The 288,358-nt window shown below is 40.5% G+C and overlaps 4 protein-coding genes across 18 annotated transcripts; 2 read left to right on the top strand and 2 right to left on the bottom strand.

The window, feature by feature from the left end:
- Window positions 1-24,635: 24,635 nt before the first annotated feature.
- On the top strand, window positions 24,636-26,334 carry LOC141973567 (vitelline membrane outer layer protein 1-like). Its single transcript, XM_074932292.1, has 3 exons — window positions 24,636-24,806; window positions 25,405-25,508; window positions 26,040-26,334. The coding sequence occupies exons 1-3, from the start codon at window positions 24,636-24,638 to the stop codon at window positions 26,332-26,334; spliced, it is 570 nt and encodes a 189-aa protein (XP_074788393.1).
- Window positions 26,335-50,997: 24,663 nt separating this feature from the next.
- CWF19L2 (CWF19 like cell cycle control factor 2) lies at window positions 50,998-137,174 on the bottom strand. Of its 3 annotated transcripts, none has more exons than XM_074916194.1 (18): window positions 137,089-137,174; window positions 126,283-126,393; window positions 125,487-125,606; window positions 123,915-124,022; window positions 121,265-121,384; window positions 119,765-119,858; window positions 118,522-118,637; window positions 116,263-116,981; window positions 111,163-111,259; window positions 108,168-108,257; window positions 86,611-86,736; window positions 85,234-85,371; window positions 68,782-68,994; window positions 66,500-66,616; window positions 62,205-62,360; window positions 60,731-60,811; window positions 57,319-57,420; window positions 50,998-56,450 (listed from the first exon to the last, which is right to left on the bottom strand). In XM_074916194.1, exons 1-18 carry the CDS (start codon window positions 137,170-137,172, stop codon window positions 56,310-56,312), a joined length of 2,733 nt encoding a protein of 910 aa, XP_074772295.1. In that variant the 5' UTR covers window positions 137,173-137,174; the 3' UTR covers window positions 50,998-56,309. The 3 variants fall into 3 exon arrangements, with proteins under 3 accessions (XP_074772295.1, XP_074772303.1, XP_074772312.1); XM_074916202.1 differs by lacking the exon at window positions 137,089-137,174 and adding an exon at window positions 127,501-127,672; XM_074916211.1 differs by lacking the exons at window positions 123,915-124,022; window positions 125,487-125,606; window positions 126,283-126,393; window positions 137,089-137,174 and having other exon boundaries at window positions 119,765-119,869; window positions 121,265-121,352.
- A 27,631-nt stretch (window positions 137,175-164,805) lies between these two features.
- ALKBH8 (alkB homolog 8, tRNA methyltransferase) lies at window positions 164,806-213,892 on the bottom strand. Of its 4 annotated transcripts, XM_074932280.1 has the most exons (13): window positions 210,922-210,992; window positions 210,237-210,283; window positions 209,427-209,567; window positions 206,475-206,715; window positions 205,274-205,405; window positions 204,308-204,403; window positions 202,826-202,930; window positions 199,677-199,747; window positions 180,175-180,281; window positions 176,037-176,191; window positions 174,953-175,218; window positions 166,701-166,850; window positions 164,806-165,502 (listed from the first exon to the last, which is right to left on the bottom strand). In XM_074932280.1, exons 3-13 carry the CDS (start codon window positions 209,556-209,558, stop codon window positions 164,933-164,935), a joined length of 2,025 nt encoding a protein of 674 aa, XP_074788381.1. In that variant the 5' UTR covers window positions 209,559-209,567; window positions 210,237-210,283; window positions 210,922-210,992; the 3' UTR covers window positions 164,806-164,932. The 4 variants fall into 4 exon arrangements, with proteins under 4 accessions (XP_074788381.1, XP_074788364.1, XP_074788372.1 ...); XM_074932263.1 differs by lacking the exons at window positions 210,237-210,283; window positions 210,922-210,992 and adding an exon at window positions 213,723-213,892; XM_074932271.1 differs by lacking the exon at window positions 210,237-210,283 and having other exon boundaries at window positions 210,922-211,010.
- Window positions 213,893-223,876: 9,984 nt separating this feature from the next.
- On the top strand, window positions 223,877-272,276 carry ELMOD1 (ELMO domain containing 1). 10 transcript variants are annotated; one of them, XM_074916152.1, is made up of 13 exons: window positions 224,383-224,395; window positions 240,211-240,305; window positions 247,843-247,890; window positions 251,401-251,546; window positions 251,703-251,731; window positions 252,958-253,055; window positions 256,409-256,538; window positions 259,662-259,795; window positions 261,004-261,072; window positions 261,367-261,390; window positions 263,566-263,616; window positions 265,100-265,233; window positions 270,871-272,276. In XM_074916152.1, exons 4-13 carry the CDS (start codon window positions 251,402-251,404, stop codon window positions 271,041-271,043), a joined length of 987 nt encoding a protein of 328 aa, XP_074772253.1. In that variant the 5' UTR covers window positions 224,383-224,395; window positions 240,211-240,305; window positions 247,843-247,890; window position 251,401; the 3' UTR covers window positions 271,044-272,276. The 10 variants fall into 10 exon arrangements, with proteins under 10 accessions (XP_074772218.1, XP_074772285.1, XP_074772209.1 ...); XM_074916169.1 differs by lacking the exon at window positions 224,383-224,395 and adding an exon at window positions 245,704-245,739; XM_074916117.1 differs by lacking the exons at window positions 224,383-224,395; window positions 247,843-247,890 and adding an exon at window positions 223,877-224,043.
- The last annotated feature ends 16,082 nt before the right edge of the window (window positions 272,277-288,358 follow it).

The raw sequence follows: 288,358 nt of genomic DNA, 5'->3' as shown, positions 1-288,358 counted from the left end.
AGAGACCTGGGGCTGTTTAGCCTGGAGAAGAGAAGGCCCAGAGGGGATCTTATCAATGTCTACAAATACCTGAAGGAAGGGTGCAAAGAGGATGGAGCCAGGATCTTTTCAGTGGTGCCCAGAGACAGGACCAGAGACAATGGGCACAAACTGACACACAGGAGGTTCCTTCTGAACACCAGGAAATGCTTTTTTGTAGTAAGGATGACTGAACACTGGCACGGGTTCCCAGAGAGTTTGTGGAGTCTCCATCCTTGAAGATATTCAAAAGCCATCTAGACAGAGCAATGAGCTCTAGGTGGCCCTGCTTGAGCAGGCGCTTGGACCAGATGATCTCCAGAGGTCCCTTCAACCTCAAACTCTGTCTCTGTGATTCTGTGAACTGGAAGAGACAAGTCGACAGAAACAACAAGGTGAGATAAATGCCTGTGAAGATAATCTCAGTTATGTGTTTTGAGTGAGCAGTAGGAAAGGTTGAAGGCAGCAAGTGCCCAGGAACTCAGTAAAGGAGTGGATGTAGACCACGTCCACCAAAGAAGTTCAGTAAGTACAGAGGGACCATTTTAGCTGAATGACTGTGTGTTTCTCTGTGCTCTGGGCTGTTTTATACTCCTCCCACTCTGTTACCAAGATACTGGTTGTCACCCATCAGCTCTCAGTAGCCCTATCTGTCAGCAGCTCTAATGTCCAAAGTGGCCAATAAAATTAGGTATAAATCAGGTGCAAATCACACACTCTGGCTCTGTCAAACCTCCCTCACATGCATCTTGGGGTGAAGATGAGACACTCCACAGGTAACTGCATCCTGCAAAAGAACACACTACCCCATGGAAACAGTACATCAACAAACCCAGAAATCACACATGTTGCCAAAGAAACATGAAAGGGCAATAAAGAATCTATTCTCTTCTATGAAAGTACAAATAAGCAAACGGTTGCATTATTTAGAAATAAGAGGTGGGATTCTGAATTAACATAGACATCTACAGTGCAGATGTCTCCATCTGAAATAATCACCATGGGCTCCCTTTATAGCTGCTGAGACAATATGACGACAACAGAGAGGAACAGATACCTTCACGTGAACCTGTCCCTAAAAATACCCATTCATCTCTGCTGACTACAGAGAGGCTTGATCCCCATCTGGACGAGCCTTATAACCTCAGTCTCTTTTTAGGATTTAGTAGACTAAAACCAGTAGTGCTGAATTAGAATTAGTTTTCAGTAATATGGGCAAATGTTTAAGAGGACATGAGTAATCAAATTATGTGCTGTCTGGTCCTCATTTTCTCATTTGCTAAATTGACTCAGATTAATAGAAAATAGAATAGCAGGAAAAATGCAAGGGAGAGACGTCAGAAGTGAGACAAGAGCAAGGATTTTCTAGATGCATGAGCAGAGAAAGAAGCTTTACAGCAAACAGACTAAGTATAGGTATTTCTCAGATGTAGAAGGAGACAGTTTTGCATTAGTGATGGGATGCAAAGAAGACCTCCACTTCAAGATGGTGCTCCTCTTGTGAACTTGTTTTCTGGCAGTTTCTCACCTGCCCATGAACTCCAGCTTTCATATAAAACTTTTTCCTTGGAAACTTAGACAATTTAGTTATCTTATCTACTAGGCTGAACATCCATTAGTGTTTTTTAATACAGAAATTACAATCTTGGCAGTTTCTCACATTATTATTTCTGTATTATTGTACTAACTTCTTTATTATTCTGTATTATTCGTACTAACTTCCTTCGTCTAGGAATTATGTGTGTCTTCTTTCTATAACCTTATTCTTTATTTGCTTATTGTAATTTTTGTTTACAACGACTAATACTGTTTTAACACATTCTTGTGAAAGCCTGATTGTCCTGCAGTGGGAGTTCTCAATTCTTTTGGTTCCTGATTTCTGTCTGGGAACCAGCATGTCAAAACTGTATATTTTTGCCATAGACTGCCACAGAACAATCCTCTCTATAAATGAATCCAAGATAGAGAACCTGAAGAAACAAAACAAGACAACGTATCCATGTCTGCAGCCCTAAGGCAGGATCAGTTCACACCTAAGTGATCCCAAAGGACGAGGATGTTTGTCCAACCCGTGCTTAAAAACTTTCAGAGATAAACACACAGCAGACCCCTTAAGCAAGACAGTCTAGTTCTCAGCTGTCCTTACTGTTGGACTGACTCTGATAATGTCTGCTGAAATGTAAGACTACTGTTATTTCTTGTTCATAATAGTAAGTTTATTCGTTTCTTCCCTTCACAAACTTTTACACACATGAAGACTATTCTCACATCCCTCTTCAGTCTTGTCTTCCTATAAATAATCTGTTATTTTAGTCCCACTGTTTATTTAATTTTCTAGATCTGGTGTTTATGGGGTTGGTTTGGGGATTTTTTTTTTTTTCTCTCTCTCATCTATTGACAGGTCTGCAGCTTTCTTAAATTTCATCATCCAGAACTGTACCCAATATCCCAGTCAAGATGAATCAAAATTCCAAGCATTATTCAGCATGGTTGGAAGGTTGCTCTTTTGTTTAAACATTCAATATCTTCCTGTTATTTTCACAGCAGTGTGATGCTGTTGTCTCACGTTCATGTTATGATCCACTACACTCAGAATTGCTCCAGAGGATCCCTTCCCTTTTCCTTCATACTAAATTAATTTCAGTAGTACTTCCTGTCCATCATGCCCCACAAGAACAGAAAACACATAAAGGGTCCACTTGTCATTGAGATCTCATTGTGATTTCTACCTGCATAGGATGGCCTGCAAGCAAATCACATATGCTTAAGAAACCTGTTGAGTAGGAAGAATGGAGAGACCATGGCCAGTAATGAAGAAATTCTATTGTTCACATCTCATGGTTGTTTACACTTTTTGCACTGGGACATTCACTTCTTTTCCCCAAGGCTGTGTTAGTGACCAGAATCGTCAAGAAAAGAGGTTTACAAATAAGGACCAGAGAATAGTGACTAAAAAACAGTAGGAGTATCTGTTCAGTTAGGATTGATAATAACAGCCAAGGATGGAGAGGGGTGTTCTCTGGTTGCAGCCTGGGTGTGCTGGAAGGATGTGGAAGGGAGCTGTGAAGAGAACAGCTGGGACCTGAAGATAAAGCCAGAGAAGAAAACTCAGTCAATCCCTACCCATAGTAGAGGACACCACAGACTGACAGTAGAAACAAAGGCAATGTCTTGTTTGATACTGACACTTGATTCATTCTGAAGTTTTAATCCTGCATACACTGTTTTCTAGACCTCTCATCATTTTTGCTGACCTCTTCTGGACTGTACTCAGCTGGTCATACTGATTTTGAAGAGCATTTCAACAGAGACCTTGCCGTTGCAGCATGATACTTGAAAGGTAGAAGCTTTCTACTTGCTATTTAGTTAAAATGCCTAATTAGATAGCAAGAGTGGGACCAACACCTCTCTTCCTCTAGAACTTCTGCCTCACCAGTCATTTTCTCTCTATTTGAATGTGGCTATTCTCATGTCGGTGTAATAATACTTTGCACCTGTACTTATTTTGAATTCTGTCCCCACACTCTTGTGTCTTCAGCACCTCCCAGGTTGATGTCATCTATAAATTTAATAAGCAAACTCTCTATTCTACCATGCAAGTCATTAATAAAAATATTGAGTAATTCTAGGCCCAGAACAGTCTCCCATGGAACATGGTTCGATATATGTTTCCACAATTGGATCAAGCTTTTGACATATTTTACCATTGATTCAAATTGCTAATTAACAAAAATAGACAGACCCTTCTGTAGTGCAGATTTACTGACAGCCAGAGACCAAATGTCAATTTACACCCACTGCAAATCTATGACTATATCTTCAACTAAAGATCACTTCACATATGAAAACTCTAGCAACTTATTCTGAAAATGTACTGGGAAAAGTTCTAAGAATTAGCTTTAACTACAGTTGCAAGGCTGTTCAGTCCCCTGAAAATGAGTGCTGTGGTGTATCTAATATGTTCAAAGTGATCCATCCCCTAGCTACATGTCAGGGTCCTACTCCCCTGGCTTTATATACTGTGTACATTCTAGCACATACCTGGGTTTTCTTCTCCAGTAAACCAAATGGTTCCCTTGGTGGGAACAGGCTGCCACCAGCTACAGCACATTCTGTGTTGAGATGCAGATTGATCAGCACTATGGAGGCAAGCCAGTCCCTGCCACTTGGCCGTGGAAAGCTGTCTGGTGCTAACAGCAATTGTCAGTAAGGGTACTTCAGTCCTAGAGTGTCCCCTGCAGAGAGCTGGGACCTCCAAACTGCTCTTGTCACTGATGTCACCTTCCCCAAGCTCCTATGGGTAGGATCGATCTTGACCATCCCCCTCGATTTCTTTCATCCCTCTTTAACTGCCCTGTGGAAGAAGGCAGCACGTGCATGGGTTTCAGCCATGCAGCTGCAGGATGGCTATGCATGTTAGCTTGGCAACGCCAAGCCAAAAAGAGCAGATTGATGTCTGCTCAGGGTTGAGGGAGGGAGGGAGGAGGAAAGGAAAGAAAGAAACTGTGCACAAAGCTCTTAAAAGAAAATTGAAAATTTATAGATTTTGATAAATACCAGATCATTCAAAGTATACCTTTATTTTAAAAAAGGACTTTATTAGCAGATCCTAACACAAGTTAAGGGGCAGATGAAAAGAGAGGGCATGCCCTTGACATCAAAGTGTCTAAAAGTGTTTAATATCTGTAGAGACCTTTTTCTTATATCAGAATTTTGTATCTCCTAAGGTGATTCAGGTGTTAGTTGAAAATACTTCAACCACCACTCTGAGATGCATGCTCATAAACAGAGCAGATTGCACTCTGGACTATGCCCAGAGCCAGGCAATGCAATGGTCTCTCCTATACTGCATGTTTTGACAAAGAGTTTTGAGGCCATCACCCTAAGATGAAGACTCATGGGAGAGAGTTCATGTTCTTACAGGAAACCCACATGTGGAATTACAATCCCCTTCCACTCCGGAGCAGGGAAGAAATATTTGATGGTCATTGGGAATTACCACGGGCAATTACTGCTGGCCACTGCAGTGTGAACACTTGCACTGATGGGACAACTCAAACGATATTCTTTCTCTCAAAAGCTCTTCACAGGCAGTCATGCTGATCCAGAGAATTTACTGTGAAATAGACCCTGTCATCCACAGTTAGCCATCCACCTCTGGAATTGATGCTGCAAGGTATATTGATCCAGCAAAGCCTTTAAGCACAACATTAATCTTCTGGACTTCATTTATATTCATAAAGTTCAGCAAGTGTTAAAGAGTTTTGCTGTACTTGAGCTTGCAGCACCTTAAAAGCTCAGACCTTCAATTAGCAGCCTTCAAACCCAAGTCCCAAAGCCCTCATCAATGACCAGTGGACTGTTGACCTGGGAGCCAGCCCTGATCCTGACAGTGCTTCAGTTCTATTTCATCTGGACCCAACAGCTTTGCTTAGGGATCTGGATTCACATCATGTGGGAGGCTCTGGACTAACCAGAAGATAAATCATGCATGATCAGCAATTTTGCTGATGAGTTACTCTGGGGCCTCTGTCAGGATCAGATGACTATAGGAGAAATGCTGGTTAGGCAGAAAAAAACAAAATATCCTATGTCTGAGTGTAGTTCAGAGTGAAAACATGAAGGCTATTCCTTCTGAGTTATAAACAGGTATTTATTCTGTGGTTTTGACCCTGCTATTTGCTTGGCTTCAAATCCTGCAAACACATTGATCCAAACCTCCGTCTCTTGCCTCACCTCTGTCATAAGCGTCAAGAGCAAGAATTGGTCACCACCTGCAAACAATGGTAGCTGTCCAGGGCATGATCTATTTATTATTTACGCTATGTTAAAACCCTGATCTGGAAAGATCTAGTTATGTGCTTTGGGAGTTTCCATAGTGTTCTTCACTGAAGTATCCAAAGGCTCCACAAACATTAGTTTCTCTTGTGAAATGAGGGAGTGACATTTCTCCATGTATTAGTCCAGGCACCCTGGTGCCTGGACTAAAGACAAAAGAACTTATTCACTCTGAGTGCCAGATTTCCTTGAATAGATTTCAAGGTTTCAGGTATTACATACAATATAATACATTCAAGGCAGAGCTACAATTGCTTGTAGAAAACTCCATTTTGCAGCTGAGATCTCAGTATAAACAACTCAGAAAACAACCAATGATTAGGAATCCATCTATGAATGACTGAAGTGATCTACCTTGAACCACCAAGGGAGGCATGACAGAGGTACCCTAGGCAGCATTTACAGTCAGCCAGTGCTGAGGATCCAGTCTCCAAGTCCTGTCTTTCCACCCAGTCATCCCAGACTGACTATACCCAGATTCTGTCTCCCTGCACGTGACTCTGGTGCCAAGATACAGTCCCCACTGCAACATTTGCTGCTTTGTCCCTTGCCCAAAGACTTGGAAAGGAAAAGAGGATCAATGACCTCAGCATCATTTAAAGTGTAGCACTAAATGGGGACATATGTGCCACATCCCACTAGTTCCTGCTGTCATGAGAGCTGCAGGGAGCAGGAAAGTCCTGAGGAGGTAGAAAGAGTAATGGGGAGGCAAACAGAGGAGGTGAATGTCTCTCCTTGCACCTATGTACTGACCATTAACACAGACAGAAGCAAGGGGAGGCCAGCACAGCCACAGGTAGAAGGCAGGGGAGCCACTGCCAGCCTGGGAGAGGGCAGGACCCACCTGTCCGCAGAGCTCTGGCAGCCACAGGACCCTCTCCCACCTCCTCCCCCACTCATGTGCATTCATGCAAGCCCACCTGGAGAAGGCAATGACAGCTGGGACAGTGGGACCAAAGCACTTACTGGTAAGAGGAAACTTCTGATGGCTCCCTGTAGCTCCCGTGTCTCCTAACCTGGGGTGCTCACTTGCAGGCAACCGTTGGGAAGGAAAGAGGATTGCTGTGGAAGAGATGTTGGACATGAAGGAATCATGCATCCTAGAAAAGGCAATGGCTTTCCCTCACCCCAGCTCCCACCTCCAGTTTCAGACCATTTATGCCTATTTTTTTCCATATTTTCCAAATCTGGTTTCCGACCCCTCTTTATTTGATTTGGGAACTTCTGACACTATGCTGTTTGTGTACAGCACAGGTAGTGCTTCAGGAAGAGGTGGGGTTGTGTGTCTACTTTCTGTCCAGCAGAGATGGAATAACCAGTCCACTTAATGCAATTGCTGCCAAGACTCATCTGCATAGGTGCAAAATGCATTTTTTTTGTTGTTACCTTTAATGTTCACACTAATAAGGGATAATAAAGAGGTGTGGAGAAGGAAAGCACATGATGGATATTTTGTCAGACTTCATATTGTTCCAACACTAAATGTTACCGAAATTCTGACTTTTTACAACAGTACCAAATGATATATTTTTTCCTAGACTCCCTCTCAGAAATGCTTGAACCTGAAGTTTTATGGACAAGTACACAGCAGAAGTTTCACCACAAGCCTTTTTGATGCAGCAAAGCTACAGCCAGCTGAAAATCATCGGAAAGGAAGACTTGAGCAACCTTGTCAGGACAGCTCTTCTTCCTCTCCTCCACAGTTTCCTCTGAGTCCTCTGCTGCTTCTGTAGGTTTCAGATGATCTTTCTGTTTTACCAGAAGCCACTTACCCACATCCCTACCCACTATATGTTGCACTGGACCATTGCTGGTTTGTATCACTCTCCTCCTGGCTGAAGCCAATGGGCACAAGCTTCCTAATCCCTCCTCTCTGGCATCACTATAGAGCAGAGGCATGTCCCACACTGATGGGAACTGCTGGTCTCTGAATAGACTTAAATTTCTGGGGGGGGTATGAATAAAAATCACCTGCCCTGAGACCTCACAGAGAGGCTAGGTGCATGTGAGTGACATCTCGTCTTCATATATGACTGTAAATTTATATGCATGTATTAAAAAGGGCTTAAATGCTTAAATGAGTTTCTTCTCATGAAAGACTCATCATGACTGTGCCAGGCTCTGCTTATTTATCTCACTGCTCTAACCTGGAAGAGTCTGCCTATATGCACTTGACAGTCATCCCGCTCTTGGCATGTCCTTGAAACCTTAACACTACTGTTTCCATTTCTTCCCCCAGTGCTCAACCCTTATAATGTGCTCACACTAGACATGGGAGAGACCCTCATGTTCAGCACAGGAACAGAGGGGATACCAGGGACAGTGCCTGGGTGGTCACTGCCATCATGCAGGAGCAGCCACATAGATGTAGGGGAACAGCAGAGAGAGAGAAGAAAGCAAACACCTTTTTTTTTTTTTTTTTTTATGGCATCACGTCCAGGTCAAAGCCCTTTCTCAGTGACTCTCTTCACTGCAGGTTTCTGTGGACTGCAGCCAAAGGGCAGGTCTGGGTGTCTCCACCTGCCACTGTGTTATTCTGCCTGAGCAAACACACCTGACCCTTCAGCTACGCTCTTGGATTCTTGCTTGATTTCTTATTTCAGGGAAAAAAGATGGTAAAAAAACCTCCCTTTCTCAGCTCTTCTCTATGCTGTCGTCCCTTCGTTTTTTTCATTCAGATGTACCAGGTCCTTCTGGAGTGGGTCTTTGTGTCTTAGTCTTTCCACCCTCAGTTCCTTCAAAAAACATTTTCTTACACCACTTTGCTGAGTCCATCTTGTCCTCAGTATTAAATTAATTACATAAAAAAACTAAATCAAATTAATAATTGGTTACTCATGCTACACTAGTTCTTGAGTTTCCAATTTACCTCTTAGAGTGTCTAATTTCTAAGTAATTTTTAAAAGGAGCTAAAGTCCTCAAGCAGTGCACACTGTGGCATTGGTAGAATTGAAATTTGCAAATTCATGGCACAGACCTCCACCATCTGAGTGGGGATCACTATTGTAGAAGCAAGTTGCCATTTTTAGTACATAAGTTTTTCTGTCCATCTCTCTCAAGCCATAGCCTTATCATCATTCCAGAAAATGGTACCGAAAAACTTTTACATTGAGTCAGACACTGCAAACACAAATGGAAAATTTCAGCACAAATAGTTATAGACTGGAAAAGCTACAAGCAACTGAAATCAGTCTTAGAGAAGCAAACAGTAGGAAATCTCAACAGGCATTGCTAGTGAGCCTGGTAACAACACCAACGCATATAACTCTTCCTAGAAGAAAATGTTAGCATCATGCTGAGTTCAAATATCTTGCAATTCCTCTTAAAAATTGAAATTTATTTCAGGTGGAACCACAGAAGAGAATTTAAAAAAAAAAAAAAAAGTAATGCATTGAATGAGGCCTCTAACAGGCTTTACTGGGCACACAAACACTCAGGCTTTGCATGCAACAAGAGAAAAACCATCAGAAAATTAGGAAAGATAAATGCACTCTATAAATGAACAAGTAAAGCCCCTTAGTCTTAATGTATCTTTGAGCAACACCATTATTCTGTCCAATGCCAGAGTTAGAGTGAGGTTAGGTTTAGGGTCAGGTCCCAAGGTCCTCAGGGTTGGAAGTCCCTCAGTATGGTGGAAGAGTTCAAAAGAGACAAAACACTGTGGTCCGGATAACTGATGCCTGGAGAGGAAATGGAATAACTATCTGCAAAGTTCTAATAGTGTTGAACATTTAGGAGCAATATTAGAAAGGGAAGTTGAAAACTAAGAAAGGATTTGCCCAGAATAAGTCTTAAGTGTCAGGCAATATCAGAAAATTTAACCATTGTGTGTCCTCTACCAACACTAGGAGAGGTATGTGTGTGCTGGCAAAAGGTAGATATGCTTTTAACAGGAAAAAAGTGCTATCACAAGGACTGCTTATTTCCTCAAAAGGAGAAAAATGCAGATATGCTCTGCTTGCGGTGAAACTCTTTGCCCTGCCACCAGGACCTGCCTATGTGCACCACTTCAGGGTTTGCAACCACAGAGGCATTCCTTGGCAGAAGGATTCATTCACCACATTTAATTCTCTGTTCATTCGAGGTCACCCTGGCTTTCAGTCCTCTCTGCAGAACTGCAGGAGGCCCACCTCCAGGTCTTCCCACTGGGGCTACAGGGCAGCGGGGTCAGCAGAGGCAGACTGCTAATGGAAAACGCTGATATACAGACTGCCCACCTTTCCACAGCCTCGTGTCCGTGACAGCCAGGACAGGTCACTGAAGACCTGCTCAGGCCATGTGTCAAGGAACAATGACTGTGCTGTCACCAGGCCAGAGCTAAAACCCAGATACTCACCAGGTCCCTCAGCCAGGGGCTTGGTCTCCTTTTCTCCTGCTGCTTCCAGGAAACAAGTGCAGAGCAACACATTGTTGCTCTCCCTGTTCCTAATGAGGAGGTTTGTGGGGCAACTGTGGGAATCCCCACTATCCCTTTAGTGTATACGTCATTGGATTTGCACTGAAGGTAAAAGTCTTCTCTACTCCCAGTAGTGTTCTATGCCAGCTACTTGCATGTCATTAACTCTCTCTGGAAAACCTCCTTGATCCCAGAACATGATTTTCCACAGGTACCACTATCTGCAGAGACAACAGCGGTTCACAGTTTCCCAGGTTGCATACCAAAAACTCTCTTATATCTAGATGTCCCTCTGCATGTCCAGTTTTTCAGTAATTTTATGCAGCTGGAATACGGATTTTCTCCATTTCTTGGAAATTTACAGACATTTACTCAGAAAACCTTTCACAAGAATAGGGTAATCCTATTCATGAGGGCATGAAACCTGTTAACTTCTCATACAAATGCCCTCATTGGCCTCTCAAATGCTCTCTTCCCCTCATCTTTACCTACTCCTCAAAGTATAATTGCACTTGGTCCTTGAAGTGCTTTGAAAACTACCAATGGCATCTACACAGTTCACTTGTGTGACACTTGTTTTGGGGAATTTCTTCACTGCTTTTATCCCTTTGTCCCTTCCTTACCCATTGCCAGGTATAGAAAGGCAATGCACCTGAATTTCTTGAAATACAGGAATACAGGTCCAAACAGCTTGGCCATAATAGCTTCACCAGTGAGGCTGAGGTCTTCATTTTAACTGTATGCCTACATGAGATGCAGTTATACAAGCCAACAAAAAAAAAAAAAAAAAAAAAAGAGACAGTTTATTTTTCTCTCCAAACTGGGACAAGCCACTGTGGAAAAATACTCTATTAACAGCGTGTCTCTCTTCTATGGACACATCTGCACAATTTTATCATGTAATTAGACCTTGGCTTCTGCCAATGAGGGATCTATTAGCTAAAAGCTCCTCAGACAAAGGAAGCCTTAGTGCATAAATTAATGCAAATCAAGCCCGGGCTCTCCCCTCCTATGCCGCTTGGAGCTGTTATGATCTCTGTGTTACTGCAAGAAGTGAATGTACTGCTGGAGCCTGGGGAAAACAAGCTGATGAGAAGACAGACAAGGGCAAGGCAGCCCCCTCATTTTTTCCAGACAAGGTCCAGGACCTCAGCTTTACAGCCTAGATGAGAAAGAAATACTCAGGAAACAGTCAGGTTTTTTGGATCAGTATTGACACCGTGTGGTGCGTCAACTTCAGTTTTAATGGAATTTTTTTAAGAGACCCTTGTAAATCAAAAGATGCACAGAATTTTATTGAACCCTTGAATAAAGCTGAGGTTTACTTTTTCTTGTCTTCCAGTCTTTTCTCCTGTCTCTAGATCTTTGCTTCCTCCCAGGTGAAGTCTGCCAAAGGTAGAGGTGATGACACAGCTCTGAATAGCACCTGTCTTTACTGCACAGGTATCAAAGTCATTGAGTCATTGCTATGAGTCGCAATTTGGTTTTTTCCTCTCCTGCCATGGAGAAGCTCAAACACAGTCACTGGCACTTACATGTAAGTGGTGCACTTTCTCCACAAAGGTGGACAGCCTTCCCCTCTCCAGAGGAGGAATGGAGGTTGAGTTCTTCGGAGAAGCAGTGGGAGGAAAAGCAATAAGAGAGTTTACACCAGCAAAGAAGCAGGCTGGGTTACCAGGAGGACAAGGAAAGTGTTTGGGGAGGGTGCTATAGGAGTACAAGAGAGAGGAACATGGGAAAAGGTACCTGGCATTGTTCTGTGCCCCTGGGGTAAGTGGTGTTTGCATGACAGTGCTGCTTCTTTTATTGTTTTCATCTCCAGCCCAAGAGGTTCTCACACCACCAAAATTTATCCAAGGAGGAGGATGGTGTCTCAACAGGGAAGAAAGCTACCAGTGCAGAGCTGTCAATGCACTTGGCATTGGATGGCTCTCAGGGAAAACGACAGCTGAAGAGGCTCAGCAGAGCACCTCTCCCAGAAGGTGAGTAATGGCTGGCTGAGACCACCTCAGGATGGCTGCAGTGCAGGTGTGGCACAGCTGAGGAGAAAGGGATAGGAATGGGCAGGTACAGGAGGAAAGTCTAAGCCTTCAGCATCAACCAGACTATACCCTGTGCAGGGTATTTCAAGGCATTCTCTTTCACTTGGAGATAACAGAGAATTCTAATATTAGCCCCTGAAACTGCTTTCTTCAAATATGTCAGGAATAATAAAACAAAGCTTTGGAAAGCTTCCCCCAGAAGTATGTTGGAAGTATCTTACCTGGGCAGGTTGTGATAATAAACCCGGAGTTTAATCATCATCATCCTCAGTTTTTATCCTTTTCCAAGAAATGAACATGCATTGATAAAACAAATCAGAGATGGCTCAAATCTCCTTAGCAGCATAGCAAAGTTCAACTCTGAGACCCCAAAGAGGAGGATATGGTATGCATTGATGGGAAAAGATGACTAGCAAGAAGAGGCAGAGCTGGGAGGGAGAAATGGGTGAAGGCTTGTTATTCTTGCTTGTGCCAGGGCAGATGGTCACTTGGAAGCATTGACTGGGGCTATACTTCTCCCCACAGTAATTGTCACTTCCCCATACCCTGTTGTTAGCAAAGAGGTGACAGGATGGGACAAGTACAGGCCAGCACGGTTCTCCAGTTCCTGCAAGAGGAGATGGGAAAGATGGAAGCAGTGACTGCAGAAAGACCTTCCCCCAGCAGTAGCCACCATCCAGCCATCCCACTCTTCCCTCTGCAACAGCTACAGTGCTCCAAGCCTGGCTTTCCAGCCTGGGGTCACAGCCATTTTGCCCATCTTGGCTCTGGATAAGGGCTTATTTTACTTTTGCATGACACGTCCTGCAACCAGTTCCTGTGAAGGTATCTGTGGGTGGCAAACTATCCTACAGTGTTCAGAGTACTAGCAGACCCCTTGTTCTTCCCTACAAGGACTGAATAAGCTTTCCCCCATCATCTCTCTCGGTTTAGAGCAGCCTCACAAAATGTACAGGTCCTTGCAGCTGGTGGCAGCAGGATAATTTTCCAGGACGATTGTTATTACTTAGTACTTATCTCACACAGTCCTAACCAGAAAATTCATCACCTCTGCAGAGCAGAGCAGTGGTGATGAGTCAGCCAGCCACTGCCATGACTACTGAAGCACTGGAGATTTGCTGCCCCTGCTCCCACATCAGGTTTTCACTGCTGCTGCACCACCGGGGACCCCAGAGTGGGGAGGCTTTCCAGTCCCACAGAAGCGTTGCACAAAACTGACCATTTTCCAGGACACATAAACGGTGCAAGTCCCACTCCTTCATTTATATTACTCCAGGTTTGGCAATGGAAGAGAAACTCAGCCCAAATAAACGACTATTTCTACCCTGTTTCCTTTCTCCTCTTTGACCCCAAAATGTCCTTTCACCTCCCATTTCTACCTTAAAAAGACCTGATGCCAGTCTGAGAAAGTGTTTCCCAATCGCAGCACACGCCAGACCTGTGCCAGAGCTCAGGCAGTCACATTTGGGCTCACCCAGCTTCACAAACAACGCTGTAACTACAGGGAAGTGTCGAGTATCCCCAGAAAATAGGCTCTGTGGTATTTCCTGCATGTTGCTGCTAGGCAGGATTTATTTCCTTGTTTGTTTTCTTCACTGTTGCTTGGGGGATGTTTACCCTTTGCTAGGCTCAGATTACTGGTCAGGAAAAGGACTCCCCAGGTAGCAGGAATATGATGTCCAACAGTTTCTTATCTGCAACTCTAGTCCATCTTGTATTAATAAAGGATCAAGATTGTTTAGTACTTCCATTCTGCTGGCCACTTGCAAAGGAGCTGGGAAATTCAGTACAGGCTCACAATCACGGTAAAAACATAATGCATGCAATAGTATGTGATTTAATAAATGTTTTCATATACTTAATCTAATAAATGCAGCACATACTGTAGTGTATATATGACCCTAGTTACCTACATTCTCCATCAATGGTTTGTGTAAAGCATTAGAACCCAGCTGTCCAACAGCCTTTGCTCATATTCTCCTTTTCCCAATTTTACCCTGTAAATACAAAGAAAATAAACACATTGTAATGATGCTTTTGGCAGCAGCTTTGCTCGCGTGAAGGTCCTGTAAAGGCCTGTCACTTGCCATTTCACACTCCCCTCTTTGCGGCACTGACACAGGCTTTGCTGCCGGGGAGCACAGCGGTGCGGGGGCTGAGGCAAGCAGCCAGGCAAGGCCTCAGGGAAAGCTGTCCCCAGTGAGCTTACAGACATATATGACATGACTGTGTATGGCTGAGGGGGAGAAGTGACATCTCCCTCCCACCTCAATCTATTCACTCACACCTCCAGCAACTGATGCTTCAGCAAAGAGCCTCTTGCTGCAGCATCCCTGTGGCGAGCACTGGCAGCAGATAGGGTCTGCGAGCAGAGCTGTGCCCATGATAGGTGCACTGCTCCCCACAAGGCTCTTCCCTCATGCTGTTCCCACCTGGGTCTCCATCAGCCCCAGGTGCAGCTACATGCCCTGTGAGTCTCCACAGGAGAAGGTAGCTCCTGGGGCCTCTGCCCCTCCTTACCAGCCGAAGGTCAGGGTGAGCTCCTTGTTTTGAGCCATTTGGCTTGCACAAAGAATCATTCAGTTAGAGCAAACAGGTCTGGAAGGATGTTCAGGAGACCTTCTAGTGCATTTCTATCCCAAAGCAATCATTGCACACTTATCACTCCTGATGCATGTCTGCTCAAACTTTGCCAAAAATCCCCCAGTGATGGAGATCTCATAGCCTCCCTAGGCATACCTATTGTTGTCAAGTGCACCCCAGTGTCCAACCTCAGCCTGCTGCAATGCTCACCCCTTACTCTTTGTCTCAGCCAGACAAAGACCAGGTCATTCCCTTCCTCTTTGCAGCAATATTTTGTACCATTGCAGGCTCTTGCTCTGCCACCCTGCAGCGGCCATGAGCTGTTCACAATGCCAGGCACAGGACTTGCTGATCTCATTCCCTGCAGATCCCAGGTGACAGCACTCCTACTGTGACATGGTTTCTCCCAACATACTCCTTACATCTCCCCCTTGAATAGGGGTTCCTGTAGAGCCACCAAATCTGCCCCCCACACCCCTCACAGACCATCTTACAGCTGCTGCCCAGCCTGGCTCTATACAGCAAGGAGGCGGCCTCATGAAGAAGGAGACAGGCAAACCTGAGATAGATTTCCTCCCCTGTGGTCCCTGCACTACCCTCCTCACATCCTCCCACAGCAGCACTAGCTGCAGACCCCTAATTGAACTGCTCTTCCCATGACTCCCTTTTCCCAGTCCTCCTGCCTATTGGTTATATGGCCCTGGCTCTCACGCTCATTCCTCACAGGTCATGTTTTCCAGACTGCTGACCATTTTTGTTGCTTTCCATTGGACTCTGTCCAACTGGGCCACATTCTTCTGGAAGTTCAGTGCCCTTAGCTGAGCAGAGCATCCCTGCCAGGGGATCACACATGCTGAGAAGAAAAATCACTCCATTTGTCTTGCAGGCTGTAATTTGGTTCATATATTTCAGCATGGAGACAACCTGACGTCGCTGACTCATGCTTTGCCGTTGATCCGTTATGACCCCCAGACCCTTCTCTGCAGAGTGATGTTAATGCAGGCATTTTTCCTCATGTAGCTGCTTATTTCTGTGTAAGGTAGGAGCTCGCACTTGTCCCTTAAGAACTGCATCTTATTTTTCTCAAACTATTTCTCCGGTTTGACAAGACCATTTGTCAAGCTCAAGCTGTGTCCTCCAAAGTACTTGCAGGCTATTCCAGCTTGCTGTGGTCTGCAAAGTTAATAAGCTTATTATTTATTTTATAGACAACCATTAATAATGACCTGGCCTGGCATTTCCCTGCTACTGATTTTGTCTCCAGAAGCCACCTTGTTCATTCTTCATGAAGTTTTTCTGTGGAAATTGGATTTGGTCAGGGAGGAGGATTCATGATGAGAACAGAATACAAAGAGCCTGATAAGAAACAAGACAAAGCAAGAGACACAAAGAAAAAAAGCTAAATTCAGGTTATTACCTGTTTACCATCTGAGAAAAAAAAAAAAAAAAAAAAAGTAACACACAACGTCTTCTGCTTCGTCTTAGCCAATAGCAAGTCAGAAATGTGTGTCCTTATGCCACAGGCACGTCACATAGCCACTCAATTAAGATCACCTCCCATATGCCAGCATGTCCCAGAGAGGAGCTGAAAGATGGAAGGGGTTGGTGCATGCAGTGGCTGAGACATAGATTATCAGGAAGCCTGGGGGAACCCACAGAAGGGGATAGTGCTGACATGGGGGATCAATAGGAAAGAGACATCAGTCCTGCAAATGGGACTGTGAAAAGGGAAAAACTATCTGGCTGCACCTTTGCTTCGCCAGTTGAGGATGTACTTTATACGCAGTCTAACATCCACTTCTCCTATCAACGAACTTCAAGGAGTTGTTCAGCTGTCCCAGCTCACTCTCAGCAACTGTGGCCAGTTTTCCTGTCTTGCTGTTGTACTGAGCAGTGGCTCTCCTCAGCCTGACATCTGCTCTCAGATGACACAGGAGCAGATAGCAGCAGTGGCTATAAAGGTTGGATCACCCTATGTTACTAGAGTATAAATTCACTTATTTCCAAAGCTGGGAGCTACCCAGCAACTGCTCTTCCAGTAGGTTTGAGATGAATGGTTGTCATGCAACCCTGCTGCAGCTGCTCTCTGCCTACCTGCTCTTTTCCTGCCATGCTCAGGACAAAAGAGCTCAAGAGCACAGCTCTGTTCCTGCTGTGCCCATGGAGGGTCCTGGGGTAACAAAATGATCATGCATTTTTCCTCCTCTGTGTATACCAAGGGATTTGCATTGACAGTAAAAAACCTCTTATTTTTCATGATCTCCCTTCTGCCCTTGTACTTTCAATATCCAGTCTCATAAGGAGAATTCCTTTGTGCTTGAAGTATTTTCATTGTGGGGTTTTTTTTCCTCCCCTTGTTTCAAATCCGCAAACAGCCCTTAATGTATATTACCTTAAAGAATATCTGAAACTCAGATTTGAGACTGGAGGAATTTAATTAAAGAAGAATTTAGAGATTTAGCAAACAACAGTTATGGGGATTTAACTCTTCAAATGTTGAAAGTTCCCAGACAACACAGGAAATATCAGAAGGAAGTGCAAAGGAAGCGCTCAAAAGGATAAATGTGTGCCTTAGAAAAGGGAAGGGATGAGATAGTGTCTGGAAATTGATGAAAGTAGAGAAGAGACTGTGTAAACTGGAAGGAAGAGCATAAATCAGAAAGGAATTAACTCAGAGGACAAGTCGAGAGAGGAGTTCTGCCTACAGAGTTGTGTCAGTAACACTGATATATCTAGTTTTATACCAGTTCAGTCCCAAAAAAACATCTCAGCAGATGTGGCTTTTCACAGAACCTGAGTGCCCTGCTCAAAGGAAGGCCAACTTCAAAGAATGATCAAGTTTCTCAGGGTCATGTCCAGTCAAGTTTTGAAGGGTTTTTTTCCCAGGAAAAATTCTTTTGTCAAATTTGTTTCTTTTCACTCTTCAAAGTAAGCAAGAGCTGGCAGCAATACTTTGTGCCAGGATAACTATGGCTTTGCTTGGTATGAAATACCAACAAAACTCTGCTAGTGATGAAGTCCCCAGGGCTGACCACCTGCAAGGAATTTCTTAGCAGACTTCATACACAAAGAGAAGTACTTAATTCTCAGTAAATCTCAGTTCACTTTGGCATCCTCCCCTCTCTTCAGATCTTCAGAAAAACCCTCCCAGTAAGCTCTCCATGGGGGCTCAGGGGCAGTATCAACCCCTCACTCCCTTTCCCTGCTGCAGCCAGGATTTCTGCTTATTGATCAGGTGGGAACAAGTCAGGCAACAGGCAGGCAAGTCCCTGGGAAAGGCTTGCTGACATGTCTTCCAGCTTCCTCGGGCAACAGCTGTAATTTGTGTTATGATGTTCCTCAGTGGCATTTTATTTCTTAAAAATACTCTGACTAATCTAATAAAAAGTACTAGAGACTGTTGTTGGCGTGGAGCATGCTCACCGCTGCAGGATGCCCGTCTCTCTGTTTGCCATCTCCAGGTAAGGTGCTGCTGCAGGTCTCTGTCACCAAGTCCTCAGGAGTGCTCAGAGTAGCTCCTGGCTCTCTATTGCCCTTGCTCACAGACAAACCATGGGCACAGACCCTGCAGGGGGGTCATTCTCCATTCTTCCTGCCAAAAGACAGTCTGCAAAGGAAACCTTAGAGCTTGAAGGCTGACTGACAGCGGGAGCGGTCTAAAGGTTATGGTGCTGGAAATACAGGACTAAGGCACACAACTTATTAACAAGGCCTTGAGAAAGGGTGCAAAGAAATAGACAGTGTTAAATAAGGTAAGGGAAACTGAGGGGAAACAGTGAAAGCTAAAGTTGTGGTCGAATGGAAAAAAAATAGAAGTAACATATCTGGTGGCAGATTGCATGTAAAAGCACAGCAGACAAAATGCGCTTTGAGGAACAAATGGCAAAGGGAATTAGCACTAATAATGTTCCTTCAGATCAAAGATTCAGGAGCCTGTCAGAAAATCTGTAAGACCAGCTGACAATATAAAATATCACAACAGATATGGTTATTTTTAAATTATCTATTTGCATTAGTGCTCATAGTGAAAGAAGCTTTGTGTTCAGATGGTTCCAACCACTCTTGGGAGTTAGGGATTTTAGAAAAGATTAGGTAGAAATTAAAATTGCTTTGGAAGAGAGATGAAAAACATTCACAGTGTGAATAGCAACAAATAAATAGAACTGATAATAAGTACTCAAGAAGTCCAAGATGTCTCTAAACTGGACGATCTAAGGTCATAGCAGTCATGGATAACATGTCATTTAAAATTACTGGAAGGCTCAACAGAGGCACACATGAGGTCAATTATTTAAAATTGTTCCAAGAGTGATCTGAGTAATTACAGACCTCTTATTCCAGCTTAAACAGTGGGGTCTGCCAGTATGTACTGGATTTACAAGGCAAGGTCTTCGTAGTGGAGGGACTGCAGAGGTGGCTTCTGTCAGAAGACACCAGGAGCTGCCCCCATGTCAGACAGAGCCAGTGCCAGTGAGCTCCAGGGTGGATTCATGACTGGCCAAAGCTGAACCCACACTTGACACTCGTGGCACCTCTGTTATATTTAAGAAAGAGCAAAAATGCTGCACAGTAGCTGAGGGACAGGAGTGAGAAAATGTGAGAGAGACAGCCCTACAGACACCAAGGTCAGTGCAGAAGGAGGGAGAGGACGTGCTACTGGAACTGGAGCAGAGATTCCCCTGCAGCCCCTGGTGCAGACCATGGTGAGGCAGCTGTGCCCCTGCACCCATGGAGGCCCACAGTGGAGCAAATAGCCACACTGCAGCCTGTGGAGTATCCAGGTGGATGTGCCCTGAAGGAAGCTGCAGCCTGTGGAGAGCCTGTGCTGGAGCAGGCTCCTGGCAGGACCTGTGGAACCCACACTGGAGCAGGTTTTCTTTCAGGACATATGATCCCATGGGGGATCCACACTGGAGCAGCCTGTTCCTGAAGGACTGGCCCCTGTGGAAAGCACTCACGCAGGAGAAGTTTGTGAAGAACTGCAGCCCATGGGAAGGATCTATGCTGGAGAAGTGCATGGAGGACTGTTCATGGACCCCACACTGAAGCAGAGGAAGTGTGTGAGGAGGAACAGAGAGACAAAGTGTTATGAACTGACCACAACCCTCATTCCCCATCCCCGTGTGCCCCTTTTGGGGGAAGGAGGTAAAAAGTCAGAAGTTAAATTGAGCTTGGAAAGAAAAGAGGGACACGGGGTAAGTGTTTTTAGTTTTGGTCTTATTTCTCACTATCTTACTCTATTATTAACTGGCAATAAATTAAATTAAGCTTCCTCAAGTCAAATCTGTTTTGACCCTGACAGTAACTGGTGAGTGATACCCCTGTTCTTATCTTGACCCATGAACTTTTCATCTTGTTTTCTCCCCCGTCCTGATGAGGAGGGGGAGAGACTGCAGCTGGGTGAGTACGTGACAGCCAGCCAAGGTTAACCCACTACACGGTGTGATAAGCTTGCTATTTATTTCACATGCAACTTTTAATAATTACTGTAACCACTACCAATATTTCCCTATTACAGATTCTATCCAGAAACAACCTTCTCTGTCCTCATGAAGACTCTCCATAGAAATTGGATTCAGCTGAGACAAAAAGATCTGTGAGAAATTATTATCATAAAATATGAAAGACATAACCACAGGGGGGAAAAAAAAAAAAAAAAAAAGTAGAGGGAAACATAAGGTAGACCCCAGTTTCTTACTACCAGGCCTAAAAAAACCTGTACACCTTCTGGCTTGGTAAGCAGAAGCAAGATGGGACACCCTAGGGAGTCTCCAGTGGCACTTGACACCTACCCCTGGGTAGCTGGATCAGCTCCATAAAGACTGTTCAATGGATTCAATTCCTAGACTTCACTGAGACTGTGCATCCCCACTGGCTGTAGCAACAGCTCAGACACAAACATCACGGGTGTTTTGTATTGACAAACAAATGGAGGTGTCATAACTTAGATGAACCTGAACCAAAGCTCTTGTGGCCTCACCAGTCAATAGAAAAGAGCAAGAAGCAGCAGAAATTATAAAGAAAGAAAATGCAAAGGAGGAAGATGTCTTTGCCTCTACCTTTGCCTCAGAGAGCTAATTCTCAGCACTAACTTCTCTGCACTGAGAGTGGTGAGAAGTCATGGAATCTGCCTCAGTCTAATGACTTTGTGTTATTAGGGACGTATCTAAGAGGGGAAAACATCACTTCACATGTAGGGAGTCACAGGGGTCACACCTCACCACTGTTATGCTGTAGGCAAGTAGTGCTGTCCCTCAGCCAGCCGGCAATGTGCCTGTGTATCTGGTCCAGGTGCACCAACAGTGTCAGTCACTGCCTGTTCCTTGGCCCTCAAAGAACACCATTCGTAGCACAGAAAGTTTTGAGCCTCTGCATCCAATTCTAAACTGACATGGCAACGGCAGGAGTGCTACATGCTTCAAAGGCTGACTGGCCCCTTGGCAGCACCAAAGAATGCTTGAAACTAGATCTTTTATCCAGAAACTATCTTTAGTTGCCAGATGTGGGAACAATTTAACCGGCTTTAACTCCAGTGTCATTACAAAGTCCATTGCAAAAACATTTTCAGTCCACATACACTTAAAGTAACTTTTTCTCATCTTCATCTAAGAAGGTTTATGTTGCTAGAGAAGAAGGCTATATGAGAACACATCTGTGCCTTCCCTGGAGAGCCCCACCATCTTCTAAATGGGCAGTAAATAACAAAATATCCTTTAGCCCACAGAAAGTGGGATTCACCTAAGCTATTCTTAAATATCTACAATGAAAATGTATCTATGCAATGTCAACAAGGCTAATGCAAGCACTTCACTCTTTTATCTTGATATTTTGGCTCTGTGAGTACCTTTTTCTATTCTGCTGATTTCTGATTATTTTGAGCACCTGCACAGTTTTCAAAGATTATTTTTTTTCATTGTAACTCTCAGTTCTTTTTTATCATAACAAGTAGGACTTCAGTTGTCCAAAAAAAGAGAAACATTTCTTTTTGGTTTATATGTTTCCAAAAATACAGAATTGGTCTTTGTTTTACACCAGCCATGATTGCTTCTATTGCTGAGTCTAATGTTATCCTGCCTTCTAATAATTTGACTGGAAAAAAAAAAAAAAAAGATATGTCATATAACATGACTCTACAACTAGCTGCCAAAGCTAACCAGAAAAAAAAGTTGTCAGACTCACTGAGAAGTTCAAACTCCAACTTTCCAATCTAACATAATGAAAAATCCATCCATCCTTGGCTTGCAAACTGGTACTTTCCTTACCTGATTGGAGGACTGCAGATTAACAGAAGAGAAAAGGAAGCAAGGGGAGAAGAAAAAGAATTTCCCCAGATGAGAAAATGGTCATTAGCAGGGATGTTGGAGACATCACTGGATGCTCAGGGAAGTTTATGTATGAGCAGATTTATCCAAAAGTATTCATTGGCCCTGCACCCCAGCAGCACAAAGTCAACTGTTCATACTGAACGCAGCATTTTAATTCCAGTCCATGTCTTACTCCTGGAGCTGGAAAGGTTTTCTGTAGAGGAAAAAAAAAACAAAAAAAAAAAAAAAAAAACAAACCAAAACACACCACAAAAAAGTTTCTTTGACTCAAGAAGGAGGTTCATCACTCTGGAAGGGTTAAAAATTAATGAGAGACAAGAGAGGGAAACATAAAGCTGAGATTAGTTCCTGGTTTGTTTTCTAGCTCTGCACTCTAAAGTTACAGAAACACACATGGTATCTGCTTTCTCCCACAGGCAGAGTTAATGACTAGTGTGAATTGTTTTCACTGCTTCCTGCTGGAATATCACAAAATCACTGACCCGGTGCACTGCCTCTGCTGCCTACTCCCCAGGCAGTCAAAAGGGAGCAACAAAAAATTAGCAAAGATGTTGAACAGGGTCTTTTCCCAGGATCCCCCTCTCCCACATTCAGTGTTAGGACCACTGGGGCTGGAGCTCAGACTGATAGAGAGGAAACAGGAGTTGTGTGAAAGTGGAAGGCAAAGAAAACAGACCCTCTCAATAAGAGGAACTCAAATGGAGCAAGATTCATCTCTGTGGATATAACTACAAACTGTAAAACATCTCTACCATTTTTAGCGTCAGCCTGTTCAGGACCTCCTCCCCACCTAGCTCCTCTTTACTGTTTCTCTTTAAAATCCTATTACAGTTCTAGGTGCCTCTGCCACTACTCCACCCTAAAGCCATAACTTTCTACATACCCTGAAAGCCTCATAGTGCAGCCAGCATGGTTAATGAAGAGGGTTGACCATATCACTTATTCACAGCTCTTTACTGGATATGGCACCTGGCAATGGCCCATTGCTCTTGCTGTGGTTGCTGCCAGTCTTATGAGGAAATCCAATCAACACCACAAGATCAGAAATTCCTATCTCATCAGGAGTGGCAAAGTATCCAGGAACTATCCATTCTCCAGATCAGGACCCTGACCACACAGCCCTTCATCCCTGTTGTCTTCCTTCTGCTGGGTTTCTGCTGCCTATGAGATACAAGGATACAATAAGACATCTTTGTCCTCATTGTCTCCCAAGGGGTGTTACGAGTAACCTATCTACAGTTTTACCCAAGGGGTAACATCGGAGGATTTCAGCTGAAAGCAACACTTGCTCCTTCATCTGTTCCAAACAGTTATTATAGAAACAGGATATTCCATTCTTCAGTAATTGAAGCCTGAAATAACTCTTTCTCCCTATGTTGGCTGTGTTTATAGTGTAGGATATACTGCTGGTATATCCTCACAGGACAACCCTCCCAGGTGGCATCACTCCTCAATGGGACCATGAGCAGCTTACCCTCATACTCAGCAGCTTATCCTCTTACTCTGCAGCTACTCACAGGATACCCTTGAATATTGCTGTCAGCAGAGGTTTCTTCTCTGGCTAGTCCCTCTTAAGGAATAAGGCATGAAACAGAAACCTACATCTCAGAGCAGAACAACAGCAGAAGTAGGGTCTCCTACCCTCTCTGTATGCTCACACCTCCTACAGATACACCTGAGCAGCTGGGAGCTGTGTCTGCTGCTGTGTCTGTGGGATGATGGGGCTGCGCACAGTTTTGCTTCCATTCCCCTGCCTGCAGTACAAGACAGACATAAATAAACGGGAGTGAGTTCGGCAAAGGCCACATGAGATGGTTGGCAACTGGAGCACTTGCCCCGTGAGAAAGGGTTGCCACCCTTTACATAGTCACATACACTTAATACATGTCCCAGAGAAAAATGTAATGGCTTCCAGTGCAGGTACTTCCCACACCCCCAGTGGGATAGTGAAAAGGAAAGAAAGAAAGAGGAAGCAAGTGAGGACTTCCACAGGATGAAGGACCCTAAGACACCTCCACCTCTATTTTGCCTCAGCCCCTTCAGAGGTTTCTTCACCTTCCAGTCCAGCACTTCTCCTCCCATCTTACTCTCCAATACCCTCCTCGCATCATTGCCAGGACCCTCCTGCAAATCACGGCATCCCCTTGGGGAACGGTCCCAGCTCTGTTCCCCTTCCCTTCCCTCCCCTCACATGCACGTTTTCACAGCACTGCAAGCTCCCCAGCCAGTGCATACCAGTGACACCCCTTCCGCCTGGCAAGGGCAGCCCCACCACTGAGGGACAGGCAGTCAACAGGAGCAGTGCATAGCAACAACTAGCACTCCCCATGGGCTTTGTTGACACTCCCCAAGGACTCCCACCCACTCTCCTGTCTCATAAATTCCCCCATGCCATCAACTCTGTGCAGTGAGGCACTGAGCAGGTCCCGCACAATGCAGCTGCTCATCCCAGCCATCCTCAGCCTGCTGGGCTCCTGCTGCCTCTGGGGCACTGAGGCACGGAAATATGAATCCACCCTCATGGTTCCCAACGGAGGCCCCTGGGGCTCTTGGGGACACCAACACTTTTGCCCCAGCGGCTACGCTAAGGGATTTGAAGTGAAGGTAAGGGTTCACTCCTTCTTTGGGGTGGGAAAAAAACATGCTGTGAAATGATGGTATTTTGCTCTGGTCTCAGCAGGGCTGGCTACAGCACTTTGTCCCATTGCAGCAGTTTGCATTGTATCTGCATTGCTCACGCACATTTATCAATAAGAAATCTCTAGCATAGAGTAACTCTCCAGGCTCCCTGCCAGTGAGCAATTCCTTAACAGAGGAGACCATGGGGTAAGAAAAGACCTGGGGTTGGTACTGCAGAGCCCATTACCAAGGGGCAGGGACAGTTCCCCCCTGACAGCACTCCAGCTCTGAGTGTCACAGTACACGTCAAGAGGGTGAGCATGACCTGGGACAGTAGCCACCAAGCGTTGCTCTGTCCAGAGACTCTGCACTGCAATGTGAAGAAAAAGCAGAGGTGGGCAACAGCAAAAAGGGCTCCCGGAGAAATGCCACGGAGCTGCCTCACAGCCCTGCTCAGCAACATTACCTGTGTCTGGCTCTGTCCCTGGACCCTCCTACCACCCCTCATCACGAGGGATCACCTCATGTCTTCTTTTAAATGGGGGAGGTGCTGACATCTCCCATTTTCTTCTCCTCTTCTAAGGTGGAGCCCTACAGGGGATTTTGGATCTTTGGGGATGACACAGCTCTGAACGGCATCCGCCTGCTCTGCACGGATGGCACAGTCATCGAGTCCTCCGTGGGGTGGTGAGTAGTCCTTTCTTGTCCTCCAGGTCAGCAGATTCTGGGGGCCATGAAGGAAAACCAGCGCAATGGTTTCTCCATTGGCAACCACACCTCCTGAGAAGGTGGCTCCCCACCCGACTTGGAGGTGGGTGAGGTCCCACTGGCCAAAAAGTGAAGGCCTCAAGTTAGAGATCTGGTCTCAGGGAAGGGAACAGTACTCTGAAGAGTTAAAAAAATGCAGATCTTAACCTGTTCTTTCTCCTTTTCCTCAAATGCTTGCTTTGAAATGGACATTGATATCAAGTAACAGGAACAAAGCAATCAGCTGAAATTCCCAACGGGTTCTGCAGCAACAGGGCAGCCCAGGACTGATGGTGGCAAGTCATCTAGGGGGTGATGGGGAAGCAGAGTGAAACAGGTGCTCATAGAAACCCACCATCCCTGTGTAGGTCCCTTGCCGCAGGATCACCAGGATCCCAGGCAAGTTGCAGTGTTGATTGCAGCGTAGCAGAGGCTGAACGCATATTGGCAAATTGTTTCCTTCTCTGGCAGGTGGGGAAACTGGACCAAGGCCCAGATCTGCCCCAGCAACAAGCTGGTTTCCTTCTCGCTGCGTGTGGAAGAGAGGCAGCACCTGCGTGATGACACGGCAGCCAACAATGTGAGGTTCATCTGCTCAGACGGGACAAAACTGGAGGGCTGGGGACTTTCAGGGGGTTACTTCGGCCCATGGAGCAGCAGCTGCACTTCTGGGGCCATCTGTGGGCTCCAGACAAAGGTGGAGGAGCCCCAGGGAAAGGGAGATGACACAGCTCTCAACGACATGAGATTCTTCTGCTGTGACTAAGTCTAACTCCCCTCCCCATGCAAGCATCTGCAAAGTAGTTCACCATTAAACCTTGAATGTGTCCTTGCATAAAGAGCAGTGTGCATTTTTCTCCATCACGTTTTGTCAAGGGTACAGATGCCATGGCTACAGAACCCTGGGGGTATCCTCCTGCCCCTGTTCAGCTGATGCAAGGTTGCTGCAGCTCCTTGCTCCCAGGTCCAGCCCACAGCAAGGCTGAAGACATGTTACTAGGAGATGCACATGTGCACACACACACATATCACCAGCCACTGATGAACACAGAGAGCAGTGCCTTTACACTGTACGTACACCCACATAGATTCACAACCACAGAGCTCACATACACATGAACAGCATGGGTACCAGATATTGTTCCTCTCTGGCTGATCAATATTGATGTCCACTAGTGAAATATGTACTCATGCATAGGAAATGGGTCTCTCTGGTAGCTGGCATTAGCTACTTATTCTGCCCCAGAGCTGGCGTCAGGCTCCAGTTTCCCCAGGTGCTGGCACTGGCACCCGCCAGGCTCTGAGATTCATGGTCCCATTCTAGTTGCTGGCACTTGGATCTCATGTTGCTGCCCACTAGTCTGGCTTGAAGGTGATCTCTCACATAGGCTTAGAATAGAGGGTGTGCCCACACAGAAGGTAGATGGAAAGAATGTAAAAATAATTAGAATTAGTAGTCATAATAAATAATTATCCTTATTATGTAAGAATATTTAGTAAGACAGTAGGACAGACTGTGGTGGTCAGGTGCAAGGCTTGGTCAGACAATTGTACTGACCAGCCAGCTGTAACCCAGGGCCAGCCCCTTTGATCCCCTTTTCTCTCACATATGTTACCCCCACAGAACCAGCTTTGATCCTTCCCCTAAATATCCAGTAATAATTCTTGAACTTTTCCACAACCCCCTTAAAAGACCTCATAAGAAGTTGAACAACATGCCCAAATGCTTTTCCCCAGCAGCTCCCTGTGAGTCCCATGCCCCTGCAGGTGTTCACCCCTGCCAGACTGCAGGGCCTTCAGGGGAGGGGGTGGCCCCACTGACTCTTCAGTGGGGTTCATCAGGAACCTGGGACTGATCGCTCTCCTCCAACAGTCAGAGGGAGCAGGTCTGGAGCTCTGTTGGCACTGCTGAGGTTACTGGTTGCTTCACCTCGTGTTGCCACTACGATTCTCTGGGTCTTTGTGTTCATTGTGGTTGGGCTTTATAATAAATTTCTAACCTAACAAACTCCTGGGCATCCCCACACCTGTAGGTATGGCAGGAGGCAGGACTGTATAGACTAGACAGTGAAGGAGGAGAAGAGGGATCATCTGCTCTGACAGAAACCATGGTATCAAAGGAGAGGAAGGGGAACTCTTCACCCTCTCTCCATTATAATGCTTCAGATGTGGAGGGATGACTATCATACATTCACTCATCCATGAACAGGTTCAAATACACCAGACATCTCCTGGTCCCAGCTCTACGCCTCTCACAGAATCGTCTAGGTTGGAAAAGACCTTCAAGATCATCCAGTCCAACCATTAACCTAACACTGACAGTTCCCAACTACACCAGATCCCTCAGCGCTATGTCAACCCGACTCTTAAACCCCTCCAGGGATGGGGACTCCACCACCTCCCTGGGCAGCCCATTCCAATGCCTAACAACCCCTTCTAGAAAGAAATGCTTCCTAATATCCAGTCTAAACCTTCCCTGGTGCAATTTGAGGCCATTACTTCTTGTCCTGTCGCTTACTGTTTGGTTAAAGAGACTCATCCCCAGCTCTCTACAAGCTCCTTTCAGGTAGCTGTAGAGGGTGATGAGGTCTCAATCTCCTTCCAGCCTGCTCAGCACAGCATCTCAACATTTCCAGGTGCCTGGTGCAAAGGAGGCACCTTGAGGATTCTTGTTTCCAAGACTGCACTAATTCACATGTAGTGGAGTCAGAAACGTACCATCATGTACGCACTTTTCCTGAACCCACCATCATCTCCTTCCACATCAAGACCTACTGCTCAGCTCTTCTCTGGAGTTCATATTTTGTTCTGCTTTCTGGGGCTGTAGGCAATAGGTGAGGACTCTGAACATAAAAACAAGTACGTGACAGGGAGTAGTCACAAACCCACACCTCACAGGGTATTACACAGGAACAAGTAGGTTGGAGTTGTATGTGCAGGAAGGACTCAAGAAGGAAAGGAACAAACATCAAGGATGAGTAGAGTTCTAGAATGAATTGCAAAGATTTCAACAACAAACCTTTTCCTCAGTACCAAGAGGAATCAGAAATCTAAGAAATAGATAAGGGGGAAGAATATATTTAATTTTTTTAAGTTCATAGACATTTCCCACACTCACATATCTGAAATTTGCTTGCTATGGTATTCTCTCTGATAAGTAATTCTTGCTTAGAAAGATTGCGAATGGTCCTCAGTAACACCTGTGAGCTGAGACTTTCTGAGCACACACTGTATATCAGAACACACAGATGCAGCTAATTTATTGTTACCTTTGTTTAATACCTGCTGGGAGTCCAGATGTTCCAGAGGTTTCCAAAGCATTAGCTGTGCCATCATTTGCCCATATACATCCAGACTACCTGCCACTTGGCATGCAGCCAGGACAAGCCTCACAACAAGTATATTTACAAGCATATTTAACCCTTTCCATCAAGTCTTTGAAAACAGGGTTTTGAAACTCACAGAATGCTTTGGGTTGGAAGAGACCTTACAGATCATCTAGTTCCAAACCCCCTGCCATGGGCAGGGACACCTTCCACTAGCCCAGGTTGCTCAAAGCCCCGTCCAACCTGACCTTGAACACTGCCAGGGAGGGGGCAGCCACAGCTTCTCTGGGCAACCTGTGCCAGTGTCTCATCATCCTCACAGGAAAAAAAAAATCTTCCTTATATCTGATCTAAATCTACCCTCTTTTAGTTTAAAACTGCTATCCCTCATCCCATCACTGCACTCCCTGATAGAGTCCCTCTCCACCTTTCCTGTAGCCCCCTTTAAGTACTGGAAAGCTGCTCTAAGGTCTCCTTGGAGCCTTCTCTTCTCTTCTCCAGGCTGGGACTGAAGACTTGTTTTGCCAGTTATTAGGCCTAGCATAAAGGACACAGCCAGCATAAAGATGAACCAATATCCAAATTGTATTTGATACAAAAGGGTCAGTACACGGGTTAGCACTGGGGGTACAAACAAGTCAGATTATACATAATCAACATCAATCCCACTGACCCCAACAACGACACCGCACAACCAACAATGGGGGGAATAAATGGTGAAATGCAGTCTCCCAGAGAAGGGACAGGAGACAACCGAGTCAACAAGCCAAATACATAAGACCAAGGAAGCCACACACTGAATCTCCACACAGCCTGTGTTCACAAAGGCCAGAGCTGACTGGAGCCCAGTCCCAGGGAGGCAGGAGGTCCTTCCCCAACAGGGAACTCTGCACAGGGCATCCACCTCACACACAGACACTGCCCCTGCCTGCAAGTGGTCCCAGCTTTTATCCCTCAGTGGGACACCTGACCTTTGGTTACCTAATGTGGGACACCGGGGGCTCATTTACCCAATGGCTCCCCCTGCAAGGCCGAGCCCTGGAGGGAAGCTTAAAGGTAAACTCACCCCCCCTTTGTGAAGGGCTGTGGGAATCACCCATATGTCAACCTTAATTTGGGGCTTGGGGTTGAAACCCCAGCATTTCAAGACTCCAAGTGGTTATATTTTTATTGCCCATTTGGTTGGTTATCACATATTTATCTTATTCTATACCTATACTGGTAAGCCCCACAGAGCCATCTATTATCTCGGGAGAGCACCACATCTAAAATCAAAAGAGAATCACTGAATACATGAGTGGACAGCAAGGTCACACGTCCTCATGGGTGGGTATCCAGTTTAAAGAGATAAAAGCTCTCTCAAGACAGCTCAATTTTTTTTATGGGAATCTGTTTACAAAACACAGAAAAATCATGTCATCTTTTCTCCTGGAAAAGAGGTTCCCCTAGGACACTCTGAAATACTCTGAGAAAAAAAGATAGGATTCTTGTCATGAACGTCTCTAGAGGTTTTTATATTATCTTCGTATTATTATATCATTTTCATATTCCTCATTTAGTTGAGTTGCCATACACAGCACTTTACATGGCATTAAACATGAAAAAGATTTTCTGTCTACACATGTGGTTCTTGCAAGAGAACTAACTAGCCTTAGAAGTCATTCCATGGTCTTCCCACTCAGCTCTTAGCCTTCTCCATTATAACAAAAATGCTTCATTGGGCTGAATCCAAATGCAATGGCAGTTCCTCTTGAATAATAAATATCCCAGCCTCAGGGCTGAGAAGATCTGACAGTAAAATGCTGGAGGAGAAATCCATGTTCAATACTCCTTCAAATCCATTGTTTGTTTAATGTTGGATTTTGTACTGTGTATGCTACTACTCTACAACAGTGAACCCCAAGTCTTGCCACAGTTCACCACAAAGTGACAAGGCTCACGTTCAGCATTCAGCATGTGAATTTCTGTCCATTCACAGCAGTGTGTGGCCCCTCTCATGTCAGGAAAACCTGAATGAAATACCAGATGGAAACCCAAGGCTTTTCAATAGTGCTTCTTGTTCAGTTATTTACCTTGGTATGCAAGGGCTGGTTGAGATGTTTAGTCTTATGCCACTTGCTTCATGTCTATTTTACTTTTAGGCACCTTTGATGTAAAATAGCCAGCAGAATCTACTCTTCCCCCATTTACTCCCCCCCATTTACTGGGCAGAACATGCATGGTGCTCAGAATTTTATGTGAAGATATTCACAGCAACACTTCCTCAAAATACGTAGGTTATGCGCCACAATCATTAATGAAGTAATGATGTCCGTTATTCACATGTGCATGGTTTTGAGCATTTGGAGGATGGGGACTAGCTCTGAAATAACACCCAGGGTTCACCTTATAAATAGTTTGTTGTATCTGTGGAGGGATGGTGCCCTTGTTCTACCCAAGCAACCAGCTTTGCTCCTCAGAAAGTCCTAGTTACTTGCCCAGTATGGACTGATTCAGCTGAAGTGCCAGTGGAGTTACACTACAGTAAAGAAATGTAACGATGGATATTCTCAAGCTAAAATTTTTGTTAAGGGAACAGGTAGTAAAGACAATTCAGTTATGTCATTTGCACTCCAATGAGTGAAGTACAAACCATGAAGGTCTCTACACAGCTTAGACATTGCACCCAATAGGAACATTTCCTTGAGTGTACTGGCATGTTGTCCATAGTCAGACAGCAGTGAGTTAGCTCTGCCGCTGTGATTAACAGGGCATTGAGCCTGCAGCCACAGCCATCACCTCCCAGCAGTGTTGCCAGTCCAGCACCATGCTCACCACAGCTATCCAGTACCCAGACCAAAGCAGAGGCAGTTCGTATCTGTTCAGAACAAGTCTGCAAAGAGAGAGAACTTCTTTTGTGTCCTCAGTCCTCTCGCGTCAGGGCTCAGCACTGATTTCCCACTGCTCCCATACTTCCTTCTACACCAGATTTTTGTGCAGATCTTTCTGCTTGATCCTCTGTCTGTGCTAGATGCAGGGTAATGCCTACTTTCTCAGACCTCTCTCCCCATTCACAAAATGCAGGCCCATGTGGAGAACAGAAGCACTGAGAGCAGCATTCATGTTTTATTATTTGCATCTGATGATAGCCCATGTACTATCAGGAGAAGCTCTGTCTCATTTTAACTGTCTATTCCAGTGACAGACCTAGTACATAAAAACCCCAGTAATGGACCAGGACCCCTGTGGCACTTGACACTGTGCAAGCAAGGAGCAAAAGGATGGGCCATGCTCTAATCTTTGTTACAATTTGAGCACACACATATACAGGCATCCTCGTCACATGCTAAGTGAGGCGACAGTGCACTTCACAGAAGTCATAGGCCTGTCCCCCAGCTGTCACAACACCTGGGACACCCTTCCTGGAGTGAGAGAATAAATATGAGCAATAAAATAAAGTAGGATGGAAAACACCTTGGAAATTTTCCTAGTGTTTCTCCCAAGAGTATTGAAGGAAGACAGAGAACATCTTGATCTTCCTCATTTTCATTCCAAGGTTTGGTTCCCCTGGTGCATTATCAGACTTTGGACATTGCTGCTGCTTGATGTGTGCAGTACAAGCCCCTCTGCAGACTCCAAAATGAGTGGATTTAAATCTGCCTAAGCTTTGCAAACATGTTCATGTCAGACAACATGAACTTGCCTCTAGGCGCTGGGCTTCTTAAATGAACTACCTTCAGCAGTCAGCCCCAGAACTGCCCCAGAAAGTTTCTTGTTTCCTCCTTAAAAGCAGCAAGTGCCGGACTCCAGTCTAAACTGGAAAATAAACTACACTGGAAGACATTGCAGCCTAGAAGCTCTCTTGCGCTTATCAACATTCTCATGCTCTGAGCCCACCACATTCCATTCAGAAAAAATGTAATACATCTCCAGCGCTGCAAAGTTTGAACTTGGCTCACATCGAGCAAATGTCCCCAAAGTTCAGAGCTCTTCCAAGCCAGTTTATTTCCTCCGACAAGATCTTTAATGAAGTACTTATTTATATTTTCCTTGAAGTAGAAATACTGAATCTGATGTTATCTGTTATTTTTTATTTTAGTAGAAGATTTGGTTTTGCTTCCACAAGTGTGTCTTTGACCTGTAATAAAATCCATACTGAAGTAATAGCTAATTCTGAACAAGCAAGTTATTATTCCAGTAAATCCAAGAGAGGGTACAAACAGCTACATCCCTCTGACCTTTCTATGCCCCTTTTCAGAAACGAACATGTACTTTGAGCAATATAACAGAATTTCTGTAGTTGTGGTTCTGCCAGGTCATAGCAGACTGCTGCCTATATCCATGCAATTAGAAGAGAGGTTAATGAATTGCTAAAGCACATGTTTCTAGTGGATAAAGCAGATATAAAGCATATTTAAGTGGGCTGAACAGTTTATTATATGAGATTATAATAGACACTTTGTCCCTTGTCAAGTGTCATTTCAAGACGAATTGATGTAATACTTTACCTCAGGAAAGTCCATTAGTTAAAAAAGAACTGTAATCTCTAACAATGCAAACCAATGTCATCCCTCATTTCTTTTGGCCAGAATATTTTCTCCTTTCTTTTTTTTTTTCCTCTCTGTTAACCTTTCATATCTTCCTTTTGATTTTCTAGCAAAAACAGAGATCAGCCTCAACCATGACTTCAGATACATACTTTGTAGCACTCGCTGCTGTACTGGAGATTTCCTTCTTTTGTCCAGCTTCACCACAGTGTTTGCAGGGACATTTCCTTGGAGTGCAGCTGCCTTCCCTATGCAGGATTCAGAAGCTGATTTAGGAATAGTCATTCTCTTACGTAGATTTCAAATGCTGCTGTGCCTAGGAAAGAAGAGTGGAGGGACCCCACACCACGCCTGCCAGTTTGCCAATACCTGGAGCAGGTTCCTCTGTACGTCCATGAAGGAGCTGATCCCTCACCGAGCTCTGGAGGTGGCCTTGTTGAAGAAGAGGAAAGAACACATTTCTAGGGAGGCTACCCGCTCACTGGCCTGCAGAGGGACCAGCTCCAGCACTGCTGTGCTTTACGGCCACCTGGAGGTTCCCTAACTGTGTCAGTAACAGACTTTAACCATAATGTTTTAGCAAAGAAAAAGCATTAGAGTTTTTCTGTCTAAGCTGTGATATCTATGCACTTGATTTTCCTGGGGGAGGATGGGGTTTCCTCTTCCCATTTGAGGGGATAACAATATCTTTTGAAAGCTTCCCAGTATCAATCTGCAATGGTGAAACTGTTGGACAGGAGTCTTAATAGAAGGAAAACACATCATCTCTCTGTCATGATTTTGAAACATATTTAAATACAGAAAAATAGAAAACTGGTTGTACCAAGAAAGCAGAGAGCTCATTGTGCTTCCAAGCCTCAAATTTGTGGAAGTAACATGGGGTTTTACAAGGACAAGATGCCAAGAAAGTGCTACAATTTCATCACCTTGCTAAAACCTGTGTCTTGTTCGCAGTTGTAGTACATATTCCAAAGTCTCATTATGCAGCTACTTTTTCTCCCAGTTCATCACAAAGGCCCTTCAAAAAACAACTACTATCTAGGCACACAATTCCTCTTCCTCTCTAAATATTGCTTGTCTGCTTATACAGATTTGTCTAAATGCACCTCGGTCATCTCTAATAAGGTAATAGGCCTAAAAATTACTTAGTGTCATCTTGCATCTTCCACTTAGTACAGAGGATGTTTTATACCTAAATTGATGCCTTTATTACACCTCTTTCCTTCTGTTCCTTGTAGCACTTTCAGATATCCACTGCAACCCAGTAACCGCAACAGGGAGAAAGCACATAAAACCGTTCTGATGTTAAGAGTTATTTTCTTGAGCTGAAAAATCCCAGTGCAACGTTCAAGTTCAATATCTCTGCCTAATTTGTCATTTGTATTTGCTATATTAATTAAATAACCCATAGAAATTCCACATGATGCTGTCTGTTAGGAGCTCATGTTCAGGCTGGATTGCCTGGAGCCCAGGTAATGAAGCAGCCCTGCTGTCATGATATGTTCATTAACAGCTTGTGTGCTGAAGCTAAGTGAAAAACAAAACAAAACAAACAAACAAAAAAAACCACAAAAAAACCCCCACACCATGGTCTGACAGGAAAGAAAAGCAGGACAAATTACCAGTATTTGGATTACTGATGCAACACTTTGCCCTGAGCAAGACAGGCAAGGCACCCTGTGCTGCTCTGGCGGGGCCAGCCAGGGTCCTCTTGCAGCTGCCCCATGCTGACAAGCCTCTCCTGTGCTCTTCCTCCAGCACTTCTCTGCTCATATGCATTTTAATTCAATATCCCTGGAAATATTTCCTTTTGCTTATCTAGAGCATCTTTCTAGAAAAGTGTGAGGTTCTTTACTCCAATGCACTTACCTGTCCTACCTTAGACCATATTGCCAGGCTGGTTTTCGTGTAAACTGACCTTGATTTAAGTCAGTTTTATATACATCCTAAAAACACAGAATGCAGACTGGTTTTGCTGCCCAACAAGCATGAAGCACCAAGTCACCTTACTAAGCATATTTCTTATGGAAAACCTCAGTTTAAAGAAAAAAAAAAAACAAAACAACAAACAAAACAAACACCTGTTCATTATTCTATTACCTCAAATTGTGCTAGCCCTTCTTAAACCTGTTAGGACAACCCATACCAAACCTTTCTTGTAATGGGGTTTAAGGACCATTAGTTCACTATTTGTACACTGACAGAATGAGCGCAAAAAATTAAAACACCTGGATTTTCTTCAGGTTATCAAGAACAATTCTGCAGTTGGATAGAGCGGGTTTGACTGGTATCCACAAAAATCCAGTTTTCCCTGACCTCTTCATCAGTCTGTGCCTCCCTTTCTTTGGGTTGTAAACTGTTCAGGCCAGGCACAATCTTATTATGTGTACAGGGTGTCTAGTGCAGGAGGTTACCTAGAGCCTCAAACTACATCGAACAGCTGTGGGGTTTCTGTTGTTGTCTCCCTCCCCAGGGCTTTTCATGGGAACTCTGATAGCTCTGGAAAGAAGAAATGTTATATCTCAGGAAGCTTCTGTTTGACTAAGGCATCTGCATCTTTTTTAACTCCTGGATAATTTTTCTTACCAATGTCCTGAATGTTGAACATTAAGTTGATTCAATTTTCAATGAGTGAGTTGGAAATACTTCAAAAATATAAGATTTGTAATGGGAGTGAGCTAAAGACCATAAAATGGCTGCAAAGCAGCCACTATGGAGTCATATGCCTCCAGCATTATTTTTCATGCAAAGTGAGTAACATATTTTAAGACAGCCACAACAGCTACAAGAACCTGAGTCATTCCTTTGCACAGGAGGAATAAATTATGTTAGGGATCAAAATGTGCTGAGGCTTCTTAATATAAAAACATAACTGATAGATGAGCACAAGTCCTTGTTAGGTGATGCTGTCCTGAACAGCACAGAAAAAGCAAGTTAAGAGTTGGTATTGTCTATGGACTTGCCAGGGAATCTTTATTGCTAGGCTGCAGCCTATGTGTTGGTCAACCCACAGTGGCGTCGTTTTAAAAGGCTCATACAAAAGAGGCATCTCCAGCTCCTCAGGTTGAATGTGTGTCAGTTATTTCTTTCTGCAGTCTTTACTAGTATCTAAAGAAACTCCTCATAGTACAATTTCACAAAGAATGATTGTCCAAATGAAGATTTGAAAAAGAAAATGAGATTTGATTTTATTTCAGAAAATCACTTTAAAAGAAGTTAGAGCATATCCCATGCCAGGGAAAGGCAGCCTTTATTGTACCTAACCACTCTGTTAAAATCACTAATTAATGGAGAAAAAGTATTTCAGAGACACTATGATCTGTAATTCTGGATTAATTAGGATAACACTTTAATTATTCAATGGTAATACATGCCACCTTTGAAACCAAAATCATCAAAAGTGGGTGTTTGCAAGCTCAGCAGCTACCCCAAACACATTTCCTTCTGCTTATATTAAGGCAGCAAGTAGAATTAATGGAAGGCCTAAAGCCACCACACTTAGACAGACTGACTCCCAGAAGCATATCCTGAAGAAGAGAGAGGACTCTGCAGAAGAATATTTCATCCTCAAATTAGAAGAGATGACTCAGACGTGTTCAAAACTCTTTTGTCCCTCTGTCTTGTTTGAGTCCAGAGGGCAACTGAGCACAACACAGCTATTCACTCACCCCTTCCCTGCCAGTGCTGGGAAGGAGGAAAATGAATCAAAAGGCTCAGGAATGGAGATAAGGATAGAGAAGTGTAGCTCACCCATTATGGTCACAGGCAAAAGACAGTCCTGGTAGGGGAAATAAAAAAAGGCATCACTTTAATTCAAAACACTCCCAACGACACTTAACAGACAGAATGGAACAGTGAGAAGTGTTACCAAACACTTTTCCTCAACCCTCTTTTCTTCTCAGGCTCAGTTTTATTCCCGGTATCTCTACCTACTTCCCCAGCAGTGCAGGGGCAGGGGATGGGGGGTGCAGACAGTCTGCCACTTCTTCCCGAAAAAGGGCAGGGGAAGCACTCTTTTGCATTCTTCCCCTTGCTCTACATGGCATTCCTTTCACGGGGGAGAGTCCTCCACATATTTTCTCTGTCATCAGTCCTCCCCACAGGATGCATTCTTCTTAAGGTGCTCCAGCATGGGTCACCTCCACATGCTTCAGTCCTCCCAGCACTGAGCTACAACAGGGAGGGCTGCTGCTTCCCACAGTCCCAGGGGTCCTCCACAGGCTGCAGGCGAGTCTCTGCTCCTCTGCTGACCTCCATGGGTGCAGGGGGGCAGCCCTGCTGTCTCACTATGGGGTACAGGGGGGCTCTCTGCTCCAATGCATCTCCACCTGCTTCCTCCTCCTTCCTTCCTCTGACCTCAGTGTTCAAGAGGAGTCCTTCTCACGATGCCTCCTCAGAAGCCCTCTAACCCCCTCTCATGTTCCCCTTCTTAAATATGTTACCGCAGAGGTACAGCCACCGTTATTAATTGGTTTGGCCTTGGACCAGAGGTGGGTCTGACGCTTCTCACAGGGGACCATCGCTGTAGCCCCCTCCTCCACTACCAGAAACCCCGCCACACAAACTCAGCACACTCTCCTAATCTTTGTGATGATCAGGGTGAAACTAAGAGGGAAAATGTTCACTCTCAGCCTGTTCTCTCAATTGCTCTTCCAATTTTTCTTTTTCCTACTTTTTCTCAAACACCATTTTTGTACTTTCTCTGAGCAGCCTCAGCAATCTCACAAAGGCATATTTTCAGGGCCATCAGAGCTCCTCTTTCATCCCCTCTAATCAAGTTTCCCTGCACTCCTAGAGCAGATTCACCTTCTGTGCCATGCCTCTCTTTTTGGATTAGTTTCTCTTCAGGTTGGCAGGATCTCCTCTCACAGAAGTGATTTCACCACCAAAACCATTAATCATGGCTCAGCCACAGGTAGGAGAACACATTAGGCTGTAACTAGAGGCAATCAGAAAAACAAGGTTGTTTTATTAGCAAGTTTCAGCTACAGGCTGGACATCACTTGACCGGATAATTACAACAATTCCTTCTGACTTCCAAATTATACAGAACAAAACAGCATTATTTTCAAGAATCTATGTCCAGCAGCACTGTAGAAAGTGCATGATAATGGAACGAATACCTGAGAGTGGTCTTTTGCTTCATATGGTGCTGGCTGTACCACAACATGCATCATCTAGTTCTGCCTTAAACCTTATGGTTTTATAGCTTCTTCTGCTTGGCACATAGTGCAGTTTCCCCAGAATTTTCCACCCATTTTCTCCTCAGCTAGGATTCAGTAGGTGCTGGAGATTTCCATCACTGGAAACCCTCAAGGTACATTTTGCCCTCAGCCTAATCCCATGCTTGTGCCTAAACATGCCATGGAGCAGAGTCATTATGAAAGTGATGCCAGTGAGATCTGTTGTCATTAAATTGAGACCCCCGCATAGGAGCTTTGTAATTAAGGAACAAACAGAGGTTTTGCAAAGCACATTTGGTGCTGTGGGAGTTTTAGGAAAGCATGTTTTCTGTAACTCATGGAAATAACACATGACCTTTGACATGACTTGGTTTTTTTCTTTTATTATTAACAGATGTCACTGCAGTCAAGGGAAGCAGGACACCATATGGCCACTGTTTTAAGAGAGTCATTTAATTAAGTCCATGCCTTTGATACTATATATTTAGAGCCTTCAGGAATGCCAGTCAACTACAAAGCAGTTTCAAATATCTCAGATGCTTGCAGTTTCAGGCAGTAGCAGGGCTGAGAGGGTATCTCAGACACGCACACACAGAGGACACTGACATGGGCTGCCAGGCAGACTGCCATGGCCTTTGCCAGCATCCCCACAAACACCAACATTGATCATATACAGGCACCAATTTCTCAGTCCAATCCCTCCTCTCCAGCTGGTCAGGACTGAAGCCCACTAGCGAGAATACACATGCCTTTGCTCTCCAGGTTGGCAAGCACATCCACATTCACAGATCCCTCAGACATCAGCACAGCCCCTGAGTCTGCCTAATGTCCATGCCTGAACCTGGTCCCCCTTACCCCATACATGGGTCTCTTCCTACCCATCAGCTTACCCAGCTTGATGCTCACTAGAGAAACATGCACACCCTCGCACGCTCATCTCACAGGCACCCCACACCCACTGACCCCTCATATATCCATCCAGGCTCTCAGTACACCTAACACCCATGCCCTGACCCCAGGACCCTTACCCAGCCACCAACTCAGACCTCCAGTCTTTCTGGAAGCATGTCTCCTCCAGCTAGCCCAGTTCAGAGTTTGCTGACAAACATATACACATATTCACACAGGATTAAATTCACCACTCAGGTTTTTCCAGTTGCTGGCATTTAGGTCTCACATATACAAGCTAGGTTCTCAAGTTGCTGACAGCTAGACCCACAGGCCCTGGGACCCACAGCTCCTTCTCCAGCTGCTGGCACTTAGACATCACAGCTCTCATACACAGCATAGCAAGATTACAAAGAAAGAATGGTTCAGGAAAGGGTTTAATAAGATAGGATGGCTGTAGTGGTCAGGCACAGGCCTCAGACCAGGCAGCCCTTTTTATTCTTCTTTCTCTCCACTGCCTTATGCTTGTTCTTCACTCATCCACCCTGATCCATCCCCTTCCACTAAACCTCCTGCAATTATACATAACCCTCCAAACCCCTTCTGATATCCCATAATAAGCTTCTCATAGGCCCATAAGCCTCCTTCAGATATCCAACAACACTCACAACAATCATGTTTTCCCTCTTTATCAGTGACAAAGCTGAGGCTGATATCTTCAAGGCTGCACCTGAGTAGGTGATTGGATTGGATTCCAACAGCTGTCTCTGTCTCACCAAAGGAGGGACCATAGTTTTTAAGTATAAAGCTTTTGGTTCAGGTAGTTGAAAGGTGTTCTGTACATGACAATACTTCTCATGATCAAATCTGAAAGAACTGAACACTCATAACAATCATGTTAAATAACACAAGTACCCATAATCACAGTTGTAGCATAACAGGAAAAGTTATCTTTTTGTACTTCAGTTTCCCATCGCTAAATAAGAAGCTAATCCTTTCCCACAGATGATGATGTATTGGGACAGGAACTGCTCTTGTTCTGTATATTCACAGTATTTCTTGTCTGATACAGTTGGAGACCTGAGTAATAATAAAATAATACTGGGGTTTTTTTATTCTGTTCTTCAAAATCACTTTTGTTTCATCAAAGAAATAACTATTAGACAATAAAATCATCATGCTAACAGAAAACTGAATTAGTAGTTTGAAATCTATATAATCAGAAATGAACAAACCAAACCAGAATTATCACTGCATATCATTTCCAAAGTCCTGAGCAGCTCCACCAGAATAAAGTTCTTCAAAAAGCAAAATCAAAGGAACAAAACCCCAGGATATGTAAACATTCTTCTGCTGTAATTGCAATCACAGTGGCAGTCAAGATTCATATAACCATATTATCTTCTCAAATTTAGGGAAATATCTTGGCTATTTCTTGCTTGGGGAACTTTGGAGGACAGATGCCACATCCTGGGCTGTTCAGCCTGGAACTAGGGGCTCTTCTCAGTCTTTTGAACATTGGTTAAAAACAAGAGAGACTTTTTTGCAAATGTAGGCAGTTATGAATCCATAACCAAACTCCTGGCCTCCACAGCTGTATGTTATTTTCAAAAAATCTTCTATTTCTTGCCGTATTTTTATATAGTATTAAACTGCTGAAATTGGTATACTAAAAACGTCTTCTGAAAGTGTTTATTTTTATTTATTATGGTTTGTTTCTTGCAGCGCATCCAGAAATATAAGCCACGAGGAACACTAGATCCTCTAACAATACATATCCTATCTGAAATAATAGGTTCACTGTCAGCATAAGAGTCCAGAGCTCCACGCCAGCAACTTTTCTCAGTTGTGCTCAGCACGAGTACAGAGCCTGAAGCAACCCTGCCCCTGGGATTCCTCCCAGTACCTGATGACTTGACTGAAAATACTGTATTACCCACGATGGCGTGAAACAAGAGATTTCACATATTCAGAGGCTGCATCAGGGAAAGAAACAAATGTCCACCTGAAGTCATTAAATAAAAAGGTTAGTAAAGAGTCAGCAAGAATTAAAGACAGGAGGGCTTAATCAGTCAAAGAGGCTACTGACATAACCTAGGGAATATACAGCACAATTTGTGCAAGAAGCATGCGAGAACTGGATCTCAGCAGAACACAACCGAAATCTTAAAACTTGGCCTAATGAGGGGGAGGGGCACAAAAAGGTATGCTGTTCTTCCCATGTTCTTTTCACTAAGGGCAGGGGGACAAGAATAGGGATGTGACTGCTTCTGTCCAATTGCATCTTTCATTCTTTTCTATCACCTCTGGTATGTTGCCATCTTGTTTTTATGTGAAAGACAGCAGAACCACACTCCAGTAGCATCACATGTTGCTACACAGAGTGCCTCATCCCATCTTGAGCAAAACAGTCTTTTGAGGTCTTTCTGCCAAAATTACCTCCTTGCTGTTCTTCAGATTTTCAGGGTTGTGCTAAAGCTTTATAAATCATATATACTAAACCTAACAATGACATAACACTTAACAGGATTGTAGGAATCATCTGAATTCTAGTGCTATATAAGATCAAAGAGATGGATTGAATAGTGGGATGAACCAACTTTTTCAGGGTTTCATTATTCTCATAGGTTGCTTATGAAAGTATCACACACAAGTTACAAGACCATTGAATTTCCACATTTATCTATTGCCTTCTCTGTTGGTTATTTAAATAAAAAAATAGTCTTGAGAAATTTTCAAAATCCTTTTTTTTTTTTACCCTTGTATATCACCCTTCAATGTTTACATGCTTTCTTCCAGTTCCAAGGTATGGCTTAGAAGAGTATAGGTCCCTGAGTTCTCTTTAGTCTGCCTTTTGAAACATGTTTTTCTTCTGCTTTTGACTTCTGAAATATAACCACTAGTTTATGTGAAAACTTACCCTCAGTTTTTAGGGGCTGGCCTCAGTTAATACCCTGTGCCTTCAGAAAGAGGAGTCCTCAGTTCTACTCGCAGTCCCCATCTCTCATTAGAACATTAAACTATATTAACAAACATTAAATATTCAAGGCATGAAACATATTATTAATGTTTCTCATCTTTAATAAGACACAGTTTGGCTAATATCTTAGAACAAGAAAATTCAATACTATTCTGATGGCTGTTGCTAGACTCATAGTAGAAAAGTTACATTCTGTAGGATTTAACTCCTATATAGAAGAAGAAGAATCATGACTATAATTTTCTGCAGAGATACAGGCTACAATCCAGCCTTCCTGAATTTGAGTTTCTACAATGCAGGTGTGTGTGTGTATGTGAGTCAGGTGTCCAAGCTGCCATCACAGCCCATGGAGAGGCAGTCAGGGCACAGCTTGGAGTCCACAGGCTTATCCCCCAAACCCCACCCACACTCAGCGGGCTGAACCACTCTCTCGACTCTGCTCATTGTACTGACTGTAACAGGAGCAGAGACACCTTCCCTATACTGCTAAACCACCCCCTGAAACTTAAGGTGAGATATACCCTACTCCTTGCATCTCACCACTAAGTAGTGAAAAGCCTACATCTTTTGATACATTTCTTAGTGGAACTGCAGAATTCATTTCCAAGCAAATGCTGAAGGTTATTGAAGAAGTGAAGGCTGAGGGTTACTTGCCAGCATGACCCTGTTTCCAGTGGCTTCGTAGAGGAGGAAAGGTAAATTGTTCAATGGAAAAACTGGGCTCGAGTAATGTACGGGGTCTTGGTTAAAATGCATCTGCAATCCACAAGTGTATATCAGACTCACTTCCAGAGGATGCTGATGGACATTTGAAAGAAGTTTCTTTCCACATATGGACACTGCATGTACAAAGTTTCAAGCAGTTCTGTGATTTACTTGGGAATGAACATAGACAACTACTGAGGTATTCAGATCTTCGCTACCTCCCATTGATGCCTGCCTTTGAAAGAATACATAAATTTTTTCAGTACTGGAGCATTTCTCCTCTCAGAGGGCTTGTCCCAACAGAGGAAGAAAGATGTTTGAAGATGCAGACACAGACTGTAGCTCATTTTCCTAATTCCCAGGGGCCATTTTTCTGTGATACTACAAAGCTTGTCAAAGGTGACAAGAAAGTACTGTAGGACTCCTGTCTGCCTACAGTAGCTATTAAGCATAAACTAACTGTAACAGGTGAGATTTATTTTTTTATTATTTATTTTTTCAACAGTGGCAGAGCACAGTGGAAAGAAAAAATTTGTAAAAACGCAGAGTTATTTGAATATATCCTTTTGGAAACAGATGTGGATTACTTGATTAGAGGGAGAGGGCATACACATGACTTTCAGGATCTGAACATTTTTCCTTCTTGCAGCAATGTTTTATCTACTTCAGGGAATTTGGGACCGAAAAAGGAGCCTCATGGCCACAAGAGGGTGCAAAATGACCCAGCACAAAGCGCAGGTTTTGCGCACTTCAAAACAACCTTTCTGCTGCACAAACCACCAAGAGGATAGTGAAAATTATACTCTTTTTCTTGGCAGTAAAGCTCCATCTGAAAGGGCTTTTCCACAGATGAATTTTATTTGGACTGCATAATGACAGAAAACTCAAAGTAACATATACTGCAAGCTTTGCTCAGGTAACTTTTTAAGGAGCCATGAAGATTACTATGGAGAGAATGTAAAAACTTTTATTCTTTTTAAAAGTTTGCTTAATTTCTTTTTTTTAAAAAAAACTAACAAAAGGAACAAAGCTACGGGCCATAGGTCTAGGCAATTTTACACATCCTGTAACATTATACTATGCTTGAAGGTCTCTGTAAATGTTTGTCTACAGTAATGGTATTTTCAAATCTCCCCCAAATACTCCAAACCTTTCAGGTAGTTTCTTGCTGATTTGTCAGAGATTGACATGCATGCAAGTTTTTGAACATTTTGTTCTACCTCTTCTTCCCTTATTCCTAATGATTATTTTCTCCTTTGAAAACTGAATTGAGTTTAGCGTCTGGTCAAAATCAATCTTTTTTACAAAGTTAGAAGCCAAAATTACTTCATCTATCTTGTGCACCATCAGTTATTTCCTGTTCTTCTATCTCCTGTTCATCAACAAATGATGACATGGTTTCACTGCTGCCTTCTTAGTATAAGTGTGGAAAATTCTCTCCTTGTCTTTTATGACCCTACAAGTCACTAGATCCACTTCATATCTTAGTCCTTCTGATTTATCCCCTACACATTCCTATTATGTCCTTACATAGATCTCTAATAATTTTCCTTTCCATAATATAGAAGTGGCTTATCATCCCCCCCCCCCCCCCTTAAATGTTGCCCTGTGCTGACCACAGGAGGAACTGCAGTGTTAAGTGGAAACCCCCAGAAGCTCTAATCTTTCTGTGAGTCACTCCTTCTTAGCAAAACGGAAGCAAAATATGAATTTTCCTCTGCTCTGAGGTTTTCTTGTTTAGAGCTTGAACTCTTTATATGGGTGGCCTACTTATATGACTGGACAACAGCCAGCACAACAGCCGATTCGGTCTGCAGCGTGCTGATAGCAATACAATATTAATAAATTCTCAACCATAATGTATTTGTTGTATTTGAGAAACAGTTTCAGAATGCCAATGCTAATACTATTCCTTTCCCATTATAATGAGTAGAAAAACATAGCAGTGAAACCTATGACAGTATTTTTCTGTTAACAGTTTCTCAGTCTTCACTACAGACTGCAGATACCCAACTTTTCTAGGCAACTAAACACTCCTAAGTTCAAACTCTGTGAATATTTGCTAACTTTAAATTTCAAGGCTAGCTTGTTCAAACCTAAAAGATTCTTTCCCATCTCCAAACTCTGTCTACATATTTTTGTATTCTCTGTTTTAAACAAAAATTGTTCAGGAAGACATCCTTCATAAGGATCAGCCCCCTCTATGACTATTAGTTGCACTGGCCATTCATGGCTGCTGGAGAGAAATACAGTGAACTTCAAGCCAATACAAGCAATAAACTGGAAGGAGGTCTTCAAATACAGGCAGACCAGTGATCTGTGCCCCAGCATGGCAGAAAGAAGGATTTTACCCAGAAGTGTGACTGCTCATTACCTTTGCCACAAGAGATCTTTCTAGCTTCAAAGAGCTGGAGAGAGAATGAATCCCATCAGTGACTATCAGTGGGATCTATGAATCAGTGGTAGAGTCAGACCTTGATATCTCCAAACAAAATAAACCTCTGAATTAATTAATTTCTTTAATCAAATAATTGAAAGGAATGGAAATTTTCTACCAGGCATGCTGTCAAACTGACAAAGTGACTCAGCAAGCAAAATAATTGGTCTGTAATGTGATTATATTTGGGGATTTAGGTTGGGGTTTAGACATGCTGTTAATGACTAAACTGAAATAACAGATTTAACACCAAGTTGTCAGGCCTGTAGTTTTAAAAGGTCCTGCTGTCTGTCATTAAACAAGCAGGAACCCAGTGCAAAAAGTAATTGGTTGCTGTGTCATTACACTAGGGCTTCATCAGTAAATAACCTTAATAAACTGATCCAGATGTGGAACATGCTCCCTGAGAAGGTGAGAGTGATCATGTTCAGATTACTTCCCAAGACCTGTCCTCTTGCATGACTCTTCCTTCAGCAGAGGGAGATGATCAATAATCACACACCCCATCTCCAATAAAGAGACCTTGTTTCAAAGACACCCACTTATTAGGAAAGGGAACAGCACAGGTCTCTGAGGACTCCCCAAGATCAGGCAGCGCCAGCTGACTTAACTAAGAGGAATTAACACAGAGAGATGCTAAGCATGATACCATGCGGGAGAAGTGTTCTTGCTGGCACCCTCAAATTAGCAGACATACTGCAGGCAACGTGTTATGGGAAAAAAACCCAAAACCAACAAAAAACCCAAACACCACACAATGTAAACTGCATAGCCAGAAATCTTCTGTGAGTCTAAAACACATTAACAAGAAGTTGTACAAAGATGACTGTGTTAGTCAAGTAATACGTATAGGCCAATTTAAGAAAATGAAAAAACACAATTCAATTGCCCTAAATAATGCAGCCATATGTGCAAAACACAGGAGTGGTAGTGACTGAACTGAGGAATCAACTGATCATAAAATCAAAGGAAACTATATGAGCAGCAGAGATTTCTTTTAACACAAGCATTTATTTAGAAAAGTTGTACTGTTACTAGCAAAATACTTGTTAATGAAATGGTCTTTCATGCAGGGGTCCTTAAGCTAGAGTTTTCCGGTTAAAAGAAATTCGTTACTGGATGTTTAAGGCTGATGACATTTTTTTCCCCAAAGTAATCATACTGAATTTGGCCTCCTTTGGTGTAAAACTGATTCCTGGATTATTTCTTCTCTTTCCTCTGAAACACTAAAGCAAGGCTACAGGAAGAGAGCGAACGTTCTGTATCTCTAATTGACACTGGAAACCCTTACAGATGTTTTTTTGCCCCCACACTCATGGCTAGCTGTTGCCTAACGTCCTGCCTCTTTGCATCATGAGCCATACTCTGTTCCCAAGCAGCATCAGTTCCTGCTACTGAAAAAAAAAATCCAACAACTTGATGCCACTTTAATTTATCATGCTTGTTTCCTGTAAAATTGCAATTGTTTATAGCCTTTCTGGATCTCTGCTAATCACTTTTTGTTTAGACCTACAAATCTGCGTAAGTGGCTTGTAATACGGACAGTCAAGACTAATGCTTGTGGATTGGTCCCAAGTCGATGACAAAAATTTCCTTTCCTATGCTCCTGTGACAAAATAACTGAACTGTCAAGCAAAGAAGGTGCACAACTGCCCTAGAAACTACAGACCATGGGCAACAATGGACTCAGGTTGATTCAGTGCACTCCACTGCTCCAAAACAGAGTCACCCCACCCATTCCATTCCCGAAAAATGCTCTTCAGCCTGTTCTCAAAACCTCCAGATCCCAGAGCTGTGGAGCCCAGAGCAGGGTACGCTGCTCCAGTTCAGGCAGTGCCACCGCTGACTGAAGAAGACACGCCACACACATTCACATACACTGAGCAAATGAAGGAAGCTGCAATTATTGTCAGCATTACCTCTCTTGGTTATAGCAGGCCATGTATTTGCAACATGGATGTGTTTTGCTCATCTTTCAGCATCTTGCTTCCAGCTCTTCTGAGTTTTTCCCAAGAAAAAAAATAAATCTCTTTCTCAGGGTCCCGAGTCTCCTTGAATGCAAATATGTCCCATATTAATTACATTCCGTTTATGCTTTTTGTGCTTCCCCCTGTAGCCTTTGCAGGCCTTGTAGCTCCCTGTAGTCCCTGTAGAGTCCTTGCAGGTAGCAGTGGGAAGGAATGTTCCCACTGATGTCTGGTCTCCAAAACAATTAAAGCCAGGACCCTGCCACCAGATGGCCAAACACCTTGGAAACCAGCCCCTTCCTTCTAGAAAAAACCCTTATCATCATCTTATATTTTTACATCTCTGATACTTTGAAAATAAGTATTAATGTTTAAATCACAGCAATTCATAGAAACCAAATATGATAAAGAGGCTTGAATTAGGGTGGGAGAAACAAGCATCCTAACTGCACAGCAAACTCACTTCCTAGGAATGCTGTGCAACTCTTCTGTGAATCAACAGCAAGGAAATGGTGGAGTCCTCACAACCCACTTGCGTGTCCTCCCCTCTCATGATTAAAAGATAATCCAGGCTTTTGTAGCACGCTGTTTTGTTAGGCAGGGACTCATTGACCTTTTAAAAGTTAATTAGTTAGTATGCCAGAATCATATTACTGTTCTCAGCTACCTGTATTCCTGTTTGATTTGTATAAAAGTGTACGAAGGAAGACAACTGCACTGTTTAACTGCAAGACTGAACTTGTTTTTCATTAGCAGAGAGGAAGACAACAAAATTATCACAGACAGCAGTTTCCATCAAGATTTGATTTGGAAGCTTTGCGCAGAAGATAAAAAGACTCCGCAGTCATAAATAATTTAAAACAGCGTTCATGGACAAGGAGCACTTGCAGGAGGATGCGATCAAGTGAAGTGAATGGGATCTCAGGGGTGCACAAGGAGGTGGGATCTGAGATGACCTTCTGGGCCCTCTCAGCAACCCAAAGCCCAAGCGCTGGGTTGGGGCAGGGGACGTGCAGAGGCATGGGGACAAATTTACTTGGTCCAGAGACAGCAGTTTCACTGGAGCTATGTTGGTCAAAGCCTTCAGATATATGAAGTTAATGTTTGTAAAGCACTGTGAAGATAAAAGTCCTGAGAATTAAGATTTTCTTGGAGGGCTTCGCCCTTTTTTTTTCAGTTTTTAAAAGGTTTTGTATTCTGTAGGAAACACAAACGCTGTTTATCCACACAGTCTTCCAGACAGCTATATAGAGAGACATGGACTACTCACACAAGTGTGAGGTGAATTCCATATCATCTGTTCCTGTTCTGATACTGGACAAAAATATTTTTGCTCTAAAGAGAAAATAACCCAAAGGCTTCCCACAAAAGACTAAATCTCAGAAGAAGTGGAGAGCTGGTTCACAGAAATTTAAGATGTATGTGCTGTTTGTAAAAAGAGGTAATAGCCAAATTCTCTGTCCATTCTCTGTCTTCAAAAGCGTATTAATTTGTTCTGGGCTTTTAAATTCCTGATTCAATGTTGTAATCACAGGTAACATTTTTCCAGAGTTGTCAGGAATGGCCAGCAGTATACGCTTTTAAATTCAACCAACCTGTCTGGAAATCACTGCAAGTACTCATGGAACATAATTTCAACTAAGTCTCTACAAAACTTCTGCTGGGGGGGGTCCTCTCGCTATCAGCCAACAGCAGAGGACAAAGAAAGCAGATGATTTGCCCCGTAACCAGTACGTGCTGAACTAGGACTCAACCTCAAGCTTTCCCAATCTTTCCACTCACTCTAAATGCAGTTGGCTAAAAATACTAAATATGGGAATACCACATTAACTTTCAGCACATAATAAAGAAGAAATCACTGCTGAGAACATCTTCCATGGAATTTAATTCAATACACTGTTTCAATAAAGCTGAGCCATTTCAGTGAAATGCATTGATTTCTTTGCTGACAGACTGAGGTTCAGTGCACAACTCTGATTAGACATAAAACAAGCAAAAGAAACGCCCATTTTCTGACTGCAAAACCACTATTCAACATAGAGGCACCTTGCAACATTTGAAAGATTCCTTGCATCCACATGGAACAAAGACAAATGCTATACAGGAATAGGCATACTGATGGCTAAACTTCCATCAAGCACTCCTCTTGGCTAAGAGAGACAGAGATATTTGCCAATTTTAGACTGCTTTTACCAATAAAATTAGTAATAGCAGGTATTGGTCCCTAATCAACACAACCACTAAAGCCTAGTGAATGATTCAATTAACCCATCAGGTCACCTACAGTAGCGAAGAAGAATCACCCTCTAACGCTCCATTAACTTTATTGAACTAGGCCAACACTGAGTATTATGTGAATTTAGACATGCAGTTCACAGCTGGACACATAAAAGTGTTTTAACATTGTGCTGAATCCCACCTGCAGTGTCTACAAAAAGATTTCTTCCCATTTCAATAATATTCATGAACAGCAATAGCTGGAAATGGAAGAAATGTTACTTTGAAGCAAAAGGACACTTGCTTAAATCTGAGATAAAGAATCTAGCACATCCTAAACCTGATGAAATGTAGGGACAGTCTTTAAAGGGAGAAAAACAGCTAAGTAATTAGATTTGCCACCTTATTTTCTGATCCTATACAATTACCAGATAGTCAAACTATGTACAAGTCTGAGTAGAACCTGATATTCATTCCTCTCCTGTATCTGTATTGGTTTTGGCTGGGATGGAGTTACTTTTCTTCACAGCAGCTCTTATGGTGCTGTGGTTTAGATTCGTGACCAAAACAGTGCTGATGACACACTAACATTTCAGCTATTGCTGAGCAGTGTTTGCACAGCGTCAAGGCCTTCTGTTTCTCCCTTTGCCCCCACGGTGAATAGACTGAGGATGCACAAAAGGTTGGGAAGGGACACAGCCAGGCAGATGACCTGAATGGGAAGGGTGTTAACAGGAATGTCTGATTTTCAGCCCACTTTTCCCCCATAGGAACACAGACTATAATCCTGGAGTTCATTTCCAACTCATCTTTCCCAGATGATACTGGTTTCTGAATCTTCTAAAGCCACCCTTCCTACCGCTTTTGCTACTTGTGATGCCCACAGCATCCACATCTCTGGCAACAATAACATTATCAGAAATTGCAGCAAGTCCATCAGCAACAATTAAAAGTGATAGCAGGGAAACAGTTTAGCCAGTGTACACAACTACTGGAGCGCACATATGCATGCGGCATCAATTTCCAGTTGCCACAATACAGTATTGCTGCTTAATTTTGCAGATGACTCAATTGGCTGTAAAAAAAAAAAAAGATATTTAAAAGCAGAAGTAGAATCCAAAATTATCTCAGCAAAATGGAAAAAAAAAAAAAAAAAGGTCTATGAAAAGGAAACAAAGACAACAAATATAAGAGCAAGAACCTAGACTTGGGCAAAAATTATCCAGTTATAATAGCAAACTGTTGACTTCAGAGCAGGAGAGGATCTGAAGATTGCAGGGAGTCATGAGATTCATTATATCATAGTCTTGTGAAAAAGGCAAACACTGCATTGAGAGGGGCAATGATTAGGAGGATATTCCACCAAGAATAGCAGTAGCCCTTTCATATCAGACACACTTCACTGAGATACCACATCCACTTGAGACTTCCATCACATCACATCTATATGAACCAGAGAGACTCCAGAGCACAAGAGAATGGTAAGAATAGAAGAAACAACCTACAAAATGACAGTGAAAGAATACACACAGTTTAATCTGTTCAGTCTGAAAACCAGAATTTGGAAAGACAACTCAATGCAGTCTCCAAACATGTAAAAGGAACCTCCAAACAACGAAATGTTTCACACATTTGTAACAGACGCAACAGTAAATACTGGACTTGAATCATGGACAAATAAGATTAAAGAGTAGGAAGACAAGTATTTCATGATGAAGAGTGTGAATACTAGAATAGGTTGTCCAGGAAGGCTGTGGATTTTCCCTCTTCAGAAATCTCATAGAGAAAACAGATCTAGGAATGTCACAAACATACCTGATCTTGTCTTGGGATCAACTAGATAATTTTATCTCCTGTCCTCCTCCGCTGATTCTATGGATGCCACAAACTGCTTACAAAAGTCTTAATGTTCACTTAATACATTTCATAAATACAGTGTTAGCAGATTAAGTACATGAACAAGTTGTAATTCCTTTCACATACTAAAAAGTACCTCGTCCTCATGGTAAGGGACATATTTTGGCATTTTTAATGGTGTAAAGCCCAGTGTAACTTTAGTGAAATCATATACAGTTTCAGCAGTGGTTCTGTAAATGTAAGTAATACATATCTTAATACACACAGTCACATGGAGAACCAACATGCTGCTACTCTAACGAACAGTAGACATCCCAGTTTTTGCACCTTTTTACTACATAACAGTAGTAAGCCCTCGCTGTCAACCATGGGAGAGGGTGATTCAGGCAAAGACCCAATATTTTAGTACTGACTGGTCAATCTTAGTGGCTGACTGGCTGAACTGGCCAGTCCTAGCAAATACTTGCTAAGTCTTAGCCAGTCTTGCCAAGATGATCTACCTAACAAAAGAGCAGCTTTGATAAGACAATGAAAACCTAATTCCTGCAATAGCAGTCACAAAAGAAGAGAGACTGAAAGAGCACAAGGTCATAATTTCTGATTGAATTTGCTTGTGTTAACTCTAAACTAAGAGCCTACATATTCAGTTCCAGTTGGAGATGCCATCATCCATAAAGGCACTATTACTGTCTTCTTCCACCTCACAGGCAAGTATTGGGACCTAATGAACTGGGGTCAAACACTCAAAGAGTTGTTCTGCACTAAAAGGGAGAATGTTGGAAGAGCTGGAAGAGTTTGTTGCTTTCCAACAACTACAAAGCACACACCTGGACTTGCCTACAAAAAGCATCTAGAGACATGAGAGATCAGTTGGCATCCCCAAATGAAGCCTTGTAAACCTGTGACAACAGCAATGGGGAAGCTGTACAGTGATAAACTGTATTTATGCCACATTAAATACGTGTCAGCTCTGTTAGCTGTTCATATCTTGTCTTACAAGTGCTAGTCCAAGCCATTTTCACATAAAATATCAGAATTAAATGAGATCTTAAAAGCACAACAGAAAGAGCTGGGACTTTGAAGTCACCTTGTTTTGTCTCAAGACCTAACTCTACCTATCATTCCAGACCGACTCATTAAATCGACTCATTTTGTGTTGTGTGAAGTCCCTCTGGGCTCTCTGTGCTTAGGTCAGTGCTTAGGTCACACCTAGGAGGCAAAACAGCAGGGAAGGTAAGGATGCTTGTAGTTAAATATATCCTGTAATTATGCAGTCCTTTTAGAATAAAGTTATAGTACTTCACAGACACTTTATCATAAGATTCAGAATAAAAAGAGATAGCAGGGAAGTCATGCAAGATTCATTACGGAGCACAGTACAGTGTTTAAAATTAAAAATTCATACATTTCTACAACAGTAGGTAACTTTTTTCCAAAGATTTCCCTGGGACAATCCTGGGATTGTATTATTAGCTTTGAAATCTGGGACCCAAGGAAAGCTTAAATGTTCTTTTAGAACCACCTTCCAGTGGTTAACTTAAGAGGTAAAATTCACACCAACTTCCTTGTAGAGGGTATAGCAGCATGACTTTCTTAAAGGAAGCATGTTACCCCTTCCTTCTCACTTTTAACAACATAAACAAATGCAACACCTGGAAAAGTAATGTTAGCACACAGCTACATCAATATGCACACAAGAATATGATGTTAGCAAGCCTGGATTTCTAAAGTTTGTTCTTTCATACTGGATTAGACTGTTTTGATTTGTGAAGGCTAAAAATTGGCCTTTTAGCCTGGATATTAAGGATCTTGTGTCCAAACCAGCTACACTTAAAGTAGAAGTATAGCAGTCTCTGTCTCCACATCTTTCTAATTCCAGGTCTATTTAAAATATTTTAGTATTTGTAAGAGCAAGGACTGAAGACTAAGAGTACCATGCCTTCCACCTAAATTCCCTAGCAAGCTGTGTTCACTCTCATGGCCTCACAAATTTAAAGATACTTAGGAAGAGGAACATCTTAACCTGAAGATACATGTGTCTGGTCTGAGACCAATTAAAAGATACCATTCTTAGTGGATCTGGTAACCAGAGTCTCCCGTTCTGAAAACTTCTAATAGGGTAAAACACATTTTCCTGTACACTAGCTTGAGATTGTTACCCTTACTCCATATTTCAGAGTCCTTCCTAGTCCAAAGAATATCAGTAGTTTTGCTGAAACCAGAATAATAAAATATGCTGTCCTGGTTCAGCTAGGATAGGGCTAAGTTTCCCCAGCAGTGGGGAGGGCGCTCCAGCTGGGGCGCCCAAGCCTGGGAAGAGTTGGGACGGCTTTTGTCTGAGTCAGTACCCTCACTGCTGTATCTGTGCGGTACATCTCTTGTTCTGTTCATTGTTATTATTGTTGTTACACTGTTGTATTAAGTTTTCCTTATCTCAACCCCGGGGTTTGTATCTCACTCCCTGCCCCGTCCAGTCCGAGGGTGGGGGAGGGACAACAGCAGCGTGGTCTCGGGTCCCAGCAGGGCCTAAACCAACACATATGCATAGATCATGAGTCAGAGAGACAGACTTTTTCTACATACAAATTAGATATCCTTTGTGAAACACAGCACTTCCCTCGAGGAACATAAATTGAGAGAAGTGATACCATTTACAAAAATTACATCTCCATCTCAGTATTGGATAAAGACTTGGCCTTAAAAGACAGTCACCTCTGTTCCTTCCCAGATACCCTCCAGGAGGGCAGATGAGACCGGAGGCAACATACGCTTTCAGAGAAAACAATTTTTAGTCATGCTTTACACCACGAAAGACTGCAGTTTACCTAAATCTGCTTCAGTGTTATCATTCTAAGCAACTACTAACAGCTACTATTTCATGTCCTATTTGTTCTGTAATGTCGCCAGCAGCCTCACGAAGATCAAAACTTACTGGAGAACAGAACTGACCCTTCTATTCATCGCTTTCTGGCGAAAAATAGTATAAACCAGACATTAAATCACTAAAATTAACATGACAGTTTTAAGTTATTTCTTTTGCAGTGACACAAATTTACAAAGATCCTACAGAAAATAATTCATATCACAGTAGATTTCTACCTCTACCAGCCTTATTTGCCAAAATGGAGGGGTGGGGTGGGTTGAAGTACTAGCTCTTCAGGAAAGTTGCAAAAGACCACAAAGGGACTAGAAATGAGCACTTATTCAACCCTGTAATATTTACTGATTCATTTCTTAACCTGAACAGTTCACAATAGTTAATGAAGCTGTACAGGGCAATGGTTCAGCAGGAAAAGAACAGGAAGCATGTTGAGACACTTACACAATGCTTAACCTCTCCCATGCCTGAGCATATTTGCCATTTGGATCCTTTCCCTGTAGCACTGCAGTCTTGCATTTGCAAGTCTGCACCCTTTCCCTTATACACTGGGAGGATGCTGTGGCAATGTTTTTATCTTTGTCCTTCTGTCCTTGTCTTCTGCCAGCTCTGCATCTGCTAAGCCTGAGCCTGCTGTCAGGTTTCTCACAGAAAGTGATTGAAGAATCTTCCTTTTTTCCCCCCTTCACACTTTCCAACTCCCCTTTTGTAACTTCTACACAAAAAAAACCCCAAAATCTAGTGAGTGACACAGTAGACAGTAGTCCTTAAAACAGTGGACAGGCATTTCCCAGTGACATCCATGCACAAAGCTTAACAATCAATTAATGTGCAACTCTTGCCTCTGGTCTGAGCGCGCTCCAATCAGCACTAACAGCATCACAAGCAGGAACAGCCAGCAGGGAGTTTTGGGCAGGTTCCACTGAAAACTATACAGTTATTATCAGAAAAGTATTATGACGGATGCACTAGGTGGGATGCCCAGGACATGCCCTCTGCCAGGGGAGATCCCTGTAATGATTTTCTTTGCTGGCCACTGGAGAGTGTTTTTCCTTAAGGTTCTTTCATCCTCCTCTTTTTCTTTTTTGTTTTTTATTGTCATAAAAATTAACTGTTCCCATTAAAGCTGTAATTTACCACCAGCTGTGGACTGCCTCATTATCCTCTGTGCAACAGGTCAGCTTGAAAAATACCATTTTATGTTGAAAGTACAAAAAATTGCATTAATTCTTGTGCAGGGTGGGCAGCAGCAGGTTTATCAATCACATCCTATGTGAATGTTTGTATTACTGCAATGACTTCAACTTAAAGAACACAAGGACCCAAAATTAGAAAATTATTTTCTGTATGGCTTCCTTCTGCAACAATGTATTTGTATTCATCAAAATGTTCTTAAAATGTACACCATTTTCTTTAAAAAAAAGGTAATTACGCACTAGCTCTAGGCTAAATACAATATAAAAAAAAAATCAGTTGCCTCAAAGATTACAAGAACTCCAAAAGCAGAAGCTACATTTTGAAGAATGCCAATGGCCACATGGATATTATTCTTTTGGTTCTGCTAAAAAATTAAAACCACTGTATAGCTCTGGTTTGTCAGGCTTGCAGGTTCATGTGATCCACAGAGTCCAAACCAGAAACAGGTAATCAGCAATTAAACAATATCCCTGATTTTAAAATATATTAATAATACAAAACACACTGGTGTCATCCTTAACATACGAAATATCCTTTAATATAATTTATGGCTTATGTAGTCTTCGCCTGCAGGATGTACTCATTCTTTCTTTTTGGTAAAGTCATATGGTTTCCACCACTGTGCAAACTGCAACACCTTCTTCCTTTGATCCTCAAAGTTCTGTCTGATTCCTTTTCTCCAGAGTCGTGGTTCCAAGTCCAGCATGCCACCAATAATTTCCTTTGCAAGTAGAAGAAAGATATTGATAAATGCAAAATTACCATATTACTTAACACTATTTTACCACAGAATAAAGAAATATCAATTTTCAAATTAGATTAGATTATTTGTTTAGTGCTAGTTACTAAAACCTGAAATTCTGAAAAATATATCAATTCAAAAATTAGAACTGTAGTTGTTAGATAGTTGCTTCAGTAAAATTATTTTAAGTACAGAATAGTGATGCCCTGCATAAATATCCTAACACTGCAAGACAGTTAATGTATTAGTACATTTGTGACTAAGAAAAGTTCAGAAAAAAGAACACTGCCCATTTTGCTCTTAACAACTTTTCCCCAATCACTCTTAACATTTTTGCAATATTGACTCTTTCAAATAAATTATTGCTGTGACATAATAAAGAAAGGAATCATTTATTGCAGCTCTTCCTGTATACACTATATCCTCTATACCACATGGAGTAATTTAACCACACAAGTATTTTACCAGGAGTTGTCTGTGAGTCTATGTGTGTATGCACCCTAACTGATACAGTTAGCAGAAGTGAGTGCACCTATATGAGAATACTGTGGCCATGAAAACTTAAATAGATGCAAGTATTTTCCATCTATTAGATTATATGTCAAAAATCTAGAGTTGCTATTAATACAAAAGAAACATGGATCTACAACCATATTCTGAGCATCAGCTGATGAAGAAATCAACTACTACTTTATTCAACAAGCCAAGTTATAACGACTCACCAAGAAAAAACAGCTATTAAACTGGGATAAGGCACAAAGTGACTGTTCTGGCAGCATCTGTTTTGATTATTTAAATTTTACAAAACAGAGTATAATTGGTAAATTGACCTTTTACATGACAATACCTTTCCAAAGTAACGAGGGAACTCATATTGATCTTCAATGACATGAGCAAATCCTCCTTGAAGGCCAAAGTCCACAGAAAAGTATGGTAATCCTTTAGGAACCTATACACACAGAAACACATTTTTAGATGTTTAACAGATTGTAGGTGTTTACTTAACCTCCCCACAACTTAATGAATTTGAAAGTGGTTTTACAGTTGATAGTATCACATTTTAAACCACCTCTCAAACCAAGTACATGTAGCATAAAGTTCCAACACAGAAACAGTAAAATAGGTAAGGCAAAAGAACAACACAACAACTAGATAAAAAAATAAAAAACAAAAAACACTGAAAACTGAAAGGGTGATTACTGGGTGGCAGAACCTCCAGAGGCGACCAGGTAAGAGATGGGGAAGGACCAGGCAGCAGCATGCACACTAAGCAAATGCATTCCTGACTCCACACCTCTGAATTACATGGGTTGAGTAGAAATTTTAAGACAACCACCAGCAAGTTGTATTTATTAAAAGTAAGGTGCTGTGTGATAACAGGAAATATTTACCCAGTGGAAACACTACACTCAGAGGGAAGGGGAAACACCTCTATAGAGAATACACTACCAGAGGACCCCTCTACATGACTGGAAGTTATCATTAAATTGCTGAATCGGATAATTTAATAATTCAGTCAGCCTACAGAGTAAACACTGGTTATCCTGCCACAAAGAAAGACCCTTCAGTCTGACAGAGAAGAGGATTAATTTATTGCTATGGTATTGCAAGTAATTTCTGCTATTTCACTGCAACAAGTAATTTTCTGCTCTTTTAATTGTTGAGGATGTTCCTGTACAGATAAGATTTACAAAGCCTCAAATTCAGAAGCATTTCCTCTGCTACAGTCCAAATAACTGTGCAATGTTCACAAGACATGTTCCATATATTGCTTGAAAGTTCGCTCTAAAAATAATTAAGATTTCATACACAGGGGCAATACAGCATAACAAGAAACATAAAATGTTTTAAATGAGTGTGTTGGTTTAGGCCCTTCCGGGACTGGAGACCACGTTGCCGTTGTCCCTCCCCCACCCTCAGACACAAGTAGGGCACAAACCCTGGGTTAAAATAAGACGAAATTTAATACAACTGTGTAATAAACAATCTGAACAACAACAGTGGCAATGATAACAACAATAAACAGTAATAACAGTAAACAAGACAAAAGATATACAGAGAAATACCGCAATGGTTACAGACAGCCCGCTGTGTGCTCCCCGTCACCAAAGCCACAAAGGAAAAAGTTCCCACACTCCCGAGCCCGGACCTGATGTCAGCATGGTATAAATAACCCTCCTGGAGATCCTTTCCCCCTCTCTGCTGGGGAAACTTAACCCTATCCTAGCTGAACCAGGACAATGAGCTAAAAAAAAAAAAGTCATTAAATAAGGAAAAAATGGTTTGGCAGGTGACACCTCAAAGAAAATGTCAGCTTTATTGTATTTGTGTCTAGCAAATCGTGTCTGGCTGGGATGGAGTTCATTTTCACCACAGCAGCCCATATGGTACTGAGTTTTGTACTGGTTACTAAACCAGTGTTTTGGCTATTGCTGAGAAGTGCTTGCTGCCGGGTCAGCTTACCTGGCCGTGTCCCCTCCCAGCCCAGTGACCACTCCCAGCTCCCTTGCTGAGGGGAGCAGAGGGAGAAGCAGAGAAGGCCTTGATGCTGTGCAAGGGCTAGATGCTTAGACTCTGTCTCTAGACACCACAGTCCCAATTTCAGCATGCAATCTGCCTATTAGATGATGTCTCAGCCATGTCTGACTCTCCTTCCAGGCACCACCATCTCCGAATACAACTCTCCAACTTCCTAAACCTCAGCTCAGTCTCTAAACTATACTCTCTTATCTTCCTGAAAGCCAAAGGCATTTCTTTTACTCTAAAATATTGTTAAAAATCACACAACTGTGTAACCAGTTACACTCAGATGCACTATATTAATTTAAAGAAGTGTTATGATTTAATCTGAAAAATTGGCCTGCCTTCAAATAGGTATATAATAGTCAAACAAATGTATCTCTAAGATTCTTAAAGAAATCAGACGTCTGGATGCCCTACCATCTGTCAAGAAAATTATAGTTCATTTATTTGTGACAAATGTTGGCTTTCCCTGTTTTGAAACACTGATGAGCGGAAGATATCCAAAACATACCTATTTTGTTTTCTGTTTACATCCACCTTAAGTTTAAAGTCTTCCCTAAGTCCTTGCTAGAAATTAATCAAATTCCTTCTTATCTGCACCCCTTAGTGATAGCAAACAACGAAGTATTATCTTCTTTAAAATAATCTCCTTTATACAGAAAACTACCATTACATGCCATTTCAGTCCTTTCTTTCCTAGACTGCATAACTCTCGAAGCAGTTTCTATAGTTAAGTTTTCTACCCTATGCTCTTCTCTTCTGTAATTGTCTTAAAATACTGTTGCCAAAACCTGACTCAGTTTTCCAGGTGAAGCCTTACCACGTCGAATAAGATGACCCATAACTGACTCCCATTGCATTTATATGACATTTCAGTTTACATGGCAGAATAAATATTGTCTTTTTGTTACATTTGCTACCACTGTTTGTTTAGTTCAAGAGTCATCACAATATACAAAAGCTCTCCTACCATACCAAATCCCTTATTCTTTTACATTTTGCACTCTTCTGCATCTCCTTTTTGTCATATCAGGCTTCATGTCTCATTATTAAAACCCATCTCCTTTTTCCTAAACTAGGATTTTTTTAGCACAAAGGCGCTATATTTACTAAAAGCCATTTTCAGAAATTAAGTATTATTACTACATAGTAGCAAACTACTTGTGGTAAAGTCTATATACCACACATCTTTCACTTTAACATTAAGAAGATGGAAAAATCTTTGAACCCAACAGTTTCAGCATTATTCCTTTAAGATCTATATATACAAAGATGTTTCAGTTTAGTATCCAGGAGCCAAATAGAGTACTGTTCCCTTGTTTTGGAAAAGAATATACAATGCTATTCATATTTTCGCTTCATAAACTTAGCAACACAAAAGGCTGTTCTAGGTCAATGAAAAAGACACCTCATATTTTTTCCCAGAAAGTAATTTGCAAATCTTTGATCTACCTTAATTCTTAAAGCTAATCAAGAAAATCATGCATGTCCTCAAACTGCCATCTTTGTTCTCAACCAGTGCTTCCAGCTCAGTCCACCAAGTGTTGAAATAAACAGGAATCTGTTCCCTAATGTCAGTTAAGAGTTCAGTCAGACTCTTAATTCTCATCATACCTATGCCATCTCCTGATGCACTAATTTAATTGTGTTCCCTTTCTTCTCTCTTTATAACAGTTAATAATGAAAAAAGAAGAATTTGCTGAGAAATTCAGTGTTCAATATATCTCATTACTTACAGATTTCCGAACATCTTTTGAGGAAAGATCAATTAACTTCTTGTTCATGGACCACTCTTCATCAGACTCCATTATAGCTTTCTGTAAAATCATTTTATCTACATATGAAAATAGTCCTTCATACAGCAAGCAAAGAACTAACTTTTCAATGTAGTGACATACATTCGACCACAAGTACCATTTCTTAACAAAGTAACTTTATTTTTGGCAGCCTTTCTGATTTCCACAACTTACATACTTTATAAAGGTACTATATAATATCTTCAAACTCACTTGATTCTGTTCCTCTATTTTTTTTTATTTTTTTTTTTTCAAATTTAACTTTTGCCTGATGCAAATTATCTCTAACAAGTTTCAACTAAAAGGTCACATTCTCTTTTCACCAAGCTTATACAAAACCTCTCATGAACTCATTATACTGTATTAGCCTTTTTTCTTTTTTAAACACTAAGAGGAGAATCCAGCTTAGAAGACTGATTGTGCTTAAAAACCTTTAAGCGTGCCCCTGTATCCTCTACAGTATGGCAGTGAATATAGTGTATTGTAAGTTCCTTTAAAATTTCATTTGCTGTGTATTTTAATGGTGGAAACTTCTGAAAGAAGGTTTTATGCAAATTACATGACATTAAATTTTGTACTTCACCTTTTCTTTAGTATTCAAACAAAACACAAGTTTTACCAGCACTTGAAGCATAGCAATGAAATCAACCAGGTGGAGAGTTTCAAATGTGGTAAAAGCTACTGCATTGCTGTTCATCATACTGACTGCTCCCCTTCATCAGAAACCAATCACGTATTTCCAGGCAACAAAAATAATATTTCAAAGAACAAAATAAATTAGTTATTAAAGGCAAATCATGACCCAGTTGCTGAAAACTGAAAAGCCTCAGTTCCAGGCAAAAGCTTCAGTGAGTCTCCCCTTACAGTGTCAGGGAGAAGAGACCAGAAAATCTATAGAAGAAATATCTATCATGCTGTCTTAATGTTCATTGGAGACCTAAGACACATGTAAAATTTGTGCTTAATGAAATAAAATGAGGATGAAACAATATATATTGTTATTTCTTTAAAAAGTTGACATTACTTTCTCATTTTTTGTTTGCCAAGGTGCATGTACGGGGTTTTAAGTTTATACTACAGGACTTAAATGAGAAGTATTGTAATCCTCACAGCACTTCAAGAAACTACAATTTTCTCTTCTTCTTCCAGTATTTGTTAGTGCAGTTAGAGTCAAGGCATCTGCACAGTGACATACAGCTCTTCCACTGATTACTTGAAAAAGAGAATTACCTCACAGGGCTTGTTTTAATATCAAGGAATATGATCAAAGAACGGATCAAGAAGTAGGATCAAAGAACCCATCTTTTCAAAAACAGTACTTGAATATCAAAATATGTTTTCCTAGAAATAGATGAATTATGAATCATTCAAGTTATTTAAGAAAAAAAAAACCAAACCAAACATTTTCATGTACCTTAAAGTAGATTGGAGCCATATCTCCTACTTCTTTTGGAAGAGGAATGCATTCATATACCATGTGATACCGTTTCTTCAAACCCATGTTTGTTTCTAGGAACACACAGTCCAAGTCTTTAGCTTCAAACATTTTCACCAACACATTTCGAAACATCTGTTTAAAGAAAAAAATAATGTATAATTTGAATTAACTTTTCAAAACTTTCAGATATAATAATTTATATTATTTCACTAACATTAGATTCAGAATAAACTCATAATCAAATGGATAACACCAGCAAACATACTAGAAAAATTCTGTATTATTCAACAATTTAATATGAACTATATTTCCTATAATACAAACATAGGAAGTCTAAAAAACTATTGTGAAATGCACATTATAATTAACAATACAAACTCAGTTTTAATAAATAATACATATTCTTACAGTTGAAATTAAAACTAGGTTGAACTTCATAACTATGGTCCTCCATAAAACAACTTGGCTTTAATCATAGGTCCCAAACTTGCAATTTTTAAGAAGGTAATGTCTTGGCTTGTACTGACTATAGATACCATTATCCTTTCACTACTCCTTCCCATTACACAGTTTCAAAAACAACAAAAACAAACAAACAAAACAACATTAAATCCCAAACAAAAACCAAACAAACAACAACAAAAAAAAGACATTTCCACTAGGCATGCCTGACCTTTAAGGGAAATATTAACATTGCCTCAAAAGAAAGTCATGGCTAGAACCTCCATCTTCACTGTATGGAAGTTAACCAAATGTAATATTTAATACATCTGGCCTCGACGTACACTTACCCATTCCCATTCATAGGGATCAGGTGCTGAATCTATTCAAAGAGTATTTCAATTTATAATTCTGCTAGCTCCAGTGTCAGGGCCCTACACAAACTCAACAGCCTCTTCTGCCTGCTGGGGCTCTGGCTGCCCATACAGAAGGGCAGCTCTAAAATGCTGCAGCTGTAAATTGGGATCATATGCAACAAAAAGTTGTGAAAAGAAAAGCTGTGAGAAGTGGGGGCCTGCCCCCCATCACTGAGAAGCTGCAATTACGTTCAGGCCCTCACTTTTGGTCCTTGCCTGAGCTAAGTTTCAGGGATGCCTGTGCCCAGCTGTGTACCTGGGACATCTTGGCCTTGACTTGCTGACTTGACCTTGAACCTAAGACATCACTACATACTTGCCTGACCATCAGTGGGCCACAGATGATCCTGTCTACTCTCATGGGACATGTTCTCTTTTCTGGGCTTGGGTAACATGGAACTGACTCTTGATAGTGAAATGACTTCCCCCATCTGCCTCATCCATCGCCTTCCACCCTTGACTTAGCTTACTGTGCAGCAGCCTGCTCTTGCTGCTCTGTGACTCTTGGAAGTTGGTATTGGCATCCAAGATATGCAAGAGCATCATTCTATAGCTTACAATGTAGAGGCTGAACTAAATTATCAAGCACAAGGGATGATTTCTGAGACTCATTCAGACTCATTTTCAAATGCACAAAAGATCTGACTTTGTGACAGGGTGAATTGTTTTCAAAAATATCTCAAGATCTTGAAAACTGCTTTTTAAAAAATTAAATGTTCCCTGTATCATTTCCACAGTGTAAGCCAAGAAATCATTGAAACTGTACGAGCGTTACAGACCCCAGGTACCACAGCTCTACAACTCACATAAATCGTAGGTTGTTCTAATGCTCAGAAGTACAAACACCACAATTAAAAGGCTAATCCCATCTAAAGGTTTAAGATTCCCTATTTTAATGTAAACAGGGAGCTGATGAATCAAACAAGCAAATACACACAAAGATCAGCAAGTACTGAAGTAAACCAGATGGAAAACAAATCACTATCAGGCTTCCAATGCAACAGGACTAGAAATTGAGCTCTTCTCCACAGCCCTTTGTCATCTTGCACAGCATGAATCAAACTAAAAGTCTCAGGAACTTGGCCAAATATAATCTTAATCAGGTATTTAAGGTCTCAAAGCAGGCCCTTGTGTCCTGAATTTCTCCTCACAAATAAACTGCTCCATACTGTGACAAGAAAACACTACCACCACCCCCCTAACACAACCAATGAAACACAGCTAGAAGATACTGCCCAGTGAATAGATCATTGTACCAGGACTGATACAAGACTTGATTGCACAGAGTGACAGGCAACTCTGAATTAACAGCTTGTTGTTTTCTCCTCCCCACCCTGGCCCACAGACCTATACCTCTGAAATACACCAAAGCAAGCAACTGTGTACCCTGCAGTATCAACTGAAATAGATATCCACTGAAAAGCCTAGAATATCTGCAGATGTTAGCTAATGTTTCCCAGACTGCATTTTCTTGCTTTTAAATACATTGCACTTTTCCTCCAAATTCTGAGCAGGCCTCAAGTATAATTAGCACTGGTAAGGACAAAACCATTCATAAGGGCAAATAAGAGGGCTTGGCTTATGCTCAGATGCACAAGGCATTGGTACATGTAACAGTTCAGCCAATACTGAACATGTGAAGACCTGCATCTTTTCATATTAAAAAAAAAGTACATGCCTTTGGCAAATGAGCACATCACTCTAAAGCACACAATATGTTAAATTCAAGTGCTTGAAGGCATACAGTATAAAAGAACCCTTCTCACTTTATCCAGCATATCTTTAAAAAAAAAAAATCCCAGAAAAAATAGTTAGCTAAAACATGTGCTTAATATAGCATTTCATGAATATTTAAAGTGTGATTATTTTTCTCCCCTCAACAGCAATATAAAATATGGCTCTGACATCAGAAAGTTACTTTAGTCACTGAGTAAGTACGTACTTATACTGCAGATAAAGCCCTTCAGACTCCTACTGAATTACACAGAAGCTGAAAAATAAAAAAATATTTAAAAAAACCCCACACCTGTGTCCATCACCTCCCAAAATTCTTTGTTGCAAATAAATGTTTAAACTGTCTATGAATATATTCACAGGGTCAATGGATAATGGTTTTACCAACTACTTGCATTTTCTAGCAAGAAAAAGACTAGCATTGAGTACAAGAACTGCATTTGATTATCTTTATCCTATTTTCCTTCTCATACAAATTTAGAAGAATTATCATCTATTTAGTTAAAAGAGGTTAGGATAAATAGATATAGAATAAACATATTTATCACTTTTCCCCTTGCTCTATTGTTCCTCCTGATCATACTTGTGTTATTTGCTTCTTATTCAGTTTCTTAGACATTTCTGTCATATACAAAAGAACTCCTTTCGCTTCCTGCTTGGGGGAGCATAATTTACTAGGAACTAGTATAAAAATTACATCAGCCATGAGAATCAACACAGGGAGCAAATCTGGAAAGTCAGAGAACACATCTGCCAGGCTTGAGGCAAGACCAGTCTTACTTAAACCATTTCAAACTCATTAATTAACCTGGTTTTAAATCTCAGCAATTGCAAGCAATGGAGACTTTCCTGTAGTCTGAAACAATCTCAAATATTTTTATGCAAGAGGTTTTAAGTTGTTTTTCCCTTCTAATAATCCTGATGGCAGCGGGGAAGAGGGGGGATTGACAATCACAGTCAATCTCTTAAGGAAGAGACTGTACCATTCCTCCCTTGATTTTCTTTTTCCAAAGAAAACAGAACTCAAAATCTTCAAAACATTTTCATAAGAAAGTTGGAAAGCATGACCCATCCTGCTTGGAACTTTATTCTAAGAATTCTTTTTTTTAAAAGTAGGAAATAGGATTCTAACAGGGACCTCACTGATTTGAAAAAGAATGAGAGCTCTCTCTCAGTTGATATCCCCCCAAAACCCCAGATTAGTTTAAAAAACCTGATGATATGTAAACAACATATATTCAGTTTGTATTCCATTATAAGTGATTTTTCTGCCCTCACAATCTTTTTCTTTTTCTTGGCACTCCCAAGGAAATCCTAACTGTGAAGCCAATTATCCCACTTTCTGTAAGGGATCAGTTGTATCTGCACCATCCCTCATAGATGTTCCTCTAACCCGGTTTCAAAGACTTCCAATGACAGAGGTTCTGCAGCATTCCAGGCAATTTTTTTCTAGTGCTTATAAATGGGAACTTTTCTTCAATGTATACCCTGCATCTCCCTTTTTCAATATCTGATCACTAATTTTCATCCATAATGTGAAAATATTCTGCCCCTTAGTGAAATCAGAAAAGAGTTGCCAGGCTGAAAATTATGAAAATACGTACTTATCACAAGTATATTATTATTCAAAACAACATTATTTTACAACACTGTAAAACATGAGACAGTTTCTCAGCTGACCTGGATTTCTTCCCAGATGTCTTCATCCAACAGAGTGGCTGCAGTATGGTGCTGTAGAGGAGCTATCAGGCAGTGTCCTTCAGTAAGGGACTGGGTACTTGGTAGAGACAAGTATACCTATAAGAAGCAAATAAAAACTGAAGTGCCCATTTTCCTAATATTAAAAACCTCCCTATTGCTGAGGTTAAGAAATACATTGTTTGCTAATTCAAACCAACAGAAGCCATTACCTTCCAGTTACAGGAAAGTATTAGCAATTTTAGTGGTTTTAGAAGGTCCCAGTATCCATCAGTAGGTCCAATGAATAGGTAATATCCAGAGAGCAATTACACCAACAAGGCAGTAATACCAGCCTTACAGACCAGCTGGTATCCTAACTATTACGCAATCACACTGTTTAGTCCACTACAATACATTTTCTTAATATAGATATATATCTGTATGGTTTTTTAGTAAATTTATATATATATATATATATATATATATATAAAATGCATACACATAAAGATATACTTCTGTGTATACTATCTATTAGATATATAAACACATAGATATACATAGAGTCAATGGCTCGATGTCCAAGTGGAGACCAGTGATGAGTGATGTTCCTCAGGGGTCAGTATTTTTAACCCATGTTTATTTTACCAGTGCTGTTTAACATCTTTGTTGGCGACATGGACAGCAGGATTGGGTGCACCCTCAGCAACTCTGCCAGTGACACCGAGCTGTGTGGTGTGGTGTGGTCAACACGCTGGAGGGAAGGGACGTCATTCAGAAGGACCTTGACAGGCGGGCATGTGCAAACATCATGAAGTTCAGCAAGGCCAAGTGCAAGGTCCTGCACACGGGTCAAGACAATTCCAAGCACAAATACAGGCTGGGCCATGAGTGGATTGAGAACAGCCCTGAAGAGAAGGGCTTGGGGCTGTTGGTTGATGAGAAGCTCAACATGACCTGGCAATGTGCACTTGCAGCCCAGAAAGCCAACCATGTCCTAGGCTGCGCCAAAAGAAGTGTGACCAGCAGGTCAAGGAAGGTGATTCTCCCCCTCTATTCCACTCTTCTGAAATCACACCTGGAGTACTGTGTTCAGCTCTGGGGGCCCAACATAGGAAAGACATGTCCCTGTTGCAGCAAGTCCAGAGAAGGACCACTAAGATGATCAGAGGGCTGGAGCACCTACTTTGTAAGAATAGGCTAAGACAGTTGGGGTTGTTCGGCCTGGAGAAGAGAAGGTACCAGGGAGGCCTTATAGCAGCCTTCCAGTACTTAAAGAGGGCTGCAGGAAAGATGGGTAGGGTCACTTTACAATGGCATGAAGTGACAGGACAAGGGGTAATGGCTTTAAACTGAAAGAGGGTAGATTTAGATTAGATGCAATGAAGAAGTTATTCACTATGAGGGTGGTGAGACACTGAAACAAGTTGCCCAGAGAGGTTGTGCATGTCCCTTCCATGGAATCATTCAAGGCCAGGTTGGACAGGGCTTTGAGCAACCTGGTCTAGCAGAAGGTGTCCCTGCCCATGGCAAGGGGGTTGGAACTAGATGATCTTTGAGGTCCCTTTAAACCCAAAGCATTCTATTCAGATACATGCACACATATACAGGTCTGTTTGCATTTATATATAGATATGTATAAAATTTACCTATATAAAAAAAAATAAATGCAATGTACCATAACGCATATCTGTGCACTTAATTCCTTGGTATATAAAAAGTTTCAAATCAAATTAAAAACATCAATAATAAATTAAAACTTTGAAGACAGAATGTCAAAATAGCATATACTGAAGCATTTCAGATGTTATAAATCCAACTTTTAAAAGTCATAACAGAAATGGGAAAGTTCCCCAAACCAAACTTCTGTCTATTTCAAAGGATTTTAGGTTTTAAAATTGAATTCTCCACTTTATTTTATTTTATATCATTGACAAACAGCTTTTTACAATTTCAAATTTCCTCCAGTGCAGTGTGATTTACTCTTCCACAAACCAACCTCTGCATCAGATCTTTCATTACTGCTCTCATCTTCCCCAAATCCACAAACATGAAGTTCTGATACCAAAGATCAGCTTTAAAATTCATGACAGATTTATATCTTTTTCTGCCTCCCCCTTGAGGAATTTGCAAAATCAATTGGAAGAGCAAGGCAAATAAGATGCAGAACAATAAATCATTTCACAGAAGCAATTTCATTCTTAATCTTAGACATTCTAACATCAACACTGCTTTCCTTATTTCTTTTTTATTTTTACATTTGTATTAAATTGCTATTTTCTTACCTTGGTGCCAATTGCAATAATAAGATGTTTAGAAAGTTCACTGCTATCAAAGCAGTATGGGCACTTTTCCATGCGTGCAGCAAGCTGCTGGTGCTCACGTATGGCTTTTCTTCTTTGTATTTCTTCCTCTTCCCCACTGCGCGCTCTTTTGGCTGCTTTGGAAACAAACATGTCATCCAGTGTGTAGTATTCTCTGTCAGTTTTTTCCATGAGCTGAAAAGATACACAGAAAAAAATGCGTGTATGTATAAATAAGCAAGAAAAAATACTTAGCTCTTTGTAGTATCCTTTATTGAGTAAAGTATAAAGTACATAAGCAGTAACCTTGTCTCCTTCCATATGGCATCTGCAGCACAAGCAGTCACCAGGTACATCTCCTGAGAGCATAGGTATTAAAATACGGATGTGTGACACCAGTGAGAGCAATATATTACTCTATTACATCTCAAGTTAAGGGCTAGGTATTTCAATATTATCTTGACAAAACCTCAGCTTTAAATAGATGTACAATTTTTTATATCATATATATTTTATTTCTCTCTTCCCTGTCCCTCTCTCCTGTTACGACTCTCACTATCCATTAACTCATTTCTTGTGAAATAACTAGACCACATCTCTGCACCTCATATTCATATTATGTGAAAACGTCAACAGTTATTCTTATCAAGAGAATAGTACTAAGCCATTTTGTGAAGAAAACAGTCTTTGTCTTCAATTTTAACCTTTCTTGAGTATACCTGTTGCTAGATATGGATAACAAACGCAACTAGCACATTACCATAAACAAGGCTGAATGATCCACAGGTATTTTGTTTGATCATTAATTACTACATATTAGTTACATGTGCCACATTTAAAAAGGAAACTCCAACAATATTTGTTATGAAGACATGCTTGAGGGTCAGTGTTATGTTACAGGATCTTAACAGTGGAAACTCACACAAACTGGATACATCTCACCTAGATCATATTTAGGAGAATGGAGCCTGTAGATAAGAACTGGAGAACTGAAGGCGACACAAGGTGATAGAAGACATGGTAAGAAGGTGGACTTATGTCAATAGCAGCAAAAGACAATGGATTGAAAGGAAAACAAGGAAAATATGGAGGTCATGGGATGCAAACCCACATGTCAGTAGATTTCACTAAGCTTTGTAACTCACAGAGCACTTTATATATAGGTAGATATAGATATAGATCATTAGGCATTATTAATCTTTTTTTTATTTTGATGACAAAAAATCCCATGACATCTTGCCTACATCTACTTAGCAAGTCTTGACTGTAAAGATTAACTTTTTAAAGGACTTAGGAAAGTACTTCTCCATTTTCTACTTTGGTCATGCTACACAACTTTAAAATTATGTCCCATTAATACCCTCTCCTGGTTTCAGCTGAGATAGAGTTAATTTTCTTCCCAGTAGCTGGTGCAGTGCTGTGGTTTGGATTCAGTATGAGAATAACGTTGATAATGCACTGATGTTTTAGTTATTGCTAAGTAGTGCTTATCCTAATTCAAAGATTTTTCAGTTTCCCACACTGCCAGCAAGCAGCGCACAAGCAGCTGGGAGGGAGCATGGCCAGGACAGCGGACCCAAACTAGCCAAAGGGATACTCTATAGCACAGAACGTCATGTTCAGTATATAATCTGGGGGGAGTTGGCCAGGAGTGGTGGATCACTGCTTGGGGACTGGCTAGGCATCCACCAGCAGGTGGTGAGGAACTGCATTGTACACCACTTGTTTTTCTTGGGCTTTATTTCTCTCTCTTTCTTGTATCTCCCTTTTCATTACTATTATTATTATTGTTCTCACTATTCTTGATATTATTATAATATTTTATTTTATTTCAATAATTAAACTGTTCTTATCTCAACCCATGAGTTTTACTTTTTCTCCAGTTTGCCTCCTCAACCCACCAGGGCAGGGAGGACTGAGTGAGCAGCTGCATGGTGCTTAGTTGCTGGCTCAGGTTAAACCACAACATACCCTAAACATCAAAACCTATAGCTAAAGGAAATGTAAAAAGCCTTCAAAAGAATTTTTTCAAGTTTTTCTCTTTAAATGAAAACCCAGTGCTGCAATACTTCTATGATTATACTTGACTAATTTTACCTTGAATAGTTTCAGTAATCTCCTTATCAAAATGGCAGGGAGAAAAAAAAAACAGTATACAGATTTCTTGATATTGGAGGTGCTGGTCCTTTGGAGTCTTGGCAGACTTATGTATGAGTAGTTTTGCTCCAAGAATTCTAAGGAAATGGTATAAGTGTCTTCACAACAAATCCTAATACATTTTAGAATGCTGACTGGGATAGCCCTAGCAAAGGACCAATGTTGGCCAAAGGCATTTTGAACTGAAGCAAAGTCTCCAAATAAAATCTTCCAAATATCCCAGGTGTAGTTTGTGTAGATAATCTGATACTTTAAAAAATTAAGACATTATTTTGTAGGGTAGATAAGTAACATCCCCCCCAAAAAAATCACAGACAGCTTTTCCTGAATATTGCAATTCTCTATCACAGACCTATAGCTTATTTTGAATGTGCTCAGTACTTTCATTACCAAACAACTGAGAAGCAGCCTCCTTAATATTACTTTTTTTAAAAATCTGTAATACATTTAACTGCTTATGTGCATTTCCTCCTGTAAGCCACTGAATACTAAAATCAACATTTTAATAATTCAACTCCATTCTTGTCGTGTTTTACTGCAATGCTGTAACTCTATATACAAAATAAAGAGAACATTCCTGAGCTTTAGAAAAAATATTTAGCGTTTTGGATATCAAAAATCAAGTCTCTGTTGTTCTGTCATATAAGTGTAAAAAAGGTAAAGTTAGAGCTTCAGTAGAAGAAACACCAAAAAGCACTACCTACAGAACAGCACCATTTTGTTATTACCAAAAGTAAAGGTTTACTATTTTCTTCAGATATTTTTAATATAAAAAAATCTGCCATGAGAATGCAAATACACATGAAACAAGACAGCTGGCAGACTAGAAAGAAAAGGAAGACTGGAAATCAGAACACCTTGGCTATCAAGAGTAGCAGAAGCAGCACAATACCTTTACTATTTTGCTCTGCTTGTGTGTAGTAGTAGTCATGCAACTCCTGGTTTGTTATGCATGACCTCTTCTAAACAACAGCACTTTTCAAAACACCTTAAAAATACTCTACCGATCCTCCTGTGATGAAATAAATACTCATCTTATTAAATAGGCTGGATGATGCCTTTCTTCCACAGTGGGTAAAGTGCTGTATACAATGAGACATCTGGTACCCAAAACAGAAAGCTCACCTAAAAAGGAGGAAACTTTAACAAAGTAAGTGCTGTCTAAAGACCAGATTTGGGTTCTCCTGGTACAGTCATGACCAACAGAAGATCACTACACTTCAAATGGTAATTCACCAAAAAGAAATGATGTTTCTGTTCTTCAAGAATTGTACCTTTCTGCATCATGTTCAATGCAATATGAAAAAATATTCAGAATTCAGTGACTCAATATAAAGTCCAATACATGACCTCAAGTGGAGTCAGTGAAAGCAAGCACAATTCAAGAGTCTTAAAAAATGAACTAAAAATGCACAAATAAAAAAAAAAAAAAAAAAAAGAGGAAAAGTTAAAAATAAGCCAACCAACTATCCATTGGGAAAAGTTGGAGTCACCTAAAAGAATGGTGAGAAAGATTCTCCAGTTGCACCAGAGAGTTCTCCTATTGCTTCCTGGAAATCCAACAGTAGTATTTCAGGATTCAAAACTAAGCACTCAGTGAAGGGAAGGGAAGAAAGTGAAGGGATACAGTGGAAAGGATTAAATAATACCTTCACTTCTAACATTATTAAACAAGCTATATACATAAGTGGAATCATGTGCATACATCACCCATTCAATGTAAGCTCCTAGTGCAGCCTGGATTCCACCCAAGGTCTAAGCATCAGGCTAGAGTAAGTCAGTGAAGAGTCTTAAACAAAACTTGGATTTTTCCTGGAAGTAAAAAGATGTGCAGGAGAGTTCTTCGTACAAATAGAGGCCATGGGAGCCAGACAACACTGCACTTCTGGTTTAAAATGTAGTATGTTGGTCAACAGAATTAGATGAAGTACATTCGGGAATGTAAATGCAAGATTACTTTGGAGAAGTAAAGGAACAAGAAAAAGTAGGTAGCAATGCAGCATTTTGTGGGGGATAAGTCATAGTAAAGCAATATTTAGAGGAGTATTCACAGATGAGGTTCAGACTACCACAGAGTTTCTATGAGCAACAAAACTGTAGATGACACTGCAATACTAACGAATAACAGAAATGAACACGGAATGCAAGGCAGTTCAAGAAACCAACGCTCCAGCTTCAAAGGCATTCAATAAGTGCTTAAAATAAGCAAGGTCTAAGAAAAAAGTTATTTTAAACATTTCAACCTGTTTGTGCAATAAACAAAGCCTAGTAATTAATAATTCATGTCCAATTCGATGCTCTTCAAGCATTATACCCTTCCCTTGCGGAATTAAAACAGAGGAGGACAAAGTAGAAAAATCAGGTGTTATTTTTTTTCCCCTTTTTCATACCTTTAAGTAGAAGTTTATGAGACCTTTACTCAAGTCATAAGTCTAGCACATCAATACAAGCGCCATTATATCGCTGTTCTGAGACAGAGACCAAGTTACAGATGGTCACACTGTCCCTAAATCTTCATATCCTGCTCTGTTTTATCACATCCTTTAGATGACTTCAAAAGACTGTTAAAAGGGGATATTTTCACCTCTAAAAACAAAAGCCATGAAAGGAATAAGAATTTCTTTGCAACTCCCCTATTACCATAGTGTCCTTCCAACATACCTAAAAAAACTTCAGGAAGTAAAGAAACATAAAACCAGGCAAAAACATCATCCAGCAAGAATTGTGTACACCTACTGAAATAAGGTATGATATGAATGTAAATAGGAAAATCCATTTAGCAATGTTTTCTGCCTTAAAAACAAACAAAGACTAATGACATTTAGTCTGCAATATTGGAGTAGTAGCAATAAACATTACTAACACATTCCTTGCCCGTAGCAATGAGAAAAATGTATGTATTTAAGGGCAGAATTCCTTAAATATAATTATTCCTTGAATCCTGCAAATGCCAAACATCAGTGTGTCAGAACTGAAATAAAATAAAATATAGCTGCTACCATGGCAGACTAGAGAGTACTCTTTATCTGCTACTCTAAATACTGGCTTATTGAAAAGTTATTTGGGAAAAAAAATGGAAAGTCTCTTTTAAAAAATTTATGCTCTTACAATAAGGTGCCCAGTGTGTTCTGTCAATTGCATTATTTGACTATAATGAAATCTCTCAAAAAAATGTTAAAGGGGAATTGAATAAAAAGGAAGAAAGTGTTCTCCCAAATGCCAGAAGGAAAGCAAGTAATCATTTAAAAACTGTTTTGTTTCATACATATCTTCTTCCATACAAAAGACAAAGCTAGTACAAATCCAAATGAGGAACTATTTTGATGTATTAGAGTTGCTGGAAAGCTGCTGTTCTGTATCAGCTGAAGCATCACACCTGTTAAACATGAAAGGCAATGCATTCTGGAGTTGTGTATTCAGTTCCCTCACCATTCTTGATTCTGCTTGATATTGCCCTTGCTGTATTTCATGCGCTGCACAGAGATCAGAAAGAAGTAGGAAGTCACTTCGATATATCACTGCCTAAAGTTAATATATGAAATTCAGACATCTATAAAGGCAGTGCACCTCAAGTCCTTGTTCCTACCAGACACTGGCCAAAACCAGCTGTCCTAAACTGATGTGCTCATAAGACAGATCATCTCCACAGTCCCTTGTCTTCTCTTTCCTGTTTCACTTTTGTGTTACAACCTATTTTGCCACATTCTTCCTTTGTATGCACCCTCTATTTTCCAACTTTCCTTTGTCTTTTGGCAAGCACCAATTAACCAGAGAACACACAGGTGGCTTTAGGACTCCTGGCACCAGACAAAATCACATAGCCTCCTACACCTCATAGCATAATTATGCAACTGTGCAATTTCTACCACCCATCTGACAACAATCAGGATGCAGTTTTGGTTTGACCAACAGAGACAGCATCACAATTTTGCTTGTCCTGGCCAAGAAAGGCCTGTAATACACAAACACTGAAACAGCAGTCAGGGAAGACATCCAAACTTCTCTCAGGAGCAGATAAAAATCACCCTCTGGGCTCTCATTTGGACAGCTCAAATACAGTGCAAATGTGGCCAAAACCCAAGAAAAGGCAAGATATCTCTAACCATTCTGCACAGGAATTCAGAAAGAGATCAGCATCTGACTATGCATAAATGAGAATGATTTGAGAGAGGGAAAAATTACAATGTTGTATTTGCTGATGAAATCCTTAACATGATAATTACTGTGAATAATCTAAATATATTATATGAATAATTCCATTATATAAAATTCTGTTTATAAAATAATTGATGTCTTTTTTTAATTTTTTACGTTACTGAAGCCATTGGGCACCTCCTAAAGTAACTCTTGCAGATCTGTGCAAGGTACACTCCAGGGTCAGCCTCATTTTTCTGCCAACACGTGTTCAGATCACCAGAACTGTATCTCATCACTTAATTTTAAACTGATTTTGTTTTCCTTATTTGAAAACCCGAGGAGTCTTATACACTGCTGGCTGCCTACACACTCTACCTGAAGTGTGCTGGGTGTTGTGTCTCTCATGATTCCCTATACTGCTATAGCTTGTTGCTCTTTGGGTGCACCCTTTGAAAAGAAAGCCCTAGTACAGAATTTAATATCATTGTGATATTGAAAGGAAGCCTCAAGAGACAGAACTCCTAATCATCAGGGATTATATTTCCATATAATACCTTGAGTACACTTCTTTCTCCTCTTCAAATTTCCTCTGAAATTTGGGGATGAAACAAGAAATTCCATTAAGCACAAGTAGCATGGTAACAAAATATACCTGCATCTTTCTTGTGTGGGTTATTTTCAGCTTTTATGTACGCTGACTTTTCTGCTTATTTTCTTGTTCTACTTTGTATGCAAACTATTGAACTTCTGCTTTTCCTCTTTTCTCGCTAACGCAATCACAGTTAAAGTTGCTTCCATATAAGCTAATAAAACTGCATCTGCTCAGAAAATTTGTGAAAAAAAGTCTATAGATTGTATAAAACGTATCAGTTTGGTTTTAAATTGTCATAGCAACACTGACGTCTTCAACTTTAAATGACAGAGTTAATATTCGTGGAATGTTGTACTCAATATATTTTGGGAAGCTGCAGTAAAGAAGAATAAACTATTACTTTAGAATATAAACCTGAGTGACATATGAATACATCTCATCACATTTAAATTTATTCAGCATTTAGCACATATTGCTTACCACAAAATCACCTCGGAAAACAGTCTTTCTGATCTCAAACAGCATTTGCTTAAACCAAATCAAAGCAGAATTTTATCATGTTGATTTATTACAATTACAATCTCCCTACAAGCAGAGACATCTGAATTTGTAGGTTTAATTCAACATATAATTCAGAACATAGGCATTTCCCAAACCTATCATTACAGTGAAATAAATAATATTTTAAACAAATAGTATCAAAGGATTTTAAGTTATCAGGTTTTTTAAGGCCTATGTCACTGACAGGAAAATATTGTGAATCAAGCTGATGAGCAAGGTAGTCCAGGCCTACCTTTGAGCAACAAAAGTCAAGCAACAGACAACAAAATACTGCTCAATGGTTAGGGACCACGCTCCTTTTTGTTTCAGTTATTTGAAATTAAAACTGTAGATTTTGCTATAATTAGTTATTAGGACTGATAAAACTTTATATGCAAGTCAATGAAATGAAATGTATGCCAAACAAAATACCTTCAGCCACAGAATTCTGTTTTAAAAGCATGATTAGCAATTAACTTCACAGTTATCCCTGGCCATAACTTTAATGCCTAGAAAAGACTGTCTTGCACAAGTCTTCATTTGCAGCATATTTTTTAACATAATTCAGGAAGAACACCAAATGCTTACGCAGCCATTTAATATGGGCTGCATCTGCACAGTTCCTCCTGTCTCTCCTAATCCAGCTGTCACTGACATTGATTTGTTTCTGCATGCAGGAACAGCTTTAACTTTGCGTCCACACAATATACACAGAAAGTTGTTCAGTGCATTGAACTGAAACGTACCAGAATATAGAACAAGGTGTCTGAAATTATTTTCTCTTGGGTTTTCACATTCATTTTTTTACAGCAAACCATACACATGCTCAGATCTTTAAGTAAATGTAAAAAGCAACAGTGCACCAGAGCTTTGCTAAAGTTCAATCATCTCTATTAAATACTATGCTAGAATGGTTTCACCATGTGAAGAAAGAGAAGAAAAAGGTTTATTACATAATAGTAGCAGCAGCAACATTCTGCATTTTTCACTTTAGCTTTTAAAGTGTTTCTAGACTATTATTTTGGTTTATGGTGATGCAAATGCAAAGATGCACAACAGGTAGGTTTGCACAGCAAGTAAAAACAATAAGGATGAAAGCAATTTTCCATTTTACAGACTTCAGATTGAAGGAAAGGCAAATTCCCTTTTTGCAAACATAAGAACAGCATATCTCTTTATTAAATCCATAAACGAAGGTCAGCATTACTAACACAGTTCTATATTTTTCAATGCTTAAATTCATGTTATGGATTACCACAGAGATTTTTAAATAAAATGAGTTTATGACCAAAATTTAAATGGTCTGATGAACAGCATAACTTAATCTTTCTCTCTTTCTCTTAGCAAAAAGTAATCAAAAAGGCAAAAAAATGCCTTAGTAGGATTTATGTGTACAAATAGAAGGTAATTTCTATTGAGGTAATGTTCTAGAAATCATTATTGAGGTAATGTTCTAGAAATCAGTCTCTATACACCCACAAGCAGCTATTGACATCTATTAGTGAAAGGATTACATAAGTCTTAACAGCATGAATTTGGGAAAACTGAACTACTTACAACAGTCAAGGGCAGAAGGAACTACAGACAGGGTACTTAAAGTTATCAGTAGTGAAAACCTAAGACTTCACACATTTTGTACTCTAAAAATATTTTGTACTCTAAAACTGTCAGGGAAAAAAAAATAATTTTTGGAATACTTGACTTTTTTGTATCCTATAGTCATGCTTCTGTAGCAGTGAGGACCCAATCTGCTTTCCAAGCTGAAGACAGTAAAAAGTAGAAATACAGTAATTTCAGAAAAGGGTTTTTTTTTTCCTTTAGGCATAACAGTGAAATATGAAAGAATTAGACTTTAAGGTCTGCATTTTACTATATATCAAGAAGATTACTGTTGGGTTTTTAATTGTTTTTAAAAAGCTTTTTCACCACTGAAAATTAAAATTTGAAGATTTTTCATGATATTCATAAATTTGACATAAGAGTATGCGCGGGACAGCTGTGGGAGAGGATGTATTTCAAATTGTCCAAGGTAACTGAAGTCCACATCAACCTGCTTCAAACAGAAGCCAAAAGGTAATGGGAGGTAAGAGCCTTAAGTACAACAAGGTTGTATTAGAACCCTGATTAGAAAAAGAAGAGTGGGCAAGAGGAAAATGGTAAATCAGAATTTTCTTTTCATCTAAACTTAAAACATAGGCTCAACAGGCACATAAATAGCAATGAGATGGCATATTCCCTCCCTCAGATCTCATAGAGCTCTTGAGAAAAGGAAACTTTACAGGTGGGAAAAAGACTGATAAGGACGAGTATGGCTTGACCACAACAGATGTTTAGTCTATGAATGTGAGTGGAAGTCACACATGAGATAATGCTATATAGACCTTCACTTGCCAACAGGATTAAACAGAGGTTTCATGGATAGAGATTTTGGGTCTATGTACTGACATTTCTTCCAAGTCTCATTTAAGTAAGTAAATCCTTCTATGAATTATATCTTTCTATGTCAACATCCCCATATCCCTTCATAAAACTACAATTATGTCATTATCTTCAGAGATTCATAACAACTAACCTGTATATCATTTGAAATACCATTAAAACACTAAATATCAGGAAAGTAATAGCAGAGCATTCAGCCAGAAAACATGCTGGTCTGTCTTTCTCATTCCGTCTCCATTTCCCCTGTCCTCAACAGCCACGTGGCTGGAATTTCCTTTTTGGCACAGTGATAAAAGCCCTGGGAAAATCCATGAAGGAAATAGTAGCGCTGTAGTCTATATGCTCAGTGGTAACCACGGCTGGCCACAGCCACGATTGTATGGGGACTTACACTGCTAGCTAGTCCAACATGTCACGGGAGTAGGAGGAAACACTACACAAGACAGAGGTGATGAAGACCAGGAGTGTTTAGACTTCTCTGTTCACACTGGATTAAAGGTGGCAATAAGGGTGATCACACTGCATAATCACTGAGTTGTAAGGACTGGAGAGCCACCTTGCTGGCAGACACTGAACATTCACTGCACTGAAAAAGATATAGACAATATGGAAAACATAGTATAACCATAAGATAGGAGATCTAAAACAAAAAAAAACAAACTAAAACCAGACATATTTGCCTATATTATGGTAGGAGAAGCTTCTTAATTTTGTAATTTAACTTTTCTTTTTACTTGGCTGAGCAGCCAGCAATTTTTATTAAAATAATTAATTTTGGTAATTCAAACAAATCTTGGTTTGTTTTCCATTCAGCTGAAAAGAGGCATCCAACTGAACCTAAGGATGAGCCACACAAACATCTGTTTTCCTGCAAATTATATTGTCATCAGATTTGACGTTAGAATTTATGGAAGGCAAAACACCACTGTAATAAGAAGCAATTGTGCAGTAGAGGTCCTTATAGGAAATTTGTGGTAAAAATATATGCTGTATTCTTCAAAAGCAATTGCTTTGTCTGCAGTGGATAACTTCTTCTATCCCAACAGCCACTCCTAGAAAATTACAACAATCACTCAACAAAAGCAGCTCAGACTGCTAAAACGAATTAAGTTATTCAACAGAAGTTAAGGGATAGGATCTCCCTTCTCCCATCCTAGGTAGGATATAATTTACAGACTTTCAGCAGTTTCCTCCCATCACTCTTCTGAAATGTGACAGATTCAAATACCTTCAAAACCTAAATGGGACTTGCATGGGACTGGAAGACTTCAGTACCATGAATTAAAATTTGGACAACAAAAAATCCATTGCAACAGTAATTGACAAAAACATCTACTTTGAGCACATGCTCCAGCACACTTAGCTAGTAAATAAATAATATGGCTCAATCTTAAATATTCATCAAGAGCTAGTTCTTCATTCAAGAAGTTTGTTCTAATAAAATAATGTGACGGAGTTTATCTTTGCCTAATAACAAAAGAAACACAGTACATAGCATCTGACCTAAAGCTTACTGAATCCAGTAGGAACTTCAGAGCCTTCCCAAACTAAAATAAAGCAGTTGCATAAGCCAGGAAACAATACATTCTTGTAACATTATTAAAAAGTAAACAAAACCAATAAAAAAAAAAAAAAAACAACAACAACAAAAAAAAAACCACAAAACCCAACAAAACAAAAGAAAGAAGCCTTTAGAATGAAACGTACTAAACTCAGCTCCTTGCTCTAACCCAGTGTGATCATTTTATGCTGAAAAACCCATCTCCAGCAAAGGCTAAAACATATGGGGAAAAGCATAAACAAAGCATGTAGACCTGTCACTTCTGCTACACACTTGCAGCTCTCACCATTTCACTCTGGAAATCCTGAGCCAAAAGCCTATCTGAGTCTCCCTATTTAATATTTACCAGTGAAACTGTACTTCACAAAATTCCTGTATTTTTTTTTCCTCCCACTCACAATTAAAGCCTCCACAGCATCTCATGCTCTATAGCACGAGTTCTACAAATTCCTTCTTCACTGAAAAAAAAAAAAAAAAAGCCAAACCCCTTCTTCATGCTAAATTCTGTTCTGTGACCACTTCACATATAAGAAACAAAAACAGTTGTTTTCTATTAAACTTTTATGCTAACTAACTGTGTGTTCTTGTCTACCAGTTGCCTTCCCCCCACTCCCAAACTGAAGAAATACTGCTTACTTGGGTCTTCTTCAAATGCCCATCACTCTGTGCCTTTGACCACAGGATATGATTTATGAGCTTGGGTAGCATTCAAGATACGGGTACACTACACTAGTCTTATATGTTTTCAATTGGTCCTAAATTGCCTTTTTTCACAATCTCCAAAATCCTGTTTCTCCTTTTAATCACACCAGCACTGAGACGATGTTTGCAGACTCCCAATGACTCTCAAATCAAGCAGTAACAGCCTCTTGTGATATATGCACAGTTATGGCTTCACTCAGCTTCACGATTACTGTCATTTTGCATTCATCAACCCTGACTTTCATCTGAATTTATTGCCTCGATACCTGTGGTGGGATCTCTTTCTCCTTATTTGAGAGATGTATAGGATAATCTCCTCTGTCTGAGCTAGACATTTTAATTTCATTTATACCCATAATGTCTTTCAGACAGCATTCAAAATAGGACAGATGATTCACACCCCTCTCTCCAGCGACTTGCTAAAGTGAATCTTAAGAATTAGTTCAGATACTAGTTTCACAATGTTAGAAAATTCACAGCTTTGTGTTTTAAAATTCTATAATTTACAATTTACAGTGCCCTCTACTTATGACAGTCCTGAATAACTATATAACAATAACAAATTGTCAGGTCATCAAGTACCCCTTCCTCCAGATGGTTTATGTATGTGTTGAACAGAAGAGATTTCCTTATGAATCCACTTGTACCCTCCTTTTATAACAAAAAACAACCATTTACTTCTGCCCTCTGTTTTCTTTTTAAAGATTGCCATTATACTTGCTATCTTCCATTCCTCAGGATGAATAAAGATTATACTCAGCAGTTCATAGTTCTGCATGTCACACCTGCCTTCTTTCAGACCACTTAAGTGAGGACCATTCAGTTTTAGTAATTTGTTATTATTCATCTCAAATTCAGGTTTCTTTTTAAAATAATGCATTTCTATAAATCTGAGCTAAAATTCATTTTACTGACACTGTTAACTTCACACAGTTTTTCACTTGTTGCCTGTAAATAATGGTTCAGGCAAACGAATCACTCTGACCTCATTTATAGACAATATTAATACAATCAGTTTATTCGTTCTTCTGGTACACTCTTACCTTTCCTAAATGCTCTAATTATACCTTGATCAGGTTTTTTCAACATCACATTTCTTCAAGTTTAACTCCTAGTTTTATACTTTTAGCAAACTCAAAATAATTACTTAAAGTAATTCCCTCAAGATAATTTTTCAATCTTTCCAATCAAAATTTATTTCTAAGCCTGCTAGGCTCACACTCTTTTCCATTCTCCTTACTTGGACATGACAAGTACTTTTTAAATAACGGTTGGATTCTGGATTTGATTTTTCTTTTAACCTCCAGAAGATCTTTATTCTTCTGTTCACCCACCCTTGAATTTATTTTTAAATAAAAACAATTAAATAAATTTTTATCCCATTTTGGGAGGTTGTTCACACCCTTAGAATGTCTTAACCAGTGGCATACATGTGCAGTTAGCACTGAGTACTAGAGAGTCTCTCATAACCTGTAAGCATTTCCCTTTTCCATATTCATTTTAAATTCCCACTAAATAGACTCCACACTTCTTCATAATTGTCTCTTTATAGAAGTTAAGGACTGTTAAACACTATATTTCATTTTCTTCTACTATATGGATGCAGAAGTTCAATTGCCAAAGTCCACCCTCATTTGTACAGAACCTTTATTTCTAAAACAGTGAGCCAGGCCATTTCTGCACCATTCCTAAATGGATCAAATTTCTCCATTGTCCCAGAAATTCTTACAGTGCAAGTAACTAAAATCTTTGAGGAACCGGCTGCAGGTATGAGAATGCTAACCAAAGATGTTATGCATACTGAATTCCGTTTTATGTTTTCTTCAAATTCAGTAATTATAGCTCATAACTTTTTAGCAATAGGTACAGATGATAAAATGGGAGATGAGGAGCCACAGATAGCAAGTAACAGGGGGTATTCAGTCCAATTCCCAACTAACACAACTATCAATAAACCAAAAGCCAAGAGAAATATCAGAGGTACCATAAAAAACTTCCAAATTGCCAAAGGCCAGGAAAGTACATAAAGGATGCATCATTGGAAATGTGGCCCATTCATATACTCCTTCTCCTAAGCAGCCACTGTTGGACACAGAATAGTGGGCTGAATGAATCTCTCGCATAGCTGCTCTTGCATTAAGTGTCTGAGTCATCAAGAATTTGGAAAATTCACAGCATTTCAAATTTGAATTAAAAAACAGGAAAAAATACAAATAAAAATAATCAGAATTTTCCCTTTGAAGACTTACGAAAGTAAGTAATATAGGAATCTTTGATCTCCCTTTAAGTTTGCTAGTCTCCCTTGCATTAATAATTTCTTTATATAATGTCAAAAATACAAAAACTAAACCAAGGACACCTCAACAATGCTCTAAGTCAAACGTTATTTCCAGTTTAAGTGAACAGCCTTGGAATTCATAAATGTATGAATACACAAACAATACTTTTCAAAAAGTTCAGAAACTTCAGGGGCAAGACAAGTACATTACTGTATAAATGGACACATGCTTCTCAGAAAACTCCAAATGGCCTTTTATTTGAGTTTGGAAAAATCCAAGAAAAAAAAAGATTTATCTTTTTGAGAGCACTCTCTCCTAAGCCTTCACAGGGCCACTGCAAACATTTGCTGTTACCAAACTCAGGAAGCTCAAAAATTAGCCTGCTTTTATCTTCACATCTCTGAAAAGAATCAAAGCACAAAAAGCAATCCTGTAAACTGTTCTGTGGAAGCAGTCACATGAAAACATCAGACTAAAGCCAGGACAAGTTGAGCACATTAATAATAATTTCAGAAAGATGTGTTAATATTGATTTACAAACTCACCTTCGATACCCAGATTTTAGTTAAAGATTTTTTATAAATTCCATTCCACTTGTTTTAATATAGACATTCATACACACACACCCCAACCACCATTTTTCACAAAAGTTACCTCTTCTAAATAAAAGACATAATGGAAACAAGACAACACAAGATGAATAAGGTCCTTGAGAAAATGGCAACTATTTCCATTTGTCATGCTTATTACCGTATGATGTGGATAGTACAAAGTTTTATTTTGTCCTTACATTTTCATTTACTTGTAAATGTTTCAACGCCAAATATGCTGCTTAATTACAGTTAATAGCTTGCACTATTGCACAGGTTTTGAAGTAAAGTTTTATGTGTTCAGGGTGGTTTTTTGGAAGGAAAGGTAAAGAAGGAAGTCAAGTACTGGCAACAAGATGTGTTTATTTAACTGGACCTCAAGGGCATCATTTTTTTGAGTAGGTCAGTGTGCCAGAAAATCAGAACCTTCTACCAGAAGCAGCTGAACGAGAAGATGCATAAACCACATTAAGTTCTGATGATCTCTCCAAAAGAACTTCCCACCAAATGGTTTATAGCATCAGGTTAAATATTTTCTACTGGGCACTATCATGGCTTTTCCAATTCTTTTAAGTATCACCTGAAGAAGGAGAATTTTAAAAAGAAAACAAACAAACAAACAAAATGAAACCTACTCTCCAGGACCTAGATTTTGTCTGTTTTAGACAAATGGAAAAACAAATTTTGTCTGTGATGATACTAATTCCATGCTAACGAGTTTTTTCAAAACTTGTTCAGTGGTGCACAAAATACTGAAGCAGTAACCTAGTAAAATTTGAAGCATGCTAAAGAAACTGTGTATTGTAGCTATTGGAAATCACCTCTATCAAACTTTCAATATCAAGCACAGAAAATATTCAGCTTGGATGACAAAAATTAATCTTTCCATTTGCACTGCAGTATCTGTCTGTGAGCTGGCCACTCTTTTAAGTGGAATCACTCATGGAACTACAATGTATAAATCTGTATAGCCTGTGAGCATAAATTATCTCATTATCCAGGACATGTTGGTGAGGTTTCAGGTAGTTCGCCTCAAATCACATTGATTCTTCTAACTTCTAGATGGAAGACACATTCTAAACACTAAGAAAATGCTGGGTTTATTGGTCACTAATTTGGGGAAAACCTACTTTGTTGGGGATAAGTAACCTATTAATGTACAACATACTCTAAAAGTGATCACCTCAAAAACATCAAATTCTACAGGCAGAGTAACAGCAGAATCGTCTCTATGAATGAAAATGCACACATTTCCTGCATGCATGCAGGTTTCCATGACTTCAATAACAATTACCAGGACCATCTTACAACAGACTTATTATTCAAGACAATCAGAATTTTCAACAAAAGCAAGATACCTAGAGCATGGAGGCCTCACATCCTCCCTGATATAACAATAAAATGCTTATTTAAAAAGCCATGCACACAACACCTTACCTTTGATGCCATACGCATGAACAGTGAGTTTTGATCCTCTGCTGTTCTCATTTTCTCATTTTTGACCAAATCCTTGAGGTTCATACTATCATCATCCTGAAAATACCTTACTCTTTCTTTATCTATATGAGTAGTGACCTGGAAACAAACATATTCAAAATAAATATTAACCTAGTGAGAAAGATCAACTATAAAATTCAGATCCCAATCATTTCAAAAAGTTTAAAGAATCATTAATCAAGCTAAGCACACCTGAAACGGTTAGGCTTGTTGCTTCATTTGACCTAAGGAAAATAACATCTTCCCCTTTCTTCAACTTCATCAGTACATCTAAATAAAAATATAGCCTCTTCCTACAATCGCTAAACCCTTTATATCCTTCAACTATCAGAGCTACAACATTACAACTCCAGAAAGATATACAGTAATTTGCTGGAACAGTTAATCAGCTCACAAAAATGGAATATTCCAGACAATAATCTATTATTTACAGAAGCTTCTGAATTGCCAAGTCACAGACACTACTGAAACACAGCAATCACAGACAGTACTGAAAACTTGTTTAAATGTGGTACCTCTGCTGGGAAATGTTGCCATCTTAGAGTGCACAAGAGAACAGTTTGCTCTTTAGGGCAGGATTAAACTAAATCCTGAAGGAGCACAAGGAATTGTCATTAACATAAAGCAAGATGGAAACAACAAGAGGATGACAACCAATTCCTCACCCTCTTGTGCCTTTCGCTCCTCCATAGCATTGTTACTAACTTATCTGTCCTACTAATCAAGAACACACCTGCTAGAAATACGAGGTATTGTCACCTCCTCTTATCCCAGGAAGATCGAAATATTAGTTTATTTACTGTTGTAAGCAATTATCCCCAGAATAAAACACTGTTCCAGCCTCCAAGCTTTTCACTGTTCCCCAAAGCACTCTGTTACAAAGATTAGGTCGCAATTTTTATTGTCAGCAGTAGCAGTATTTTTGATCAGAAGAAAAGGAAAATCGGCCCCCGAGACCTGCATGTGTCAGCAAAATCTTTCTTATTTTGGAAATATTCACCTCTGCTAATCTTCATTATTTACATAACCTTATGTAATATAAACTACTTGACTGTGATAACTTGAAAAACTTATTTTTTCCTTGAATGTGCATTTAAATAAGCCCTAAAGTGATCCCTAGGGAAATGTAGTCTCAAAATAAACTTAATATATGCTTAATAAATATGTACTCTAACATTTGATTACAATCATCTTCTGAAAGGAACTTTTTAACTACCTATTGACATTCTGATAAGACACTCAATTATGGCATCATAAAAATAAAACTACAGAATCATTTCAGAATTACACTTTAATACTCACATTTGTAAAACTTACCATCTGTCGCTTTCTACGTCCTCCTTTTGGCTCCAGTGGTTCAGCTGGTGCTGTCACAGGCCATGCCCTTCCACTTTGATCTGTTCTGACAAGGACCACTTGTTCATCTTCTTGACGGCTTGAAGCCTGTGTCAGGTTTTAAGATATATTTTAAAACAGATAATACAGACAAAACCTAAAGAAACACCTAATCACACTAAATAAATATTTAAAAACCTAAAGATGAAATAACAGATTATTTATGTTTTGTGTATTCATTATAATTCAAAGCAGACAGTATTACCTTACACAAGGTATTCATTTCCACCTTTCAAAGAATAGAATATTAACAATATGTTCAGCTAGTTAAGTGCAGAGTTAAAAAATCCTCTACAAAAAAGAAGCAAGTTTGTATTCTTGGATCTTTCTCATAAAACTTCATCCCCAGAAGAAATACAATGCTTCTGAAGACTTAAATAGACAATATTGAATTAATATACACCATCACCATTATAACGGTATATTCCTGAAAACCATCTGAAAAGCTGCAGCATTTCTGGGTTTTTTTGTGGATTCAGGGTGTTGGGAGGTTTTTTGTGTTTGTTTAGTGTATTTTGTTGTATCGTGTTTGTTTAGTGTATTTTGTTGTATCATGTTTGTTTAGTGTATTTTGTTGTATCATGTTTGTTTAGTGTATTTTGTTGTATCATGTTTGTATGGCAAACTTTTGTTTGTTTAGTGTATTTTAGTGTTTTGGCTAACAAGCTAGCCAAAACATTAGCTATTGCTTTTCAACACATGCCATTAGATCAGACTTCTGTTTCCTATGCTGCACCTACCACCAGTACAGATCACTTATCACAATACAATACTGATTTTTTTATTTTTTTTTTAATTTTGATTCTAAGATATGCAGAATGGGAAATGCAAGCAACTCAACACAAGTATCTCTATGGTGAAAAAGAAACAGATGAATAGATGTACATTGATTATTTAGGTCAAATTAAATTTTAGACGAGACAGAAATCACAACATTTATATCATGTTTGTGTGCCAGAATATATGGAAACATAAACAGCATTTACCTGATATATGCCAAATAAGTAATTTGCCTTTGGATGGCAAATATATTCAGTCTCACATAAACTATACTTGTACTTAATTACTGCTTCTACATACCAAAAGAAATTTGGGAATCATGAGGAGGGTATCTTCTAAACCTGACTAAACCAAGCTCTTGAGGTGATGGAGATGTGAGGTGAGAGGCACACACAGAACAAGGCAACGAGGGAGCTTTCACACACTTATCCTTAGTCCTCATGGTGGAGTAAAACCAGCAGTTCATTTGCTGGAAGAGTAACACAGTAGGGCACAACCAATCCAGATTTTACATGCACTGAGGACAAGTACTGACACAAATGCTGAGCAAACTGACTAGTAATGTTGGTCTACTGGATCTTCTAGTCATAAATTTTAACAAATAGCCTAATCAGGGATGTGAAAGTCAGCAGCTGTCTTGGCTACAGCAACCATGAGACAGTAGAGATTAAATTTCTAGAGGAAGTGAGGAAGGCAAGTAATAGAAAAAAGAAAAACCCCTGGATTATAGGAAAATGGACTGCAGCTTATTCAAGGATCTGCTTGACTGGATCTCATGGGAGATGGTCATGAATGACAAAGGTGCCCAAGAGATCAAGGAAAGCGTCCACAGAGGATAAGAAGGGTCCATTTGATCTGCTATTTGGCTAAATGGGGAAGCTCAAAAACAAAAAGGAAGTTTACAGAAGGTGGAACCTGAGACAAGCTTACGTAGGAAGACCACAGAAGCATTTCCCAGGCATATAGTGATAGAACTAAGTAAACCACAGCTGAAGCTGAAACTAGCAAGAGATGCAAATAACAAAAAGAAGGGATTCTATGAACATACTGGATATCCTTCCAAAAGCAAGGACAACACAGGTCTGCTGCTGAGAGGAAAGACCTAGTGACAAAGAACATGAAAGAGGCTAAGACACTTAGTACCTTACCAGTCTTTACCAGCAAGGTCCGCTCTTGGGCTTCTCAGGCCCCAGTGCCTAGTGGTAGAGTTTGGAGGACAGGTGTACTACTTCAGGAAAGAAGTATCAACAGAAGGACCACTTAAGTAAACAGGAAATATGCTAGTTTATGGATCTAATGGGATGCATATATTATGCTGGACAAGATGTCCCTTCCTATCACATCTGAATAGTAGTGGTGATTGGTGGATACCCCTGGAAAAAAACAAATGTATAGAGTCACCTTCAAAAAAGTGAAGCAGCAGCACCTGGGGAACAACAGGATGACGACCCTCACCTCAGTCCCAAAAAAATTACACAAGTCCTCATGAAAGCCCCTTCCAAGCACTAGAACAGCAGCAAGGTGACTGGGAACAGCTAACATGCATTTGCAAATAGCAAATGATGCCTCATAAATCTGCCCTCTGTGGTGAAATGACTGGTTCAATGCACAAGGAAAATACCAGAGATGTCTACCTTAAAGTCTGCAGCATTTTTAATGCAGTCACCTAGTGCTTTTGTTGCCAAATTGGAGGGAAGTGTAAACTGCAAAATGGGCAGGAAATTCTCTGGATTACCAGGGTTGAAGAGTATTTGTCAATACTTCAAAGTCTAAGGGGCACTCCTCATAGTTTAACTAGCACATTGTTACAGATGCCATTCCTCAGGCGCTGATCTCTATCAGTACAGTTTAACTTCAACACCCTTGGACAGTGGAACAGAATGTGCTCTGGTTCTCCAAATAGGTGGGCTGGGAACATGGCTGATAGCCTTGAGGGTTGGGTTGACATTCAGAGGGAGCTCAACAACCTGAAAGATTAAGCTGTTAAGAATCTCAAACAAATGTTAAGTCTTGCACCTGGGGACAAACTCATGCACTGGCAAAGGTTAAAGACAGACTAGAGGGCAAATCCATAGAAAAGAGACTTGGGATCCTTGGTTGATAGCACGTCAAAACACAAGTTTGAGTGCCAGATAATCACATCCTGAGCTGCATTTTCCATCTTATTGATTATACAAAGTAATGATAATTCCAGAGGCCAAAATGCTATCCTTAACCACACATATGCAATTTATGACACCAATTTACTACCCACAGGAGAACGGCAAAAAAGTAACTTTGAAAAGATCCCATAAACTAGTAAGATTACAGGCAACTGAAACAAGCCAAAAGCATTCATTCTCCCAAAACTGCTCTAGCCCTGGACAAAATACAGTTGAAAAACATTCTGAAATAACTTATTTTTTTAATGACATAACTATGTAGCCTTGAAACATGGTTGAGTGAAATAATCTGTTTTGTCAAATATTAAAAATATATATAGTTATCATTTCCCCCTCAGTAAAATTAAACAGAATTAAATTCTTGTACATATTTTCAGATTAACATCTTTTGTACTGTTAGTTTTTCAGCAATTTTCTACTCTATATTTTAACATTGTTAAAGATACAAAGCCATCTAAGCAGACTTTGTGTTCTTTATATAAAACATAATACAGCTGCTTATTTACAAAGGATGTAGAGCTTTGCAAGTCTCCACATTGCCTTTGCTTTCCTTATAATCAACAGATATCAGTAAGAAATCTTTTCTTCTTAGCAAAAAACTGTTTGCTTACTGTTATTATTGCAGTCAACAAATTCTAACCTGTTCTCCTTAATGAGACAAACAGTGCTAAATGCACATCTTAACAGCTATTTCAGAATTACTATTACCTGACAAAGCACAGACACCTTTTTATGATTTATGGGGGGGGGGGGGGGGGGGGGAAAAAAAAAAGGAGCGGTCCTTACAATTAGACATAGATACAGAAGATTTATATGGAAACTACTGGTAAAGTTGATTTTTCTTTATCAGACACAAGAAGCAAGCCGTGAATTGCCTAGCTTCAGTTCACTCTGTCAGCCAGTGGACAGGTGAACTGATAGTAAAAATCACTACCACTAATATGAGCACAGAGGAGATTCCTCAATTTCCTTGTGCAATAGGAACATTTTGCCAGATAGTATAAACCCTTATTATACTGCACATCTTCAAAATTGTAAGACCAGAAGTAAACACCTCAAGGAATTACCTACAAGTGAGGTCATTTTAGTTTGGATAGAAAACTGTAATCCCTGAACTCCTAGTCTACCCTTCAGCACCTAAGATCTTATGGGCACCTAAATTTTTCTCAGTGGAGTTCTAGAGCCATACTGAGTTATGTTTCCAAGCATGCCCAAAACTGCTCCCATTTTGTCAGAGATGGATGGCTTAACATCTATCTATTCCACATTGAAATCCTATCAGAATGACAGCACTGAGCACCTTTATCCCTAAATTTTACCCCTGGTTGAGTCAGTTCAGATCCAGTGCCCGTTAACACTCGAGTTCATTAAAAAGGGCTGCAGCTACAAATTTAATTCAGAAAAATATACTCTTTTGTAAAAATATTCTGGAGGAATATCATTCACTCATTTAACTTCAAAGCAGATCAGGAAGATTAAAAATCTCTCTCCCGTGACTTCTCTACCCAGCAAAAAGACAGAAATGGAAGATGAGGAGGAGGCCTGGAACACCTGTACAGCAGGAGTGAAGAATAGACATGGAGGACTGATTAAGCCAGACAGAATTTATCAGCATGAATGAAAGTGGAGCATTACTATACAGCTCAGTGATGAAGGCACTCCCATGGATTCCAGTCCTTCAGACAAAATACCAGGGAGTGGAAAGAATTTATCCATTTTGCAAATAACTGCTTAAGTACTTCATTACACTTCAGATATTGCAAACTCCATTTCTAGGTACTTACAGTTGCAGCTTACACTTTTGTTACCAGCTGCCTACAAGTAAAGCACAGCGCTGCCTACAAGTAAAGCTAAGCACTGTTCCACATCACCACCTTTACGCACCCAGCCCTCAGTCTTCCCACACCCTCATCTGCTCATACCAACCACCTTCTTGTTTGGAATGGAAGTTTCTGCTTTTTCAGCCAATGGATGTGTGTTCAGATGATGGATGTCCTGTCAAGAGCCAGGTCAGCTCAGCTCCCACCAAAACAAGGACAATAGTACACTCCCAATTCATAGGATTGTTCTCAGACTTAAATAAAGATAGGTAGGTAGATATACACATAAAAATAAAAAATTTAAAACAGCAGAAATTCTTCACCAGAAAAGTAACTATTTAACTTTCTGAAAAGATTAGGAATTTAAAAAAATTTTTTTTTAAAGCCCGAGAGCTTCTCAATTACAGCACAAAGATGTTAATTAAATCGGTTGATTAAATTAGAGCAAATAATGGGGACATCACTAAATACGGCAATGTCAAATACTTGTCAAATCTTACAAAAACCTTTATTAATCTCAATCTGAAGCTATTTTCCACCAAACTACTGATGCCTGCTTTATATCTGCCATCCTTGACTAATGAAAGCTTGTCCCAAAAACCTCAATAAAATCTAACAATTTTGTAGATACTGAAGTATGACAGCTTTAACAGCTTAAACATATTTTTCCAAGAAAAGACACATGAAGGTAGAAGTTATATACCAAAAAGCTGTGTAGGTAAACCGCGCTTCTCTCTTCTGTATTACCAAAGGCAAATTTCATTTTGCAAAGTAAACCAAGATGTCCAACACTGGTCTGGCTCCAATAATAATAATGATAAGATTTCAGGCAATATACATACAACACTACTTATTTCCAGCATCAGCCAGATAGATGCCTCAGCTGTTACTTTTTCACAAGAAAAGGTGTTTTCTCTCTATTGGGAGGGGGGGACAAGGTGATCCATCACAATAGAAGAAAAAGGCCATGTCCCTCCACCCCACCCTTGCCAGACAGAGACAACTGGGGCGGAGCAGGGAGAACAGGGGGACGGACAGACATGATGACACAGGTGGGGACAGGACATGGACGGACAGACAGTGTTTTCACTGTGCTGTTCAGACAGATGTGAGACCTAGTTACTGTTACAGCATTCAAATCCCTACTAATTCGAAAATATAACAACAATAGGAAAAACCAGTCAGCATTAGATGAGCAAAGACAAAGGACAAAAGAGTGGAAAAGTAATACAACATGAACAAAAAGCAGCAGGATGTACACCACACTTTTAAATGGGTTATAAATGAAAATGGACTATTCTGGATACAATAAGGAAGAGCTAACTGATGAAAGTTGCTAGAGTGTTGGTCTGTCTTTCTGTGTGTAAAAAAACAACCAAACAAAGTAGGTAGACATTTGTGAATATTGTAATGCTTAAACAACCTATGACTTAGCAAGGCTTAGTACTTTGACAGGCAGTAGAACCCATTTTAACAGTTGAAGGAGCTGGGGAAGAAGAAAGTCAAAGAAAAAGCAATGTTTTAAAGAACAGAAGGGGGTGGGGGATTTTTCCTAATGAGTACTTCACTTGACCAGAAGAAACTCACCCATTGGCAACATCTGGTTGAAATATGCACAAAATTTTGTTTGAAATGCTGGAAAAGACAAATATAGGCTAAATATTTTAAACTTAACACAAATAATCATGTAGAGGAAAATCATAAGAGAAGCAGTATGAAAAAGTAGAAAGAAACACAGAATAATTTTAGAATGTAGGAAATAGGAAAAGCAAAGATGAAGTGAACTCCCAACAGAACATATCACAGTAAACGTGACACATGCCCTAGTTCTTTAAAGACTTGGATAACTCTACAAGTTCAGAAGCTGAAGATACAACCACAGATGTTGCAGTCAAAATTCAAAAAATCCAGAGCAGTGCTAATCTGTGAAAGGAAACAGACCTTTGTAGAGGAAAAAATCCCACCTTGTCCCAAACCTACCAAACCCACATGGCCAAGCAGGGATACAGCAGATCTCCTAAGAGGACTAGTTGAATCCACATGCAGAATGTCCTGCAAGCAGCAAGAGTTGAATGAGTAGAAAGGCACACGTGACTGAGGATTTCACATGAACAGGACCCTTCAGAAATGGTTACTTGTTAGATTATTCACTGGAAACTGCCCCTATGGCATCTCCAAAAAGATGCTGACTTCAGGTGAATCAGGTCCCTTCTTCCTCACATCTTTGTGTTGCTGAGAGAAGAAACGGGATGGAAATTTTCCACAGGGAATGGCTGAAACTTCTCCATTCCCAGTCTCTAAATTTTCATCTCATTGTATACGTGACTTTTCAAAAAGTTAAATCACTATAAACAATAGACATCACAACAGCAATACTGCAGCAACTGCACAGAATAGTTAACATCAGATTTTTATGTCAACTTACAAGCATCTAATTCTTTTTAAAAACATCCATCCCAAGATTTAACTATCTTCACTAAAATTTTTAAAATACAAACACTTCAAAAGGGATGCCATTCTTGAGCAGCTTATTATTTTCCCAGAATGAAGGGAATTCACAAGCCTTTCTACATATCAGAAAAACAGAGTTTGCGTGCCTTTGAAGGCTCCAAAATGTTAGATCCTAGAAACAGTTGCATTCTTTTTTCTTCTCGTTTCTGCATGCCAACGCATCAACATACAGGCAAGTGGAAGACCATCTTCTGGATCTGAACCATGAAATGAGTTGGGATGGGGGGAAACTCAATGAAAGAGAGCTGCCTCTGTGCCTACTCAAATGCTTGTCCTTTCTCTTAATGCACCTGATAATCAAATTCTACACCAAGTCTCCATTCTCAGAAGGATCAACTGTTTCACTTCAAATATTACACTCCCTTTAGGCTGCTACCAAACTGAAAACATCTGGCTGAAGATCAAGCAAAATACATAGTAATCAAATACCTGAACACAACTTTTTTTAAAAAAGCTGTTTATAGACTGAGAGCTGAAAAATTACCAAATCTGCCCATAATCAATTATTAACTTCAGACTTAAAAGTATGATTTTGGACATGCTTCTGGAATGTTTAATGATCATCCAAACAGACATATGTTTCCTTCCTACCTTTTTACTGTTTAAAAGGTGCTCCAGTTCTGCCTCAAAAATCACTTTCTCAGCTTCCTGATAAATACTGTCCCATGAGGTCCTTCAAAGTTATCTATTTATTCTAGCAATGAGCAATTCACAACTGAACATAGTAATAGAACACCTTTTTATTTTAGCATGATATAAAACGCAGTAGCTGCCACCAAACACTAAGTCGCTGTTAAGCTTCCGGTTTTAGAATTAGTCCTCTCTAGATATGATCTTTTCATGTGAACTCTGTGATCTTGGAGACGCAGAATTGTTCACAAACAAAGCAAACTTATTTTTTGTGGAAAAAAAATAAGCATTATAATGGAACATACACACAATATATATACCAGTATAAGCTGACTTGTGCGGCAATACTTCTGTTTTTCCACATGCAAGACTTCAGATGGCCTTACAAACTATTTGGGACATTATACTTCAGGAAAGATGCAAAGTTAACAGGAGAGAAACTGGAAAAAAGCAAGAAGAATGAGTAGAGGACAAGAAAAAAAGGTATTTAAAAAAAAAAAGTTGGAATAGGAGGAGGACAAAATTAGGGAACACAAGCTGGTAAACTGCAAAAACTCAAAGAGTTCTGGCAAACAGAATACATGATGAAAAAAGAGGAAAACAAAAAGGTTTAAATCGAAGAAGAAATGGAAGTTAGGCATTAAAAAGGTTCTTCTAATATTAAGGACTGCAGAACAACAGTACAGTTGCCTAAGAAGACTATGGAATCATCACGAGGATTTCTTTTTTTAAAAAAAACAAAGGGCTTGAAAGCCACAAAGAACATAGATGTGTACAGTGAAACTAGAGAGGAAGACAGTAAGGCAGTAAGTTCTAATGAGAGATTTCAGCAGGCTCTCATTTACACAATATGAAGTGATGCAGAGGATAAAAACTTTTAGATGTAACACATACTGAAGTCTTTGAGTCAGAACCTTACAAGCTGGAAGGTTTTTGTGGGTTTTGTGAGTGTTGGGGTTTTCTTTCCTAATTTCAACTAGTCCAGAGTTGTGACACAACACATATGAGACTGATCACAGCATATTTAGATTTAATATTCCAGAAAAGGAAAAAATAAAATTAGTAATATTTAGCTTTAGAAGACAAAGTACAAAAAAAGAAGTGTCCCATCAAAGAGAAATTAAAAGGAGCGGATAAAAGGATAAAATAATCACGGACAGCATGAAGACTAATGTGAGGCCATGTTAAAGACTAAAAGTAAATGCATATTATGAACCAAGATGAATCCATTGGATCAAATATGCAAGGCATGATTATTCAGAAGATTAAAGATGTTATTAGAGGTAAAGACATCTTTCAGAAGTCAAAATCCCATCTAAATAGAACTGAATTACAAACACAGCATAAATATAGAAAGATAATTGTATTCGCATAAAATGGCAAAGCAAAAGTTGATTTTGAGGAGGATCTTACTAACATAGCACAACAATGGAGTAACTACTTTTTTTCCTACTAGCAAACTGTGAAATCATCCAGGAGACCTTACAAATATTCCCAGAAACTGTAACCATCTTTTATAAAAAAAAGCAATAATTATCTTTTTGTGCTTTATATAAAGATTCACTCGAATCTGGCTTTTTGATTCTGCTTTAACTTGCTTTTAGTATCTGGTGAGTGTATCATTTCTTCATGCAGTGGCATGGTATTACATAGCCTACTTCAAAAACCTCTCAAGTTTCTGAATTAGACTTATTAAAGAAATATTATTGAATATAAAATATCTTAAGCTATAAAGAGAAATGTTGGTGACAGTAATATTCATTATCATCAGATAAATATGATCTGTATTTATGTAAGTAAAATATGTTTAAAATATATTAAAAGTACTTTATATATGATATATTTTATTAAATGTTAAAGTTGAAACTGGAGAAGAGGCTCAGTCTCTATCCCTGAATCTTGTGATGACTGCTACACAAACAATATAATTTACAGTCTGAAATGAACAAAGATAGTGTGTATTTACAGAATGAGAGTGGAATTGTCTGTTGCCATTAATTAAGGAACATGAGTTTTTACTTCAGGCTAGTTAAATATGCAAAGTACACAGTTGTTCTCATCAAACGTACAAACCGCTATACAGCTATTAACACCCAGCGGAACAAAACAAAGCAGACAAGTCTGGTTTTGAAAGATAACTGCTTTAAATTAAATACATGAATAAATAAAATGCAGTTCTGAAAAAGATTTTTGAACTCTCCAGAGATGAAGCCTGTTCCACAATCCAGCAGGAAGAAATGGAAAAGCTAGTCTACCACCAGGTGCACAGCTTAATTTGAGGAACAGACACTGGAGTGGCTGAACAAAGGGAGTAAGCAGGCCAGAGCATCTGAGATAGGATCAGTTGGAACAAGTTTTCAATGTTAAATAGCTAAAGAGAATAAAATATATTTTAAGAGTCAGTATATTGTGGGATAGGGAGCAACTAGAGCTGGGAAAAACAAACATGTTTGTTTTAATTACTGAGCCAACAAAAAGCTGCATGCTGTGTGAGTTGAAAGCTGTCTGCAAACGTTTACCAAGAGCTACACTAAAGTGGTACAAACACAGTGTCATAAAGGAATAACAAAGCTGGGCAACGGTCTTCAGCAAGGAACAAACCCCTACAACCAAACGGCATCTACGGACAACTTAGATGCTGGACTAAGCATACAACCGTTTCCTTTTCTCTTAGAATCTATGGCCAATGGAAATGCTTTGAATACTTATTCCTCTATTGGAAAAGTCTATCCTTATATTATAATATCAAATAAGTGTCTAGAAGACATCCAACACTTCTCAGCGTGCAGGACTTAGCCATGTCTTCCATCCACTGTCTCCTGTTCTCTTACATTAGTCTTTCTTTTCCATGTCATTTATGCCTCTGTTAGGTTCTCAGGTTGCTTTTACACACGATCACCAGAATTATCAAAACAGAGTTATCAGTCAATCTCATTTAGAAGGAGCAGTCTGCCTCCTTCAGTGATGGCTATTTGTAAGGTCACATCACATCATTGAGTCAATATAGTAAACACCTGCAGTCCCCACATAACATAGGCTTCAAAGCATCTAAGCTACCCTTCAGGCTCTGCCATTTGTTGTGAATAATGGAACTGTCAGCTTTAAGGTAATGCTTTATAAAATCAGTACGTAGACCATTCTCCATAGTAAGACCAAGGTTTGGATCTCACAGCAAGATAACATTAAAATGGTCACAGGTCTGTAACAGCAGTCCACTATATAAAACTTGCATCTTTGATTTTGATTTCTTACAGCAGAAAACACTATGATGAAGAGAAATAGCAGCATGAGGAAGGGAAGCAAGAGCAAACTTCTACCTAGGTTAAAAGTTTAGTATTTCAAAAATGACTCAGTAAACATAGTAATAAGCATCACTATTTTAACTTCAAAAGGTATTTAATATAGAAATGGGGTTAAAAAACAGTTTTACGAGATCAGAAATTTGGTCTGCCATAATCAGGACCTTGGTGCTTAACAGTGAGGAGAAGAATTGAAAAAAAATCTAATGCAGGCTGTAACACAGAAATTAAATAGTCTACGTAAGAGTATTTTCATCAGGTAGTGCTAGGTTTATGTATAAAGCATGAGACTTAAAAAAAAAAAAAAAAAAAAAAACAACAAAACAACCCCCCACCCCCTCAAAAAAAACCCACAAATGAAAAAAGACTAAACCAAACAAAAACTCTAAAACACAGCTCCTTTTATAAGTGAAAACCTTTATTAGAAAAGGATTAGGTACTTAGATAACTTCTAATTGTTTGGTCTCTATCCTTTCTTTCCCCTAGTCAGTGAGTGAGCAGATTAATAACATGTTATGTAAAAAACTTAATTTCATCTCATTGATATAAAATCAGTTGCCCTTTAAATTCAACAATTCTTTGGTCTTATATTATGAAAAAGGTTATTTTAGCTAAACTATTTATTACTCAGGATAAGTAACATGACCTCCTTACTCATCTCTTTATGTTGAATGCCTTCAATCATTCCTGTATTCAAAAATCTTTCTGTTTGCTCTCAGTACTTATCTTCTTAGACAGGGTGATCAGAATAGTATCTCGTGAATAGAATGGACATGCACACAAACCTCAAATCAAATTCAGTAAGAGCTGAACTGCCAGCCTGTGGAAGCAAGATTAGAACCAGTAATGTGTAACTTGCAGCAGTTGGTACTGTGTCCAGTGATGTGCCTAGTAATGGGCAAACTAAAGCAATTAATATTGGTTGTCAGGAAGCCACATAACCTTGCAAACACAACTTTAAAAAAAGGTCTAAAGATGCAGTTTGATGTTTTAAATTGTTAGTTACACTTTGAAATGGTTAGTCACTTAACCATACAATCAATGAGCCACCATAGGCATGAGATGTAAGAAAATTTTTTTAAAATGTAATGACTACATGGTTTGTTTCTATAGCAAGAACATCTAATAGAAGACATATATACTTAGACCATAAAAAAAGAAAAAGTATTACAACATGTTGGTTCTTAAGTCCACAAATTGATATTTCATCTTATCAAAGACAGAAATGTAGTACACAGCTGAGAAGGTGATAAGTTTGGCATTTGTAAATAAAATAACATTTTCTTAATAACATTTAGTAACAAGTAAATAAAGAATTGCAGTAGAAGTACTGCAAGAAGTTTCAAAAATATTCAGGCCTTAATATTCACTATTTAGAAAAGAGATTTACCCTAGCTCTGTGTTGTGATTTATTATTAAATGAATACATGTAGAAAAGAGTCTTTAAAAAAAAGCAAAGGAAGAATGTGGACAATTAGATGTTGCAGAAAAAAGATTCAACTCTGGATCCTTTTAAGCTTCTTCTACTCATGTATATCCATGCCCTCAAGCCATTATTACTGCTGTTATTTTGGTAGACATCAGAAGAAAGCCAAAGACTTGAAAAAGCAAGGAGCCTAGAATATCTTCTTACCTAGACAGGCAGAACAGGATGGTAAAGCTAATATTGACATTGGTAGTGGCACTTCCATTCCAGACACCAGTGGAGAGAGCCCCACTCTCCACAGCCATCAGTGCAGCACCCATGAAGAATCTCTGTAAAAATCTCATGTGCACAACTTTGCAAGCCGTCCTGCTAGCTGGAAGTATCTTGTTATCCAGATGTACTGTCCCAAAGCCAAATGTCCAAATGTCTTCATTCCTTTTAGAAGGATGGGTGCATAGTTTAACTGCTCCTCTTAAACAGCCCACTCCTATAAAATGTTTCTTCTTTATATTGTTAGCAATGGCTAATGAGACCTAATATGTAACTACACTAAAGACCAGGTGGTCCCAACAGTCATTGGTTGATGAAATTCTCCTTTCAAAATCTCACAATAATTGTGTTTCATTGCTTAAACATACAAAATATATTGTTAATTTATGGTTCACACTTTTATAAATGGTTTTACGTGTAAATTCTTTTAAGTCCAAAAAGGTTTAACACCATTTACCAAGGCTGTGCAAGGACAAAGAGAAGCATCAGTGAGGTTCTACCCTTCCATTTCAGATTGGAAATACCTACTGTACCAGAAAAGCTTTTCAGGAATGCTTTTGCTTTTGTTTTTTCTTGAGGTTGGGCGGTGTCAAATTTGTTAAGAAAACCAGAAGGTACTCTGAAGAAACACAGTGACAGGATAGATAAAGCAGTGTAAATATGCAGAAATTCAGCACATAAGGAGAAAAACACAGCTAGAAAAAATGGCACCATCAGCACAAGTGCTGCATGGCACTTGGATACAGCTTTTGTTTCTAGTATCAAAGCATACTCCAAAGCTTTTGTATTTCTTTGAACTCCAAGAAGTTTTATCCACTCTGCCCTTTTATACTTGTTACATGTACTGAAACCAGTAAGATATTTCACATCATTTAGTTACCGATACAATTTGTTCAGTACTTTTTAATTGCAAAAACCAATTTCCTATAAATTTTATTAAGACAAAGTGGCTTAAGTTCCTGAATACATTTTTGTCTTGTAAATAATTGTGTAATCTCTTACTGACATCAACAAGAGTGTTCAAGAAATACACTCACCAGAAGCTGCATATACTTAGTATTTTTTTAAAATACGCACTAATGATATTAAAGCTGTCCTGCAATAGTGTGCCCACTTTATTATTCCCTGTTCTAGTCAGAGATAGTCAACTCTGTATGGAAAACACAAACTTTTGCCAAAGAAAGAATAACACAGCCACACTACAGACCCGGTTCAAGTGTGAAGGAACAGCAGGAATTAGAAATTATGATGAGCTGAAAACAACTGAGAGTAAACAGGCCAAGAGCCATCTGTTGCTGTATCTCCCCACCATCTGAAGTTCCAAATGAAATCACAGATTTTTATTGTGCATTTAGTGATGAACATTAATCCCCAGCAATTTCATTTTTATACAAGTCTCAGCTATATTTTTCTGAGAAGCAGTTTTAAACCACAGAACCACACAGAATCGTCTAGGTTGGAAAAGACCTTGAAGATCATCCAGTCCAACCATTAACCTAACACTGACAGTTCCCAAATAATTCTTTCAGCAATTCTTTATATATGGTAAGTCTAAAAGCATTACTACAACCTATTAAAGTTGTGCATTGGGTATGTCACAATGAAAGGCCACTCAATCATGTGTTATTAAAACATATTACAGATAAATTTTGACAACCAAATATTTTCATTGCAGAAAAATATCTGCATTTATAGGTTCGATTCCCAAATCTAAAATTAAACATGCTGGCACACCTGAAATTTTGAATGTTAATTTTCTGTGTATTTTCTTTTTTGTTTGGGGGTTTTCTTGTTTGGTGTTGAGTTTGGGTTTTCTTGAAGAAAAAAAAAAACTCACATGAGAAATCCTGATTATTTTTCCTCTTTTACTTAGATTTTTTTTTTCCTGAGTTTTTTTGCTCTATCTTGAAGAATATATCTATCTTGTGGAAAATATATATATATATATTTGTGTATATTTTTGTGTGTGAATATATATCTTTATCTATCTATATTTGTCTCGATCTCTGTTCCATTCCTTATGCTTTAAATGTATTTATTAAATGAATCACGCTAGACTGAAGGCTGATGGACTTCCACAGAAAATTCAGTTATTCAAATGAAGATTCGCTATGTTGAAATCATTTGTGTTTTCCTTACGATTTCTCAAATGCATGACAGAAAATCCTGCATTTGCTTCTCTACTTTTTCAGAACTTCACTCTTCTTTTAAATACTCTCTGCTAGTATATCCTCTACCATGTAATTTTGCTTAAAGTACCACCTTTCATTCAATTTTATATTGATTTCGTATTTTAAACACAATTCATCATTATTAAGTACTGCCTCTAGCAATTCCTCAGCAGAGACTACTTTGTTTCCTGCATACTGATTAAGTGTTACAGGACACAGTAACAGGCTGAGAGTTGAGAAACTTTTTTTCTTACAGGCCATATATCATTTGGAATTGAAAAGTTTTAAAAGATGGATACACTTCATTCATCCACCACCATGAACTGAGCCTAGATTTACCTAATTTTGTATCATATCAATATACTTCCTGATTTAAAAAATAAACACAATTAAGTCAGTTTGTAGCAACACAAAAACAAACCGTTCGTCATTTAGCAGATTTGACTAATTCTCACGCAGGGACCATATTGAAGGAAGCATGAGAAGAGATGGAAAAAATTCTGAAGAAAAAATTGAAAAGGGAAAGCACACAAATAATGCACATCATAAATTATTTAGAATCATCATAAAGAACACTTTCTACATGCAGATTAAAACATAAAAGCAGCTATACTGGATCAAACCAAAGCCCAACGTGCTTTCTCCAGCAGCAGCTAAAAGTGAATACCTAATGAAGAGTACCAAAAGAAAGGATGCCTCCAAGCATTTGTGACTCAGCAATTAAAAGCCAGACATCATTTCTGTACAAGCCTCAAATGATTTATTTTTCATGAACGTGTCCAGTCTCTCCCTGAATCTACTTAAGCTCTCAGCATCCACAACACCCTGAAGCAACTATTTCACCAAGAGTCACAGTTTTTCCACTTGTTTTCGATCTGCCTTTTCAATTTGGACCATATGATTGTTGTTGGACTAAATCATTGTTGGTCCCTTCCAAATGAAACACTCTATATTCTGCTTCTTACTCATTTAAGTCTTACCTCCCAATTTCTGTACCACCAAAAAGCCACTATAAATGATGTGCCTCAAAGTAGTGCTAATGTGCCACATATTTTGTTAAGTAAAAATACATAATCAAGCATAGTACGAAAAAGTACTAAAACCTAAGTACACCGTCAAAGTACTGACAATGGCAGGAGTAACAGTCTCATAACCAATGCACTCAAATCAAGATTTGTGTAGCACTTTCAGGTAACAGAAATACAAACTGTAGAGGCAGAAGTTATTTTTTAAATGCTGAAGTCTCCACGGTTTTCATTCAATAAGTACTGATTTTCATCCCCTATCCTAACTCAAAAACCCTATGGTACAACGGCCTTCTCTTACAGTTTCACTAGGGCTCAAAGTGCAATTTTGCTTTTCTCAGAATGCCTGTGACAAATTAGACATAAGCAGCTGTACATAAGCATAATTTAATTCTATCACAAATTAAATTAAAACATTTAATTCAGGGTTAGTCTCTTCAAAAGAGCCCAAATGCCTCTTTTACACATTCACCCAGTTTTTTTGATTTCCATAGACTCTGAAAGTTGCCTCCTGCTCAAGACAAAACAAGCACAATCTACATTTAAATTCACCCTTTTAAAAAGGGTCTTTGCATGTGCATTCATTGCAGTTGTATACATGTGACTGATGTATTTAAGTACAATAGCCATTAAGGCCCCAAATTTCACTTAACAGATAGTTTAACGATAATCCTACTAAACTTTATAGGACTACATGCTTAAGGTAACCTGCAGTGAACAACAGAAGGGCTCTACCCAAGCTGAGACATCCACACACCGTGCAGCAGACACACCACACAGGTACCTTCCACCTACAGTCTTTCAGGATGCTGCATTCAGACATGTCGATGTCTCTCACTGGAGCTGAGCACACAAAACCAGTTGAGACACGTATGCATTTTGCACTTAGTGCTTTTAGTCACAGACTTTCCATTTACAAGAGACACACACAGCGTCTCTACCCCATGAGTGTAATCCAATGTGCCATAAATCAGGTTTGTTCAGCGTCCTAGAGTGCTTCACGTTTCATACTAGACATATTAGGATCAAAATGTTTATTTAATGTTACTAATACAGAAAATAACCTATGATGCACTTAAGGATATCAGATATTGATATATTTAGAAGTGCAAAGAGAAGAAATACTAATAAATCTACCTTTTACCTCCAATTATCTTCCTGTCTAGCCTGGTGTTCTGTTTCACAAAGCCTTGTTACTGAGGAGCTCTCCCATCTTACGGCAGCCTGATACACCATGGTGTCCTCTCACAGTCCTTCTGCTTACTGTATAACAGAAGACATATTTTCTTTACTGCATATTCAGGCATTAAGCCTGATAATAGCAATGCTTCTTAGCTCTCCTAGCACAACTAACTAGGAAAATACTTTCAATAGCACACCAGTTCAGAGGCTATAAAAAAAATTTACCCTCTATTTAGGTTTCATATACATATGTGTGTATGTGTCTGTATATATGTATTTATTTATAGATATAGATCTTTTATCAAATAAAATGTTACAGGTAAGAAGTAGGAAAAAATACAATGAGAAATTAAATATTTAAGATGATGTGGAAATTATGTAGGGAAAAAATTAAACAACTTCAGAGAACTAGTATCCCCAAATAACATTCCCTAGTCTTTTTCTCGAAATACCAAAAAAGCAAAACAACAGCTATTCATATGCCTTCAAGAAGAATATATATAAAAAACTACCTCTTCAAATATGTATAAAAACTAACCTCTTCAAAAAAACCACACAAATTTTATTGAAAAATTCATATCTCAATTCAGGCAAAATAATTCCATTCATAAAGCTACTCAAAAGCCATAAATAATTTAAGAACAGCTCTACTAATAAATTTTCATCTTTTCAGCACTCTGGACACATGGAAGGCTAGCAATTGAAAACAAATCAAACGTTAGACAGGCAAAATGAGGGCTTCTAGAAAAGAAATGCTTCAATACTGTTGAAAAATGGTTTAAGACAAAGTTTGTATTTTTTTTTTAATATCAGGATAAGCCAAACATGGTTTAGCCTATACTGAATTTTAATCTGCATACCTTCATACACAAAAGACCTACAATGTTAATATTTGTGGGCATTCACTTCATTAATAGAAACATCACACTAACTACCAAGAACAACATAAAATAAAAAAGAAAAAAAGAAAACATTAACAGCAATCTTCTTCCTCAAGGTAAATTTCTGCTATAAAATTACCCAAGTGGGCTTCCTCAGGATGCAGCTATGGACTTCTCTTTTGCTTTAGTATCTTCTACAATTTTCTTGCTATTCTAAGTTGAGAAAGATGTATACATTCATGCTTTTTCGCTTTTCAGCAGGAAATGTCTACTTGCAACATCTAAATGCACCACAAACAGCAGGTCTTAAAAGTACAGATGATTTTGGCCAAAATGAAAACTAGTAATAAAATGGTCTTACCAGGATCTATACACTTGGTGAAGTAGATCAGCTGATAAATGTATAGTTTTTAAACACCAAACATCAGTACTTGAAAACTGTACTTCAAAACCACATTTTTGGGGTTGCTTGGGGTAGAATCCTTGACTAAATCAAACTATAAAAGCTAGATTTGCCTCTATGCACACTTAGAAACAAACAAATACATAAATAAAATCAGGATTTAAGCTACCACTTTACAGTCCCTTCAGTCTGTAGTTTCTTGATCACTTTAAGCCAGAATAAACCAGCACCACTGTCAAAAGAATTGATCCTGTCCTCTATACAAACCCCAGCCGCCCATGCACGCCACCAAGTCTTCATTCAGTCACACAGTGAATTGAATTGGGAAATTGATCCATGTTCAATTAATCAAGAAGAAAAAAACTTTCCTAGGGAGATGCATTCAGAATTGCCTTCACTGTTTCTGGATTTATCTCCCCATTTCTCCCAACAGAGTGAAAATAAGGCAAAGCCATGTTTCAGGACCTTTCAGCATGAAACTGGCCATGCTGCTCCAAGTAACCAGACAGACCTGCCTGAAACAAAATGCTTCGTGCTCGTTATTGGTAGCAGAGGCAAAGTTCACTTTGGGATCAGTGGGAAATTCATTTGGAAGACTTCTGTGGAAACTGCTTCAACTATCTTACTTGAAATAAACATGGCTGAACAGACTGAGGCTATCACTTGGGTGGTCAATGTTATAAAAAGACTGATTCATACAGTATCAAACACAGCTTCACAAATCAGTCTCGCTTGTGTTATGAGATAGTTTCTGAACACCTGGGCTGTTTAGACACACAGTGTGATACAGCTGGCCTTGGTACACAGGAGTACCCAACACATTCTGCTTGTGTCCCAGTAGTCCAAAAATCAGTTTGAAGCTGTAAAGCCAGTAAGACTATCCTGGCAACTATCACAAGGATAGGACTTAGGACAAAGCAACCGTCAATTTTGCTGGACTGCTCACACTCAGAAGCCATGTAATACAGGCTAGAAGTAACCATGAAACAAGCACAGACACGGCATATTCATAAAGCCATGACAGCAAACCTCTAAAATGTACAGGAGGACCTTCACTCTCTGAAAAGCAAGTATTGATATGTTAGAAGCTGATCCTGAGCTTCAGAGAAAGCCAGTATGGAACTCACAAAGGTAGACATTTTGCATCTGATATACTTCAAAGAAGAAAGAGTTCTGGTTTTAGATCCCTTCAATCATCCAAAGAAGCTTTTATCAGTCACAACAGTAAGGTGGTCAACAGGGGCTTAGGCAAGCTCCCACAGGGGAGGAAGAAAAAGAGGCAGCACACTGGAAGTATTCACAGCTTTTTTTCTGGATGATTAAGGGAATGCAGGACAAGGAGTGGACATGTCCTGTAAGTCCCCAGACCCTGCTTGAATAAATAAGCACACAAGAGTACAGAACTGAATATGGACAGGCACACAAAAGATAAAAGAAACATCATAGCTTTCTTATAGCATATTCATGAGTAGAAATTACTAAGTCAATCCCTTCGAGGCTTTAGGACAGCAAGATAGTACTTTCAATTGAGCTAAATCAATAATACACCTTTTTTTTTTTCACTAAGGCTCCTCCTGGACTACTCATACATTTTTCAGATGCCAGTCTAGAAATAGACTAGGACCTAGGTCAGGCCAGAAGGATGCAGACTATTTTTGTCAGTTTATCTTTCTGAATCCTCAAACTCTTGCATTGCTGAGCTTGGCATTTCTACATGTAGGGAGGAATCTCCCTGTTGCAGAGCAGCCTATTACTTGGTAAAAGCACAAGCTGTGAGAATAGATTGAAGAGAATAGATAAAGACAGCTAGAAAGAGAGGCCTCATGATAAATATGTTTTCACCTGTTTTTTTTAAATTATTTTTCCTTTCTGAAAATTCAAGTAGCATTTACATTTGGTACTTCTGCGATGACTACATCCTGTTAGTTTTAAAAATTAAAATAAAAATCAGACTACAGGTAAGACTAAGGCTGACAAAAATTGCTATTCATTAATCAATTTCTAAGCAACAGGTCTTTACCAACATTTCTGAGGACCACCCATAACATGTCCTCTACTTTCCAATCTTAAAATCTGAGTGGATTTTTTTCTGTGTAATACACAACTCCAATCTGCTTTACTGGTTTTCTGTATATACATGAAAAACATGCCTAAGAATTGCACTGCAACAAAGCAGAGTCTACCTACACAGAGCTTTTGTAATCTTAAATTATTGTGAATTCAAGGTCTGAGACTTTATAATTTATACTACTGTCACAACATAGTCAGCAAGAGGCCACACATTAACTTCCAGTTCAGTCTGTCTGCTAAAGACTGGAGAAATACTAGTCAACGTATGAGGTCTGAGATTAAGCCTTTTAGAAAAAAAAAATATTAGGGGCTTTTCAAACTCACATTGACTTGCAGCTGAATTTTCACTTGTGGAATTGGGGTCAGGTTGAACAAGAACATGAGTTTTTGTCTAAAAAGTCTCCTCTCTTACCATGAGGACAGAGCTCATAAATGAAGATACTGACTCTGTTTCCTTGTAGCTATATCAAAGTTGGTATGGAAAAAGATTACTATTCATTTCTTGAATACCACCTTTCAAAAAGAACATTTAAGTGCCAGCTTCTTCAGAGACATCAGAGTTATGTAACAACCAGCACAGTCAACAACATGACACATACCACTTATTTTTAATGGAAGATAGATATCATTGCTGAGAAAATATTACCAGCAAAACTGTCCTATGGAACCTGCTGAACTACAGTGGAGAACGCTTTGTTTACCACCAAAGAGTACAATTCAATTTGAACGGTAACTCAGCTAAAGTTACACCTTTTAATTGTCCTAAGTTTCATGTTCTCTTTAATTCAGCTGCTACCTGTATTATACCATTGTGTTAGCACAAAGAAAAGAAGAATATTTTCCCCTTACCTCTCTGCCAGACTTTGCTGGAATCTGCCCTTGAGTCTCCCTCAATTTGCGAGCATTCTCAAGTTCTGCTTGAAGTTTTGAAGCTAATTCCTTCAAAGAAAATGGTAATACTCCATTAGTTTAACCATTTTAAACTTTCAGATATCATTATAACAGAATTAACTATTCATTCCATTTCTTCTTTTTTTTTTTTTTTTTAAATTCTAATGACACAAAAGACAAAAGAAAATACGTCAATGTAATTCACACAAACCTTTACTGGAGATAAAATTTTAAAAATTGTTCAGAACAGAGGCATCTAAAGTATAGACATATATATTGTCATAAAAACACCAGGAAAAATTATGCTTTAAAATTATTCAGTTATACTAATAAATGCTTTGTGTAGCTACTTTACGTATAGGACGCTAAATAAGGAGGTCTGAACACATCAAATGCATAACCTTTCCAGGTTATGCTACAAATCCGTTTTTTTAATATATTTACACACACATACACACACACATGCAGGCAATGGGTCTAGGGAAATATCTCTGATAATTCTGCTATGCAGTTTCACATCTCTCTACACTGCATTTCCAACTTTGGCACTTAAGACCTCACTTTGGGTATTAAAAGGGACAAGAGTTAAAAAATTAGAACTGTTTACAGTCTTGTGCAAGTTAATTTTGGTGCTCCTGCTCATCCATCTGTTTATTAATACAAGCATTTTAGATTATCTTGGTTTGCTAAAAATTGTCAGGTGACAACCCATCAACCTATAAGAAATACAAGCATTTATACTGACCACTTTGCCAGTTTCATTGATTGCACTCAATCATGCCTATACTTGCTCTCCCAAAACTAAGTCATTTGATTAACACCAAGCAGCAAGTCAGTAACAAAAATAGATTCAGAATTCATTTGTCCCACATGGTCAACCTTGAGCTGTGACCACCAGGACATGCTGTTACATAGCCATCTGTTCTGGTGTGTGGGGATGAACTTGTTTAAACAAGCTGCATTTTCAATTTGATCAGAGAAAGTCCATGAAAAAATAGTTAAACAAGGCAATGATTAGTTATTTTATTAATTATGCTGTGGTGTTTTTGGGTTTTTTTTTAACTAGGCTAATTCAGAGTGCATATGTAGAAAAATGTATGTATAAAATTAACAGTAAAATTGTAATGTTAGCTTCTGCTACATAATTTTGGTCAAAACAAAACAAAACAGTAGAATAATACAAGAATCACACTCTCCCCACAGAACACCTGTATATTTTTATTCAAATTACGCTTACTCAGTTGCTGCATGGTTGAAAAGAAGAAAACCCAAACTTGTGCCCAAACTTTTAATTGTACATTGCTATTGAAGCTGAGCAGTAGGAAGAAAAAAAGTTTACAAGTTTCTGATGCTCTCCATGAGAGTCTTTGGAAAACTTTCCCCTCCCCAGTTCATTATAGCAACTGATGCACAGATAGCTTCAATCATTTTCCCCTGTAGGAAAATGTCTTAAAATAATAACTTAAGTGGCTAACACTAGTCCCTCACAAACCTATCATATAATTACATTCATGAACATACCTTTTCCTCCCTAGTGTATTTTTTTGTATATTAACTAGGAAAACTACAAATTAAAACATGGAGGCCAGCTATTTAAATCATTAACACTCATTATATCTTAAAAAATACACTGAATGAAGTTACTTTTAATTCACTTGTAAAGTTGGTAAGATTTCAAATGGACAGGATTTCTAGAAAAAGTGTATTTGTTGAAATTTTATAAAGCTACATACACACATCTGTCTGAAGTCTATGGAAAAAGAAATCGTAATATAAAATCAGTTTGCAAAGAAAATATTTATAAAAGACACCTAACAAAATTTAAACTATGTGATAGGGGCTTTGACAAAGACCAACACCATGTCCAAATTCAGCAATAAATTCATATGTCAAACATGCTAAAACTTCCCATAAATTAAAGAATCAATAGGTATCAGGAAGTATTCATTTTGTCAGTTGAAGTCATAAGACGTCTTATTTATTACTTCTTAGTGATGCAGATTTTGGTGTACTCTGTCACAAGAGGCAAGGTAAACAGGTGCACTAAAACTTAATCTTTTTTAAAAAAAAATACAAAGGCCCATAGTGATAGGATTCACTTGTAAAAGATGTTATTTAATGATATCCTTCAAAAATTTCAGCAATAGTTCCTTAAGAGCAGCTATTCAAAGCAAGCACTTGTAAAACTAACACACTGTGAGCTTGTTATAACAGAAGCTCCAAGGCAGCATTACTGAATGCAATTAACTCACTATAGCCCTACTTAAATGTAATAAGAAATGTAAGAAATGTCAGAAATAAAAAAAAATACACTTCCCAACTTTAGAGTGTTCCAAAAGAGTGAAATTCTTGATCCTTCAGGTTGCCTCTAAAGCATCATTAAACATGCAGCTGTTTATCTCAGCTCCGTGGACCTAGTCAGGGCAGACATTTTGTAGAGCTGACCACAAAGCATTACATAGTTGTTCTCACTGCAGAGCTGCATGCAATGGCCAATGCGGCTCCTTTCAGTTTTAAATTTCAATATCATAATTAATGAGTATGCTTATAGAGTAGAACTATGGACCACAAGCATCTACCTGTGACAAAGTTGATGAAATGAAAGTTCCAGACACTGTCTACCTTGTAACACAGACAAGGAGCTTTGTAGTTTTCACCTGCTCCCTGCTTAATAAAAAAGGCATTAAAACCTATAAAAAAAGCCAGAGAACTGGTTTTGGATGTGCTGCATACCCTACAAATTCAGCCTGGGGACCTGAATCCTCTCCTCTAGTCTATGAGCCACTGCATTTAAAGCAGAAGTTACAGTAAAAGCAGTATCTTCAAATCCTACCTGATCAAATTTTGCAGGACTGTATTTGCTTGAATCAATACCTTTTTTTTAAACAACTGAATCACTGTGAGCTTTAAAGAAAAACTGCAGTAAATCATGACAATTTTTCCAAAACATTACCATGTCTCCCATGAGTTCTGCCTTCACAATCCTCGCTCCCAGTCTGTTCATCTCCTCTTCACTAAGGACCCGAGGAGGCTCATCCTTTGATGCATATCTGTAAAACACCAGAAGCACTAAACATAGAAAAACAATGTAGCATTCACCTATGTAATCAAGTATTATATGCCTGCTGTACTGGTACATATGCTCCTATCATCAAAATAATTTATAACAACATTATTCTAAAAATATATTTGCAGTCAGAAGTTGCCAAGGACTCTGAAACCAAAAAGCTTAAATAAAATTTCAGTGAGGTATGTTTCCTTTTACTTTTGAGATCTGTTAAAAGGAAAAGCGCCACTTATGAACATTTTTTCAGCATCAAAAAACAGTCAAGAGCTAGTAGCAGGTATAAGCAGACAACAAGCAAGGAAAAGAGGAGCAGAAAAAGTAATTTAAACTCACTCTGTAATTCTCCTTTCTGGCTTTGGTCATGCTTTTACTTCTGAGCTCCATTAAGATTACCTATTTCCCAGTTGTTCTTCTGTATGCCAAATGGCCTTCCATCTCTTGAAAACTACCTATATGTCCATACTTACCTTCTCACGGTACCATCTTTGCTTCTAAAGACATTATGGCTGGTATGGTGGAGTTTCCATTAAAAATTAAATGGTACAGTTCTTAAAATATGAAGTGTCCCTAGAGAAGCTACAGCTAGTAATATCATATTGAACCTTAAATTTAATATTAAAAAGTCAGTGTATGCGTTCTTATGATAATAAATAAGGTCTCTAAGAATTACTGCAAATAGACATCAAACAAGTTTGGCTCTTTTTCTCTAGACTAAAGAGACTACAGACTAAAACCAACTAATCCTAAAGTAAAATATGTAACACAAAAGAGACCTAAGAATACAGTTATGATATTGGTTGCTGCTATTAAGAGAGAGAGAGAATTCACTCAGTACTCAACATGGTTAAACCCTGTAGGATCTGAAGAATGGGAGAACTTTGAAGATGTAGTCTTCATCTGTTTTGAAGATGCTCAATCCAAAACCCAAAAACTCTGCAGAAACATTTACATTAACTTCATCAGAAACAGAACCCTCAAAGGTGAAGTTCTCACTTCTCCTTAACCTATATTTTTCAAAACAAGGCAGATTATTTCTGTAACGGGAGACCAAGAGGTGTTCATTAATTTATACATTATTTTTTTAAGCAGTGCTAGTGCTTGAATCATCATCTGAACTTTCTAAGACTTGAGACATTGTTTTGATTTGCTTTTTATCTTGTCTCAAATTAAACTCTAAAGCAGTCACATTATGAAGTGTGATTTTCAGCAAACACTAGTTGGATGGACTTTTCCTCTGGGGAGATCCCTTGGATATCCAATCAGCACTTTTAATTAACCTGTGTCATAACTGTCCAAAACACTTTGATTTATAGGCTGAAGAAACCCTGTGTTTTAGAAGGGACAAAACTTAAAAGGTACACTGTCAGCCTGAGAGATGAGGAACTGAAGCTGAAATAACACCTATTAATCCAAGCCTTCACATCAATGAAGATTTTTTTGTGACTGACAACACCACTGAAAGAGTACATGTATTACAAGACTTGAAACTTTAGGAAGAAAGCAGCATCTTATAAAATTATTCCAAACAGATAACTACCCCACATATCCAAACCTGAAATTTTCTACAAAATTCTACAAAAAAAGACAATTCTCACTGAAGAAAACAGGAAGACAGGTCATACACTATCTTAAAACACACACAAGCTTAGGAGATAAGAGTAAGCTTGAAAGAACCTGGAAATATGTCAGTCAATAAGCAGAGACTATATGGTTTTCCAGGCCTAAGTAATCTCCACTTTACTAATAAATCAGCTGACTAATTGTATTGGCCAAGAAATAGAATTAAAATATCAAAGATGATGCATAATTGTGTTTAACAGTACCAAAACAAAAAACACAGGCAGAAGAAAGTATCAGCTAAATAGCTTCTATGCTTAGTTCTCTTCTGTGGAGAAAAGAATTATCTTTTCTATCATAATAATTGGATTCTTTGAACTTGAATAAGCAAACCACTTCCGTACACAATCTAGTTTCCCAAAACGTGCAGCTCTGTCTACTTAGAATTAGCATTGCACTTATACATGTCGTAACCAAAAGCCAAAACATACAGGTTTTGTACTTGCAATAAAAAAAAAAAAAAACAGTGAATCCCTGTTATTTCACACACACAAAAAATATATATTATAAAGGACTTTGTTTCTTTTAAGATAATAAAAGTGAGGCAATGGTATCACTAACTTCTACTCAGTAATTACATGCTCTGCTAGGTCTGGCTGGGATGCAGTTTATGGTCTTCATAGCAGCCTGTACGGTGCTGTGCTTTGGACTTTAACTGGTGACAGCACTAACACACCAGTGTTTTGGTTGTGGCTGAACAGTGCTTACACAGCCTCAAGGATTTCTCCGTTTCTCACTCTGCACCCCCAGCAAGTAGGGTGGGGTGGGCAAGAGGCTGGGAAGGGGTGCAGCCAGGACAGCCGACTCAAACTGGCCAAAGGGCTGTTCCATGCCACGTAACATCATACTCATCAAGAAAAGCTGGGGACTGCAGTCTTTCTAAAGTAGCTGCTGCTTAGATACTGGCTGGGCATCAGTCTGCTTGTGGGAGGTGGTGAGTGACTGATTGCCTTTGCTTCGCTTGTTTTTGTCTCTTTCCTTCACTTGTTAATCTGTCTTTATCTGATACATGAGTTTTTCTCCCTTTTGCTCTTCTGATTCCCTCTGCAGGACGGAGAATGAGCAAGCAGCTGGGTACACAATTAGCTGCTTGCTGGGGTCAACACACCACACAGGCAAAGCAACACCCAGCTCCACACCTTGCCCCCCACAAAAACAAATCAACCAACCAACCAACAAAAAAATTTTAAAAACTCAAGGTGCTGGGTCTCTCTCAATCAGTCTCTGCATTTTGGACAATCTCCCATCCAAACCAGTAATTTACAGTTAAATAATGTCTACTGGATATCAGGACTGCTGTTTGCCATCAGCTGTACAACACAGCTGTTAGGTCTTGATTTCTCCTTCTGGAAGTCACGGAGGAAACAAAACTGACAATGAAGGTAGACTTATTAAAGGATTATATATCATTTACACAGATTATTTGCTGCTAATCAGTGAAGTATTTGTTGTTTTTTTTTTTTTAAAGTGCATGATATTTAAGATGAAGGATAAGACTCTTAACTACGCATAATCATGCCTTTTTATGTGTGCAAAAAAGAAGCTTAACAGGGTGGGGTTTTTTCCAGACACATAGTTCTGAGGGTATATTTTCATTGAATCTGCATCTGCACTGGAGTTCAGGCACAATCTCTCAGCTCACCACAGCATTCCTCCTTACATGATTACCTACATTTCCTTATGGAAAACAGCACCACTACCCAAGGCAGGCAGAAAACAACTGTGGATTGTGCAGACCTTGTACCTGAACAAAGTCATGATCAAACCAGGATTCAAGAGCTGAGGAAGTCTCATAGGCTCCAGCTCAGACACACTGTGAATCATTCTAATCAGCAAAGTGCATTTAAGTGTTAAACCCCAGACACTTCAGGGCAATAACTATTCGGACAATATCTAGAAAAATAGAGGATCACTAAATTCCGATGTCTAATGTCTCATACATCACAGACTTAGTGCTAAAAGATCTTTTTAGAGTAACTAAAAAAAAAATTATATAGTTCTCATTTTCCAGCAAAATAATACCTAGGCAAATACTAAAATAAACAATAAAACAAGTCATGACAAACATTTATGAGTGAGACTTCCCACAGTGCATACAAAGTCTTTGTGCCAGAACTGGGAACTTCTAGTGCCATGATGTATATTCAAACTCATGGTTTTTCAAATAAATAAATAAATAAGATTTAGTGATCATCATGCAAACAATTTATCTTCCTGCTATTAAAGGAAATGTAAATATAGCAAGTAAAATCTGGAAAAAATACCCAATCTATACAATATAAAAAATTTTGTAGACTAAGCTGCCTGTTTCTGGTTAGTCATGTAGTACTCTGTTACTGTACAAATTTTCTTTGCAAATACACAGTGAGGTATCTGCAAGTACTACACGTAGGAACAGTTTGAGGTACTGTCTTGTTATCAGACTACTTTTAATGTTTAATTGTTGGAAATTCATAGCCCTGTTATAAGAAGTTTTTTTCTGTAAATAACTGACATAAGCATGTCAGAAAGAATTACGCTTGATCATATTTCATCAAATGCGGCTTCCAACTAAATCATATCACCCTTCTTACATACTTCAACCAAGAATATTTACTTGTTCAGCTTTCCCAAGTAATTCACTAACACCATCCTGACTAAAAATACTTTTGCATGTGCCTACTTATTAGTAGGAAGATCTGAAGGAAGGCGTTCACAGCAATAACCACACTACTCATATCACTGGAAGAACCAGCAAGCTGGTAATACTGGAGAACAGGTAGCCTGGAATAGTGCTAAAGCTCAGCTGTCTACAACTTACTTTTCTGACCACTTCTCCTAACTATGCTCTGTTGTCTTCCTCTAAAGCAAGTCAGACAAACTGAAATTCCTACCATGTATTAGTTCGCATTTCCCTTCCGACTCCTATTCATCTTTCCTATTTTCCACAGACAACGCACTTTTCTAATCAGTAAGTTCTATTATTTTTCATATTCTACTACTTTAGCATATGAGTTCATCTCACAGGTGGCAAACCTATCCCCACTGTATTAATTATTTCAGCTTTTAGTCAGCATTTTCTAACAGTTTGTCTTTTACAAATTCAACAACAGTTAAGATACCGTTTTGCAGGTTTTTTGCCTAAGAGGACAATTTTACTGCAGTGTGAACATTAGAAAGAAGCAGAAAATAATGTATCATTAGCAATTCTCAAATATGCTGAAGAGACAGGACCAGTAGGGGATTACTTCTACAGTGGTCCGTTTTAGCTACTAAACAGAGCTGATACATTCAGATCTAATACTGTCATAAAGAAGGTAAGAGTTTCTGGTATACTTTGCCATGAAAAATAAAGCAAATAAAAGACAAGCAAAGAAGTTTGCGAAATACCTAGAACACGATGTTTTACTGTCAGATAACATTTGTTTCTTCTCAGGGATATCACTTGGGTAATCCGGTTGTGACTTCACTTTTTCATCACTTGGAGTTCTTCCCCAACTACTGTCATCCATTTGTTTCCTAGTACCTGATGATTTTTGATCAGACACTAATTTCTCCTTGTTGTCTTCTGTGTGTGTTTCAGTCCACAATGCAGTATCCTCATTAGGTTTTTGGAAGCGGCTGCTCAAAGAGCTATGAACCGGCAGTTTGGAAGAGGATTGCTGTGTCTTGTAGTCTCTAGGTGCACTGTAAGATGTTAAGTCATCTTCAGCGGGTTTCAGAAATTTGTGTTTCATGTTGCTGAGAGATGAACTCTTTTCCTGACTTCGTTTTTCATTGGAGTGTTTTTCTGCTTTGGAGCTGTAGCCTCTCAATACTGAGTCTGTGCTACTGTGTCCACGTTCTTGGTCTTCACTTGACATTTCTCTTTTGTAACCTTTGTCTTCCTGCAACCATCCCTTGCCATACTTCTCCCTAGTATAGTCCCCACACATGTTCCTGTTTCTATCATCTTCATCTCGTGTCTCTTTTTTCATACGCTGTTCTTTCTTCTCTTTATCACTTTCTGAATAGTCAGTTTCCTTCCCTCTTCCACGTCTATAGTAATTTTCCTTTCTGGATGCAACTTTTTCAGCTTCTTCTAATCGTGACTGAAATACCTCCATTGACTATAGGGAATAAAAAAAAAAGTCATACTGCTTTTAAGATCATGGGATGTTGTAAAGCTCCTGCAAAGTACTACAAGAAAGGCAACATTCTGTGAAAGTGAGTCACTGTGCAAAGGGCAAGCCATGAGCCATGGAGTAGAAAGGAAGACCAGTACAAAAAAGGGAACTTCCAGACCCGTGTCTAAGATGATCTGTTGAGAAGGCTTTCTGATCCCTTCTCTTGGACTATTTCTAACTTTCATCCTGTGTCTCTAGAATGCTAAAGTACTTCTGGGAACAGGGACCAGAGACTCAGAACTGTCTTCTCCTGGCAACCTGGAGATTAGGGGCTTGAGCTAGGGAGAAAGGCTTCCTCTTTCTTACTCATGAACTTTGCATTTATGCTCACTAGAGGCTCATCTTCTATAGAACCAATGGATGTTCCCAATAAACCATTTTACAATCTAGTTAAATTCTTAAAACACAGGAGATTGGGTTCAAAATCTTTAGCTTGAAACAGCCTTTGAACCCCTGTCTCTGGCTTTCTTGACAAATACTCTATCCATTAGGCAACTATGCAAAATGTGGACTGTTCCTCCCCCCTCTTTTGAACGGAATTAAAAGCCACCAATTACTTTTTTTTTTTCTCAAAACATTACATATTGAAGCAAATCAGATAGGGGTCTCTTTCAATCACTATCCAGTACTTCAGCAGCCAGAGTGGTTCATGCTGTTTGAACTCTAGTTTCTTGAGGAAGATTCTTAAAAATAATATTCTTTACAATCAATGGCTATGAATAATTTCTACCAGCTTTCATCATGTTGGTTTCATCATTCAAGAGTGACTACAATTCAGTCCAAAGACAACAGCATGAAGTCATACTATCCTATCCAAGATTTCCACAACCAAAACAGCCTACTCAAAAAACCCACGGAAAACTCAAATGTAACACTATGGCCAAGATTTAACTTGCCATACCTTTGACCAATGCTTTTAAAGACAATAATATAATAAGTAGGAGGAGCAGGTTTTCAAGTGTTAATATTGTTATGGCAGACTGGTTTATTAAAAATAAATTTTGAAGATTTTTAAACCCTTCAGAAGCAAGCAGTTTTCTCAACATATCTGGACTGAGCACATCACAAGTGTCCAAAAGATTCATATTTGGTAAAATTTGACACAGCTCTCCAAATTATCTTGGCATTATTATTATCCACAACGTGCATTATTATCCACTCCACGGAGGAGAACAAAATGTATTATCTAGTACACATCATAATTTTGGAAGCACTCAGGTACTTAGTAGTGTGATCATTTGAACCTCCTGATGTAGAAGATAAGTATTTTAAATTTGCTGTAGGATCCCACATATTAAAATATATTTAACAAAGAACATATAAAAGAATGGGTAGCTTTAAACTCTTCATCAGTTGAGAAAAGCTTCAGAGGCTGTTTTTTCCTGTTTCTTTCCTTATGTCTTACACTACACATAAGGTATTTCCTCCTTTACATGCAAGTAACCTCTTCCAAACATCTATTAGTATGAAAAAAATTCCTTACCCCATATCTCTCAGCTACAATTTCCTCAAAATTTCGTTTCTCTCTCTCAGCCTGCTCCTTCATCCTTTGGTATGATTTTCGTAACCAACTTAATCCAGCATCTTCTACTGCTGTACCTAAAGAAGGAAACAGTGAGAGGGCGTAGTTTTATATCTCAGCTGTTACTACTATTTAACCTTACTCTGCATGTGACATTAAACCTTCACCTAAACTTAATGTAAAAATTGAGGGGGTGCAAAAGAAAAATAGAAAGACATAATAATACAATTATATGGTTTTGTAAGCTAATGCTGAATATACCTCAGTGACTTAGATTAGTAAACTTCTCCATTTTATCATAGAACACAACAAGCAGTTTCCAAGGCAGGAGTAGCATATGAGAAGTTTTGGGGTTTTTTATGAAATTAAAGAACCTTCTTATTATTTCCACTTTCTGTGTCCATTCTTTGGCATACCCCTTGTGTCCATTCTTTGGCATACCCCTTACATATAAACAAGTGCAAATTAATGAGTAACCCATTGCTTTCCATTTCAGAAGCTAGCAGAGGTCTTAACATTCAGGACACATACTCACTGATGCCTGTCACCTCTTAGATGGCTGATCTCTGTGACTCCTAGAAGTGGGAATGAGGCTAATGGTTTGCAGGACAGACTCACAGGGAAAGGCTCCCAAAGAGAAAAGACAGGGACCCTACTATTCCCTGTTGACAGGATATAAGGACCCTTCTTATCACATAACAAACACTTCATGACATTATGAAAAACATTTTTCTAACTGCTCTTTCTGGAAATAGGAAGGATAACCCTAGGGTAATGAAAGAAGTGAAAAGGTTACAGAAATATTTTTCACAAACTGCATCTGTAGAGCACATCATTTTAATATGACTCAGACTGCTGTAGTTGAATATTTTAAAACCATAATTTGTGTAATGGAATGAAAGGAACCAAATGAGATGACAACAGTTTATCTTGTCTTGGTTAAATCATGCTTTCCTTTAATTAGTTCAAAATAGAGAATTTCTGTAAAGATATTGAAGGTCAAACCCAGTGAAGAGAAATTCTGCAAAACAACATACTATGATACTAACCCAATATTCAGTACTGGATTTTCATCCAAATTTTACTTCATTACATGTTATTCATAATCTCTTTACATCAACATTAGTAGTAACTTGTTAGCAACAGAGACCAGAGACTGGAGACAGAAATTTAAGATTAAGATTATTACTAAATTGCTGTTTACCTTTCTTAACTGAAGCTGCTTCATCCTTCTCTGGTGGCAAACCTGTACCACCATCTTTCCAAAAAGGATTGAGTTCTCTCTCAGACAGCATGGCCTAAAACAGAACTAATTTTAATGTGTGCATAGCATATGGTTTGTATTTTCTAGAATATCTGATAAATTTTTTGAGACTTGTGTCGGAATAGAACAATTTACTCATAACTTGTGCTGTCTATAGACAGGTAGAAATAAAAGTAACTCTCCATCCTGAGTCAAAGCCCTCAAACATGTGTCTAGTTGGCACCCTTATTATCCAGAAGCAGTTTTACTGTTTGACTGCACTGCCAGTGTATCAGTAATAGGCACTTGCTGTTATGGAAGCTCTTAGTTTTGCCTCAGGTTAAGTGCTTTTCACCATCAAACTAGATTGCTTATTCTGTCAGCTGACTTCTCTGGAAGCAGGCAAGGAAGTCCACTGGAGAAGAGGGTTGAATAGACCTTCCAGCACTGATAAAATTTTGAATTTGTCTATGTTATATTGTCAACTCATCACTACCACTGATATGCTGTATGCATCTGTTGTACACATTGGTTTGGGTATCAAAGGATGGACAGGTATTCTTGTGTAGAAAACACAAAAGCCTAAACCTGCATGGAGAGCAAGTGGTTGGGTGGAGACTCTATAAAAACCATATTCTTCTAGGATCAAAAATACATATAAATTGTCATTAACTATATAATACATGCTGACATTCTGGTGATTTAAGATCTTCACATTAAATGATCCTTCAACAGTTCATAAAAAACATCCAGAAAAAAGTTATGTGGGGAAAATGAAAAAATCTTAATCCCTTCTCAAAAGACAATAAACAAAGTGTCACATACTACACGATCAATTTGGTCAATCTGGTTGCTAGCCACAACACAACTACTTGGAAAACCAAACATCAACAAATGGCCCACTGCGAGATGTGAGGACAAGGAGATATTAGATAGTGATCATCAACTATGTTTTCAGATCAGACTACACTGCGTTTAAGGAGCTGAATGAACTGTGGCATAAAAGCAGCTGCAACTGCTCTGAACTCTTTCTTCAGGAAAAAACAAGCCTCAGCACCCTGTGCTTGAACAGAGTAACTTAGGTAAGCTTTTATCATACAAAACAATGGTGCTCCTTTCACAGACACCATGGGGAAGAAGGCCAGATCAACAGTCTGTCAAGTAAAACATCTTAGAAGCATTTCAAATATTATAGAGCTCAGTACTAACAAGATTGGCTTTCTCCTTACCTAGCAGATAGTTTAAAGGCATTTCTTCACAAGATAAGCCTGCTGTATAAACCCTTCCCCTCCCAAACAGAACAAATAACTCACCAATTTAATTAAAATCACTATCACAACATATCAGGCATTAGGTCAAAAACTATACAAAGACTTAGGTACTTGAACTAATTCATTGGTTCATTCATCACAGAAAATTTAGTAAGATGCAGAAAAAAGTTCATATGTTAATTCCTCCTACCTGCTCAAGTTCCTGAGCTTTCTGTCGTTCCAGTATTTTTTCTTTGTGTCTTTCACCTCTGACAGCTGCTGCTGACGTGGTTTTCAATGACATGAAGTCTAAATTCATCCATTCTTCTCTCTTTAAAATAAACGCAGTGTCAATGTTCATACTTCCAATGAAAACATGGCTTGGGTACAAATCAAACCAGTGCAACTACTGACAAATGTTACTTACAACATACAGGTTTTACAAACACATATGAAATACTTGTACCCAAATCTTTCAATTTTTTAATATTCACATAGACAAATTTCATAAATGTCCTTCTGTAATTTGAAATACATCTTCACAAGCTATTTAAGACACTAGCAAACACTCAGAATGTACAGACTGCTTATTATTTGCTTAAACGAACACTACATCTAAACTAATTACTTTTAATCTTGCTAATTCTGACTTTATGACCTCTTAATCTTTTCTAGCGTATACACAATCTGCAGTCAGTAACTGAGACTTGGATATACAGGCATTAACTGCACCCTCATATTAAACAGTTACATATCTAAATTTTGTTAACTGTACAATAACTGTTAACTGTACAATAAGAGGTAGAAAACTGCATTTACAAAACCTAAGCTGGACCAAGGACATTTTAAAAATGAAGACTCCTCTCTGAAGAAAAGCAGCATATAAAAAGTCTAGATATACCTACTACCTCTATACACACAAAACCTGAAGTTTCAAAAGAAAGCAGTGACATACACATTATAAACACCTACTCTACTAAAACAAGTACATGGAACAATTCTGTGGGTAAACAGTGAAAATAACAAGATTACACCTATTTTAAAACATGTCCTTGCAAAAAGTGTCTTCATATCCTTAGCAGAGTCCAAGTCTGAGTTGTCAATCTGAACAGATGCCATATGTCAGACTTCCTCTGTTATTTAAAAACTGCATTAGGCAATAAACCAGAGTTTCAGAGGTGAAACACAACACTCCACTTCTCAAATCTCCTCTAAGAAGGAGAAGGAACTGAAAAATATCTTCAAGTAATTCAATAGTATCTATGCCCACATTAGCAAGCAAGATAGATCAACAGAAGTGGATGTGCATGAGACCTCTGTCATCTGGTCCAATCCCCAATCTCAAGTAGGGCCACCTAGAGCCAGTTGCTCAGGACAGTGTCCAGATGGCTTATAAATATCTCCAAGGATGGAGATTTCATAACCTCTCCGGGTAACCTGTGCCAGTGCCACCCTCACAGTAAAACACTGCTTCCTGACGTTCAGACAAAAACTCCTGTGTTTCAGGTTGAGCCCATTGCCATGTGGTTTGGGGATTTCCCCCTTCCCTTCCTTTTTCCCCCTTTTCCCCCTTCCCTTCCTTTTTCCCCCTTCCCTTCCTTTTTCCCCCTTTTCCCCCTTCCCTTCCTTTTTCCCCCTTTTCCCCCTTCCCTTCCTTTTTCCCCCTTTTCCCCCTTCCCTTCCTTTTTCCCCCTTTTCCCCCTTCCCTTCCTTTTTCCCCCTTTTCCCCCTTCCCTTCCTTTTTCCCCCTTTTCCCCCTTCCCTTCCTTTTTCCCCCTTTTCCCCCTTCCCTTCCTTTTTCCCCCTTTTCCCCCTTCCCTTCCTTTTTCCCCCTTTTCCCCCTTCCCTTCCTTTTTCCCCCTTTTCCCCCTTCCCTTCCTTTTTCCCCCTTTTCCCCCTCTTTTTCATCTTTCCCCCCTTTCCCCCTTCCCCCCTCTTTTTTTCTCTTTTTTCCTTCCCCCCCCTCTTTCTTCCTCTCTTCTTTCCCCTCTTTCTTTCTCTTTCCCCACCTCTTTTTTTTTTAATGTAAGTCCTCTAGACTAGTCTGAAACTGGTCCCATGGTGCACTTTGAGAACATATCTTCTAATTTAATTTAATCTAGGAAACGGATTTACATGCTCCAAGACTTCTTCATAATGTGAGCCAAATACAAAAAGTTGGGATGACCAGGAGATTCCTTACAAAAGCACACTCTTGGTCCAAAAACAGACCAGCCCAGGACAACACTATACAAGAAATGCTTGGAAAAAAACTGGTTTTGCAGTATAAATCATCATGACATACATAAGAATTTGTATTTCATTACTTTATAATTTTCCAAGAAGATAAATGTGATTCAGAGATCCTTTTTTATTTCTCTTAATAAGATGCACAAATTCAGAATGAGAAACATAGACTTTTTTCAGGAGTGGTATTAGACACTAAATTAAAAATCATTTTCACACATCAATACTGTTGCTGAAAAGTTCTACACTTCTCTTATATCTGTTTAACCACCACAGAAGCAAAAATTCATTCAACTGTAGAACAGGCACTGAAATGATGCAGAAAAAATAAAATTTCTGGTCAAGAGTTTAAAACTGACCTGCAAGAAAATCAAGCTAAGTTGCTGGAGCCTTAAGACATGAAAGGAACTGGTGCTAGGCAACTTTAAGCACAGTGCCTTATTAAATACTAAGCAACTATTGGGTAGAGAATTCTTCCGATGAATGAAATGTAACATTTACCTAGCTAAATAAAGACATTTGTCTATAAAATAGGTTTTGTTCAACACATTGCAAAAGAGCTGTCAAGAAACCAAAGCACGTCTCAAATCTGGTCATGCTGAATTTATTTCTGGAGTAGTTATCAGACTGCTCACCTGCAGGGAGGGTTCTTTCACAGCATCTGATTGCTCATTGACCTTCCAAGCCTTTTCTGTGTTATCTGACTGTGACACATTTGATTCAACCCATTCAACTGAAGAATCCTAAAAATGGAGTTTAATGTAAAGAATATTAACAACATCTTAACATATTATTATATGTTGATAAAATGCAGTACTTACCAAGTATATTGATAATCAAATGGACCCTGATTAGCACTACTAATATAATAGTTTTTATTATTTTAAAATACTGATAATAAAAATAGACTACTGATATTCCCATAAGAGATTGTTCCTTCATAATCAAAACATTCCACCATACTTCATGAGCACATCACAGTATAACACTAGCTCATACTGGAGGTTTATTACACTGCTAAAGTTAAAGCGGTCAGAATAAAAACAAAACCAAAAAAAAAAAAAAAAAAAAAAAAAAGGGGTTTATGGCATTACTAAAATAAAATTTTAGAAAATCGATATCAATGACTACATATGTTTTACATTTTAAAAAGTAAAATCAGTAACAGTACAATATAAAGCACTATACAGGCAGGCTATCTCCTTCTTTCATATCCAACTTCCTACACTTGCAAACAGTATACTGAGATTTTACACTTGAAGCAAATACGACTTCATTGAACACAGTTTCTTTGCTATTGACATGAACCTGTCATGGGAATAACAGATTTTGGATTGAAGGTATCAGCCAGGATCGTGTTGTATCCTAGGAATCACTGTTGTATTCTGAAGAGTTTTGATGACTCCCATGGGACATGTGGGACATTTATGCCTTAGGTTACTTCCCACACTGAAAAGCATAGTTCACTTCTGATATCAGTCCCTGGAAAATAAATCTCACCATACTGCATGTTCCTTCGCTCAATAAAAGACACTCTCTGAAAAGAAAAAAAATCACAATGCTACCTGAGTTGCAACAAAATGCTAGGAGGATGTTTTACACAACATGGCCAGAAAGCAGCACCCAGATTTCTCATGCAGTCTCTGTACTGTTTTGCCTCAATGTCAAGGCATTTATTTACAGATTGAAATGCACAAGTTTGAGCCTTCCTTCAGACCCACATACAACTCCCAAGTTGTTGGGAGTTTCCATGGTTGAACATTCATGGAAATAGGCAGTAGTAACTCATGCTTGAAATCAAAATCAAGTCTTTGCAATTTTAGACACATTATTCTATGTTATACCACGGACTACAGGGAACCTATTAATTTTTCCACCCTATGCTAGAAGGAGGATTTTTTCAATTTCTCTCTGCTGACAAACTATAAATCCCTTAGTTTCTAATGAGTGAATTCAGTATTATAAAAGTCACAAGCACTCATATCTTTTAAATTGCATCTTTTAAACTGATGCTTTAAAAGCACCTTTTAAATTGATAAAGTACTCTGTATATTAAAAAGATAAACTTTACCACCTTTACCACATTTTTTTCAAACAGAAAATGGTAAGAATGAGTCTTAAATTTTACTACCCATGTGTACCCACAGAGCCTAAATGGTGCAGGTTTTAAAAATGTCACTTGAAGCATTCTGAAGTTTCTTACTTACTGAAGAACTGTCAAGTAAGTCATCCTTCTTTTCAGATTTTTGTTTCTTATTTTTCTTCTTTTCTTTCTTAGCTTTTTTTGAATGCTTATCCTTTTTCTTCTTTTTCTGCACAGAATGTTCCTACAAGTAAATGTTTGTAAATGAGATCCATTAAACCAAATCACTTACATACAAGAAAAACAATCATAACCTACTTACCAAGCCACACTGAAAAAGGTATAAAACACACACAGATGGACAGAGCTACATTTCATTTCTACTACCTCTTGCTCTCTTCTGTTGGCATAGGAGCGGGTAGGGCATGCCTTGCATCCATAATCAACTTTTCTTCCCTCTCTCAATATCCTTTTCACTGAAACTAAGGCACTATAACTATACACAGAATGTCTTCTATGTATAGAAGGGTCAAATCTACTTCCTCGTGAATCACTGCATCATCAATACACATCTGTCCTTTGCTGAAATATCTGCACAGATTTCTACACTAAAAGGATGCAATATTCAGAGGTTGCATTAAGGCTTCTCCCGTGAATGACCACAAACAGGACTGCTACGAAGCCTTGGATCCTCCAGATTGCTTCCTGTGGGACTATTCTTGTCTGGCAGTGCTTGCTCTTTTGCATTTGGTAGAACTTAAAGCTGGCACTGGCATTTCAAAAAAGCTAATATTGAAGCATAAATTCAGAAATCAAGAGGTTTTTAAATATCATAAATCAATAAAGCTCTCAAAGCCTTCTGCTCATACAAACATGCTGTAAAGCTAACACCACAATTCGGTGATTTACAGTTCTGTCACCTTTTCCAGTTGTTCCACACGTTCATTCACATCAGCAAGCATCCATGTATCTTCACCTCGTAGATGCTTTAACAGCTTGTGCCTCTGCTCCTTTTCATAACTAATTTTGGCCTAAGACAAACAAAGAAGAAAAATAACCAAGCAGAATTCAGAAGCATTTACTTACAGACACACCTCTAAGTAACACTGACACAACCATACACAATGTTGAGAACTGTTCTTGAGAATTTTCCCTTTTAGAGGACTGCAATAAAAATACTTACAGATTACGTCAAAGGTGAAATTTAGCTAACACACACTATGCACCCTCCTTCCTCAAGCTACAGCTTTGCAGCTCCTCTAGCACTGATTTCATCCTATCATCCTAAACAAGTGACACAAAGACATTCAACTTCCATTCTTCATTGAGAAGTTTGTTCTTACAACTTTCATGAAATGCATATGATATGATATGATCGTCTGATTTTCTATTTCAACATATTCTCTGGGCAATTACTCCACTACAAAGCACAGCTCACTATCTGTTAATCTGAGAAGTTAGCAAATCTACTTTTGTGTACATTCAGCTTTGAAAATAACCTCAGCCAGGTGCAAAACCTGGAACTGCAGAAGTCCATGCTCTCAAGGAGTATACAAGTATATAAAGATTAGCATTTTGGGCTGCAAAATGTTCTTCCCTTTCTGATTACAGAGATGAAACTAGAAAAAATAATAATCACTGAAGACAGTTTCAATTCCTGGGGACTTCTACAAACTACATCAATAAAGTTGATTTTCACAAATAAGTTTACTTAAATATAACTTGCCACTAGAAAACCCTTTATCCCAAAGTGCAATATATCAAAACACCTGATTAAACAGGAGGGAAGTTATTTTGTATTATTACCACCCTAATTTTGTATGAGATAAGTCTTGAGAGTTTGAGCTTGAACTTGGTTTTTTGTTTGTGGGTTAATTTTTTAAACAACAAAAGTCAAGGCAAAAACTAAAGGTAGAATTTGGTTTTCATCCTGAACCACTGAGTTTTAGCAGAAAGTGTTTTCAAACATAAACCAAGAGATTGCATGCAAGTTTAAAAGAGACCAATACATAAAAAAAAAAAAAAATCTCAGCACATTAGACAACCAGGGGAAGTCTCTCCCCCTGGTCAGCTATTAGTTCTCTGTAACAAACCCCAGATACAAGCCTGTGCACTACACAAGACAGTAATCTCCCTACCATGAACCAGTTTCTCTTTTTTGATGCAGCCAAGAAGGAAATCTGCAGCTTTTGTACTGATAGAAAACAAGGCTTGCAGGAGGATGACCAGTACACTGTAAGGGTTCAATGAACAGAAATACATGCTGAAAATATGATTAAAAGTTTAAAAAAAAAAAGTAACAAGGTACGAGTGCTGTTGTATTTTTTAACATTTCATTAGCAATACTGAAAATGGCACAAAGAACAAAAAAAACACAAATCAAAATACTACACATCTGTGCCCAAATAAAACTACCTTTTAAACCTTCATCATCCTCTTTCTTAGAAGCCCCAGGTGATACTTTATTATAAACTTAAATGCAAGCAAAGCAAGGCCACTACCCAGACTTGTTAATTTTAAAATATGAGCTTTGCGAAACCAAGAAAAAGTTTAAATCACCTCAAATCAAGAGGTCAAGACTGGGACTTCCATCTCTAGAATGACACCCACAGTCTACAAGGGTGAATCCTACATCTTATTAAAATTCAAAAGGAAGGAATAAAGAAAGAATTAGTTAAGAGCACATCGAAACATTTATTCCAATATCAAAACAGTTTTCCAGTTTATAAATAAACAAAACAACAAGCAGGACTATAATTCAGTAAGAGTGAAATAGCTGTTAAGCATAGCATCGGGACATCAAAACCACCCAGGACTCCAAAAAATGCAGGTATGTTTCCTGCTGCCTCTGTGAGACCTCACTGGCTAACCCTGGCCACCCTGAGACATCTATCCATCTGGGAAAATACCCTTGAAAGTTAATGCGGAAATCACTGACTGATCGTTTCAGTTCTAGTCCATACAGACAACAGCCCTTCTGTCTTAAAAATGTATTCATCTGACTAAAATAAAGTAACTAAGCATACCACATTCATGGACAAGTGAAGGGTAATTAATAACCTCAGCTATGCAACTCACAAACTGTCTACAAGCCATGCATACTCAAAACTTTAAGCTTCTAACTGAACAGATTTGAAACAGTGGAGATAAAGGGAACTTGAATATAGTTCTAGATGTGAAAAACACAACAAAACCAGACTCTAAACTTGTTTGCTCCACAAGTAAACACGAAACATGTTGCCAAGGTTTAAACTGGGAAAAGGAATAGGCTTTCTGCATACTCCATTTCACTTTTGGTTGAGAAAGACCTTCAGCTAGAGTCAATAGTTCCCTTCCACCTCTTTAGCAGCTCTTGGGCATATAAATCTATAAACACCTCAAATAAAGGTCAGTCAAGATCAGCTTGTCAACACATCTCCATTTAATATGCTCTCTGCCTGTCTAGGAAGATTTAGCCTCTTACCCTTCTCTATAACAACAGATATATTTTAAATAAAATTTCCTTCATGTTACCAAAGTTACAAATACACATTGCATAGAATGAAGTTAACATTACAAATAAGGTACTAAAGGAGCTCTTATACTTTTTATTAGATCTAAGAATAAACAGAAAAAATACAGGCAAGTATTCAGCTAATTGAGCTACATGATGCTAATACAAGAAGTGGATCAGCATTTTGGCTAAAAGTATACAAATGCATATTCAGAACACAGAATGACTAGAAATCAGCTAACTAGACTGTTGTCTCCTGAATGCTAAATGAAACAGGATTGGGCAAGATGAATGTGTAGTGGCAACATGACCAGACTTAAAAAGACAGACACACACAGAAGTACCAGGTGAAAGTTTTTTTCTTCTTAAACAAAGATACAAAATATAGAAGATTCTCAACAATATCTGTACATAAAATAAAAACAAGAAAGCTGCCTAGAAATCTGAAAAGATAAAAGAAGTTGCATTTTCACCTAAATTATCATTTTAACATGATATTAGAAAGTTAGCAGCAATACCCTCTGCTCCTTTCTATCTCTAAAAACTATTTAGCTCCCTCTACCAGCTAGTAGCAATATTCATTTTTATTGTTGGCAAAGCATTTCCCCTCACACAATTATTTCAAGTTGGGGGGAGGAAGAAAATCTGTCTACACTATTTTATTAGCTTCAAACCTTACCTTTGTAGTCTACTTATGTTTTATAATGATGCTGGGCTTACTGGCATTTTATGAAATGTAGAAAAGGAAGAAAAACTAGTTATTTCCCCTATCAGACTTACCGTTCTATGCTGTGAAAGCCAATTCTAATAGTGTCACATCTCTCAGCCCACAGAAGTTCAAGCATTTAATTCACATTAAGGTTCATTAATACTTTATGATACCACAAAAATATCCCACAATTTAACCTTTCCCCTTTACAAATGAGTACTTAACATTAGGTACATTTTAGGTCACCACTGCAATATTTTTAAGTTTTTTCTCCATAAAGATACAAAGCTACATTTCTGAAATACCTCTATTTTGAAGTAATGCATTAATTATGCAAATAACAGTGTATGCTACACACAAACAGGGAGGATCATTATAAGCAACAACCTGTCAAGAAGTGCAAGCATCATGCTACATTACATACTTCTGCAACATCCTAATAAAGTTGCTCGTAGTCTCCTTTGCAACAAGAGCAAGGTGAAGTACAGTGCTGGCAAAGCACTCTGAAAGGTCTGCTGGTAAAGTGCTATAAAAACAATAATTACTCTACAGCACTATGTTAGCAATGTTTGCTAAGGAGAACAGAGACAAACTTTATTGTCTTTACAACAAGCAGACCAAAGGGTCTTGGATTTTACAGCCCCATCTGAATGAGGAAGGAAATCAAGGTCAGGGAAAGTGCTCTCTGGTTTTCATTAGGTAGGTCATTAAGGCGAGCCTGCATGGTTGCTGACAACAGTATCTGCAAAATAAAGAATAAAACTTGCTCCAAACAGCCTGTAATATGCTGCAGACACAAACACCAAAAGCTATAAAAATTACACCATGCCACCCCAGGAAGAAGCAGAAAAGATGAAAGTCACTGCCAACAGTCAAGGTCTTGGTCACACAGTAAATGGAGGTTGTTACATGACAGTGTCCCAAAGGTGTCCATAGGGGATGAAAGGATGTCACCTAGGGAGAGAGGCTAAAACAATTCCTCCCCAGCTCACAGAAACCCTGACCAACACTTTTTCCTGACCCCAACTCTATTTTACCATTTCAGCTCTCACCAAGGCCAGAGAAAACTTTCCATACCACTAGAGACGATTTCCAATCTTTAACCGTGGCCAACCTCTAGTTATTTAGATGATCATCACCACCATTCAATAGCTAATTTCTCCATCTAAAAGAATAAAAAAATCACTTTTTCTCCAACAAGCTATCAGATGAAACTTTACAGCACAACACCAGTTCAACACAGTGTGACAAAAACATGCAACACAGAGCAACTGCTAAGCTGCTCTAATGGCTACCTGCCACTAAAGGGCAGGGCTCCACTCCCCTGCCTCTCCTCTCCGCACTCCTCCTCGCATGTTCCACCACCTTCCCTGCACAGGCCTGTCCCTGCACTCCAGCCTCAGAGGAAGCCACTTCAAGGACCACCCTGACACAGAATGAAACCCACCAACAGCAGGGTGCAGCTTCCTGGAGATCAAGGTTCCAATCTGTCCCTCTGGCAAAGCCATGAAGGCTACCAGTTTATGCACATGGAACAAGGGAAAAAAATGTGCACTTTGGGGAGGACAAAGTGTGGAAAACACTCCTTTCAGAAACAGCTTTCTGCTAGACAAGTTCAAAAGATCTAACACCTAGCCCAGGCCTTCAGACATCAGCATAAGGCACCCAAAACCTAAACAATCAGCTTTTCTTTCTAATTTCAGGACAACCTTGCATCCTGTCATACAAACCATTCCACTCATTTACCAGTTCTGATATTCAGCTATCACAAAAGGTTACTGTGGCCTGTATTACCCTGCCAGCTTGTATCACCCCAAAGCTCAGGGCTGGAGAGCCCTGGTTATATAAGTGCTTACCTCGAGGAAACCTGAACACACCCTTCCTTGCTGTTCTGATGCTCTTATACCAATTCTCTATCTGAATAACACGTTTATTTTCATGAGTGCGTAGACTATTTTTCTACCCTCAATATTCCAATTACTGTTACAACTATAAAGCTTTCCCAAGGAGAACAGCAGCAGAAACACAAGAAGGGGCTTAGCTTCCACCCCAACTTGCCAAATCACAACGGAGTCAGAGTGCTGCCTGCACCTCCATCTCCTCCAGATACAGCTGCACCAGCGGGAAATGTCACTGGTCTTTGTCATTTTCACCTGCCAAAAGGCATATAAGACAGGTCACTGAAATGACCATCACTTAAATAATTTAAGCTTCTTGTGATCAATAATCATGACAGAACAGTCAGACATGATTTAAAGAGCAGACTGTAGGAGGTGTCAACCTTCAGTCAGAAACATCTGGGAGGCAGTAACTGTTTCTGCTGGTACAGCTGCAGACACAACAGATAAACAGATGCACTACAGTAACTACTACTGCTAGGAGACTGTGGGCAGATACTTCATGTTAATGTAGGACCTCTCTAATCTTCTGTGGCAGAGCTACCTCTAAAGGAAGGACTTGAAGAATATAACAATGAAGACATCTGTCTTCATCATTTGCCTTCTAAAATGACCTGTCCGTTAAATAAAAGACATCGCTTGCAAAAATGCATATAGAGGTGCTTTATCAAAAGTCTTGAAAACTTTTTGTGAAAAGGCGGTATTCATTTGTTAATGCTGTTACTCTCCTAATATCACTCGAAGATTTAAGTGAGTATAGCAATACTGACATGCTTATTTCCTTCAACGCAGTCAGGAATATAACACTTCATAAAGGCTTTAAAAGGGAAAGAGCAAAAAGAAGGTGCTTAGTATTACAGCACAGAAGCAACTTCCAACAAATAACAACTCTATAACCCCTAACAGTTCTACATTTTGTTATTAATTTCTGTCTAAGGAGAAATTTATGTAATTTTCCACTGAAAATTGAAGTGTAAAATATTGCCAAAGCATTCCATCACCTCAGTGAATACTAATCACTGCAAAAACCCAATGGTTAAGCTTTAAATGAGGAAAGACCTGATCATACTTTACCAGGAAAACCTGCTGATTTCACAGCTTGTTTAGAGCTCAAATACAGTGAACTCAGTGACATTGTTACACATTGGGGTTTTTTAAGTTTTAGGTTGTATTTTCAAAGAAAATAAATCCAAAAATGTAAAACAAAGGTAGAGGTCTATGTCAAAAGCATCAAACAAGATGTTTCCAAAAATAATGGCTTGTACATCTCAATTTTTTTCAGAAACCCAACTAAGTAAAACTAAACACACAATTTTTTGTTTGTGTCATGAACCTGTTTCAAGGTATCATTTTATTTACACTGTTTCAAGAATATCTTACTTGTTTATTATTATTATAGACTTAACTTTTTTTTTTAAATCAATATGTACTGCTATAAGAGAAACTTGTAGTCTATCACTAATCCTTAACAACTAAAAGACAGGATTTTCCACAGAAGCAATGGTCAAATCACATCACCCTCCGAGACCAAAGAGTGAAAGAACTCAAAGTACATGAAAAATAACAAGAAACAGAAGAGCGACCCTGAAGTACAGAAATACCATGTCATAGGACAGATGCAAGAATAATTCAAAATTGAATCATTGCTAGTTTTTACAAAAAAAAAAAAAAAAAAGCAGCATTCATGTGTAGGAAAATTATACATCCCTGCATTTACCAAAACACCCATCAGATTATTTTCTCATTCTAAACTTGCAAAGTAAAACAGTAGTGTCATGAACTATCACACTCATCAAAACAAGACACTATTTCTGGAACTTAATAACAATTTGCACATCAACACTTAATTATTTGATTACTGATCGTTATCATAAACATTACCAGCTGCCGGGTTTCACCAATGCAGCTGGGAGGACAGACTACACAGATAAAAGAATACATGTTCCAAATTTAAAAGAGAAATCTCAATCAACGAGCTGGGTGGTATTTTCATTCTACAAAAGAAGTGTAAATTCATAACTGGCAAAACACATGAAACAGTAAATAAATTAACAAGAAGCAATGTCTTCCTTTCAGCTTCTTTTAAAAGTTGCTATATAACTATTTCAAAATCTAAAATATATTTAATCTCTTGATTATTGTGGACATGGAATCTGCAACAGTGAGCTAATCCCAGATTCTTCTACTGAGCTGAGTGATTTGGGGAGAATTACTTCTGAAGAGATAGTAAAGGTTCTCTCAGACTCTTCACTGTCCTGACTATCAAGACCACAGTTAAAGAGCTCCCTTTTATCTTAGCCCCAACTACATACTCTATAGAACAGAAGACAGACTAATTTCCACTATTTTATAACTAAAAGCTCCTTAAGGTGAGTTGCTTGAACATCTCATCTTTCCAGGAACAGAAGTGCTGAAGTACAGTCATTTCTGCAGACTTCTTGGATTATCAGAAGCAAAGACCTACGCAGCTTCCCAAGTGTCTTTCCCAAAGCAAAAAAGCAGGAACTTCTAAGACTGCGATCACCAAACAGCTATCCTGATTAAGTTAGCCACAAGTGAAAAGCCCCTGTGCAAGTGTCCTTTTTTTTGGCTTTGCAAGCAAGACAGTCAAAATGCACTAAGATAAAGACTTGCAGTAGTTTTCTTCCAGTTCTCTTCCACCACTATAGCAGCATGCAGTCTAACCATAATCAAAGTAACCTAAGTAAAGCAGAGAAAATCAATACACCTAAGCCATTAATCTGTTCTCACTTACTGATATCATCAATAACACACATATTTTAATGAACAGATACATCTTTAGGAGTTCATAAATGTCAGAAATACTTCATTTTCTGCAAATGAGGACTGGTTTTGCTTCCCCAGTAAGAAGTAGGGTAGCAAAAAAACCCTACCAAATAATTTGCCATTTGCAACTTCTTTTCCTGCATAAAATTTCAGGCAGAGTACCCCCAAGGAGAGGTTAGTTTTTTTCATTTGTCTGTCCTCTGCCGCCTTCTTTTCCTGGACAGAGGAAAAGAAAGATTTTCATGCCTGCTCGTGACAAAACCTGTTTTTAACTAATTCATATAGTTCATTAAGAAAAGTTCAAAACATAAAAAACAAAAAAGGAGATCAAACTTAGCTAAGCACTGACTGTTGCTGTATGTGGGATACCTAATCAGGACAACATCAATTACTTAAGCTAAATATAGAAGATTTATCCACTTTATCAAATGCTGGTTTAAATGGTAGGACATCACCACGTCTGAAGTACTACTACATATTACATATATATCTATATATTCTATATAGATATATAGATCTCTAACTATATCATATATAATATATACACATATTCACCTCCAGGCTTTGCAAGTTGCAGTGTGTCTCAACTTCAGAGAAGACAGAACTGTTATTCTGTCAGCAAAAAAGTGGCAGCAAGTTCCACTTTTGAAAAGCAGACAGCAGAGCAGAGTACTGACATAGCAACTATGACATCCTCATCCTTCTGCTTCCATGTCACAGAATGCTGAGTTGATTTTGCACAGAAATAATAGAGTAGCTATAAGAGGTCTTAAAAATGTTGCCATTTTACATGGGGGTCCTGGTGGACAACAAGCTGCACAAGGGTCAGCACTGCAGCAACAAAGGCAAATCAGATGCTGGGCTGTATCCACAGGGGCATTACTAGCAGAGATAGAGACATGACCACTCCACTCTACTCAGCGTGTGTCGGGCCATGGCTGCAGTACCACGTCCTGTTCTGTTCCCCACAATTCAAGAAAGGTGCAGACAGATTGAATAGGGTCCAAAGGAGAGCCACAAAGATGTACATGGGCCTGGAGAACCTGCCCTGTGAGGAAAGGCTGAAGGAGTTAGGTCTTTTGTCTCTGAGGAAGACACATCTAAGGGGGGACCTTGTCACAGTATTCCAGTATTTAAAGGGCAGCTGTAAAGAGGACAGAGGCTCTCTCTTCACAAGGAGCCACATGGAGAGGACAAGGGGTGGAATCCCCATCACTGGAGATTTTCAAGATGAGATTATCTAGTGCTCTGTTCAGTCACATCTAGGCTCCCACAAACGGTTGAACCAGGTGATCCTTCAAGGTCCTTCCAAGCAGGGCTGTTCTGTGATTTTAAGAGAGTGGCATTGCCCCAGATATCTCGCTGTACAAGCGGCACCAACTGAGAAGGAAAGGTAAAGTAGGATAAAGGTGTCCTATGTAAATTTTGCTTACAGTTAAGAGTATTTTCTGAACATTCACAAGGTTGAACTGAGCAAAGGAGCACTCTTAAACATATCATACAGCAGTTCAAATAAAGCAAAAGACATCTTAATAACAACAACAAACTTTTGCAGGATAGTATGATTCACTATGTTAAAGGAATTTCCATTCAACTGCTTGCCAAAAAGGGGGAAGCACACAGTGCAGCAGGATCACCTCACATTTGTAAAGTCACTAAAGGGAACTTCTATTGGCTAGAAATGATTCCGCAATGTGCAAGGGAGACACCCACATAGCATATTACCTGAAATCTTTTCTCTGTCTTCCTACTTTGCCCCCCCAAAAAAAATACATCACTACCATGTAAGCCTTAGGCTATTCAGACCATTTTTCCATTATTTTTTTCTGAAAATATCTTTGCCGAGTAAGATTTGGTTGCTGCTTACTTTGGCCTTCCTTCTCACAAAAAACCATCATCACAATTTCATACTTTTTCCATACTTTGTCCTCCTCTTACACTTTCCATACCGTTATCCCCTACTCCTTAAACCTCAAAACAAGTCACATCATCTAGCTGATGTGCCATTTACTATTTTATTACTCACTGTACCTACGAGTTACAAGAATCAGCAGTTTACTGCACAGGTGCCAAACACAGCATATAGGGAGATTTAGAATAAGATGCATCAGGACTAGCAGTCTCCCAGTCACAGCAACTCTACTAAAGCATCTGTGAGTGGAAGCCTTCTAATTATTAGCTAAAACTACAGAAAGATATAACCAAGCAAGTAACATCCTGGCTCCACAAAAGAAGGCTGTCCCACTTCTCTTCAAGTTGTTATTACTCCATGACCAGAGCGTTATAATGGAGGGATACTGACTCATTAGGAAAGACAGGCCAGGAAGACAAGGAGGATGAGTTGCCTTTTATGTCTCATTTAAGGAAACACTGAGAGCTGGGACTGTTATCCCAGTGAAGAGAAGGCCAGAGAGTGCAGGTGGTGTCATCTTATCAGTATATACAAATATCTGAAGAGAGGGTGTAAAGCCCGACCTTGGCTCTTCCCAAAGCTGTAAGCATAGAAACACATAGTAAGTGAAACACCAAGTGGATCAATACCACTACAAGTGGCAAAACACATGAACTCAGGTGGCTGTCACTCAAAACTAAGTTCCCGGTTGCTTTCTGCCACTCAGGGTACCGTAGCCCAGCTCCCCTCGGGGCAGAAGGGGCTCTCCCGAAGGCGTTCCCCTCCTCCAGCTGCCGCTGGCGGGCCTGCGGTCGGGAGGCCGCGGCCAGGGCCGCCCTCAGGAGCGCACCGACCCCGCGCAAGACGAGACCGCCTCAGCACCGGCCCGGGGGAAGGAGGAGGCTAAGCTGTCCCCGGGGTAAGGCCGGACCGGGCCGGACACCCCACCTGCGCCAGCAGCTCCTCCCGCTGCCGCCGCCGCTGCTCCTTACGCGCCGCCAAGCTCCCTTCGCTCTCAAACCCGGACGCCATCGCGCCCGCCGGAAACCAACAGCCGTACAAGCAGCCCTGCCGTACGGCGAGGCCGGAACACTGTCGTAAACGGCGTCCCGGGCAACGGCGAGGGGGCGGGGCCGAGGGGCGGAGCGCCCCCTCCGCCGGGACCGGGCCCTCCGGAGCGTGCGGGGTGGGCGCGGACCGCGGTCCCTCCAGGCGCCAGTGTCCGGCCGTAGCGCGCTCGGTCCCGGGACAGAGTTTCCCCAGCTTCTCTCGGAGCTTCAAAGTGAAATCCGCCCTGTGGCGGCTTCCAGGGCCTTGCAGGCGAAGGCGGCAGCAAGTGTCGTGCGGTGGCACACGCAGCGTAGCGGGCGCCTGTGCTGCGTGACCGACAGGGCCACAGAGCCCCGGGGTGGGGGCACTGACCTCCGGGCTCACCGCGCCCGCTGGCCCGCAATTACCTTGCGTGAGCCCGGCCCGCTCCTCTGGACCAACACTCATGAGAAGTGAACAAGGGAAACGTGGCCCACCCGACGCTGGCACGCTCCGGTGCCCCGCGCTGCCACGACCCCCCTGCAGACAATCCCCCAGGCGCTTTCTGCCCCTTTTGCAGCTGGGTCCGTGTGTCCCCCCTAGCCTGTGGCTTCTGTAATAGCAGGGATGTGCCTGGGTGCGAGAAGGGAAATTTAAAAAAAAAAAAAAAAAAGCACATTCAGGCACTTACAAGTTGCAGTTGGCCAACTGTTTGACAGGGCTGCTCTATCTTGGGTGAAGCAAATGTTTGTCTGAGACATAATTTATTTGGAATGAGATCAGGGCATTATTAATATGTCTGACACCAAACGTGTTCACAGTTGCTAAGTAATAACATTATTTAAGTAAAGGTCTGAGCAAAGTCCTTGGTTAATTTGTTAGCTATTTGCATGGGACAGTATGTTTTCAAAGTGATAACAGTAATTTAATCATCATCTCCATGTGTGAATTGCATTTGCATCTTTATTCAATTTATGCTTTAACAGTTAACAACATCTCAAGAAAAAACGCTTGGAGATGGCCACTAGGTAGAGAATGGTAACTGATAGAATTTCATAGGCATAGGCTGGAAAAGCATCATGTGAACCCCCTTTGGAGAGCCATTTACAAAACAAACAGATACAAAAGAAGCTCCAGCAGGATTGACTAGTGCTATGCTCCGTCTTTAGCTATCTGCAGCAAAGTACATTCATTGAGAGAGGAGAAGCAAAAAAAGCATGTTTGGCCCAGTAAGGAAAACCTCTTCTCTGATTGTGATATACTCTTCTTACCAACAAACTGGTTTCTTTCCATCCCAGTGTTAACACTTGCTCCAGGCAGCCAGCAGAGCATCTCAGATGGGTGCTCCCTAATTCATTCAGCACACAGCCAGACATACTGGCTTAATAGATTTATATTAAATCTAAACAGAAAATTGATAGTCCGTGAGCTGACCCAGCTAGTTGTGACTGGATCAGTTTAGGAATTTTTTGGAAGAGCTGCATGAGAACAGAAAGCCTGGCAACTGTGGCAAAGCATGGATAGTGACAGCTGTGGACAATGTCTTCCTTCATTATGGGAGTAAGAACAGGGAATGTGTTTTCTGCAGCAGGAATTTACAGCCAAAGAAGAGAACTCAAAGCAGGGTGTGAGCCTTTGAAGTATTTGGTGTTATTCTTGATATCTGTAACCCTCCACATCATACACGCCTTCTTAGGCAGTACTGTAAATTTTTTTCACACTTTTCCAGTACTCTCATTTTTATGAGAGAAAACATGATGCAAATACACTTTAGAATCTCAAAAAATGAAGAACAATAAAAACTAGAAAGCTATTTTATAAATACGATCCTTTTGCTATCGGGGTTTTTGAGGACTGACTTTAATTTTGAAGTCAGCAGTGAGGAAAAGGATGCCATAATTCAATCTTATTTCCTCTCCTCATCCAAGAAAAGGATTTTCTCAGAGGAAGCAGGCAAAAATGAAAGTTTAGTCTTATCTCTTTCAAGATATTAGTATGTCTGAAATCTCCACACATGCTCAGAAATCTCCAATGAGCCTAGAGAACAAGTCCTCAGTATACCACTTTCAACTGTCAGCTGGGCACCTCTGTTCAGTTTTCTCATTCTCAGTGCCAAAATTAAACACACTAATAAAACAATAATGTTTCAGATCTGATCTTTCCTGAACTCCTACAGGGAGACACTGACCTTGCAGAGTGAATTATTATTTCCTATTTAATGGCACATTTTACACTTTCTCTGAAAGAAGCTGGTGACTCTCCAACTGACCTGTGTTATAAACTTCTATGCTGCTAACCTTCACTGTTTGCCTTCAGCACTCTGATGTTTTATTTTTATATGAAAAAGGTTGGGAAAAATTATCCACTCAGTGTGATCCTGTGCAGTTTTCTTTAAGTGAAAGGCAATGTTTCACTAAGGAAAAGGGGTTCTTTAATTTGAAATATGATTTTTTTTTTTTTCCACAGTGCTGCTGGAGAGTTTCTTATGTCATTTTTAACAACACATTCCAAAGTCTTCATATTAAAGAAGAACAATATCCAGTAGGATGCTAGGGAGAAGACAAAGAGGTGGTACCTCCAAGTCAACATTCTCATGTTGATTCTCATTCTGTTCATTTTTATAACCACCTGGTTTTCAGTTGCCAGTGGTACTACTGAGCAGTCGTTTACATTCAGTTTGAGGGATTACCTAGATTGGGATGGGAATTTTCAATTATTTGTCTAAGAAATAAAAATGTTAGTTCTTGGATAAAGTGGGGGAGAAAAAAAAAAAAAAAAAAAAACAGAAAAAAAAAAAAGCAATTATGGGGAAAAGCATATTTCTTTCATAGAAATTTCATTATGTTTCCTCGGGAGAAAATTAAAGCAACTGTGTCTAAACACAGTGCCATAAAATGATAGGACGTCTTTCCCCAAAATCAATGCAGCAGCAATGCCTGGGTTATTAGTTGCTTATGCCTGGATTGTACAGTGAGCACCTGAATTGAAAAACCAGACAACTTTTATTGTCCATCAAAAAGAGTGCTCCTGGGGGCAACAAAAGAGCCCCTGTGACAATGAGGATCCTGACAGCCTGCCTTGGAAAGGAGAGGTTAACTTGCAGTGAAAACAAACGAGGAGACTGGTGGATCGAAGAATGATTCACCCATTGTTCCATATTCAATAGCAAATCGTGTGCTGTTTGCCCCTGAGTGATGATTATTTTGTTAATTTGCTCAGCTACTTTGAAAACAAATGATCTCTTCAGCTGTAGGTCAGAAGACCAGAGGGATGGGGTTTAGGATCATCCATTTTCCCTTTCCCCACCCCAGCTTCATGACTGTAATAAAGAGAATCATTCATCTGGGACATTCTCATAAATGTTTTGCAAGGAAGCTGTTACACATGTGAGATGACAACTTGTTCGGTTCATTCTGTGTGGGGCTATTACATGCTTTTTTTTTCCTTCAAGAAGTTGAAAGCAAAGACTTTTATCAGATGGGAAGCTCACAGCAGTGGTAACACCCATCCTGCCCTCGATTTGCTGACTCTGGTAACACATCTTTTTATAAAATCATTCTCTGAGAGAAATGGCTCTTTTCTGGTGCCTGCTCAGCCTGGAGAGGTTCAGAGAGACATATGTCAGGGAGCTGCTTTCAAAATGTTCAGCTGCTTTCAAAATGAGACATAAATACTGGCTCAGATCACCTGGCTGGGGCAGAAATTAAAACTATGAGGCTTTAGTTTATCAGCCCTTATGCATCAGACCAATGCAATAATAACTCGGACAATCTTAGGCAGAGCTTCAATGCAGTGCAGTGGGTTGATTTTTTTTTTTTTTAAGTGAGATTAAAGTATAATTTTGCTTTTTAAAGGTAGGTCAATTCCAGAAGCCAGGTTGTAGCCTAGTCCCACAGACAGTTCTATCAGCTCATTAGTTACAAGAATAACGATACCTTAAGCCGATAACACAGACACTGTACAGAGAAAATACAGCCTTTGGCTGCTCCAGAGACCTTGCGGCTGTCTTTGCCCTTTCTGCAGTGCTGTTGCTCTGTCCAATGCACTGTCGTATGGGTAGCACCCAGCAAAGTAAAGGAAGCTGCTGCGACACTCCCAGATGGATTCCATGTGTGGAATATCATAGGAGAGGCTCTTCCTCTCATTGCAATAGAGAATCGAAAAACACACGGGGATGGGAGCATGTCTTTCTCTAATGAAATGGTGAACACCCATGGAAAAAAACTCTTGAGTCCAGTGAAGTCTTCCTCCATGGAGAGGGCTCCAAGACTCTACAGCACAGTAATAATAATAGTAAAGAGAATTTGACTGCCACAGAGAGTGCCCATAATTGTCTCTTTTGGCAGCAACTTGAACAATTTACTTCTCTCCAATTTTCACCCCACTATTCCTGAAATTGCTTTTCATTTTTCTTTATTTTATAGTACTGTATTAAGAGGGAAGGGTAATTTCATATCCAATTCTTGTCTCAGCCCTTGATTCAGAAGTAGCTTTAAATACTGAGAAATGTGCCTGACATCCCACGTCACTGTCACTGTTCTTGAGATGAAACCCTCTGAGGAGTGTCACACTACCAGCTTGTCTTGCCTCTCACCTCGTTATCAAGTGCAATTGCCCCTCCAGGCCCCTGTTACTGCAAACACACAGGCAACAACAAGCGAGGGTATCTTCAAGTATATGTCATGGTGTTGGATACCACTGAGTTGGAAAAGAGACCATACAGTGGGAGGACCTTGGGTTTCTTTCAGTGTGTTCTTTGGCCTCTTCTGTCCTAGGAGTTTCGGAGTGGGAGAGACCAAACACTGTATCTTTCATAGTCAAGATTCACTCTGTACTTTTCCCTGATGTGGTTTCAAGCTTTGACCCTGCCTGTCAGAAGCATCCTAGGGAGCTGCTGACAGACACACACACACCTGCAAGGTATCCTGCCTGGATGGTGGATTCAGAAAGGAATCGGTCACACAGGAATAATGCCTTATTATAAGGCCTTTATGCCTTATAAAGCCAAGCACATATTAGACAGGGTAGATGGTCAAGAAGTGATTTCTGCCCCGTATTTTCTCCTGCCTGTCCCCTCAGGAGACTATCTAGCATGTCAGCCTGGTCAGGTGAATTGACTCAGCTAGGAGGATTATTTGGAAGAGCAAAGGTAAGGCAAGAGCTCTGGCCATCCTAACAATGCTCCTACTAGGGACCCTGGTGTGATAAATGTAACTGTGGCCTGCAAGCTGACTCCAATCTTTCAGGTTTGGTCACAGAAATGAGAGACAACAGGAACAGTGACACACATTGCAGAATTATGTTTATTTGATCTGTGAGATATCAACAGAGAGAGACAGATTAATCACAGCAATTCCTCTAGCTCAAAGCATACCCAGCATTGCTTCATTAAAAGGAGTTGATGAAAATGTGTTTCACTGCAGATCACCTTCTAATTGACATCCTTGCCACTTACAGCCTGAGACCCAGGAACAGCGCACAAAAAATAAACACGCTTTTTTCAGTATATTCTTAATAGCACGGACTCAGAAAGGATTAGAGATCTTTTCTGGCAAAAACAAGAAACAAAACCCAAGCCCCTGTTCAAAAATGTGCCTCCTATACACTGGCACAAGAACCATTCATGAGAGGAAAGATTCAGCTTTAATGAAGGATGTGGTAAATCACTGCTTTCACTGAACATGTTTGCAATGCAGAATAAGGTGATACGTGGTCAAGATATCTTAGTATGCATTTCAGTCTCCTTTCATTTAATTTTAATTGAATACAGACAAGAGATGCTCTGACTCCCTTAGAAACTTTGTTTCTTTGAGGTTTAAATTAATCTAGATGAGAAAGGAGACCATGTTACTTTGTGAAGCACCAGAGGGGAAAGAACTGTACAGTTTTCCCATGGTCTGCATAGCTGTGAAACCAGGGGCAGGATTCACACACGCCTCTATGATCTTAGGTACCGCCCGAAGTGCTGGCTGCACTTAGCCAGATAGGAACCTCGCACGGTGGCCAGATTTTCTCTGGCGTCAAGCATGGAGACCTGCAATAGGCACTGCCTTTAGGCCCACATGCAGTGTTAAAAGCTGCAGGTGACAGCCTTCTCTTGACAGTGCCGGAGAAGGTTGTCAACCAAACCACCTACCAGAATCAAATGCCTTTTAATGCTCCATCTGAGGCGCTCTCTGCAAATCCCAATTCACAAAGGCCAGAATGGAGAGCACTGATACTGGAGGAAAGTCTAATTCATTTCTCATTAATTAAAAAAAGATATTAGACTGGTGTGCTGGTTTGGGCTGGGATAGAGTTAATTTTCCTCATAGTAGTTGGTATGGAGCTACATTTTGGATTTGTGCTGTAAACAGTGTTGGTAATACAGGGATGTTTTAGTTATCGCTGAGCAGTGCTTACACAGAATCAAGGCCTTTTCAGCTCCTCACATCGTCCCACCAGCGAGTAGGTTGGGGGTGCACAAAGTGTTGGGAGGGGACACAGCTGGGACACCTGGCCCCAAATGACCGAAGGGATATTCCCAGACCATATGACATCATGCTCAGCATAGAAAGCTGGGGAAGGAAAAAGGAAAGGGAGGAAGTTTGGAGTTAAGGCGTTTTGTCTTCCCAAGTAACCGTTACATGTGATTTAGCCCTGCTTTCCTGGAGATGGCTGAACACCTGATTGCCAATGGTAAGTAGTGAATTAATTCCATGTTGTGCTTTGCTTGCACCCATGGCTTTTTCTTTGCCTATTAAACTGTCTTTACCTCAACACACAGTTTTTCTCACTTTTACCCCTCCAACTCTCTCTCCCATCCCATGGGGGAGGAGAGAGAGTGAGAAGCTGTGTGGGGCTTAGTTGCCAGTAAGGGTTAAACCACAACAACTGGTTGGAAGACTCAAAAATATTTCTTATGCTCTGAATATGGATGTTAGTTTTCAGTGTCTTTGCTGTAATTTAACTTCAAGGCAGTTTGAGAGGAAGCAATCTAAAAGAAGACAGGGAACCAAACAGTTGGGCTGGATGAAATATATTCTCTCATTCTGATGGCCTGGTGAGAGGCAGTGATGAACTCTAAATAAAGCATCCTCTCATCCTTCCTCAGAATATGGGATGCAGAGTAAGGAAAGTGAGATGTGAAGAGAGTACATTCAGCAGAAATCATTAGACTGGCAATAAAAAAAAGAAATCACATAGGAAGCATTCCTCAAAGAAACCATGCTCTCTTGAAGGGCATAACCCTTCAAGAAAAGGGTCATGCTAGAAACTGCTAGAAACTGGTGCTTCTGGTAAATTAAAAAACAGCATCTGACTAGTTACCAGACAGGCTATTTACTAAAGGGCTTTATGTAAAAATTTCCAGCCTGAGATGCCTAAAATGAATCTATTTTTCAGGAAACAAAAGTTGGTCTCAGATCATTAGATCATGTAGTCTTGAACCTTATTTGTTAAATTCTAAGAGTAATTCCTTTAAAACCTGTGGAGGCCAGGTCTTTGGTCATGCTTGCTCCTCTGTGGATGCCTAAGACAGAGGGAGGCTTCAAAGATTCACCCAAAAATTGAGTAGCATTTGGCCAGTGTCAAGGTTTGTCAGTAATCCTCACACTCCCAACAGGAGTGAAGACCTGATGATGAGACGGCCTGATCTTTGAGGCTCAAGGGTTCACATCACATAATTCCTTCACACAGAGTCCTCCCCAGGATGGCCAATATTCTTTTAAAAGCCAAGCACTAGATTTAAAAAACAGCCATAAAAGGACGTGGTTAGAAGTAAAAAAAAAAAAAAAAGCAGATCTGTAAAAGTTTGCGTCATGTCCTGCAGTGAGGAGCAAATAATCTGAGGAGAGTATTTGAAGGGAAATGTACAGTATTAGGATTTTCAAGGGACTCAGCCGTGGCATTACTTGTGAGTCAAGGGATTATTTCAGTATCGGTATATTAGGAAATCTGATGTGAGTGAGAGTTTAGAGGCCATGAGACCAGAGAGAGGAAACATGCATTAATGAAGATGGAAAGATGGACAGCACACACAAACAAGGCCTCAGAAAGGGATGTTGTGCACAGAAGATTGATTTGGAAAGGAAGAAAAAGGGAAAGAAAAACAGCAGATTTGTGTTGCTAGATTTAGAAAGAACAAAAAAAAAATGTATAAAGACTATATACTGTGCAAATCACTTTTGGAAACTAAGCAAGAGACAAGGGGAAAAAAAAGAATGGACCACCTCTTCTTTGTTTCTCATCCTTGCTCTCTTTAACTAGAAGAGTAAGGCTTGGGAGCCTTGAAAATAGAAAACTGAAGGCAGAGGCAGAGTTTGCCTTCCAATAGCAGAAGTGCAGGATTCACTGTAATTGTTCTAACAGAGCTTTAGATATTGTCAGGTTGCAACTTGAATGATTGGAAAGAGCGATGCAGCATACTGTAAAGGACTCTGTCTCCCTGAGATGAATGCTTTAGCAGTTCCTTGGTTGAAAGTTTAGACTTTGAACTCATCCATGGGTATGAGAAGTCTGACATTAAGGACTGATGTGTGTTTGAGCAGTTGAATGTGATGAGAAATGTGCTTCTCCATCTTCTGCTCTGCACAAGGCATTGAAGATGAACTAGCTGAGGAGACAGAATGGCTCAGCAGCAGACTGTGAGCTATTTTTAACGTTAATAATTGCTAAACTCTGTCTAGGCCTTGAAATTACTATTTCAGTTTTGATCAAGATTCCGAACAAGACATGAAGCAGCACAAAATCATTTAGAAAAATACATATTTCACACTAATTTATTCTACTGTCATGCACGGTTCAGTGTTTTTTCCTTTTAATGTAAATTTCAGTAGTAATATAAGACAGACATAGCTAAGAATAAATACATTGATAATGTTGATTGTTGTGATAGAAGATTGATTTTATTTTTATTTTTTAGATAAAGGGCATTAGTTTTACAACAAAGGTAAAGCTTGCCATCATGTTAGAGTGATAATACAGAGCATTTCTGCATGGGAAGGAGAAATTTAGTTACTAAGATTGTAATGACATGTCTCACCACCTCATTTGCTTGTGAATTGGAAACATCTTGCCTTAGCTCTTGTAAAATCAAAGGAAAAACTACTGCTGTCACTGGGGTTGCTGTTTTGTAAGGGTAAAGAATACACATAGCCTGCTTAATGGGGGGAGACAAGTTTCATGTCAGAGAGCTGTCTCTGTGTCCCTGATCCAGTCAGTGCCCAGATGTACCTCCATAAAGCTGCCTGTATGGAGGCGCTGCCTGCAGTGAGGTCCCGATGCCCTCAGACCTACAAGCTCCTCCAGTCCTCTCTCATGCTACATCAGGCCTGGCACATCCAGCCCTGCTGGCTAAGTCACCTTCCTCAGAGCCTGATTGAGAGCTCGCACAAGTCAGAGGGACAAGTCTCCATCAGTTCCCAGAAGGCTTTATCTAAAATCCTAAAATAAAATGCTTAGACCACCTTATTTACTGGAAGTGCATGGAAGACGAAACAGACAGGAGAAGAAATCCCACTGGACTGTCACTAGTTTCTTCCTTCCTTTATCCTCGGCTCTTCAAAGCCACAGCTATGGTTGACAGGAAAAATGTCTAGTTTTGAGAGTCAACTCACACAATACCGGGTTCTTGAAACTATGAAAAAGTCACAGGTTAGACTAATTTAAACAAAGCTACCTTTAAAATAGCTTAATATCGAAGTTTCTAATAATTTTGCAGTATTTAAACTCTAGTAGTCGCTTGCTGCAACTGCATTAGTACAACAGGGATACTGCAACCTTAAATCCCCCTCTTCCTTTAAATAAATAAAAAACCAATTATATTTTGTGAAAAGTCTTAATTCTCCTTGCAGCCCATGATTTTACTTATGATTGTTATCCCTGCTTACATTAGCTCAGCTATATTAACCACAGCAACTCATCCACGTGCAAAAAATTCCCATTAAAATAAAAGCAAACAACAAATCCATAGTTTCAGTGATCAAATGCATTGATAGGAATGCCTATAATCTCTGCAACTTGCCAGAGTAAGAGAACTGGGGCCCTGATGACCCCTACAGAAATTATATTGATATTTCACTGTAGCTCAGACATCATCTAGCCTAGTTATTCCCATATGCTCATACTATGCACATGCAGGTTGGATAATCTGGTGAGTTGGAGTGACCACAGGGGCAAGTTGCTTATTTCACAGGTCAAAACTAGGCTTTTCTTTCCTCCTAATTTCAGGCCAGTAAGGAAGGACACTGATGCAGGGCTGGCTCTTACCTTGGGAGCAGTGGAGTCCATCTCTGCTAGAACTTCAAAGCCATCAGTAAAACCTTTTGGAGCCTTATTTACCTCTTGCACCAAGTGCAGATAGTGCAGACATGAGCACCCGGCCAAGCAGCACAGCACCCTGCACTGACACATGCTGCCCCTGCACAGCAGCCCTGAATGGCAGGGGGGCCCTGCCAGCCATAGAGCACAAGAGCTGCTTCTGTACAAGTGGGTACCTCACAGCACTGAAAGCTAAGAGCAGAGCTTTCTTCCCCCTTTACTAGGAAAGCAAGTGAGATACAGGCATTTTCTCCGTGTAAGAGCAGCTCCTGAGAAGGTGCAAAGGAAGAAGCTCAAGGAGAGCAGTACTGAAGGGTTCCCTTCAGTGCCCAAAAAAAGGATGAGGACATAAGAAGTGGTCTGAAATAAAGCAGGGATCGGATAAGCCCGCAGGAGCCTGTCACTCTCATCTACGGTCCTGCACGCAGACACACACACATGCTGGGCAAGAACAGGAGCACCCCTGGAAGTCTTAGATGCAGAAAACTGGTATTGCTGGCTGTTGCACCACATGCACTTCCCCCCCCCCCCCCCCCCCCCCTCACTTCCAGGACTTATGACCTCCTTTATCTTTCACTTAACACTGGTTCACAATACATCCCAACGACCTTGAAAACAATGGAAACACAGGATGTGACAAAGAGAGGATCCGTAGAGGAATGTAAAGAGAGCGGCAAGACAGTGAAAGTGAGAAGCTGGGAAGATAACCTCTGCAGTAGCACACTGGATGTAGGTACCTAACCAGATATAAATGTGGTAGGATTACACTGCTGAGCCCAAAGGAAAGTCAATGTTGCAGCAAGCAAGCCATAAAAACCTACAGCTGGAGAAAGGCTAACAAACTTTGTTTTAGCCACAGTGAGTTGTGTCGGCCAGATAGCCAGGAACTCACTCAAAGACATGCACAGATTAGAAATGCAAAAAACTCAGAAAGGAAAAGCATCACAGGAGCAAGGGGAGGACAAAAGATTTCGAAAGAACAGCTGGCATTCTCAAAGGTAAAGCAAATGTCAGTGAAGGTAATGGTTCAAAATCTTAGTTAAGTCTTAATTTTATAACTGTCTGACAGGAGAAGTATTGAGTATTTTGTACAAAATGAAGTCAGTCAGATAAACAACACTATAAAGTCCCTATTTGTCTGTGACAGCTATTCGGAGAGTTTTGCTGTTGACCCAAGATGTAGGAATCTCTTAAAGTTAGGAGAGGGGGCTCAGCCTAGAAATCTGTATCTAGCTCGGTGGACAAGAGCACCATCAGGCACAGCAACAAGTCGTCTGTATTCAACAGAGCATCTCTGTAGCGAATATCTGGTGAGGAGGCAGGCAAGAGATGGAAAATTATTCATTTGTGGCCACTGGAGATGTCAGGTATGGTCTTTCAGAGCAGTTTGGATAAAGCCTTGCAATTCTGATTCTGCCCCAGGAGAACACATATTAGTTAATTCGGGGCAAGTTATTTGCGTAATAAATTAGGGTCCAAATGCTGCTGTTGTCAGTGTAATCACTTCATATAAAGCACATTAACACATATAAAAGAGATTCGCAATGATGAATGAAATGTCTTTCCCTCTTTTCCTCCCAATAAATTATAGAAAACCATAGTGACACACAGAAAGTGATAATGACAAGAAATCCTTAATTGTAGCAGCAAGAATAATACACAGAACAAAGCACATTGGAGACAGCAACTATTAATCTTCTTTAGTATTTCTAAACAAATCTTTAAGTTTTTTCCTTTGCAAACTGAAACTGTTTCTGTGATATTTACAGGGACAACATATCTGAACTGTAATTCTGAGACTAAAACTCATTCACATTCTGGTAAATCTGAAAATCTTGTAATGTATGGAAAATGTTATAATTCTAAATCTCTCATAATGTAAGTGTCTGGGACAGTTCCCCATCCACCCAGTATTTCCCATACTGTCAGGGGAATACTTTGTACAATTCAGAACATTTGCTGTATGCAGTGACAGCTGCATGACATTAATTTCTGGCACACGGTTCCCCAAATGTGCTCATTGCCATTCACTTTATATAGAGCATGTCTGAGCTCTGCTCAGGAGAGACTTACCTACACATCTGACTTTCCATATAATTTTCAGAAGTTGTCTTCATCCTGTATGCACACCAGCACCTTGCTATCACTCAGACTGATTGCTGTTTTTCTAGCCCATATTTAATGTCTCTGATAGACGTTTACTTTAATTGTTCCCACTGGGATCATGCCATTTAACTGATCACTATTAGTATCTACGCTCTGCTGTCATGCTCTACTGATATTAAATTGTAGTTTCTTCCCTATAACCTGTTCTTATAATCTCTCTGCTTTTCCATCTCTTAGTATGTTAAAGCAAATTCCTGACTTCCTACACTTACACCTCTTAAAGACTGAAATGTGAGTTAGTTACCTTATATCCAGTATCAACATGGACATGACAGAAATCAACTCTCTCAGCCAAAAGCCAGTAGCAAGATGCACACTTTAATCTTGTACATGTGAAGCACATCCGTATTTGTTTTTATATGGACTAGAAGGTTCAGCACACGGAAAAGTTTCATATTCATAACGGTTCTGTCAAGGGAAGGAGATGCCTAGTTCTGGCATAAGAATAGGGCATCACCATTTCTCAAGGCATGAAGACAGACAGAGGAACAAATACTAAAGGTCAGGGAAATCAAAAAGACAAAGAGTCCAGTGAGTAAAGGGAGGGAGATTATTTCAATGAAGACCAAAGCAAGTCCCAAGTAAGATTTGGGGCATAAGAATTAGCACCATTCTTCATGGTTCTTTCCTCAAAAGGAAAACTCAGAACTCGGGTGGTCCATGGCCACATGAGTGAGGTAAACACTTCTAAGATAAGAGGACAGAAATCTTTTAGGTTTGAGTTTGGGAAAGTACATCAAATGTGGTTTCTTCCTTCTGGCATGAACACCTTCACTGTTTAGATTTTATAAATAAACACTTAACATCTGCCCTTAACACTGTTTGAGTTAAGAGTGACTTCAATGTAGACAGCTAACATCAAGTTATTACACTCCATTCTAGTCTTCAGACAAGGGAACAGGAACATTTTCACAAGGCCCAATGCTAGCCACCCTTTAGGCTAAAGAACAGTGTAACAGAACATGCTTCCCCTGAGCTACATGGATTACTTCAGGAACTGGTAATACAAAGGCCTCCATGGAAGAGGTTTTTTACTGACAATCAGCACTAGCAAAAAGACCTCCTTGGCATGCATCAAGGTTAGTGGAGAAATGCCCACACAAGTTATGGTATCTTTGGGAGAAAAAAAAAATCTTTGAAAAAAAGTTTTAAGTTATTTGGACAAAGCCCTGAGTATTTTGCTCTAACTTTGAATTTAAGCCTTGTTTAAGCAGCAGGTTGGACTACATGATTCCAGAGGTCTCTTCCAACCTGATTCTTTCTATGGTCCTATGCCTGACCCTTGCGCGCTTTGTAACACCCCTCATCAGCCATTTGCACTGCTTTGCTGTTTCTACCTTCCTAACGACACAAGTTTCATTCCTGTCTCTGACTCGGTTTTCATTTCCACCTCCTTTTCAATCTCTACCTCCACCCTTTATTACACCATGTTGGACAAGAAGAAACTAGTAACATATGTTCAGCATTCCTCTTCATGACCTGACCAACAGCTTCCTCCTTTCCAATCTCTGACTCGCAGCTTTTCAAGCACAAAGTGCCCAGTATACTTAGGACATTTTAGATCTTTCCACCTCAGCAGTGGTCACCAGTTTTTGAGGAAACCTCTTTAGCTACCTTCTTTAAACATGATTGCCAACTCTTAACCTTTTTCCGGTCATCATTCCCTCCTACCCATGCCTATTTTGCTCTCATATTCTCCCAGCACAGGAACCTCACTACTAACAGCACGTGAAACAATTTCTCCACTAGTTGCTCTTCCAAAATATTTTTTTCTGTAGGGTCTGTCAACCAGTGTCCCTCTTCCCCACCTTTCTTTGCTTTCTCTAGCGTCCCCCACAGACAGCTGATCAAGCGGCACCCAACTTTTATAAGATTACTTACTGTATTATATAGGAAACAGTCTGAACTGGGCATGCCTGCCAACATACCAGGGATCTAAGGGGACAGTCAGCTGTGAGGGATACTGCTACATCATCTATCATAATCAAGAAACTGAAAAGAAACCCCCTCTTCTTCGACCAGAAGAATAATGATTTCTCTACAACCAGCTGTCCAGGCACATGGGAGAAGTGCCAGTAGTGGACACACTCTTAGTCCATGTTCTGGACAGCATCAGGACCTGTCACTGTGTTAAGTGGCAGAGAACTCTGACTCCCACTGAAGCGGTATTGAAGTGTTCTGATATTGAGAGATCCCAAAACCTAACTGTATAAATAGTCCAGGGTTTCAGCAGAAGAGGAAAATCCTTGGCTCTCCATCAGTTTCTGTAGGGTAGGGATGTGGAAGAGTTCAGAGGGGTAGGCTGCATATTTGCATTACCAAAACTCAAACTAATCAGCACAGTTTAGCACTTATACCTGCCAGCTGTGGCTTTACAGACTGAACAGGTTGGCCCCAGGGTAGTGCAGACCAGTTTTCAAACCCCATGGTTGCTGCAGTCCAAGCTGGACTGGGAGGAAAAGCAAAGTACAGTATTGCTGCAATAAATTACGTATTCATTTTTCCAGCCCATTAAGACAGTGACATTTGGAGATCATGGCTCTGTAGCAACCTTGTGATTGTTTGATTAAAATAGCCCTTTAAGAACAAACAAAGAGGGGTGGAAAGGGCAGAAGAGTAATATGGCATAAAATTATCTTTTTCCTCCTTCACCCTCAAGTTGCAGCAACGCAATCCTCTACTGCATTTCAGAAACTGAAACTAAGTCAGACTAGCAGAATCTTTGTCCATTCCTCATTTGCCCAGTCTCTATTCAAAGACATCTTTAAAAAACAAAACATCCCCCCAGTGGGGATTAGTACAAGTGAGCGAGCAGCAGCAGCCTGAAGAAGATTCCAACCCCTCTGCCATAGGCAGGGACACCTTCCACTAGATCAGGTTGCTCAACCTGTCCCCCAACCTGGCCTTGAACACAATTCAGTCTCAGGTCAGAAATAAGGAGTAAGAGGGATGTGTTTGTCCAGCTCAGTAGGCTGGTTCTGCCTGCACAGTAACATGTGTTTCTGTAGAGCAGAAAACCATGTGAACCTTTTGTGCCGGAGGACATTTCAGAGGACTTTGTCCTAAATTCTGAAAATGTGCTATAGCAGTGAAAGCATCTGTTGCCAACAAAAAGGATTGTATTTTTCCTTCTGTCTCTCACATAATCCAACATAATATTGGGGTCAAGAAACCTTTGCAAAGGCTGTAGCTCTGTTATTGGAGGTACCACATGTTGCTGCAGAAAGACAGACTGTGAAGACCAGGTCCTCAACCAGCTGCCCCCAGAGACACAACACAATCCTGGTGGCCCATGGCAAATGGGCACACTTCCTAAAGAGACATCAGAGGCTAAATTCAGATTATGTCTTGACTCTGTGCTTGGGAGATACAGACATCTGACTTAATGCCATACAGGACATCTCTCTTCCTGTGGGATTTTCAGCCTTTTTTTCCCCTCTCCCAGGGTTAAATCAGGCAGAAGAGGTCTGGCAGCCCACTGTGGATGGCAGTCTTGGGCAGAAGGCAGTGTCAGGCTGGGTCTCAATCCCACCTGCCTGATTTAGCACCAGGATTAGTATGGCAGCTGCCTGGCTGAGGAAGATCCTGTGCTTTCCCGGGAAACTTGTTCACCTTATGTACGTGATGTGCTGGCTGCACTAACACAGAGCTACTTTGGGGCTCGGTGCTTTTAGGGACAGGGGAGTGCTTGCTTACATCCCCACCACAAATCAATCTCCTCAGCCTAGGAGGAATTTGGAGGCATACCGGTCCAGCTGGTGGCATGCAAGCTGACCCTAAGCAATTAGACAAAGTACTGAGTAACATTCCCTGCGCCAAGGGCTATCACAGGTATTTACATCCATAGGAAATTTAAAAAACCCAGGTAAAAAGAGAATTTGTTGGCTTTATTGATTTCATTGATTTCAGAACAATCTCCTTTAAACCCTGGTCCTGTGCTGGACTGCCAGCACCTGTGTCCTGTGGCAGGGAAGGACCATTGCAAGGAATCAGACCATGAACAGCACAGAAGCTCCTGGGCCCATTCTGCTGCTCCCTGCCCTGTCCCCTCCCTGCTGCAGCAAACGGCCAGCATGGCCATACCAGCAACACAGACACTGGAAGAGCATCAGTCTGAAGGAAGGGCAATAGAGACACAGAGGGAACAGTGAGGAAAGTGCACAGGTGAGCAGTTTGGTGACAAGGGTCAGGGAAAAAAATAACAAGAAAAAAATGGAGGTTAGTTGTGGTCACAAAGTCACAGAATAATTTGGGTTGGAAGAGACCTTGGGAGCTCACATACTCCAACTACACTCAAAGTGGAACAAATTTCAAAGTCCAACCAAGTGGCTCAGGCCTTTTCCAGCTGAATTTTCAAAATCTCCGAGGACAGAGATTGCACAAGCTCCCTGGGCTGTGTCCCAGGGCTGACACATGTTCAGCTTGTTACCAACCATGAAACCAGCTTCTTTTCTACAGAAATGCCACCTAGCCAGTCAGCCCCTCACCTGTGCCAATGCAGGGGGTTGTTCTGCCCCAGGAACTGGCCTTTGCATTTGTATTTGCTAAACTTGACCAGTTCCTGTTGGGCACATCCGTTCATGACCTCTTAACACCAGGGAATAAAGCAACTCAATATTGAAGTCAGATGACCTAGTAGTAGTGAGGGCTGTCATTTCAAATTCCACTGCTCTAGAAGTAATTTTTCTTCCTCATCCGAAGGAAAGTCCTCCCCTTCCCAAAACATGAAAGAGATTCCCACTGATAGCATCACACCACTTCCCTGACCATCCCTCTTGGACAGCTAGGCCACAAGTTCAGTCTCTAAAATATTCCAGGAAAATCTAAGACGCACTCCTGCAGACAAGTCCTGTCTCAAGGGTCACTCTCTGTCAGACCACTGAGATAACAAACTCTGCTGGAAGTCCCTCTCTACAAGCTGCTTCATTTTGAGAGAATCCCACCAGTCCTGCCCTTTCTGTCATATTGCATCCCTGCACAGCTAGAAAGTGAGCAAATGACCCTCTCAACCACCTGACACTGATCAGAGACAGAAGCATCACAAGAATAATGACTACTTTCTGTATCTCCGTCTGTGCGCACACCGGCACAGTGATCTTCCCCACGGCACCACACACACCAGGTAGCTCCCCAGCGAGCTCAGAAGAGCACAGCTCTACATGCACATTCCTGTGGGTCCTCCCCCTCATCTGTGCTTAAACAGAAAACATCAAAGCAAAGCAAATCCACAGAGCCCTCACCCCCATGCCCTTTCCTTCTGTCAGTTTTGAAATACGATGTGCTCTTTTTGGTAAAGCCTTTATTTCACAGCCACTCCAGAGCCAAAATGTGCTTCCTGGGGCCTTTTGCTTGACCACCTCTGATACACAAAAGTTGGTCTAAGGACACCTGACGCCGAAGGGAACAATCTGTCCTGTTAGCAAATGTGTGCTGCACCTTGATTCCTAGAAACATGGAAATAGGGAAGACGAAATACCGCACTAAAATTGCAATGAGAAAACTTCCAATGCCTTGTAGCCTTGTGGGCCTGAGTGTCTCCACAAGGTACTTGCAGTTCTGCTTTGTGTATTCGCATCACTTAGCAGCTCTTCACCTACTTCCTATCTAAATTTCAAAGCTGTGCCCAAGTCTCAGGAGGTGGCCCTTTCTCAAGACATCCTCCACACAGCTCCACAGGACTAAGCCCCTCTGGTGTGATACTGTAGAAATACTTACCAGGAGACAGGAGATCAAGCTCCTATGTCTAGAGCTGCTCAGAGCTCTTGACCTCAAACATTTTCATCTAGAAGGACACTCTACCTATTTATTGCCCCTTGTGTTGAAACCATGCCTCTGAGTCAGAGGGAGCACAGAAGATATGCAAGATTGTAAATTCAGCTCTTGAACTCAGGGACCTACAAGTTTAGCACAGAAGAATTTTAGGGGAATCTGACTTTCTGTGATTCACCTGAGCCACAGAGAGCTGAGGCCATGGCTGTCCCCGTAAGAACAAATAACCTGACACCAAAGCAGGTGTCTTCAGTCTCTTTGAAGCTCAGAGATACCTTGAGCTCTTCTGGATCAAACCATGAATCAGTCATAGCATGGACAGATGCAAGAGATCTGGCTCTGTTCAGTATAGAGGGATGCACCCCAAATCAGCAGCCAGGCCTGATTTGGACCCATCATATAGGTGCAGTATAAATAGTGTCATTCTGCCCAGGAGATACTTTATTTTCAAAATGAACTACCGCTGGCTTCTCTCTGCATTGGCATTGGACTATCATTCTGTTTGTCAAACCCTCACTAAAATACTGCCCCTTTGAACAAGTCTGCAATGTGTCTGAGACAAGAATGAATTATCCTCAGCTCTAGACATTTTGTTCCTGTACCTCTCAAACCACTCTGAGTACACAAATTAGAAGAAAAGACCTTGACCTAAATATCTGCATCTCTTGTACAGATTAATTGCTTTATCTGCTAAGAGCAGACTGATGGTCTGTAGGATTAAAGGCTGAATACCTGGAAGATTCTTCTGAACTGCACATTTTCCTAAATCCTCATCCTTCTTCAGTAATAGCTTTTCCAGAAGAAAGAAACTGGAATGCTGTTTGGTAACAGAGCAGTGTGTTAATTCTCTGTCTTGACAGTTCATAATTCAGCTGTCACTTACTAAAAACTTATTATAAACATGTCAATATACTTAATAAAAAATAAGGACAGATTAGGCAAAGCAAAAGCTTGGAAGGGGGTCAAATGACATCTCTTGCCATCTGGACTCAATACAGATCTGCATCGGTCTACAGAAGAACACTGAGCTTGGGTAATCTCATCTGTCTCAGGCCTCTTTCCTCCTACAAATGATATATCTCATGTATTTTCTTCTCCATCGAGCCATATCAAACAGAGTTTTCAGCATAGCTGAGAGATGGGATCTGCAGCTTAAGACAAAAGTCTGCCTTTGCTGGTGAGGAACACACAATGGAACCAAACCCTATGTGAAATACAGCTGCAGAGGAGCTGCCAGCTGCACTCATGCTACACAAACACAAAGAGCACATGCCTCAGAAAACGTATAAAATAAGGCAGAAAGAAACGAGGTTCCTGGAATGTGTGGAGGATAACTTCCTCACACAGCTGGTGAGTGAGCCGACCAGGGAAGGTGCCCTCCTGGACCTGCTGCTTGTGAACAAGGAAGAGCTTGTGGGGGAGGTAAAGGCTGGAGGCTGTCTAGGGTGCAGTGATCAGGAGATGATCGAATTTTCAATCCTTGGAGAAACAAAGAGAGGGGTTAGTAAAGCTGCCACCTTAGACTTCTGCAGGGATAACTTTGACCTGTTCAAAAGACTGATTAACAAAATCCCTTGGGAGGCTGCCTTGAAGGAAATGGGAGTCCAGGAAGGCTGGACATGCTTCAAGAGAGAAGTCTTAAAGGCACAGGAGAGGCTGTTCCCGTGTGCTGGAAAACAAGCAGGCGGGGAAGGAGACCAGCCTGGCTGAACAGGGACCTTTGGCTGGATCTCAAGAACAAAAGGAGAATCTATTGCCTTTGGAAGAGGGGGCAGGTCTCTCATGAAGACTATAAAGATGTAGTGAAGATATGCAGGGACAACATTAGGAGAACCAAGGCACAGCTAGAGCTCAGCTTGGCTGCAGCCATTAAAGATAATAAAATGTTTCTATAAATTTGTTAACAGCAAAAGGAGGATTAGGGAAAATCTCCCTCCTTTATTGGATGCAGAATGAAACATGGTAACTAAGGATGAGGAAAAGGCTGAGGTGCTCAACGCCTACTTTTCCTCAGTCTGTAGCAGTGGAACTGGCTGTTCCCCAGACACCCAGCCTCATGAGCTGGGAGATGGGGAGGGGACGCAGATTGAGGTCAGCACAGTTGAAGAGGAGGTGGTCAGAGACCTGCTGCACCACTTGGATGCACACAAGTCTGTGGGACCAGATGGGTTACACCCAAGGGTGCAAAAGGAGTTGGCAGATGTGCTCGCCAAGCCACTGTCCGTGATTTACCTGAAATCATGGCTAACTGGGGAGGTCCCATTGGACTGGAGGGTGGCAAATGTGACACCCATCTACAAGAAAGGCAGAAAGGATGATCCAGGAAACTATAGACCTGTCAGTCTGACCTCGGTGCCAGGGAAGGTCATGGAGCAGGTCATCTCGGGTGCCATTAGAAGTCATATAATGGACAACCAGGGGATCAGGCCCAGTCAGCACGGGTTTATGAACGGCAGGTCCTGCCTGACAAACCTGATCTCCTTCTACGACAAAATGACTCAACTATTGGATGAGGGAAACGCTGTCGATATTATCTACCTGGATTTTTGAAAAGCATTTGACACAGTTTCCCATAGGATTCTCTTAGAAAAACTGGCTGCCCACGGCCTGGATGAGCAAACAGTCTGCTGGGTCAAGCTGGACTGGCGGTCCCAGGGAGTGGTGGTCAGAGGAGCTAAATCCAGCTGGCAGCCGGTCACAAGTGGTGTTCCTCAGGGCTCAGTGTTGGGACCATTTCTGTTCAACATCTTTATTGACGATCTTGATAAGGACATAGAGTGTATCATCAGTAAGTTTGCAGATGACACCAAGTTAAGCGGGAATGTCAATCTGCATGAAGATAGTGAGGCTCTACAGAGAGACTTGGATAGATTGGATCGGTGAGCTAACATTAATGGGATGAGTTTCAACAAGGCCAAGTGCCAGGTCCTGCACTTGGGCCACAACAACCCCACGCATCACTGCAGGCTTGGGGAGGTGTGGCTGGAGAGCTGTCTGGAACAAAAGGATCTGGGGGCTCTAACTGACAAGCAGCTGAACATGAGCCAGCAGTGTGCCCAGGTGGGCAACAGCATCCTGGCTTGTATTAGAAATAGTGTGACCAGCAGAAGTAGGGAGGTGATAGTCCCCCTGTGCTCTGCACTGGTGAGGCCACACCTGGAGTATTGTGTCCAGTTTTGGGCACCTCAATGCGAGAGAGATATCGAGGTGCTGGAGCAAGTGCAGAGAAGAGCAATGAAGCTGGTGAAGGGCCTGGAGAACAAATCCTATGAGGACTGATTGAAGGAGCTGGGACTGTTCAGTTTGAGGAGAAGGCGGCTGAGGGGAGACCTCATCACTCTCTACAGCTCCCTGAAAGGACATTGTAGAGAGGCTGGTGCTGGTCTCTTCTCACAGGTGATTAGTAACAGAAGAAAGGGGGAACGGCTTTAAACTCCAACAGGGGAGGTTCAGACTGGACATTAGGAAAAAAAATTTCACAGAAAGAGTGGTCAAAGAGTGGAATAGGCTGCCCAGGGAGGTGGTGGAGTCACCATCCCTGGATGTGTTTAAGGGTCATTTAGAAGAGATGCTGGGGGATATGGCGTAGGGGAGAACTTTATAGAGTAGGGCTGATGGTTGGACTTGATGATCCCAAGGGTCTTTTCCAACCTGAATGATTCTATGATTCTATGAAACAGGGATACAGAGGGAAGCAAGGAGTCACCTGACTGTGGGACAGGTCATAACTATTGGCAGCACACTGCTCCAGTATTTTCTAGGATCGCTGCAAAGGAGAGAAATAAAGGGACAAAATAATATGTACTATTAATCATACAGAATACAAGGCAAGAAAGTTAACCAAACTCTGGTTTTGGAGTATGCAGAAATATGGACCCCAGTAACAAGGGAAATTTGTGGGCTGCACATTGAGACCCCTCCCAGATTCATGAAACATGGGAAAAAACAGACTAACCAGCCAGTCCAATGGCTGAAGCATGGCCTGCCATGAGGGAGAGTACTTGGGGTTTTTCTATATATTTTTTTTATTTTCATGTTTGATAAACAAGGAATTTACTTTAAATTAAATTTAAAGTTTTTTGTATTGTTTCTTGCATATGGAAATGGCTGGGTTTTTTCCACAGGCAGAACTTCACTGAATATATCCACAGATATTTCATCACAGATTTCAATAAAATCATGTTGGAAATTATTATGCCTACTAAAATAAAGATCTTAACAAACTTCACTAAAAATAGAGAAAGTTATGAAAAAAAAAAACCAAACACTACACAGAAAAAAAAAACCAAACAGGCAAGTAGCAAACTTGAGACTTCTGTTGCTCAGTAAAGACCTAAATATTCTCTTAGAACAATCATTTGGAAGCTTCATCAGAAATAGGTTCTCAAGTAGATTTTGATGCTTTGATCAAGGACTGACATATAAATCTATCTTCCATCATATTAAAATTATTGAAGTTGTTCCAAAACAGGGAAAATTGCCTTTCCTACTGCATTCTCCTCTATACTGACTTTGTACAGCCTTAAGCAGTACAAGAGCTCATCTTCTGCTCTCTCTGCTGAGGCCAGTCTTCCAAACTCTCTGAAGAGAAGCTGTGGTCCCCATGCAGCTTTTCGGGGCTCTCAGAGAAGCAACACAGTCAGCATGTTGTCCCTTGCCACCTGCTGTCCTAAGCCTCTCCCTGCTAAACTCAAGTTGAGCACTTCCAGGGAGATCCAGCCCCTCTGAGGTCTGGGGGTTTTGTCACTGGCACTGCTGCACCAGGATGTCAGTTTGATGGACCTTTAGGAAGTTAAGAGAAGCCCTCAGTGCTTTGCAGGTTTCATTTTTTGTCTGCCCCCAGGACAACAAATCGCATCATTGTGTACTTAGCTTTAAGCCCACAGTGCAACACATCAGCAGACAGGTCAGTCAGGTGGGGTGACCTGGTGGTCCCTGGAACCAGGAGGCTGGGAACAAGGGGGACAGTGACCCCCAAAACAAACAGCCACCTCTGGTTGCACCATATGTTTGTCTACATGTGCCCAGAGCTAAACCAAGGATCATATTTGGGCCAGAGCAGAAATTGCCACCTCCCTACTCCTGCATGCTCTGAGGCACTTTGAGGATAGCTGGGAGATGGGGGAGGACTGCTGCAGGAGAGGCATTGGCATTCACAGTACAGGTCATGCCTACATGGAGCTCTGCTTTCCCTTTATCTTCGAGGCTGCAAATGAATAGCCATTTAACCAAATTTGTTATTTAAATAAGGCCAAAAAAGGAACATAATTATTATGAAAACCACTGCACTATGAAACCTGTGACATTTAAATCCAACTGTCGACCTTAAAGAGTTTCAGCTCATTACATTTCCAGGAGGTAAAAAGGGGTGAGCAAGTACTGCAGAGGGCAGCTGTGGTGGCACGTAATTCTACACTATAATGAACTCCTCGATAAACCTCTGCAATACATTTTGTTAACATCTACCTGCTGTCCTCCCTTGTCATTTTCTCCTTCACCAATTGATTCCTCTCTGAGCATCTGAAGAGACTGCCTGACTTCAAACAAAGACATATTTCATAACATTATCAGGTCTCACAGGATGTCAGAGTTCTTTCAACGATTCTAATGCCTTTGAAGAGCTGATGTGCTCCTGGGACCAGCCTCCAGCTCACAGCCCTCAGGTATGCCAGAAAAAGCCCCTTTGGTAACAAATTATGTCCTGCATGTTCAACCCACACATCAGTGTTGCCCAAGCTGGGGTTCTCCATGCCAGAACCTCCTTCCAGAACCAGGACCAGATGAGACCCATCACCGCTGGGCTGCCTTAGAAAGGGAGAGCAACACTTTCTGCTCTCAAACATGGTGAAACGGATGCAAAATGCTGCTGTGACTTAGCTAAAAGCAGTTGGCTGAAAGGAATACCTCGCAGCAGGAATACTGATGGTATTCAAAGGCTGATAGCAAAGTCTGACTCTTCTCTCAGACATCACAGGTGCTTCACTGTAGAACTGGTGAAAGAGGGAAATCTGACATCTTCATTTATGCAGCAGTCAAGAAATTATGTTAATCAGCCTTGGCAGTCAAGAAATGGTTAATGCCAAACCAGACACTGCCTAATGATGCCTCTGCTGGGGAAGGAGCGAGAAGCAGCAGAGCTCTGGGTGAGCAACAGGGCTCAGAAAGAGATCACTTTGTTACATAAAGTCCACATTCAACTGTTCAGGTTTATGCTTACTTGGTGCATTCAAGCCCTGTGTCAGAACAGCGCTTAACCCCATGCCCAGCTCAGAGCCAGTGGTTAACTCCGAGACAGCACCTGTGAGCTCTCCCCAGTCAAAACAAGAGTACAACGGAGTAACTGAGCACTACTGCAGACCCGATTCCTGATTTGTCACACAAGGTCAAGACATGGAAACACTCTGGACTGTTCCAAGCAGTACTTGTGTTTCTTGGCAGCATGTTGCATATCCTTATGGAAAATGCACCTACAGGCAAACATAACAGCAGCTGCTGTGTGCTGAGCAGGAATCCAGACACATGGCCATGCAGCAAAAGAGCATAAGAGATGCAATCCTCCTACTTTCTTCTACATTAATGCAATCCACTGTAATCAGAAATAATAGGCAGCACAATTTAGTGAATTATTTACTGCACAGACACCCATCAAAGGCTGTCCCTGCCCGCTGTCACCAGTGACACACCGACGCTGTGTGGCACTGCACCGGGGAGCCATCCAGGCTAGCTCTGGTCCCACAGCCCACCTGGGAACTGGGTGTGCTGCTGCACCCAAACATGCCAATCTCAGTGCTGAATTCAGCTCAGGGGCCTGGATACAAAACTGTCATGCAGGGCCCTTCTGAGAACCGGTCCCCAGTGTGAAATGCAACTTTTTGGGAAGCATCCCAGCGGGGAGAGAGCACTTTGGGGTACTCCTGCAAAACACAGTGCAGTCCTAGTAACTGGTAGACAGGTTTCTCAGCATTATGTAATGCCAAGCAAAATAAAACAACCCAGGTCTCCCAGCTGATTTGCTTCCCTAAGTTTTCTTAGCTTGAAAACATATTACTCAGTGTTGACATTTACTCATGGTAACTCTCAGCATAGCACCTTCCTGCATGTCTTCCCAGAGCCACCCTCTGCCCGTGGCATGTTAGCGGTGAGCAGAAGCAAGGACGAGCAACTTCCCCTCTAGGCCAAAGGAAGAAGAGGAAAATAGGAAACAGCAAAACCAATGATTGATAAGAGACAAACAAGGGTCAAAAGAGGAGCGAAAAGCAGAGTAAGAGAACAGGCACCACCCCTACTGAACATCACACGTGATTACTGCCCACAGGCTATGCTTTAGTGTATGGGACTCCGTACTGACTGCAAGAGCCATGATCAGCTCCTCTCACTCCAAGAGTGTGCAGGAGCCCCACTCTGGGTAAGGGCAGAAGGAGGCAGTTGTCTGGAAATGGGAAATTAACAGTTTGCTGCACCATAAATGCTTTAAGATTAGAGGGGTAGCCTGGTCCTGAAATGCAGTCAGGGAATGGATCACATTTCCACCTCTGCCTATGGCATCAACCAGTTTACTTCACTCTTTGGACTGAGTTTCTGCTTCCCATCTTGGACCTTCTTGCTTAAACCAAGGCTTAGGAGTGTCAACTGCCTTCCCCTGTCTGCCTGCACACCCAAAGCACTGTTCAGTGAGTTGCTCCTGTGATAGGAGCTGCACAATTGGGCAGCCAGTGTTCTTCAATTTCCAGCACCGCATCTCCCCTGACACCAGGGACTGCTCACATCAGCAACGGCCACAGCCTGACCACAGATGTTATCAAGAAGAAAGGAAGGCTCCTCTCCTGCATAAACTCTCCAGCCACCATAGCACCAGAAGAGCCAAACTGCACGCATATGGGAAGTCCAATGCTTCCCAGCTACATAGTATTTACTGAACATGTGCAAATCAACTCCTGAACAACAAAAGAAAGGAAGGCTCATCTGCCATGGATATACCTCCCTGTGGCCCTGAGAAATCAGCTAGGACAAGGCTGCTGCTATGTGGACAACGTGTGCAGCTGAGGAATGAGATCTTCTTCACCAAGGGCTCTCTAGAAGCAGATCGCAAGGCAAGGCACACACCAGATGAATTGTGGTGGCAGCAAGCTCCTCTCATTCCCCTCAGATTTTCTCCATTACATGGAGAAAACGGCAGAGCCTAGAAGAAATGGTGACTGGGAGCAGGCTGCCAGCACAGCAGCCTTTAACCTGCAAGTCTGAGGCTGGCAGGAGTAGGCCCAGGGCACACAGCTGTTCTCCAAGTCCCCCCACACGATTCAGGATGGGCACCTCAGTTTAGATGCCATTAGTTACAGCAGCAATGACCTGCTTACACCATAGATCTTGCTACAACTACAGGTGATGAATCCATGAAAAGGCCGATGAGGGCATAGCCTAGCAGTATGGGTTTCCAGAGGCACCAACAGCCACTCACCCTGCAAAAGCCAGTCCCTAATATTTTAATGCTGGAAATGCACTGCAGGTGGCACACTCCTTTGACAGCATAAGAGCTGTGTTAAATAAATTGTGCTAGTCATTGCAGGCAATGCCAGCAACAGCTGCTGTGAGTCAGCCAGCCCTGCATCAGTTCCTCTCTACCCCAGTTCCTTGTTCTTCTGAAGCACAACACATAAAATTTTTTCCACTGCCAACTTTTAGGGGTTGAAACTATCCTGCAGAAAATTTGCACCAATATTGCCTTCACTTTAACATTTTTCCTGTTTTTTTTTTTTCCAGGGGTATCTGAGCTGTCACCCCACACCATGAGCCCTGGTGCTACCGGCACAGAGCCCTGCACTCACAGGAAGGCAGGCGTTTAGCAGAGCTGGTCAGGGTGTTCCAGCTGGGCCTCAGAGGAGCTTTCAAGTAACACTACAATGAAAAGCCAGAGAAATCTGGGGAGTGATAGCATGAATTGCGAGTGCTTGAGGGTCAAGGAAAAGAAAAAGGGTTGTGGCATTTAGTTTCCCAGCTGCCCTTGAGGAAATCATTATTACCACAACCAAAAGAGTAAATTCCACACTGTAAGAGATGTGACCCCTGACAGACACCAAAACAGGCAGGACTAAACTTCAGGCAACGTTTTCCATTCATTCCCTGACCCACAGTTTTATACAGCAAACAGCTATACCTTTCCAGCCCAGAGCTCCATTCCAATTAGCTGTGGGCTGCAGAGTGGTCACTACAGCTTCACCAGCATAAACTGATGTAAGAGAAGGGAGAAACAGTCCCTTTGTCTTTAAAAGCTCAACACTAGCCTTACTTATTTCTGTGGTCAGTATTTCCCCACTTAATTCACAAAAGTAAAATAAACACTCTGCAGAGGTAGTATCTGAGTTTGGCCATTATTTTGTTAACATACGCACACAGTGTTAGTTACTGTTAACTCAATAAACAATCTTTATTCTGCTGTTTTAAAAGAGGTAATAGCTGCAGCCTGCATTAAAAATACTTTTCACGCTGTATAAAACAAACAAAACACCACCAATAGTGGAGGAAACACCACAGGTTACAACTTTTCCAGAACCACACACCAATTTCCTTGATCATAGTAACTCTTTTGAACCCTCACACAATCCAGGGATCTGCATGCTGCTTCCAGTTCCCCTTCACAGAACACATGGTAATAGCGGTGGAAAACAGGGCTGAGTTCTTGTGATTCCTTGGAGCCAGCTGGAAACAACACTGTATCAGTGCTCTCCCCTTTCTTTTTAGGGCCACCTTTCAGATTCCAGGGAACCAGCAAATCTTGAGAGTGAAAGGAGGTTCGGTTAGTGTGAACAGGCAGTCTGGAGTCTGGCACTGGCTCTGCATCACAGCCTTTGTCCTGTGAGTCATTAAGGAGTTGGTCAGAATGTGCTGAGTCTTGGCTGCTGCTATCAGGCATTTGATCACTAAGTGGTGTCCGGGCCACGCCAGTACTGATTTTCTCCTCTTTGTCTTTACTACCATTCTTTTCCTTAAGGTATTTAGACTTCTGATTTTTATATTCTTGTTCCATTGCCCAGACATAAATGAGTGCCATTCCACCAGGTCTTAGAAGTCGGGCTAGTTCATGGATAGTAGCCAGTCTCCTCTCCTATAAAGGAAAAGCAGAAGTGTGAAACTAGTACATAAACAAAAAGACAGGAGAGTGGAATGGCAGTAATTCCTCCTTACTGTCCCAAGATACAATAAAAATCAGAGGAATTTTTTTCCACTATTCATTTTCATTCATAATATAGTCCATCATTATGCACAAGCCATTTTCCCAATCACAACTCTCGCTGAAACACAATTTCTTCACCAAAAGGGTTGTCAAGCATTGGAACAGGCTGCCCAGGGAAGTGGTTGAGTCACCATCCCCAGAGGTGTTTAAAAGATGTGTAGATGTGGTGCTTAGGGACATGGTTTAGTGGTGGACTTGGAAGTGTTAGGTTAATGGTTGGACTCCATGATCTTAAAGGTCTTTTCCAACCTAAATGACTCTATGATTCTCTTTCCATTTGAAAACAGTACTGTGCTGAGCAGGATTTCTTGGACATATCAGCCCAGCTGGAAATGACACACACATCTTCAAGAAGGTTGCTCAGTATCTAAAATTCCAGATTCAAATCTACCACACCTGTTAATACACATCCTAAATTTGCAGCTGAAGGAGTCAGATTTACAGCTTAAATGCAGGTCCTCTGAGCACCCAAACAAAGATGCGTCAAGCCTTCTCCAAAACAGACTTCTTCCTACTTTTTTGTATTGGGTTTGGAAACATTCGCTGTATTTCTGGTATGGAGACACCAGTGGGCCCCTCCTACAATTACGGCTCTGTGATCTAGAAGTTTGTTACACTCTCACAGAGCCCAGAGATTCAGCAGACTAGTGAGCAGTGTCCCTGTTGTTTGCAATGGACAATGAAGGCATAGATCTGCTCAACCCATCTCAACCCATGAGATCTGCTCAAGATCTGAGACAGGAAGTAATATCTCTTGACTCCCAAAACAGAGCCCCCTTCTCCAGTGTCATTAATTGCAAGCAGATGAAAACAAAACACAAACATCGAGATCAAAGTGCCCAGAGGAGCGGGGGAATCTGACAAGCAGAGAGAAAATGTGAAAATAAAGAAGCAGCAGCACAACAGCTTGACTCTGCCAACTGCTTACACCAAATGCAAACCTTCAATTTCTCCCCATTTTTATTCTTCCCTTTTGCTTTCATGAGCCCAAACTAGCAGATTTTTGTAGTATTAGTAGCTCTGCACAGCAATACAACCGTACAGCGGATTACAGAGAGGGGTGACTTACTGCTGTTGAGAAATGGTGGATTACAGCAATAGAGATGCAGGCGTCACAAGAACCGCTGCGGATTGGTACGGACAGGGCATCACAGACAAAAGCCTGGAAATTTTTTTCTCCACAAATATCCACCAGGTTTTTGCTGCGATCACAGCCAACCTATAACAGAAAGTGTTTCATTAAGCCTTTCATAACAGGATAATTACAAGACTGGAAAATTATTTTCACTTGATGCTTACACTAATAGAGTCATCACAGTCTCCTACTGAGGTGACACATTTTAATTCAAAATAAAAACAAGAGCAAGTGTGAGAAAATAGCCTTAAGTAAGAGGAATATATGGTTCCCATGTACAAAAAGAAAAAAGAAAAAAATCCCAATGCTTACTTAAAAGTAAAGATGGCAGATTGGATATTAGCTCATTATAGCACCCTCATTTTGAAACAGTTTAAGACAGAACAGGTTTCAACCTAAATTTTCCTCAAAACTGTCTCTTTAGGTTATCTTGAAATCAGCAAAACGAGAGATGACCTAACCTCAGTATTTTCTTTTCCTTCCAACTGCCATTTGTAACCTGACAACATTTGAAGCAGACAAATACTGAACTCACAAAAGCTGAATCTACAAGTGTAAATGGCAATTTGGTGACTTTGGTGGCAGCGCCCAAGTATGTCACACAGTTTCACTAATCACCCAGGTTTCATCACTTCAGTGCAAGTAAGAAAGTTCTCAGGTACAGTCCCCCTTTGCTCTCAGTATCACAATCCACAAAAATTTAACACAATTTTCCCAGGTTCTGTACAGTCCAAGTGGAGTGACCTCTAGGAACCATTTCAGGACACTTCATAAGATCTTTCATTTTTCCCCATTTTGAGCCTTGCCCAGTTTCTAGGTCAAATATAGTAAGAAAAAGCATCTAGAAGAGGTTTTTTACATGCTTGCATAAAAACAATAAATTCAAACTGATCAAGACCCTTCTGCAAGAAGAGTGAGGTATGCATCACTCTTTTTCATGTCTGCCATGCACACCGAATACTCAAACCAAAGCCCTGCTACTAAGTTATATATCAAACTCAGCTTGTATGAGAATATTAAATTTATTTGTTTTCAATGATTAGCAACAAGTAGGTAGCAGAGAACAGATTCAGAATCCTAAATAATTACTGCTGACAGTGTTTATTGCATTTGACACAGAAAGAGTATTAAACTATCCTTGATGCAACAAGAATAGCAAACAGCTTGCTCTGGTTAATCAACTCAGCAAAGACAACAGTACTGCTAAAATTAAAAATCTCTTTTGCAATGATTAATCAAAATATATTTTTCTTTGGTCATAACTTCATTTTATCAGTTCAAATCATTTTAGCTTTCAGTATGCCATCACAGTTCCAAACCAGGATTTTGTTCCAGTCATATGTCCTGAAAGCTTCCAGGTGAGCTGATTTCTAGTCAGGTCCCTGACTTTTGGTCCAAAGTAAATTACACAGTTGTGAAAATGCCAACCTGACAACCCAAGATAATCTTCCACAAAACCAGTACTATGAGTATGTACATATTGTCCTGCCAATTATCTCTACACAGACCTGAAAAGATCAGTCCTTGCTTTCTTCCTATTTATCCCTTGGACTCATCTCTGTGTTTACTAAAGCACAGAGTGAATAGTGTATTTACGAATAAAAAAAGGAAGCACTTGTTTACTTGGAAGTAAACATAAATGCCCATCATTTCACACTGGAAGCCAACTGAAATCCCTTTAAATTACTCTCATCATGGAATGGATTTAGCTGACAACCTGCATGTTAGATTCCACACCTCATTACCAGTGCCTTCAACTACTTTTGCAATTAAGACATTAGCATGCAGTATCTAGTAAAACTCAAAGGACCAAATTCACTGCTGGCAGAAGGAGGGAGAATACTTGCAAATTCCACCGACAACAAGCTTTCCCAGTAAGAATTACTTTGGCCCTGCACGTCTATATTAAATTGCTTTGGCCCTGCACGTCTATAGTAAAAACAGGCTGGATAAATGGAACTCAATCCTCCCCTCCCAAAGTGACCTTGAAAGGACTACACTGTATGTTGATGAAATCCAATGAACTGAGAATGAGAACAAAGGCATGACTGCCAGAATCTGAAGTCCTCATTTGCATCTAAATTATATAAAATAATTATGAAGTCAGGCTTACTTGTATTGTCATACTTATTAAAGTGAATGTACATCCAAAGCAGAAAGATTCTGTTTCACAATGAAAATGGAGACCTTGCAATGGATCACTTTGAATGCATAGCTGCTCTAAAATAGGTATATCAGGCTAAAACTTTATGTGGTTTTAAATGTAAACATTATAATAGGTGCTATGCATATATGCATAAATGCTGAACACAGGGAGTCACTACAGATATGCCTGATGCTGAAGCTAAGGAAATTTAGCATCCTTACTAGAAATCTCTCTGCAGGATAATCTTTTAAAAGAATTCTAAATCACCACACTCCTGCATTTTTTATCTTACAAGAAACATGCATTCATTAAAAACCAAGAGTCCACTTACATTTTTAAGAGGGATTTCAGGCACTGATTTTCATTTTATCTGGATAAACACTAACTGCACCCAACTTTTGTTTTAAGCCAGGAAATCTGTATTAGTATGGAGGCCTGTAACTCTTCAACTAGAACACCAAACAAAAAACTTATAAAAGACACAAAAGCATGTTGTCATTCTGGCATACAACACCCTCTCTTTAGGGCACACTGGGTGACACAAACTTTTAGACTAACGGAAGTATCAAAAAAGATTAAGATAAAAGAGGATAAAGTAAGAGAGAAACACATGCAACACCTGTTTTGTCCGAGTTTGCAGCAGCTCTGTACTGGCTTCCCAGGAACAGGATAACACAGGCAGATATCCTATTCCACTCCTTTGTGTTCTCAGGCACCTTTACCTCCATTGTTTCAGCCAGGAATAGCTCAACTAAATTTTACAAAATCTCCCTAATGCGGTGTTTTGGAATAGATAATTAGGGGGCAAAAGACACTAAATAAATAGCTTGCTTTATAATGGTTCTGCAAATCTGCAAGAGATAAATCTTCTTTTAAGCTTCAATAAAGATAGGTAAAGACAGGTTGATGTTGCCCACCATTATATATTTTCTTTCTTTTTTTTTTTTTTTGTTGTAACTAACTTACCTGGTAGAATTAGTTCATTTAAGTATCTGGAAACCTGACTGATTCAGCACATTAGAAACTGATTAAGAAAACTACATCTAATTCTGAAATCCAGCTGCCAAATGGAATTATGTGGCTCCCTGGAGAAACACCTCAGCTATAACTAATAGCATGAGAGCATCAAGGAACGAAATTACATTCCAGTAAACACACACACACACATAGAAAAAGAGACACCAGCACAGCCATAGCAAGACAGACAAATCTCCTTGCTCCAGTTGGTCTGAGTCAGACTTTAACATTCCCTTCACGTACTGTTTTGGTTTTCCATTGCATACAGTCAGGGTGTCTGTGGAAAAAAGAGTGCTATGTCTGAAATCTGAAGTTCATTTCTCAATGACAAAGTGTCAGAACCAAGTTGAGCAATTCAGCATTCATTCTGCTTTGTGCTGCTGTTACCCCAGTTCCTTCTGAGCTCTCTTCCCAGGCCTCCCTCCCATCATTATAATGACTGCTATTCAGAGAGAGAAGATGGCAGGAGACGTTTCTCTGCCTCACCCTCCAATCACTAAGGTACAGCGAACTTGCTCCAGGTATACCTTTACAATTAGTTTTGTCCCTCCTGCTTTTACCTACTACTACTAAGTCTTTTGGATCAGAATTTGTTCTCAATGAACATGGACCCAGCACAACTAAAAGCCACCCACCATTATGCAACCGTATGGCAGCAAATATTCACTCTCTCTCTTCCTCACACCGTGGCAAAAATCAAACTTCTATACAGTTCCCATGGAAGCCAGTTTGGGACAATAATGCAGAAAACAAATGCACATCTCACACAGCAAAAGGATGTCTTACAAGGTCATGTGAAATACAGGCTATGTTACTGATTACCTTTGAATGACACACACTACAGAAATAGGAATGTCTGTATTAAAGCAAACCATTTGGGCTCCTGTGTTGCCTTTTCTTCCTAGCATCAATATTCTGGCAAGGAAATAGCATTTTCAGTTGTCCCACCAGTTTATCAGTTCAATTAAGAATGCAAACCACAAAATTGAAAGGCTTCACTGTCTTTGACTCACACCCTAGCCCTGTGAGGATGCTGAACATTCCTGGGGGAATTTACACATTCCCGGGGGAATTTACACATTCCCACATACCTGAACAGTGGAAACCGGGAGACAGAGCTAAACTTACAAACACTGATGGGATACATTGCAATGATGTCAGCTGTCTCTGGAATGAAACCCTTGTGATGATGGGGGGGGGGGTGTAAGGCTGAAACGTAGCATTCTGTGAAAATAGAAGCCCTGCTTACAGATATGATTAAGTTTGAAAGCACTTAAATATAAACTGTTAAAATATTTCCTCCAAATGAGGTTGGGTGGGGAGGGGATTGTGTAAAAACTACCCTAAAAGCATTTCTTTCTTTCTTTCTTCAAACAATAAAAAAACTGGGCGAGACAGAAAAAGTAATCTGAAACTTTATTAAATTCAATCTTTCTCCAGTCTTTGTCCTAACTACATCAGATTTCAATTCCACCTCTTGCTCCATCATTGTTAATCTGAATTTGTTTGTCACGAAATTGCTGCTTTTTCATTGTGTCAGAATAATGCAGCCATTACAGAATTGTCATTTTCGTTGAGCATAGCTGGACTCATGTGTATTTCATTGTTACACAAGGATACTCAAGTAGATAAGGCTGTATGTAATCATCCAAAGAAACTGAAGCAAATACAATAGCACAGGCCACAGTGGAGACATTTTCAGACAGTGCCTGAAGACTAAAACCTTTAGGAGAGCTACCTTAGCTTTGATCTACCATTACCACTGCTACTTAAAGTAACCTATCTAAAAATGTACAGTAATCTTTAGAGCACATCACTGGCCTTTAGAAAGTGCTTGCCTCAGGTTTTCAGTGTTTGAGTCTAAACACTCCAAGCTACATATTGTACTACGAGTGTTCTACCCAAACCCTAAATAACTCCTAATTTCACAGCACTGCTTTATTGCTTCCTTCCCAATGGGGCTTAGGCCAAGAGCTGTAGTGCACTGTGCATAAAAACTTATCAAGAGCCCCAGCAATTGCTGTGAAGGAAAGGCTGCAGCAATTTATTAAGTTTCTGCCTGGATTTTATGCTCCCAAGTCAAGAGGAGCAAATAAGGGCAGAAACTGATGCCCTGAATGTAGAAAGCACTCCCCTTATCCCAACAATGCACCTGATATACAAAGCATATTCGTCTCCATGCCCAGCCCATGGTAAATGGAAGTAACACAGTCTGAGAAACAGCTCTGTATAATCAGACCTTTCTGTTGAGCCCAAGTAAGAACCCAGGAGGACAACACAAAGTGGAAAAGACTGCTCCTTTCTCCCTTAGATAAAAGGAACAGGCTGACTCATCCAACACAGTCACCACACCAAGGAGACGGGCTACCAGTGATAATACTGATACATTGCTGACAATTCCTACAGAGCAGTACGACAAGGGCCAGTGATAATACTGATACATTGCTGACAATTCCTACAGAGCAGTACGACAAGGGAATATAGGTAAAAATCCCATTAAGGAATATACGAGTACTGATCCTCCATTTATGAATAAATGAGTATTGATTTCCCACAAAATCAGGATTCACAAAATAAAAAGCCACTAACGTTGGTCCCTTCCACAATCACAGAAACAAAGTATTTAAAGTAGTACCTTGCATCAAAAAAATAGCCATTACCAGTTGCTTTAGAGGAAGATGCACAAAAAAAAATCAAGACGTTTCACCCTCTAAAAAGTTGACCATAAGAAAAATGTCTTGCCTACCAGCACTTTCCTTCAGGTCAAAGAAAAAGGGTTTGTATTACTTATGAACAAAGCAATTCACTGTCTCACAGAAGAATCTGACCCAATCCTTATGACTGCTGCTCAGTGCTTGGCTTTCTGGCATTTTGTGACCGTAAGTTCCATCCAATAAATGGCACCAAATGTGCCCAAAGTATTTTGTTTTCTCATCAGAAAACAGTTTGCTGCAGTTTAACCTGCTCCCAACCTGTCAGGTCCCCTCGGATCACCTCACTGTCCTCACGAGCAGCAAGTACTCATATCCATGTTAGGTGACTGAAGTGACACCCACTGATAAACCTTCATCCGTACTGAATGACATCCAACAGCCCCTACCTTTGTGTCCAAACCAGTGTAACACCACACCACACTGTTCCTCTCACCTATAATAATTTAGTTTTCTTAGTCCGTTGAGATACCTTGTGAAAAGTTTTTTAAAAAAAAAATATCTGTACACAAAATACACACCAGGTTTTCTTTAACCACACATTGGCTGACACATAAAAATAAATACAGTAGAAAGAAGGGACCACATCTATCCTCCTGAGACTCCGTGCTGGCTTGCAGATGAAAATAAGCAAATGCAAAGTCTAGAGTCTAACTCCAACCAAGAACAACTAGTTGTCACCAGTGGAAAATAAAATATCAAGGGAGGCAAATTGAATGAAGCAATTCCCATATTCTGTTTTTCAGCTGTCTCAACTGCCTCTTTAAAAGGTTTCCTCCCTTTCACTGCTATTTTTCAGATTTTGGATTTCTCCTGCAGGCACATATGAAATGAGGTAACTCCTAAAGTGACAGAGGAGAGGGGCTGGCTTTCATTTGACTGCCAATAGATAATGTGCGCTTTCTTTCCTTTAGCTGGTTAACTGTGGACTCCAGAGAATAGACTGATGCTGGCAATTTTTGAACACAGCATCTTGCAGAGATTTCACCTTAAAAGTCTACCAAAAACCTACACAACAGCAATTTACCAAATTCATTTTAGGACTAGGTGACCTTCATGGTACCCTGATGAACTTTCCTTCTCTCTAGTTAGGTTAGCTGACTTTTCTTACAGGAGTCCGGAGTGCAAGAGTGAAACGTTCTTAATAATTATTTTCAGGCTACAACAGTCAGGCATAAACATGCCTACTTACAAAACAGTTGATTTTGTTCTAGCTTATAAGAACAGTAATGGAAATAAATCCATTACTAATATAGTCAGGGCTGTAAATAACAAATAAGGTTTTATAGCTGAATATAAACAGCAGGACAGAAACTCCTGAAACAGACAAACAAGCCTGACTTTTATTATTAATAATTAATATTTTCCCTTACATAAAAGTTTTCAAGTCTGATGGATTTCAAAGTGTTTCACAGTACAAGCTCATGAAAGAACCAGACAATTCTGGAACAGGGGAGAGCAGATATCATAATGCATACCTCTCAAAGATTTCTTTTGGGTAAAAACCCCATGAAATTTGACCCTTGCAAAAAAGTCTTTGAAATATTTGCAATAGAAACTCTTTCTTGGTTCATATTTGTATGAGCTTCATGTCTCCCTGATAGGAAGGAGAGAAATAAAACTGGGCTAAGTACAGACTGTGAGACAGAGCAGGTGATGAAAACATCAGCAAGAATGATGTCAGAACTGTCTAAAGGTGAAGACAAGGGAGTGAGAGAAAGGCACGAAGTCTGTGCTGAAGACGAGGCTCCCCCATGAATTTTATGTTGGCATATTTACTGGGCCTATGCATGGAGTCAGAGGTGGGACAGCCAAACATGACATCATTCACAAATGAGCCACGCCACCAGGCCAAAGGGAACTGCAGAGGATGTATGAAAAGCAGTGCTGCCCATGGAGATTTCAGAGACATGTGCACTGTATTCCCCACCCACCAGCCAAGTGAAAAACTCATTGGAAGCATTCAAACTGCCCAACCATTTTCCCTTTTAATAAGTTTATTGAACAAAATAAAAAAGGATAAAGCATCCATTACAATTTCTCAATCCACTGCACCCATTACTGTTGGGGGTTTTTTTAATCAACATATTTTGACTTGCAAAGCAAAAGTAGCTTGGGAAAAAAAAAAAAAAAGGGTAACGTACATAGTGAATGGATTGGGAAACCTAACACAAATGGTAATTGATCTTGGATCAGCAAACAGCTTTCTGTTCTTGGCACTCTTCCCACAACTGAAGCTCCAACATGCTACAACTGCACAATGGAATAAATACTAGTACCAATGAAAACAAATGACAGTAGCCACTACTTACCATGTACAAATCCTCGTTGATGCCTAGATATTTCCCATTACCACAACCAACATCAGCCACTATCGACCCTTTTGGTAGAGACCTGAGAAACTCTACAATTCGGGGCCATGGGCTATGCCTGGTACTGCTGAAGTGTGTGGCAATCTCTTCATACACCTTGTGCACATATTCCTGCTCCAGCTTCAAGGCCTCCATCTCACTGTGGGGAAATGAAGGTTGTATCTGTCTTTGCTGTCCTTTTTGGCTGTCACAGACAGATGGGTAAACTAGATATAGCAACAGATACACAAAAAATATATATAAGTAATGCCCTGTTGGTTAAATTTATTTAGCAAAATAAAGTTAAAAGCAAAATATTAAAATGAAAAAAATGCTTAATTCCTCCTTCACCTTCTAAAAACTGAAATACGGGTCAAACTGCAGAAGTGTTTGATGACCTTAAAATAAGCAACCTACTTGCATGTACCAGAGGCCGTTTGCAGTGATCATTCATCCTGCTATGTTAACGTGGTTTATGTTTTCAAAACTGAGACAGTGCCCCTAATACCAAAGATCATGACATCACTGCAATCCAGCCTCTGAAATTCTGTTCTGAGGGCACAAATGGACTTCAATTCCATGTAATCATTGAGACACCTATCTATTATTATCTGTACTGCCCTAAGGCACTTACATGGCCCTGTCACTGCAGATCTGACTACTCTGCCTTCTCTAATGTATTTATTTTCACAAAATTACAGTCCTCTTCAGATAAAAAACAACCAAAAGAGATGGGAACCTGAAGTAGCTACTTCTATTCTGATATGTTATTCCGGCACTTGAGGACCCAATGAAAGGCAAGATTCCAGATTACTTGCCTGGCTCTGGAGCAAGTCAAATCACTTTCTGTATAGAGAAACTCCAGCAACCATATAGATGCAACCAATTCAAGCCATATAGTATGCCCAACTCCAAGTCATTCAAGAATGGCTACCAGGACTGCCAAAAGTACCCAAAGGGATAAACTGATTTGCCAGAAAAAACCCACTTATGTATTAGTGGTAAATAATAATTCTGACTTGGAAGATCACCTCAAGACACTTACTGCAATTGCAAGGGCTTTTTCTCACTTTCCTGAATGTAAACGATGTCCTTGTTTCCCTTCGATTTAGTGTTAAATCTCCAACATCAGCAGTGATTGTTCCAACTTTCTGCCCAAGATCAGATGCCTGAATTACATCATATTTTCGGGGTGTAATCCTAAAACAGAGTAACACAAAATAAAATAATAATTCAATTTGCATCATAAAAAAACCCAATCCATCTTTGTAAGAAGGTAATTCTTACATACTGTGACAAATATGACTATAACATGCTATCTAACATACTGCTGCTTCTCAGTTTTCAAATTATTCAATTTCAAAGAAAAAAAGAGGAGCTGACACAAACTAATGATGTTAATTAAAGTGTTATTTAATTGAAAATAATTACATTTTCCTTCCTTCCCTTCCATAAAGTTTGATTTTTTATTGTTCTAGGACATATTTTTTAATATATTTATTTTATATTAAAAAATATATTTGTTAAAGATAAAATACACTACTAAAAATGGTGGGTATGGCTATAAAAGCACAGAATTGGCTGAGCTCTACATTAGCAGATTGAAGTTTCTTGTTACAAATGGGCCTCTCCAATGAATTCTGCTTTGCAACAGAATTGCTTTTCCATTCCTTGACAACAGAGGATGCAAAGAATGTAGCACTTGCGAGATCTGCTAAAATACCTAAAAGGGAGAAATTCTCCTGTAGATCTTTCTTGATCAAAATCTACCAGCCAAGCAAACTGCGAGCATACCTTTTCTTAAGCTACTTCTGGATTTGGCATGGATCTTAATGGAACACAATAACATTTCTGCAAGGACAAAATTTATAAAATGAAAGTGATTTTGAACTTTCTTGGGGTGACAAAAGTTTCAAACAATTTTATGAAAAGGTTTACATTACAAAGAACTACCAAATCCCAAAAATTTTTAATAGCTCTACAAATAGATCTCTCCCAAAGCTAAGAGGAAACTGAAAAAGTAAAATGCAAAACACAACATGAAAGAAGAGAAACAGCTGCACCCACATGTAGTTTCCCATCACTTGCACATGGGAAAAAGTAGATACTCTTGGAATAAAATGGAAACTCTTCAGGGAAATACATTGCTTAGCACTTCAAAGCTGTTACTGTCACACTGAAACGCTTCCTGAACTTAATCATCAAGAAGATTAATGCAGAAATTTCCTGAAGGAAAAAAAAATCTCTAAGGAATTGGCCTCTCAGTGAAGCCCTTTCAGAAGTGCTGACTTCAAAGTACTTGACTCCCAACAGGGCAAACTCTCAGTATAAAACTGACTTCTATATTAGTTAGTTGAGTTTAACCCTCACAGGCTGAGCCAAAAGCAGAAAAAAAAAAAGTGTCTTACATCTTTTAATAAAGCAGAGCATTCAGACTCAGTCTCAAATTTCTACCGGAACTTTTTTGCAGGTCACGTGAAACTGGTGACCAGTGCCTGTACTTAACCAAGAATGATACGAATGCCAACAAGGCAATCTGATCAGCACTCCTGTACTTTGCTGTATGCCATCTTTCCTACTGCAGGGAAACTGATCTCTAATCCAGTCACAGGGAAATAGAGTGCAGGTCCTTTCTATCTGGAAATCAGGAAGCAGCACTCTGATGCTCCATCTAGCTGTTGCAAAAAGGAGACACGAAGCAATCCTGAGAATGGAAATCTCCCAGAGGCAGCCATGGGAAGGATGGGATCCAATAAAGAACTGCCTTATTCACAGCAGATAATGAAGCTATGATGAAATAATCAGATGAGGATGCTCAAGACTCCCTGGACAGAACTTCAAAACCCAAGTTTGCAGATTTTCTATTTGATTTTCTTCTGTACCTGCACTAATAAGTCTTCTTTTTCAAGGTTCTTATTTCCAGGTTTCACTGCAGTGTCAGGAATGGTGTTTTGCCAGGTTACCCAATCAGAAATGAACCTCATCAGAAAAAAAAATCACAAATGAACCTCATCAAAACAGCTGTAATATTACTTTCATCTATGAGCCAAAAAGAGCACATATCTTTTGCTCTCCTTGATGACACTTTATAGCTTATTTCTTAACCATATGTTTCTCCTTCAGAGAAAACAGAACAAAACCCCTTTCCATGTGCACTTTGTTAACAGGATCAAAATGAAGTCTCTAGTTCCCTTGGCATCCAAATAAGACACACTGAAAAGATTTCCAGAATAATTCCAAAATTGAACCTTTTTCTCTCTAATTTAACTTCTGAGGAGTAAATAAAAGGCATCACAAATGACCTTAAATACATCCTGCCATGATATATGCAAGTAAATTAACTACATTTGTTCACTGGATGATTATTCTCATTGATTACAATAGTATGCTCCACTACCATGATGGAAAGCTTACTCCAGTTGAGTATCTTTGACCCACTATTGCTTTTAAAATACATAGAAAAACTATTTTTAGCAAAGATGGACAAGCACTGGAACAGGAATAACTTATAAACGAGCAGAAAGATCTGGGATATTAATTTTAAATGTATTTTATGTCATTGGATCTCAAAAGAGAACCATCACTTGAAGGTACAAGTGAGTTAAGTAATAATCTCATTCCAGTTCTTATGCAGGTACACTACCCCAACCTGAATGCCCGCTGGCAAGTTCCCAGTGTGCACCCTTCCCCCTCCTGGGAATTTGGCTACCCTGGGCCAGGTTGGAAAGAGCAGAGCTGGTGGCCTTAGAGAAGGCAGTGAAGACAGCCAGAGGCCTCAGCAAGGGCCACCCCTCCTTCCCCTGGGAGCTGCTTTTAAACAGAGGGTGCCCTACTGGGCCTTGCCCCAGCTACAGCCCCTGATGCGTCCCCATCTCTGTCTGTGCACGGCCACTGCTCCACTGAGCCAGGCCTTGACCCCTGGGCTGACATCCCAACCTGGCCTCAGGCCAGCCCCATGGAGCTGCTGGATGCCCAGGGCTGGGGACTGCCCCCTGGCTCCCCTGGCAAGCAACGTCACCACATGAAAACAACCGTTCTCAGAGTTGTAGATAATCTTTCCAGACAACAACTGACAGTATTTGACAGGATAGAATAAGAAGCTTATAATGCTGGTAACCATGTTCAGTCTTGTATACCAAAAAACAAAGGATTTCACTGCCCTGGACTTCTAGAATGATGCACGTCAGTAGTACCAGCTGCTTTTTACAACTGTTTAATTTAATGAGAGAATATACAGGTGGCATAAGCACTCTATAAAAATTAACAATGTAAAGGTCATTGGGGAATTCACAGTCACCCTTCTTCATAATACAAATTAACCAGTAAAATTAAAAGGCAGAATATCTTCTGCCAATAAAAGGATTTGATGTTTAATTTACACAGAATGTAATTAGTGTCCCCAATTGACTACTATAACCAGTGATGGCTTGGGTCAAACAAAGGAAGAAACATTTACCATGTGCATTTCTGTCCAATATGAGGGTTTCCATATTCTCCTGAAGTGCACTGCTATCACTCTCAGAGCTCGCCAAGGTTTTAGCCTTTTTGCCAGTTTCAGAGCTCCTATTATAAGTATCCCAGCAGTGCATGATTTAAAAAGCCTGTATTTAAATTCTAAAATAAGCAAAGCCTTAAGACATATTTCAATAAATCTCTTTTCCAGGACCCAAAACCAGCTCAGTACAATGCAGCCTTATCACTTAAAGCAGATGGTAAGAGCTCTGGAAGACTCCTCTTTGTTACCCTCATGCCCTCTGTGCAGGGGAAGTCACTCTCTTAAACCAGCCTTTCTCTAAAGACTTTGGCATATGTGAGCCAATGGGAAAAGCTGGGGGCTGAAAAGAGAGAAAGTAAATGGTGAAGCTAACTGCACTACAATCAATTCTTTGCCAGCTCAGAGTCACTGAGGACTGTTACACCACAGATATAAATGAGAGCAATTTCCAAGAGAAACTTCACTTGTGACAGCAGCAGGTAACTGCAGCTCAGGGACTGGCAATTACCTTCCTAAAATCCCCAATTTTTTTCAATTTAACCTGAGCAGAGGAGTGAATTTGTATATTAATTATAAAACCTGACAATTTCTTTCAGAGCAATTTTAAATACAGAATGTCATTAACAAAGCAAATAAACAACATATATTATTCTTCTATTATCAGCAATGAAGGGACTCTTGTATGTACCCATGTGTCCACAGGTATCTGGATTCTCCGGCCATCACTAATAAACTGCATCGGGGCAGCATAACTGCCACTGTACGGCCATCAGGGTGTTTGAAATCCATCACAATCTAAAAAGAAACAAAACCAGTCACCATGAATGAGCATGACTTACAGAGCTTCATATACATGCCAGGCATTCTCAAGTCCTAGTTTTGTTTGCCTTGTCAATGTGATCATCAGAATATTGCCATCAAACAGCTACTTATTTCCTAGGGATGCAAAAGTCTCTAGGAAAAGTCTCTGTCCTTAAGATCTCTCCCTTTCAGCTCTGTGTTCAAAAATCTGAAGCAGTCACCAATATGTGTGTATATATATTAAAATACTAAAAAAAAAAAAATTTACACGTTTTCTTCTTTTCATAGTAATCACTTTCTTTGTGAGAACATGGTAGCACCATTTAATATCTGTGTGTACCTGTGAGGTAGGAAAGTATTACTACCCCTCAACTAAAGGCAACTGTGTAAGAGGGAGAGGGCTCATTTGTTGTAACTCGGCCATCTGAAAGTTAGGTACCTGGGCTCAGGCAGTCAGCTACTGTCTTTGTGACGTCTATGCAGAGACAGACAAGTATCTCCACAGAGTGATTCATCCTAATTTAAAATGTAGAGCTAAGTGACATGGGATAACCCTAATGCCCTCTGGAAATGCCTATCCATTCACAGCAGATTGAGCTGAGACAATTAATTCAGAGTAGATACATAACATTTAGCTAACCAATATTAGGTGAGAGAAATAATTTCCAATCTGCCCACATTCTTGGAGGTTTGCAGCACAACAAGCACATGCAGTCTCCCAAGATTCTGACTAACATGCCAACTACCAGACCATCCTTTCATTATCTGCCACCTGGCTCCTAGCCATGGCAATATATTGAGGTAATGCTTTCAGCTTTATTCCAATTTCACAGCCCAGATGGCAGTGCTACATTCTGCTTCTTCTCGGGCTAGGAATGTTATCCTTTTACATTTCCCAAATGAGAGAAACACTTGCTGTGGAAAATAAGGAGCAGGTCATTTAAGCAAGCCAAAAGAGTTACAGAAGACAGAAGGCTTAACAAAAAAGAAAAGTGGTCAAAAACTATTCAAGTCGGTGGTTCCAGCTACACTGGAGAATTAGCATCATGAAAGTGCTGCCACCTGACTTGTAACCTACTAAGTATGCGATTTAAAAGCAGACTTACTACAGTACGCCAGAGCGAAACAAATTAAGCAGTTCTGCTTCTGCATACAGATGCATTTAACAAAGAGAAAATAGTGGTGCAATGATCAGTCATTCAACATAAAAACCCAGCAAGACAAGAGACTGAATAAGCAAGACTTTTAAACACTACAAATTACCACTTACAACATTTACTATTTAATGTTGTGCACACTGGAGCAAACTACAATGGCATTTACACTTTTAGGAAAAAAATTATTTACGCTGTGGTACCACCCACATAGAGTGACACAGCTTCTCCTGTTGAGCTATCTAAATTTAAGTCAAGAAATGACGAGGGTGACAAACAGTGGGGCTGGAAAAGGAAGAGAGATGGGGGGGAACAGGAATAAAGCCTACCTATAAGCCCTGATTAATGATTATGAAACACTTCAGTAGCTACACAAGTAGATGAACGGCAGCCACTTGCTGCAGCCACTTGCTAATAACACTCCTTCCCCTGCACTTAGCCATTTCTTCTAGGTATCCTCCAAGAAGCACGGGGTGAAGATGAAAACACAGTGGCTTCACAGATCTGATGGGGAGGCTGTCCCATAAAGCATGACTAGATGCAAGCCTCTGTAAAAAGATGTAGCTATCTGGCAAGGCAACAAAACCAGAGGATAACTAATCAGGACCAGCAAGTAAGGAAAGGAAAAGCATGAAAAGAACACAAGTGGGGAGTGAAGTGGTTGGATGAAATGAGGAAAATAATAGTCTCTGTCTGTCTTTTGCCTCTCTGGCTCACTGCTGAGACAGGTGTGAGGGAACAATATAGAAACTGGGTTCTTCAGAAGTATGGCAGAATAAAGTGAACATGAGACTCTGTCCAGATTCCTTCCTGGAGGCTCAGTTACTCCACTGTTCCTCTTTCTGGGTCAGTAGTAGTAACCAAGCTCTGTTCTTGCAGATAATGTTCAAGAGCTGCACTTCCTCCAGAGTCAGAGGAGACCTATGTGGGGTCTCCTACACTTCCCATTCCCACCTCCCTCCAGGGCCCGGAAGAGGACCTTGTTCTGCGAGCCAGCATGGGGACTCTGTATGAAGCAGCAGGAAACAGTTATTCCAGCTCCCTGCCTCCTCGGCTGCTTTCCTTCGTGCATCTCCAACTCCTTTTACCCCACCAACTGCATGGCCCCAGAGACTCTTCACAGAAGATGCTCTTCAAACCCTGTCCTCTTAACAACTGTACATCCAATATAGCAGAATTGCAGAGTGTTCTATAACAGACAGCATGTTGGGAATGAGAGGCCACAAAACTATCCCTGGTAACTGGATTTTCAGGCAGAAGTGGCTGGAAAACAGACAGTAAAAGGAGAGCTTGTCCTCCTGACTGAATTTCAGCTATGCTAAGCCAACAAGAAATAATGTACAACAAAATTTCTGATGGTGCAGAATTTGAGGCTGAAAAGCAGGAGATTATCTATGTAACATCTGGTAAGTCTAGTCCTCACCAGCACAGGATCCTAGCTCTGCCCCTGCTCCCTACTTTTCTGTGGAGGAAAAGCTTCCGTGCTATCACACTGTCTGGCTGCTCCCCTTCTAAATGAATTTCATACTTATGACAAGCCTTGATGATTTGGGGTGGAAAATATAAACAAAGGATTAATATACTTGCAGATGGGCTATGACATTAAGCAATTAGCAGTAATTGGAAGAGTCAAAAATCCAAATCCAAAACTGACCTTTGCTTCTGAAGCAGATGGAGATCCTCACATAGAATAAATCGAAGTTTTACATTCTTTTCTATTAACAACAAATTTGATGTTGCAATTCAGACAGATAATCAGATTTAAGGAACCCACTGTGAACATGTGAAGAAAATTAGCACAATTCCTATGCTTCATTCCTTTATCGAGAATAATTGCACCTGAATGCTTAAAAAATCAAGCAAGAGTACTTCTACCCTTTGTTTAGAGTACAGTAAAGAACATTTAACCCAGAAGGATTTTTGAAGAACTCTGTTCTTATCTCTGACAAGCCTATTACTGACTGAGGTAGATAACATTCCCACACTCACTATATGTGTCTTTATCCCGGCAGAACATTCTAAATTGTCACTGTCACACACACACACACAAAAGATTAATGAGTTTGGTCCTCTTTTTAATTTACTAAGGACTCACAATCAATAAAGCAACTCTGCCACTGCTGAATCAATCTGCTTCATGACAGCTTTGCTCCACAGGAGCTATTTCCAATTACTATTTTCGGTTTTACCTATTTTCTTTTTTCTTTTAGATGGCAGAGTCAATAAAGATCAAATTTCCAGCTAGCCCATGGTGCATCACCCAGGGATTACATTCAAAAAATAAAAATAGTGGATGCTTTGATCTTATACAACTTTTACCTTCTTTCTTTGTACTATGGGAAAAGTGTGGGTCTAAATATACCAAAAAACTTAAAAGAAACAAGCAGCTAATAATACCTACTTGGAGTTTTAAATAACTTGTCATGATGCCAGGTTATTTGAGAGTGTTCATGAGGAGGGAGCACACAAAGCAGTAAACAGCTTTCAAGGATGGCTAAACATCAAAGCAAAGGGACACCCACATCACGAACATTGTTCCTGTGGCATAAAATACAGCAAAATGCAAAACCCAGAAAAGAATCCAATATAAAAAAGAAAGCAAAGAAAGTATGTTTTTCTTAACTCTGCAGGGAAGGAGAAGTCTGAACCGCCTTTCAGTGCGGTTGTACTGCACTTCATGGAAGACCAGAAGGATGGAGGTGAATGACTATAAAATAAGTAATGATCCAAAGGCAAAACAGAAACGATGCAACAGGCCTATATGGACAACGTTGATAAGGATTTCACTGCTACAGTGTGGAATGACAATGTTGTTTTTCTAAGCTTTATCTCTGATGCAATTTGTATTTGATGTTAATAGACTACCTTAGACGAAACAGACTCTAAAGCTAAAAAAAGTACCATGTGGAATGCTTCTCAAATCTCTGACATTATTTACTGAATTTTCAGAGAGCAAAGACACATTATCAGCCTACGTAGCAGTTTCCCACACGTAAAACAGATGAAAAAGAATGTCTACTTCAAAGACAGCTGAGAGGTTTAAAGCCCACACAGGGAACTTGAACAACACAGTGGGGCTCTACGCAGAGACAAGAGCCTGCTGGCTTACACGGGACTGAGGCAATCAATCAGTAAAACACAGCGCCTTTCACTGCAAAAACCATGCTAAATTCCAAAATTTGGAATTCAGAAAATGCTGAATTTGAAGGAGGAAGAGAATAGGATTATCTTCTCAGAATAATCCATGCCATAGGAAATATATCTTATGCAACCTATGCTGATATTTACATGGCATATTATGGTCTCTAACCATACATCAGAAAACAAGTATAACATTACTACTGGGAAAAAACCAAAAAAATCTCTCAACAAATGCACAGGCCTCCCCTTTATCAGGTTTACACTAAAGCATACTATCTCTTGCTAATCTGCTTAGGCACTATGGTGGTGCTAGTCAGATGTTTAATATACTTAATAGGTTTTGTTTCTTCAAGAATTGTATTCAATTTTCCATCCATGCAAGGCATTACTATCTTCCTGAATTTTCTGTGTCATTTTAATTATCTATATATTTCTTCCTCTTAATTGAAGTCTAGCATATGAATGTTTAAAAAACATTTCAATATACAGACAGTACTTCATTCTTTTCCCTCTGAGGTGTGACCGTGTTATGATTTCCCTGATAACCCAAAGGAGGAGAGTTGTATCCACTGAACATCATTCCAGTATCTCTCCTAGCTATTACATATGCCACCAACTATTACATGATATAAACTTCTCTCGTTGACTATACTCCGTTTACAAGATTCAGGTAGTGCACAAAAAGAGGAAAATTACTGCAATTTCCAAGCTAACTCCTGTTGGATAGAGGAGCTTACAATCCTCTGCAGGCCTTGTCACAGCTAGCTGGAATATATACCACTCTCCTCCTGTATCCAGGGATGCATCTCAAGGTTCACCAACTTCAAGTTATGAGAAGTTATTAGTCATTCCGCTAGCTGGATGCTGGCTCCTCATGGTGTCCAACAGGGCAGCTGCTCTGCCCAGCCTTGGCAGAGGTTGGGATGCTGGCGGTGTTTCTGGCACTGTCATATCAACTTTTGACTGCTGCTTTTCCCACTTCAAGGGCTCTCCCTCCTGAGACAAATTTTTATGCTTCACTCATATGTCTTCTCAAGCTGACTCTTTGTTTCAAAAGCCTCTTTGTAAATCCAGGGTTACTGTTTAATCTTTCTGACTGAATACCCTGACTAAAAGAACACAACAAACCTAATCAATTAAAGACTACCCATCAAATATGCCAGTTCCTACTAACTCTGAAAATATGAAGTTTCTCTTGCATGTCAGGACATTACCTGTGGCCTTTGCAACTTCCCAGATCATTATCTGTGTTAAGATTTAGTGTTGAATATTAGACTCCTACATAAAAGACTTTCATTCCCTAGAGAAAAAAGCCATAGTTGAATTACCACTGCTTCACCCTCTCTACCACCACAAGTATAAATTTATCATTTACAGAAAATGCTATCCAACCACAGCGTATGACCTTGATGTCCTTTTGTGAATCCAGAGACAAAAACTCAGTCAAATTCTCAACAACATCCAGTTTATTCAATTTCACTAACATTCCATGCTCATCCTTTAGTATATAGCCTCCCTAGCTCTTAGCTTAAACTCTTTTAAGGACACAGAAAACAAGAGGCTAATGCTGTTAAGTCTTCATTTAACTTCTTTCATTGACTTAGCATCCTCTGCAATATTTTCCATTCTTTCAGTCATATGTCTTCCCTCACATCTGTGGGTGCTACTATACTGACATACAAGGAATTACATCCACCTCCACCAGGGCAGAATGTACCCCGCACATATGAAATCACTCATTTTCCTTCCCAAAGGAAAGGAAATTTCCAAGATTTTGTATCCCTTGCTCTCTAATGGAGTACAGTTCAACGGAAGAGTACAAGATGACTCTTATACATCCTGATCCTAGTGTTTTCCAGCAGGCTCAATCTGTTCAAGGTATGCCCAGACATTGCAAGGAAGCAGTTCTGCATCCTCAAATAAATCTCCTCAGACTTACACTTAATGTTTTACGCTGTGTCCTGAAAACAAATAATCCTTATTTACATGTTTAATGCTGTACCAAATGTCTACAGAGAAACTCCTGTACTAGTCCTTACAACACAGATGCAGCTGTTTTATAATTAGTACAACTTTATATGCAAGTATGAACAGGATTCTGGTACGCACATCTTTGTATGTAGTGCTGTGTCATATATGTAATTCTTCTGCACATTAAAAACTTGAAAGTTCAAGAGATTTTTAATATCTAAGCAGAAAAGGAAAGACTTCAAGGTTCAGAAAGAGTATACCACCTTTTAAAATCATTGATCACTTACAAATATCTGTGGAAACACACACTATAATCAGCACTTTCCATGTTACTGAGGCTGAAAATGCATGTAGCATCCCACCATACCTGTACATTGATCATCCTGCCATCAACCACTGTAACCTTTAATTGCAAGTTTTTTTACAACAGCAGCAGTGTAAGGAACTGTGAATAGGGACCTCCATGTAACATAACTGTTCAAACCGAGCTTTGAGTAATACTGCCAAACACAGAATAAAACACCTATGGTAATGAGTCATTTACAGGAAAGAGGACCCGAAATACTTACATTCAGGGTATACACTCATACCACGTGCTAGTGTGGCACAGACCCACCGGTTGTTGCATAATAGCCCAAGTCCTTACAGGTTCAGGGTATTTCAAGGTGCATGTTCATAATCCTGTACACTGGAAAAACATCTTCCCTCACTCTCTGCAAACATTACGGTTGTTCATCAGGCCTTATTCTCCTCTGCAGTTCTCAGCTTTCTGCTTGTAATGTTGTACAGGAATCCAAGCTAACTATAAATCACAGGGTAGGAATAGTTAATTCCGTTCAAGATTAAGACATCTACGTTTGGGCACAGATTTTTAAAAATCCTGTTAGGGAACTGAAACCTGTGAAACCAGATACTAGATGTCTAGTTTAGCATGAGCTGAATCACCCCTAGGCTGGTCTCAATCCCCATTCATTACAGAGGAGCTCAGGCATACAGTGCACAACTACCTGTAAACACTAAAACTTCAGTGTCTTAATCCTGGATTGAATACCACTGACAACAAGTTATTAAATAAGGGACCCAAGTATGGATTCAGCAGATGCCTCAACTCCATTTAAAACAGCAGTGCCTTAATTAAAACCTCTCCCTGCACTATTATCACTATAATCTTGCCCACTACACACTGAGAAAATAGTATGTAAATAGTCCAGTGCTGAATACCTGTCATTCAGAAGGATGAAATTACAAGTTTACTCAGACTGAGTTTGAGACAAAGGTCAACTAGTCCTTCTAAACTCCGTCTGATAACTGCCCGAGTCCATTACCATAACAGAGAATTGCCAGAATACCAGACAAGCAAACTGTGCCTTCCTGATCTAATTCTTGCATCATACCTCACAAGAGCTGACAAGACACAGTTTTTAATCTATTGCTATAGAAACTACCATATGGCCTGTTTCTTAATCCTCTACATCTTCACTGTAAAAGCAAAATCTACTGAGGAACAAAGATCTGGGCATGAATTTACAGAAATGGCTTAAATACATAAACGTCATTCCCTTGCAGATAAAAGCATGTAATGCTCAAAGCAAAAAAAACCCCACCAAAGAACAAATGAAAGCCATCTTCTTGGTTAATGATGTCTCCTAGGGTCATAAAGTATAATTCAAAATGCAGCATGACACAGAAAGGCTTCTTTAAAATCATTTGAAGGAAACTGTTTCAATTCACACAATTGCTATGTTTCACTCCACAGAATACCACATATCTGACATATATGAATTATATTAAAGAAGGTAAAACAAACAGGAAAAACTCATCTTGAAGTTTGGATAGGCGGTATTCCAACACTGCTGATTTTCATCACAAGCAATATGATGTCTTTCTTCTCTTATTCCCTCCATCTGCTTCACTAGCCCAATGACTGTCTTCACATAATACAGCAGAAAGTTACACAAAAGGGCTCTATCAGGGCCTCAGCATCTGGCCCCAAATGCACGATGGCTTGCATGAGCATGCACTGAAGAGAGATCACAGAATGATTACTGTGTACATCAGAAGGGGGGGGGGGGGGGGGGGGCAGGAACAAGAACACCCCACAGGAAACTGTCAAGTGTCCAGTTTTCACTGCTTTCAGCTGCACCATCAACCTTGGTTCCTTCCAACCATGCTTCTGTTGCCCCAGCAAACAGACCAGAGCTTCACTTGCATTGCCCCTGCACTGCACCACAAGACTGACTGCCTATTTGCTTCTCTGCTAAGAGCACACCTCTTCCCCAGCCTTGGATCAGAATCTTTCTGTTAAGTGTGTCAGCCTCGCAGGCTTGATGCAGCTCTGGCTCCAGCACACTTTTAACCCCTCTAAATTGCCAGTTCCTCAAACAAAAATTTCCAGTCAGCTATACAGAAACAAGAGCTCCATGGAGAAATTCCTCCTGAAACACTCAACATAGCTGGAAAGAAAAACAGAAATAGAACACTGCAGTAAGCAAAATGCTCAGATTTGTAAAGATAGTTTAAATGCAGACACACTTCAAACCCCATTTGCTACGCTCACTGGTATTACAAAAGTCCAGTTCAAAGCTTATAGGGTACTTCTGAATATCATTGACTGACTACTTGTCATTTCTACATGAAATTTGCCACAGTCTTAAAATAGGCTCCTATGACAATAGAGATGACATCACTGGCTAATGAAATTAGATTTCTTTATTGAATTCCCGAACTGAATTACAGCTGAAATGCAACAGCTAAAGATAACGACTTTTTAATGCCCCAGAGTTCAGCCTGTTTGCTGTTAATTTGTGGCAGACACCAAGATTCCATTTCAAGCATCAAGTACTGATCTTCTAAAAATTATATGGAGAATAGACGTAACTTCCATTGATAAACCTCTTGAAAGAAATTTAAAATTCTTTTTAAAAAATACAGAAATTAGTAGCTACTCAAACAACAACACAGAGGTTTCAATAAAAAAAATAAATAGAACTTGTATATCAAGAATGACAATCCAAAACCTGACTCAAAAATAATTTCAGCTGTAAAAATATTGAGGTGTAAATTTAAATGCTCTGTTAGTTTTCTTCTATTACAATGATTACATTGTCAACAGGAATAAACAGCAGCTTCATATTTAAACAGTTAATGCATCTCACCACCACTGAAAAGTAGTTCATGTATCATAGTGAAGGGTACATGGAGTAAGTGGAATAGAACAAGAGGAAAAAAAAGTTTTAGTTTAAAAAGAGCAATATGATGCATAATTAATTTTTTTCAAGATTGTTATCTACCTACATTATTTCCTATTACATGAAAAACAATTAGAAATCTCTAGCAATAGCAAGGCACTTTTTAGAGTATTTGCTTCCACTGAAAAATTCAGTATTTGCGTGTCACAGTAAAGCCCTAACAGCCAGACGTTTGAGAACTGGAAATGAAATGATGCTGCCTCAGCATACAAAATAAGCACACTACAGAAACAGCAACTAGCCTGGGGACAACAGGTTCTGTTCAAACAGAATCAAGTTGGTAAAGGAATTATGCAGAAGTTTTCCTTTATTATTTAGCAGCTATGACCACAGTCAGAAAATCCTAAGTCCCTATTGCAGACTTCAAACATTTCAGAAAGTGTTTCACTCACAGTAGGACTTCAGTGTGATTGTGAGAAAACTAACTGGAACTATATGACATTTTTCACAGCATCATCTCTATGTATTTTTCCATATGATACTGAGTGCATTTAATTTTCAAATTCCTCCTAACTGCAATTTCTTTTGTCTCTTTCCACATTCACCTCAGATGCACTGCTGATGCAACTGCCCAGAGGAGTTCAGAAGACAAGAACATTCTTCCCACATCCCTTTCTCAACACTGACAACTCAAAGAAAACGGAGGATGGTTAAAAGAGTAACCAACTGACTGGGAAGAAAGCAAAGTGATATGAACAGGAGGAGCCACAGCTCTGACTTCCTTCTCAACAGTCAAAATGGACCACGTGTAAGAAACATAAAACTGCTACACAGAATGGAGTAAGGGAACTTCACACTCTAGCAGACCCAGAAATATCAGCAAGTCACAGAATATTCTGCAGATCAGAGATCCCACAGCAGTCAGACTACAGGCTGTCCTTCCCTCCTCAGTACTGAAGTAGGATTCTAGCCAGTTTAGGACTCATTAGGCCTTGCACAGCGGGGAACAGCTTTATGGAATGTTACAGGAAATGACAAGTTTCTTCCGTGGAGAGGAAGGAAGGGTGGTATGAATCCAACAAAAGGGAGACAGGTGACAAAGTTTTGCAGGGCTATTTGACCAGTATTGGCCCATTGGTAGTAAACACCAGACCTTAGAGACTCACCACAGGGACAACTCATATGAAGAAGCACTTGGAAACTATCATGTCTCACTAATATGAAATGGGAGAAAAAAGAAATATAATATTTTTACATACAAAACTATAATATACACGCTCTGTCATAGCTTAGCTTTGATCTTCTTCCTCCCAACTAGCTGAGGAGGTAGTGGAGAAGGTAAGGTCTCCATGCCGCTGTCTCATTTCTCACCAAATTACTGCCACACAGCTTCCAGAGAAATAATGCAAGTATCACTGTTCTGGGGGAAATTCTGTCCAAATGCTCTTCTTGTAGCACCTCAGTGCAAATCAAGATTGGTTAGTAGATTCCTACAGCGCTTGAGAAACAAATGCTCGTCTCCATTAGTTGCACACAGTGGGTGCCTTGCTGTTGTTACCTTTGGCTAAAATAGGAGTTAGCCTAGAAACAACCAAGGCCGTGGAAGGAGGCGATTAGGTATTGCAGGACGGGTTCCCTATGAACAATTTACATGAAAGCTGTGCTTTCAAGATCCTTATAAAGGTTGAAATAACTGATCAGGTGGAAACATCAGCAGGACACATCGACAGCTATGAACAGAATCCTGTATGCAAATGGAGAAGAGATATCCAGCACAAATAAAACTCAGAACAGTGTTTACTGAATATTCACCTTCCTCAAAAGAGATAGGAAGACTATTATAAATATTCCCATGAAGGGCTGCAGGCTTTGCTACCTATCTCAGAGGGCACAATTCAGTGTTCAATTACATCAACAGAAAGTTCTCCCTTGATTTTGATGGGTCTTGTATCTGATCTAATCAATGACAGTACATTATGGTACGACACGGACAGAAACACGCACAGAGGACATAGTTATACAGAGCAAATGCAAACAGGAGAGACAGATTTATAAAGCCTGGTGCATTTAATTTGTGGTACTCAGGGCACTTCTCAGCTGGAGAAGCTCTTCAGTTTTCAAAAATTAAATACCATTTTAAATGGAACAAACCAACTAAGTTTGGTATACAGTTATAAACATAGTCCCTTTGGATTTCCAGCTAAGTAATTTCTTCAAGAACTGATAAAATTCATGACTGTAAGAAGGGTACAGCTTAAGAAATGTGTCTAACAGCTGAAAAGCACACTATCAAGCTTCATGAATCCCACCAGACCCACTTGAACAAGCTTCTAAACTCAGTACTAGAATGTCTTCCATTTGGGTTAAGAGATGTTTTGGTTCTGCCAAGCCAATCTCTTTTTAAATATTGATCACTATTACTATTATTTCACCTACTACAGTTATGCTGCTAACATGGACAAAGGAAAAACTCTGGTATAGCCACTACCAGGGTAATATTTTAAATAGGTAAGATGCCTTCTGCCTTCCCTTAAAATAAAAATAAAGCAATGTAAATGTAAACAATAAACTAAACTGGATCAGCAACTAACCAAAATAAGCAAGAGTGGGACACAACACAATATCCAGTGCCTGCCTACCTTGTTAGAGCTCATACAAGACATGAAACAGGTGCTAACTGTCAAAGGCTGGGTACAATCTAGACTTTATAAAGGCTCCTGATAAAATCTCTCAAGCAGCTATTACAGAAACAGCTGCTGCTATAGCAGCTACAGGTTTCTGTTTGTTAACCAGGACAAACTGGAAATAGATCAACAGATAAGAAGCAAAAGTGCTGGAAAAATTATCACTTATCAGCCTGAGTAATAGTGGTGTGCTTCATTCTATCAGTTCTAGGACAACCATCAGTCATACATATTTCAAAAGGTATTCTGGAGTTTTTCTTTGTAATATTGCTCTGGTTTCAAGGCTTGAGAGTCACAGCTTTTCTTTTACAGATTGAGGCACTTAGTATCTGCATCAAGACATGATGAGTATGTATTCAGATGAACAGAAGTTAGGCAGAGATCAAGGATGATCCACACACGGCCCCACTATTCAACCCTGAGCCACAAACCTGACCCAAAACCCTGAAGGTCCCCTTTTGCAGACATTAGGTCAGGGGCTAACCCAGAGCATCACAGCAGTTCTCAGTGTTTATACCAGCCTCCTGCCAGGCCAAGGCACAGGGACAGGAAGCAGAGTAAGGCACTCAAGGAGGAAAAGAGAACGACAAGCCTGCGGATTCCACATCAGGGCTGGATAGCTGGAAAATGGGATAGAACAACATAAATCATAGTAAGGTGCCAACACAACACACCCTTCAGGAAAACTGATGGCATTTCACCCTCTGGCATGGGGCAGTGGGTATCCCCCAGAGTCTTGGGCAGAATGGGGCAGAGCCGATGAGGAGGGACTGCAAGGTGTCACTAGCTATTTACTGAGAGTAAGATCTGAAGCCAGGAAGGGAAATTTCTTTTATGGGTTGGATACGCTCAAAGCGCTACTTAGCACATTATAGAAATGCTCCCTCTGTATTTCTAAAATTCTAATGAATCAAGGCTTACATGACAGCATGTAAAATGGCAAATTAGGAAAAGTGGAAAAACAGAAATCTCAATATTGATCAAGCTTCTGCTACAAACCTGCAAAAGCAAATTTGACACAGGCTTTAACTAGGATTTTTTGAGACAGCTGCAAACTTGGCCAGTCTTCTAAAATGAAATACTGCAAAATTACGTATCTTTAGAGACACCAAATGGAGGCACTGAAAATAATACCTAACTCAAATAAAACCAGAAAACTCTCAACAGAAAAGACTGTTCCCTGTTTTGCAGTACTTTGTTCAAATTTATGGACACAGGACATAGGGTTTCCCATTAAGCTTAATAACAACCACTCTGAACTAGATTTACCCCATTGCCTTTCTTCTCCTACTATGACAACTTCTGAATTAAAGTTGTATTCAATAACATAACACTGAAACTGGCATTCATTAATATTTTCAGTGTATCTGCTACTGTAAAGAAAGAGTGAATGTGCTGTTTTATAAAATGCCATTACAAGCCCAAAGGACATTCTGGAAGTCTCACTTTATTCTGCAGTTTCCCAGGAGATCCCAAAGAAATGGGTCGAAACCAGAGAAGTGATTAGCCTGAGACCCTTAATTTTCCTGGAGTATTATGGGACAAGACATATCACATGTCCCATTGCTTTGCCCTCAAACAATTTTGTTGCTTCTGTACCTCTGCCTAGCTTATAAAGTAATAATGAGATTTTTCTCCTTCAAATTAAGTTTAATCTGTCTTGTAAACTACCCAAAACACAATGTATTGCACCAACTAAAACAAAATTGAGCCACTTGGTTTCTCTCTGCCTCTTGACAAAGCTGTCCCATGTGACTGAGAAAGGAAAGAGAATTTCACATCTACATTTCCACATCATTTCACACAAGCATAAGAAGTTGGATCGTTGTAGGCTATCTGATGCAAGATAAACAGTGTTTGTGAAGAATCGTGCCCTTATTTTCTTCTCAAGATTGCTTGTTCATTTATGAACGTATATTTAAAATGAACATATATGCCATGTGTCAATAACTTCCTTTTCCAACATAAATCAAGTTTGTAGAAACAAACTGGACTTACAATGATTCCTTTAGCAAAATACTACAAAGTGCCTTGCTACTGGATAAACTCATTCACCACTAAGGAAAAGACTGATTCTCAGTAATATGAGTCAGTTTGCAAGGCATCACTGAAGATGGCAGTGACACAAAGTGCAGTTGGAGACATGTCACTAGTGGAGTACCCTAGGGGTTGATACTGGGGCTAACACTGTTTAATGCCTTCACCAATGACCCGGACAATGGGGCAGATGCACCCTCAGCAAGTTTACAAACAATACAAAACCAGAAGTGGCGGCTCATACACCAGATAGTTGTGCCACCATTAAGGGTGACCTAAACAAGTTGGAGAACTGGTGCCAACAGCAACCTCGTGAAGTTCAAAGGGGAGTGCAATGTCCTGCACCTGGTCAGGAATAACCCTGTGCATCACTACATGTGGGGGTTGATCAGTTAGAAAGCAGATTTGCCAAAAAGAACCTTGGGGTCCTGGTGGACAAGAAGTTGAACATGAGCCACCAGCGTACTCTGGCAGAAAAGAAGTCTGGCAGCCTCCTGAGTTACATTAGGAAGAGTACCGCCAGCAGGGTCAAGGGAGGTGAACCTTCCTCTCTACTCAGCACTGGTGAGGATGCATCTAGAATACTGTGTCTAGTACTGGGACTGGACTGGGCTTGCCCCTACAAGAAAGATACAGACTTACTGGAACAAGTCTAGCACAGGGCCATGAAGTTGATTTGGGAGTATCTTTATATGAGGAGATGCAGAGCGAGCTGGGATTGATCAGCTTGGAGAAGAGATGGCTCAGGCTCAGATAAGACAGCTCTTATCAATGTGTATAAATACCTGATGGGAGGGAATGAAGGAGAGCCAGACTCTTCCTAGTAGTGTCCACCAACAGGACAAGAGACAATGTGCACAATTTAAAACCCATGTGATTCCATCTGAACACAAGAAAACAGCTTTTTTTTACTGTGTCAGAGGTCAAACACTGGAACAGCTTGACCAGAGGGGTTCTGGAATCTCCAGCTGCAGAGATATACAAAACACAACTGGACACAGTCTTGGACAACCTGCTTAAGCTGTCCCTGCTCGAGCAGGTCCCCTCCAATCTAAACAATGCTGTGGTTCTGTGATGATGATATAAGAAGTCTGAGAATCTATGCTGACAACTAAAGCATGAGGCTAGGAAGGCACCTGTGTTTAGTCCACTGCTCTGTTGCCACAGACTTCTTTTTCATAAACCAAAGCATATATTTTGGTTACTAGTTATTAGAATCTGCCTGGCTCAGATTTTGGAAGGAAAAGCATACAAACAAATGAAAGAAAAGCTCTTTCCGTGACTTAGTATACAAATAAACTATATGAGGCATTCTGCTTTCTTTTCTTCCTCTGAAGTGCCTGGTTAGCCAACTTCTGAAACAGAATATGGAACCAGCACCAGCTGGGCTGCCAGGTTATTTCTTTACGGCACTTCTTATTTAAATGTGTGCATTTACTGCTGAGGAGTGTAAAGAAAGGACAAGACATAAGACTTTGTTTATGTATTTTTTCCATTACTTCGCAATCTAATCAGGTGAAAAAAAAAATAGTCATACTACAGAGAGAAGAATAGAGAGAAGAGACAGATACCAAAGTTTGTTGCTGTATGTGCAACTCCAATTACTTATCAGAGTGTGTAAATTTTGTACATGGTAAGCTTTAATGGGAATAGAGTAGGGGGCTTCACTCCTAAAGGTGTTAACTCACTTATTACTGGAACTGATATTTACATTTGAAAATTAGATGAAAAGTAAAGTCCACAAAAAAACCCCCACACATTAAAATAAATCATAAAAAGTTGTAAAAGTATCAGAAATAAAAGCCATTAAATAATGTAGCATTTCATCAGCAACTGGCTTGCTCTACTACACATGTGCTTTGATTGTCTGCACCTGAAAAGTGTATTAATGGCCCATTAGGAAAAGGTACTGAAACTTGGGAGCTATCTAAAATCTGTATCCAATACCTATGCCTGAAACATCTAGAAATGGCCCAAGTCTGGCTGTTTCCCTGATTGAAATGTACTCATTCCAATTTTTAACAGCATAATAATGCTCCAAGCTGTCCACTTCCCAGAAAGGTTTGTATTTCTCAGGTGATTAAAATCACTCTGCTTTTGGCCATCTCTGAAACTACCACAAAGGTATGTTGTAATATAATTGTCAACAAATGCACTGCCTATGGTGCCTCATCAATGAGGTAACAGAGCATCTGTGCCAGAGTCGGCCTTTTAATTGCAATGGAAAAAGTAAGAAAGCCTGGGACTGCAGACTGAGGCAGAATATGTAAAATTACAGCACCAAGGTAGTTTTTATAAAGTAAACTAAATTAACTTTTTTTTATTTACAAGATCAACATAGGAACAGCTGTAAGTTGGGGTCATCTATTGTTGCTGTGCTGCTCTGAATGCTCAGCATTAGAAAAGTTAAACTTAGGGTGGTTAAAGTGCACAGATGATCAATTACAGCCTTATCTGCATGAAAGAAAACGGCATGAAAGAAATTGATGTTCCCATGTGCTACCTAGCATAGAGGTGTTGGCACTGTTAGAAGACAACACTACAGTTGAACAGAAGAGAATACACTATCTCTGAGACAATGCTAAGTGCAGAAGCCACGTGAGGAAGACAACCCTAGACTGTGAGATTCCAAAACAGAAGCAGCAAGAACTCTACTGTGACTGTGCACACCACCCTCACAGACATTCCTACTCTAGAGAGGATTTGTGAATGGTGGACAAACACATCCATGGTCAAGCTGAAAGGACTGGCAACACAAACACATCCATGGTCAAGCTGAAAGGACTGGCAACACTGACATCCCCATTTTCAAGCAACCAATAACACAGATGTGCCACTGCCACAGATGTTAATGAAAAAGCTATCCTTCCTTAGACTCACCCCTAGTCTCAGGAGCTCCACATCCACTACACAACTTGCTAGAAAAGTAGAAGTTGATACCAAAGCCCAGACTAAAGATTCAAAAAATGTCAGTGCTCAGAATATTCAGCCATGTTCTCTCTCTGCCTAAAGAGTACAGCAAACCCAAAGCAATAATCAAAGTTGCTGTTTTGTAACAGGAAAATGCTATCAATAATGCAGGTACAACTCCACAAGCACACACATCTGTGTCACCTGCACACCACTGCCAGAAAAAACAAGTAGCAGATTAGATCATGCTCATCCAGTATTCACAACTTTTCAGTGGTAAGATTCAAAAGACAAACCTTTATTACCCACTGCTATAAGCTGTTTTTAGCCTTGTTAAGCTTCTAGTAATCCAGTACCATGGGAATATACAGCAATAAATGTAACTCCCCTGTCACAAAAAGCCCAAGCAATGGAAGAAGGCCTTGCAGGTGTGTAGAATACCCTCTCAAGAAATGCACAGAAGATGGGAAGGTGTGGTGGGTAGACCCTGACTGGATGCCAGGTGCCCACCAAAGCTGCTCCATCACTCCCCTCCTCAACTGGACAGGGGAGAGAAAAATACAATAAAAAGCTCATGGGTCAACATAAGGACAGGGAGACCACTCACCAGCTACCATCACAGGCAAAACAGACTTGACTGTTCAATTTATTACCTATCAAATCAGAGTAGAATAATGAGAAATAAACCCAAATCTTAAAAACACCTTCCCCCCACCCCTCCCTTCATCCCATGCTCAGCTTTGCTCACAATTTCTCTATCTCCTCCCCCTCAGTAGCACAGGGGTAACAGGGAATGGGCGTTGTGTAAATTCACCACACATTATCTCTGCTGCTCCTTTCTCCTCAGGGGGAGGACTCCTCACACTCTCCTCCTGCTCCAGCATGGGGTCCCTCCCTTGGGAGACAGACCTACATGAACTTCTCCAACACGGGTCCTTCCCATGGGCTGCAGCTCTTCACGAACAACTCCAGCGTGGGTCCCTTTCACAGGGTGCAGTCCTTCAGGCACAGGCTGCTCCAGCATGAGTCCCCCACAGGGTCACAAGTCCTGCCAGCAAACCTGCTCCAGCGTGGGCTCCTCTCTCCATGGGTTCACAGGTCCTGCCAGGAGCCTGCTCCAGCGTGGGCTTCCCACGGGGTCACAGCCTCCTTTGGGCATCCACCTGCTCCAGTGTGGAGTTCTCCACAGGCTGCAGGTGGAGATCTGCTCCAGCGTGGACCTCCACGGGCTGCAGGGCACAGCTGCCTCACCATGGGCTGCACCACGGGCTGCAGGGGAATCTCTGCTCTGGTGCCTGGAGCACTTCCTCCCCCTCCTTCTTCACTGACCTTGGTGTCTGCAGAGCTGTTGCTCTCATATATTCTCACTCTTCTCTTCAGCTGCAATTACTGTTGCACAACTGGGGGGTCCCCCCCCAGCTTCTTAAATATGTTATCCCAGAGGTGCTACCACCATCACTAATGGGCTCGACCTTGGCCAGCAGCAGGTCCATCTTGGAGCCAGCTGGCATTGGCTCCACCAGACACACAGGAAGCTTCTAGCACCTTCTCACAGAAACCACCCTTGTAGCCCCCTCCTACCAAAACCTTGCCACAAACTCAATACAGAAGGCCAAGTAGCAAAGACTTGCTGGAGTAGTGCTTAAGGTAGAGAAGGTAAAACATGGATGAGAACAGATGCAGCAGATGAATCCAAATAGAGTAAAAGTAAAGACACTAATTAAAACACTGAGACTAGATGATACGGACTGTTTTCAGCCCTATTCTTGATATGACGCATGACCTCAAACTAGTCCACTGTTCTTCCACTTTTCCCCCCTCTTTGTCTACATGGGATCAGAGTCTACCTCTGCCTGCACCACAACCAGCTCAGACTTTGACTGGACCTTCTACAGGTAAATACATCTACATTAGACTTCTGTAAATGTACTGAATATAAAAATAATGGGAGGCTTATGCAGACCAAAGGGAACAGGGGATGACACAGGGAAAAACAGAAGTAGAAACATAAACAGAAGTGACAAGCTTTCTAAGACGAATACAAAATGAAGGAAGGTCGATGGAGAACTGGATGCTAAGATTTAAAAACAGGGTATCACCAATATCACTGGCAAATCTTCCAGTGACAACATCTCATTACAGTTACTTATTCAATTAGCAATTGACATTACCTTACATGTTTGATTTTTAACTCAGATGAGTGTGAACAGATAACATGGAAAATCAAATTAATTTGTATTAACAACACAAAAATGAAACTTCTCAGTAAAGCATCATCAAAACACATGCAAACATTAAATTTACCTCAGATCCTAAACTGAGAGAGGTTATTTCATCCTCAAAAGCAGAATGTGTATCAATATGAGGAGGAATTCCTGCATAAGAAAAAGCAAAAAAGTCAGTATAATAGAGTGCCATCTCTGTTAACAAGCTCTATTTCCATGGATGTCCATATAGAAAACTGGTATGTACAGTTGAACAAACAAAAATTGTCATAAACAAGGGAGTTGCCTTCCAAAAGAATTCAGGACAATTGTCTGATTTATATGCCCAGATTAAATGCACACAGTTAACCTAAGTGTCCTGCATAATCAGTGGAAATATCCAGAAGACAGTTTGGGGCACCCAAAGGCCTCACCCTCTGAAGATTCCAAATGCTCTCCTTGCTGCAGACAGCACCTGAAATCACTACATTCTCCTCTAAAGGCAGTTTAGCCCTTAGCACTACCAGTTACGGTATGTTAGGTGATTTTGGGCCTTAGTTCATCCATGGTCATGTATTTCTCCCTCACTTTCTTCACAGAGAAGGAATCATCCCAAATACTCCCTCTATTGCTAAGCAAATGACTGTGCTAGGGGGTCTCAGCCTCAGAATTAGGGCCTACTACCATGACCACAGGCCCTGTCAGGGTCAAACTCTGCCTCTGCTTTGCAGTTCCCAGGAGAACTCCACAAACCATTGCTAGGCTAACCCCTGGGTAAAATATCTGTCAGTGTGTGTATGAGTAAACACACATAAGTGAGAATTACCAAAGGGACAGTAATTTTTATGGGTTAAAATCTTTCTTTCAGATCTGCTAATTGGAAAGAAACTGCCATTCCCCACAGCTTGTACCACACATTTTAACACCAAGTGCTGAAACAGCAGCATGCATGCTACAGCAAGATCTCGCCCTGTGCTGGGGAACTGTAGGCAGCAGCGAAGCAAGGCCAGCACACAGCTTGGGAGAACTACACCTTCCTTTGACACTCTAGCAGGCTCAGACAGATAAGAGTAGCTCCTACATGATCCAAACCAAAACAGTTCTATTTGCTTACTAAAAATTCTACCCATGTTCATTTTGGACACTACTGAATTCCTGAGCTGAAAATATTTTCTCCCAACGGTGTCAGTCAGTCCTATTAAGCATCGTTATTATATGCCAGATTTTACCTCTCGATGTAAATATTCTGAATTCCATTAGTTTCCGTGAAAGCAATACAAGTGTTTTATGAGGTCAACATTTAATCTGAGAGAAAATCAGCAAGTCTCGAAAACCAAGGACACATTATCTGTTTGTGCTTGCTCATAACTTTGCTTCAGTATAAAGCACTGAAACTCTGCCTTCAGATGCACGCTGAAGTCAGTGCAATTCACCATGCAACAGAAGAACATTCACTGCTCTTTTCAGCATCACCCAGAAAATTCAGTCAAGACTACACTGACCTATCTACCTGTTGTTCATACTCCATATATGCAGCACATGGCAAGAGACAGTCACCCAAGCATTCAAAAGTAGATGGTAACTTTCAAGTATAAATCTACAACTTTAAACTTTAATTATTAGGACCCTGAATGAAAAAAGTGCTCTCAAAAAGGAATTCATTTAATGTGTCTTAAGGGTGGCCCCTACAGCTTAGATACCCAAAGTCATCAGTCACTTCTTAAAATCTCAAGTGTAATTTTCCAACCTGTCTTAGAACACAGATTCTAAAGGTATTAATCTGACTGCACTCTGTGCTCATTCATATCCTAACAATTTGCACTTAAAGAGTATTTTGCTTTGAGTTTGTTGTTTTGTTTTTTTTTTTTTAAAAAAAAAGCAGCTTCTATTCTTGATAGAAATCTACAATTCTAACTAGTCTCCTCTGGTGACCCAGCCAGAAGTACATGACTGTATCAATTTAACAGACCATCAGATACATAAACAAATAGGATCAGCTTTTCAGACCCTTGTTTGGCAGACACTGTATTAGCTGTCAGACATTAATTCTGAAAGAAAAGCTGTTGTTCTTTCTTCCTAAGGACAAATGAGATACCCACTCTAGAAAGCAAGCCAGATACTTAGCCTTGATGACTGACCTTAGCAAAAAGCACAGCATGTCATTTATTCCCTAGACGTGTGATCAGAAGCAAATTTTTCTTCAAATGTCTCCAGTTTGGGAAAGATTACAGAAATAGAGTAATTTCTTACTCCTCAGATATGGGAGCACTGCTTGCATCATACTTAAAAGTCTATATATCACATACACTAATGTTGTATCATATGTACTAACAGCAAGAGCAGTTTCCTGCAGACTGTATGCACAGTACAGAGAACAATAAGAGTTTGGAGTGAAAAAATGCACTTCACTACAAAAACAAATGTGACTATTTATTCCTATATCTTTTCATGGTTAGTTTCCATGTTAAGGCCTTGGACTCTGAAACACCATCAATCTCCATAACAGTGGTATCAAAAACTGTACTTCTAAACAAAGTTCCCAGGTTCAGAAAGCAGTATGAAGACTTCAGTTTTGATTCAAGGTATCTCTGGTCACAGAGGAAATACACCAAGCATGTGCTTAAACCCCGTTCCTATACCATGTCACATTTAGATGATACTCCCTCCTGATTTTCAGTTAAGTTGTACAGCTTTGTCTGGGAGAGAGTTAATTTTCTTCACAGTAGCTTGTGTGGTGCTATGCTTTGGATTTGTGGTGAAAACGGTGTTGATAATACAGGGATGTTTTAGTTACGCAGCATCAAGGTCCTTTCTGGTTCTCACGCTTCCCTGTCAGAGTCTGTTGGGGGTGCACAAGAAGTGTGGAGGGGACACAGCTGCGACAGCTAATCGAAGGGATGTTCCATACCATATGACATCACATTCAGCAATAAAACTAGGGGTGAAGTTTATTGCAGATGTCATTACTCAAGGACTGGTTGGGCACTGGTTGGCTGGTACTGAGCAATTGTTTTGGGGGTATTTTTGTATCACTTATTTTTCTTTTTCTTTCCTATTTCTAAAAAAACCCAAAACCACACCTTATTAAACAGTCTTTATCTCAACCCATGAGTATTCTCACTTTTATCTTCTGATTCTTTTCCCTAGCTCAATGAGGGGGAGCAAGCAAGTGTGGTGCTTAGTTGCCTACCAGGGTTAAATCACAATGTAAGGTAAAGAGCTCAGAATTTTTGAAGGATAAACACTTACCTTGTCCAGGTTCATATTGATTTATAGTCAGTTGATCTGGTTTATGTTGGATATATCCCTGCTTCAAGCACTTCTCCAAGAATAGGTCACAAATTTCAGGAAGACCTAGTCAATAGAAACAAAACTGTAAGTAAGACAGGATATCTTTTTACATTTTTATCTTCTTTATTTACAATAAGCATAATAACTGGACAAAATACATATCTACAAAGCTGTTTCTGTCTAAGTCCATCTTCAGTAATGATCACTCTGCATTTTCTCTAACACACACATCAGAATTGGGGGCCCGACATGCAAGCTCAATATATTTATAACATCTACCAATTAGAAAGGCTACTTCTCCAAGGCCTCCACATTAAGAACTGGATCACTCCTTACAAATGCAAACTGCACTATCTCTATGCATAAATAAAAGCATATCAAAGCAGAGGCAAAGTTTCCACCAACTACAGTAAAAAAGTTCACTCAAGTGCAAAATTATTATGCAAAGTCAGAAGCTGTGCAGAGAGCTCTCCAAAAAACTCACTCCCTAAAAATCTGTTACCGAATTAGATTAAGTATCACCCCCCCAAAAATCTGCTGAAGTTCAACTGGTCTTGAAATAAGAATGAATGATTACAGTCCTTCGCTGAATTTTTGGTGTGCTATTTTACCTGAGGACTTCATTGTAAAATTGTTGGAGGCAACACCCACAAACATGTCAGTAATAGCCCCTCCGTGAATCTATTGACTTTATTTTCTATTTGCTCTCCCCCAATGAAATGTTTATGCTTTTCTCACACAAAATAGTTTAGCTATGAGACTAGAGAACAGCTCAAATATCAATGATTTTATAGCTTCATTTGTTAAAACAGCAATATAACCAGAATCCTTTGGTTGGAAGCTACATCCAACCCAGTACACATACGTCACCTTAAACACTTTCAAGTTTAATAGGAATTTAACTCCCCTATTTTACTATTTTTAAATCTAAGACTATAAGATGACTCACTCGCTTTGCTCTGACTCACAGCTCTCAACTCCAAATAAGTTACTCAAACCTTCTCAAAATTGCTTTCAGTCCAAAGGAAATTTTATTTTGGTGTGAATCCAGCAAGCTTGAAGCGAGTCAAGATAAATACACACAAGATATATCACAACCCCCCAAACAAATATGTAATTTGTAACACATAATTATTTTATGAAACAAAAGCTAAAAAAGAAAGACAATTACAGCCCCAAAAGCCAGATCTGACTGGACCTCAATGAAGGGCTGCAAGTGATTGGAAAAAAGCTTCAAGCACTCACTGTAATTTGGAATGAATATAATTCAAAAGCACTGTTCAGTGTGTGCTTAAGATACAGTGAAAGCTCTCCTTTCATGAGAATCTCACCTCTCCCTTAATTAGAATCTCACATCCATTTCTCAGTGAGGCTTAAAGGCTTATATAACGCTTCAAACATCAGTGCAAAATACGTATGATTTAACAGGGAAGTTCTTACCTCCAGGCAAAGGCTTGTCTTTATCAACATTGTTGTTATCATAGCAGAACTCATATCCAAAATGTTTTACTCTTCTATGCTTTAAAGTCTTCTGGGCTGTGAAAACACACAAATTTGAAGTAAGATTAGACTACACAAAACAGTGTAGGTAATTTTCTGTGCTTCCCTATTCCATTTGACCCGTTAACATAAACATTATTTAATTAACAGTTAAAACAATGTATGTGACCCGTGTCCTTCATCACACGCACTTCTGCCTTATTACCTTTTGTATTTCATCAAGTATCACATTCACTGCTGTCTGAAGTCAAACTGATGGTGTTTCTATATATGCAAGAAGTAGAGAGTAACAATTTTCTTGAGCCATGTTTAATGCATCTTTATTCTTGCCCTGATCTCTGAACTTGCACTTGACTGATATCCAGTGGATACACCAGGATCCTTCACTTTCACCAGTCACCAAGTTACATGTTAGCTAAGGTCAGTATAACCTTTTGTGTTGTTCCAAGGAACAAAATTTACACAGAAACCTTGAATTCCAAGAACAATTAATTTATTGAGACATTTAACTCCACAGAGCCCAAGTGAAGGCACAAAAACATCCAGAATGTGTGTCTCACTGACTATTTAAGAGGAGACACATCTCCTCAGCTGGACATCAAATTACAAGGGTAACCTTCACAGAACAGTCTTGTGCTTGGCAAAAGACATCTAAAAAAAGACCTTAGTTGCTTTTGAATGCAGGAACATTATTCAAGCATATCCATACCAGAATACCAATACAGACCGCTTGCACCCAGGAGTTCATCACCTGCAATGTAAGACCTAATTTCTAAAATGCCAAGAACAAATACACAATGATTTCAAACCACACATTTACCAAGATATAGACTTCTTTTCAACTGAAACTGTAGGAAAAAACAGCATAAAAATATGGGAGGTCTGGTTTTCTATGGTTCTGCCCACCATTCTGAATATCTTCTTCTGCTGTCCAGTCAAGACTTTCCAACATCCTCCTTTCTTCCTCTGGAGAAATAATCTTTTCGATGATCATTAGGCCTGGAGGCAAGCTTGTAGGAGCAGCATTCTCCCAGAAAACTAAGGTGTACGGAAAAAGAGAATATTGTCACTGTTTAGAAAAAACAAAACCATGTGTACCCTATTCCATCCGACCAGTTAAAGCTATGTATGAGAATACAGTACAGCTGTAGAAATATTTACTTTAATGATACAACGAAGCCCTCATTGGGGTCTTATTTGATGAATGAATAATCCCTTTTTGGCATGACAAAACAGGATAAAGCCCAAGTTTTGCATCATACAAAACACCTAAAAATTTTACTGCATAACACCAACAAGACTCCACACTATTCAAATGCAAAACCACTTGTGATTTTCCTGTCAAAATAATGGTAAAAATAATTTCCCAATCAATTCCAGATTCTACCTGCATTTCATCTTAATATTCTAGAACTCTAGTGATTTACCAGGTGTACTCTGTCCAGAGAAGCAATCTGCAATCAAATATGGAGGAGTATAATGCTATACCTAGGTGAACACAAAATGTTGGTGATGGAGGGACATTCAGTTTGCTATCCTAACAGCTTTAAAAAAAGCTATTAACAGGCAGAATGTATAGACCAACACCAGAAATCCTTTTCACTAAACACTCTAAAAGCTCACAGAAACAGCAACACTTCTTGTATTAAATAGCTTATAGCCAGCCATTAAAAAAGCCTGGTGAGAAGCGGGGGAAAAAAAAAAAAAGCCAGAAATCATATTGTGCCTATTTTCTGCCCTGGGGTTGAGATACAGATCGCAAGACTAAGCTCACACAAGAAATCCAATGAACTGTCCAGAGATCTCTTGGGTCCCAATTTAGCTCCTTAATCACAAAACCTTCAGGTGCAGTACTGCATGGTCTGGAAACTATCTAAATGCTTTTTCCTTTTGCCTCCAAGTAAAGGAGTTCATATTAGAGTATTCCATCATGAAATATAAGGAGCAAAGATTATTTTATGTCCTGAATCTTCAATTCTGTCTTTCATCCTCTGTGTCTTCTTACAAAGACTAGTGTGCTTTTAGCTATATTTACAACCTAGGAAGTAAAAGCAAAAGGAAGCAGTATGCAGGAAGTTGGATATATAGGAGAGCAGAAAAGTTATACCTTTTTCCACAAAATTAATATATAGAACAATGTTTTGGCCAAAGTCTTCCAGTGTTACTTCTTTTCCATTAAGGGCATCAAAGGCTTTCTTAGCTTCTTCTGTTGTCCCATATTTCACAAATGAATACGGTTTATTTGGTGGCATTAAGAGTGTTTCCACCAATCCATATTCTTCTACCATCCTGAGCAGTTGGTGCCTACTCATCCCATTACCGAGACCAGCATTGGCAATAACCAGGCTCTAATTAAGGAGGAATTTGAAAAAAATGGAGAATTAGTGATTATGATTTGTTCATTTAAAACTAACACTCTATCAAGAGAGGAGCTCTATAAAGAAAGATTAAGCCCATGAGTACTCCTTTAGCTATTTCACACAAGATATTTACATTTCAATGAGCTTGGTATACGAGCCTAAGGCAACCTTTGTTTGCCCAGCACATATTCTGCAGAAAGACTTAAAACCTCTATCATAGATACCTCCTCCATTAATGCATGTAGTTACTATTACAAGAGTGCTTAAGTTTTGAACCAGCATGTGTGTGTAAAGTGTACTGCAGGCAATCAGTGACACCGGCACACAAAATTCTGGACATTTCAAAAATGGAATTTTTCCAGAGACCTGTTACCACTAACAAAAACAAACAGAAAAACTTCTGAAGACCATGATTTTTTTTTTTTCAAGAAAAATTTTCTCATCTTTGTCAAGGAGTCTCTCCAAGCATAGAAAGGCTGATATTCCCAGTTCCACCTCATGTTACGCATACACCTAGTTCACCAAAAAAGCAGCAGCCTCTAGAAACAAAGCATCTAGTACTGCTCCAGCACTCTTACCTGATAATTCTCCCTCTTGTTTTTATAAGCAAAAGGGATTTATGTCCCATCCTTAGTTAACACAGATTACTTCATACACAATGCCTAATTGCTTAATTCTACACTTCGATAGTGATTTATGTCCAAAATTATCAGGAGTAGGCAGTTTGTGAGGACTGTTGCTGGTTTGCCAAATATTAGAACAAACAACAAAATAGAACTTTTCAAAGGACTATCATTCAAGAAATATCATTTGGAAATACATAGGCATTTTCAAAATAAATTAACAAGTTCTTTTGACATTTGAATAGCTATATGCCATAACTGGGTGTTCAATCTAATCATGGTGGTTGAAGAAAGTTTAAGTCCCTTTTTAAGGCCAAATGAGGATGCAGTCTTGAAGATTTGATTGAGCTCTAGTGACTCCAAAGAGCTAGCAACAATTTACTTCAGATTGACTCTATGTAATACCTTTCCAGTAAGCTTTCAGACAATCTTTTCCTTAAAGTCTATAAATGTTCTATGACCTTTTTTGAAGGCAGCTGGTAAAGTGTTCAATTGTTTCAAATGACAGCATTTCACTTCTCTAGAAGACAGAAAATTAGATTTAAAACTGAAGAAAAGGATTATTAAAACGAAAATTTATATAGTGAGTACTGCTATGATTATGCCTATCGTGATGACTCTGGTAACACTTGTTCTTAGCACTGCATGAGGCTGTCCATTACTGATCACATTTTTCAAAGGTGACCACACTATTATTATTGTTATTTTCTCGAATGTTATTAATGGAGATGCCCATGTCAGTAGAGAAGATGCAGATTCAAACCAGTGCTTTCACTGGCTGTAGGCAATTCATCTACAAAGACCATCAGTACACAACAGCAGCATGTACAGCAACTGATCATGTTTTCCTGACAGAGCAATTTCAACATAGACTCTTGCACAAAGCCTGAAAGCATTTTCTGTATTCTTGACAGAGGTTTATCACTAGCACTACAGTTCTGTTTCATACATCACTTATTCAAATGTTCTATCATCGATGAGGGTCTTGCTGAATCTCAAGGTTACTCTTTGGGTATCTTAGATAATTTGGTATCTGGGGCAGCGTCAAAGGGAACAAGTCCCAGATTATGGACCCATTTCCAAGCAACACTAGAAAAACACAGTCCCTGCTCCAAAGAGCTTACAGTATATAACAAGATTTCTGGGTCATTTTAGCATATGTCCACATGGTGTGAAATCCAAGTGAAGACTAAGCCAAATTTTGTTATTAAAAAGTATAAAAATCTAACCGATACTTCCATATTTGAATGGGAAGAATTTGCAGGATCAAGATGAAAAAGGCTAGAGTAAATGATACTGCTCTACATTGTTTCAAGCCATTAGCATCTCCCCACAACTGACAGAGGGAAATTATAAACTCTTTCTCTAACTTGTACACTTTCTGTCTGCATGTTCCTGTCACTTTCTGCTACACCGTATCTGAGAGGTGACCCTCTGAGCTGCTGTAACTCTACTGTGACAATAAAGTGGCTTATGGTTAAAATTCACTGAGCATCATAAGAAAGCAGAATTCCCTCCTATCTTGTGCCCTTTTGTGCAAGGGAAGATAAAGTTATCCCCTTTTCAACAGCTGCAAGTCAGTCAAATCAGTTCAACTCCCACAGAACTACACAGCCTAAATCAATTTAGGTGAAGAAAACAACGTGGAAAAGATTTCTAAGACAGACATGTTTTTAACAGAGAGTTTAGACAAGACAAATTATACTTGATAGAGAAAAACAGAGGAAAGAAAGATATGAAAGAATAAAGCCAGAGTAGGAAAAGAAAAATCACAGAGAAGAAGTTTCTTGACTTCAACAAGGTAACATTACCCATGCTTCCTCTTCCTCCCCAACCCAAGGAACTACTGTTTCAGATTTCAAAAAAACTTATCCAAAGGCCATCAAAGTCTCTCCACAGACTTTAAATTGATGAAGTACAGTTCTGCTTTGAAATCAAAGAGGCATAGAAAACCCTCAGTCTCAGGAAGTGCATTTTGGAGGAGAATTGCATTTTCGACAAAGCATATGTGAGAATACATAGAAAACAGGTAAGCAGCATTTTCACTCTACCATCAAAATCAGAAATACCAGTCACCTGTGTGGCATGGGAGATGCACTCAATGCCCTCATGTCTCATCAATGTATGCTGAGCTCTGACCTGCTTCCTCAATACCTTCTTCTTCAGTTTATGGATTTTTAAATGATCTTTGCTGGTTTTAACTTCCATGTTGGTGATCTGGGAAGAAGAGTAACAACACATAGTAAGTGTCCTACTTAAAAAATTAAATACTTCAGTCTGCTCTAGAAAGATAGCCTCCCCACCTCATATGTCATCTCTAAGATCATAATAGGACTTGAGATAATTCCAGACTTTATTAATTATTTGGGGCTGACAAAATTGAGTCTTCAAAGTACGTTCTTCCTCAGTCAATAGCATGGTTTTCCCCATCTCTGGAGTTCTTAATAAAACAGAGTTTAATAACCCTCCCAAAATTAAAACTTTATAAAGATTTCCAAGATTTTAATTTTCCAGTTCTCTTCCTCTTTACTTCTTTATTCCCAGTATCACTATACCTGTTTGCAGTTTTTAACCTGCCTGCCCCTCCTGTTTTCACAAAGTAGGTTCAGTTAATGTTCTTCTCTCTACAGTCTCTCCAGAGCAGAATAAGAGAAAAAAATACATGTGGAACTGCCATGAGATTTGTATTGTATTGTTTATCTCAGCAAGTTATTCATGCCTCACCGAATGCCTGAGTTGGTGATGAACTGTTCCCATTCAACTCCTTTTTCCTAATTGCCACTTTCAAGTGAATATGACATTTGGCAAAAATTGGGTTTTTTGAGAGTAGAAAATTGTGTTCAATACTTAGACGTGCAAGAACTAGAAAAACAGGATGCTCCACACCTCATTTAGCACATCTCCTGAGGGCAAACTTCAGGCAAATCACATTCCTGTCATGAGAAGGAACAAAACACTGTGTACAGATATTAACTACTGAATTTAGTGGTAACACAGCATTTACCTACCAGTGAGTCACTTAAGGGTCACTGGCCTTCTCCAGGTTTTGTTGACAACTTTTGCCACTTCTGGTCTACTGCTATATTGGGACCATACAGTACCTTCCTACGTCCCTCTGAGCCTACTTCATTTCCCTTTCTCCCTTCCCACCCTCAAACCCAAGGGAAGAGTCCAGACCTCACATAAGACTATGACAATGCTCCCAGACACTGATGTGGATAGATTTTGCCTTTCTCTTTTTCTCTCCCTATAGCATAATCCCTTACCCATATTTTAGGGGTTTCTTCTTTCACAGAAATTCTCCTAACAGTACACTGGACAACCCAACTGCAGTTCCTTTTCCATTATTTCATTATCATTGATCTGATAACAATCTTTCCACCTCATCTCTTCACTTCAAGAAATGTTTATGTTTCTGTTTTTTTTTTTAAGAAAATAAAAAACCAAACAAAAACAATAAACAAAAACACACACACACCCACACACACACACCCCCCCCCCCCCCCGAAAAACTATGCCAATCATCTCTTATGTATTTATTTAAACGTGCCAACTGCTCCAAGTTATGTACCTTCTGGCTTGCAAGACTGCATAGCTACTTCCCCATACCTAAACTGCAGACACAATCATGATAATATGTTGATGTACCACAGGAAAACTATAAAGGAAAAAAAAAAAAAATTCACCTTAGTATTTGATGCAACTTTGTATTGAATGACTCGGCAAGTTTTTCTCTTAAACAAACGCAAATATGCTAGCAAAATTGTTGGAAAAATATTAAAGAGTTGCATAGGATCTGTAGATATGTATTCCCTGTGGCTGCTGCAGCATTACCATCATCAACACACACAACTATTAATTGCACTGAAACAGAAAAATCTTTAAAGGGAATCAGAATCACAAAAGAACCCTATGGAAATAACAGATTCTAATATTCCAAAAAGGAGCAGAATAAATGCTGCCAAGACTCAGTCTTTTGCCACTCCTTACTATTTGTTAGTTCTTCCTCCTACACTTGCTCTTCCGCTCCCAAATCCAATTTTACAGCAGTCTCAAATGAATTAAAATACTTGTCAAAGAAAATTAATTGGCAACAACAATTTCAAGAAAACCTAGCAAGTAACTGGCATAGTAGACTCCAACAATTCTATCCTGAAATGGTTTCAGATGCCTGCTGTCAAGTTGAGGGTGTATGCATGGCCATAACAGTTTGAACCTGAACCTCCTGGCCTCCTGCATTTTAAGCAAGCATTATTCAAGTCTTTACACATATCCTAACCACATAAAGATCACATTTACATCTGAGACTGACAAAAAAATTAATAAATTACTCAGCACCAAGATCCATCCTACTACCATCAGATTCTTGCCAGTTCCTAGGGTCTCTTGCTCAGAGCTAATTCAAGCGTAACCATGCTAATGTGCAATGGAGGCAAAATGTATGAGAAGGAAATCTCACAAGTGACAAAACTCTGACAGGGCACAGTTTCAGAAAAAGGAGTAGACTACCAAAATAATTATTTCATGCGACTTCAGAAACATAAAGTATAGAGGCTGAAAAGATCAAGTCCAAAAGGCTTGGACTGCCCAACTTTATTTGCCATACACAGGTGAAAGGCCAATAGGTTTACAGACCGCCCATGTACAGGTTCTTACTTTCAGGGGAGGGGGACAAGCAGTCTCAAACTACTTCACAGGAAAGTACAGGAGAGACATAGCTTTGATTTGGAGAGGTGGGGTTACAGAAAGAGAGTAAAAATATGGGATATGTTTACTCTTTGGAACTGTGCAAATCTGGTTCAGATGGAAAAGCATGGAGGCTACATGCATGACCCATACCAGTCAGACAACTGTCATGCAGCATCTGCAGAACCAACCTAGCCAGAAGAAAAGGATATCGCACTGAAAGGCTCAGGCCTCTCCCATAACATGTACACCTCTATGCACTGGAAGACTTAATCTGGTCTCAGGGGAAAGCAGCTCTGAGTCTAGTCAGGCCCTCACAAACTCCCACATGCTCCAGGCAAAAGGCAGTAAGTCATGGCCCAATATTTGGCAAACTAGCACAGAAACTGAAGTTGGAAGATTACTTTCCATTCTTTCATAATCTGTGAACCAAACAGAACAAGGTACAGATGAGGTATGACTCTGCTGCCTAAACAACGGAATTTAAGACTGGCAGAGATGCCCTACCCCACACTGCCTGGCCTTTCACCTGCTGCTCAAGAAGCTGAAGGCTTTCCCTATGTGCTGTGACATGCTTGACAGCATCAACCAGATGCCTCCAGCCACTGAAGGCATCGCAAACAGCACTACCTCCATTGCTGAAACAGCAGAACCTTCCCTTAGTCTCTGTCTGAACTGGGCCTTAAACTCTCTGGCCTTGTCTGCTGCATGATTACCCAAGGCTCAATTCTGCAGGCATATAAAACAACGTCTGCCTTGAGTTACGAGTTAAGGAATCTCACTCAACTGCACATAAGCAGAAAGCTTTATTTGGCAGCATCTCACACCCCCTTTATAAGGGCAACATGACTACAGAAGAAAAAGCATGCAGCAGTGGATTATTCAGTACTATTACCACATCCGCTCACAAGTATTTTAAAAAGTAGCTCTTGAAAATACATTGAAACAATATCCCCTTGCAATGCTAGCTCGGGTCACACAAGTGGCCGGAAGTTATTACAAGGATTCATGTAAAGCTTTAACATGTAGGGGGAACATAATTTGCAGAAGCCACTTCTGAAAAATTAAAGTGTACCGTTACTGGAGTGGAGCTAAACGGCAACCGTCAGCAGAGGGAGCACCACGCTCAGTTATGAAGTTTGTCAGTTTATTATTCAGTTTTGGCTTGCTTTTGTGTCGCAAACACTAAACATAAATGTATACAAACACTGTATACACAGACATCAAAACCTGTGGAAAAAACGAAATTCAGGCGTCCTGACAGGGTGATTTAAGAGATGCAGCACTGACCAAACATCCCTGCGGCTATCTCCACTCATCTCTGCCAGTGACAGCCAGTACTGAAACCCCTTAAATTCACGGGCGATGGGCACTCCCTGAAAATAACAACAACAACAGGAATGTGCGCATGCTGTTCTGCTCCGAGTAAACACGGGAGAGGCTGTAAAAGCTGGGAGGCGGGCGCAGGGGTTGACTCGGCCATGTTCCCCCTCACACCACCGCGCCCTGGCAGGGCACGGGCCGGGCCCAGGCCGCCGCGGACGGGGGGGAAGGGAGGGAAGCCCGCGGTAAGGGCCGCCCGCGCTCCCGCAGACCCCAGGGTGTCACGCCCGGCGCCCTCCCGCCAGCCGGGAGCCGGGCGGGGCGGGCGCGGCAGCCCCGGGCCCGGCCGGCGCGGCACGTTACCTGGGTGGAGGCGGCCATGTTGGAGCGGGCTGCCCGCCCGCCACCGCCGCTCCGTCATGGCGGCGCCCCGCCCCCGGCGCTCCCCGGGCAGGGGGGCTCCCGGTGCCGGGCGGGCGGCAAGTCCCCTGAGGATTTTCACCGAGACAAAAATCACCGTTATCATACGGTGAAGGAAGTCAAAACTCTCCGACACCAAGAGTGCTCTGCGCCAAGTTTTCCTGAGGACGAGGGCGGGAGTTTCCCGGGGCGGGCGGCTGCTCGGAGGCGGGGCGTCCGCCCGTGCCCGGGTGGGTGCGGGGCCTGCACTCGCCCGTGTAGCGAGGGGAAGGGCGTAAAAGCGGCCCTCGTCAGCCTCCTGCCTTGGACACACACTGTAACTGTTCCATCTCCTTCTTTCTGCTCGCTCTGTGCGGCCCAGCTTCAGCTGCCCGCAGGCCCTCCCCTTGCCACTTTTCTCTGTAAGTAGCTCCTTGTTATCCTCCTGCCCATCACTAGTGTCTTCCTCTTGAGTCTGCAACTGAAGAAAAGCAGTGTTTGAACCCCACCTGCAGTGGGGCACCATCCCTTGGCTGCTTTCACTGAGAGCAATTTGGGGTAGAGTCTTTTCCGGCGCAGGGGATCCAAAAAAAGCCGATAGCAGCCATATCTACACAGTGGATTGAAGACAGCTTTCCCCAGGCTGAGGCGCTCCCCCAAAGAGACCCTCACCTAGGCGGGCCACCGTCACAGCCACTATGCCTTTGGCACACCCCACACAAGGGATAGAAGAAGACAAAACCATGCCAATACAGCCAAGGCCACGGGAAGACCAAGCCTCCGGTTGTACATATGTATTTCCTCACATCAATCTTCAGCTTGCTAGCAACCCCACTAAGGCTGCTTAGTAAACCCACACTATTGATTAATCTGCACCTCACTGAAAGAAAGCATCATCATGGCTTGCTAGCTACCTGTGCAAGAAAATGATCCCTTAAATCAGAGAGAGAGTATGTAGGTCTTAGCATCTCTTCATTTTAATCTGCCATCATAGACTGAGCTTCATACTATGCCCCCTAGATCAACACAGCCCTTTCCCTCTTCATCCAAAGTATTAAAGTTCAGCATTACCTACTTTTTCTGTCTTTACCTGACAAATAATCTACTTTTCTCTATAGCTTATTACCTAAAACATGTCTTTCTTTTCTATTTAAATACCAAGCTGATTTTTTTTCCTCCCTCAACCTCCTGTGGGTGTTTAACCTTTCTCAAGTTCTATTAGGTGTTGGATTCCCAGGTGGATGGTATGTAAGGTGACTGATGAGCTTGTAAACCTGTAGTCAGAAGCCAGCTCCTCAGCTTTGTTCCAGATCCACACACTGGTAGAGTCTACCCATACTGTTAGTAGGGCTGTGCTTACCCAATTTCACAGTTTTCTTAAGAAAAAAAAAAAAAAAAAAAAAAAAAAAGTTTCTGTCATAAAATCTTGGCTCTGGGTCTATTTTTTTTATTATTGATAACCAATAAACATATCATCTAAAGCAGAATATCATGTTCTCATTTACTCATGGGTGAGTAATAAAAGGCTGATGACTTTTCTCATGAGTAAATTACAATACTCACTATACTGTCAGCTATTTTACATTTGCCACATTCCAGGGAGAGTCAAGGCATTTGTCCTCTCCTTCTAATTCCCCATCCACTTCATATGTAGTAAGTAAACATTTCTGTTTCCCTCAACAGACTAGAAGTTACTGGTCCATACATGAAAAGGCAATCTTACTGTCTCTTATACCAATGGAAGCCAAGCCATGCTTTAGCGTAATGTGATGACACTGGATTTCCATCACTTTCAAACCCAATTAAAAGAAAATCTCAGGAAGATAGTAGGATTTGCTGGATCAAATCTCTTGATTTAAGAAGCTGCAGTTTAAGAATCATGACAAATAGGGTATGTTTCAGGATAGCAGTTTGTTACAGAAATAAGAAACCTCTTAGCACAAAATCCAACTCAAAATCACCCACTAACAGTACTGTAGAGGAGTACCATAGTAAATGATGAAACAAACACAAGATTCATTGTTTTAGGATGGCATTCATGTAATTTTGACAAGTATCTGTTGACCTAAATTTGAAACGTGCTGCTGCTGCTTGCGATAGTAAAATTCTCCATAACAAACCTCTGCAATGCCAAAGGCTTTTACTTTTCAGGAAGATAGCAAGGCTTGTTCTGTGCTGCAAGTCATTTTGATTCTGCATTTGTGCTGTTCAATGCTAAATTTCATATTTCTTTCTAAAAAATAAAAACAGCCAAAAAACAATTTTAAGAATTTTTTAGCAATTGCATAAGACCAAAAAGACATGTGAGAATTCTAGGCCCTGATAAAATCAATATGAGTTTTGCCAGTATTACAATGAAGGCAGGTTTTATCCTTTTTTGCAAAAACTAGCAAACAAAAATCTTTTATTTACAAGAGACTTAAAAAGTGCAGTAATATCAGTATGCTTTCTGATTTCTGAGCTTTAAGCTACACTTTCTTCATGCCTCCAAGCTTTTTTCCACAAACATAAGACTTTAGAGTACATTTTTTTTCCCTTTCTTTAATAAAAGCTGAAATTTTCCTGAAATGTTAGACTCAGGGTACTGAAACTTTAAGAAATACACTGGTTTTGTGGCACAAATGCACAATTGTTGGTATGTTCACTTCCATCATTACGAGGTACCATCCTCTTGTGAAGCAAATTTCTTAGGCACAACAACACAACTTTTTCTGAGTAGGCAGATTTCAGCTGGGACAGCTACAGATCTTGTTATCCAGAGAACCAAACTGATCAGTGGATGTTTAGGATGGGGCAGAGGTTAGCTAAATTGAGCACCTCTGCTCTGCCATGAGATTGCATTAATGAAATTTAAGCCTGAATCATCAGAGGTAGGGTGGAACAGCTTTAACTTTTGTTGTCAGACACACTGCAGAGATGTGACCACATTGCTGGGTCACCATTAATATCTCACTAGAACTAGGAACACAATTCTGTAGGCTTCAATAAACAGAAAATCTTTTATTCCTTCCTGGAGAGTCCTCAGAAAATTCCTGTGAACTCCTAGGCAGAAGGCAGCAATTACTGTAATTATGATGTGCATGCTGCAAGTCTGAAGACTTTTCATTATAGATACCACCAGTCCAAAACTCCAGCTCTTGAGAGGATCATGCAACACGTGCATGCAGATGTCAACAGAGAATTTCCTCATTTGATTAAGGAAGAATCTAAGAGACGTAAGTTCCCTAGGCACAATTACTAGAAAGCATAATGTCCATGAAGATCTACTAAAAGTTCCCAGTGCAGCTCCTGATATGCTATCTCCTGCCAGCTTTTTCTGCTCACATAAAATGTCTCAGTGAATGGTCCCCAGCCTTTGAAGTCCCACATGCATCCAGTAAGCAAATCATACCTTGCAGACAATTCTTTTGCTCTCAGTTTTCATTTTCTAAATTTTCTCTGGCCATGACTAATCTTGGAGACTTAGGGCTTTAAATCTTTCTAACGCTGTGCCTTCTCTGCTGCAAGAATACTACTGACATTTCCACTCTATAGAACAGGCAGCCTTGTGCAGTTTGGAGCAATGGGCCACTGTCACGTTCTCTTCAGGCACTATGGACCTTTATCATCGCAGTTTTGTTTGAAAATACTAAAAACTGACAATACTACATGATAGGTCAATGGACCATCTACCAGAGGCTTGGAGATTATTAAACCCATAAATCACTGCTGGAAAAACTCCAAAAAAATTCCTGAATTCTCTGTTGACTTTCTGCTGTACAGGAACTACTGCTTTCACTGCCCAGGTGACTTTCTCTGCAATTCAGGCAAAGTTTAGGGAAGATCTTCTTGTACCAGCCTAGTACACTTTCCAGGGTGTCAGAAAAGCAATATCAAGTACTGAAAGAACCATAAAAAACACAGGGATCCTCCCTGATATCTACACTAGGCAGGCAGTCTGCTTTCCTGCATATCATTGGAAACCATTGTTTCATGCAGTTATGACTTCAAGGCATAAATGTATCATAAGGACAACCAGGGAATATCATGCAGTGAATTTGTCTACTTCATCAGTCAATACATTTTTAAGGATATAGTGCTTGCAGTCCAGAAAGAATCTGCAAAGTTAATTTTTAAAGACATAGTATTGTTTACATACAGTGAACAAAATATTGCATTTCCATCATAAGTTAGATCCTTGGTGCCTTCAGTGAGACTGGAGAGAATATTGCAGTGTATTCCTTAGACTGGGACTCTATCCCTTTAGCCCATTTCAGGCATCATCTCAGGAGGTTTCATTAGCTGTTGCTCATGCAATAGATTCACCTCTTTGGAAGAAAAATAGCTGTGCGACCATACGTTAAAATTTTCTACGTGAAAACACAGTTTGTTTCTTGGGTCACCCCACCTCCTGCTCTTGTAATCCGTTTTTTATTAATTTCTCTGAATCTGTACACGTAACCAAAACATCTGAAAAATAGAAGTTGTAAGTTTTTCAGCTGAATAGGCCAAAAAAAAAGATGCAACCAAAGTTAGTGGAAATTTTTTTGCAAACACCACTTCTCTGTGACTCAGTTTGCCAATCTGTATGACATTTACATAAATGTTTACCCAACTCACCAAGGGTTGTGAATCTTCATGAATCATTGTTTGTGTAACACTTTGTAATCCTTGAATGAAACATAGCATATGCATTCAGAGTATGGATCTGATTAATGGCAGAGGATAAATGAAAAGAATAGATAAAAAATTATCATATCACTTTTTTTTTTCCCTTGTTCAAAACTGGTTCCAGTCAAATTCTCTGTTACAAATGTAAATCTTTCTTTTTCACACAGACATCATATGGTTGGTACACATCTTAGTGAAGAAGACTAGGACCCAGTCTGAAGTTAATCAACATATTCAAGTTTGTTCACTTTTATTAAGACAAAAAAGCAAGTGTTGTTAGTATATAGTATTTGAAATTCATGCCTACATCACTTTATTTTACTCTTTTGGTATAGAAATATCAAACAGAATTATTTAAATTAAAACATCATAACATTAAATGCTCTTAATTCATATGTAGACAAAGTCCTTTCTGGCAAAATTCTTTGCTTCAAGAGATGGGTAAACGAGCATATACTGGGCTGCTTCACTTAGCTTCATCTCTCTAAAGGCTATATGAGCAAGCCTGACACACTTCATCTCTCATGTTAACATCTTCTCCATGCTTTTGCTATTGTCTCCTGCGTTAAACTTTATGGCATCTTCAGTCAAAGGAATACAAGTGAAATGAAGTCTGGCACTGTAAATGAGCAAAATAACTAGGAGAGAGGTCTAAGAAATTATCATAATGCTTGTGTTCAGACTTTTCAGTTGCTATAATATCAGTGCACGAGAGCCGTGTAATACACCATTGCAGGACAATTCTGTGTTTGACACTTGTCCTGAGCTAGGCACAAAGAATTGCCAGCTCCTCAATATTTCAAAGTAGAATATTGACACAGATTTGAAGTATCACAATGATTATGAAATCATACTTGAAATAGATACTCAGGCATAGCAAGAAAATAGTTTTTAATTTGGGGAACCAGATTGCTTAAGCAAGCAAAATTATACGAGTTAGAGATTAGAAATATACTTTTTCACCCCACCCTTCTCTTCACCACAGCAGGATGGTTTACTCATTTCTATAGTGTTCAGCAGCTCAATTGTAGGGATGCATTTGGCGTAAGTCCCCATACACCTATCAATTACACAGGACACTGTCCTAGGAATGAAATCAGCACCTATTTGAATGTGCATGGAGACCAAACAGAGGAATCCATGACTGAATCACATAATTCAGGATCACGCTCACTACCTGAGCACTGCTTGGAATGGGAGAAATTAGCTACAGACCCCAGATCCCACCCAGTAAATCCCAGCATGGATATATTTGATTATATAGAGTTAAAACAAATGGCTCCTACATATGTTGTATAGTATCAAACGTAAAACAAGGATGCTAACTCCTGCTAGCACATGAGTATCCTCAGATGAAAGGCTCCAAAAGGGCAATAATTCTTACATATAAGCAAACCTACAGATGTTTGGTACTCTGTTTCTAGATTCTCATGGATCCCCAAGAGGGCCTGTTTCTGAATCTTTTATATCCTTTATTTGTTAGAACTATAAAGCTCCAGGCAGATATATAAAAGTCTCTGGCTATGCTGACATAGGAGTAAGAACTGTTTTGGGAGCACCTGTCCAGCTGCATAGGTAGTACACAGCTAAAAATTGATTTACTATAGACACTTTTCACTACAGAGCTTGCTATAATTAGTATACCTCTCACATGATTCCTGCTCCCACTGGCAACCTCCAAGACTCCAGATTCCTCCCCTGCAATGATCCTTACGGAAGTTTTTTTTCAGCAAGTAACTTACGCTCTAAATGCACAGAATTATAGAATGCTTTGGGTTGGAAGGGACCTTAAAGATCATCTAGTTCCAACCCCCTGCCATGGGCAGGGACACCTTCCACTAGCCCAGGTTGCTCAAAGCCCCGTCCAACCTGGCCTTGAACACTGCCAGGGAGGGGGCAGCCACAGCTTCTCTGGGCAACCTGTGCCAGTGTCTCACCACCCTCACAGGAAAGGATTTCTTCCTTTTACCTAATTTAAACCTACCCTCTTTCAGTTTAAAGCCATTACCCCTTGTCCCATCACTTCATACCCTTGTAAAATGTCCCTCTCCATCTTTCCTGTACCCCCATTTAAATACTGGAAGACTGCTCTAAGGTCTGCTCAGAGCCTTCTCTTCTCCAGGCTGAACAACCCCAACTTTCTCAGCCTGTCCTCATAAGGGAGGTGCTCCATGTGTGCAGAACAGTGACAAGATGTGTTCAAACAAATGTTGTCCTCCCACCCGCACCTTTACCCAAGCATCCCATTCACCTGGACCACATAACACCTCCCAGAAGACATAGCTGGATATATCTTGATGACATCCTACATCTAAGGTAATCTGAGCTTGATTCTTCTGTGAACAAAAGCTGTAGTTACTATCAGATTTACTAATTACAGCATTCTTTTGTCATCTGCTTGCTACTGGCTTTGGAAACGGTCCATTTCACCACATACCAGTGTTTGGTCATTTCTCACAGAGGTCTAACACCGACATCCCGTACAGTTTCATATAAACCTATGGGTTTCCAAATAACAAGAGGTGAGATGCCTTTCCCTACGGAGTGAGGGCAAATAGCTGTTTAAAGTGAAATCAGACTTCACATGTTCTAGTAGGCAAGAGTACTACCTTCTGGGTATAGACTTTTTAATGCAATGCTTTTCCCCACGAGCAAAAAAAGTTTGATCAGTTCAGTCAAAGTAATAAAGAAACACAGCAGCTGGTCTTGCAGTACTTAATCCACTATTGTTCCTTTGGTATCACAAGTATTATACTTAGCAGTATGCTTCTGTTACAGCAGTTTTCTTTCAAATGCACAGCACTGTCACCAGTTGCCTAATGTATTATGGTCTCTTAAATCACGCTTGGGCTAATAGAGCCAGAAGATCAAACGGTAAGAAATAAAAATTAAAAACTTTTAGCTGATCCACAGATCTCAGAAAAACTGCTAGCAGATTAAAACCAAGGGTGTGGTTTGTCACACCCTGATAATGCCCAGCTGACAAAAGTGTCCCTAATGCTCAGGGCAGGTGAGGAAGATTGAAAGCAGTTTGAGAAGGTTTTAATTTATGCTAAAACTAGCCTGTCTCATTCTGAGTAAAACCGATTGATAATCTGGACTATAGGTTTTGAAAACTGAGGTAAGAAATCTCTTTGTGTAGAGGGGGTTGGTTTTATTCCTTCCTTATCTTTCCTTACTACAACTTTTAAGGCTATTCTAGGAATATGAGGGTTGTTAGGAAAAATATATTCTTTCTCTTGCCTATTTTAAATAAAAGAACATAAGTATAGCTAAAGTATTTCTGCTACCATCTGTCTTGTCACAAAATGAAAAATGTTATTTGTTAAAAAGAAAACTAATACCATAAAAGTATTAACTAAAATGTAACTCCTTACAGTGCATTTAATAATGCTTGGGTGGTATATCTTCTGGCAAAAGTGCTGGATGATGTCAAAACACATTAGGATCTTCACAAGGGCATAGTATGTGTACTCTCTATCAATTTTGTCTTTATCAGTAAATTGTGTAACAATAACAGCCTCTATCCAAAACAATAAGGGGCTCGAGTTTTTGATTTTTCACTAATAACTGAGCTAGGTATGTTGCTATCTGGGGTTTTTTGTTGCTTCTGTCACCTTCTTTCTAATGCTAAATTAATCATGCAGGTGACCTTGCTGTTTTTTATTATGCACAGCAGGCTGTATGAGCTATTGCTGGAAAAGCGTGACATTGCTCAACTAGTGGGGTCCTGTATCTATTTTTCCTAATATGTTTTCTGCTGACACTTCTAAGTACAGGCTGTATTTCTGCTGTCATGCACAGTTTCTTTCATTTTCCATAAATTAAAAATAATTATGCTATTAAAAGGAAAGTACAGCATAGTAAAATGTAAACTGCTTATAATCAAGAGTTGGGGGCTTTTTATTCCAGGCCTTTGTTATCTTTAAAATGCTGTTTTGCCTTAACTTTCTATGAGAACAATGATGTTGAGCAGAGGAGGCATAGTAATCCAGGTAACTTCCATCACAAGATACTGAGTGAATGGGTACATCAAACTGCAAATTGATAACAAGGGCCTCATGAAAATCCAGTCAAGTCTGAAATGGCACTGTGGACTGCCGTATGGCTACATACTAGTACGTGATTCCAGAGAATGGGCAGGAGGCCATCGGGAAACTTCAAACCCATTGGTCTGCTCCCCTGAATTTGCCATAACAGTAAAGAACTAGAGTCAATGAGCCTTTCCAGTTTACTTTTTTAACTTCTCCACATTTGTGGACAAAAGTATGGCATCTGGGAAGGTAAGGCTACTTCCGTAACGTGGATCTGGCTTTTCATGCTCATGATGTATCTTGCAAAATTAAGAATGGTCTCATAAAGCTCTGTTCCCAAACTTATTTCAGGAAGCATTTGGGAAGAACTTATTTGGGAGGCTCCTGAAGCCTCTGTGAAGTTCCGCAGTACTGTGTTTACTCTGTTCAGAGATGTAGTAACCTGTGGTGGCTCCTCCAGCCTAGTGCTAGAGCAGTTCCTGGCAGGCTCAGGAACAGAGACCAAGGATCTGTGTGTTGGCAGTTGAAATCATTGAGATATAGTAACTGGAAACACTGCCATAATGCAGGAGACAGGAGAAAGAACTATTTTTCTAGTTGCATCGATGGATCGAATTAGGCTTGAAAGCTTACTTCAGTGTGCAAAACATGACACAAATAAGAGATGAGGTAGTAGAGCTGCAGTCTGATACTCATCGTTTAGTGGGTTCCTTTGAGCATTGGACCTTGGTTGCTGACAGACAGCACAGCCATAGTAGAGGCTGCTGAGACCCGTCCCTGCCGCTCCATCAGCTCTGCAGGTCGCAGCATCTGCCAGCCAGGTGCATCAGGGATGCTGATGTCCAGGAGTGGAAGAGGCACTGCATAGCTCAAGCTAGGAGGAGGATTAACTAGCAGTCCGCTTGGCCTTGAGCACAAGACATGAACAGCATTTCCTAGTCATTAAATGTTTAACTCAGTGAATCTACTGCTTGAATGTGACAGTTGATTATGGGATCAAAAGGACTGGAAAAGGAGATTGAGAAGAAATTAAACCATGTCCCTTTAACAGGCATGCAGAAAGCTATTTTCAGTTTAGGCATAGAAAACACTTTGAAAAATAGGTTAATTAGCCTTTTCAAAGGACATCTGAAATCCCAAGACAACTGGAGAACGGGGAGGATGCCAGCGTGGCCTGACAGCCTGCTTGCAGCTTCAGAGGAACATCTGGACAGATGTCTGCAGCAGTAAGGATGCACAGAAACACAGACTGTTTGGCTACTGGCAGTAGTTAAAGCACTGGACAACTTTAAATGATTCTGTGGATGCTTCAGACAGCGGTCGTTCTTCTCTTGGAGGGGAGAGCCCTAGAAATAGATGGGCGTGCCTGTGATCCTGATTAGCCGATTTTACACTTGAAGATTAAAAGCCTTCGGGATATACTGCTGGGGAAGAAAGGCCGCCGATCTCCTTGACAGGCGGGTGGGATGGGATATGGAGGCAGGAGAGTCGCTGGATACCACCCTAGCTAGCCGGGACCATCACACCTCGGAGCTGTTCCCCGCTCCCCTCTAGGCTCTGCCCTGTACCCCTGTGGCTGGGCTCCCGTCGAGCGCACCCAGGTACCGCCTTTCCTCGGCACGCGTGGGGAGGACGGGAGGGAAGCTCTGGGAAATTCACCTTCATTTCGGGACAGGAGAAGGGCAAAAAGGCGAGGAGAGGGGTATCCTTGCACCGGCGGGCCGGCGGTCCCCGGCCCCTTCCCCTCCCCGCGGGGCGGGCTCGGTCCCCGCCGCAGCCTCCCCCCGCGCCCGCCGGTAGGCGGCACCGCCACCCGCCTTCCTCCGCCTCCTCCTCACCTTCGCCGGGTGACCCAGATCACGGTGGCGGTGGCAGCCCCGGACCCGCCCGCCGAGGAAGGACGGCCCGGGACGGCGGCTGCGCTGCGCCGCGGGGATGTAGCGGCGCGGAGCGGTGAGTGCGCGGTGGCGGGGAGAGGAGAGGCGAGGAGAGGCGGGGGGGCCCTGCCGGCGGCTCCGCGGGTCTCCTAGCGACGGGAGGCGGCTCCGGGCATCGCATCGCAGCCCCCCGCGCTGCCCGCCCCCCCCACCGCACCGGCGGTGGTAGCGAAGTTTTACCCCTTTGAATGCGGGACTCTCCCTGGGAAGACCTTGCGGCGTAAGGAAATTGAGGGGGACGCTGGGTGGTTTGCGCATTTCGGGGGGAGGGCGTGTTCATTTTTCACAATTTTTCAATTTTATTCTTTTATAATTCCCCCCCCCCTCCCCCCCCCATCCTGTGTAATTCGCGAAGGGGCGGCCGGAGGAGGCTGGCGCTGGGCGGCCGCCAGGCGCAGGGCTCTGCGGCTCCGCAGTGGGCTCCGCGCCCTGCCCCGGCCTCACTTGCCCCGCCGCCGCGGCGCGCAGCTGCCCTCAGGCATGTGGACCTTGGTTACACCGACGTGTGGACATGATACTGATGAGATTTGTTTTTTTTTTTTTTTCGTGACACTCTTCTTCCCTGCCTCCCCTTCATCCCTCCGCATGGTCATTGTGTATTGAAGTTACACTTGCTCCCGAGTTAACTCCAGGGTTGATGTCTGTAGTCTTTTATGTTTCTCTTTGTCCTCACCGTTTCAGCTTCTCTTTCCATTTCCATGAAGATGGCTAAAAGAGTTGCTAAACTGTATGTCAGAATGGGGACGGGGGGTGGGGGGGGGTGGTGTGTGAGACAACACCTTTGTCCCAATTCAGTCAACTCAACATTCAGATCACAACAAGCTGTTTTTTCTTTTTTTTTTTTTTTTTTTTTTGTGACAAAGACGTTTGAAACAAAGGAGCCATTTTAGAAACTGAAAGAAATTAATTTTGTATCTTGCATGCTTTAGTAAATCCAGGTTTTCATTCTTCTCTCTTCTGTTCCGCCCCCGCTATCCTAATTTATCCTAAAATGAAGCAGAATAGAAGAAATGGCATCTCTTAAATCCTGCATCATCCCTAGGCACTACAGCAAGCTTACTGGTTGCCTTCTCTTTCAAACATTTCGTTATGCATTTTTAAAGAACATTATTTTGTACTGGTAGATCCGTGAATAGTTGAAGCAGTTGAGTGTGCTTGTGATAAGAACATCTCGTCGCCCTAAGACAAGAACAGCAAAAGACTCGTAGTGTGCAGTAATTTGGTAGGTGTCACATACTTAATGTCTGTTTAGCAAAGAGGCAGTACAGAGGAGACTTACTGACTCTTAAGAGAACCTGCTTTTCTTCGACTTTCTTAGAAAAATGTGGACCACTGTATTTCCAAACTGAACAGGTGGAGTTACATCTAGAAATATCATTTGACTTGATCAAGTCTCATAACTTGCATATCATTTTAAGCAGCATTTTAACTAAAACTAATGCTAAACCACATTGCTGTAACAATTGACTTATCACCAAGCCTAATAGATGCTCGGAGACAGGAAGCCTATGATTTTCAGGAGTGAAATCATGTGACAGCATCTGGTGCTGTATGTATCACTCTAGACAGAAAACCAGCAGAAAATATTTCCAGGAAAGCACTAAACAATGGAAAAATAATGTAACAGAATACATTTGTTAACTTTCCTGCAGGTTCACTGATACACAGTAAAACATATTCTGCTAGTGTGAAACGTGATAGGGCAAAGCATAGAACCAAAGTATCTACGAATCCTTTGCCTGCTCAGCTCTTGAGACAGGGCTTTATTAGCTGTGGGACAGCATCCCATTATCTGTGCTGACACTTGTGAACCCAAGAATTGCCTCTGATCAAACATCTTTCTGTCACTCTTGCTTGTGAATAACTGTCCCTTGAGCTAAGCTATACTTAAGTGGGGAAACTTCAGGGCCACATTGCATTAGGAGGTTATTTTGTTATCGGTAATTTCCCCTGCACAGTCTTCCTGGTGCTTGCAGTGATGGAAGCAGAGAAAATTCTGTTGCAAAAATGCTACTGTGTGTAGGGCTCCAGACTGCTGCTAGTATTTAAATCATCTTGTATTTTAAAGGTGTTCAGAGAACTTGTACTTGCAGTTAAGTTGTGATCAGCTGTAACCAATGCTAACAAAAATTTTGTTTAGTTGTACAGACAGGGCATAAATGCTATACAGAGCCAGGCAAGCTTTATTTTTCCCAAGGGGTCATTTGAAGTGTTAGCAGAAAATTGTGGACAGAGCAAGCTTGGGCTGCCTGGAGATGAAATCTTCTTGAATTTAATGCCCTCTGGCTCATGAGACTCTATTTTATTTTTTTAAATTAACATCTTTTTCATTGGAAAGCTTGTTTTATTTAACATTCCTTTGAAATCTTTTGCTTGGTGATGTAGGCCAAAAGAGCTGTTAACCTCCTTGAATCCAGGCTTTGGGTGGGAGGCAAGAAGAGTAAACTCCAGGGTAGGGTTTGCTGGAATGCTGGGAAGGAATCAAGGTGGGGAGATTCCAATTGGGAAAGAAGGATAAAGTAAAGAAAAATAAAATGAAAAATGAGACTGATGTAGAGAGATGCGGAGAACAGTTGTGGTAGTGCAGGACTGAGGCTATGGTTTGGGCTTAGCATCCTCAGCATCCATGTAACATGATATGAGTTCAGTCAAGTAACTGAGCCTGAGTGAGAAGCTGTGCTGCACCGCAGGATTTGTCAAGCCTGAGCCCAAGGTGGAAACTCTGCTTGTTCCTGTCAGGTGGTGGAAAAAGTAGTCTGACAGCAGAGGCTGTGGGAACAGCTTCCTCAGTTGCATTTTGGACTGTGGGAGCACTCCTTTTCAAGGCAAAACAAGCATTTTAGTGGTAAACTGACCTGTTTGACTTACCCATAATTTGTTTCAAGCCAATGTTTACACCAGCGATTTGGCTTGCATCCAGCTTGAGTATCTGACACATCCTCTGGAACCTTCTCCAGTTGCTTCGTGCTGTCTCCTGTATCGTAGCAGTCTCACTACAAGAGACCTGAGCTCTCCCAATGAAGCTAAACCAGGAGTCCTGCTCTGGGAGCCCTCCCAGTTGATTACTGAGTCTTGCATGGACAATACTGATTTCTTAAAAGTACCTCTCAGCTGTAATTGAGTGAGCAGTTCTCATCCACTTTAGCATAAAACTAATGAAGAGCCCCACACCAAGTTTTTAGTTTCAGACATATTTAGCAGTTTATTCTGGAGTGCTATATCCCACTCCCCTTCAAAATGAGAGCAAATGCTTCTCAGCTTTCTGTTACAGCTGAGAGGCCCTTGAAGAAGATAGTTTCCATCTCTTATAGTAAGTGTAGTACCTGAGTGGAACCAAGTGGTTGGGCGTGGTGTTTTTAACATGTCCTAAACTGTCTTCAGATCCCCGGGCTGAGCATTCGATTCTGCTTCAGCCAGCTACAGTCACAGATGTACAAAGGAGCCTGGAGAACAGGAGAAATACATGAGGTGCAAAGACTGGAATTGAAAACAATCGGCAGATTGAGCAGGTGAATTTGCAACTTCTTAGAGCAGATGTAGGAGGTACAGGATACTGTGGTCCCCTTGGCTGTGTCTATAGGAAACTGCACACCTGTGAGCTCTCACCTCTCTGGTGGTATTGTACCTAGAATTACTTCACAGGCATTTTTAGTCTGAATATATGTATCTACACGAATGTTTTGGCTGAGACAGAGAGTGTGTTTTTTGAAGCAAATGTCCCAGTTGTCCCTGCCTTTTTGTTCTTTATCTCATTTTGTGGACTAGTCTTGGAGCACCTGAGAATAAATGGGAGGAACTGTTCTGGAAGCACACCAACTGCAACTTGGCATTCAGTCCCAGGGACCAGGTTGGAGCTACTCCAATATCTGTACTGGGTGTTTTGTTTCAAAAACAAACAGCGTTTCCCCCATCTATGCAGTTTCAATTTCACATGCTTGGCACCATTTTTTTCGTTGGCAGAGCCACTTCTGTTGGTCTGTGCTATGCGCTGATGTAGCTGTAGCTCCTGTGGTAGGTATGTATTTCGCTTCTCCAGGGAAGATTGCTCAGGTAGAGAGATTAAGGGACAGGACCAAACCCAAGAAAATTAGTTGTATGACATCCTGTCTCCACAGCTCCCTGTATCATGCTGCTCATCCACTCAGTTAACCGTCTTCTGAAGGTGCATAAGGAAGAAAGGCTGTTTCTGTAAAGAATGCTTATTTAGGACTGTGTACAACTGGCTATCAATTTCACAAACATAGGTCTTATTCCTTAGCGTATACACCATCTGCCACACAAACCCATATTGTGTGCCTGTGTTGGAGTCTGCCAAAAGTGAACTGAGAAGTTTCTTAGAACCCCAAAATTGTGATGCTATTGGAATCAGCATATCAAGCAAGAGCTCCTGTGGCCACTTCCAGATTGCACTAATGGCAAACAGTTTTGCCTCCAAATTTTTTTTTCTTTTTAGTACTTATTTATATATTTAAAACCAAAAAGAAATCCTTACCTTTCATTGTCCTTCAGGATGCTTCAGGTATTGAGACTTGTCCATGGTGTAGCAAGTTTGTTACTGCACTGATAATGCCTGTACAACTAGGTGAGCGTGCAGGTGATAGGAATTGGGCACCTTAGTACGAGGCAGTCCTGTGGTCATGGAAACTGTAGTCCTCTTCCATAGCTCTGGTAGGCAGTTATAAGAGCAAGTCTCTTATTCCCTCTCCCACTCTGCTTTCACAAAGCCACATCCATATCAACATTGGCTTGGATGCATGCCATCAAACAGGTTGTGCCTCTGAAACACTAAGATCAATGTGGGGTTTGTTAAATTTGGGCTTGCTAGGCCTTCACGCTGTCAGTGTTAAGGCAGCCTGACAAGAACAGATGGATGGAAGGAGGAAAAGAAGAGTTCTTGGTGGAGGAAGGGAGAGGAGGGAAAGAAGAAAGGAAGGGAGAGGAGGAATGATGCTTCCAGAGGGATAGATGAAAAACAGGAGATACCCTGGGCACAAATTAAGAAAAGGCCATGCAATGTGCTGCAACTATTTGGTGGGGGACCACAACAATATCTCCAAGGATCTGAAATAGTCATGATGTTCTTTGAACCTGACCACCTACAGTACAAATGTTTTGGATGACGGCTTGTTGTTTTTATACATAATCTTTGGAGCCTTTAGGCACCTATAGGCTAATGAGATCCCCTAGAACTGCTGGACTGAGATTTTACCTTTGGAAGGGAAAAATTTTTCATCATATTTTTTTTTTATATACTATAGCCTGTTTCAGCTGGAGTGACTTTTCTTCCCAACCCCCCTTATTTATCATGCTGTAGGGATTATTTGAAACTCTGGGGATATTTTTTTTCCGGAGTGGGAGTTGAGTGCTGGAAAATGAGCAAGGGAGTGCTCTTGTGCATCTCGAACATCCAGTTAACATCATATGCAAGCCAAACAATTTGGGACTAGATCTGAAGCATGAAAGATGAGATTGTGGTTACCGTTCAGTCCAAAAATTAACCCAACAGCAACAACACAACCCACTGAAAACAACCAACCCACCGAGTCAGGAGAAAATTTGGGTCTGCACATTATGCTATATCATACATGTTGCCATCTCAAGAATGAGATCAGTTCATCTTACTGAATTATTATGCGTGTATCTGCTGCTAGTGTTCTGGAAACTTGTTTTATTTTCTTTTAGAAATATTTCTAACTCACTTTATACTTACAAGGTAAAGGGTAGAACTATAAAAAATGTACGCCCCATTATTCTAAGTAAAAAGAGAACTGAAGGAAGAAGACTTTCAGTGTTGCATTGTGTTAAGAATAAGTGCGTTATGCCAGTGCTGTCAATCATCCTGTCCTAGTTTGTATTCTTTCTGGCTTTGTGCTGTTCTCCTCCCCCTCGGTACAGGAACAGTTTCCAATGGTCTTCATATCTCTTCTTTCTCTTCTCTTCCCATGTTGTCTTCTCCCCTCTTTCCAATTTTCTGCTATCAAATCTTTGCCAGCATCCTTTTCTATCTGAGACTGGGCACCTAAAAGAAAGCAAATGCCTGGTAGAACTGAGCAAGAAGTGGCAGAGGGAAGGAGAGCACCATGGTACCTCACGCTTCCCTTGCCACTGACTTTTTTCCTACTTGGTTGATCAAAGTCATCTTGTGCAGTTACCACCTAAGGATGGTTCCTGGGCCATGCCTGAAAGTGTGTTTCATAAGTCTTTCTTATCAGCTGGTATAACTTTATTGACTTTCAAACCATTCTTTCCATCTTTACTTCTGCAGATCTTCACCTCTTCATTTTGCTCCATCATGTTAGAGGGGTGTCTGTGTTACTGTATCCCTCCTTGCTAAGAATGTCCCTGTTGCCAATCTCTATCCTAGCTTTCTTTCTCCACTACTTATAGAAGTAGTGCTTGATTTTGGTGCTGCTTGGAGTTAGCTTAAACTACAGAAGGGTGTAGTGAGTCTTGATACAGTCACTTTTGCAGTTGTTCACAGCCCTTGTTAATGGAAATGAAAATTTGGTAAGATGCTTGTAACAGATTTGGGAAGATGACCCTAAAGTGATTTTTTTTTTTTTTTTTTTTTTTTGGACCATGTTGCAATCCAAAACTTTTCCCTAAAGAAGGGCTTAAACCTGTTTCAACCAAAGCATGGAGTTTGCAATATTTATTGCAGAAACTTAAGAAAACCTTCTGGTTTCCATGGGCAAACAGATTATTTCTTCTACTTCTCCTCATCCCAGACATTGGTAAAACCAGAGCAATCTACCCTGCACATGTTCTTCTGGGCAGCAAGTGCCTAATCAGAGCTTCCAGCAAGGTTATGTAGCTGAAGCTGTCCTGGTTTCCTGTCTCCTGGGATGCAGAACATCTCACTGAGCAGCAAACAGGAGATGAAATAGTAGGCCATGAAGTTGGGGGGGGAGGGAAGTGGGATTTTCAGACCTTTTGTTTGCAGATGAAGTATGTCACTCATTTATTGTGGTCCCTCAGCAGACTGCAGGACCACAGGCAGCTAACGGCCGGTGTATACCACTTGCTATGGGATGCTCACAGTTTCACAGATGTGGTGTTTCATGACATCATCTAACTGGCTTACTGCATGGGACGTCATTATTCCTGAATCCTGTTTTAGGGAACAGTGCATCTCTAAAATTACAGAAGGGCATGCAAAAACCCTCATGTATCCTACTCTTGCATATCTGTCTTGGAGAGCTCTGTGGAAAACTTGTTGCTTGCATGCCAAAGTAATCTGGATGCAGTGATGGGAAAAGCAGGCACCACAGGGAGCAAATTTCTGTTAGATCAGTATGAATTGTGTCTGACCTTCACCAAGTTCCTGGGTAAATAAATTGCTTTATGCTCCTCTAGCCTGAAAGCTTTGTCTGGCTTTTGTCCTGACACCTCTGGTGTCCTTGTTTTAATTTTTTTTTTTGTCAGTTAACAAAATAAATATGAAAGTCCGTAGTTCTACATGCTTTCAGGCTGATGCTTGGTGTGAAGTTTTATTGATCTAGCAGATGAATTGACTCTACCCAATCTAAGCAAATATAACAGATGTTGGAAAGGTAGGGGAAAGGATAGAACAAGCATCTCTGGTGTAATTCTGTTGACATTGCGGATCCTCATGTGACCCATTGATGGAATGATGTTTCTTCCCCACAAACTGCTGCATGTTAGGAATTGGGAGGGCTCTAAAGCAAATCTAGACTAGTTAATTTCTGTGGCAAGTTAATACTTCATCTTTGCCTTTTACCTTGTACCCTCTTCTAATCTACGCAGTGAGGTAGAAACCCAGAAGGAAAGGCAAAAGAGCATCAGTCATTCACTTCTGGAAATAGTAATTTTGGGTTTTTTCCATTGAGATTCTGCAGTAATTATTCTGGGAGCTAACCAGGCAGGCTCTTTGGATTTTATGCATCCAGTCTTGTAGGATTTATTCTAAACTTGAAGGAATGTTGCTACGAAGTGTGATGTTTTATTTAGAGCAGACTTTCTTGCAGTACAAGCTGTTGTACGTCTGGAAACAGAGCAAGTAGGCCAGAAACATTGCACTGCAAATCGTGTAGGTGCACACAAGTCACCCAGATGATGCTGCTGTTCTCCTGGGTGAACTCATCAGTGATCAACTGAAAGTTCATGAGAAGTGGCTAAAAATTATGCCTTTTTATAATGCATGAAGGTGAGGGGGGATTGCTGTGGGTTGAAGGCTGTTCTCAAGTGTGAGACTTAATTTTGAGCTGATATATCATTTACTCAGGCCTCTTTGGAATAAAATACACTTTTTTCAACAAGTAAAGTAAGCTTGTTAAGGATGGAAACATTATAGACAGAGGCAACACTTGAATACTTTAACTCCTGTTGAAGTTAAGCATCTGGTTACATTTCTAGAAGTTTACAGTACTCTGGGGTGTGGAGAGCTTCCTCTGCTTTTTAACTTTTTATTTAGTATTAGAAATAGAATGTACCCAGTGAAGTCTTCACTGGTGACTTGAAGTGATTTAATATAACTTTCTCCTCAGCATCTTTCAACATTGTAATAGAGTGGAGCTAATAGAAATTGGTAAAAGTAGATTATTGCCACAGTTCTGCATGCAAAATATGTCTGTATGCATGTACATCTCCTTTGCTGAATTTTTGGAATTTAATTTGGTTTAAAAAGTTAGGTACAGAACCATAGACTTTTTCTTTTAAAGGGCAGAGGTCAACAGTGAACTGTGGAGATGTTTCTACAGTGCTGAGTTTTGGTTTGTTATCTTCATCAAACTGTGGGTTATCACTGAGCAAAAATCTACTGAGAAATTGCAGCGTATAGGCTGAACTAGATGGTACTAGAGGTAACTTGCCATGCAAGATTTGACAAGTAAGTTTTCTTGAACCCAAATGCAGTCCTAAGTGACTGTCTCTTACAGGTGTACTCTAAGACCCTCTTGATGCTTCCTTGTTTCTGATTTACACCTGTGACACTATTTATCACTTTAAAGTGGCAGTAATGGACTGAAATTAATTGCTAAGTTAGGACTATAGAATTAGAGACTTTGAAGCACTGTTTTGTGCCTTGGGGGAAGGGATTTTTTTTTGCTTTCTCACCCTCCCAACTGCTGTGATTTTAAGCTTTCGTTCAGGGCCCTATCTTTGTATTGCTTAATTGTGTTGTATGTCCTCATGCTCACAGGCTCTTTTAGACAGGACTAAAATACAGTGAATTTTACCTTCATGTCTAGCATTTCCCTCACTCTCCTAGTGAAATACAGAAATATAAAATGTCAGTGTGTGATGGAGATCAGGAGAGGGGAAAAAAAAATCTTATTATCTGTGACAGTGTGACTGAAGTCAAGTCTTGATTATTAGCTTCATCAATCAAGTGTGACATTTTGTTCTAAGACTTTCTTTTACAGAACACTTGAATACAGCCTCATATTGGGCACACGGAAATGAAAATACTGTTCTGTCGTGAGATGGGAAACTTAACTTACACAAAACAGGCATCCACTGTTGATCCTTGACGTGGGTCCTGCCAGTGGCTGGCTGTTGGTGTTGGGCAAAGCCACTTCTGAGCCAATTCAAAGCACTTTTGAACCCCATGAAGGTGACCTGTTCCTGAGAGCCTTTTCAGCAATACAGTTGTTTCCAGGATGTGTTCTGAGTTGGAGAGGTCTAAGCACTGTTCTTGCTGTAACATTAAAAGACCTATAAATGACTGTGGTGCAACTGCTGCAACTGAGATGGTCAAAGATCCTCTGTTTTTATTGGGTTTAAAAATACATTTTAAAGTTACTTTTATTCCACTTTTGAGCATTAATGCAAGTTGGAAGGTGCAAGTAGGTATGTATCTCTTCATGGGATAGCTTGGTAAACAATACCTGCTGAGAGTTAGTATGGCTTGACCAAATTGGGGTCCTAGAGTTGTTGAGGTTTTATTTGTATATAGGGTTTTTGTGTGTTATCTTGATACTGGCAGCACTCTTGTAGACTCTTATTCTTAAACTGTATGTTCCCTGAAATGACTTGTTTATGGTCAAACTGAGTGGTGGAGGCTTTTGGGTGGGAACAGAGGGCCAAGATGAGGTAGCAGGAGTAACCTTGTTCCATCCTCAAGCTAAGCTTGTTTCATGGGAAACACTGCAAATTAGACAGGATTTTAGTGAGAGAAGTTTATAGCTCTTAAACGAATAAAGTAGCAAGGACTCAGGCACCCTATCTGTTATATGGAGTACTTGGATATAATTTAGGATATCTGAGATGTCCCTATAATAGTGACTGTGGGGGAAGCAGAGACTCAAAGACTGGAAGGGACCTCAGAGGGTATCCAGCCCAACCTCCTGCTCACAGCAGGGTCAGCTCTGAGGTCAGGCTTCTCAGGGCTTCATTCAGTTGGGGCTTGAAACCATCAAAAGATGGAGACTGCACGAACTCTCTGGGAAACCTGTGACACTGCCTGACTGTCCTCTTGGGAGAAAAAAATTTGCCTTATATCCAGGTTGAACTTCTGTTTAAGTTTATGACTCTTGTTTTTCACCTTCCTGCACTAACTGAAGAGTCCATCTAAGACTTCTTGATGACCTCCCTGTATGAACTGGAGGTGCTGTTATGCTTGCCCGCCAAAGCTGTCTCTGCCCCTATCATCTCAGTGGCTTCTGCTTAACTGTCTCAAGTTTATTGCTGTCTTCTGTGTATTGCTGGGGCTCAAAACTAGACAGTGCCTAAATGCAGTCCGAAAACTGCTGAGCAGAGGAAGATAATCCCTCCCCTCAATCTACTTACCAGCTCTGCTTGTGTTCTTGCAACCCAAGGTGCCGTTGTCTGTCATTGCGTACTGCTGGCTTGTGGCCTGCTTGCTATCCACAAGGACCTCGAGGGACATCACATAATGTATATCACCTATTCTTCCCTTTCTAATTCTAGTTATCACAGAATTGGTGTTCAAGACAGAGAAGCATTAACCTTCCCATCAGGGGAAAAAAAAAAAGGAATATACAGTAGCAAAACACTTTCGGTGACATAATTGTTGTCCCTCACAAATAAAAACACATAGACTTCTGAGGTGAATGAAGGATAAGTGGCAACACAGGATGCTACTGGAAAAAAAAGTTGCAACCTGAGATCAGCATTATGATGGTAGCTGGTGGTATTCAGCTCAGAAGAATCTACTTTGAAACAACTAAACCTAAAAATAATTTTTTTTTTTCTCTGCACTCAAGATGGCAGATGCAATTACTGCCTTCTATTTCAAACATGTCTCTTTTTTTGTGAGAAGGAAAGTTTGGATGAACTGTAATCTAATGATCCACATAAAGACTTATATTCAGACTGCTCATCTTAGTGGTTCTGATAAATTGTCTCTTCAGCACATCTATTCTTTCTTTATAATTAGAATATAAACCTTTTAAAAATGTTTCTGATATGCCAGGTGAGTCATTATCTTTCAAGACAAACATTGTGAAAAAATTACCTTGGTTTTACATTTTACTCTGCAAATATGGTGATTTATATTAAATAACCCAACTTTTTTCCTCAGCTGTATCTTCAGCTTTCTTGAAGACAAAGCAAACCCTCAGTTTCGGATAGGGGTGACTTTTAAGGCTTACTCTTGACTTCTTTCAGCCTCCAGGCAGCTGTTAACCTTTCAGATTGATGCATGTTTTGCTACTACTTAAAAGATCATAGAGTTTCAAGAATTCAAATAGTTAATGTTTATTTAGGGAAAGCTTCATTTATATTTTGAGACAGATCTTGTAATAGTTTTGCTGTTCTGAGTAGTACTGCTTCTCTTCCAAGAAAAGCTGCCGCTAGTTTTAGGAGGGGAAACTCCTGTCTGGTTTAAGATAAACTGGATTAAACAATTGGCAGTGTATGGGTACGTGGGTGTGTTGCTGGAGGGAGGAGGAGGTTGATTTGTGGAAGTTGTGTGGTATGGGATAAAATCCTGCAAGCTGAGAAACTGGAGCATATGGGAGATCCAAACTGTGTCCTTGCTCAGTCATCCTCAATCTAGAGTCTTAGAACATGAATCTTCTTATGCCAAAGAGCAAACTTTAAATATTGGGCCAAGAGGTTTTCAGTGGCATATCCGTGTTGTTGGTGTAAGCTACTTCTAGGGAATTAATGAAAAACAGCTAACAAAGTCAGACCTACTTGTCCATAGGTTTACTCCAGCTCCATGACTTAAAATCAGACAAGTCTGAAAAGCTGCCTACAAAAGGAAAAGAGAGGAAGAATTTTGCAGGTTCCCCAGTGAGAAAATGTGTCTATAACTTAAACCTGCAGCATTTTCTTAAGCTGCAGAAAAATACAGCTGCAAGTTCACGTCAGTGAAACTATGTAAAAGCATAAGCTCAGGCTCTGAGTGGTGGGTGGGTGCTGTGTCCAACAGGCTGCTCCCCACTGGGTACCTGCTGGCTCTTGGTATTCTGCTGTGAGTCTTGCACTTTCTGACAAAACTGGTATTTCAAAAGTGCAGGTAGCTGAGTATTCAGAAACTCCTATTTCAGTCTCCCTAAATCCATAACTGCTGTTAACTTCTCAACTAAATTGTATAATTGTTCTCTTTCTTTCAACAAGCTCACAAACGTTCATTATCCTGTCACTTGTCAAAGTCTTTTTCTCATATATATCTCCCTTTCCCACAAGGGGACCTTGAAAACCTTCCTGATCTGCAGACATCCAACTTGCTGAGGAAACTCTTTTCCTTAAGAAAACAGAAGGCTGTAAGTCAAGTCCCTTCCCTGATCACAAATACTTTTTTTTTTTTTTTCTAAACACACCCAATGGCAATTGACTGAAGTGTTTCAGGTAAACTCTGAAGTAATGTAAAAGTTGTCCAAAGCTATAGCTGCTGCTCTTGTTCATTGAGTTGCTCTAACAACTTTACTGGAAGTAAAACAGAATATTAGTTTATTCTGTAGGGGATTTTACTTCTTTTTTTCATTTAATAGAAATCTAATACATTTTGAGAGGAAAAGAGGTTGGCAGAAACTAGATCTTGTTCTACAAGTTTATGAATAGTAGAACTTACTCAGCTGTGAATTGCAGTAATGGTCTTTTAAAAAAGTTTAAACGCTTTACAGAAAATCTTTACTGAACTCCTCTAGAGGATCACTTATGGAGGTACTATGGAAATGGGGAATGCTGCCCTCCAGTCCTACTTGTTTGAAGATGAGTATGTTTTCATCCTCTGATTTGGCTTCCTGATCTAGCCTAGATGTCAGTAGTTAATGCCATGTGTATGTCCACATAAGTGAATTGTTGCAAGAATCCCAGAGCATGGCATTGATTTCTATCCCTGTATTTAGCAGATGGCAGCATTTACAAAGCCTCTCTGCGAGACATTAAAGTAAACTTTTTACTTTATGAACCAAGACAGCAGCATAGAGTCTCTGTACTTTTGTTTGTGCTGGAAGTCTTGTCTCTAGGTCTTGAAAACTTTCTGGGTAGATTCAAGTGGAATTTGATTGCTTTGGTCTCCAGTGGGGGAAACTGCTTTTGGGGCCATAGCCTTTCTATGGTTATTGGCTGGGGCTGTGCTGTAGGGGACTAGCTGCTGAAGCCTGTAGGGTGATCTGTTCCTCTCCAACCTGGAGGGCTTTGACTTCTGTGGCATAAGGACTTCAGTGGTTTCTTCCTGGTGACTTCCCCCACCTTTTTTAATTAAAAGGGAGGGAGCAAGGAGAGTTATTCTTGTAATTCCAAGGGTGGGCTTTTCAAGAGATCCAAAACTGGCAGTTTAACCACTTATCATGCTTGTTGTGTCACTTACTTCTGCTTTTTCTTTGCAACCAGTGACCTTCCATTGAGTTTAGCTTTCTGAGTAGAAGCCAGGACTTTATGAACAGCACTGTTGACTACTTAAACATTTTTTGAAACAGTCTAATTGTTAATGAGCATTCAAAACAAATTTATAATTGGCTGTAACTGGTAACTGTTCTTGAAGGAAGAGTGTCTTAAAGCTGCTACCATGCCACACTTGGATGAGCCAATTCTGGAGTTCAGGCAAGTGGAACTTCTTTCCTTTGAACCAGTAGTAAAGAAGCAGCAGCATCATTTTCAGCAAGGACCCTTGATCAGAATCAAGAAAGAGCTGATCTCAGAGGCTGAGGCCAGCACACGCTTTTAGAGGGGGTTGATTTGATAGCTCCTGGCGTTTCTAGTGTGTTCCTTACACTGCTGCCCTTATGGGTCAAATATTGTGGTGAAGCTTCCTTTGTTCAAGTTGATGCTGAAAAGCTGAGACTCAGCTGTGAGAACCTTTCACAAACTGTATCTTTTCAACAGCAAATTATTAGACTGGAGAAGGGGAGCAGGTTACATCCCCTCCAGTTTTTGCCTGTGTCCTGTGCTTGCTGTTGTTGAAGACCTATCAAAAGCTGTAGCAGGAATTGTTAGGAACCTGACTACTGTGTTCATTAATGAACCAGAGTTTGATGTTTGCATCTCTCTGCCCTTGCAAGCAGGTGTCACTGCAGCTAGCACCAATTACAGCTGTATTCATGGGACAGCAACATGATTCCGCCAGTCAAAAACAATATAAATGAATGAAGCTTTCCCAGTTCAGGGACTATGTATTTTTAGCAAACTGTATGTGATGTAATCCAACAAGATAGAGGCATTTTTCTGATCTTAAATGCTTGTTCTGTTCCTGTCAGCAGGCAACAGCATAATGTAAAACTTGCAAGTTACAAAAGGGAAAATATGAGAACAAGATAGGGTGAGAAGATTTTTATTCCATCAGTGCCAATAGGTCCTGCAAAAGGAAATAGGTTTGAGGTTCTCTAGATTTATAACTTTGTCACAAAAGAGGCCAGGTTTTTGAAGGCCTTCAGGTACTTGTCAGCATGCTGCATGCAGTGTTAATGAAGAATGGGCTCTTAAATGATTTCTTGACAGCACAGCTTTCATTCAGGCTTTTCTGTATGATTTGTAATAGTACAGAGCTTGAAAGTGTGGGTTTGTTCCCTTTAAATCTTGGATTAAGCTGTCCCAATAGCAGATGTGTAGCAGTACCCTGTTTTCTGGCAGTAAGTGAAGATATTTTATTGCCTTTTACAGGATATGAAGTACAGTAATCGGAGAAGTCTGCATTTCCTAGTCGAATGTCACTTGTATGTGAATACTCCATTTTGGAAACCTGAAATAAAGAGGTGGTGACTGAGGAGAGTCTGCAGTATATGGGCATGGTTATATTGTTTCTTCCTGAACTCTTCCTGCTCCTTTCCACTACTTGAACTAAATAGTAATCGTAATGAAAATTAACTATAGTACACCAGATTTCAGAATGGATAGGCAAGGTGGTCAACTGTATCTATTTTAAGACCTCACATGTATCATTTAATAAAGTTGATCCCCGGGAAAAACTGATTATCTGACATTTCCTATAGTGTATTAAATTGGGACCCAGTAGTAGCTCTTTGCTTACATGTTGCTTTTACCCGAGATCTCCAAACGCTATTGCAAATTCTGGGGAAGGGAGAGCTTTTAATGGGAGAGTGAGACAAGTGTCTCTTGAAACTGCCTCTTGGAAGCTGCTGTGATCCAGACAGGTGTTTGAAGAACACAAGTGTTTGAAATTGTCTAGATTTTTCTTCAGGCTTTCTCACTTATTTCTATACTCTTCACATTTTTTACTTTTCTGAAAAGAATCGTGGATAGTATAGTCTGGTCAGAGTATTTGCTCAAACTGAAGAGTGTGAGTGAATTATGATTTTTCATTTTGTTTTTATTGATGTGAGATTTCTTAACATCTTTTCCATGTATTTCCATAGATGTTTGAAGTGTGATTTAGAAAACTGAAGTACCACTTCTTTTGTTTTTTTTCCTGTTAGTAAACATGTCTCAATTCTGTTTCTACAGCACTGATACCACCTGCAGAGAAGAGATCATCACTGATCAGTAGATTACAGCTCCAGCAACACAAACCAAACCATCACCATGAAACACTTCCTGAGGTAACTGTTCTGTATTTTTTTCAAAAGTGTTTAATTATTCTAATTACTTCTGTGCTGCAATGAGTTAAGTGTGTAAACTAGTTTATACTAGATTGCTTTCTGTTCACCTAGATTTTGCTATTTAATTAAAGCTATTTTAATTTAAAATTTCCTTCCTAGTTCTTTATAGAAGCAAAGAAATGTGGGAACTGTCTTGTGGGATTGGAGCAGTGATGTATCAAATCAGTAAGGCCTGATATGTCAGGGTACAATAGGAGAAACAGTAACAGAGTAGTGCTTGAAAAATGTTGGGTTCTTTCTTTCCCATTCTTGTCTGCTGTCTGGATTTTTGGAGTGTTATTTGTGAGAGTAGAGGGGGAGATGCTTGGTGAAGATATGCAAATAGCTTTTTTTAAGCCAGTTGTGCTTGCTTTGGAGAAAAATGTCTATTACTTGCTCCTACATAGGACTTACAGTTGTTTTTCTATAAACCAGGAGTAAGTGGGGGACTTGCAGATGCCAGCTGTAGGTGCAGAAGGCCCATGTTGTCTTTGTTCTATAGTTAGTGGAGAGTTGAGCACTCCTAGAAACTAATATAGATCAAGAGCTTAATTTGTGTATAAATCAAATAAATCATATTCTGTGTGGATGGGAAAAACCTTTTCAAAGAGGGCTGAAGCATATGCTTCTGTAGAGAGCATCTGTCACTATATTTTTCTCTTTTTAGACTGTTTATAGCAAAGAGTCTTCTACACTGTGGATATCAACATCATTACCTCTAGGCTGATTATCTGTAATGATTTTGTTGCTAAACCAGCCTTGGCTTCAGCATTTCTGTTGAGCGTTTGGGTCAATTTCCTCAGGTATCTTGAGCCAGCTGCAGAAGGGCTCTGTAAGCAGGACATACACAGATTAAAACTATAAAGCAATTATTTATTTGCTAACACCCACAAAAGATGGCTAAGTTTAATGAGTCATTAGGATAAGCACTAGTGTGCTTACCACCCTGATTGGCACCAGACAGGAGGGAAAGGATTTGCCGTTGCAGCTCTGGCCCAGATCCTGGATGGTCCTAAATCTTCCACCAACATCACTGATACTGGTCCAGTGACCTGATGGTTCACAATCAGCCTGACTAACATCCCTATGGTGCTTTTTCCCTTTACAATTTTATAATGTTCTGTGTTGGAGCCTTCCTTCTTGGATCCTGCTAATGATTTCCATCTCAACAGTCTTGCATCGCTAATTTTTACCAGTCTTTCTCTGTATGGACTTGCTCAGCAGCCTAGCCCAAGGTCACAAATTGGTGCCATATGGGATCTAGGCCATGAATCCTGCATAAATGGGACTCTACCATCCTGTGGGTGGGGTGAGAGCCTCTAGCTGGGATCACAGAGGGTGTTACATCTTGCCTCCATAATGGCCTAGTATCTCTTGAGCGTAATGTATTTTGCTCCCTCCTGATGGAGAAATTGAGCTGCTGACAACTTCTAAGGTGCCAGCTCTTCCCTAACTATAGTAAATGTTTTGCTTCTCCCTTTAAGCTGCCTGTTCTGATTTTGTTTGGCTGTCCTGGCCCCTTCGTTTTTTTTCCCTGTTGAAGAAAGCCTGGTGTTTTGAATATTTGGGTCCCTGAGGCAGTCTTGAAGAAACTACTTCCTTCTTTCCATGGTATTTCTAAAGTCAGTGAATCCTAGAGGATTTGGTCTTGATGGTGTTAGCTTCTCTTAAGTAGCCAAGATAGATCTTCTGAAAAGTAATTGCTTATATAAATAGCACAGTCTAGGATTTTGTTATGGAAAGTCCAGTATTCCAAATGCTGAGCAGAAAGTCGGATTAAGAGGTGGGGGTGGGAACACAGAGCACCTCAAACAGGAAAACACTGTTGAAACAGGAAAGCTATTCTGTTTACTTACAAGTATCTCAATTTTCTTATTTTATATTAATCCTTTGACATGAACTGATATGAGTATTATATTTTGTAAATATAGAAGAAATATGTGGAGATTAAGAAATAAACTGGGGTCATCCTCCAAGAAAAGCACTTGCAACAAAACTCACTATCCCCAGTATGTGTTGTGGTTGCAGATTTGTGTGATAGAGAATAAGGCAGTGAGGTTTGCACCTGAAATATGTGCAAGACAAGGATATGAAGCTTCTAGCTTGGAAATCAGCTGGAAAAAGACAAGTTAACATATATTGTGTCCCCTAGTATTTGTCCATTACCCATAGCAGCAGCCTTCCAGGAGCTTGTTAAAAGCATCCTTAACTGTTTGTGAAGATCAAATGCAGGGTTGAATGTGGTGTAATGATGGCAAGGACTGCTTAGTGGCACGGTGTTTCCCTTGTTGCACAACATGGAGCAGACACTGGACTAGCTGATGCTGATGGCATAGATTATCTCTGTGTTTAAAACCAATGAGCTTAGTTAAGTCTACAAGTCTGACTGCAACACAGAAAATTCCATAAAACAGACGGAGAGAGGAACAGGGCTTTCATCTGTAAAGTTAAGATAACCTCAGTTGCTTTCTCCTGAGTAGTGACAGTCATTTACTTGAAGCAACTTCATGCAGCAGTCATTCACCTGGAGACCCAAGGAGGACTTTCAACAGCGGCTTTCAAATCAAGCTTGTTGTAAGAGAAGACCCACCTGTAGGCAGACTTGCCACTCAGCTCTGAGTTAGGTTTGTGTACTGGAAGCACACTGTAGTCTCTGCTGCTATATCAAAGGCCATGCTGCATCAGGGCTCTCGGATTGCTGCTGGAGTTTGTCTTCTAAACAAAACATTGCGTACAGATAATAAGGAGTTAGTGTAACTTGCATGCTGCTTTTGCTGTGCCTACTACATCTGTTGGACCGCTGACATGGGTTTTTATAATAAGTTCAACATCTCCTTTCTTTTGACTTTTGAATTTTGTATTTAATATCAGTGAATTGTCTTCCCCCCCACCCCCAACCTTTCCATTTAAGAAGCCCTGTTTAGTCTTCAACCATTCTGTGGCTAGTGACGTTGAAAGACAGCTCTGGAAATTACCACGTCCAATCCCCTTGCTCAAAGCAGGGTCAGCAACAGCAGGTTGCTCACAGCTGTATCGTCACATTTTGAGCATCTCCAAGGATGGAGATTCTGCTGACTCTCTGAACAACCTGTTCTGATTGTCTGATGACCCTTACAATTTAAAAACAGTAACAAAACGAATTTTAAAAAAAAACCCCACTCACGTTTAAGTGTAATTTCTGCATTTCTGTCTGTGCCCATTGCCTCTTGTGCTGTTAGTGGGCACCACTGAGAAGTCTGGCTCTGTCTTCTTTACTGCTGCCATCAGGTATTTCTGAACTAAGATCTTCCTGAGTCCCTAGCTCTGTCTGTCCTTCTACAATGGATGCTCTAGTCCCTTCATCATCTTTGTGGCCCTTTATTGGACTCTCTCCAGTATGTCTGTGTCTTTCTAGTACTAGGGAGCCCAGCCCTGAACATAGCGCTCCAGATGTGTCTCAGCAGGGCTGAATACAATCAGTGTGATCCACAAATATATGGAGCTTTAAGGGTCTCACATGAAAGGCAATGGAAAAGATAAAATTTTGGACATTGACAGCTCTTCCACAATTGAAGCAATTTGCTTCGTTTTATACAAGTAACACTTGTACATCCTCATATTTAAAGGAAGTAAAAAGATGTCTGTGTCATGTCATTGACAACACTGGCTGAACTATGTTTTATATGAAGGTGATGAATTTGTTTTGGCTGATATTTAGAACAATAGACAAGTATGCAGTATCCCTTTAAAAACTTCCAAAATAATGTGTTATTGCTCTTGTCATGTGTGTACTTGAGGTATGGGATGGGTGGTTTAGTTTTGGGAGGGTTTGGTTGTTTGAGTGAGTGTGGTTTTTGTCTTCAAGGCATACTCTGAAAGGTAGTCTTTACCTGTTGCAAAAAACTGTGAAATTACCTGTCTTTGCTGACAGTTACCAGCTCTGCTTTAACTGGAAAGTAAAATTGTTGTAAAAGTCACTTAAAAATGGCTCAGTACATTTCTAACACAAAGTTCAGCCATTAAATGAGACAACTAAAAAGATACAAGATACATGTTGTGGTGCCATGTATTAAGACTGATTCTAATAAATTAAAGTCCTACAGTATTTGAACAGTAGCAAAACTTCCAAATAAATCCTAAATTGAATAGGTTGCTTGTGCGGTCTCGGTTCTCAATATGAATTACTTCCTCTGATCCTGCCTTTCCCGGGACTGTATTTCACATCTGAATAACAAAGAAAGGGGCTGTGCTTGCGCAAATGGCAGCTACTTTGACATCTAGATCTCTTTAAAAGAAAATAATTTTTAGGCTGGGGATCCTTAATTAACAAAAGTTCATCTCTGATCTCTGACTTCTCATCTACCTGCTTTAAATAGCTGCTGCTTTCCAGTGGAAGGAGAAGCTTTTTTTAGAACAGACAGTCTAGTGCTTTGAATAACTCTAAATCCTTAAATTTAGGGGAGCGCTGTTGGCCAGTAAACTACAGGACTTAAACTACTACTCTAATCCAAAGTGATGTCTAAATGAAGATAGCTGTTATAGAGTTCTTTTCTTTCTCAGCTTACTCCGATATGAATTATTCCTAAATCTGAAATATTACTTATGAAATAAAACTGTTTCTCAGTGAAATACTTAATCTTTCAGTGCCTTCTTTTTTGTAAAGAGCGTTTGAGTAGTCTGTCAGTGATGCTTCCACTTTGTAACTTATCTTAAACACCTGAAATAATAACAACTTAGAGAACCAACTGTAGCAGATACTTAGGTTTTTTCAATAAAACTCCTAGAAACTTGACACCTTCTCTTGATCTACAGCAAAACAGTCTGTAAGCACTAGCAGATTTTAAGCATAAGTTCTGTCTTACTGGAGTCACATCAGATAAAATGAAAATCTAGTCAGCAAAATGCAAGAGCAGGGAAAGTGTAGAAAGCTGCTGTTAAAAAAAACTACTCTTCTGTCTTCCTTAACTGTCATGGTGACTTGCTTTCATGTCTAAATAGAGAGATAAGGTGGTTTTCAGTTGTCAAGTCTGCAAAGGCACAGAATGAAAAAAATTTCCTGTGTTTTTAAAGGAGCTATTAGCTGGTTTGCCTATGACAGAAACAGTGATTTGTACATTACTTCGTGGCTGACCTTGCATAAACACTGTAAATGATACAAATAAACCAAAGATAGTCAAGTTAATTAGCTCCTGAACAGGGTTAGTATCACTTGCTTACCTATTTGGACAGCTAGTCATCCATAACTAGTGTGTCCTTGACTTCTCAAGCCATTTAAGGCATGAGTTCTCAGGAAGGAAATACTGATGTGTAATACTTTACTCTCTGAGCTGAGTATGTAACTCAGGAAAAGTAGTTGTATAAGAATCTTTTCTATCCATAGGATCTAAAACAGGACACAGAGGAAAGAAAAATATGTGTAAGTAGACTCAGTGACTTTTATTTTATTCTTTTAAACTAGTTGATTTGGGAGGTTTTTGTTGCTTTTTTGCTTGTTCCCACACCCCCAGTTTTAAGTACAGTCACTAGGATTGGGTATCTCGTTGAAGTTTTCATTTTACCAAAAGTATTTGTTCTGTTCTGAAAATACTAAGGTTTACCAGAGGGAGTGAATAAGCACCCTTCGATTTTATTAGTTTCAAAAATGTTGCAGAGTAATTAATCTCTAGTTCCTTTCATGTCACTGAAATACCGCATGTTGCATTATTCATACATCTTGCTATTATTTAGGCAAACATACCTCACACAGGAAAGACCTTCAGAGAAATATTAGACAACTTTGGAAACCTTTGCTCAATTTTGCTCTGCCTGTTTATAATGGAGAAGGCTGCCTAGAGCCAGTCACTTTTAAATAAAAAGCCAGATTACATCAAAATGTGATGTCATACTGTCATTGGAAAGAGATATAAATTCTAATAACCATCATGTGTGCCATTCCCATCACACTGACCCAACATCAGTTGGGCTTCTCAAGGGCAAACCTTGAGACCCCCTGTTGAGAACCACTTCAGTCCTTTCCTTTGCACTGTCAGGGTGGGAAACAACACACTCAATTATCTCTGCTCCTTGCTGCCATGTGCTGTCTTATCCCAGGCAGAGCAGCATGTGCTGTGACTGCAGCAGCAGTACTCTGTGCCCTTTCTGGATCTAAATGTCTCTGTCTTGCAAGGATCCTAGCAACTGTAGAGCCCCCTTTCTTCATCCTCTCCCTCATGGAAGCAAGCTCTCCGGAACTTCTGCTGAGCCCCATTATTGCTGATACAGAACTGTTGCTTGTGTGGTTTTGCAGCATTCCTGATAGTCCTTGCAAAGTAGTGACTACCTAATTCTTTTTTTGTTAAAACTGTTCTTAGCAGAAAATTAGAGCTCAGAATTAGTGATATACAGCAGGGAAGAGATGAAATAATTAAAAGTAGATAAGCAAGGAAGGAGTGATGAAATAGGTGCATATAACAGCCCTTAACTGATGTTTGCTAATTACAGAGAAGATTTTACATTTCTGTGGCACTTCAGGCTACTGTGGTGGTAGCTTTAAGTACCAGGTAATATTCCATAAGTCTCTTCCAAGCATGCAAGGAAATACTCATTTTGGAATATTTTGTTGTTTTGGTTTTCCCCCCCACCGCCCTTGGAGTCCAGGTAACAAGTATGACTTTCTGCAGTATTGATCTCGGAGTTCAGTGACCCTTTCTGCAAGCCAAGTTTGGAGAACTGCTGAGGTTGGTCTTGCTCAGGAGCTAACCAGTAGCTTCTGATGTCCAAGGCATCAAGAACTGGGAACGTGTAACCCTGACTTCTCATGGGAGATGCGCTGCATGTGTTTCCACTCATACAACATCCTTGGCGAAGGAACTGCCTGTTGATTGGGCTTGTGCACATCAGCATCTTATTATGCAGTTTTTAATTTGTTTTACCTGAACAAATATTCATATGAACTCTTGTAATGGACTTTGCGCGTATGAACACAACTCTGTAGGTCTGTACAGCTGCATGTAATATGGGAAGAGAAGGAGCTTGTACTGGGATGGGGAAGATTAGAGTGCAAGTCTGAGGAACACCTTCAATTCTGCAATACTTTCATTCTTAAAGCTCACCTGTGTCTGAAGTATTGCTGTACATGACTACACAAACTGCTGGTGAAGCACACTGGTTTATGTTCTGAGAAAACCTGCAAAGGCAAGAAGGAGAAAAACCAAAAACACAGAAGAGATTGAGTGGACAGGAGGTTTGAAATTGGACTTTCAAACTGGAAGTTAATGCCACAGTGCTGTAGTCAGACATGTGGCTCATGCTGCACTTCTGTGTGGGTTCATGATACGCTGTCTTGTTTTGTAGCTGACAGTGTCTCCACTTTTCTTACATTAACTGAAGTGCAGAACAGCTAACATAAAACTTGTCTTATTTAATCACTAGTGTGCTTTTATTACAGGACTTCTGCAAGCAAGAATTCCCTTTTATAAAGAACAACCCTTTGAAAACAAACTTGTTTTTCTTTTTGTGCTGTTCATGTCACAAATGGAAGATTTCAACTGTTGTAAGCTTGAGACGGATGAGTAGTAGAAAACTGAAGGTATACACGAAGGCTAACTTTCTTCTATAAGCTACCTAGTCAAAACTAGTGTTTGTTTGCTTTATTAGTAATAGCTGCTAAGTATATTTTAGTGAATCACAGGTGTAGTGTTTGTGTGCTGTAATGACATGTTTTTAGCAGGTGTCTTTTTATTAGTTAATCTTTGTGCAAACCTCAGGCAAAGCAAAACTTTAGTGGGGAAGGTGGTTGTGACCATGTGGTCACAGCTTTATCTCATTTAGAGTTTTTCCTTTGATTTGAAAATCTGTCGTTGAGTCTAAAGGCAGCAACATATAATTCAAAAGCATCTAACACCTTCGCCCCCTCCTCAAACCTTAGCCACATCACATGATCATAGGAAATCGTAAAATGATTTGGGTTGGAAGGGACCTAAAGATCATCTAGTTTCAATCCCCCTGCCATAGGCAGGGACACCTTCCGCTAGATCAGGTTGCATTAAGAAATGAGGTTTTGAGTAATGAAATGGGTTGTGATGTTTCAGCCCTGGAGGCAAATAAGTGTAGGCATGAACTTTCTTAAAGAACATGGGGTTTTTATGGGAGTTATCTTGCTCATCAGAAGGAAATCTTACATGGGCTGTTGACATGAAGTTAAGTGGGTCTTTCCTCCCTTCTTTCATCTAAATGAGTGCTCTGGGCAGTGAGTTGCTCTATTAGAGCCCTAACTTTTGGAAACAAAGCCACCCAAAAGAGAGCAATTTTTCCTACAAATGCGTGAAAATCCAGAACTTTGTTTTACCTCACTCCAACTTTCAGTTTGGCATTAATCTCTTGCATTAATTTCTTTGGACCTTCAGCCTGATTACAGAGCTGAGGTGTGCTGAGGATGCTGAGGGATGGGTATAGGTTGTGTTTGGATTCATCAGGGCTGGTGGACTAGCCAAATCTGTGAAGGTTGATTATCAAATGTCTGCTGGAAAACCAAAATGGCCAATGTTAGTTTGTGGGGTTTTTTCAAGCCACTATTAAAGGTTGCAGTTGAAGGCATTAGTTGACTTTATATGAGATTTGACTCTTTAACTGACTTACACTTCTGACTGTTGCAAACTTAAAGAATGGGTGCTTGGCTGGTGAGGGTCTTGCCTCCTGGTAACTGGTCTTGTTCATAATACTGAAGGTGATAACCTGCTGTGAAGCACATTTGAACTCCTCACAGTAGCGTGCGCTGGCACATCTTCTGTGGTGGGGGGGATGACACCCAAATATTTCAGTTTCAGCAACTGAAACTTTTTTTCTTGTCTAAAACTTGATTCCCGTGTGGGAGTGATTCCTCATTCTTCAGATTTCACTTCATATCTAAAATAGAGGCTTCCCGTTGCATAAAGACAACGGGGTTGTCTGCAGGCAGGCGTTTGGGAGTGTTAAGTGAATTAACTAAAAGTGTGAAGATAAAGTGGATGCTTTTAAAGTATGTTAAATACTTGTGTGGATGCTCTCTATTTAGACATAAAATGGTTTTAGTTCCCTTAGCTTAATCCTTCTTCAAAGGGGATTAAGCTAAAGTGAACATAAAGCAGCTTAAACTTCTGTGTGGAATTTAACGTGAGTTAACTTTTATCTTCCCTTCTCTGAATGTCCTTCGAGACCATGCCCTCTAGGATGTTTTCAGAAAGTGGTGGAGCTCTTCAAGCCTTATTAAACCTATAACTGATTTTGAGGATCTGGAATACTTCAGTATTTCAGAATAAACACTGTACTCCATTGAAAAGGATGATACAGTCTCCTAACAAGTAACTGTCCCCTGAAAGTATCAACAGTACATGGAGGAAATAATGGGCTAACAATGAATACGCATGCACACAGGCTTAGAACATAATGGACTGAATTATTTTTGACCAAGCTATGATATACAAGCTAGCATATCAAAGCTGCATTGTTGGTTTTGCATAATACAATCTTAAAACATAATCAAAGAGAGGTTGAGGTTGGAAGGGACCGCTGGAGGTCATCTAGTTCAACCCTCCTGCTTAAGCAGGGCCACCTAGAGCCAGTTGCCCAGGACCATGTCCAGACGGCAGTGTTCCCATTGTCAGGTCTTTGCAAGCTCCCTTTTCTGAGATGTGCTCCTGAACCCAAGGATCCTGGGTGGATTTCCCTCCCACCCCCTCAAGTCCTGGTGCACCCCACAGGGGTTGACATGGCAGGATCTGTGCCTTCATAGCCATAGAAACACTAAAGCTAAAGTGTTCAAATATGTTGTAGCCCATGAAATCTGTTTTTGGGGTGTGTTATGTAATTGTGGTAGCAGTATGTGGGCTTTGGTAGCAGCTGAATTGCTAACAAACTTTAAAATAGAGCTTTTCTCATTTATGCAGCCTCTTTCAGGATTTCATAAGATCACAGGATAGTTCATGCTGGAAGGGACCTCAGTAAGTTTACGGTCCAACCTCCTTCTCACAGTAGGTCAGCTCTGAGGTCAGACTCGGCTGCTCAGGGCTTCGTCCCACCAGGGCTTAAAAATCTCATGAGGAAGGAGACTGCACAGCCTCTCTGGATAACCTGTGCCACTACTGGCCTGCCCTCGTGGGGGAAAAAGCTTCTCCTTATATCCACATTGAGCCTCTTATGTTTCAGCTTATGACTGTTGTCCCTTGCCTTCCTGCCCTGCACCCCTGTGAAGAGCCTGGCTCTGTCTCCTCCATGATCTTCCCACAGGCACTGTGGGCTGCTGTTAGGTCCTCCTGAAATTCTCTGCTTCAGGCTGAACAAGCTCAGCTCTCCCAGCCTCTCCTTGCAGGGTCTGTGCTCCAGCCCTACTGTCTCGGGGGCTTCCTCTGAAATCCATAGTTTGTCAAAGTCTGTCCTGTACTGCTGGGGCTCAAAACTGGATACAGTATCTAACTAATGGCTTACTGTCAGTTTTGTACCTTGAAAAATGGCAACAGAATCAGTGCTGTGTAACAGCTGATACGGGCAAGAACTGCCAGTCCTCAGGATGGGTTCTTAAACACCTTCTCTCCTGAAGGCAGGGGAAGCTTTGGTTTCCTTGTCACTCTTTGCTTGTAGGGACCTGATATGAGTGGTGATTTACGTTTGTCAGGATAACCAGCCACTCTACTTGGAGCAGCTGGATGAAGAGGCAAAGCTAAGGCCAGGTTGTAGTGGCTCCCTGAATCCTCAGCAGCCATGATAACACGGTGAGCTGTGCGGTCTTCTCTTGTAGTCCTGTTTCCCCAAAGCATTAGTAGGAATTATATGGCCTTTTATTTCAAAGGGACAGAGTTTTTTAGAAATACTCTTGAGAACAATGGAGTTGACTTATTCTGTGCTTCCAGTTCAGGTGTTTTGTGTGTGGTTTGTTTGGGGTATTTTTTGTTTTTGACTAAGACTAAAAAGCATGATTTAGCACTTATCAGGATAAACGTTTGCAGTGTGAATGCTGCTTTTGCTTTAAAGGTGGCCTTAGGCAATGGGAATTTGGGGTGAAGAAGTACCTTGTTGAAACAAACTCTGCTCAAGACTCTTATTTTCAGGCTTCTTCTTTTGCCAGGATGTTTGTCCAGGTATGCCTGTACTTCTACTGCAAATGCTTGTGGCGCTGCCTGAAATTCGTGGTCAGGAAACTAACAGGTCAATGTGAATTGCAAAGGATCTGTTATAATACCAAACCTGGAGCTGCCAGAACTATGAAAATAGGTAACTGCAAAATACTTAGTTCTGCATGCCTTTGTACCTTTATGCATGTGCTAAAAATAGTATGACTTCATTCTTCTAAATAAATAAACTGTTAAATGAATCCAATATAGACTTAGCTTGTCTGATATGATGGTTTCAAATGCTGTTCTCTTACAGAGGCATCGCTGAAAGGCTCAAAAAGTAAGGTGAGTGAAACACCTCAATATTCACCTTTTCTATTGTGTCCCGTGCCATTGGTTTCTTCAGTTTGCCGTTTGCTCACCCAAAAAAATCACTTTAAGGTTTGGTATGATTTTACATTAAAACCATCTTCTACTGAAGAGTGTCTTGTGTCTGCAATAGCAGATGATCTTGCAAAGTCAGGGAGGGTGTCTTGTGCTCCGGGGACAGACATGTTGTGGCACTGATGGAACGAAGGGAGCAACAGGACATGGTGGGTATGACAAGGGTGATGTGTTGTAATTTGGGGTTTCTTGGCTTGATTCCTCATCCTGTTTTAGAATTTCTGTAATCTGTAGTCAGTCACTTACACACTTTACACCTCTCTATTTTTTTTTTTTTTGGTCCGGAAAGCAGGGATAAAAGAGGCTGAAGGAAGTAGTAGCTATCTACATAGTCAAGACAACTTTGTTCTATTCTTTCCTTTTAAATATATTAATGGAGAATAGCCTCTGTCACTTCATCCTTTCACTGCAGCACTGGTTGTGCTAACCTAATTTCTTCTTAAAAAGCATTTGTGTGTATGTTAAATAGCATAATTCAGCCATTCATTTCTCCTTGGCATAGCAATCAGTGATGTTGAAAAGCTTACCTCAGCATTAGCAAAAACAATGTCACATAGCTCATAGTTCAGCATAGTGCTTCCAAATATACTTCTAGCACAAACAGAAAGGCAGAATCTTATTTAAAAGCTTGCTTTTAAACTATTGTGTAATTTTGAGACAAAGCACCAGGAAGTTCAACCTCTTAAGTTTTTTTGAAATCATGTTGATTTTTGAATTCTGCAAGAGAAAGGAAAAATATTTTGTTGTGTTGCTGCAGCATATTGGGATAGGGGATGTTAAATGAAGGCTAGCAATTCCAGTGTACTTAGGCAGATCATCTGAAGCTGCTTCTTGATCAAAGGCCTCAGTGCAGATCATCTTCACTGGCAGCCACCACAGAAATGCGACTGACTACAAGGGCGTGGTGAAGTGACTAGAGTCCTTATAGGGCTAGTGCTCTGAAACTAGTCGGTAGGGTTGAATAGACTGGAAAGGTGTGTGTGTATATATATATATATATATATATATATTGAGTTGGGTCTCCTGGGTGTTTAACCTAGAAGCTTTTGGGTATCAAATTTACCATTGTTAATTTCTATTGAATAATAGGTTCTATAAGAATTAATGTGTTTAAAACCTCTTTTTAGCGGCTGCAAACTTCAGTAAGCGTTCACCCTGATGCTATTGAAAAAACAGTAGATGACATCATGGAGCTGAAAAGGATTAATCCAGATATAAATCCACAGTAAGTTCATGGTTTCCTTACAAAACAAATAAGAATTAGATTTCTTCAGTGTCTAGGTCCATGGAGAAGTGGTTCTCTGTAGCTATTGTGGCACACAATTTGAAGATTAATTCTGTCTCTCAGCATAAAACTCCAGTTTAAGCTTTGCTGTCAAAAAGCTGATGGAAAAATGAATGATCTTTTATGGTGACTGTAATAGGCAAGTCCTAAGTCTCTCCATCTAGCTGCTTCCTGAATCATGCTGTCTTAGTATATTGTTGATGCATTGATTTATGGGGGCCACTTCCCCAGGGATAAAATACCACCAAGGCAGGTGGTCCTGACAGTGAGTGTGATGGCTTCTTAGCAAGGCTGTATGTGGTCATTTGAGTAGCGAAGAAATCATCCTGTTGCAAGTGATATAAACAGTATACTGGTTTACATTTTAAAACTGCCTTTAATTATCCAAACGCAAGTTTTAATGATACAACAGCTGATATTTTTGTACTGCTGCAAGATTTTAGTGGTAAGAAGAGATTGACAACAAACCATTAAATTTACAAGTGTGTATTTCAAGAGTAAGTGATAATGCTTTTGTGATTGCCTTACCTCTCAACCCCTAGCTTAAGGCACAAGATGGTCTAGGTCAGAAATCAGTGAGAGAAATATTGAGGGTTGTATTATTCAGGTGATCAGTCAGATGTTCACTTCACTTCCCAGTCTTGAAGTCGATGTACATAATCCAAAATGGGCATCCATAAATTGATAGCTACTTTTCTTGAAGTGGTCAGCAGCATAAACAGGTGAGGTGATCCCAAGGTCTTGCTGCAACAACAAAACCCAAAGGCTCAGTTGGAAAACTCTAAATTTTTTTTTTTTGTCTCATTACAGGAATGACACCCCAACCCTACCCCCCAGCAAAAAGAATAGTAACTGGGTAGTCTTAAAATGAGGCTTCACTGATCATGAAGGAAATAGAGTACACTGGGTGTCTCAAGTTAGAGAGACAACTGTAGGCATGACCACTGTCTACCTGGATTGAAAAAATGGCAACCCAGCCATTAAAGAAGGGAAGAAAGTGAGAGAAACCAAACAAAGATAACATGTCATTCTCGTAGACGAGAAGCCCTGTGAAATTTTTATGGGAGTGGGACCAGAGCTTTTCCAAGGGTGTCTCTTCACAGGACCTTGCCCACATTACCTCCAAAAGGGAGGATGATAAGAAAGCAGCTGCTTCAAGTGGATGCAAGGCCTCACTGAGGCTGCCCATCTGAGGAGGGTGTCACAACTCTGGCAGTCTTGTATTGCACAGGATGCTGATAGCAGAAATTCAGGGAAAAAAAAAAAATCAGCAATGGCAAAATTAGTGAAGGTGACATGAGGGAAAACTGCAGGATGTAAATGTGCACAGCTCAGATCCTGGCCTGTGGACATCAGTAACTGCAGTGTTAGCAATCGGGCTGATTCAAATACTCACTTCTTAGTGTTGGACCCTTAGGTAACTGAGTGGAATAATTCCAAGAAAAAATAAGCAATTAATTGAAATAGTATGTTGTGCGACACCAGAGATCACCATCTGATTCTCCTCATGGCATTGCCTTTGGCCTCTGAACAAATGCTGTCTTCCAGAAGAGAGAGAGAAGAAGTGAAAATGATTTCTGCTTGCTTGAATCAAGCCCCCAGACCTTAAATTACATTTTGAGTGATCTAGTCCTAATATTAAAAAACCCACAAACAAAAACCCAAACTGAACTATGTTTTGTTTAATCCAGGTGATGTTCATATGCTTAGCATGGAAAAATACTTAATTGTTTTTAGTCTAGAACCCTTGCACTCAACATTTTATAGAACTGAGTCTTACTTTCCCATCCCATCCCCCCTCATGCTCCTCCTCAGTTTGGTGAAATATCTTTTCAAAAGTGAGGAATGTGGGGACCTGAGATGTGCAAGGTAGTGTCACATAGATAGAAACACACCCTGCCACTGAATTGCACCTTAAATTAATCATAGTTCTGTAAAACTTTAAGCATCTGCACTGAAGTTTTACATGTGAGCTATTTATTTTATACTGAAGATTTTCTGGACAAATTTCAGCAAAAGCAAGTCAGTCATTTCTTTAGGATTAAGGAAAATCCATTGGCTAGCCTAATATTGGACATAAAAAAACCTGCATCCAGACGGTCTTTCTCAGAAACTCTGTCCTTCTCTTACACAGTAGAGACTTGAAATCTCCTGGGGTAAGGACAAGGGGATGTGTGTCATGCTGTATGTGTTTCCGCAAATCTGTATGTGGTCACTTTTGTTAATGTAGTGCAGAGCATCACAGGACTGTTTGCACTGAGCTGTTCTTGAAGGCTGTGGGCTGCCACGACCTGAAGAGGAGGAGGCTCACAGTAACTTCTCTTTATTAATGACTCTGAGATGTGTGTATAATTAGCAATGGGAGTAAGTAGGTTGAATATCCAGGTGGTAACACATGCAGTTTGCACTAACTATGGAAGCAGTCCATTAAATACTCCCCATTTTGGACTTGCTTCCATCTGGTGGAACACATGGAACTGAGGGCAGTGGGTGTGCAACTCTAGGCAGGTTACTCCTGTGTTCTGAAGTTGCTCCTGGCCACTGGCAGCACAGGGATGGCAGGGAGGAGATGTGGGGCACCAGCAGCTCACCCATATCGTCTGTTTGGCAAGAATGAGAGCAAAAACTTAATGAAAACGAGAGTGGTGAAACTAATTTCACCCATCCACCATTCCCCCATGAGTAACATTTCACAGAGCATTTGACTGGCTTTAGATGAAGCGCAAACGTGACTTGCTTTGTGTATGATGTGCAACTTGGAACTTAAAAATATGTGGGTTTTTTAACATAAAATTGCTCTGCTTTGCCACTGCCTGTGCTGTTCTGCTCTAAACTCTCTGAGTTTGTATAGTAGTAAAAACATTATGGCTGTGGTTCAGTGACACACTACAAGCAGTCTTGTCAGTCTTTTCAGCTTTGAAATGCAGCCTTTCTGTAAAACCGTGGGGCATAGCATGTGAAGCATGTAAAAAACAAAACCCTGAACAAACAGGGTTTTTCAAATAGTTAGAATGAGATTTCAATGTGAAAATTCACTTGTCAAAGTTTTAAAAAAAATCCCAGATGTTATAATCTAAGGAAGGCACTAAATACGGCTATGCATTTAACAAGACCTTGTTTAGTGTAATATTGATCTTTTGGAAACTGTCCCGTTGTCATTAAAGTGTTAGACTATCAATTCACTGCTGTAATATTTCTCATGTGAATTAAACTGGTATGTATGTGGTAGTGTTGTTTCATGGCTACATATGATTAAGTTGGATTATGTTGGTGCTTTCCCCACCCCTCCTCAGGTTGGGAGTATCTCTTCAGGCATGCCTGCTGCAGATTGTGGGGTACAGAAATCTGATTGCAGAGGTTGAAAAGCTGCGTAGAGAGCCGTATGATTCAGACAATCCGCAACATGAGGAAATGCTTCTGAAGGTAAGTGTTTAAGAGGTAGTTAGAGGGCATCCTTTATTCATGTCAGCTCCAAATGGCCTAGTTTATAAACATTTTTCAAACATGTAGAGGTATGGTCACCTTCCTCTATTGTGTACCCGTTCTAAAACAAGGCTATACGGCATATTAATCTGGTTTGGGTGTAACACCCGCCAAGCAAGCAGTTCATCCCTGCTTGATGAATCTGTATCTCTTGATTGACTATATCTAGGCACTGGATACCCAACTCTTACTGTAGATAACAGCTCTACACTATGAGCTCTGAAAAAATAGCCCATTGTCCTACTTCAGTGCACCTTTCTTCAGCTTGAGAAGCGTATTTTTCTCTCTTAACCAGAATTAACTTTTTTTTCTTCCATTTCTTCTATTTTTGAAGACATTGTCTGTGTATCCCAATGACAAACCTCTAGCTTTCATTGTGTGGGATTGAAGAGTGGGAGATGACTTACACATTTATATTTACCGACTATATTTTCAAACGAAAATAAAATGAAACCATTCTTTAGATAATACATGCAGTGATGAAAACCATACCAGTTGGGTTTTACTTACTTCATGTTTTCAGGTAAGCCTTGCACTGGAGCAGATAATAAAAATATTTTTTCAGGAACATGATCTTGAAGCCATAAGCAGAGGAAGAGCTGGAGAGCCCTTACATTAGAAAGGAGTTGAGGAGAGACTGAAGGGGGTGGAAAATAGTCTAACAGCAAGTCCCAGAATTCTTTCTGATCGTGTTTCTGACTGTAGCTAGTGAGAGATGCTTCAGAGAAATGGCAAGAAACAAAGAATAGTGATAATGAGTTTATCTACAATCAGAATGTCTTGTTACAGAATTTTAGAGGTCTTATAAAAGCATACCACATGCTTCAGGTATTCTTAATTATTTTTTGAACAAAAATATTGAAAACACAAACCACATGTGCTTCTGTCTCCATCTGACTTCGGCTGGGATCCTCCTTATGGGAGGATGAAACTGTCTTCCACACTCTAGCTTGAAGCGTGGTGCTTTACAGAAGTTACAGTGGGAGGTTCTGGGAAGCTTACCTTAGTTACTTGGGCTTCCAGGTAATTCCAAAAATCTCAGTATGTATCTTATATAAGCACTTACCAATGCAAGTAAGTATTTCTAAAAAAACCGCATCAAATGGTGAAAGAGTTCCTGTAGGTGTCAGGAAAGCTGTCTTTAAGGTTGGCTCCTTGCTGGGAGGTGGGAGTCTTGCTCAGAAGGAGTCAAAATCCAGAGCTTCCTCTTGGAGTGCTCTAGCCACCAGGTAGAATGGATCAGGTGGATTCCTGCTCAAGTCCTGCCCCTGTGCAGTCAAATGTGCAAATTTCTGGGGATTTTTAACTGGTGTGGGTTTTAACTAAAAGGTCACACAGATTTACCCAGAGCAGAAGCCTTTGTCTTGGAGGTGGGCAATCCAGGTGCCAGCCTACAGTGTTGGCCCCTGAAAATACTGGGTACCTGGCTGCAGGTTTAATGAGGGCCTTTGACACCAGGAAAACGTTCCCAGATACATTGGGCATCTATACTGCCCAGAGTGCAAGAAGTTGGATCAGAGGATGGGATCACAGGTGAGAAGCACCAAAGAACTGGCTGTGGTCTCCTTCTTGGCCACCCAGCCTGTGAGAGCAAGGTCCTGATTCTGAGATGCTCCTGAGAATCATGTCAGCAATGATGTGTAGTCATGCAAGTGCTTGAAAAACATAACTGCATGAGAGTAAAAACAGAAGGGAAGCCAAGCACTTGTCTGAGGGGAGATTAAACAGTGGAGTTTATTCTGTAAATTTGTAATGTTGAAGAAAGTATCAGTTTCACCATCTGCCTCCAGTGTAACCTGTGTATTAGCACTTGTTTGCAGCAGGCGTTTTGCTTTTGTGAATTCTCATGTCAAATGGAAATATGTCCAAGGGTTTAATTTGGTTTCCAACCCACACTGGGGAAGAGTAGGATAGTTGATTTTCATTCCTTCTAGGTATTCTGCTAAGTGATCTCTGCAATAGGTAATTCAGGTTCCTAATGTCTGCCATTTATTCATGTTTACCAGGAAGGCACTTTATGAATGAGAGAAAGATTAAGTTAATGTGATTGAACTAATGAATAATGCTGTATTTACTGTTGATGGATGAGTAAGGTGGCAAATATGATTTAAACAATGATGCTTTATGCAGTCATTACAAAATGAAATCATTAAAATTTTAACCTTCCTAAGGCACTTCATTTTAAACGCGGTTAGTATTGCTAAAATTCATGTGCGTACAGCTCTTCCCCTTCGGTAGGCTTTGTCTAAGTACATTTCTTGAGACCCTGCTCACCAACTCATGGTTTCTGGAGAACACATGATTTCTTAATACACTTTGAAAAGGGTGAGTTTGATATGGCACATGAGGTGTGCAGAAAGGTATGTATTTGTCAGACATGTCAATTTAGGCTGCTTTTAGGTGCCTAGCAACGTGATATTTAGGCCCTAAAGTCACTGGGCCAGTGCAGCTAAGTGGATTTATTCTAGCTGAGGATCTGGCTTGTTAAATCTCTTTGTCCTTTTTTTTTATGTGAGATCAATGAATGATTCACCCCTTGGTTATATATGAAGGTGGCACATGCTATTCTTGTATGGATTTTTTTTTTTTTTTGATGTTCTCTGATTTGCTTTTCAGTACTGTGGTAGCCAGGTCAGCACTCTTGATTTATAACCCTTCCAGAGACTTGCAAAAGATGCTGGAGAAAAGATTGCTGCAGAGTCGCAGGGACCTGAGGGCTGATTGCCTGCCACTCTGTCAGTGATTTACACCAAATTCCAGCCCATTCCTATCTTTGTGCTCATGGAGGCCGACACTAGTTTGATGCACAAAATGTGAATGAAACAAGTCCTTGTGTGAGATATTACAGCAGCTGCTAAGGTCAGAAGGCCTTGCAGAGCTGAAACATCTGCAGTTCTTGACTGGTTTAGGATTTCCCCTCACTTCCAGGAATTTAATTTGATTTGATGTTTGGATTGCTGGGATAGCAATGCAGTGATGCTACGTCAGAACTTAGCTTGGTTTAAAAAGAAAACCATACTAATATGTGGAAGTTTAATTATGTTTTCCCTGTAATCTTCCTAGCTGTGGAAGTGCTTGAAGCCCAATTCACCACTGAAAGCTCGGATTTCGAAGCAGTGGTGCGAAATTGGTTTCCAAGGTGACGATCCTAAAACAGACTTTAGAGGCATGGGTCTCCTGGGCTTATATAACTTGGTGTAAGTATGTTCCTCTGTAAATGGGTTTATGTGTGCCTGAAGTAATGAAAAACAGCATTACTTGAAGATTCTTAGCAAGTCTGTGAGAATAATTTATAAAAGTGTTAGGGACTTCATATAAAAAATCTGAATGTATTTGCTAGCCCAGTTTGGGGGGTGGGGGGGTGTGTGTTCTCTTTGCAAAGGGGTCTCCTTTCTTTAGGTATTCCTAATTCAACTCAGTAATACTGCTTGCTAAACCCTTTCTTTAGTTTCTCTGTGATATAGTAAGTTAGGACTCACTTCCCATAACAAAGAAACCTTAAAGTATATTTTCACCAATATGTAGATCTCCTCAAACAAAATGCCCTGGAAGTGGGTAGGTGGGAGCATCATGCTACTGCTCAGCTTTCTTGTTTGGGAATTTCATGCTAAATTCTTAGGCAAAACACTTCAAATGAAGCCACTGATGGCAGACTTCTGTAGTTGGACTACTTCAATTTCTGTTGATACTCAAAATTAGGTAGAGAGTTTATATCACTTTTCCTTCTGTATCATGCACTCCAGGTGTTGGTACCATATCTGGGGTTGGTAATTTGAGAGTCAATCAATGTCTGTTATTTCCTGTTATAGAAACATTTGGTAAAATAACTTCTCCCTATGAGGGAGAAAAAAATAGTTTCTGCTTTTACAGATTGAAGGACATAAATCATCCACTGTCTGTATATCATTGTCTAACAAAGGTTATCTGAGGATCTGGATTCTTGATTCTGGCTTTGAACATCCATTGGAGATGAATGTATTTATATATGTACCATATATTTAGTTTCTCAGTACCATATATTTAATTTCTCAGTCTCCTGTGATGACTCTTACCTTGCTTAATGAATCTGCCAGATCAAGAAGCTTGAACTGCTTTCTCTTGAGCTCAGCACCCAACAGGCTCTAGTAATAAGCAACTGATTTTCTGTAGGGTGGGTAGAAAGGGGACTCTGGTAACACACATTCACTAAGCACTTAAAGGTTTGCACTTGTAACTTGAGACTGCTTTAATCTTTCATTTTGGGGGTCTGAGTGGTAGCTTAATGAATTTAACGTGTTACACAGTATGAGTATAATTTAACATGTAGTGAACTTTTAAAAGGGTGTGTATGGACAGCTTAATATGACTTAAGATTTTTTTTTTTTTTGTGTTTCTTTAACAATTCATCCTAAACATGTATCTGCAGGTATTTTGCTGAATGGGACACTGAGATAGCTCAGCAAGTTCTCTCTGATTCTCTTCAGCCTAAGTACAGGTAATGCTTGAGATCAGAAAAAATAACATGAGAGCGCACTGTGCTGACTGGTGTCTGGGGGAGGGTGATGTATTTTTTTCTTTTTGTTGGGCATATGCTTGGGTATTGCCACATGCTATCTGTTTTTTAAGTACTGATCCTGAAAACTGATCAAGTCCAAGAGGCGAACTTGTGTGCTGAATCTTAGAAATAGTTAAACTTAGTGTTAAATGTTTTCACTTATACTTCTAATTTCAAGTGATTTTGTGGTTTTATTTACCTTTCTTTTAATTCTTTTGTCTTTACATAATGAAGGGAAGTCACTAAGAAGGAACTAAGGTATTTTTTTTTCTTTTCTCTTAGTTTTATGAGACCCTACATGTAAATAAAGATCAAACCATAGTGCAATTTGGAGTGTTATAAACTGAAAGTCTTTGTGGCAACACCAAGAGATCCATATTCCTTTCTCTAAAATTAATACGAATGTAGCTGATGGTGCAACACTGGGTACATCTGAGCATGTTTATGTATAAAGAATGAAATCAACCTTGCTTGATGTAGCTAAAGCACTGTATTATAGTTATTTAGTACCAGGCTTAACAAAGAAATTTTGTGTGATTTTTCACCTGTGGGGAAAAAGTCTAAGCAGGGGTCACAACAGCTGTGACTGACTTGATAATCAGAAGTAGTCTAGGCCAATGACTTATTAGCACACTTGAAGAGTCCCTTTATTTATAGTCGCATACTCTACCTTGACTAATGATGGGTCTTATCTGGCTAGTCTGTTGTCCTGACTGTTGAAAGATCAGGTGCCTTCAAGTGGCAAAAAAATCTGTGTTGTGAATGATTTATGAAAAAGAGATTTATTCCATAATAATTGGGGAGTGGAGAGAGGAATGCTTCTTAGCCAGTTATATAGCAATCGGTTGCCTTAAAATACTTTTTTCTTCTGCCAGCAATGGTAGATATCCATATAGCAGGTCCACATCTGAATCCTGTGAATTTTTTCATCTCCTCAGTATTTTGTGGTTGAGTTTCCAATGATAATTCTGTGACAGAGCACTTTGAACACATTAATGTTCTTCATTTACATGTTTGATTACCAAGGGCTGTCTTGTCACAAGTCCCATGTGAGCATGAGCAATTTCTGTTCCTTGAAAGAGCATTCAGTAGAAGGTAGATGTTGCTGGTGGTGCCTGTGGTGGTGTTCTTGGTGTGGTTGCTCAGCAGCTGTGCTGGTTTCCAGCGTGATCATGATGAATATAATTTCTGTATCTGTTGAACTATATTGCTTGTCCACATCCTACATGTACCACCTTTATTATTTGCTTGGGGTTTTTAACTGATGTTATGCCACAGCCTACAAAGATGGCTAAGATTTTAGAGAATGAATGAAAACTGATGTATTCCTATATGCTAAGCCATTTAGGAGGTGAAGTTCTGTCCTCATGCATGCCACCTGGTAACACTCAGGTCAGGATGGGTATGAACCTATTAGTAGCTTAAACACTTAATGGCAACAATTTTTAAATAGTATATTTACGTGAAGCTCACGGGATTGTATTTAGTGTAATATATATTTATTGTAGTTCAAGTATAGTCCAAGAACAACTCTTGCACATAGCTGTCTAGAATTTGGGATCTAAAGCTTGTAAACTCTCATCTGCTTTAGCAAGGCAAAACTCCCACAGGCATGTCTAAGTTGTAGCCCACCAGTTAGTGTTGGTTCTGTGCCTGCTTTTAGCTGGTGATGATTGCAGGCAATGATTTCTGCTAAATGTGCTCCATTTGAATAGATTAAAACCTGGTTAGTGGGATGTCAGCTGACTGGTTGCATCAAACAGTTCTTTTAAATAAAAATGTTGAACAGCAGAAATTCAGTCTAAAATCAATCTGCTTCCTAACTAATGCTGTGATTCTGTAATTTTGTTTGAAGGGAGAGACCTTGTGTGTCCTTGAAAAGCTCTGCAATATTGTGTCAAATAATAGGAAATACTGTTCCTTATTTTTGGCTGTTGACTGGTTTCTAATTTGGCTGGACATAAAAACTTTCTGTCCGAGGAGTATTTTTCATGTTTGCTGCCTCAGGTGAATCATCTCCAGTGATGAGTGTCATGTATATCTTTGAAAACACAAAAGGTTGAAACTATCTTTCATTAGTTAAAAGAAATGTAATATTTTCAACTTTTTGTATAGCTCAGACTTAACTGAAGTGGATCATCTTGGTGGTCAATGTAGAAAATAACCAGCTTTTACTGAGAGCATTGACATAGGCACATACTTTGTAATGATGAAGCAAGTTTATCAGCAAAGCTATAAAGCCAGTTACCCCTTTCAGGTCTTTTTATACTAATCCATTTGGTCAGAAGAGAGTTAAATGTGATTAGCCATATCAGTTGGAGGTAAAATATTGTGCTCAGTCAATGTTATAATGTCAAAGAAATGCAAAGAAGATATTTATTGATTAGTAATGCATGGCAATATCTGAATGACTTTTTTTTTTTTTCCCCTCAGCCAATTTAGCAAAGCTGAATGGGAGAAAAAAAAGTTTGATAAGGCCATCGGGTAAGTTTAAAAGTCTTTTTAAAGTTTCCACAAACACAGCAGTTAACAATGATGATGTATATTTGAGGGGAAAAAGGTGTTTACTGATTCCTTTTTAAAGGAAACTTCAGTGTACATACTAGCATGTATTGTCTTAACCATGCCTTGATTTTGATCAAAGATTACAGGAAAAACAGTTTGAAGTAAGAACTTTGAAAAAATAACCCACAGATTTTGTATTAAGGAGAAGCTTTCTCTGTATGCTATGAATAGTTTAGTGATTGAATATCTGTTTAATTCTTCTTGACACATAACGTGATTAAGTTTCACTTCTTACTATCAGAGCCAGGTTCTGATGTGCTTTCAGGAAAGTATAATAGAGAAGAAATAGTAGTGAGGTGTTTTCTTCTTAAGCGGCGGGTTTGGTTTATCTGCATTATTCATGAGTGTGGAACTGGTTGTTCCTTCTGAGTGTATCTGAAAATCTGTAATACAACATTTTAATGCCCATATTTCATTTTTCTGTGAAACTTGCCGTTAGACCTCACATTGCAGAAAACTTCTGGACTTATATTTCAGGAGGACAAAAAAATAAATCAAAGGTTAAAGAAAAGTATTTTGATCCGCTTGATAGCGATAATTGAAAAAATACCCAGGACAACCTACAGAAGACAGCTGTGTTTAGAGGAGGGGGAAAAAAAAATAATGGAACAAATTTGCTTTTATCATTAAATGTCAGTGTGGGACACTGTATATTTTCTTGGGAAATAGTCACTGCCAGAAATGTCAAGTTCTTTTATGCAACAGGCTCACAAATTAAGAAATAACTTCCAATTTCTGAGTTCTGTTGTGCCTAAATATACTTTCCTTGTTGATATCTCTTAGCAGGACAGGAGTTTGCTTCATCGGTCTGATTTTCTGTTTCCAGCGTGCTGATTTAGGTTTTTGCCTGTTTTCTGGCCTGTGTAGTTTTCTGTTAGGAAGAAATTGGAGATGACTCAGCTGAATCTCTTTCACAGGCTTTTTAACCACGTGAATGTCTTTATAGGACTGATTGTTGAAACCTGATGTCCCTAACTGTGGGTAATAAATTCCAGTGGGGCAGATGGGTTAAAATAGCAAGCGACGGATCACCCTGCAGACACAGTCACTGTGTGGAGTGCTTGCCCTTTGTCAGAGGTGAGCACAGGGATGCCTGGGCTTGGTCTTATTCTGCAGGAATGAATCTGTGCTGCTCCACTGAAAATGCTGGCATAGTGATGAAACTCCTGCTTTCAGTGTGACCATATGTTTCACAAGGGAAACGCTGCCATTAGAGTGTACAAAGCAGGCAGGATAAATGTTTTTTCTTGTTTTGCACCCCCCTACCTTGGAAGCTTATGAAGGAGAGAATAAATACAGCTCAGCAGCACACAGAATCTGCAGTATCAGTGTCGTCATTGTTTCTTATAGTGTGGTGAAAGAAGACAAACTGCACAAATGTTGCCACTTCTTTTTCTTACAGCTATTCTTTTGCTATCGTGGGCATTAACATAACAGACCTTGCGTACAACCTGCTTGTGAGTGGAGCTCTGAAGACCCATTTCTACAATGTTGCTCCAGAAGCACCAACACTAACTCACTTCCAGCAGACGTTCTGTAAGTGGTGGGGGATTGGGAAATATTGAATTTGTACTTGTACTAAACCCTCTTTCACTACCCATACTTTTTTTTTTAAAAAAAATAATCTGACAGCACAGAAACTATCATACTAGTTGCTCTCCTGTCTTTAGGATGCTTGGATTCAGTTCTTAGTTGTCATAGATGCCACTACCAAACCAAGGGGTAAAACAAACAAAGCAAAAAATAAAAGCAAACAAAAACCACCAAGTGTCTGAACAAGTGACCTTCCTATCTTCTTAGACTGGTTTTAAATAATAATAAACTAAAGGTACTTTAAAGAGCTTCTGGAGATTGCTTCTCCGTAAATCCAACTGTCTTAACACTTGAATGTAGATGCAAAATATTTTATGCTCCACCCTTAAGTAGAGTTGTCCTCTCTCAAAATAATGCTTTCCCAGCCCTTCCCCCTGTATTTGAGCATCTCTTCTTCAGCACAAACCTGCTGTGCATCCTTGCACAGTGGGAGCAACACTTTAGTTATCAGTTTCTTGTCTATACATTAAAAACTGTTAGAAATCAAGATGCACAGTTTTCCACATTTTCTGACAATTGCAAAGGTTTTTTTTTTTTTTTTTTTTTTTTTGGGGGGGGTGTGACTATTTAGGTAACAGATTTTTTTTTTTGTTTTGCAACTATAATATTTTTCTATTGCTTAAGTGAATAAATGGCGAATATTAATGTCCTGTGCATATCTTTCATTAAATAGTATAGGCTTTTCAGAACAAGGATACTACATAATAAGACTTGTGTGGGCAGATATACTGTAGCAGGGCTCTTGCTTTTTGCATTGGTTTCTGGATTGCTGCCCTAGACAGACTGGCTGGTAGGAACTCTGGGCAGTTTAGCTGCTAGGCTTTTGTATTTGGTGGCAGTTAGCTTGATAAATAAAAAAAGACAGATAAGTATCTACCTAAATGCATCTTCAGGTCATCTTTTCATTGGAAGAGTTGGTCTTTCTTTTCACCACATCCCTGATGTGCTTGTGGCCTTGTGAATGGATATGTCTAGTATGATTGGTTTGACCCCCATATCTCATGATCACTAGCCCTTGTTCTTGTGAGGGACTTCAACTTATCAGATGTCCACTGGAAATACAATAGAGCAGAGGGGAAACAGTCTAGAAGGTTCCTGGAGCATCTGGAACATAATTTCCTGATGCAGCTGGTGAGTGAGCCAGCTATGGAAGGCACCATGCTGGACCTGTTGTTTGCAAACAGAGAGGACTTGTGGGTGATGTGATGGTTGGAGGCTGTCTTGGGCATAGCAATCATGAAATGCTTGGAGATTCTTGGAGAAGTAAGGAGGGAAGTCAGCACAACTTCCACCTTGGACTTCTGGAGGGCGGACTTTGGCCTGTTTAGAAGCCTGGTTGACAGAGTCCCTTGGGAGGCTATCCTGAAGGGCAAAGGAGTCCAGGAAGGTTGGACATTCTTCAAGAAGGAAATCTTAAAGGTGCTGGAGCAGGCTGTCCCCATGTGCTGAAAGACAGGCTGCCAAGTAAGACGACTGGCCTGGCTGAACAGAGCTTTGACTGAATCTCAGGAGGAAAAAAACCAAAGCTTATGACCTTTGTAAGAAGGGGCAGGCAACTCAGGAGGACTACAAGGATGTCTTGATGTTACACAGGGAGAAAATTAGAAGGGCCAAAGCCCAAATAGAAATAATCTGGCTACTACTGTAAAAGACAATTAAAGATGTCTCTATAAATAAATTAACAACAAAGGGGTGGCTAAGGAGAATCTCTATCCTTTATTGGATGTGGCAGGAAACAGTGACAAAGGATGAGGAAAAGGCTGAGGTACTCAATGTCTTCTTTAATAGTAAGACCAGTTGAGCTGCTGGAAGACAAGGATGGGGAGCAGAATGAAGCTGCTCATAATCCAAAAGGAAATTGTTAGCGACTTGCTACCCCACTTAGACACACACAGGTCTATGGGGCCAGATGGGATCCACCCAAGGGTACTGAGGGAGCTGGAGGAAGTGCCCACCAAGCCAGATGCCATCATTTATCAGCAGTCCTGGCTAATGGGGAGATTCCAGTTGACTGGAGGTTAGAAAATGGGAGAACTTTATAGAGCAGGGCTGACGGTTGGACTCAATGATCCCAAGGGTCTTTTCCAACCTGAATGATTCTATGATTCTATGAAATGTGACACCCATCAACAAGAAAAGCTGGAAAGAGGATCCAGGGAATACAGGCCTGTCAATCTGACCTTGGTGCTGGGGGATATTATGGAGCAGATCGTCTTGAGTGCCATTATGTGGCATATACAGGGCAACCAGATGATCAGGCCCAGACAGCATGGGTTTATGAAAGACAGGTCCTGCTTGACTAACCTCATCATCTTCTATGACAAGGTGGCACACATAGTGGATGAGAGTAGGGCTGTGGATGTTGTTTACCTGGACTTTAGTAAAGCCTTTACACTGTTTCCCGCAGCATTCTCCTGGAAAAACTGGCTGCTCACAGCTTGGACGTGTGTACTCTTTGCTGGGTAAAAAACTGGCTGGGCCCAAAGAGTGGTGGTGAATGGAGTTAAATCCAGTTGGCAGCTGATCACAAGTGGTGTTCCCCAGGGACCAGTATCGGGGCCACTTCTGTTCAATATCTTTATCAGTGATCTGGACAAGGGGATTGAGTGCACTCTTGGTAAATTTTCATACAATGCAAGTTTGCAGATAATGCCAAGTTGGGTGGGAGCATTGATCTGCTTGAGGGTAGGAAGGTTCTACAGAGGGACCTGGACAGGCTGGATCAGTGAGCTGAGGCCGTCTGTATGAGGTTCAACAAGGCTCAGTGCTGGGTCCTGCATTTGGGTCACAACAACCCCCCGCAATGCTACAGGCTTGGGGAGGAGTAGCTGGAAAGCTGTCCAGTGGAAAAGGACCTGGGGGTGTTGGTTGACAGCCAGCTGAGTATGAGCCAGCAGTGTGCCCAGGTGGCCAAGAAAGCCAGTAGCACCCTGGCTTGTATCAAAAATAGCATGGGCAGCAGGACTAGAGAAGGGATCTGACCCCTGTACTCAGCACTGGTGAGGCTGCACCTGGAATACTGTCTTGAGCTTTGGGCCCCTCACTACAAAAAAGACACTGAGGGGCTGGAGTGTGTCCAGAGAAGGGCAACAAAGCTGGTGAAGGGTCCAGAGCACAAGTCTTATGAGGAGCAGCTGAGGGAACTGGGGTTGTTTAGCCTGAAGAAAAGGAGGCTCAAGGGAGACCTTATCACTCTCTACAACTACCTGAAAGGAGGTTGTAGTGAGTTGGATGTCAGTCTCTTTTCCCAAGTAACAGGTGATAGGAAGAGAGGAAACGGCCTTAAGTTGAGAGAGGATGTTTAGAATGGATATTAGGAAAAGGTTTTCATGGAAGGCTTTGTAAAGCATTGGAAGAGGCTGCCTGGAGAAGTGGTTGAGTCACCAGTCTTGGAGGTATTTGAAAGACGTGTAGATGTGGCACTTAGCAACTTGGTTTAGTGGTGGACTTGGCAGTGTCTGATTAATGGTTGCACTCGATCTTAAAGGTATTTTCCAACCTAAATGATTCTATGATTCTGCATCCTGTTCTTGGTTCTGGTTTCCTGCCATGCCTAAAATCTTCCACTACTGGATTTTTTGGGGGGAAGAGACATGTTTTAGTACCTTTATAGTGTCTTATTGCTACTGCCAAAGTTTTGGCTGCAGGAGGGACTGTTGTGCTGGCTAAGCCTGGGACTATGCCCTAGGACCAGTGTGTCTGCTGTCCAGCATGGCCAGTCCATCATAATGATGCTGGAGGGAGAGCTGACTGACAGCTCTTGCCTTTACAGCCCAGGCTTGTATGAGTTACTAAGCAGGATAAAACTTGCATGGTGTCTGGTGTAGTAATGGGCCAGTAAAGTTGGTGGATGTTCCTACACACTCTGCCTGCCATCCTGGGAAAAACTTGAGATTATCCTAGAAAAAACTTAAAGGTATCAAAAGGACTTTATTGTACAGAAAATATCAACAGGCAGACTTTCCTGGAGCAAGGATAATTCATCCAGAGATTATCTGTTTGAGTCTGACAGATTCCTGATCTTATCTCCTGCAGTTTCTCTCCTCTCCCTACACCAGTCATCCTAGGTTTCCTTCAGATTTCCTTCAAACCCAACCACCATTAGGCTCCATTAAATGCCTAGAGGCTGCCTGAACTGGAAAGTCAAAATTACATTGCCCAGCCATCAGCCTTGCTGGTAGAGGAACACAATGGTTGTACTGCATGGATCTCCTAAATGCTGCACCACCACATCACCTTATCTGCACCCTTTTGTTCCCTTGGGCCATGGAGACACACATGAATCTGAGAACTGCATGTGCTACACTGCTCGTGGGCACTTTTGCCTTCTCTGATTGTACAAGCAATGTGTGAAACTGCGTTGCTCAATGGCATGGTCAACACAGTCACTGCTGAAGTACAGAAGGTACCTCTTGGAAATCTAGACTTTGGGGGGTGAAGATCCAATAGTGTTTTACACTTTACATACTGATTTTATTTTATTTTTTTTAAAAGGGGGGAGTTTACTGAGATTTTCTTTGAAAGTAACATCTGTTGGAATGAAACAGCCTGGGGCTGTTGGTATATATGGAACAGATTTGAATATGTACTTAAAATACCTTTTGAATGAAGTTTCTCAAATTGTTTGTGGGGAAAAAATAGAACTGTGCAAATATATAATGAAATTTTAAGTTAGAAGTAAATGTGTTCTAATTGTCATACAATAGAAGTAAATGCTTAAAGGCAATTAAGATGTTGAGGGGTTTTTTTACAAGCACCCTCACTTTCTGGAATACAGAAAACTTACCTGCACATTTTGCTGTGTTGGGATGAAAGATTATATTTCGTCAGTGGCTCATCTGCTGTCAAGTTGGGATCAAGAGATGGGGTCCAGGTCGCTGAAGTCCTAGTGCGGGGTGTAATGTTTCTCCTGTCAGTGATCTTCCTGTCCAAGGATGGCACAGAACTAAACACCTTGATCAAAGCCTGTGTATTAAACCTGCTTTGGAATCGGGTTTCTTCCTGTAACAGGGAGGTCTTACCAAAGCTAGTGATTCTGCCTATCACCTCATTCACCTTTTCAGGATCATAGGCATGAGTGTTAAACAACACTTCCAGCAAGGTCATGTACACAAGGTAAAATTGTGCGTGAGGAAGAAGTGTTAATACAGAAAGACATGATGGCAACTGCTACGTTACCTATGAGCACACTGTTTTAGTGGAGAGTAAGCAACATTCCCATCAGGAAATACCTGTGAGTCAGAAGTTGAATATGAACAAAAGGCTGGTGGAGCAGCATCAGCAGTATCTTCCCCTGCTTTTATACTCATTAGTTTAATGTTTCAGTTCATATATCTATATGTCCAGGCAACTAGTGACTTCTTGTATTTATTGTGAAAAGTTCTGCCAGTGTACAATATTTATCAAATTTAGGGGTTGTCCAAAATGGGTTTAGCCTTGTCCCTGCATAGTGTTGTGAGGTGTCAGACCTCAGTGACCAGAATTCTGTGTAAATCATAACTGTGAACTGTGGGTTTCTTTCTGATTTTGTACGTGATCTCTACTGTATCTAGCTTTTTTCCTTTTTTTATTATTTTGTAGGCTACTTAATGCATGAATTCCACAAATTCTGGATTGAAGAGGATCCACTGGACATAATGGAGTTCAATCGTGTCAGAGAGAAATTTCACAAGCGAATCTTGAAACAGCTCCAGAACCCAGAGATGGCTCTGTGCCCTCATTTTGCTGCATCAGAAAGTTTAATCAATATGTAGTTACTCACTTGATTTTATTTGGAAACACTGTCTCGCTCTTGTATTAGATCACTGTTTAGACCATCACTAGCATACTGAATGATCATGGAGATTGTATGCATGTTTTTGGTGCAGTATTCATCTATTTTTGTCACACATAATGGGTCCCCTTATACTTCTCTCGTTGGGGACTTCTCATTTCAAATGGGTGCTCATATTGCCGCATTATACAGTGTTACATTCTAAATTGATGTCCAGGTATCAGAGGTTTTCTATTTTTTTAGACTTTCCTCATAATTCAGCATTAACAAATGAATTGTATTTCTCTAGCTGTGTTTTTGTATATGTGGAATAAGTAGCTGGATCTTGTATTGTGAAAGCTTTTTAACTTCTTGGTATGTTTTAAGAACTATTGGCATTTCAAGCAAAATATATGTTTGGACCTCGTCTAGAAGACGATGCGTGTAATTTAATCTGATACAGGCAAACACATTAAAGTCCAGTTTTCTCCATGCAGCCATTATATGCTTAATGCAGAATTAATGAGGCTTATGAGATACAAGTTTCAGTGAGAAGAGTTTATGCAGAATTACAATCAGACTCCGCATCTGCATGAATACCAAATGGTCTGGTGATGTTAATACGTTCACAGTGAAATGCAAAAACACTCACAACTACTGGATAGTGGCAGGGGCCAAAAATTATATCATCGGGCTGTTGTCACCACCACCACCATGCTGAAGCATGGTCTAAATTTCTGCACATTCCTTTGAATATACAGGGGTTAGTATTTTGTGTCGTATGTTGGAAGGCAACATGATTTGGTCACGTTGTGCTTGGTGAATTCAGGGGAGCAAAAATCTATATATTTTTTTGAACTACTGAAAATGTTGCTTTGGTTGTCAATTCAGTTCCTAAGAACTGGGAGAAATAATTGATTAGAAGGTTTAGAGCAGAACCACTTAAGTTTCCCAGAGTACTTATTAGAAAAAAAAAAAAAAAAAGACAACCCCAAACCTTAAAATGGCAAACTGCCTTTTTTCTAGAAACATAAATGAATAAAAGTGTCTGACACTAAGATTGTGTAGTATATTGAACAGCATCTGCCATGGCATTTCATACCCATGGTATTTTTTACCTTCTAAGCAATCAATTTTAGTATTATATGTTTGTGTAAATCACTTGCATATGGAGATTAAATTAAGTAGTGTCCAACTACTTGTGAATTATATGAATAAATTATGTCATTCTAAACTGGAGCACTGTGGGTTTTATTTGTGAGATATGCAGTAATACAGATGAAAGCTATTTTAATGGATCGGGTAAAAGGAAATGTAACAGCTTTGTAGTATTTCTCTAGTCTGAAGAATGATCTGAGATTCCTCAGATCAGGTTCTTTATAGCATTTCTAGTTACAGGTTGAGCCACCACTTTATAAGGAAAAAAAATAAGCAATGGGAGTGGGTGAAGTTCTTGGGAAACTCATTCTTGGATTTAAGCCCTTTCATTTCTTTACTGAAATGTAAGATGGGGCTCAGGACTTTTCTGTAGGGCTGGAAACTTGCACTCATTGTAGAGTTAATCAGCAAAACTCTATGGGTGTTGTGATAATTAGTTTTCTCCCATGACTTTGGAAATATGGAACTGGAAATAACTATTGCATATTTTGCATGAAAATACAAGGAATAAAAACTGTGCATGTTTAACTTGCTGCCATTGATTTTGGAAAGTGGTTATTTATACTCATTAGATATCAAGGACTTGCGTCACTCTTGAAGCTTCTAAAATAAGTTTCTAGCAACGGTTTTTATTGTTTCAAATTTTAGACTCTCTCTTTCTTTTCCTGCCCCACTCTGACTTAAATACCTTCTGCAATTTTTTAGGCTATGCTAGTTTATTTTTAATACTCTGCACTGGAGCTGGGGAGGAGGGAGGCACGAAGGTCCCTGCTACCTTCTTACTGGTGTGATCATCTCAGTTGTTACGCCTTGTCTCAAGGTGTCAACTTCAAATAAAAATCAGAGGATGTCATCTGGCTCTGTGTCAGATTGTGTCACTATAATCTAGCTGCTTTGGGTGATTGTTTTTCCTGTCTTGCAGGGAGATGGATTTAATGAAGCTATGTGTGAAATTCCTCCTCCTGTGGAGCCCCTGCATGCTGGTGCCTGCAGATCGTATTGTCCTGCCCACTTGTGCTTCAGCTCCGGTCTGTGACATCCTTGCTCTCAAAATCCTTGCCAAACTTGGGGCAGAGTATATCCCTGGTGACTGCCAAACTGGCTGTGTGCTGCTGTATGGCACTGACTTCCCTCCTCCCCAGGAATGGCCTCTTGCCATGTCGTAAACCTAAACTTTTCTTTGAAACAGTAGAATTTACACTATCACTGATACATCTCCAAACTGACCTGTGAGGAACTAGATGCTGCTTTCCCTAGGGAGGAGAAAATGAAAGAAACAGCAAAAAAGAAAAATATAAGAAGTAGTTTCAAAAAAGTAGAATCAATATTTATACTCACTGCAGTGTGCAAATTTTGGTTTAATTGAGAGTAAAGAAGATTTATGTTGGATATTTTGAAAAACTTTCCAAAGCCTCATGGTTGCTGCACTCTCCCTGACATCTGCACCTCTGGAGGCTCCCATGAAGCCGACTGGATTCCTGCTGCTGGGATATCATCATCCCTGGCCCTGCGTGGTTCAGGCAGCAAGTGCTGCGTGCCCAGCCTTTAAAGCTCTTTGGCACCTTTCTTCTTTAACTGCTATTTTTCTGTACTGGGTCTGGCTGAACTGGAATCGGTTTTCCCCTATAGCAGCCCTCACGGTGCTGTGGTTTATGCTGGGAGCTGCAGGGTGTTGGTAGCACCCTGGTGTTGTGGCTGCTGCTGAGCAGTGCTTACACAGCACCAAGGCTCTTTCTGATATTTCCTCCAGTGGGACGGGGTGGGCAAGATCTTAGGAGGGGACACAGCCAGGACAGCTGACCCAAACCGACCCACGGGGTATTCCGTACCACATGGCGTCTGCTCAGTATAAAGCTGGGGAAAGGAGGAAGGGGCTGGGGTCACCCTTGGTCCTCTGAGGCAACCACTACGGTATGGGAGCCCTGATCCTGAGAAGGCCCCACAGCGCCTCTCCATGGGAAGTAGAGAATAAATCTGTTTGCTTTTGCTTCCGCGCGCGGACCTTTGCTTCGCTTTGCTTATATTAAAACTGCTTTTGTTTCACCCACAAGGGTTAGTTTATCTTCTTTCCCCTCTTTACCCTGTTGAGAAAACAAGGGGAAAGTGGGGGGGGAAGTGATAGAGCGACTTGGTGGATACCTGGCATTTAGCCAGAGTCAAACCATCACATTTTCTCAGGCAAATAATTCACCCTGGCAGTGCTGTGCCACTCAGGTGTTTTAAAAAGGTACAGCCATGTTGTAAATCTAAGCTGCTATTTTGCTTTATAAATTACAAGATAGTGTATTGATGCTATACAGAGTATGTCTTGCTTTGGGCAGGCAGATGCAAATATAATCGATGAAAACATCATATTGGCAGGTTGTATGTAATTTAAAATGCAGAAATGTTTGCCTTAATCTGCTTAGAGCCAGAAAAAAGGGCCATGTAGTGGTGTGGTTCTTTAATTCTGTATGCAAAATGTTACAGGTGTGGCCTGTATTTCTCTTATGTTACAGATTCAGCTGCTTCCCATAGCGCAGTACTTATTCCAGCTAATGTGAATTTCAGTTGTTGCCAGGGCTCCTTCAACAACGTACGTGGGCACGGATTTGTTTTCAGTAATCTCAGTGCTCCACCAGCGTCCGTGGAGCTGGGGCTGTGAGCACCAGCAGGATCTGTGCCTGGGGAGCTGATTACAGCTGGGAGGAGAGCAAGTGCTGCTCTGGCTCCCCGTCGCTCATTGGCTTGTGATTTTCTTTTTCCTCTGAGGACAGGAGAATTATTTTTGCTGAGGTTCTTAGTGATTCTTTTGGAAGGTACTTTTTCAGATGCTGGTGCTATTTCTAGATACTATTTTTAGAAGCAAAGTCAGTCCATCTTATCTATGCAGTTTGTTTTGGAGCGTTGTACCTCCTGGCTGTTTCCCGGAGCAGCACTGAAGCTGGACTGGAAAACTTCCTGTCATGAACTGGGGTAAAGGGGATTAGTCTGTTGTCCTCATTAATGGAAGAGCAATCTTTAAAAGCACCTGTACCCACTGTGAGGTCTGTGCTGTGTGCCCTGTGAGGCACAGCCAGGTGGCAATGGCTTAGCGGTTCTGGCTAAGCACTGGTAGCACCATGCACACATTGGTTTCCTTTTTGCAATTGGTATTATTTCCTTCTTAATCCTGCCCTTCATGGGCTGTGGTTAGCTTTTAACAGCTAATTTGCTGATCTGTCCATTTTTGTCATAATGTGATCTGAGGTTTTTGACCCTTCTGCAGAAGGGTGACCAGCATTGCAGGGTTGTCCGCTAGTGGGGTCTTGCAGATTGGAGACATTCCTGCATGAGCTCTAGAGGAAACTTCAATCCACAGCTCTGCTGCCTGAATGGATCTGACTGAGGAAGGAATCAGTTAAAGCCTGAAACAGTAACCGTGTGCAGTTCTATAAATGTTCATGTGTTTGTCGACTACTGCTGGGAAATAGGGAAACTCTGTATAAACTTCCCTCTGTCCCCCAGTTGGCTCTTAACAAGCTTGACATCATCAACATATGACCAGTTTGGCATCGTGGGAAGACGCCTCTGTGAATGACTCCCATAATCTGAATTTCAGAGAACTGTTCTACTCTGAATCTTGCTAACCACCCTGATTTTCACCTCTTACTCCTCACTTGGAATTTGGTCCAATGTGAGCTGGAATTTTGCACTAATGTAGTGTACACTTCAGGCTACACTGAGAAAAACAGTATGGTTCTCCTCTGTACACTTGCACCTGCAGCATGGTGCAGCTAAAAATCACATGAATTATTAAAATAGATGTTTTGCAGAAAACAATCCTGAAACAGATAAGAAAATGAATTATTCATTGTTTTCCTTACTTTGCAACAGTGCAGGTTTTCTGTAAGACTTGCTAAAGATTAGACAGGAGTCTTGCTACAAGATCATGTAGGAATATAGCAGGACTGGCTTTGTGCTTTCCCCTGTGAGCAACACACACAGAAATCAGGTCATTACTTATTCTAGTAAAGGAAACTTTTCTTCTCTCTATAAAAATATGATTAGAAAAAGAAATTTAACTCAAAAAAGAACTTTAACTCTAAAACCTCCAAGCAAGAACTGGGCACAGCAACTTAGATCAAAATGAACTATGGGGAAGGGCAGAGGGGTTGTTACTTGTGTTTCTGTGTTCCTAGACTTGGGGTCTGCTGTACTGAAGGATTGTAAAAACATGTGGCATACTCCCCAAAGAGCTTACAGCCTGAAACAAGGGAGGTGAGCAAGACAGGGGAGCATGGCGTCAACACCTACCAGCACAGCTGGCAGCTCAGCAAAGAAGAGCAGCACAAGAGGAGCTGGAAAAAGGGATACAAGAAAGCTTATTGAATGTTTATGGGTAGTTTTCCCCAACTGCAAGGGCAACCGAGGAAGACACATGGAGATGACTCTGAAAAACCTAACCAATGGACAGCATGGCACTGTGACATACTGGAAATAAGGACAGACATATCCCCAGTCGATACAACATGGCTGAGAAGGTCCTTGAAAGACAAACATAGTCCAAAGTGAGAGAGTGCATGTTGAAGGGAGAATTCACAGAGGTGTTGGAGTGACTAACATGGGACTGGTGCAGTTGGCGCAGAGAGCTTGGCGAAGGCTGTGTGCCAGGGTCCTGAATGGGTCTGAGGATGGCAACACTGCATGGTCCGGGCCCTGAGAAGATAAGGACAAGTTTGGGGGCAAATTTTACTTCTGAAGATGGATGAGAAAGGCTGTGCTTCTCAAGAGAGGCCAGTCAGGAAGTATCAACAAGATGTATAATAGATGTAGCCTAGCTGTAAAACCCTGAAGGGAGGTTAGGGGCAAAAGTGGAACCCTTGATCATGGTCCAGAGACAAGATGGGAGTGTTCTTCACAGCTGAAAAGAGCCTTGTAGGCATATCAGGTTTAAGCTGGGGAGAGTCATCAGGCAATGGTGAACAAGTTGGGATTGTAATATGGAAATCAGGATAAAAGTCTGCAACAGAGAGAGCTCTGTGACTCATCAACAGGGCAAGAACTGCCAAGATTGTGCTTGTGTACAAGATTAAGCAAGGAGAAAATGTTGAAGCAGAAATAAAAAACAGATCGATGGCAGAACCCCATGGAGAGCGTCATGAATAGAAAGAATCATCCACAGGACTTGTAGCAGTAATGATCAGAAGGTGGGAGGCAGGAGAGGACAGTCTTAGAAACTAAGGGGAGACTAATTTGAGAAAACAGCCATGGTCACCTGTGTCAAAGGCATTTGACAGCTGAGTGCTGTATCTTTTCCCTGGTGATGTGCTCTGTTCTGAGTGGATTTCTTTTAATTCATCCAGCAAAGCACTTGTGCAGTGCCCGTCTCACCACAGGCCAATCACCAGTGCGTACACCAAGCAAAACCAGTACCAAAATCCTCAAAAGCAGGAAACAAGCTCAGCCACTTAGTTTTTGTCACCCACCCTTGTCAAACAAAGGCATCCATCTGGCAAGACTCATTAAGCAAGCACTACCTGAGCACATGAGCCATCCCTGCCTGCTCAAAGCCAGGTGTGAGTTTTGCTGAGTTGCAGACTGGCTCCTGGGAAGGACTTGATCTTTTTGAGTCAACTCAGTCCTAGTTGATGGGAATGTCATGTGTTCTGCACCTTGTGACACAGACCTCTCAGGCTGATCCAGCCTATGAAACCTGCCTGCTCACCCTGGTGAAGCTTCCCCTGCTTGACATGCTGGATGGGGGGGGAACGCCAAAGGGGCAGGATGCAGAAGATGTGAGGATGCAGTTTGTTGCCTCTCTTTGATAGGGGTATTTTGATGCTGATTTGGCTCTGGATGTTCCCACATGTTCCTTTAAGCTTCTGTGACTAGGCTATAATCTGCCTCTTCACTTTCTCCCACTTTTCCATTCACATCTGTTGGTTTGAATTTAAGCCAGCTGACATACACTTTGCCTCGAGTTTCTATGTCTCTGTCCCCACTGCCCCTTCAGCTTCTCTCCCTTTCACCTTTGTTGCACACATTTGGCAGAGAACCGGAGGATGTGGGTGTCACGTCTCTGTAGCTCTGTGGCTAAAACAGAGCAGAAAAAGAACGGTGGGACCAGAAGTCTGAGCAGGCACCAGCTGACCTGGTGAGCCCCCTCCTCCCATCCTGCCCTGGCCCAACTTGCAGGGGGCCACTGTGATACCAGGGGTAGGAGGGTTGCTCTAAGCTTGGCTGTCTCAAGGCTGCTGCTCAAACTGCTTTGCACCTTTCTTGAGCGCTGTGTGAAAGGGGCATGAGCATGTAGCTCCGTGGGGAATGCAGAGTTTCTCTAGCTCAGCAGCTAGGTTAGTGCATGGGGTTGTTCTGCCCCTAAAGCACTCTCAAAGTCCCACCAGGCTCTCTTCAAGGAGAATCAACTGCTTCTGTCATGCAGAATAGAATTTATTTCTATTATCCCTGCCTGAGATAAGCCTCAGTTAGTATAATCATGCCTGTCTGCTGTGAAGTTGTGCAAATTTACACCGGCTCCAAATCTGGCCAGAAGAGATGAATCCAGCAGCAGCGAAGAAGAGGGGATCCTGAGTCCCAGCAAGGAGTTATAATCCCAGCATGGTGCTCTCCTTCATTTGCTGGAAAAAAAAGGCAGGTCTGAAGGAGACGTGAACATCAGCTACCTACTGAGTGGGTCAGAAAGTCTTCCTTGATTCGTGGTATGAGTGCCCTTATATTAAAAGCTAGGCGAAGCATTCATATCCTCAGAGACTATTTGAAAAGCCAGTCAGTGACTTTTTTATCATGTGGAAGGATCAGTCCTTTTGAGCACTAAGCTCATTTCTAATTCCAATAGAGATCCAAAAGCTACAGAGAGGTGGTGAAGTGCATTTGGCAACCTGCAGCAGTTCAAGTCATTTTGGAGCTGTCTGAACTGCAAGTCATGGAGAGAGATGCTGGCACTTCAATGTTTTATTCTATATTCTTAATTTGCACCTATAAATGCAAATTAAACATCACTGTCTAACAACAGTGATCCTCTTAAATTTATTATGGATGTCTATAATCACTGCCTATAAGTCTCATACACAATGGTAATTAATTTCTATGCCACAGTTCTGTTCCATTGTTTTTCATGCACAGCAATGGCAGCTCCTAGACATTTGAATGATGGCAGTTAGAGACTCTCTTCCTTCCAGAGAGAGAACTTCCTCTGAGGTAGAGCATCATGGGAGGCACTGCAGCCTTTACCATTTGGATTAGATCATCTGTGAAAAATTAATCTACAATATAACCCAAATAGCAAATGCCTAAACTTCAGAGAGGGAGATAAGCACAAGCAAAACTGTTTCTAAGACTATATACCTATCTAAAAAAAGATGAGTCTGAAGTACCCCCAGGCAGTTGGGAACTTCAGAGTGATGCACAAGCAGGGGATTTCTACATCTGTCTTGTAGTCTACCAAGAGTTAATTCTGGAATACCTCAGCTCACTGCTCTTAGGATCAAAGCAGTTATAATAAATTTATTGCCTTCATATTAAATTACCTGTAACAAACACTTCAATGGGAAAAAAAATACTGTATTTTAGCAAGAGAAAATTTTTATTAACAAGCTTACACAATATCAACATATCTCAGCAAGCTGTTGTATGACTGATTCCCGGTAGCCATGTTCCAGCCAGGACAAGTAATGCTTTGCACATCAGAAGGAATTCAGTTTCACAAAATCCCTGTACATGGACAAATAACACCTACTTATCACATTTGGGAAAAATGAGGTGCAGTGGAAAATAATCTAGATTTTAATTATGCTAGCACACAGGGAGAGGCCTGAATTCCCAAGCTCTCCTTCCTTGCTTCAGTCATGAGGAATCTTTCTACAAAAAACAAGTAGATATCCTTTGAGACTGAAGTATCTTGATTTATAGTTGATGAGTAAAACTTTTGGATAGGATCTTACTGCCTTGGTTCAGCTACTGTAGCAGCGGCTTCTCTGACATGACTGAAGTTTCTTACTCTCTCTATAAATACCGAGCATGGAAAATAATGTCTTGTCTTGTTTAAAGCTATCACATCATCGTTCTGCAACACTTGAAATCTGACACCTAAGTGACATCTAAATGTAGAAAGTCAAATTCCCCAGGTAGAGGGGGCAGATTCTGCTGTTCAATGCCTGGTACATTTTCCAGTTTCTAACAATAATGAGTTAACTATCATGCCATTGCCTTCACTGCATTTTGTGTCCTTACTCATTTCTTTCACCTGTATTCTTACTTGCTCAAACCAAGGTTTCAGTCCACCTTCAAAATTTTTCTTCTTGCAAGGCCCCCATAACCTAGTCTTAGCCACTGATGTCTGACTACACAATTAATTTCAGGTCATAAGAGAAAAAAAAAAATAAAAAAGGCAATTTCAAAACTATAAGCACCAATATTTTTAAGAAGAGCCTCCCATTAATTGCCTTCTCGTTGATCCCCCCGAGTTATAAGCAAGGAACGTTCTGGGCTAAAAGCAAGAGCTTTCTGATCTCGTACAAACAAACCCCCGAGGCTTTGGAGGACCCCGTTGCCCCTGTGTTAGTGTCCGGCCCGCGGCCCGCGCTGGGCCCGGGCGCCCCGGCACCGGCCAAGGGTGACCGGCCGCGGCTTCAGCACCCTGGACAGCGTCGGGCAGCGCCGGCGGGGCGGGGCCAGCACGGCCGCCGTGCTGCCGGGTCCCCCCCGGCTCCCAGGCCAGAGCTAACACTGCCCGCTACCTCCTTCTTATTTCTTGCACCTACCCCCTTTCTGCTAGCTGACTGCTGGAACAATAGTAATGGGGATATTTCTTAACTATCTCCAAGAAAACACTGTTAATCAAATTAGGTTAATTATACTTGGGTTTCTGGTGGAAATCAGAGTTTGGTAATGCTGAGGCTGTGCCCCTCCAAGAGTTTGGAAATGTACTGGGACATTTTCATTCAGTTTGCCTGTCAGTGTTCAAGGAGCGTCCGGACGATGCTCTTAGTCATGTTTTAGTTTTAGGTAGTGCTGCAAGGATCAGGGACTCAATGATCGTTATGGGTCCCCTTCTGACTTGAGATATTCTATGATTCTATTCTATGATGGACAGGAGTCAGCTGTTGTAAATGCCCTCACCTTGGAGAAAGACTGCCAAGGATGCTGCACTCCAAGACCTGATCCCAAAGAGGCTGCAGCAGCCTGGAGGAAATAAAATTTCTGTAGCACTTTTCCCTGAGGGAAGCATGTTCCATGCTGGGAAACACTGCTCTAAATCACCTAAACACTTTCTAAATTACATCAAGAAAAATGAAGACTGGCCTGTTCACATACTCACTGTTAGTACCTGTAAGCAAATTGCAGAAACTTTCTATTAGTCTTTTTCTCCACTAGAAAATATCTTCCTCTTCACTGAGCCAGGATGGGGAGGCTGAGACCTCTTAAGCACTGAAAGAAGGGTAGCCTTTTGTGGAAGCTCCCCAAGCTAAGACAGCTTCTATAAACTATTTCAGATGGATGATTGAACCCATTCTTAGAAACCACTGACAGCATCTCTTGATATTTTTAGCCCCACATCTCTCAACAGTGTAGCATAGTACTCAACTGTACCTTTATGAGTTAGATTGAGAAAACTGCTCTGAAATCTCCTCTTCTAACATTCAAGCCCATTACTTTGTGTGCAGGAATTTTATTGCTTTCTTCTTTGTTGTTTTGTTGTATATATTTGAAGATTGTTAATAACCCTCATTTCTCTTACTTGGTCCATCACCATGCCCAGTGAGGTGCCTGAGGTCTGCTGCTGGGCCTACCACTGCTTGCCCCTGGCCTGCCCTGATCCATGACTGGGGTGGTGGGATGTGCCCTGGCTTCCAGGCCCTGCTCTGTGATCCCTGGGCAGCCCCCAACCCCTGTGGTGTCCTGACAATAAGTAAAAAAATGAGAAAAAACTCTTCAGAATACCTTCTGAGCTTTAGCAATCTGCGGGTTAAGCTTCCTATGGAGTCGGCACGTCTATCCTCATATTTAACAGGTCATGATGTTGTTTTATTTCCTTCCACAGATTTGTCTAAACATTTTTAAACATATCTGTCCTGTTTTCTTTCAGAACATCTTGTACTTCTGAGCTTTAAAGTTCAATTTTGCTCTGTGAAATGCCTTTCTTCATTTTATATGCCCCTATTATGTTTGCTATTTATTTGATGGACTGAGAAAGTGTAAACAGCCAGTCCATGTGCCCTTATTTGTTACTACTCATATCCTTTCTTTAGTCACCTTTTTTTTCAAGTTAAAGAGATCTAGTCTGCTTATAATTTCTTCTCAAGCCAAAGTTGTCATAATGTTTTTAATCATTTCATTGCCCCTCTCTGCAATTTTTCCAACACTGTCCATGAAGCTGATGTGTTCAGGGAACTCTCTGCAGTGATTCCCAGACCTTTCCTGTGTGCCAGTGTCTGCTGTAGTCATTATTTTCCATTGGAGTGATTTTTCTCCCTTTGTGTCCCACTTCACATTTGTCAACTTTTAATGTCATCTACCATTTTATCACTTAACATTTGGCTTTCTACAACACTTCATCTATGACATTTGTACCACCAGAAAACTTTGCAATCCTGCTTTTCCTGTAAGTATGTTAAACAATTAAGTCTCTTATGAATCTCCCTTTATTATGCAATTTCACTGTTTTTTTCTGAACCTTTTTTCTGTCTTTCAACCAGTTAAAGGGAGAACTCCCCATGCTACCCCATGACAGTTCAGAGTTTTTTTAATGTATAGATCAGCTCACTTTTACTGAGTCTTTCAAAGCTGTAATAGATACCAAGAGCAGGCTTCCCTTTGCAGAAGCCTTGCTGATGTTTTCCACTTACGTGCTTTTGAATTCTATCTGTGTGCTTTTCTGTACTTCAGGGATTTTTCCATTATGAAAATGAAACTTCCTGGTCTGTAACTGCCCAGCTCTCCTCTGCAGCCCTCTTGAAAACTGATACTGTATCTGCCACCTTCTGTTCCTTGGTACCAACCTGACATGAGCAATAGGTTACATTTCACAGTAACTAAGCAAGCAATTTCATATCTGAGCTCCTTTAAAATTACTAGTTGAACGTTGTCTGGTCCTCCTGATATATCACTGTTCATTCTATTGACTTCTGGCCCTTTCTCCAACTCATCACCTGCAGATAAGTATCCTAGTGTGGAAACCCTCCTAAGCCCTTCCACACTGAGCACTGCTGCAGGTGATTAATATACCTCTCCTGTACCAAACTTACATTCTCTGAGCACTCCTGGTGTACATCTATCATCTGCAGACCCTGCAGTCTCCATGACAGGTTTCCCATTTCTGATGTGTTTTATTATTAGCTGTTCATGCATCTGGCCCGGTGTTACCCATTATTTCTCGCCCTCATCATGATTTTTTATTTAACTTTCCTGAGTTCTTTTCAGTTTTTCCAATCTGGATGCATTTTCTGTGTTTTGAATGCCAGTATTTTATTTATAATTACTCCCTGTGCATTGCTGATTCTTATTCTGGTCTTCTTATTCCCATAAAGATGTTTTGCTCATGCACATTGTGGTCACTATCACACCATCACTTTTGAAAGGTAACATTTCATCCTGATCTTGTGTGTTGTTAATGACTACACAGGTTCACCTTCTGTGATGTCTGACTGCCCAAGAAACAATAATTTATGTTGTTAAAAAATGTAGCATGAATTAGAGCCCAGTCTGACTTTTCCCCACTTTTTGCAGGTGGTGTGTAACTGAAGCTTTCTGTGACCACCGTGCTTTCTGCCTTACAGCCTTGCTGGTGTCCGGTAGCATGTCATATTCTGGTTGACAGTTTAGTCCTTGCACTTTTTCCTATTTTTGAATGTCAGACTAGAGGGGTACTGTATTATTTTTCTGAACAGTTAGTTTATTTTTCTAAAGCTTTCTTTAATGTATGCTGCACCTTCCTTATTGATACCATCTTTGTCTTTCTGATATTTGTGTTATCACCATATCCTACTGGTTGTTTCCCAGTGACCACTTCTCTTATAAACGACTTTTGATTAACAACCAGATGTTCCAGTCCACCCAACTTCATTTTATAATTAGTCACTTTCAGAAAAAAAGTATGTTTAACTTTGGGCTTGGTCTGATTCTGGCTAAATAGGCCTTTATTTGTTGAAATTGCTTCCCACCTGAATTTTGTTGATTTCCATCCTGTTCTTTATCAGAGGATGCAGTATGATATGATTTTACATCTAGATGAGCACTATAGCTCTGGGGCTGGCTGCTTATGCAGACAAGCTTTCCCCAAGGGAGTTTTCACTACTTTCTGTGCTCAGGTGAGTACAGCCTCAGCAGAGAAAGAGCCAGAATTCACAACCAAGACTGCAAGGTGAGTGTGACTCTTGTGTGACAGGTAGGAGTTCCCACTTCTTAATCTCACAGGAGACTTTATTTAGCCTCATTATGACACAGAATTGAATGTATCTTATTGAATACTTCCAGTTTAATTATTTTGCTGACACACAAGTGAAAATGCAGCTGAAGTACACAGCAGTATAGTTGAGTAGGGAAGTATCCTAGGCTGAAAAAAAAAAACAACTAAGATTTAGTGTTTTCAATGCTTATTAGGTTCTGAGTTTACTTAATTTTAAACCATTCAAGAAAAAACTGATTTAAAAAACTGGGCTAGATTTAAAGTTCTACTGGGACTGTAAAAAAAAAAATGCAGAAAAAATAAACTGTTAAACTCAGTTAATTGGTTTTAATTATTTTGTTCATAGTCCAATAAGTTTTTCGAACCTAGCAATTTAAAGTACAGTTTAAAATACAGCTATGGATTTTAAGTGTGAAGCTTAGTGTTTCCAAATTGTATGTTGATTAAAGTATTAATATAGCTTAATAAATATAGGATGTAAGATTTGTTATAGAGAAATTCTATTCAAAACTGGGTTTCAGTGAAAGATCTAAAATTATTTCTGGCATATATCTCTTTCAGGTGATGCTGAAACAGAGTTTTGCAGAGAGCAGATCAGAACCAGGGAAACACAAAGGGGCCAATTCTTGTCTGATATACCCAGCTCAATTGAAGTCCTTTGGGGAAATGGCTTGCAGCATGCAGAAGCAGATCTTTCCTAACGTAGTTGAAAGGCTCAGGTTAATCCTACTGAAACTGGCAGTTGCCAATAAAACTAAACTGCAGGTATTTAAAAAATTATGTCCCTGTTTTCTGCCCACAGATGTCTGAGGACAAGAAGCTGAACAGAAAATGGTTGAATACTGCAAGGAAAAGAGGTACATGTGAAATCCATTCTAGATTGTTTATTGCTAAGTGTGTTCCATGATTCTAATTAAGGAATTGGGTCACTCCTGCTAGATGTCTTGGAGGATACATCTAGGCCAGGCTGTCAAGGTAATGTGCAAGACCAAAGTTACATCAAGTGCCTATAAAAATGTGCATATTTCTACGAGCACATGGTAGATCTTCTCCAGGAGCCCTTCTCCCAAGGCACATCTCTACAAGGGATTAAGTCCCTCCTACGAAACTGTTAGATACCCGGGTCATTGTGAATATCCTGACCCCATCAATTTGATCTTCAGGTCAATGTTCAGTGTTCCCCATTCATTCCAGACCTCCACAGCAGTGAAGAGCAGACATGAGCAGGGTATGATACTGTTGTGGTAGACCGTGTACCGCTCTGGCCATGAGACCGAGAGAGAAAAGCCACTCCCTGCCTCCCAAGAGAGGAGAGGTGAAGCACAAGGAAAACAGTCATTTGGAAGAGACACACAGATCTGGCTGCTCTTCTGGGTACACGAAGAAGCATATATGCAAGGTCAATAGATCAAGGCACATCCATGCACCATATAAACGTCCTTCTGGACCTTGCTGTACAAGCCATAGTATAAGGAAGCATAGGTCTACATTCAGCTAACAACTGCTGCCAAAACCAAATTATTACTCATCTCCCTCATCCACCCACTACAGCAAAGATCTGGCAAGTACAAGTGCAATATAGCACACACTGGCACAAACTGGCCACCTCCATTCATTTTGCATGAATTTATGCTTCTTTGCACTCTCTCGCAGATCAGTCCAGTTCGAGTAGAGATTAGCATTAGCCGATAAGCATAATGGAGCCTACTTGAAAATACTGTCATCACTCTTTAGAAGCTGACAGCTGAACTGTTAAGCTAAGAGGTCAGAGTTGACTGGCTTGAGCACCAGCTGTATACGGCCCTGGGAAATGTGCCAAAGGCTTTTCCAGCTCAGACCTGCAGACGCTAATCTGTGGGTAAATCCTACACACAGGGGGCAAACTAGCTCAGCTGTGTAGGTGAAGAATGATTTAGGAGCCCCAGCTATGGCATCCCAAGGTGTCAGCAGCTGTCAGTCTTATTGATCGCTTCTAACTCACTGCACCACCAAAATATAGATAATTATTATGCAAAGATCTTATTGAATTGCAAGGGTGTCTATCAGCTTTGGGACTCTTCCAAATGCAGTTGTATAAATAGAACTGTGCTGGACTTGCAATGTAGCAAGGAAGTTATTTGAGCTTCACATTTTCTTGGTTTGATCTAGAGAAAACTTATATGCATACACAGGAAGGCTGTCTTGATACAGCTGAGAACCTTGGTTTTTGCCTTTCCTTCTTCTTCTATGTCATCTACTAAGCACACATACAACACACACACAAAAACAGAGCTTACACAGTGTGTGATTTTTTTCCACAGAAAACGGAATTTTGAGTGAATCTTTGCAAACTAAAAAATGTCAGCAAGAAATGGTTTGTAATCAACCCACTTAGAAATGCAGCACATGTGGTTCCTTGGTATCAATCACTTTTTTTTCCATGCTCATCTCTCTCTCATTGCATAGCAGTTTCCTACCCTGTCACTTGGTGGTGACACATCATAAGTGTGGTTGATTATGTCACACAGCATAAAGAACCTGCCTGATTCTGGAGCCTGGGCAATAAAGGAGAAAAGGGGCACAAACCACACAGTCTACAGCAGCCATCACATCATTCAAAAGCAAAATGGACACAGTTGGTTTTCAAGCATGGTGTTTGCTTTTGAAAAATTTTAGTTTTCCTTGATGAGAACACTTATCTTGAAAAAAATATAGAAACTGGTTTTGACTGAAAACACTTTTGATTGTTAAAAGTATTTTGGTAAACCCCATTGAATAATTTTCTAATGTTTAGCCAAAGTTTCAAATCTCAGTGCCTAAAATTTGTTTTCTAGGTTGGTAACCAGGCACACAAACTAGTGGTCTGATTTTTCCCAAAAGTATGTTGAACATCCTGTGTCTCTAGTTTCTGTTGAGTGAAGTGCCGAGTGATTAGCAATTCTGAATTACCAGGCCTAGAGCCAAACTTTTGAAATCTGAACATCTAAAATTAGGTAGCTACAGTCTGATCCAAAGCCTGGTAAACTGAATGGAAAGGCCACCACTGAACTTTTGGTTCTGGGTGAGGCTAATTAATCTATACTTAGATGCCAGAATGAAAATTGCCTTGTTCAGGTCATGTCAAAGTCATGACCAACCACCATTTCTGTTGCCATTGGCACTTCTATACGAAGTGCCTTTAATAAAGGAGGTGGGATGGGAGAGGGAACAGGGTAAGTATAGTGTCACCTTGGCAATCCTCTCCATGAGGAGGTACTGTGCTGCATTCATCTCCTGTGCACACTATGTGTAAAACTTACAGCAGGTCAAATGTTGATATACATACATATATATGTATGAATATATATATATATATATATACACACACATATATTAAAAAACAAAAAACAGCTTGTGATATAAAGGAGAGCTTACATAATAAATACTTTTCATGGTACATCATTCATAATGCATTAGGGGCCACAAAGAATGGATAGATGTCCACATCTTAAAACAGGTATGGGTTAATTAAAATGATGTAAAGTATGTGAATGTATAGAACTGAAAGGAGTGGCTGATACACCAGAGTGTTATCCTGTTCAAGAGGCTGAAGAAATGAGACAACAGGAACCTCATGAAGTTCAACAGAGGGAAGTGCCAAGTTCTGCCCCTGGAGAGAAATAACCCCAGACACAAAATCAGGCTGGGGCCAACCAGCTGGAAAGCAGCTCTGCAGAGGACCTGGGGCTCATCATGGACACCAGCAATGGGCCCTTGCGGCAGAAACCAAACAGCCTCCTGGACTACATCAGTCA

This window comes from Athene noctua, chromosome 1, assembly GCF_965140245.1.
Source record: "Athene noctua chromosome 1, bAthNoc1.hap1.1, whole genome shotgun sequence".
Classification (NCBI taxonomy): domain Eukaryota; kingdom Metazoa; phylum Chordata; class Aves; order Strigiformes; family Strigidae; genus Athene; species Athene noctua.
Note: the sequence above shows the minus strand (reverse complement) of the source record. Positions and strands in the feature narration are given on the sequence as shown.

Bases quoted from the DNA above. Each gene is read 5' to 3' on its own strand.
- CWF19L2 (XM_074916194.1), bottom strand. From the start codon at position 137,172: ATGGCGTCCGGGTTTGAGAGCGAAGGGAGCTTGGCGGCGCGTAAGGAG. The intron at 85,372-86,610 runs GTAAGTTTTACA...GTTTGTTTCCAG, and splicing joins GACGTAGAAAGCGACAGATG to GTCACTACTCATATAGATAA. The intron at 60,812-62,204 runs GTACATGAAAAT...ATGATTTTACAG, and splicing joins TGGCTCCAATCTACTTTAAG to AAAGCTATAATGGAGTCTGA.
- ELMOD1 (XM_074916117.1), top strand. The intron at 251,732-252,957 runs GTGAGTGAAACA...ACCTCTTTTTAG, and splicing joins TGAAAGGCTCAAAAAGTAAG to CGGCTGCAAACTTCAGTAAG. The intron at 259,796-261,003 runs GTAAGTATGTTC...ATGTATCTGCAG, and splicing joins CTGGGCTTATATAACTTGGT to GTATTTTGCTGAATGGGACA.
- ALKBH8 (XM_074932255.1), bottom strand. From the start codon at position 210,107: ATGGGAACAGTTCATCACCAACTCAGGCATTCG. The intron at 176,192-180,174 runs GTACATACAAGA...ACTCTGTTTTAG, and splicing joins AGATACCTGTGGACACATGG to GATTACACCCCGAAAATATG. The intron at 165,503-166,700 runs GTAAGTCACCCC...TTTCCTTTATAG, and splicing joins TCCACCATTTCTCAACAGCA to GAGAGGAGACTGGCTACTAT.
- LOC141973567 (XM_074932292.1), top strand. From the start codon at position 24,636: ATGCAGCTGCTCATCCCAGCCATCCTCAGCCTGCTGGGCTCCTGCTGC. The intron at 24,807-25,404 runs GTAAGGGTTCAC...TCCTCTTCTAAG, and splicing joins CTAAGGGATTTGAAGTGAAG to GTGGAGCCCTACAGGGGATT. The intron at 25,509-26,039 runs GTGAGTAGTCCT...CTTCTCTGGCAG, and splicing joins ATCGAGTCCTCCGTGGGGTG to GTGGGGAAACTGGACCAAGG.